Source organism: Oryza glaberrima, chromosome 3 (genome assembly GCF_000147395.1).
Source record: "Oryza glaberrima chromosome 3, OglaRS2, whole genome shotgun sequence".
In the NCBI taxonomy this organism is placed as follows: domain Eukaryota; kingdom Viridiplantae; phylum Streptophyta; class Magnoliopsida; order Poales; family Poaceae; genus Oryza; species Oryza glaberrima.
In genome coordinates this window covers 11,577,124-11,852,766 of record NC_068328.1, presented here as the reverse complement: position 1 = coordinate 11,852,766, position 275,643 = coordinate 11,577,124, and the positions used below count along the sequence as shown (strand labels likewise).

At 43.4% G+C, this 275,643-nt stretch overlaps 29 protein-coding genes, 2 long non-coding RNA genes, 5 other non-coding genes and 3 pseudogenes across 51 annotated transcripts in view; 18 read left to right on the top strand and 21 right to left on the bottom strand.

Annotated features, from left to right (window-relative positions):
• The window catches only part of LOC127767259 (pentatricopeptide repeat-containing protein At5g41170, mitochondrial-like), a 2,397-nt gene extending 887 nt beyond the window's left edge, over positions 1-1,510 (bottom strand). The window contains exon 1 of the mRNA XM_052292537.1: positions 1-1,510. This exon is cut by the window's left edge and continues 576 nt beyond it. Within this exon, the coding sequence (XP_052148497.1) occupies positions 1-1,375 (1,375 nt within the window). The 5' untranslated portion in view covers positions 1,376-1,510.
• Positions 1,511-13,680: 12,170 nt separating this feature from the next.
• Positions 13,681-25,000, top strand: LOC127766859 (valine--tRNA ligase, mitochondrial 1-like). 4 transcript variants are annotated; one of them, XM_052292021.1, is made up of 23 exons: positions 13,681-13,929; positions 14,716-14,886; positions 14,995-15,033; positions 15,577-15,624; positions 15,831-15,890; positions 16,009-16,178; positions 16,278-16,350; positions 16,501-16,566; positions 16,645-16,728; positions 17,272-17,349; positions 18,311-18,394; positions 18,502-18,581; positions 18,739-18,796; positions 18,893-19,195; positions 19,334-19,504; positions 19,911-20,104; positions 20,230-20,632; positions 21,729-21,974; positions 22,042-22,542; positions 22,798-22,895; positions 23,013-23,112; positions 23,378-23,523; positions 23,735-25,000. In XM_052292021.1, exons 2-23 carry the CDS (start codon positions 14,878-14,880, stop codon positions 23,748-23,750), a joined length of 3,027 nt encoding a protein of 1,008 aa, XP_052147981.1. In that variant the 5' UTR covers positions 13,681-13,929; positions 14,716-14,877; the 3' UTR covers positions 23,751-25,000. The 4 variants fall into 4 exon arrangements, with proteins under 4 accessions (XP_052147981.1, XP_052147979.1, XP_052147978.1 ...); XM_052292019.1 differs by having other exon boundaries at positions 14,998-15,033; positions 23,629-24,995; XM_052292018.1 differs by having other exon boundaries at positions 23,629-24,995.
• A 9,465-nt stretch (positions 25,001-34,465) lies between these two features.
• LOC127768178 (probable LRR receptor-like serine/threonine-protein kinase IRK) lies at positions 34,466-38,366 on the bottom strand. The gene is made up of 3 exons (XM_052293717.1): positions 38,217-38,366; positions 36,392-38,057; positions 34,466-36,261 (listed from the first exon to the last, which is right to left on the bottom strand). The coding sequence occupies exons 2-3, from the start codon at positions 37,846-37,848 to the stop codon at positions 34,803-34,805; spliced, it is 2,916 nt and encodes a 971-aa protein (XP_052149677.1). The 5' UTR covers positions 37,849-38,057; positions 38,217-38,366; the 3' UTR covers positions 34,466-34,802.
• Positions 38,367-41,021: 2,655 nt separating this feature from the next.
• On the bottom strand, positions 41,022-47,518 carry LOC127768179 (vacuolar-sorting receptor 1-like). The gene is made up of 12 exons (XM_052293718.1): positions 46,943-47,518; positions 44,969-45,655; positions 44,743-44,831; positions 44,572-44,641; positions 44,408-44,491; positions 44,229-44,305; positions 44,050-44,131; positions 43,781-43,863; positions 43,633-43,699; positions 43,082-43,213; positions 41,616-41,722; positions 41,022-41,491 (listed from the first exon to the last, which is right to left on the bottom strand). Exons 1-12 carry the CDS (start codon positions 47,241-47,243, stop codon positions 41,384-41,386), a joined length of 1,887 nt encoding a protein of 628 aa, XP_052149678.1. The 5' UTR covers positions 47,244-47,518; the 3' UTR covers positions 41,022-41,383.
• Positions 47,519-53,487: 5,969 nt separating this feature from the next.
• LOC127768350 (uncharacterized) lies at positions 53,488-54,599 on the bottom strand. The gene has a single exon (XM_052293905.1). The coding sequence runs from the start codon at positions 54,516-54,518 to the stop codon at positions 54,168-54,170; it is 351 nt and encodes a 116-aa protein (XP_052149865.1). The 5' UTR covers positions 54,519-54,599; the 3' UTR covers positions 53,488-54,167.
• A 4,336-nt stretch (positions 54,600-58,935) lies between these two features.
• On the bottom strand, positions 58,936-60,206 carry LOC127765398 (E3 ubiquitin ligase PQT3-like; annotated as a pseudogene).
• Positions 60,207-62,925: 2,719 nt separating this feature from the next.
• Positions 62,926-67,880, top strand: LOC127767838 (uncharacterized). The gene is made up of 6 exons (XM_052293294.1): positions 62,926-63,323; positions 64,350-65,283; positions 65,686-65,781; positions 66,237-66,373; positions 66,665-66,837; positions 67,555-67,880. Exons 1-5 carry the CDS (start codon positions 63,109-63,111, stop codon positions 66,789-66,791), a joined length of 1,509 nt encoding a protein of 502 aa, XP_052149254.1. The 5' UTR covers positions 62,926-63,108; the 3' UTR covers positions 66,792-66,837; positions 67,555-67,880.
• Positions 67,881-68,208: 328 nt separating this feature from the next.
• LOC127767837 (phospholipid-transporting ATPase 1-like) lies at positions 68,209-75,238 on the bottom strand. The gene is made up of 9 exons (XM_052293293.1): positions 74,673-75,238; positions 72,445-74,350; positions 71,843-72,173; positions 70,849-71,704; positions 70,533-70,656; positions 69,700-69,919; positions 69,159-69,617; positions 68,782-69,071; positions 68,209-68,605 (listed from the first exon to the last, which is right to left on the bottom strand). The coding sequence occupies exons 2-8, from the start codon at positions 74,195-74,197 to the stop codon at positions 68,870-68,872; spliced, it is 3,945 nt and encodes a 1,314-aa protein (XP_052149253.1). The 5' UTR covers positions 74,198-74,350; positions 74,673-75,238; the 3' UTR covers positions 68,209-68,605; positions 68,782-68,869.
• Positions 75,239-78,681: 3,443 nt separating this feature from the next.
• On the top strand, positions 78,682-80,054 carry LOC127768359 (uncharacterized). 2 transcript variants are annotated; one of them, XR_008016576.1, is made up of 2 exons: positions 78,682-78,941; positions 79,562-80,054. It is a non-coding gene; the product is annotated as an uncharacterized LOC127768359 (long non-coding RNA). The 2 variants fall into 2 exon arrangements; XR_008016577.1 differs by having other exon boundaries at positions 79,538-80,054.
• A 1,194-nt stretch (positions 80,055-81,248) lies between these two features.
• Positions 81,249-84,430, bottom strand: LOC127768375 (protein FAR1-RELATED SEQUENCE 5-like). The gene is made up of 3 exons (XM_052293935.1): positions 83,285-84,430; positions 83,011-83,133; positions 81,249-82,929 (listed from the first exon to the last, which is right to left on the bottom strand). The coding sequence occupies exons 1-3, from the start codon at positions 83,456-83,458 to the stop codon at positions 82,567-82,569; spliced, it is 660 nt and encodes a 219-aa protein (XP_052149895.1). The 5' UTR covers positions 83,459-84,430; the 3' UTR covers positions 81,249-82,566.
• A 1,997-nt stretch (positions 84,431-86,427) lies between these two features.
• Positions 86,428-87,124, top strand: LOC127768955 (uncharacterized). Its single transcript, XM_052294624.1, has one exon. The coding sequence runs from the start codon at positions 86,428-86,430 to the stop codon at positions 86,890-86,892; it is 465 nt and encodes a 154-aa protein (XP_052150584.1). The 3' UTR covers positions 86,893-87,124.
• A 532-nt stretch (positions 87,125-87,656) lies between these two features.
• LOC127768508 (protein ENHANCED DISEASE RESISTANCE 4-like) lies at positions 87,657-91,351 on the bottom strand. 2 transcript variants are annotated; one of them, XM_052294102.1, is made up of 3 exons: positions 91,064-91,351; positions 89,970-90,208; positions 87,657-89,866 (listed from the first exon to the last, which is right to left on the bottom strand). In XM_052294102.1, exons 2-3 carry the CDS (start codon positions 90,088-90,090, stop codon positions 88,050-88,052), a joined length of 1,938 nt encoding a protein of 645 aa, XP_052150062.1. In that variant the 5' UTR covers positions 90,091-90,208; positions 91,064-91,351; the 3' UTR covers positions 87,657-88,049. The 2 variants fall into 2 exon arrangements, with proteins under 2 accessions (XP_052150062.1, XP_052150063.1); XM_052294103.1 differs by lacking the exon at positions 91,064-91,351 and adding an exon at positions 90,824-90,937.
• A 2,371-nt stretch (positions 91,352-93,722) lies between these two features.
• Positions 93,723-99,203, bottom strand: LOC127765247 (uncharacterized). The gene is made up of 7 exons (XM_052290111.1): positions 98,665-99,203; positions 95,327-95,407; positions 95,081-95,155; positions 94,765-94,809; positions 94,563-94,652; positions 94,373-94,474; positions 93,723-94,250 (listed from the first exon to the last, which is right to left on the bottom strand). The coding sequence occupies exons 1-7, from the start codon at positions 99,136-99,138 to the stop codon at positions 94,068-94,070; spliced, it is 1,050 nt and encodes a 349-aa protein (XP_052146071.1). The 5' UTR covers positions 99,139-99,203; the 3' UTR covers positions 93,723-94,067.
• Positions 99,204-102,396: 3,193 nt separating this feature from the next.
• Positions 102,397-106,398, top strand: LOC127768065 (serine/threonine-protein kinase AtPK2/AtPK19-like). Of its 2 annotated transcripts, XM_052293581.1 has the most exons (8): positions 102,476-102,546; positions 103,302-103,352; positions 103,884-104,868; positions 104,973-105,055; positions 105,134-105,254; positions 105,352-105,525; positions 105,635-105,742; positions 105,865-106,398. In XM_052293581.1, the coding sequence occupies exons 3-8, from the start codon at positions 104,212-104,214 to the stop codon at positions 106,162-106,164; spliced, it is 1,443 nt and encodes a 480-aa protein (XP_052149541.1). In that variant the 5' UTR covers positions 102,476-102,546; positions 103,302-103,352; positions 103,884-104,211; the 3' UTR covers positions 106,165-106,398. The 2 variants fall into 2 exon arrangements, with proteins under 2 accessions (XP_052149540.1, XP_052149541.1); XM_052293580.1 differs by lacking the exon at positions 103,302-103,352 and having other exon boundaries at positions 102,397-102,546.
• Positions 106,399-109,588: 3,190 nt separating this feature from the next.
• On the top strand, positions 109,589-112,316 carry LOC127765031 (uncharacterized; annotated as a pseudogene).
• Positions 112,317-120,812: 8,496 nt separating this feature from the next.
• Positions 120,813-122,705, top strand: LOC127765193 (uncharacterized). Its single transcript, XR_008016093.1, has 4 exons — positions 120,813-120,968; positions 121,043-121,114; positions 121,192-121,314; positions 121,813-122,705. It is a non-coding gene; the product is annotated as an uncharacterized LOC127765193 (long non-coding RNA).
• Positions 122,706-123,008: 303 nt separating this feature from the next.
• Positions 123,009-128,061, top strand: LOC127765392 (E3 ubiquitin ligase PQT3-like; annotated as a pseudogene).
• Positions 128,062-128,752: 691 nt separating this feature from the next.
• On the bottom strand, positions 128,753-129,637 carry LOC127766782 (photosystem II repair protein PSB27-H1, chloroplastic). The gene has a single exon (XM_052291929.1). It carries the CDS (start codon positions 129,513-129,515, stop codon positions 129,003-129,005), a length of 513 nt encoding a protein of 170 aa, XP_052147889.1. The 5' UTR covers positions 129,516-129,637; the 3' UTR covers positions 128,753-129,002.
• Positions 129,638-129,834: 197 nt separating this feature from the next.
• LOC127766780 (eukaryotic translation initiation factor 2 subunit beta) lies at positions 129,835-134,815 on the bottom strand. Of its 2 annotated transcripts, none has more exons than XM_052291926.1 (10): positions 134,663-134,815; positions 134,481-134,587; positions 133,579-133,684; positions 133,436-133,491; positions 133,284-133,335; positions 133,115-133,215; positions 132,360-132,505; positions 132,109-132,251; positions 131,459-131,544; positions 129,835-130,114 (listed from the first exon to the last, which is right to left on the bottom strand). In XM_052291926.1, the coding sequence occupies exons 2-10, from the start codon at positions 134,523-134,525 to the stop codon at positions 130,037-130,039; spliced, it is 813 nt and encodes a 270-aa protein (XP_052147886.1). In that variant the 5' UTR covers positions 134,526-134,587; positions 134,663-134,815; the 3' UTR covers positions 129,835-130,036. The 2 variants fall into 2 exon arrangements, with proteins under 2 accessions (XP_052147886.1, XP_052147887.1); XM_052291927.1 differs by having other exon boundaries at positions 134,481-134,582.
• LOC127769163 (small nucleolar RNA SNORD34) lies at positions 130,313-130,395 on the bottom strand. The gene has a single exon (XR_008016729.1). It is a non-coding gene; the product is annotated as a small nucleolar RNA SNORD34 (small nucleolar RNA).
• LOC127769164 (small nucleolar RNA SNORD34) lies at positions 130,479-130,559 on the bottom strand. The gene has a single exon (XR_008016730.1). It is a non-coding gene; the product is annotated as a small nucleolar RNA SNORD34 (small nucleolar RNA).
• On the bottom strand, positions 130,646-130,726 carry LOC127769162 (small nucleolar RNA SNORD34). Its single transcript, XR_008016728.1, has one exon. It is a non-coding gene; the product is annotated as a small nucleolar RNA SNORD34 (small nucleolar RNA).
• LOC127769167 (small nucleolar RNA SNORD34) lies at positions 130,789-130,874 on the bottom strand. Its single transcript, XR_008016733.1, has one exon. It is a non-coding gene; the product is annotated as a small nucleolar RNA SNORD34 (small nucleolar RNA).
• Positions 130,985-131,070, bottom strand: LOC127769166 (small nucleolar RNA SNORD34). The gene has a single exon (XR_008016732.1). It is a non-coding gene; the product is annotated as a small nucleolar RNA SNORD34 (small nucleolar RNA).
• A 3,525-nt stretch (positions 134,816-138,340) lies between the features above and the next one.
• On the bottom strand, positions 138,341-141,695 carry LOC127766772 (receptor-like protein kinase FERONIA). The gene has a single exon (XM_052291913.1). The coding sequence runs from the start codon at positions 141,360-141,362 to the stop codon at positions 138,681-138,683; it is 2,682 nt and encodes an 893-aa protein (XP_052147873.1). The 5' UTR covers positions 141,363-141,695; the 3' UTR covers positions 138,341-138,680.
• Positions 141,696-142,613: 918 nt separating this feature from the next.
• Positions 142,614-153,184, bottom strand: LOC127766771 (ribosome biogenesis protein bms1). Its single transcript, XM_052291912.1, has 18 exons — positions 152,947-153,184; positions 152,034-152,180; positions 151,876-151,966; positions 151,644-151,762; positions 151,160-151,350; positions 150,479-150,689; positions 149,821-150,058; positions 148,801-149,186; positions 148,054-148,147; positions 147,606-147,790; positions 146,756-147,108; positions 146,403-146,496; positions 146,099-146,317; positions 145,130-145,369; positions 144,680-144,889; positions 143,593-143,859; positions 143,313-143,516; positions 142,614-143,232 (listed from the first exon to the last, which is right to left on the bottom strand). The coding sequence occupies exons 1-18, from the start codon at positions 153,085-153,087 to the stop codon at positions 143,080-143,082; spliced, it is 3,543 nt and encodes a 1,180-aa protein (XP_052147872.1). The 5' UTR covers positions 153,088-153,184; the 3' UTR covers positions 142,614-143,079.
• Positions 153,185-153,407: 223 nt separating this feature from the next.
• On the top strand, positions 153,408-158,437 carry LOC127766776 (uncharacterized). 3 transcript variants are annotated; one of them, XM_052291919.1, is made up of 9 exons: positions 153,408-153,593; positions 154,017-154,464; positions 154,999-155,061; positions 155,655-155,717; positions 155,894-155,956; positions 156,518-156,580; positions 156,691-156,750; positions 157,076-157,213; positions 157,572-158,437. In XM_052291919.1, exons 2-9 carry the CDS (start codon positions 154,057-154,059, stop codon positions 157,986-157,988), a joined length of 1,275 nt encoding a protein of 424 aa, XP_052147879.1. In that variant the 5' UTR covers positions 153,408-153,593; positions 154,017-154,056; the 3' UTR covers positions 157,989-158,437. The 3 variants fall into 3 exon arrangements, with proteins under 3 accessions (XP_052147879.1, XP_052147878.1, XP_052147877.1); XM_052291918.1 differs by having other exon boundaries at positions 153,408-153,622; XM_052291917.1 differs by having other exon boundaries at positions 153,408-153,622; positions 154,014-154,464.
• A 114-nt stretch (positions 158,438-158,551) lies between these two features.
• LOC127766773 (probable inactive receptor kinase At5g58300) lies at positions 158,552-163,531 on the bottom strand. 2 transcript variants are annotated; one of them, XM_052291914.1, is made up of 3 exons: positions 163,384-163,531; positions 159,724-161,070; positions 158,552-159,544 (listed from the first exon to the last, which is right to left on the bottom strand). In XM_052291914.1, the coding sequence occupies exons 2-3, from the start codon at positions 160,994-160,996 to the stop codon at positions 158,913-158,915; spliced, it is 1,905 nt and encodes a 634-aa protein (XP_052147874.1). In that variant the 5' UTR covers positions 160,997-161,070; positions 163,384-163,531; the 3' UTR covers positions 158,552-158,912. The 2 variants fall into 2 exon arrangements, with proteins under 2 accessions (XP_052147874.1, XP_052147875.1); XM_052291915.1 differs by having other exon boundaries at positions 159,724-161,067; positions 163,384-163,521.
• Positions 163,532-170,020: 6,489 nt separating this feature from the next.
• Positions 170,021-174,071, top strand: LOC127766778 (ABC transporter I family member 6, chloroplastic). The gene is made up of 7 exons (XM_052291923.1): positions 170,021-170,370; positions 170,476-170,526; positions 171,422-171,643; positions 172,012-172,134; positions 172,589-172,765; positions 173,357-173,462; positions 173,679-174,071. The coding sequence occupies exons 1-6, from the start codon at positions 170,101-170,103 to the stop codon at positions 173,441-173,443; spliced, it is 930 nt and encodes a 309-aa protein (XP_052147883.1). The 5' UTR covers positions 170,021-170,100; the 3' UTR covers positions 173,444-173,462; positions 173,679-174,071.
• Positions 174,072-176,503: 2,432 nt separating this feature from the next.
• LOC127766779 (acid phosphatase 1) lies at positions 176,504-178,961 on the top strand. 2 transcript variants are annotated; one of them, XM_052291925.1, is made up of 4 exons: positions 176,504-176,650; positions 176,849-177,275; positions 177,757-177,963; positions 178,575-178,961. In XM_052291925.1, exons 2-4 carry the CDS (start codon positions 176,878-176,880, stop codon positions 178,753-178,755), a joined length of 786 nt encoding a protein of 261 aa, XP_052147885.1. In that variant the 5' UTR covers positions 176,504-176,650; positions 176,849-176,877; the 3' UTR covers positions 178,756-178,961. The 2 variants fall into 2 exon arrangements, with proteins under 2 accessions (XP_052147885.1, XP_052147884.1); XM_052291924.1 differs by having other exon boundaries at positions 176,517-176,650; positions 176,836-177,275.
• A 306-nt stretch (positions 178,962-179,267) lies between these two features.
• On the top strand, positions 179,268-181,123 carry LOC127766781 (60S ribosomal protein L10-like). The gene is made up of 4 exons (XM_052291928.1): positions 179,268-179,352; positions 179,504-180,005; positions 180,102-180,183; positions 180,774-181,123. The coding sequence occupies exons 1-4, from the start codon at positions 179,343-179,345 to the stop codon at positions 180,855-180,857; spliced, it is 678 nt and encodes a 225-aa protein (XP_052147888.1). The 5' UTR covers positions 179,268-179,342; the 3' UTR covers positions 180,858-181,123.
• A 2,712-nt stretch (positions 181,124-183,835) lies between these two features.
• On the top strand, positions 183,836-187,395 carry LOC127766777 (hydroxyacylglutathione hydrolase cytoplasmic). Of its 2 annotated transcripts, none has more exons than XM_052291920.1 (8): positions 183,836-184,081; positions 184,174-184,296; positions 184,712-184,873; positions 185,239-185,317; positions 185,391-185,504; positions 186,063-186,239; positions 186,464-186,533; positions 186,983-187,395. In XM_052291920.1, exons 1-8 carry the CDS (start codon positions 184,035-184,037, stop codon positions 187,210-187,212), a joined length of 1,002 nt encoding a protein of 333 aa, XP_052147880.1. In that variant the 5' UTR covers positions 183,836-184,034; the 3' UTR covers positions 187,213-187,395. The 2 variants fall into 2 exon arrangements, with proteins under 2 accessions (XP_052147880.1, XP_052147882.1); XM_052291922.1 differs by lacking the exon at positions 186,983-187,395 and adding an exon at positions 186,615-186,871 and having other exon boundaries at positions 183,841-184,081.
• A 12,798-nt stretch (positions 187,396-200,193) lies between these two features.
• On the top strand, positions 200,194-208,641 carry LOC127766774 (cytochrome P450 714B2). Its single transcript, XM_052291916.1, has 5 exons — positions 200,194-200,736; positions 206,205-206,431; positions 207,106-207,353; positions 207,480-207,825; positions 208,000-208,641. Exons 1-5 carry the CDS (start codon positions 200,388-200,390, stop codon positions 208,429-208,431), a joined length of 1,602 nt encoding a protein of 533 aa, XP_052147876.1. The 5' UTR covers positions 200,194-200,387; the 3' UTR covers positions 208,432-208,641.
• A 9,433-nt stretch (positions 208,642-218,074) lies between these two features.
• Positions 218,075-220,296, top strand: LOC127766877 (probable calcium-binding protein CML27). Its single transcript, XM_052292041.1, has 2 exons — positions 218,075-218,793; positions 219,927-220,296. Exon 1 carries the CDS (start codon positions 218,174-218,176, stop codon positions 218,744-218,746), a length of 573 nt encoding a protein of 190 aa, XP_052148001.1. The 5' UTR covers positions 218,075-218,173; the 3' UTR covers positions 218,747-218,793; positions 219,927-220,296.
• A 670-nt stretch (positions 220,297-220,966) lies between these two features.
• On the bottom strand, positions 220,967-225,634 carry LOC127766875 (uncharacterized). Of its 2 annotated transcripts, none has more exons than XM_052292039.1 (3): positions 224,040-224,420; positions 223,710-223,945; positions 220,967-221,443 (listed from the first exon to the last, which is right to left on the bottom strand). In XM_052292039.1, exons 1-3 carry the CDS (start codon positions 224,229-224,231, stop codon positions 221,251-221,253), a joined length of 621 nt encoding a protein of 206 aa, XP_052147999.1. In that variant the 5' UTR covers positions 224,232-224,420; the 3' UTR covers positions 220,967-221,250. The 2 variants fall into 2 exon arrangements, with proteins under 2 accessions (XP_052147999.1, XP_052148000.1); XM_052292040.1 differs by lacking the exon at positions 220,967-221,443 and adding an exon at positions 225,057-225,634 and having other exon boundaries at positions 223,706-223,945; positions 224,040-224,977.
• Positions 225,635-230,909: 5,275 nt separating this feature from the next.
• LOC127766044 (uncharacterized) lies at positions 230,910-238,490 on the top strand. 2 transcript variants are annotated; one of them, XR_008016198.1, is made up of 4 exons: positions 230,910-231,219; positions 232,334-232,822; positions 237,324-237,543; positions 237,747-238,490. XR_008016198.1 is itself a non-coding variant. In XM_052291052.1 (3 exons), the coding sequence occupies exon 1, from the start codon at positions 234,068-234,070 to the stop codon at positions 235,508-235,510; it is 1,443 nt and encodes a 480-aa protein (XP_052147012.1). In that variant the 5' UTR covers positions 233,894-234,067; the 3' UTR covers positions 235,511-236,133; positions 237,324-237,543; positions 237,747-238,490. The 2 variants fall into 2 exon arrangements, 1 of the variants encoding a protein (XP_052147012.1); XM_052291052.1 differs by lacking the exons at positions 230,910-231,219; positions 232,334-232,822 and adding an exon at positions 233,894-236,133.
• A 2,341-nt stretch (positions 238,491-240,831) lies between these two features.
• LOC127768434 (uncharacterized) lies at positions 240,832-243,037 on the top strand. The gene is made up of 2 exons (XM_052294014.1): positions 240,832-241,570; positions 242,326-243,037. Exons 1-2 carry the CDS (start codon positions 241,551-241,553, stop codon positions 242,879-242,881), a joined length of 576 nt encoding a protein of 191 aa, XP_052149974.1. The 5' UTR covers positions 240,832-241,550; the 3' UTR covers positions 242,882-243,037.
• A 14,881-nt stretch (positions 243,038-257,918) lies between these two features.
• LOC127766616 (uncharacterized) lies at positions 257,919-264,254 on the top strand. 2 transcript variants are annotated; one of them, XM_052291711.1, is made up of 11 exons: positions 257,919-258,075; positions 258,710-258,888; positions 259,155-259,340; positions 259,418-259,529; positions 259,629-259,662; positions 260,259-260,293; positions 260,386-260,420; positions 260,500-260,652; positions 260,943-263,389; positions 263,752-263,832; positions 263,929-264,254. In XM_052291711.1, the coding sequence occupies exons 2-11, from the start codon at positions 258,818-258,820 to the stop codon at positions 263,994-263,996; spliced, it is 3,222 nt and encodes a 1,073-aa protein (XP_052147671.1). In that variant the 5' UTR covers positions 257,919-258,075; positions 258,710-258,817; the 3' UTR covers positions 263,997-264,254. The 2 variants fall into 2 exon arrangements, with proteins under 2 accessions (XP_052147671.1, XP_052147672.1); XM_052291712.1 differs by lacking the exons at positions 263,752-263,832; positions 263,929-264,254 and having other exon boundaries at positions 260,943-262,782; positions 262,874-263,028.
• A 739-nt stretch (positions 264,255-264,993) lies between these two features.
• LOC127768180 (2,3-bisphosphoglycerate-independent phosphoglycerate mutase-like) lies at positions 264,994-269,815 on the bottom strand. The gene is made up of 9 exons (XM_052293719.1): positions 269,465-269,815; positions 269,245-269,372; positions 267,618-267,768; positions 267,307-267,510; positions 266,392-266,816; positions 266,107-266,299; positions 265,865-265,960; positions 265,574-265,729; positions 264,994-265,472 (listed from the first exon to the last, which is right to left on the bottom strand). The coding sequence occupies exons 1-9, from the start codon at positions 269,621-269,623 to the stop codon at positions 265,308-265,310; spliced, it is 1,677 nt and encodes a 558-aa protein (XP_052149679.1). The 5' UTR covers positions 269,624-269,815; the 3' UTR covers positions 264,994-265,307.
• Positions 269,816-275,643: the final 5,828 nt, after the last annotated feature.

Genomic DNA, 275,643 nt, shown 5'->3' with positions numbered 1-275,643 from the left:
CGCGGACGACGTCGGTGTACGCGCGCTTCCGCAGCGCGTAACCCCTGCGCGCCATCTCACCCAGGAGCGACACGGCCGCGTCCACCTCGCCGCCGCGCGCCAGCGCCTGCGCCATCAGGCAGTAGGTGTACGACACCGGCTCGTGCCCGGACGCCACCAGCTTGCCGAACACCTCCCTCGCGTCGGCGAGCGCCGCGACGTTCGCCGCGCACTGACGGCACAGGCCCCGCGCGAGCGTGTCCAGGGCGCGGCCGTCGGCCTCGAACCCGGCGCGCTCCATCCGCTTGTACGCCTGCCACGCCGCGGAGGTCTCGCCGGCGCGCAGCAGCGCCTGCAGCACGATGCTGAAGCTGATCCTGTCCGGCGGGCAGGCGGCGTTGCCGCACATCTCCATGAGCAGGCTGTACGCCTTGAGCGGATTCCCTTCCTTGCAGTGGCCGTTGAGCAGGGCGTTGTAGGTGAATATCGTCGGCGAGAGGCCATTCCTGACGGCGTCGTGGAAGATGGGCGTGGCCTCGTCCGTCCGCCCGACCTTGCAGAACCCGTCGAGGACAATGGTGAACGTGTAGATGTCCGGCGTCTGCTTCGGCGACTCCTTGAGCTTGTTGAGCAGGTCCAGCGCCTCCTCGAGCCGCCCGACGTAGCAGAGCCCGCCGATGAGGCTGTTGTAGGTGCGGATGGTGGGCTCGCAGCCGACGGCGCGCATGGTGTCGAACACCTCCATGGCCCTGGTGACGCGTCCGCGCTTGCAGAGGCAGCCGACGACGGCGGAGAAGGTGGCGACGGTGGGGCGGAAGCCGCGCGCCACCATCTCGTCGAGCGCCTCCTTGGCCTCGTCGGGGGCGCCCTTCCGGCAGAGGCACTGCACGGCGGTGGCGTAGGACTGCGCGTCGGGCGTGACGCCGTTGGGCCGGAGCGCCCGGAAGAGCGCGACCGCGGAGTCGTGGTCGCCGGCCATGGCGAGCGCGGAGAGGATGTCGTTGTAGTCGGACACGGTGAGCGCCCCGTCGTCGCGCTGCAGGAGGTCGAGCACCTTGACCCGCTCCTCGACGGGGAGTCCCATGATCCGCTTCGCGCAGTCCCTCGCCCGGATCCGCGTGCCCCGCCTCCCGCCGCCGCCGCCGTCACCCGCCTCCTCCTCCTCCTCGACACCAGGATCAAGAACGCCATGGACGCTCCCGTTGCCGTTGAACGCGAGCGCCTGCAGTATCCCCGCGTCGTGGTCGTGGTCGTCGCCGCCGTCGCGTGCCGCCGGCGCTCTGCAGTAGGACGCGAAAGGACTAGTCGCGGCTCGAGTGGCAAACTGGAGGACGCCTCCTCCATGGCAGGAGGATGGCGGGGAGAGCGGGAAGGAGGAGTGGAAGGGAGGCGCCATAGGCGCACCGACGAGAGCGCTGAGCTGGGGAGGAAGAGACGACGCGATGGATGGGGTTCGGTGGCGAGAGGATGAGAGGCTCTCGTCGTGCGGTCGAGCGATTCGACGCAGGTGCTAGTGCGCCAAGCACACGAAGCGTAGCACCCCTAATGTTCCCCACTCGGTGAGGGCCCAACGGGACAAGTGGCCAAGTCATATATGGGCTGCCACCACTCGAGCAGCTAGGGAAGATAGGCCGAGGCAGCAGGAGGTGACCTAGGCCTCTCGTGGGTTAGTGTACACGTGAGGAGAGATGGGCCGAGTGACCTAGGCCGTAGGAGATGGGTTGAGTCAATCTGAGTTGGGAATAAGTCTTTTTTCCCCCTCATCTCTTGCTGCTAGTTGAATCGCCTCCCTCAACCGTAAATCCGGTTATAATGTCCGGAAAAGCTAGTTAGTACTAGTATAAGCCGGCAGGTATGTCGCGTCCCATCGTGATGATAAGGGACCTCGAGCCACTCACCGCTCACTGGACACACCCAAGATTGTGTCTCTGGCACGGTGGTTACGCCCCCAAGTCCTTGTTCATTAAATGATGAGTGACGAGGGGCGTCCCCGTGTCAGCCGGCATGATTTGACGGGCCCCGCACAGCAGCCGATGCAGGGATGACTTCTGAGCTAAGGCACGGAACGTGTATTTAATATAGAGAATGTTTTCCCTCCTCTAGTGATAGCTCTTGCGGCACATGTGGTAACCCTTTGAGATATAAAAGGAGGTCCAGGCCTACGGAGGAGGGGATTGGATCCCACAACTCCTGAGAGACCGTGCGTTAGCTTCCTCACCAGAGATTCAAAGACTTTGTAAGTTCAGAAAAATCATCATACACATGAGTAGGGTGTCACGCACTTACGCTCCACAACGGCCCGAACCTGTCTAAATCTCTTGTGTCTCCTCCACCTCGAGGATCTGACCCCCTCGAGGGTTTCCTCCGTTTACTTTTCTCCATTCCCTCTGCGCTCACTCGCTGCCTCCGGCCGAACTCACAAAGGGGGACCGCGTTGTCCCTCGCTAGCGGAGTTAACCCTCTGACAACACTATTCATCAACCAAAGAAACACACAACGGAAAAGTAGTGAATGCCCGATTACCTTGGGACTGTTTTATAAAATGATTTACTAAGTACATCAACTCTCATGTTGTCTGGATGGAAGAAGCTCAAAACATGTTTTTTAGATCCCAACCCTAAATATATTCCCCACAGACAATGTGCTTCTCAGAATAGTATAACGTATTTTCTGCAAAGAAACGAATCAGTGAACCCTGTACTAATCCCATTAACTAAAAGAGACCAAAAAACCCATGATGAGGGATGAAGTCCTTCCATTATGGGGATTAAGAATATAAGGGATGAACGTAGGCAAAATCCCTTCCATTACGGGATAGAGGTGGCACTAATTACTTCTAGGGATGAGGTGGTGGTGGATCTAACCCATTCCATTACACAAACCAAACAAAAAGGTGAGTGTGAAGATAATGGACCACCCTATTCCTCCAACCAAACACTGATTTATCCATTAAAAAAAAAATCCTCTGATACCATTCTGTGCAGTGTTCCAGTATATCTCATGATCTCATCATATGTACCAAACATACCGCTATATATCTCAATGTTTCTGTAGATCTATTCTATCTATACATCTCGTTGCCAATCTTCTGTACGTGCTGAAATATCTACAGAAAGTTTATGGAAAGCTAAGACAGTATATTTACAGCCTTAGAGCCGTCAAACAAGATAACCTCTATGCACATCTCGTTGCTAATCTTCAGTTACTTGTCCACATGAGGATTGTGGCAAAACAAGCAGACACATTGCTAATCTTCAGTTATTTACATGGGAATCCATATCGGTAAATTCGTTTTTTCCTGCATAAAGATAAAGGAAGTTGTAAGCACAAATAACAATTAGATGAATGAAATTCATGCTTTATGAATGATACTGAGCCTTAGTAAGCTAAACTAACCAAGAAAGTGAGTGCGAGCAACAAATGCTGCAAAGTGCAAACTAAGCACTACTAGGACATATCTGACATGACAAACATGGAACCATGTAAACAAGCCTAAAACGATAAACCAGACACTTAGGAGGATTATCTAACATGGGAAAGCATGCAAATCACAATTTTCACTACAAAGAGCACACCTCGTGATTAGACTTCCCATTGGTACTTCCAAGTTCCAACAGCTTACCCCCTAAATCAACTATTGATGAATTCTAACTCAAACGAATTGATTAAATAAACACAATAGTTCCTGGGAAATCATAGAGGGGAGAGATGGACCTCTTGAGTAGACTGTTCATTCAAGTGCTTCCCTATCTTCTGAATCAGCGACTTGTGGCTTCTCCTGTAAAAGAAATGTTTTTTCTTGTAAATTATAGTGGCACAAACTTTTGTTTTTTTTATCAATCCTTTTTTTCTAAGAAAATGGAGATCCCTGCTTTTATAGATAGTGTATTCTATTAAGGCCATTACCAATAAGATTGAAGAGGCAGTACGCTTCACGATCAAGTCTTTCATAATCTTCAGATCTCCTCCCCAGTTACTCCACAAGGAACTAGTCCAAATATTCCAATTACCTCTTTTACTGTATGAGTATTTGTCGCAGAACTTTCTTACATAAGCTCTTCTTTTTGTGATCCCTAACAGATGCATCTCAAAGTAAATTATACCACAGCTGTAAAAGTCCACCTATGTAAGACAAACAACGTTAATAAATCAATGATATTACTGTTTCTAGTACCAACAACACTATTTTTTTAGATAAAGGTACCAACAACAATATAGGCTAACCTTCTCATCATGTTGCAGATGGGTGGAATTTAAGATAGGGTCGCAATAAAATTGGGTTCCATACTAAGGGCCACCTGGATACCTCACATTTGCACTTGGATATGGCTTTATCTTTGCTGAAAACTGAAATGTTAGCTATACTGAATTTACAATATCATAGTTTACATGCTACAAACAGAAACTTACAGATGCCAAAGTCAGTGATATAAATGTGATCATCACTGTCTATGAGAATATTGAGAGGCTTCAAGTCCCTATGTATGATTCCTGCTTCGTGTATTTCCTTCACTCCAGCCATTATTTCAGCAAATATAGTTGTGCTCTTTTGTAGATTTACTCCTTTTCTTGCATCAAGGTATTCATCCAAATTGCTGACCAACAAAAGGAAATTGCATATTCCATCAATAAAAAGGAAACAAAACTCATTGCTCAACAGCAACTAACATTTTTTTCGGACTTATTCCAACAGTGAGTTGTTTTGAGTTTCAGTAAGTACCTTTCAAAAACTTCCATTCCAATGTACACATAACCAAGACCTGACACCGCATTCTCTGACCAAGCCCAATACATCTGTACCACATGGTTTGCTCCACTCAATTTAGCCATCGCTTCAACCTCTGAGCATGGATTTCCTTTGCGTTCTTTACTAACCTTCTTAACTGCCAATGGCATTATTCCCCTTGAACACCTATACACAGACCCATGAGCACCTTTGCCTACAATGTTTGTCAAAAAAAATACACACATCAGGACTTCCCTAAAATATATAATGGTCAAGTCGATTACGATGATGTCTAAAAGTTTACCTAAAATTCCAGTAGGGACAAAATCTCTCTTGAAATCAATGGCCAAGGGGTAAAAGCTATCTTTGGAGATATGGCCTCTAAACCGGATCACAGTGGCACCGAATATCTATTGGTTAGGAAAATTATTTGTTGGTCTGCATGATATTTAAAATGAAAAAAAAGGGGAAATCATAAACAAGGAATGGTAGATGCTAAGGCATACCATCTTAAGAGCATCGCTGTTGGACAGTACCACAGATTTAACCTTAGGATCCAGCATTGAAACCACTGAGTATATGGTTGTTGATCTCCATAGTACTGACATTCCTAAATTATAAATGAGAAGAATGAAGGAATTTGGTTTGTTAAAAAAATGAAAATACAATGGAAAAGGATTATTACAGTTTATCAGTAAAGCAATAGTACCTTGTGCTGTGTCATAAGAGGTCAGAACAGCTGTTGCCTTAAGAGGTTCAATTATCAATTCCAAATTGGATGTTCTTTCATGTTCACCATTTGTCAATTCCAGTTCGACACACTCAACAAGATCATTAGCTCTTTGGAACTTTAGCTGTATGCTGTCTGGTTTCGTAGACACCTGAATCGGTACCTGATCTTGTGAAAACAAGCACGGCAGATGCTAGAATCTTGACATGGACGCTTCTCCAGGGGATTAGAAAGGCGAAATACAGAAGTGGGGTGTTCCCCCTCAACCTCAAGTACAAGAAGGTAAATCTGCACTTCATCATTCTTATCATCTTCTGCCATCATGTGCTATTTTCTAGAACTTCTGAACAGGTTTGTGAAACAACTTAGGATGTCAGAATCACGGAGCATCAGGAAAAATATACACGAGCATTGTGAATGATAATGAACCTCGCTTGCTACTAATGTCGCGATAACACACACTATATTTCCAAAAACCAACGCATACAGAGATCACTCTAAACAGAAAACTACAGAATAAATGCTGAATATGATGTAGCATTCTAGAAGAACATGCCCTTTTTTCCTCTGTTAGACACAACAGAGTCATTGTAAATTTGAAACTACTGCATAGAAAAGTGAACATGTGATCTAAATAAGCATATCTGTTTTTTTTGGACTGAACTGAAGTTAAGATCTGAAGCCTTTTGAGGTTCACAATTCACATACTGAATATGACAAGAATTAAAGAATCATGAACAACAGAAACTAGCATGATTCAAACGAGTGTGTTCGGTATACAGAATTCACATAAACAGCAACAACTAGCGGTTCACAATTTGAATACTAAATATGACAGGGACGAAAGAATCATGAAAAATAGCAACTAGCAATTAGCAGGATTCAGGTGGTGTTTGGTTGGAGGGACTAAAGTGGGGCTAAACTTAGTCCCTAGTTCCCAAACACCCCCTCAACAATATGAATATCGTGCCAAAGTGGAGGCACACGAAGAGCACGAGTGAGCAACTCGTGTGCTAGTTGGCAGCACGGCGTGCGTGGTATATGTGCACGTAGCAATCCCTAAAAAAATGAATATCATTTGCAATCCAATATCAGTTCGAGACCACTCCGGATTATTAGACAACTTTGAATGCAACTTTAAATTTTACGTTTCCTGCAGCTGCGCTCGCAACCGGAACCACCTAGCGTTTCCGCAGCACCCCTCCCTACCCCTGCGTGTGGCACTACCACCTCTCAGCAATTACAGCGAGATCGATTCCTGAACCCTCAATGCGCACTTCTAACCCAAATTCCTAAATCCTGATCAACACCCCCGATTTTCTCCCAATTCAATGGTCTAATCGAATGCAAAGTAGATCCAGGAACAGCTAAAGCGATCCAAAAAAAAATCGAGAGTAACACGAGAAAATCCGCGAACCGCGCCTCTCCCGTAATCACTCCTCCTGATCCTGCAGGGGCACGGCCCTGCTACCTAGTACCTACTACCCTCTCAGCCACAACAGCGAGATCGATTTATGGAGGCTCACTTCTCGTCTCAAATCTCCCCGGCAAAACCCTGATTTCATCCTAGTTTCCAGGTGAACTCATGTGCGAAACAGCGAGCTCGAAGAATATGATCGAAAAATCGACTAGAAAGCGAGAAGATCAACTATCATCACACCATAGGCGAGAGGGAAATCCTCACCTTCCAGGTGCGAGCTTTCCTAGGGCACTGCGAGCCCGCGCGCAGATGGGGGAAATGGCGGCCGCACTGGGCGGAGAAGATGCTGTTGGGTTTGCCCCCGATTGCCACGAGATTTGAATAGCCGTTGCTCCCAGGATCTTTTCGATTGGTGGCCTAAACCGCCATTTTCCACGGACTCGGGGACCTTTTCGATGGAAGCGGACTTGTGGGCTTCTCCAACTATTGGCCCAAACCGTTCACGTGTTCCTTTGTGGAAAGTGTCCAATTTAAGTCCTCCGATCTAATTCATAAGGAATAAGTTCATTTTGACTCCCTTAGGCCTTGTTTGGTTTAGAGGGGTTTTGAATGATTGGAGGGGATTGAGGGGGAATAATTTCACACCACAATATGTGTGGAAAAAATCCCCTCAAATCCATCCCTCACAGGGATTAACTGAAGAAGCCCTTAAAACTGACATGAATCTAATCCGTGACCCGAAACCACAAAACCAGATATCTTGACCTCCTAAACTGTTAAAACCGATGCAATTTGACTCCCTCGGTGGTTTTGGAGGACGGTTTCACTCACGTGGCATATATGTGGCGGTATTGACCTGGTCTTCTTTCCACGTGGCGCTTATGTGGCATCAGAATTTAAAAAACTAGGTGATTCCCCGCGCTTTGCTGTGGAAATTCCTAAGTTACTTTTAATATTTTTTAATAATCGAGCTAAAAGTAAAAAAATTACATTAGTTATTAACAACAAATAAAACTAGTTTGTCAAACTATGTTAAGAGAGAAATACATTTAGTAGACTCTGTATATGCTTGTAGATAAAATATGATATATCGCACTTTGATTATATGGATGAATATATGTTAAGGATTATAAAAATGATGGATATATACATGTTAAAAATATTGCAAAAAATAATGTGAAGGAAGATTATTGGATGTTGATTTATAGAATTCAATAAATTATAGATGATGTTGATTTGTATAAGTTTTGATGTAATTATTGCTAGTGGATGATAAAGTGGCATGTTTGCATATTGAGCTTTAGAATTAGTGGATTATAACCTTATAGTAAGATAGGATATGTGTGGGAACCATTTGTCATTCACACAAAAAAGATTGTGGGCCCCATTAACATGTCATCGTCTCTCCTTCCCTCCTTTCTCCTCCCTCTCTCCCTTCTCTCTCTTTCTCTACCCACACCGGCGTCATGGATCCCCGACTCCTTGTTGTCAGCGCCTCCACCTCGCCACCGTCAGCACCCTCCCGGAGTCGTCCTCCCCGAACAACCGTGCGCGCGTCTCATGACCGGTGTCAAGGGGAGTGGCTAGGCATGGAGCTGGCCGTGCGCGTGGTACGAACGAATGTGGTGGTGGAGGCCGATCGCCGCCACCGCTGCCGCGTTGGACGAGGGGTTTGGCGACCCCACGGTGGAGAATTTGGCCGCTGAGATGCTCTCGTTCGGGCAGAAGATGGCCGAGCGCGCCGTGTCTCATTGCCGAGCCGACACTCCAGGTCAGTGGCATATCGCTCCATGGTGCTCCTCCCGTCGCTCCACATGGCGGCGGTGCAATCCCTGACCGTGCTCCGACGGACGAGGGTCAAACTACGTGGTGCCAGTGGAGATGACGACAGTGGAGAGGCTGACGGCGTCGTGGGTCTCAGATCCGCTCGTGTGTGCTGGAGACCCACATGAAGCCGAGGGGACCGGGGAGGGTGCCAGCGGTGGCGAGGTGGATGTGCCGGCGACGGGGAGGCGGGGATCCATGACGCCGACATGGGGAGAGAAAGAGATAGAAGGGAGAGAGGGATGAGTAAGGGGAGTTGAGGCTCCATGACGCCGGAGTCGGGAGAAAAAGAGAGAGAAGGGAGGATAACATGTGGGCTCCACATGCCAATGGGTCCCACAACTTTATTTTTGTGAATGACAAATGGGTCCCACACATATTTTTTAAATTGTAATGCCACGTAAGCACCACGTGGAAGGAAGACCAGGTCAATACCGTCACGTATGCGCCACGTCAGTGAAAGTGCCAACCAAAACCGCAGAGGGAATCAAATTGCACCGGTTTTAATAGTTCGGGGAGTCGTCTTATCCGGTTCTATGGTTGAGGGTCACAGATTAGATTCTGGTAACTTTTAAGGGAGTCAAAGTGAACTTATTCCAATCCATAAACCCTCAACCATAAGACCGGATATAACGACTCCCTCCAACTACTAAAACCGTTAAAAACAACTCCTTGGTAGTACCGAAGGTGGTTTTGCTGACGTAGCGTCTGTGTGACAACCTAGTCATTAAGAAATTAAAAGTATAACCCACGTGTAAGTGACAAGGGGAAAAAATCACCTCTTCATCCTGCAGGGTATGCACGTGCACCTCTGCTTAGGAACCGCGAAGGCATGCTCGGAGCCGTGCATTGGCAAGGTCGTCTCCCGCAATGGTTCCCTATTCATCTCGCTCTTCTCCTTCCCAGCTCTTTGTCGGGGAGACCACTTGTTCCATGGGGAGGTTACGCTCGATTTGCCATCCTCATTGCTAGCCCCAACCCGCGGCCAGAGCTACCTTGATTTTGCACCAGCCAATGCCACCTCGGCCTACGCCGCTAGGGAGCACGGCGACGGTCGGAAAGGAGGACAAGAGGTGGGTGGGGGGTTGGGGGGGTTCGAATTAATGAGCACCACCTCTACTCGACCTGTCTACGGCCTCCTCGACCGCCAATGCGGTCTCATTGATATGAAGAACTACCGACAACGGTGGCGAGCTCCTTTGAGTGGAGCTCAAGGGAGAGAGGGAGGAGAGTGGGGAGCTTGCCGTTGCGGCCTCCTCGACCAGTCACCACTACTCGACCTGTCTACGGCCTCCTCGACCGCCGATGCGGTCTCATTGATCTGAAGAACTGCCGACAACGGTGGTGAGCTCCTTTGAGTGGAGCTCAAGGGAGAGAGGGAGGAGAGTGGGGAGCTTGCCGTTGCGGCCTCCTCGACCAGTCCAAGGCAGAACGTGGCATGGGGAGAGACGGCGGCAGGAGAATGAAGCAACAACAATGGCTTGAAGGCAGGAAGCTTTGCCATCGCCGTTGAGTTGTTGTTGTCGGCTCGCGAAGTGGGGATCGGTGAGGGAGAGAACCATTAGGAAACATACTATGGGCCTGTTTGGTACCGCTCTAACTCCTAAATTTAGCTCCAGGAATTGGGTCTGGAGTAGAGTTGTGGAGCTGCTTAAACCCAGCTCCACAACTCTAGTTCATTTTGTGAGAGAGCTCCACCCAGCTTCACTCCCAGTTTTGGTGGAGCTGAAACTGTTTAGCTGAGCTCCAGCTCCAGGAGGGGTGGAGCTAGAGTTGGAGCTGTGTCAATCAGGTTATAATGATCTTCAAAATAATTTTCCTTCTGATATAATTATCCAATCTGTGATATGATCACACCATTATATTTGTTATAATTAAATTTTTATAACAAGATATCACATCATTACATTCCGATGAAAGAAAAACGTATGTTTCAATCCATTAAGTTTAATGTTTTAGACGCGGTAGCAATATGTTTCATTGTGAGTTTTCATTATGTTTTATAGAAAAGTTAAATGTTTCAGTAACTGATTTTTTTTGTTTCACCACGTATAACTAAATGCTTCACGCTGAAAAAGTATGAGACGCATATGCCTCACTCTCTTTCTCTCTCATACATTTTATTGACTTTCTCCCCATACCATGCATGCATACAACTATTTAGTGATGTTAAAAATCTTTTTTTCTTCTAAACTACTTATCCGATGAGCGATTCGATCACACCGTTGAATTCGTTATAATTAAATCTTTACAACAAGATATCACATCATTATATTCTAATAAAAAACAAACATATGTTTCAAACCATAAAAACTTAATGTTTCATACGTGATAGAAATATATTTCACCATGTGTTTTTATTGTGTTTCACAAAATTTTTATATGTTTCAGAGGCTGATTGTTAAACCATGTATAACTTAATGTTGCACCAATGGTCAACTGAAACATTTGACTATCCGATTTTTTTACAACATCGGACATCTGATTTGTAGCTCTCTCCAATTAATTAGGTTCACCTTAAAACTAGCAAATGAGGAAAGTTTCACATAAATAGACAGAGGTGTAAAAAAAGAGTAAATTACATGGATGGACCTTAAATTGTTTCGTCCATGTCATTTAGGGTTTTGTTTTGGAAGCTTAAAATTCTAAGAAGCAGTAAGTTGGTAGCTAGCTTCTAAGAATAGATCCAAACAGGCTCTACGTTTGCCTGTCCGATTTTTGTTTGTTGCGTCAGACGTATGATAGGAAGTATTTCCGTAATTAATTTGATGGTAATTTTCTGAAACGGTGATCTTTTCATTACACATATCTTTCCGAATAAGAAGTTGATAAGCAGTTGAACATGTAAAGTTCTAGAGTGAAAGCTTTTGAAATTAACACAGTTCAACATAAACTAAACTTTTGTAAGGCTCAATTCAACATGTAAGCGCTAGATCCGAACCAAACCAACGCCTCACATAATCCCATGTTTCCCCTCTCCCGTCCGCACGAACAAATGATAGAAATATATATATTTTTTTTGCTAACATAAAATGTTAAAAGTCATTAACAACTAATAGTATTGTACCATAGCGTTTAGCACGAGCATATTTATTAGACTCATGTAGTGTAAAAAGTGATGTATTAACTTTGCATGTTATCCCCTAAACATTTTTTTTTGTTTTAGTCCTCATTTTTTTTTCAATTTAGAGGTTACATTTGAAATAGAAGTAAAAATAAGCAAAAAAAAAAAGAGTAAGAATACGAAGAAAAATTAAAAAAAGGAAATCGAAAAGGAAAAGGAGGAAAAAAAATCAGTATATATCTTCCTAAGCGCCAAACATGGTAAAATCATAAAAGTAACGTGTTCATGGTTACTCCTACAGTACCTTACAAGGAATAGGAAAAAGAAGGAAAAAGTACACCCAAGGTCCCTCAACTTGTCATCGAGATATAAAATCGTCCTCCAATCACAAAACTAGATATTGGGCGTCCCTCAACTAACAAAACCGTTCGCTTTAGGTCCCTCAGCGGTTTTGACCCCGGTTTTATCCGACGTGGCGGCTGAGTCAGCGTTGAACCCACATGGGCCCCACATGTCAGACAATCCACGTCAGCCTCCTCTCTCTCCCCCCTCCTCTCCCTTCCTCTTCTCTTCCTCTCTCCTACACACACCCAAGCGGTATCACGTCGGCGCGTCGGCAGCAGCGGCAGCCGGTAGTGCGTCTGATCTCCGTCAACGGCGACGACTGTAGCGCGTCCACGCGTCGGCGGCGGTAGCGCGTCTTCCCAGGAGTGTCTCCGTCGTCGCCGTCGCCGTCGCCGTCGCCGCCGCCATCGGCGACAACCTCCTGGAACCAGCACCGTCGTCGCGGGGCACCATCGAAGGAGCGGCGGGAGCAGATGAGGACGGCGGCGGCGACGCGGGAGAAGGCGTCCCGCTGAAAAATCCTGCCACGAAGCTCGCCGGCCTCCCTCGGTGGCGGCGTCGAGCTCCACTCTGCGTCCATAACAAGTCCGGTTCAAGTACTGTCCTCACCAAGTGCACACAAGAACCCCCCAAACGTAGTGGTTCACGCTCTTGCATCTCTCGCCACCGCCCATGTAGATGAGATACTTTCCGCGGCTGAATTCAGACTCAGATTCAACCACCGGTAAATTGTCATTGACAGCTTCACCGACAACTAGCTCCGGGCTCGGAGGCGGCCGTGGTGTCTGCATTGGCAGCGTTCTCATCGAGCCTCATCTGCGTCTTGGCCGGCACAAAGTCAGTGACCGGCGCCTCGCGCTTGCCCTTCTTCCCCTTCTTGCCCTTGCGGCGGCCGCTGCACTTGGCGCCGGTGCTGGAGTGGTACTCGCCCACATTGCCGACGACGAGGTTGCAAGTGTTGACGTCGCAGGTGAGCGTGAAGCGGCGGTTGTCCTTGTAGTAGGTGGTACGGCCATTGGTGTCCTCGGCGGGGCGGAAGCGCCATGCGAGGTCACACTCCATGGGGCTCCTCGGACGACGACGGGGCGGTCGAAGTGGTCCAGGTCCCAGCGCCGCCGACAGCGCCCCCGCCCGGCCCAGCATTTCGCCGCCGAGAGCGAGGTGGGGATCTGGGAGTGGGAGTCGCCGACAAGGCGAGGAGGAGACAGACGTGTGGGAAAAGAGAGTGTGCACGCGGACGTGGCATCTGGCATGTGGGGCCACGTCGAATAAAACCGGGGACAAAACCACCGAGGGACCTAAAGTGAACGGTTTTGTTAGTTGAGGGTCGCACGGTATCTGATTTTGCGGTTGGGGGACGATTTTGTATCTCGATGACAAGTTGAGGGACCTTGGGTGTACTTTTTCCGAAAAAGAAAAGGAAAAGAGGGAGAGAACGAAACCTGCTCCATGGGCCGAACCGGCCCAGATGCTGCAGCGGCTAGCTGGGCCAGCAAATTTTCGTGGACTCGTGGCCAACTCCAATACGTTTCCAACCATCGAATAAAGGAAGGAACACCTCGTCCACCGACCGGCCCAATCCCTTTCGTGAGAGAAAAAAAACAAAAGAACCCTAACTCGCGGCCCTTTGTCTGGCCGCTCTCGCCGTCGTCTCTAGTCGACGGCCGCGGTGGCCGTTGGCGGAGCGAACAGCCAACTCGCCGAGTCTCTCTCCGCGGCAGGCGACCCCGGAGCTCCTCTCCCCAGGCGGACGAATCCGAGGCCCCCCTCCGGCTCCGAGCACACAGCCAGAGTACCGCGACATACATTGGGTGTCCCTGTACCAGATCCACTTATCGAATGTGAGTACATGAACAGATGAACTGGATGGCCTTGTTTTTTTGATATGCAAGTCTCCAATTTGATATGACCATATGAACAATTACTGGGTACCCAAAATAAGAGAAGCACGCTGGAGTTTATGTGAATATTTTCCTCATGCATGCTTGTTCCTCGTATCTCCAATTTGATCTGCAAGTACCTCATGCCTGTCTGAGACAATTCGTGTGCTTTCACGAACTGATTCTCCACATTTTACTGATTGTGATGGCCAGATGAAGCTATGCCTACTATGCTTGTTAGTAATACCGCGTGCTGTATAGGTAAATTACCTTTTTTGATACTTGTAGTAGCAGTAGTGACATACTCTCCAATGCTGATATTTATGACCATGACAGTAGTCTTGATGTACTTTTTGCAATCAAGGGAGTGATCACACCACATTCACATTTTTTTTTTTGAAAAAAATGTAATCTATGGATGATCAACTACAAGTTCCAACAATGCTAGTTAAATTTTTAGATGTTGGTGTCAAGAGAGGCTTTTTACTGAGAGGTTTGAGCAGTTTAGGTTTCTTGGCCCTGGCTGTAATTGAGCCCTATGCGCTCTGTTGCAATCAAGGTTAAATGCTGTAGGTTGTTAAACTCGTCGAGAATGCTGTTGTGCGACAAACATTGCAATATCATTGCTTTCCTGGTAATGAAATTTGGGTGTGCTCGTTGTGGGAAAAAACAATGTTAGTTAAATGTGCATGCACCTTATATGTCAATTCCCCTCCAGGTATTAAAAACTATTAAAACATTTTACAGAAACAAATAGGTTCACTCCAAGCCAGGGGCATTACAGACATTGCACACATCAATTGGCGCAAAGCAGGGCTGCGAAACAGACACAACTTTTACAGACTTACATACCAAAAGCAAGAAGCGGCTTTTGGAGAAGCTTTAGCCCAAACAAACAGGCCCTTAAGCATGGAAAAGGTAGGTTAACATGGATCAGGCAGTCTGATCCTATGCTTCTGTTTGTGGGGATTTCTTCTCTATCTCTCTCTGCTTTAGTGATACTAATTTGGATGTGTTCTTCTGCAGCAGCCCGAGGTGCATGGTCCGGAGAAGGCTCCGGAGAAGGTTTGTATAGTCCCTAACCTAACCTTACCTTACCTCATGTTCGCTTTGATGATAAGCTTATGCATAGTCATTTATAATCGAATTGCACTTGTGCTACAACCTCTAGTCCATGATTACTATGTCTCGTTCGTGTTTCATGAATCCATGAATTCATGGAACTGAATCAGCCGTTTATTTAGAGCATTGGCGATGCATATCAAGCATCATATATTTTAGTAGCACCAGTGAAATGCACTGGCCATAGACATAGGAACATTTATACATTTGGTAGTGTGAGGCTTCCCCCACCCCAGCACACAGATACACTCTTACACACACCAAGAGAGAGAGAGAGAGAGAGAGCATAGACATAGGAAATACATTTGGTAGCCTGAGGCTTCCCCCACCCCAGCACACAGATACACACACCAAAAAAAAAGAGAGCGAGAGAGAGAAAATTTCAAGGAGGTACTTGATGCATCGTACAAACTAACTGTGTTTTGTTTTAGAGTTTTAACTCCACAGCCCATTCTATTCACTTCTCTTCTTTGTGGATGCATGCAGCAACTTGATGAGAAAACGTTAGAACGGAAACTGAGGAAAAATCAGAAGGTATCAATTAAATTTCCATCTAGGGTTTGCTCTCAAAACTTTGTTTTTTTTTTTTGTTTTGGCCTGAGTGGCTAATCTGTAACCTAATGCCTTAATGGGTAATTGAAATCTTACTGAACAGTTGTTTTAAATTTGTTGAATTATTAATTTGTTTGTTAATACTGTGTGCATGAATAGCCATATGGGGTTAAGTGTTATGCTTGCAGGCTAAAGAGAAAGAAGAGAAAAGACTTAAAGCAAAACAAAAGGAGGCAGCTATGCTTCAGGTTCAAATATAATTCTTTAATTTGTATGCGAATGTACAGTTGATCCAGATTTGTATGAAACGAAATGGTTGCTGGAGATGACTTTACTTATTTCGTCACACTGCTTTGGTTTCTGTAGGCACAGCCAGCTTTAGATGTACTCAAGAAGGTTGAGAAGAAACATAGGGGAAAAGCTGTGGAGGATGAAAATCCTGAAGATTTTATTGATCAAGACACTCCTAATGGGCAGAAGAAACTGCTTGCACCTCAAATGGCCAATCAGTATTGCCCAAGCACGGTTGAGAAATCGTATGATGCCAAATTGGTAGTTTAAATTTATTGGTTTTATGGCATTGGAAATTTGTGCTGAACTGCATGTCTTCCTTTGTTTGTATTTTCATGATGCAGATGGTATGCCTGGTGGGAATCATCAGGATATTTTAGGGCAGATTCTGCAAGCACAAAGCCACCATTTGTTATAGTAAGTGTTTCATGCTCATGAAGATTGTGCAAGATATGCTACAAGCTTATTTAGCAAACTGCATAATATGAAATCACCGTTTTATATTGTCAAATTGTTCACACAAATGCTGATTAGCTTCCAGCAAAGAGTTAAGTTATTTCTTTTCAGGTTATGCCACCTCCAAATGTGACTGGAGCTCTTCACATAGGCCATGCTCTTACAGTGGCTATAGAGGTAGTATTTTTTAATGCTTGTAGAAATGTCTATGACATTTTAACTGTATTTACTAGATAATGATTTTGAGCAATGCAGGATGCGATGATACGATGGCGGAGGATGTCAGGTTATAATGCTCTATGGGTCCCTGGAGTGGACCATGCTGGCATTGCTACACAGGTCTGCATTTAGCAATCGGTTTGCGATCTGCTGGAGTTCATCTTATGAAACATAAAACTATAGATGGTAGAGTTTATTAGCTGATGTATCTTGGTAGCACATTCTGCCATTCAACTTATGGGATGGACATGTAGAAATCAGTAATTGCAGTGTAGTTGTCATGTGCAGCCATTGAAAGATAGCTTTCAACAAGGGTATTTATGCAATGTTAATAAAAGCACTTCTGTAATTTTAGCAGAACTTTCATAATTATGTTTGGAATCACTCTATTAATTTCTTTACCTTTAGAATTAGCAATTGCTCATTCGCCGAATACACGGTCAACTTTTTTTTACTTTACAAATTGCACCTTCTTTTGTTGCCTCTGTACCCTTTATAATTCTTTTTTTATTTAACTCATATTTTTTATAAATTTAATTTGGCATCTGTAGTTCAAAGTTTTGTTTTCTTTGAACTTTGCACTGGTGGACAATTGACTACTTCAATTTTATGTACTTCCTTAATAGTGGGCTTTGTTTTGACTTATTTTCTGTTGCACATCAGGTTGTAGTAGAAAAAAAGCTTATGCGTGAAAGGAATCTGACAAGGCATGACATAGGGCCTGACAATTTTGTTTGTGAAGTAAGCACTTTTTTCTGTAAGACATGATTATGTTTGTCACCCAATGGTTTATTCTTGCCCATGGCAGTGTTGTCTGCTTTGTCTGATTAATTCCATGCCGCCAATCTTCTCTCTGTGCACTGGTTAGAGCGTTGAACTCTGGGAGTCGTTCGAACTCCCACCTGACCGAGGTTTGAAGTGTGGCACCTTCTTAGAACAAAGCCCTGATGGTCTCCCCCCAGGGTTGAGTTTTCTTTTACCTGATGTGATGCAGCATACTATATTGGAGCAACCACTCTGATGTGCTGATAGGTAGATGTAACACAATGTGTTCAAGGAACAGATTCAATGTGCTAGTCGATAATGCCGTAAGGGCAATCTGAATCCCACAGATAATAGAGCTTAAGTTAAAACTCAAGAAAGAGATCTAATCCAAGATCTGAAATAGGAACATCGAGTTCTGTTGATAGGGTTGTGAATACATGTGAACTACAAAACTAGAGGGCAATGCCTCTATTTATAGGCTCCAAGGTCTTACACAATACACATACAACTAAGATGACAGCCAAAATGACAACTAAGATATTACTCATAAGAACTCTTCTATTACTCAATGACACTTAAGAGTAAACTTGTAGGCAATGCTTTTAATAGCAACCTTATCAATAGAACTTCTTGTACCTAGGCCTTCATAGGTGATTGTACTTATTTCAACAGGTTAGAGTAATGCAATGTTAAATAGAGAAATTTGGCACATTAATGCAATGAACAGGTTAGGAGCTTGACCGCGTAGGTACAATCACCTATGAGTAATGCAAATCACCTATGATGCAGCTCAAATTGACTTCTTGTTCTTAATAGCAAAAATCCAGATTCACCTGTAGTTCTTTTTAGTTTATGAATAATCATTTGATGTCCCTCACCAGTACCATTTCCTTTTTGACATTTTCTTATTCCGTTTTCTCTTCAATCTGTTGGAAAGGTTCTCAAATGGAAAGAGCGGTATGGTGGTACTATATTGAATCAATTGCACCGCCTTGGGGCCTCACTTGATTGGTCTCGTGAGGTAGTATTTCCATTTCTTTCAGTTACGGAAAAACATTACTTGCTATTGAACCATGCATAGTTTTGCAATTCGAACTCTCTAGTAACCTAATCTCAACCTGGCATCAGGCTTTTACAATGGATGAGCAAAGGTCAAATGCTGTAACTGAAGCTTTTGTAAGGTTACACAAGGAAGGCCTGATATATAGGTAAGTTACCTCACCCTTTGTGTTTTGACTTTTGAGTGTTAACATGGAAAATTTTCACCTATTGATGTTGCTATGATAAACCTTTTTATTTGTACATTCTTGTTTTTCAGTTGCCAGCTAATTTTTCACATGTTGCGGATGATTTGTTCCTTTTCAGAGATAACCGCCTTGTGAATTGGGACTGCACACTTCTGACTTCAATTTCTGAGATAGAGGTCTGTGGAACATTTTTTTTGTTTATTATAAACGAATTAAATCTACGCATACATGACTAAGATGTCTTTCTTCATTGGAAAATGCTGTTTTTTCAGGTTGATCATATTGATCTTAAAGAAGAAACAATGTTAAAGATCCCTGGTTATGCTACTCCTGTACAATTTGGTGTGTTGATATCTTTTGCCTATCCTCTTGAAGAAGGGCTAGGTGAGATTGTTGTTGCAACAACTCGAATTGAAACAATGCTTGGTGATACAGCAATAGCTGTTCATCCTGAGGATAAAAGGTATATGCATCTGCATGGACGGTATGCAGTCCACCCCTTCAATGGCCGAAAACTCAAAATAATCTGTGATGCTGAGATAGTTGATCCCAGTTTCGGTACTGGGGCTGTCAAGGTAGGAGCTAGTGCCTTGTTTTACTTGTTTATTTCTGCCTAGTGCTATTTGTTTCTATCTCTTGTTTCACATAGTTGGATCTTGCTCACTCGCTATCTCCACTTGACTTATTTTGTTGTCTGCTGGTCTTTTATGCAGATTGCACCTGCACATGACCCAAATGACTTTGAGGTTGGAAGACGGAATAACCTTCAGTTCATTAATATCTTGACAGATGATGGGAAAATAAACAGCAATGGGGGTGCACAATTTGAAGGAATGCCAAGATTCACTGCTCGAATTTGCATTATTGAAGCACTGAAGGCAAAGGTATTAATGGATTTGTTTAATCATACTTTCAGAAAATTTTTTTTGAGGGAAAATACTTTCAGAAAATTTCTATGGCATCAGAATCTCTAAAAGATAGGCAAAGATATGCATTATAATGTACAACATGGCATGCAAAACTTTAACAGAGCTCTATTAAAACTATAACTTGCATCATGTCATTCCTTTGGGATTGTGTAATGGGCATTCATAATTAGGGTATTAAGAGAATCTCATGTTTTAGTGGCATCCTGCATATCTGTGGAAGCTAGTGATAAAACTTTACCCTTAAAATGTTTTGTTTTTCCTGTGTGCTTGGTGGGTAGGGAGTCTTTGCCTTCTTTTTGTTTCATAAAGTTCGTTCTAAATAGTTCTGTACTTCTGACGATGTTTGATTATGCTAATTAAGGGCTTGTACAAGGGTGCAAAGAATACCGAAACGAGTTTGGGCATTTGTTCAAGAACTAACGACATAGTGGAGCCTATGATAAAATCCCCGCAGTGGTTTGTTAATTGTAACACCATGGCCAAGGTAGCCCTTGATGCTGTAAGGTCTAAGAGGATTGAGATCATTCCCCCGCAGTACGAACAAGACTGGTATAGGTACATTTATCCACTTTTACATACTTGTTATATATTTGTCACATCTTTTAAAAAATCATGTCATTTGTCAAATCAATGAAATAAACAGAAAACAAATGATAGAATAATTGCTTGTGTCATTGCAGATGGCTTGAAAATATACGTGATTGGTGTGTTTCAAGGCAACATTGGTGGGGACACCGTGTACCTGCATGGTATGTGACACTAGAAGATGACCAGGAGAAAACTCTAGGTTCTGACAATGACCGCTGGATAGTCGCCAAAAGTGAAAGTGCTGCAAGCGTTGAGGCACAGAAAAGTTATCCAGGAAAGAAATTCATCCTAAATCAGGATCCTGATGTGCTAGACACATGGTTTTCATCTGCTCTCTTCCCCTTAGCAGTACTTGGTTGGCCAGATGATACTGCTGACCTCCGTTCTTTCTACCCTACTTCAGTTCTAGAAACTGGACTTGATATTCTCTTCTGTTGGGTAGCACGGATGGTGATGATGGGAACACAACTTGGTGGTGATGTGCCGTTTCAGAAGGTATAGCACAAATCCCCCATTCAATGCCAATTTAGAATTATATCTTACGATTGTAGTGGTCTTTAATATGCATTTCATTCATGTTGGTTGTTCTTGTTTGGAGCCTATCATTGCCTTCTATATCCCCTTAAGATGGTTAAATTTTGCTTTACTTTGCTGAACAATAAAATCTATAAGAATAGATTAATTGAACCATCCTTGAATCACCATCAAAGGCGCGTGTGTTCTGGTGTTTCCAAATACACCTTGCGTCCAGGATGATCGAGTCCTTTCGTGTGACTGTTGAACGCTGCTTGCATGCTGCCACCATTCCATGAAGGACCCACTGGTTCGAGTTGGTGGGAGATGAATAGATGATGCACCCTGGCAGGGGTAGCACCTCAAGCTATACCCATACCTGACGAGCAAATACGCAAGAGACCCTCCTGATCACACAAGTGACCAAGGCATCGTGCAAGTCTATCTACCATCCAATGACCCACCGCTTCCGATGACAACACCAATGCTGAAAACTGATGCTACCAACAGAAGCAAGCTGTAGGCCAGTTTAGCATAGTATGACTAGATGTCGAGTGGATCAAAACGTGTTCATCCTGTGTCTCCAGTTGCAGGATTTCCCAAAGCTGTTATTGAACCAGCGTAAGGATGCATAGAGAGATCCCTTGATGTCCTGAACCCCGCAATGTTCATGAAGAGGTTGCTGAACCATACTTTGTTTCCGTTAGCATTTGGTGACTAAGGCCCGCAAATTACAGACAAGGTCAGCTACTGACGTCCCATGTAGCCATTTATTGATCCAGAATATATAGTACTGTGGCCATCACCCACTATAGATCAGCTACCAACGTTTCATTAGTTGTGTTCACACTAGAGAGCTAGTAAAAAGAGTTTGTGCGTGTGTATTAAACACCCAAGAGATCAGTGAGAGATCAGGGGCTGCACGGTGAAATCAGATAAATACTGGTTTCCTTCTGAATGAACTCTGTATCTTGGTAATATCGTAACCATATCGTAAGGGACTGATAGATATTAACTGACACCAGGTAAGGCAGTTAATTATCTGCTGCGCTGTAACTAATGACTGCTTTTTTCTTAGGTTTATTTGCATCCTATTGTATGCGACACACATGGCCGAAAAATGTGCAAGTCACTTGGTAATGTCATTGATCCTCTTGAGGTGATAAATGGCATGACACTCGAGGGTCTTGTAAAACGTCTGGAAGAAGGTAATCTGGATCCAGATGAATTAAACCTTGAACGGAAGCTGACAGATTATCCTGATGGAATTGCTGAATGTGGTACTGATGCCCTCCGCTTTGCACTGATTTCTTACACTTCTCAGGTTTGTAATCACATTTTCATTTGAGTTTTGCTTCACTAGCAGTTCAGGTTTTATCTCCTTTTTTCAGTCTGACAGGATAAATCTTGATATCAAGAGAGTGGTTGGATACCGACAATGGTGCAATAAATTGTGGAATGCCATCCGTTTTGCCATGGGCAAGCTTGGTGTTCACTACAGTCCACCTGCAACTGTCGACGTGTCTATCATGCCACCAATCTGCAAGTGGATACTCTCAGCACTAAACAAGGCTACCGGCAAAACTGTTACCTCTTTAGAAGCATACAAATTCTCTGATGCAACATCTGCTATATACTCTTGGTGGCAATACCAGCTATGTGATGTATTTATAGAAGCTATAAAACCTTACTTCTTCAACGAACCTCAAGAGTTTGAATCTGCAAGAGTCGCCTCCAGAGATACTCTATGGGTTTGCCTGGAGACTGGTTTGCGCTTGCTCCACCCATTCATGCCTTACATAACAGAAGAGCTATGGCAGCATCTTCCACAACCCAAATATTCTTGTAGGCAAGATTCAATTATGATTTCGGAATATCCATCTCTCGTTGAGGTAATACCTGTTTCCTAAATAGGAGTGTTATTTAGAGAAATTAGGCTCTGTTTAGGGAGCTAGAGATTCTAAGATGAAGCTGGTGAGTAGCCAGCAAGTGAGAATCTAGAAAAGCTGGGTTACCTAGCCTCTGGATTTTGAACTATTTGGGGGAGCTAGAGATTCTTGGACTGCAGCTGCCAGAAGCTCCCCCAAATAGGTGCTTAGTCTTTGAGAACTTCTTAACTCATGGAAAAATGTTGTTCTTTATGACAGGAATGGACTAATGACAATCTTGAAAATGAAATGGACATTGTCTTAGACACCGTGAACAAAATAAGGTCTTTGAAGACACGAACAGAAAGAAAAGAAAGGTGTGTGTATGGTTATCTGGTTTCTTTGTTTGGTATTTGCCTGCATTATTGGCCTTGTTAACAAAGCTGTCTTTGCGAAATGCAATATCTTATTGTTTATCCTTTTGCTCTGAACAGACGTCCTGCTTTTGCACTCTGCCGAAGCCAAGATGTCACTGCCACTATTCAATGCCATCAATCTCTAATTGTGTGTCTTTCTTCCGTATCATTTCTTAAGGTTCTGTCTACATTTCTGTATGCCTGTTTACATTTTTTTTACATTCTTAATGGTTTTTTCTTGCACGGTCTGCATTTAGTTTCTCCGTTGTGGATGGACATTTATGTCCAAACTTAATGGAGCTTGATTGCCTCAAAAAACACTTTATAACGATTGACTCCTGCCAAACAATATTTCCTCTTTGTTTCCTTAAGATTTTCACATTTATATGTTTATTAGTTACAATGTTCTTGAAAATCAAGCTAAGGTGAAGGGAATTATTCAGATCCTGACAGAGAATGACGAAACTCCAGCTGATTGTGCAATCGCTATTGTTAACAAAGATTTGTCGGTGTACCTTAAGCTTCAAGGAGCCATAAATGCAGAGGCTGAGCGTGAAAAGCTAAGGAAGAAAAGAGATGGAATCCAAAAGTAAGTGTGCTTATCTTTTCTCGTCCTTAAATTTTGTGGTAATCTGGACATATTTCTCTGTTATTCCCAAGCATCGGTAGCATGGTCTCTCATCATACAATGCAGGCTACACCATGCTGTGACACACATGATGGATGCTTCTGGTTATCGCGAGAAGGCACCTCAAAGTGTCCAGGAAGGGGATATGAGAAAGCACATTGCTTTGTTGCAGGAACTGGAGGTCGTAAGTGAAGCTGAGAAGAAACTAGATGCCAAAACCGATAATATTTGACTCTCTGATGATCATGGTAGTAAATAGCGGTGTTAATGATAATTTTGGAGTAAATTAAGCACTACTCTATAATTTATAATTTCAAAAGGTAAATTTATCACATAAATTGTTGATATATACACTGTTTACTTAGAGCAAGTTTAATAGTAGAGCTCAATACTAGCTCTAATTCATTTATAGTCAATCTAATAGCTAATTCATACAATAGTTGCTTACTATACTATTAATATATGGTCCCACCTGTCATACACACACCGCGTCTTGGAATCCGTGCTGCAGCTGGCTGCAGATTTATAGCCTGATATTCTTCTCTCTCATCTTTTATCTCATTAAAATATGTTTGTAGTTGGCTAATGGTCTGCTATCGTACATGCTCTTATATTTTGAGTGTTTCTTTTATTATTATTTTGCTATTGGAATCTATTGACCACTAGCCATAATGTTGATGGCGATCTGCTACCACACCGCTATTTGCTACTCCCTTTGTTTCATCATATTATAAGTTATTTTGTGTTTATCCTAAGTTAAAACTCATCAAGTTTAACTACGTTTATAAAAAGAATATGATAATATTATTAATACAAAACAAATATATTATGAAAATATATTGAACGATGGAATTAATAAAAGAGTGAATCTATTTTATACCACCAAATTTGTTTGAGTTCAACGATTAGCCATCGACATTGTTGCTTTCTATAATATTAGTTAGTGTGCACGTGCAAAGCACGTTAAACATTCATGGTTTTACACTAAGAATTGAGTACACACTATTTCAGCTAATATAAAGAAAAAATAAAGACGGATAATATCATTTAAACCGTGTTTGGAAGGTGCTATACTATTATATCTCTCGTTTTCTGGAAGGAATGGATAAAAAAATATCTGTGAATGTATTAATACCAAACAATAGAGAAAATTACAAAGAAAATCTGAACAGCGTATATCCAGATAAGACGACGAATAACAAAAGTAACTTATTTATATTTCATAGCATAGCTACAGTACCAAGACATGCTTTCATAGTTCCGGACAACTAAGGCACTCATTTTATTCAGTTTGACCTGTTGCAGTAGTTAGACCTAATATTAAATCGAAACAAACCCTCAAATCTCTATGAAACTTCAGTAGCCACAGTTTGACATGAATAGAAAAAGGTTTACTGCTAGTCCGTGACAAATTGCATGATTTTAGCACCATTAGCATGGTCAATATCATCATGTCTGATCTTAACCCTTAAGAGCACTTATATTCCACCGTATCATACTACTTGTGAAGAATCTTTATGCGTGCACATGGAATTCACATTAGTGAAAACAAATGGTCCTTGCAAAATCCTGCATGCTACAGCACAATATTATTGTGCTCTCCTATGCATAATGCACATAAACTGAGTAAATCATAAGATCATAAAAAAAAACAAGTTGCGGGAGCATGTGTCAACAAACGAATAGAGAGAAAATACGTACATTTATAATGTGTTGAATGAGAATATGGTATCAAATTCAAAATTGTTTTTTTTAGTAAAGTGTACGGGTGGTCCTTAAACTTGTAGGAATATGTCATCTAAATCCCTAAACTCTCAAAATGCATATCCAAATCTCAGAACTTGTCACAGTGTGTCATCTAGATCCAAAATCGTCACAACCCCTTCAAGATTCTACGTGACGTTGATGTAGTATGCCACACATACATGACATGGCATTATTTTGACTGGCAAATGGGACCCATTTAAAATTTTCCTTTTTCTTTTTTTCTTCTCTTTTTCCCCCTTTCTTCTCCTTTCTGTATGACCCATGCAGAAAAAAAGGAAAAATAGAAGAATGAGAAGAAAATGGAAAAGAAGAAAAAAAAAAGAAAAGGACACGTCACATCTATGTGGCATTGCCACATCAACGTCACGTAGGATCTTGAAGGGGTTGTGGCGATTTGGATATGCATTTTGAGAGTTTACGAACCTATATGACATAATCCTACAAGTTTAAGGACCGCCAATGCACTTTCCTCTTGTTTTTTAATGGAATATAACATCTCGGCATTTGCTCAAGAGAGCTAAAACCCATTATTACAATCTAGCACTCTAAGACGAGTGTAGTCCAAATAAGACAGCAAACAGCGCAAAAATATTTAAAAATAACCAATAAAAGAGAAGGGGAACACATTATTGAAGCATATTTATGAATCTCTGTCTGTTTATTTGAGTTCTCCACGATTATTCATTCGGAATCAACCTCTGAACAGTCATCCACCAGCAAAACTGGGAGTAAAAGCATATACAACAATTGTTGGGCTAAAACATATCTATGCACAATAATATGACTGGAAATTGCGACAAACCTGGATAAAAAGTAAATCAAAGATTTTTGAGAAGCTAGAAACCTAGCAGCAGCAAGGCTGTACGTAGCATTGACATCTTGAACAGCAACGGGATCCCAGGCATGGCTGATTGGCAGAGATGCGCGTGGAGACGGCGGCGGCCGACGGCGACCCCGGCTCCCTGTCCTCTCGCACGGCCGTCGAGATGCGCGTGGAGACGGCAACCACGGCGCCTACGAGCGGTGGCGGCTACGGCGTTGGGGCAGAGCGGCGGCGACCCCGACGCGAGCGGTGGCAGGGTAGGGGCGGTGGAGACGGATCGCTATTTCGCTTTTTCTTTCTTTATTAACCGATCGCTAAATCCTCTTTTTAACCGCTTGTTACGCGAGGAGGATTAGGAGATCGCTAATTGCAGGGGTGATCCGATTTTTGATATAAGCCATTGGATGAATAGATATAAGGGTTAGGAAAGATAGGTGTTTAATGAACTTGTACTTTTTATAGTAGTCTAGATACCGGTGACTTTATCAATTAGTCTACAATACATCATTGAGCATATAAGGTTAACAATTGATTTATCTTATTAGAAAATTCAAAAAAATATGAAAACTATTATAGGCCTACTTACACAACATGGAAATTTGTAAAAAATATAACATATATGTTATGTGCTATATAAAAATATTTTTTATTGTTGTTTTTAATATAAATCATCTTTCATACACTATATAAGATATTTTTTACTATTATCTCTTACAAAAGCAAATTCTCTCTCATATACCACATTTAAATATGTTTTTTTTCTAAAAAATTGAAACTTGTATACAAACTTCCATGGTTGTGTTTGTTTCTTTGGGTTCCCAACTCCACTCCCTATTTTTTTCGCATGCACGCTTTTCAAACTGCTGAACGGTGTGTGTTTTGCAAAAGAAAATTTATAGGAAAGTTGCTTTAAAGAATCATATTAATATATTTTTCAAGTTTATTTTAGCTAATACTTTAATCACGTGCTAATGAACTGCTCCGTTTTTCATGCAGGAGGGAAACGCTCCCAACACACACAAACGAACACAGCCAAGCCACATAAAAATTTCTATTTTTTTGAAACTTCTGATGACAATCAATTGTTAATCTTGTATGTCTCTAATGATATTTTGGGTATTGTTGAAAAGAAGACCCAACCCAATGACATATTGTAGAACAATTAATAAAACCGTTGATATATTACATAAAAAATATGAATGGTAAATCGTTGAACTCGAAATAACTGGTATAGAATAGATTCTCTCTTAATAAGACTACTGATGAATGCAAGTCACTTGGGGAACCAATAAACCACTGTTCCCCAAGAAACTAACTTTGTTGATAAAGATTGACATTGCTAGGGGCTTTCGACACGGTATCTTTGGCCAAAACTGGGAAGTGTTGTAGCATATTGGGTTTGGTCACATCCTAATTCCTGACCTAGTGACAAAGAACAAGGTCTGGTCCTTCATGTTTTGTTCCACATAGTCAAATATTAGCGACTCCGAACGTCCCTCTGACGTAGCGCTTGCTACGTGAGACGATCTAGTTCCTTTCAGGTTGTGGCTAGGGCAGGCTGTGGCTTATAAACTGCAGTTACTATAACATTAGGGCAAGTTTTATAGTAGGAGTGGTTGCCACATCTAATTTTATCCATATAAGATAAGAGGTGATATATACAATATATCACATCTACACCACCTCTAATACTAACTCAAATAATTTTATTTTATTTGTTTGTCCAATCCTCTCTTAATTTCATCTTCTTTTTATTAGGGTTTGTGTGGAGGTTGCCCCTTGCATGAGGGGTGGCTCATCTTCTCTTTCCTCACTTATTACTTCCATCTCATCATCCAATCCTACATAGTATTTTTAGAGGCAACTCATGAAGCATCATAGTACTTGCCCTTATGCCATTTAGCCTTATCAACTGAAAGCTACACATGGGTTCAAGGGTGAGGGGCAGGCTCAGCTGCCAATATCTTAGAAATCTAGACAAGCCCCTGACCTTAAACGGGACACGCATCTTGAGCCTCTTAGCAAGCAAGCCTCTTAGCAAGCAAGGTAATGGTACTGCATCTCAAAGTTATTGTTAAGTGGTCTCATTATACACTAGCTCGGGGATAAGCCAATTTTCAAGGGAAGGGATATCATGAAGCACGAGGAGAACCAGAGGTTGTTGGGGGCACGGATGAAGCTGGAGAAGAACTCACTGTTGACAACGAGGAGCGTGGGATGAAGGACTTGGCCCGAAGGAAAAGGCAGAAGAAAGCTAATATGATCATGGGGCATGAGTGGGCCGCGTGATGTAAACTGTCGTGTGGTCTTTGAGAGAGGGAGAGTAGGGAGACATTAAAAGGGAGGTGTATTGTAATGGAATGCTTAAGCCGATGAATGAACAAAAGGTGGTAGCGGCTTGATCCAAGTTAGATATCGCAAACTACATCCTCTGTTTCTTAATTCCTTATTCGATATGTAGTACTTCCTCCGTCCCAGAATATAAGAAATTTTAGAGTTAGATACGGTTATTAAAAAAAGAGTAAAATGCATCAGCGGTCCTTAAACTTGTCAGAAGGTTTTACTTAGGTCCACGAACTTGCAAAGCGCACATCGAGATCTCTAAACTTGGTTTATTGTATCATCCAGGTCCAAAGCCACTTTTGACCGTGGTACGTCTTGCCTACGTGGACGATGACATGTATTTTTTTTTATTTTTTTCTCCCTTCTTCCTTATTTTTTCTTTTTTATAAAAAGACGATGACATGGACGATGATGTATACGAGGCATTTTCGTCTTTTCGACAAGGAAGAAAGAGAAAAAAGAAGGGAGAAGGGAGAAAAAATAAAAAAAAATCCCATGTCATCGTCCACGTGGCGTGCCACGTAGGCAAGACCACGGTCAAACGCGACTTTGGACCAGGATGATACAATAAACCAAGTTTAGGGACCTCGATGTGCGCTTTGCAAGTTCATGGACCTAAGTGAAACCTCCTGACAAGTTTAAGGACCGCTGGTACATTTTACTCTTAAAAAAAATAGGTATAAATGAATGGTGAAGGGTTGTGATTGGATGAGTAGTGGAGGTAGATAGAAAAAGTGAATGGTGGAGTGTTGTGATTGGTTGGGAAGAGAATGTGGTGGATAAGTTGTTATATTTTAAGACAAATCCTAAGGGTTAAAAGTTGTTATAAAACCGGCCCGATATATACCTCGGAAACCGAACGCGAAAAAAACGCCATAGAAGATCCAAACATTAAGACGACACCAATGCACGGTATTTGGTAACGGAGTTAAGCCGAGGCCACATCTCCGGGGCACTGATTACGCGTGCTCCTCCCCGATCCAGCATATTACAACGTATCAGAGTTACAACGACTCACAGCCGGTCGCCGCCAGCAGCCGCTCCCTCTCGCTATGCTAAGTCGCCATGCGGTTACAACAGGCGCGCCCCTCTATTTATGAGAGATCCTAGGACAGAGTCCGACTCTTACTCTAGTCCTACACCTAATACAACTCCAAGTCCTAAACTGTAACCGACTTTGTACATATATTCGACACAAAACTCTAACAAACTCCACCTTATATATATCGGGCTGGTTTTATAACAAGTGGTATCAGAGCCCAGGTTTGAAACCCGAACAATTTCCATGGGTTACATGGTGCGGAGGCTAGGTAACAAGTCTTGGGGTCACATGGGTTGATGTGACGGGGAGATTGTTAGGCCCAATGTGTGACGGGGGAGATTGTTTGGTTTAGTCCCACATAGGTAATTGATGATGGGGGAGCAAAACTTAAAAGGTGGGGCAGTTCTCACCCATTAGACTAGTTTTTTGTGTTGTGTAGGCCCAGGACCTAAAGTTGTGGCTCTGGTTGGGCCTGTGGTGGAGCAGGACCAATGTGACCTGGGTGGCCCACGGTTGGTGGGCCGGCTACGCACTGTAACAAGTGGTATCAGAACCCAAGGTTTTGAACCCGGAACAATTTCCATGGGTCACGTGGTGGGAAGTCAAGGTAACAAGTTGGGGGAGATTGTGTAGGCCCAGGACCTAAAGTTATAGCTTCGGTTGGACCTGTGGTGGAGCAGGCCCAATGTAACCTGGGTGGCCTATAGTTGGTGGGCCAAGCTGCGCACTCTAACAAAAGTTGTTATATTTTTGGGACGGCCCATAAAAAACGAATCTAGGACCGGATGTGACGTATTCTAGTATGATGAATCTGGACAGATGTATGTCCAGATTCGTAGTACTAAGATGTGTCACATCCGGTACTAGGTTCGTTTTTATGGGACGGAGGGAGTATGTCTCAAGATAAGTCTAATTTTCATCCATTCCACACATCTCTACTATTATAAAAATTGAAGATGTTTTTGTCGGTATTTTGGTACGTCATCCGTATTTGAGTTGGTTTTTTTAGCTCGTTCGCTTTTGGAAATACAAATCCGTGTTTGAGTCGGATTTTAAATTCGTTTGCTTTTGAAAATATCTTTAAAAAAACTGCTAACTTGAAATGAAAGTTAGACTCCTAATTGCAGTTCCTGATTTTCTAAAAGAAAAAATCCAAGCGAATTTCCAAAGTGAATTTCATCCTAGTTAAACCGTATAACAATAATAAGATTAAAATAGCATTCATATGTTGCAACGCATGGGTTTTTTTTCTAGTAACAATTAAAAAGAAAAAAAAAAGCTAAAATCCCACTACAATTTGCCACCTACTTTATCTATTTTCAATGTGTTAGTCTCCTAGTTCTACAAACTCCAATGCAGTGAGCCAATGATTACTCGAAGATGATCCTAGCTTAGGATATAAGAGAGCAACATGATGTTATTTTAGAGCGAAGGGAAGTAGTAGCTAACATATACTCCCTCCATCCCATTTTAAGTGGAACCATGGTTTTTCGCGACCAACTTTGATCATCTGTCTTATTTTCAAAAAAATTAAATTTTTTTGAAAATATAAGTTACGAGTAAAGTCCTATTAATGTTTTATCATCTCATAACAATAAAAATACTAATTATAAATAATTTCAAATAAGACGAACGATCAAAATTGAGCGCGAAAACTCATGGTTGCACTTAAATTAAGAGACGGAGGGAGTAGTAGCTTTTAACTGTATACTCTAGGCTGTGTTTAATTCCTTCCAAAGTTAAAAGTTTGGGTTGAAATTGGTATGATGTGACTGAAAAGTTATGTGTGTATGACAGCTTGATGTGATGGAAAAAGTTGAAAATTTGGATCCAAAGTTTGGATCTAAACACAGCCCTAGCATATGGTATACAAACCATTGACATGAGTGCAGATCATGAGGAGCACTTTGCTCAAACATGCTCCAAACAACAACCCCGAGTAGTATACGGCACAGTGTACTACCGCCCTTTGGCAGTGGCACCGCAATAGTGCAACTGCAAAGCACAAACCCCTTCCTCTCCTCCACCTCGTTACAAAGCGGCGCACCAGCCGAGCGGTGTCTCCTACCCTCCTCCTTTCGCCTACTTTGCAATCATGAAGCACACGTCCTTCTGGTCCACCACCACGCCCTGCACCTTCCGAAACCGCAAACCCCAACCTTCTCCTGTAATTTTCCCACCCTTGGTTGTGTTTGCTCGAGTGGTAAAACGAGAACGGCCAAAGAAGGACAATGCGTTTGCTTGGAATTCTGGGGCTGGACCTGGACGATACTCCATGACAATTGGACCAGCCGAGCTTCGCGTTCACGCAAGAAAGTTCCAACTTCCAAGAGATCCAGCGGCCAGCGCACGGCGCTTTGTTTTGTTGGTCAGCACACCAAGTTCAGCTAAACCATTGGTTAATTAATTTGACCGGGGAGACACAGCTCCAGGGATTCGGGGAAATGGCAATAGAGCTGGAGATCTTCACAAACTGGTTTTGGCACAACCACCTTGTTAATTTCTGACAATCATGGCAAGCGCCGGTGCCTGAACCCTGAAGCCCTGGACTATTATCACTTTATACTCTCTTTAAAAAAAAAAAGGAACTGTCACCACTTTGGATTCGCACTTTCTCTTAATCAGGGGAGGCAATTGTGTGCAGAGACTGCAGATCCAGCAGCAGTAATCTGTAATCCAAGCCCCATGCAAATATGCAATGCATTGCAAGAAAAGATTCTCCCTTGACGAGTCTTGTGCACTTTGCTGGTCCTACCTGCACTGCAACTGCAAACGCGAGCGGTCAAAAAGAACGCTCCAAGAGGGTGTTGGGGCTGTGTTTGCAATTGCAAATGGCAATGCCCTCTTGCCTTTTGGTTGTTGCCTGTTGGCTTGGCTCTCTCTTCTCTGCTGCTGCTGCTGCTGCTTCTTCCCGCCATGTGGTTTTCGACTGATGAAAAGCTCCTCGGTGACTCTCGGTGTGGTGGCGCCATGCCAGAGCTGCACTTTTGAATGGCTGTCCGCCACTGGCCGTCGGCGTGAGAAGACACCACTAGGGTGAAGACACATGCTCTACTCTTGCTGTCTCACGAGCATCTTGGGTTTCAGAGTTCAGAATCCTTCAGCTCATCAAGATCCAAATTGCCACAAAAAAAAAAGAGGCTCTCCTACTACTATTTTCGTCACAAAATATAACAATCCAGAATCATGTTAGACACATTTTAATATTATAAATCTAGCTCAAAATATAGCAAACTATGACCGAATTAGATATTTTTTTGATCCTTGTCCAGATTCTAGAATATGTATAATTCGGTTTTAGGTTGATATATTTTGAAGTAGAGGTAGAAGTTTAATGTGTTCTTCACCGGCTCCCGGTTACACAAAGCAGCGACTAAAACAGATAGCTGGGGGTGCCAATGTGACTAAATGTATGAGACAGAAAATGTATGTACTTCCAAGCAGTAACAGGCATACGAGTCGTAGACAACTTGCACGACAATAAGCAGACAGTTAGTATACTGGAACTACACAGATTGCAGATGCTGTGGGAGTTAGTAATAGTATTAGTATTATTATTATAGACTGTTGTTGATTTGACAGTCAAAAAAGCACACAGTCCACAAACAAGTGCCCGGTTAAAAACTCCATGATCGGTGATGGAACACACACATACAGTAGGGGTTGTAGTTTTATGGGGGACCCTGCAAATAAGAAGGTTGCGCACGCTGCAAGAAGACGGCTCCAGATGTGTAGTGCCAACAAAATCATCATCATATTGTATGGTTTGTTCCTGCATTTTCAGGTACTCCGTTGTTTGTTTATGCACATGGATGGCGGTGATATGCCAGCTCTAGGCGATGTTAACCCATGTCGTTAGTGATTAGACCCCACGGCAAATCGGTAATAACGCTATGCTCACAAAAGGTATAGCATTATACTTTCCCGTCTGTATAAGCATTTCAAGAATTTAAAATTTATTCACAAATATAAGAATTGTTAAGAGTCCCAACAATCAACTTTCGTTCAAATTTATTTCCCACTTAACATCTAGTTCTAACCACTACCACCATCCTTTATTTAATAAGGGTCACCCAAAATTTTCTCCTACTTATAATCTCCTAAATGGAAGTCTTAGAAATGTTTATATTTATATTTGTGGACCGATTGAGTACATCATAACATATCCACATCGCTCTGGAATCTCTAAATCACAAGAGAATGATTGTGCGTAACAATGGCAACCCATACTGCAGCATCAGTAAATCAGTACTATGGTAAGTGTAGCATTGCACTTACCATAGTTTAATGTCGTTGGCTTCCAAGATTTCATTCAACTGAACTAACAAACTTTGACTACCAGCTAACCTCTTGATTAGTTCAGCGCAAGGTGCTGCACCATGATTTTAGAGTACAAGGGTGTCTCCTCCCTCCTCGGGAAAGAGATTAAAAAACAAAGATACTCATGCAGCAACATCAGCAAGGAAGAAGTACATTAGAAAGGGGACAAAATGGACAATGTAAACAAGTCCATTTTCCATTATAGTTTATACACACGCATAGTAAGTCATTAGGGTGGGGTCAATCCGTATCAACCCGTTCTGATTTTTCTGTATGATTCCAAGCAATGTCAGGTAGATGAACACACAAACACCAAACTCAGTAATCAGTACTACTTTATTTCTGTGGAGACACTACTTGTGAATTGATGCAAATGCAATAATATAGGTTCAGAAATGAACCGCAACAAAATGGAAAAAACTCTACTATCAAACCAGCAGGCAAATCTATACCAGAAGACAAATTACACAAATAATGTGCAGGAATGGAAGCATTTTTTTTCCTTTCAGTGTGCACTTGTCAGACAAGAGAAAGGCTCAAGTGATTAACTGAGATGTTCTATGTTTCATCCAGGTAAAAAACACTACAAAAAGGAACAAGGAACTGAGTGAGAGCTCAACTGCATATCAATTTTTACATACAAATAGACCAAACAAGAATTGGAAACAGCATATATAATTGATGTGAGAGGATCCACAACAGTTAACATCCTGATGAGGATCAGAGTCAAACACATCAACAGCCACAGGCCATGAAACTATTTCATGCATTACATAATAACTCAGCTACCAAAATACTACCCAGAAACTTCACACTTGCTCCTAGTACTAAGCATAACAGATAGAATCCCCTTCATGTCTCATCATTTTATCAGTTGCCAAGCAAAGAAGGATCTTAAAATGGAATAAGAGAACTAACAAAAAAGGGAACCACATCAGATAGAGCTTAACCTAATTCAGTTTCAGGGCTATCCTGGGGGCATCTGATCAACTCCAGTATGTTCACCACCTCACTCATGTCTGGCCTATTGGAAGGAACCTGAGAAGTGCACACTAGACCAAGTTTCATGATTGGAACAGCCTCCTCTAGCGGAAATTTTCCGCAGAGCCTCTCATCAACACACTCTTCCACCTTCCCTTCATCCAAAGCAGCCCTTACCACATCGCAAAGCACAATAACATCATCTTCCATGTACTGCACCGGCGTCCTCCCTGTCAATATCTCAAGGACAAGAACTCCAAATCCATACACGTCACACTTTTCAGTGATCTTCACAGTCCTGCACGCAAACTCTGGTGCCATGTAACCAAGTGCACTCTGGACCTTACTGCTTAGAACATACCGATCCAACATCGGCAGAAGCTTTGCCAATCCGTAGTCCCCCACCTTGGCATCGCCTGATCCATCAAGCAGAATGTTGCTTGACTTCAGATTGTAGTGGATAATGTCATGGCGGTGGAGATGGGCCAGGCTTCTTGCAATGCCAAGAACTATATCAAACCTCTCTTTCCATGAAAGACAATTTGCAGTGGATGATTCATGCAGTTGTTTATGTAAGTTACCCCCAGAAACAAACTCATATATAAGAAGCTGAAGTGATGGTGTCCAATAATATCCCTTGAGCGCAACAAGGTTGCGGTGGCGTAGCTTGCCTAGCATCTTCACTTCTCTCTCAAACTCATCTTGAGATTTAACCAAGCTAGACACAGTCAGTTTCTTGATGGCGACAGGTTGGCCATCTCGCAGAGTAGTCTTATAGACAGTGCCAAACCCACCACGACCAAGCTCACAGTCCTTGTTCAGGAGAGCGTGGGTACTAGCACTGAATTCTGGATTACCGCCTCCAAACATGACAAGCTTGCCTGAATTCACATCAGTTGTGGGGGACTGGCTGAGATATCCATCAGAGAGTTCTAGCTCAGCAGCAGAATGAGAGCCTGGAGTGCGCACTCGAAGGTTGAGAACTGTAATGGTTATGACACCAACAGTAATGAGAACAGCAGCACCAATTGCGACAAGGGCTGAGATGCTTAGTATAGTTTTCTTGTGACGTAGGCCATTTGGTGTAGGCTCGGGTTGTGATAGTGGATCCGAAGAAGAGTCTGGGTTCAGCACAATTGGCTTTGGTAACACACCAGGACAAGAAGAATTTAGCTTTGCACCACAAAGGCCAGGGTTGTCAGACACTGATGAGAGGGGGATAGTGTCAAAAAAGCTCCCAGGAGGGAGATCCCCAGAGAGCTGATTATGTGAAATATTGAAGCGTATAAGGTGAGGCAGGTCAGAGAGCTGCTTTGGTAGACCACCAGTGAGCTTGTTCCGAGAAAGATCAACAGTCTGCAGGTTGGTGATGTTGGCTATTGTTGCCGGAATTGCGCCTGTCAGGTTGTTGTGTGAGAGATCCCTGCAAACAGTAAATACACCAAAAACAGGATAGTGTGGTGTTAGACGATATATAAAGTAGAAATGGTTTGAGCAATATACAATGCTCGCCGAACTATTGAATCGAATCAGTGAGAGGTTCTTAAACTTACAGTGATGCAAGGGCAGAGAGATTGCCAATCTGTGCTGGGATTTCTCCAGTAAGGGAGTTCTTCGCCAGCCTCAACTCTCTCAATGACTCTCCTCCAACAGTAGCTGGAATGCTTCCATTGAGCCTGTTCGCAGTCAAATCAAGCACCTCAAGTGACTTCATCTGCACAATGCTCGGCGGAATACTCCCAGACAGCGAGTTCCAGGACATGTTCAGTGACTGCAAGGTGATCACCTGGGAGATTTCAGATGGGATCCTTCCTGAAAACGCATTGCTCGACAAATCCACACCTCGAACCATCGAAGATGCATTCACAGGTACAAACACCTCTCCACTCAAGGTGTTGTCCGACACCGATACCCACTGCACGCCGGAAGCAAAGACCCAGGAAGGCAGGGTGCCGGTCAGGGAATTCCAGCTCACATCAACATGCACTAGGCTCTTGCATCCACCAATTGACTCCGGCAAGCCACCGGTGAACCCATTCCCCGACAGCCTCAGCTCCTTCAATGACATCAACCCGCCAATCGACCCCGGAATCTCCCCGGAAAACTTGTTCCCGGACAAATCAAGCGTCTCCAAGCTTGCCATTTCTCCAACCCAAGTTGGAACATTGCCGGTGAGCGCGTTTGAGCTCAGGTCAAGGTATGTGCAAGTGGAGAGCCTCCGCAGCGACTCCGGCAGGTTGCCGGAGATGTTGTTGGAGCCGAGGTCCACTGACCTCAGCAGCGGGCAATCCCCAATGTCATCGGGGAGGCTGCCTGCGAGGCGGTTGCTCCGCAGGTTCAGAGACCGCAGGTTGAACATCCTGCTGACGCCGACCGGCAAGTCGCCGGTGATGGCGTTGCCGGAGAGGTCCAGCGTGCGCAGGGCGTTCAGTGACCAGATGTCGCTCGGCAGCGCGCCGGCGAGGCGGTTGGAGGACAGGTTCAGCGACGCGAGCGTGGCGCACGCGCCGACGTCGCGCGGGACGTCGCCGGAGAAGGCGTTGTTGGCCAGGGAGACGTCGCGGAGGTTGCGGCAGTGGCCGAAGAAGCCGTCCGGGATGGCGCCCGAGAAGGCGTTGGCGCTGAGGTCCAGCGACTGGAGGTCCGGGAGGCGGGCGAGGTCGGCGGGGAGGTCGCCGGAGAAGTTGTTGCCGGAGAGCGAGAGGGACTGGAGCGACTCGAGGCGGAGGAGGCCGCGGCCGAGCTTGCCGGAGAGGCCGTAGCCGGCGAGGGAGAGCCCAGCGACGCGGCCGGTGAGCGGGTCGCAGGTGACACCGGCCCACGCGCACGGCCGCTCGTCGTCCTCGCTCCACGTCGCGAGCCGCCCCTCCGGGTCCACCACGTCGGCCTTGAACACGATCAGCCCCAGCACGTCGTCGTCCAGCGCCGCCGCCGAGGCCGCGCCGCCGCCCTTGGCCTCCGCCACGAAGGCGAGGCAGGCCAAGCCAACCAGCACCACCAGAGCCCGCATTGCCGCGACTCCGGAGAGCCGAAACGCGCACGAGCAGCAAGAAAAAAAAAGGATGGCCTTCTTGCCTCGGAAGCCGGAACGCGCAAGGCCGCCGGCGGCGAGCCAAAATGCTCCAAGAAACGCCGCAAGAACGCGCCCAGGAGACGACGAGCTTCGCCTGAATCTTCAGAAGATTGGCCTCCAAGATTCAAACGGCACCTTCTTCCCCGCTGCACAAATCGAAGAGAAGAAACCAAAAATGCGAGTGAGATTAAGAGCCCCCAGCTAGAATTCAGTTACTACTAGAAACGGAGCATTCCAAGAATGAGCAGTGAGCCAGTGACTTTCACTGGGTGGCAGTAGCAGGCACTCGCCGAAACAGGGCTTACCGTGCACGCCGCCGGCCGTCTACGTCGCCGCCGGCTTACCGGAGAACGCCATTGCAGTGGGAGAGGGGAGGGGAGACGGGGGGAGTGGGCGGAGTGGGAGTGGGAAGTGGAAGGTTGTAACGGCGAGCGAGGAAGAAAAAGGAAAGCGCAAGGGGACAAAGTAAAAGAGCAAAAAAAGAAAAAAAAAAGATGATGATGCAACGCAGGACGGACGGACGGACAGATCGATCGGACGGCTATGTTCGGGCGTATCACGCGAACGAACGGCCTGGATGGATGGGCGGAGTGCACGGCGGCGTACAGACAGAGGAGGGGGGGAGGACGGGTTCGATCGGTGGTGAACCGGTTGCATGGACCGGGCGTGGGTGCGTTGCCAGCGTTGGGTTCCTCCTCGGAGTCCGCGGCGTTGAGCCGCTCGGCGTTCGAGGCGTGGTGGTGGACCGGTCGGTCGAACCAACCCGACCGCGGACTCGGTGCTTTTGAGGTGTGGACCCCCCCGGGCCGGCCGCGACTCCGCTGCTCCGCCTGCGGCGCGTCGCGTACAGCGTACTACTCGGCGTAGCATTGAAGTTGAACTCGTTCACGTTTACAACACACTTCGCTGCCTGCGCCTACTGCCAGCGAGCGAGCGCGCGCCCGTCCATTCCATTCCGCACGCGTCACGCGTGGTCGCGGCTGGCCTCCCGCAACGTACAGTAGAGCGGAGACGAGACGGGAGCGGGAAAAAGGGCCATTTTGATTTCATGCAAAAATGTGCCTTACATAATTGACACATAAGTTGTCAAAAAATTTCGTGCTACCAATAATTTACGGGCCTATTTGGATTGCTACCAAAAACATGCCCTACCAGTATTTTGATAATTTGAATAGTACTTGTGTTTGATTTGGATTGAAGCCCATTCATTGGTAATACCTAATCTAGATTTGGCATCATCTGGAACATTATTCACTACAATTTTATATTTTGGCTCTATTTTGGTAGCAAACCAAATATGATCCAATGTAATTTTACCTTACCAAAGATTTAGTAGTGCCAAAACTTACCTATATTTTGGCACTACCAAAAAAAATTGGTAGGGTAACGATCCAAATAGGCCCTACATATGTTTTGGTATGGTAGCAAACTAAATAAAGCCCAAAATCCACCGAACGCCCAACCTGCCAGCGAGCAAAAGCACGCTCCGGTCCAAATCCCCGTTCTCGCGGCGCCTCCGCCTCGTACGACCGCCACCACGGCGCACACGCACGACGCAACGATCCGTGCTCCGCGGCCAGCCCGCGGACCACCACCACGCCGCCGCTGCCATCCGACCCGCAGTTAAGACGGCTAAGGTGTCCGCAGGACAAAAAAAAAAAAAGGGCAGCGGCGAGTGCCGAATGGCGATTGCCGCAATCAATACCGCATTCATTCCCCCCCGCTGCAGCCGCGACTGTCGATAGCGGCCAGTCGAAACAGTAGTAGAGGAGTAACGCCTCGCCTGCGACGATGGCGACCGAGCTGCAGCTGCTGCACGACGGGGGCCATGGCCGCATTCACGCATTCACCCCCACACGCTGCTGCCCTACCCGGTTCATTATTACTACTGCGACGTAGTACTCCTACTGTACTGCCATTGCCATGGCTGCAGGGCTCCGTCCGAATTACGGGAGGTGTGTCATCGAATGGTCTGGGCACATTCCGAGACGCGAGAATTCCTCCTCACCAGCATCACGAGCGTTCGGCCTACGCGCCGTGACAAAGCAGTGCAACTGTGTAAATGCCAATTCGGAATTTGGCGTGTATGTGTACTGGAGGAGGAGGAGGAGTAGTACAGTACATAAGCTACACGAGCCGAGTAGTCGTGCTCGTGCATGCATAGCTGCGTCCTGAACAATCCTCGTCAGTCTACTGTCCGTATCTGTAGCCTGTAATGGCGCGACTGTGGCTGTGATTAGCTCCTGAAATTTAAGAGAAGTTTAGGGAAAGTTAGTAGTTAGAAAAAATTAGGAGTTTATGTAAGTAGGAAAGCTTTGGAAGTGATGTGATGGAAAGTCAGGAGTTTGGGAAAAGTTTGGTGTGAACTAAACAGGTGTATCCTTCGACATATTGCTAAAAGCCTAGTAAGGCTGTGTTAAGATCCAAACTTCAGTCATTTTCTATCACATCAACTTGTCACACACACACAACTTTTCAGTCACATCATCTCCAATTTCAATCAAAATATCAACTTTGCGCTAAACTAAACACAACCTAAACCAATACTGTAGCTACTATGGCCAAGATTGACCAAAGCCAGAGCTAGACAATGGCAGCCCATGCCCGTGTGCGAATCTCAAAGCGAGGTGTATCGAAAGCAGCAGCGGCAGGAGGAATCGATCGAGCGGTTCCCCCTTCCCTCAAAAGAACGAAAGGAATATCACGCAGTTGAGGAGACGATATCATGCCTCGCTACGCTACCCCCAAGTGCCCATGCTTTTCTTTTTCCTCTCTGTGTCGAAAGGCTGCACGCGCGCCCTTCTTTTGTTGTTGTGGGAGAGCATCTCTCTCTCTCTCACTCCACTCTCCCTCTCCCCTTTTGGAGCACCTGCTTCTGCTTGCTGCAACACAGGACTGCAATGCGATGTTTCACCATGCTCCTTTTCACGTCTTTACCCTGTTGGTCTTGGGAAGACAAGGAGATTCTTTTCTCGCTGTTGCCTAGTGGTAATGCAGATACTGAGATACAGAATGGGAGTTATTCTGATTAACCACTTCGAAGAAAAAAAAAACAGCTGAGTAACCAGTCACACATGCATACAGATAATTCAGTCTTCAAGCATGTCATAGACCCCTTCAAGACTCGAGCTTTTATTAAGTTGAGGCGAGGAGGAATTCTCTAGTCTGAAGAACAGACAGGTATTTACACGACATTTGAATGTATCATGTATTCAGTACTCATGTATGCAGCAGGAGCAGTTGAGTCTGAGGAAGGGCTAAAACTGTCACAATATTTGCCTATGCTGTTCTTTGGGTTTTACAGAAAGATGATCTCAAACGATGTCTCTCTTACAATCATACATGTATACGGCTAATCTTTCTCGCGCACACACACTATCTTTTGCGCCCAGTTGACCCCTGTAAAGTCGATGGCCACCGGTGCATCAGTACACATATGAAATGTTCGCGCACCCGGGAAAGGAGTGCCGTTTCAAATATCATCACCAGCATGCGCGACATGATGTTGGTTAGCTGCTTCTTGGTTATCCAAAGGCATGTACTGGGCCATGATAGCGCGAATCTCCGAATCCATGTAGCTCTGATGAGGCATCATGACACAGATTGAATCCAGTTAGCAACTCAATTATGTATCAGGTGCAAGTCCCACATGTGGACATATGATAACTAAAAAGTGAGGAAATAAAGGGTGGTAGATGTTTTACCCGTAGCCTGTATTTATACACCGCATATGCTCCGACCCCAGCAAGAACAAGTCCAAAGAAAATAACCCACAGAAAACTCCAGCCAACAGCTGACGTAGCCTCCTTGCCTGCATATCGTTTAGAAACAGCATTAGGATAGGTGGAATATACAGAAGGTGTAAAAAAAATTTGCCACGCTTTTACTTGTTCAAGCCATTAGTTCAGTACAATATCCGCACATAACACTTGAATCTGAGATCAGGTGACAGAGGAAGTGGAGTGCAAAGATTAAGGTGGTGTCGGAGGAAAAGGGTCCACAGATCTTCAATAAAGGGTTCATGACTGATTCTACCCCTACTTCTGACCCCATCACTCTAAGGGCCCCTTTGAATCGCAGGGTAGAAAAAACGGAGGAATAGGAAAAACATAGGATTCTGACAGGAATTGAAGTGTAAAACAGAGGATTGCAAAACACAGGAAAAACACAGGAATGATCGTTTGATTGGAGCGCAGGAAAAACGCAGGAATCGGATGAGAGAGGTAGACTCAAAGGAAATTTTCCAAGAGGTTGGAGCTCTTGCTAAATTTCCTCCAAAATCTACATGCAATGTGTCATTCCATAGGAATTTCATAGGATTTGGAAAGCTTCAATCATTTGAATCAAAGGGCCAAATAGGAAAATTTCCTATAGGATTTGAATCCTATGAAATTCCTACATAAATCCTTTGATTCAAAGGGGCCCTAATCATCTGTCCTAGCCCTCGGTCGATTTCCCTATCCTTATGCCCTCTATCCTATCCCTACATCCAAATACCTTCCACATAAGGTGGAGGTGGAGCATACCCACCTCAAACATAGACAGAAAAGGATAGCAAAAGGAAGTATTGCAGGTTTGTTTGATTAACATTTGAAATTAAGCATGATGAAATCTCTTCAAAAGGCCACTATTGGATTTCCCAGAACTATATGGCCTCGGTCATCTGGCTACAATAGCTTTGGTTGGCTGCATAACACCAATAGGACTGTAATATAAGATTATAAGAAAATTAAGTAATTGTACAGCAGGTTGCTTGGGAGTGTGGTGCTGAGGGAAACTGATGCAGTTTCTCTCTTGGATGCTAGTAACTGGTAATGTTTAGGCCAGTAATTTGTTTATCTTTTCATTTTCTGCACCAAGACAGCTATGAGTTGTATTAAGACTCTGCTCCTCCTCCTTCCGAATGATATGAGTATGATAAGATACGTGGCTCTTGGGAAAGTAACATAAGGAAACTTCATTAAAATCACTGCCTATATAATTGCTTAAATTACCGGATAACTGAGCAATAGATAATCCTTGTTTCAAGATGATCTATAAGATTGACCATCTCAAACCAAAAAAAAAAAAAAAAAACAAAAAGAAGTATTTTGCTCAACATAAATCTCAAGATATAGATTATAAATAATAGAAGTAAATAACCGCTGAAAGTTCAGGTTGGGTTACTCACTGAGACAAGTGTCATGCTCTCTCATGTATAACATGTTGTTACCGCCACAACTGCACTCATAGCTACCCCATGTATTCTCACAGCTGCAGCCCTTGCACTGACAGTAAAGTTTTTCCTTGCATTCATCGATATCTGCAAGCAGGTAGAATATTTTTATTTACAAATGAAAATCTGCATTGGTCACAGAGTTCTCAAATTTTGGAATCATTATACTGTGGTTAGCAGGTGAAATTTGTTAAAGAACTCAGATGAAATACTCCCTCCGTCTCAAAATATGACAACTTCTAGCCTATAAAATTTGTCATAAAATATAACAACTTCACCTACCTCCACTTCTCAACCAATCACAATCTTCCACCATTTAATTTTACCTACTTTCTTAATAATCATGTCCAACTCTAAATCTCCTTATATTATGGGACGGAGGTAGTATTATCTTTCTCGAGCACAAATTTAAGCGTTATCTAAATTACAAAGAGTGCTAACCCTTGTTTAGAAAAGTGTTCCACAAATGGATAAAATACATAAGCTTCACAACAATTATAAAATACCTTCACAACTTTTTATTCCATCACCCTTGAAACCTGGTGGACATTTGCAGCCTTCAGATACTTCATTCTGCAGAATTTCACATTAGCTTTTCACACTTTAAAGAATTGTGAGGCACAGATTGACAACTCGAGGTAAAGGTCTACTTACTGAGCAGGCAGATATTGTCTTGCCATTTCTAGTTTCTTTCCAGCATCCTCCATTTTTAATTTCGCACCTACCAATGCCAGAAGCTGACGATGGCAAAATGTCAACCAAGGTGTAACTAACAGCTAATGTAAATATGATAATAAGATGGCGCTGCACAAAAGGTATAGGACTACATACTAAGGCTGAAGTAGCAGCAAAAATATAACTAATAAGAAAGCCTATCACATAATTGTAGGTAAATCAATTCTATAAGTAAATTCAAAGAGCACCTTCACAATTGGTGTACCCATCACCAACAAACTTTACACCTTTCACAACGGGACATTCACAAACACGCCCACGGAAGGTGTCCTACATTTTTCATATTTCATTAAATTAGAATTATCCAACAAGAGTAATCAAGAAATGAGCTGAAACACTAGCAGTATCTGAGGGATTAACACCATACCTTGCATGCAGTAACATTATTATCCCTATCTTGCCAGCAACCTCCGTTATTTTCCAAACACTCATTTGTTTGAACATCTGATGAAACAAATAGAAGGAAAAAGATGAGCAAATGAGTGATCATATAAGATATAAGAAGACATCTTGCAAAAAAAAGAAAAAAGAAGGAAGTTTACAGACCTTCGCTCAAACAAATAGCAGGCTCAGTTGTCTCCTCAAATCCTGCGCAGACTGCTTTGAGCACGGCAGATTTGTCCAACTTACCTGAAGAGAAAGTTTAATTGTAAGACAAAAAACATAGCACCCAAAAATAATTGCTTCAAAATGATATACATTATACAGACCTCGATATTGCCTGTTGTTGATGACAAGGGTTGGCAGTATTGTCACATCTCCTCGTTTATCATGACCAATCTATAATAGAACAGTAGAATTGAGTACAGTATCTAGCATAAGGACATAACTTGAAGAAAATACTCAAGCACAATACACTAGTTAAGATAATCTTTACATACTTGGGCATCTTGTTCTGCCTTCAGAACAGGGTTTTCCTCATCAGCTTCAGGATCTCCAACACACTTCTTTATCTTCTCAACATCCAACCCTGTAATAAAACAGAAGACGAGAAAGTGTCATAATAAGTTCACTAGGCAGGTTCTTAGCTAATTACTTTACACATCAGTTAAAAACAAAACAAAGAAATATTGGGATGAATTAAATTCAGGGTGCCAAAAGACATACCGAGTGACTTAATAACATGAACAGCACATTCAGGTGTGTATTTCTTCTCCTTCATAGGGCACCTAATTGAGAAGTCATGCACATAGTCCCACCACAACCATGGCTTCCCACTCTCATTAGCAGCCTTGAATACACAAATTTGATGTAGATTTTGAACCACAACATCTTTTCCATCATATCCCTGGCTGAAATCCTGCTCTGGGTCTGGTGCACAATACCTCCCATGATTGATACACTGTGATTTGCACTGCTTGCTCACAACAAAAGCTTCAGGGCAATACCATGTAATATAATGAGGAGTGAACTGGGTGTATCCCTTCTTCTCAAGAATTTGTGCAGTTCCTCTAAAGCTCTTAACAAAGTCCATTTGCATATCACATTTCGGACCACATTCATCGTTACTGTTTGTCCAGAATTCATACTCTACACGCTCATCAGGATGTGGAAGAGATTCTCTCCAGTCCAGAAGGACGCTAACCATATCACCATTTTCAGCAGATTTTTTTAGGTCATCGCCCAATTTCTTCGTTATAAGCACAGAGGGAATAGTGATGTTTTCAAGGTGCTCTGTTCCAGCATCATCTGGGTTATCCATTGTGATTAAAGGCTCCGACTTGTCATCCACAACAAGAACTGCTGCAGCCCCAGCATTTTGTGCATTCCATGCCTTCGTTGTGAAATAGCACTCTGTACCAGAAAGTGGAATTAACTATAAAAATAGAAGATGGTTTTCCAATCATGATTGAGATGCCTTATGATTAGATAATAATCCAAACAGGGAAATAAAATACCAATGGCAGTCAAGCAGACATATGTTTAATTTTTCTACTTTATGTAGTTGTATGCGCCAGATGGAGTTCTTCCAAAAGGACAAATAAATTGTGAGACATCAGGAATCAAAGTCTATTGCATCATGCACGTGACTTCCTATCCCAATACTAACAAGGATATTTCAATGAAATTGAAATCAGACGACTGATCTGAAACTTCTTCTGCTATATAAGTTCATCATACTACCAATGCTATGGAGGGATAATAGGTATTCCCCCAGAACCCCACCATACACTAACACACGATATTAAGGTAGAATCGAGACTTCATCTTGGGTGGACAGGTTAGCAACCTTGTGTGCGCACCACAAGAGAGTGTTTGTTGTGAGTTAGTATATTAGAGTACTCCTTGTAGACATTTTAAATGCCAGACATAGGTTCGTCTACCATGGGGATGCTTTATCTAAGTCAAGATTAAAAGCGTATCAGTATCATGTTAAGAGGTCTTACAAGATGAAGTGCTACGTAAGGGTTTCTGACGTTCTGTACCTTCACTACTTTGACTTATAACTGAGGGTAGCCACATATGATGTTTCCCTTCTTGGAACATAGAACTTGGGTATTTACTATTTACTCTATTGATCAGGATTCAAATTTCTCGTAAACAAACTATGGTATAAGAAACGTCAAAACAACTTAAGCAGTCAAGCACCCTGTCATACTATGAACTACAGAGCATTCATAACCCCTTAAAAAAGAATCAAACCGATGGCGTCCTAACTTCAAATTCAACAATTATCCAAAGTGGACTTGTCACCCCCAAATACAAACCAAAATAATCCGCAACCACGTATTTACCAATCAATCAATAGGCAATAGCTCACTTACCTAACAAGTAGAGCATCAAACTTGTCATAAAAACTTAGGCTACGTCCAACGAAACACAAAAGGCTAAAATTAGAGCAGACTCACGAAAATTTCGTCAAGAAAAGAGTTGGAAGCTAGTAGCTGACTAATAATTAATGCTAAGAGGTAAGAGCTACCTTAAGAACAAAATAAAAGAATTGCATGCATTAATTTCCCATTTTCCCTCAGTAACTGACCAACAATAAATCAGTTCGATAGATAGCAAATTCCCGAGCTATATAAGAAGCAGAATAAACCATAGCAAAGATCTGAAAAAAAAACAGGGGTCAGTCCTCACGTCCACGGTCGATGAGCACGAACTTCGGGCGTCCTCCGGACCGGGTTGACTTGAATGAGATGTCGAAGTCCTCGAAGCTCTTGCAAGCCTTCTGGTTGGATTTGGGGTACTCGACCCATCCGTGCAAGGTCCCCCCGTACTGCGGCACCCCGAAGTTCCCGATGGCGCACTCGTACTTCCCCTTGATCCCCTCCGGCGACGTCACCCGCAGGCTGTTCTTCTCCACCACGAACCTCCCCGCCGCCGCCTCCACCATCGCCATCACCACCACCACCACCGCCCACCGCACCGGCCCCCTCATCCTGCCGCACCGGTTAGTCAAACCACTCCACCAAAGCGAGCTTCTCCGCCGCCGCCTCCCGATTGGATTCCTGGAGAGGAGACGGAGATTCCCAGGAGGAGGAGGAGGAGGAGGCAGCGAGATCTACCGACCTACGGAAGCCGGCGAGATCTAGCGGGTGGGGGTGGGGAGGGAGGAGGCGAGCCGGCGCGATTTCCACGGCCGCGTGCGCGCGAGGAGTCGGAGTCGCCGCAGTCGCCGGCTGGTTGTTCCGTCCAAGCAAAGGCGAGCCAAACACCGACCTATAGACAGACAACCGCTTCATTTCAGTTAATATCGGCCCCTATCGAAACGGACGGTCGGGATCGCGATGGGGAGTCATCACGCGTGGTCCACGTGTGCGGGCAGGTAAGGGGTGGGCCCCACCCATCCTCTCGGGTTGGGCTTATCGGGTTTTTTTTTGTGTGTACGGGTATGGACTATGGAGTACTACTAGCTTTGAGATTCACGCTCCAGGTCAACGTCCGGTGGTGTTGCTGCTACAGTCGAGGTCCATCCATCCAACTCGACGTGTCGAAGGAAACGGGAAGAGCACGGAAAACACGAGCGCTTTGTTTGCGATTTTTCTTTTGGCTGTACTGGTATGGAGGAGTGCTAAACTGTCAGGTCCTTGTGAAAAAAAAAATCAGAAATCAGCGGCAGCTGACGCTTCGAATCAAATAGTACTCCTGCTCGTTTTATAGTATAGCCAATTACTAGCTACAAATTATCTATAGTCAATGTAATAGTTAATTCATACTCCCTTTGTTTTACAATGTAAGACATTTTAACATTTCCCACATTCATATTGGTGCTAATGAATCTAAATATATATATCTATCTAGATTCATTAGCACAATATGAATATGGGAAATGCTAGAATGACTTATATTAATAGTTGCTTACTATACACATCCATGCTGTAGCTGGCTACGAATCTGTAATCCGTTGCTCTTTTCTCTCTTCCTTTATCTTTTTAAAATATGTTTATAGCTGGTTTATAGTCTGCTACTGTACTCTATAAGTATTGTACTCCACTGGTACTACAAGTATCAAGACATGCAGTTCTGCATAAATTGGAGTATTAATATAATTGGCTTGCCTCGAATAAATTAGAGCAGCTTCGCGGTGAAGGAATGGAGCCTGATTTTTTGCCCATCCGGTTGCTCAGATTTTTATTTATTTATTTATTTATTTATTTATTTATTTATTTATTTATTGCCCTGGATATATCCCCAGCAAGAAGAGGTTGATAGGAAAAGCCAACGGCACGAGTTTCCTCTGACGAATGTGTCAAATTGTGTCTCACCGAGCTCGTCCGATAGTGAAGACGGGGACCAGCGCGGCAGCGCCAAAGTCATGAACCACATGAAATGAAACCCCACTAAAAATCTACAGTACATTGCCATTCTTTCTTGTCGCGCCAGAGATCGAAGAGAGCCAAAATAAGCTGTGTTCGCTGGAAGCGGTTCCCAGTGATCCCGGAAAACGGAGTGGTTCATTAGCACATGATTAATTAAGTATTTACTGATTTTTTTTAAAAAAATGGATTAATTTGATTTTTTAAAGCAACTTTCGTATAGAAACTTTTTAAAAAAAAGCACTGTTTAGCAGTTTGAAAAGCATGCGCGCGGAAAACGAGAGAGAGGGGTTGGGAACATGGGATTGCAAACACACCCATCTGGTTTTTACGCAAAAATCAATCTTTTCAGATTTTAATACTACTCAAATTACAAGAATATTTTAACATTCAAGATGGCCTAGTTTGTGGTTTATGTGTATTTTTGGGAGAAAACTACCCATCGGACGGTCAAATGTTACAGTTTGAACGATTCGCATGAGACGGTGCGAAGTTCTATTGATAAAGCAGGAAAAAAATTACAAGATTACAACCCTGGAGGGTTGTAACCAGGAAAAAGAAAAAAATATATCACCACTCACACACGACATCGCCAACACACAAGCCTAGGAGAAGGCTAGCACCGGACCGGCCGCCGCTAAGCGTGACCAACCGCCACTAGACTAACAAAGGGACATAGACGAGATCGCTCCCTAGGGGATGCCAAAACGACGTCTTCAAGAAGAGAAGCGACGGGAAAACCGCCGCCGCCGTCCGTCGAAACTCAAAGGAGCCAAGACTGGGCTTTTGCCCGGCAATCACCCTTGAGGGGTGAGACAGCACGACAACGCCCTCAGGAGGGGGAATGAACCATCATTGTCGGTCCGGCCAAGGCCAGACTGGGTTTTCAACCGCCGCTCACCACCTGCGAATCCACGGCTGATACACCGATGCTCCACCACCACACAAGCTCTGCCGACATGTGGGACCCCTGCACCGGCGTCCCCCGTCGGCCAGCCTTCGTGCGTCGAAGACCGCGCCACACCCACCGGCAACTCCTCCACACACACCTAGGTCGCCTCGTCCACTGCCGACCGCGCCTCCCGCACCAAGCCGGCCTACTCCATGTGACACGCCTCTAGCGTCGAACCGGCTTCCGCTGCCATCGGCTGCGTCTCTCTGCGCCAAGCTGGTCTCCGACCCCTCCACCAAACGATGCCTCATCGGCCAGATGCAGCCGTCTCCCACGTCCTCGGCTAGCCGTTCGAGGCCGTCATGCCTCCGGTGACAGCAGTCGCGGTCACCACCGCCGCAGCCGCTGCTACCGAACACCCAGCCACCTCACCGTCGCCATCCTCACCTCGCACCCGAATCCTTCCCCGCCACCGACGTCGCCACCGCCTCCATAGTTACGGCCGCCGTCGCCGCTGCCACCGATGCCAGCCACCGCCTCCGCAGACCGCCGCTGCGCCGTCGCCCTCCGCCACCAAGCAGCCAGCCACCGCCCCGACGACGCTGCCGCCGGCCTCCACGTCGTCGCACCATCGCCGCCAGCCGCTGCCTCCATCGCCCGCTCGGTCTGTCGTCGTCTACCCGGATCCGGCCGTCACGGAGTCGGACCTCGCCCACCTCCGCTCCACCGGGCGCCACCGTCGCCGTCGCCACCAGCAGACCCTGTCGCCGGTCGCCTCCCCGCCAGATCCAGGAGTGGATCTGGCGGCACTTCCACCGCCACCATCTCCTCCAACCAACGTCGTTCCCACTCCCGTGCGCCACTCCCTTTGCCCCGCCGGCGACGCCTCCTCCGCCCAACGACGCGAGCTGCCGCCATGGCCTCCGCCCGCTGCTGAAAACGGCGCCGCCGACCTCCACCTGGGGTCCGCCCGTGTCGGAACCGGAGGAGTGGGAGCTGCGAGCCCCGCCGCCGCCGTCCTGGCAAGATGCTGGCTTTGCCGGCACCTCGCTCGAGCGGCGGCGAGGCAAGAGGCGAGGGTGATGGGTTGCGGCGGCGGCTTGGGCTGTCGTCGCCCGTGCCGCCCTCGCGGGGAGGCGACGCGGGGAAAAAAGTAGCATGGTTTTTAATTCAAATATTACAGTTGACAAAGAAGTGAAACATTAACTTATAGATGGTGAAAAAAATCAGCAATTGATACATTACAATATTTTATGAAACACGGTGAAGATACACGTTGAAACATGTCACTACTACGTATGAATCAACGAGAGTAAACGGATTGAAACATATGTTTTTATTTCATCAAAAAATAATCATGTGGTATATCTTATTGTAAAGATTTAATTACAACGAATACAACAGTGTGATCAGATCACAGATTGAATAAGTAGTTTAGAAGAAAAATTATTTTGAAGATCGCTAAAATGCATGCATGCAAGCATTGATGAAGTGGAGAGAGATGGGAGAGTAGTGGCAAGTATTTCTGTGAATTTTGTGAAACACAAAAAAAAATAAACACTAAGACATGTCGCTAGAACGTACCACTCCGGACACATACGTGTCCAGATTCGTAGCTAGAGTTTGCCTTTTTTTTTTACAGAGCAGTATGAAACATGAAGTATTAATGGTTTGAAACATATGATTTTCTTTAATCGCAATATAATCATGTGATATCTTGTTATAAATATTTAATTCCAACGAATACAACAGTGTATTCGGATTTTAGATCGGATAAATACTTTAGGAGAAAAAAATGTTTTGAAGATTGACACATGCATATGCATGATTTTGGAACTAAGACAACTGAGTTAGCACTTAGTTGATTGCAGGTAGAAGTCCCCTGTAAACTTGTCATATCGGTCGACCGATTCGAAGTTTTCTAACTTCTTGGTATTTTTGGGTTTATTACCGTATCGGTAATTAATGATGGAAAATACATTAGGAGAGCTCGCCCTAGGTCTACAACGATCTTTGAGGTTCCATTTCAGGATCTATTTGCAATCTCATACGTTGTTTTCGCTGAAATCTATTAATCAAAAAGAGGCACCACGCTTATTCTGGACTCTAAAAACTCATCATACTAAGCCGAGGGAAAAAGAAAGTTCTACATCATTAGATCATGCTGGGTCTAAAATACAACACTGTGGATTTGTATTTTGTAGTTCCGTGAAGAATTGTGTGGGATAATCCTCTAATTAAATGGATAAAACAATGTCTCACACGGTCATATTTTGATTAAAAAAAGAGTAAATTTCACAAAACTACAGATACTATGATCAAATTATCACAAAATTACAGATTTAACTAAGTGTATCACAAAACTACATATTTAACACCAAATCCATCATAAAACTACACGTTTAAGATGAAGTGTCACAAAACTACATGTTTAGTAACTAAATTATCACAAAACTACAGTTTTAGAACCAATTTAATCACAATGTAATACTAATGTTTATAGCTCCACCATAACAATGGTGCTAAGGATTTAAACTCCAAAAATTGTAGTTTTGTGATAAGTTCAATATTAAATATATATTTTTATGATATTTAATCTAAAATCTGTAGTTTTGTGATACAACTCCTTAAATATGTAGTTTTGTGATAATTTGGTCAAAATACATGTAGTTTTGTGAAATTTACTATATGACAAGTGTTCTCACTAAATTGTGGCTTATCTCATCCAAGTTATATCCCTAAACAATAATAAATTGGATCACCAAATCCATGCGAACCTAATAGTGAATATACCATTGGATTATCTCATCCAACAAAATATAGGTGACCATCTATCATCCGACCTTTCCCTTAATCAGATGATCTAAATGCATAGACGTACATCTGATGTGCGATTGGGGAGAGAATCAGTTCGTAACAAATAATATCATAGCCAAGATCATTGATATATGAAGAGTAACAAGTGGTATCAGAGTGAAAGTCATTGACCCATAAGGCCACGAAGAATCTTCGGTGATCCTCACAAGTAGGGGTGAAAACGGTACGGAAACTTTTCGGATTCCGGACCTATTTTCGAAAACGGAATCTGTCGGTCGGAATTTTTTTCGGAAACGGAAACGAATTCGGAAATATTTTCTCGGAAACGGAATCGGAAATGATAAGGGCAGTTTCCATCGAAACTCGGAATCGGTCGGAAACTTTCCAGAAATTTTCTCGGAATTTCCGGAAATTTTCTCGGAATTACCAGAAATTTTGTGACTGAAATACCCTGAATTCTTTTTTTAAGCACTAAATAGTTAATACCATGGTGTTTGGCTGTTATTTTTTTAAAAAATATTTGTTATGCAAATCTAAAATTACATAATAATATTTTTTGTCCTACATTGGGATTTATCAACAACATTACTCTTTTAAACATAGATAATTTATTCAATTGGATTTATCAGTTTGAGGGGTTTTTTATTCCGATAAATTTTCGTTACCGTATTCGCGCCGGTTCGTTTTCGCTCCGTTTTCGGTTTCGATAATATTCGATTCCGTTTTCGTATCCGGGGTTTCCGATTCCGATTCCGATTCCAAAAAGAAATATGAAAACGAAAACGATAAATATGGTTTCCGTCCGTTTCCGTACCGTTTTCACCCCTACTCACGAGAAATGAGCAGAGTCGATCGTTCAAGTGTTGGACACATGTAGACTAACAAATGATGGAAATAGGTAGGAAAGGCCGTTGACCCATGGAATGGTAAGCATATCTGCGTGAGGGCGCTAATTCAATGTACGAATTGGGAGAAAATTCTTTGTCCGTAATAAAACTGTAACAGTTTTTCACATGGTGTACCAGTACTTAGCTAGTCTACTTATCATGATAACGACTTATATTATATACATTTCTATTTAATGATTTCTAAGTGTAACTCTTCGCTTAATTTTGTGTGCCCATCTCGATCATATGTTTTTATAAGAGGCCATCTCACTCAATTTGTTTTCCCTTGTTTTGTTTCTTTGGTAAAATACAGTTCACATGGTTTAGTCATCCAACCTGGAAAGCAGAAGCCAGTTTGAGCCCAGCATGTTACATGGGTTTTTCTTTGTCGGTATAGTGGGCTAGGCTTGGAAACTGAGAAGGAAAGAGTGGTCGTGTACCATTGGGCCGCCAACAAGCAATCCAAACAAAAAAAACAAAAACTTAAGCCACATTTTAGTGAGCCCAATTCCGGCTCATCAACATGCGTGGCTTGGATTTCAATCTAAAACATCACCTTAACCAACTTGCACAGCTAGAAGCTGTGCGAGTCACTGTAGTCTGTAGATGAGCAGTCTAATTAATGTACTAGGTGGTTCTATATTTGCTTATTTGATTTCCACAGGATGCCATTATGCAACTTAATACTAAAGCTTTGATGCGTTTGCTACTACGTACTGGTACTATACTACGAGTTTTGTGTAAATCCGTCCGCTGCAAACTGCTGGTTCAATCGACGGCGCCGATCTCATCTCACGGATCGAACGGGAAGAATTCATCGACGTCCTCGATGCTCCCGAGCGGGCCGACCACAAAACCGAGGCTGCCGGCGCTCGGAGACGACGGGAAGCTGCCCGCGCCGCCGCCGCTGTCTCCTCCTCCTCCTCCTCTCTTCCATCTCTCTGCCGCTGTCACAGGGGTCGGTCGGGAGCCGGGACCCACCTCCCGGCCGAGCTCTCGCCCTCCCGCCTGACCACCATCGGATCGGCCGACTCGGCCACCGAGGTCCACCTCCCCGCCGCGTCCACCTCCCCGGCGATGTCGCCGCTGCCTCCCAACGTGGCCATCGCGCTCATCAGCTTGCTCATCGTCGCGTCCATCAGCTCCGCCGCGCACGGCGGCCGCGACGACGACTGCTCGGCCTGCGGCGGCGGCGGCAAGAAGCCCCTCAGCCTCACCAATCCGTCGCGCACCTCCACCAGGTCGTTCACCGCCGCCGCCACCCTCTCTGCCGGCACGCCGCCCTCCGACGAGAACGCCATGCTATAGCTAGCTAAGCAAATAACCAACCAAATCAACCATACACTCCACAGACCACACACACTCACACACAGACCGGGATATATACCGTGCAAATGAAGCAAAATTCGCCGTGCCAATCCGCGTCTTATATATCGCCGGGGAAAAAGCCGAAAAGCAGTCGGAACTCGGAAAAAGGCAAAAATGAGGAAGCTGCATGGAAGACCGGAGGTGGGTCCCGGCTCCCGACCGACCCCTGTGGCCCTAGATGTACATATCCAGATCAATTGATCAAAGCAAGGCAAAGAAAACCGGACATGGATTACATTACACATATATACATTTATGATACTAATACTATACTAAATTAAGTCGTCGTCGTCATCGCCATGACACAGGCGATGTGATGTCACGAACAAATTCACGGCCTTTGACCGGACGGTCACTGGGAATGCCTAGGCAGCTTCCTGCACCACACAGATCTAGCGATCCGGATGAAAACGACCGAGTAGTACTCGCTTACTTGGCACACACACAGACCGTTAGATTATGTGCTCTGAGACCCTGCAGTTTTCAATCAGGTTGTCCGCATCTACTTTGGATAGAAATTCCGTCTCTTCTAGTGTACACATGTTGCTTTCGTTGCATCTAACATTGGATCACTGATGACATCGAGCTCGAGCCCTGTCGCTAGCCGATAGCAGCTAGCGATCGATCGAGCTGCATATATGGTAGCTTCTTCTTCTCTTTATACGTACGTAAGGCATGTACAACGGTCTTTATTAGTGGTCTCTCTCTATTGCCATGCAAGTAAATTTGATGACATGGAAGAAAGAGAAAGGAGTATGGTTGTTATGCATGACAACGGCTCAGAGTCGACTCTTAACATTTATTAGAGCAGATTTTGTTGCATGGTGATGAAATGGAGTAAAGAAGAGTAAGAAAAAGTATTTTGATACATTAATGATTAGAGACTATATTGTCTCTAACTGTTGTAGGATGCTAGTCTCTAGATAATGTAGAGCTCATGTCTGACTCTACCTTTGAACATGCTCTAATGGATCGGTCTCCTCCTGTACTACACACGCATGAATGCATGATGCAGACACAAAATAAATACTCCCTTCATCTCAAAATGTTTGACGCCGTTGACTTTTTTAAAAATGTTTGACCGTTCGTCTCATTCAAAAAATTTAAGTAATTATTAATTATTTTTCTACCATTTAATTTATTGTTAAATATATTTTTATGTATACATATAGGTTTATATATTTCATAAAAGTTTTTATATAAGACAAACGGTCATGTTTAAAAAAATCAACGGCGTCAAACATTCAAAGAACGAGCGAGTATTCATTAGTATACATTGGCGCGTTGAATGACACGCTTACGGTTGATGGAAACTGGAAACACCGAGACCGAGCGGCCAGTGGTTTTGGCTACACGGGACGACGTGTCACACAGGTGTCTCTTTCCTCCACGTAGGACAGAAATATTAGAATCGATATAAGAACAAGGATATCAACGAGGGTGATTAATAAAGTACCAGACAGAGAGAGTACAATTAAAAAAAATTGTTGATCAGCTGGGAAGCTCACTTGCAGTTAACTGAAAGGTTGCTAATCTCAGTAAGAAGAGACTGCGCTACCTAGCACCTGCAGTCTGCTACTACAGTTATGTTATTATAGATGGAAATATATATACTTCCACCGTTTCAAAATGTTTGACACCGTTGACTTTTTCGTACGTGTTTGGTCATTCGTCTTATTCAAAAAATTTAAGTAATTATTTATTCTTTTCATATCATTTGATTCATTGTTAAATATATTTTCATATACACATATAGTTTTACATATTTCACAAATTTTTTAAATAAGACGAACGGCTAAACATGTGCTAAAAAGTTAATTGTGTCAAACATTTTAAAATAGAGGGAGTACTATATATGAGGTGATATCAAAAGGGAGAAGATTATGGGTGTGCGAGGGAATTCGCTAGTCATGGAAGACTTGTGCGCGTGGTTTATATAGTAGGACTCTGGACTTTGACCATCTCACGTATTGACGTATAGCTCAGCAGTCACCAACATGTACTCTGCAGTTTTATTCTTCTGAATGTCATTTATACGGTTTTGCTACTACTACTCTAATTACTAGTGTAATGTTTTTTGGGTTATTTGCTGCGAATTCTTTGTACGTGTGAATTCAGCCCATCTCCATGGTTTCTCCGTGATCGGGCCTTCTCATTGAATTGGGGACGGAAGCAGAAGACCAGAGGGCCACGATCTCGTTCTGTCTGTTAGTAATCGGGGCCGGAACCAGTGAGTGCAGCACTGGAACACACGTTAGTAGTACTGCTAGTAGCTTGGATTCATCATTGCTCACTACAACATCCAACACAAGGGGTGGTGGCGCATACCAAATTTTTGGCAATGCTAAAAATTTGACATAGTTGTCAAAAATTTAGCAGGATTTTTTATATAGTTACTAAAATTTGGTAGCAAACTAAATATAGCCACTTTTTTTACAACCTTACCAAAATTTAATAAGGTTGAAAATGACATCAAAGTGAACATTTGTTGAAAATAACATCAAATTGAACATTTTCAACCTTACCAAATTTTGGCAATACCAAAATTTTGACATAGTTGTCAAAAATTTGGCAGGATTTCTTATATAGTTACTAAAATTTGGCAGGAAACTAAATATAGCTACTTTTTTAAGAACCTTATCAAAATTTAATAAGATTGAAAATAGCATCAAAGTGAACAAGCCCATATATTTGGTTTGAGTTATCCTGAGGTCGAGAGTTCGAGCCTCTCTCACCCCAAAATCTCTCGTGACTACTCTGGGTCGTCACACATCTGCCCATACAGATTATAGAGCAAAACAGAGTTTGCTTCTTTTTTTCTTTTTCTTTTTTTTGCAATGCCATGTGTATCTGATTTCCCTTTTCCTTTCAACAAGCAATACCATGTGTATGATGAAATGCAGTAGTAGTGTTTTGCAATGCCATGTGAATATTTGATTTCCCTTTTCCTTTCAACAAGCAATACCATGGGTATGTTTTGCAATGCCATGTATCTGATTTCCCTCTTCCTTTCAAAAAAGAAAAAGGAAAAGGCAACTAGCACAGGCTATTACTATCTCCCATGGCGTGGAGGGGTTTGAGGCTCTTTTGCCCCAGTAACATCTATCCCATTTTTAGAGTTTTGTGTCGAATATGTATACGTAGTCGGTTACAGTTTATAACTTAGAGGTGTACTAGGTGTTAGAACTGGATTAAGAGTCGGACTCTATCATATGATCTCTCTTAAATAGAGAGGCTGATCTATTGTAACCGCGTGACGACTTAGCATAGTAAGACGGAGCGGTTATCGGCGGCGTCCGGCCGTGAGTCGCTGTATGTTACGTTCCCACTCCATTTCTACCGATCAACTCAGATGCAACAGAGAATCACTTCCAATCCCAACACCAAACACTATCAGTTCAGGACACAATGAGAGATAGAATCAGGGATTGGGATAAGCAATCTAGATTGGGAAGAGAAACAAGTATTGGAAATAAGAGAACTAGATTTGGAGAGAAGAAGTAGCAGTTTGGGAGAAGAGAGAAGAGGCATAGAAGCCTTCTGTCTCGGTGTCGTTGTTGTGTTTGGATCTCCTATGACGTTTCTTTCATGTTTGGTTTTCAATGGTGATTTTGGGCCGGTTTTGTAACACTTGCCGCCAAGCGTTTACCGTGCCACTATACGTAATCGGTTCGTTTAATCACTTTATTTTCGGTTTTTTGAAATTGATGGACGAATCACTTCCAAAAAAATAAAAACCGACCAGTCCAAACAAACAAAAAAACGCACCGAACAGAAAGACAAAGGAATCGGTTCGTTTTCAGTTTTCTCTACGCTCCACGCGACTAACCACCAGTTTTAGTGCTTCTAGCCCATTTCAAATTATATGGGCCTGTCGTGTTCTTAGCGTTCGAACATGATAGTTACTGGCGGATGTCTTTGTTCCGCCGTAATTAAGCCGCATCGCGCGCACGGCGACTTGGCGAAATCAATCGAGACTTCGAGAGGCACGACCGCACAACATGCTCAGGGTCAGGGTCTCAGGAACACGTACACTAACGCTATCAAACGCCTTGTTCGTTCGGTGCTTCTGGCCTTCTGCCTACTTTTTTGCCGACACGTGCAGCGGTGCAGGGGACGCGTCGTCTTTGCGCGGTAGGGTTATTTTTCTAAACAAGAATCATCCAAATCAAGGCAAAAGAATCACACAAGTTCATAGCATTTACACATACAACTATACAAGAATCATACATGTTTTGACTCGCTACTTGTCTTCCGAATCATCGGAGAACACAAAAAGGAGAGAAGAAAATATCTCCAAGCTAGCGTTGAGCAGCAGCCAGCAGGCAACAATTGGCCGGTGACGTGCGATCATCGCAGGCGCGTCCTCTTCGTGTCACGGCGATCCTCGCCGCCGTAGTAGCCGTAAGCAGCGCCGCCACAGCCGTAAGGCGCGCCGCTGTAGTACATGTAAGGATCGGCTCCGAATGGCACGCCGACGGCGAAGAAGGGGTCGACGTAGCCTGGCGCCGGGCCGAACGGGAAGCCGTAGCTGCCGTGGCGATCGCTGTCGACGGCGAGGGCACCGGATTCTGCGGAGCGGTCGCCCGCCACCACCATCTCCCGCGCCTTTCTTGGTCCGAGGACACCCGATGAGATCGTGGCGCTCTTCTTGGAAGACACGTTGCTGCGGCTCGCCTGCGAAGCGGCCGGGCTCTGCGGCGCCGCCGGCTGTGGCGCGTTGCTGCCGGCGGAGCTCCTCGTCTTGTCGGTTCCACTTGAGGCGCTTGCTGCGGCGCCGGTGGTGGTGGCGAGCAGGTTGGCGATGGTGGTGCGGAGCGTCGTGTTGGGGATCAGGTCGCCGGCGCGCGCCTGCGCCCCGCACGCGCACTTGGACTTGGCGGCGATGTGGTCCCGCATGCACCTGTCGCAGAAGCTGTCGAAGCACACTTGCTCGCCAGCACCGCGTCGGCCATCACGTTCCGGCAGATCTTGCAGTAGAGCTCCGACGGGATGACGCCGCCAGATTCCCCGGACTCGGCCGGCGGCGGTGAGGACGCTGGAGTAGGGGCCACCCTCCGGATGTCGAATCTTGGATCGCCGTTGGTGGGGCAGTGCTGGATGAAGTGTCCCGCGACGCGGCACCGGTGGCACACGTACCCGGCCGGCGGCGCCCTGCCCGCGTGCGCGCCGCGGTGACCGTAACAATGGCCTCCTTGTGACGTCGGGGCGTCCCACTTGAGCTGTGCGGCGTCGATCACGGCGCTGATAGCTTTCTCCTCGTCGTCGACTTCAGCTCCCGTCGACGTCGCGCCAGAGTCCGACGAAGAACCACCGCCCTGCGACATTGGCTTCTTTGTTGTCAACTCGACGATCGTCTCTGCAGGTGGGCCCGCGACTCGGCGCCGCACGACGACCGTGCAGCCGCTCGGGATCAGCTCGGCCTCGTCCGCGTACTCCTCGCCGGTCTTGTCGCTGTACAGCGCGACGCTCTCCCTGGGGCCGCGGCCGCGCGAACGTCCATGGCCGTGGCGCGCGGTGGCCATGATGAGGCGCTTGAGCTCCGCGACGGAGACGGAGGGCTCTGGCACGGGCACGGAGAAGGTGTCCACCCCGCTCCTGTACCTGTAGAACACCGCCATGGATCGTTCCTCGAGCTGGATCGTCGGAGAACGGAGGAGGAAAGGAATGGACGAATGGTGCAGCAGCGACTGTGAGATCGAACGAGGCGGGGACGGATGGCGCGCCTTATATCGGCCGTCGAGGGTTCGGAACGAAACCGAGTCGGATCGGGAGTCGACTCCGAGTCGGAATAGGGGCCGCGTTTATTTACGTGCTCCTTCAGTTCCGATGCCTAAAACGCTTTTCAGTTCGATGCTTCGCTGAGCTGCATTTGGGCTGGTTCTTAACAGGCCATGGCCTATCCTGATGCTTTGCCCTGGCTAACGGCCCAAGTGGCCAGCACTGCGGATTCGGTAACTGGATGTGGGCTTATCGGACATCCGTTAATTACACGCGATAGATTATCAGATTGGCGATTTCTCCTTTATTTGAGTTTGGATTTATAAATAATAAAAAATGCATTTATTTTTTAATAGTGAAGTTCGTTCATGTCTTTACTTAAGATACAATCAATTATTACAGAGTTTGCTTATAACAAACACCTGTGAATCACAAAATTATAGCTTAACTAAAAATACATGAAAGACCTAAATGAATAATAAGATTTAAAAAGTATAATTAGATTAGTTTGTTGCATCTATTTCAATAATGTACCACTAAAATAATAATCAATCGTAAATACTAGTACCTATAAATTGATTTTCGCAAACGGATCCACTGAAGTACCACCTAAGAAAAGGATTTTTTTTTCAGAAAAAGAAAAAATATCCAATTTTTCACGTTTTGAAGACCGAGATTCGAATCCGCATCCGGAGCAAACACATGCAAATCCACATCATTTTTTCATTATACTTTAGCATCCAACATCAACACATGCAAATGAAACAATGGTAGATAGACGCATGTTGGTCGTCGTCGTCGCAACGTTGTTGCTAGATCTAGAGCCGTAGCGAACAAACTAATGCTGTTGCACCAGGAGAGAGGAGTGGTCATGCTATCACCCTTTTCTGCTGCCGTGCGCCTCGCCGCTGCCGGACTTCCACCCCGCCCCTCCTCTTCGTCGTCCTTGCTGCCCTTATCATTGAACCACCCTATCCCTTGCGTAGCCACAGCCTTTTGAGGCCCACCACTGGTCCCCTTTGCCACTATCATCATCGAGACCCGCGGCTGTCGTTGTTCGCTCAGGGACTTGAGAGATGAGAGGTGATGAAAAAGCTAGGAGAGATGAGAGATGAGAGATGAAGGAGAGGTGACGGAGGAGATGAGGAATAAAGAAATATCGAGAATTTGAGAAATTTAAGGCGTTTCTTTAGTTTCTTCTCGGCTGGCATGATCCACACGTCCTATTTAAGGCCCCCATGGTGATTTCAAATCATCTAGTCAGAACTAGTCATAAGGCCACCGGCTAATCGACTAATCACCATAGGTTAGAGGTATTGAGAATAATGTACATATGTTTAATGTTTACAAGTAACAACTTTCACAATTGATAATTCACACTAGACTTAAGCTCTTAAAGTTAAATCATTTATTTGTCTTAATTGCAGTAAGTCCTTCATCCCCCTCCTCCTCTTTCTCTCTTGATTGGATGTCCGGTTATGGTTAGATGAGGGCTGCATGCCTTCATGGACTGAGCGGGGCTAAAGGCTTGCCACTGAAGTGTAAAGCCCAACACATATTTTTAGCCCTAACAAACTAGTCGCCCACAACTAATTTGGTTGACTAATCATGACTAGTTACGATTAGTCGGATGATAAGTTTTCTGATCGAAATAAGTGCTTTGAAATTCCTGATTGAGGTTAGGGTAATGATAAAGACGACTAATCGGACAACTTGAAAACACCGCCCCCACAATTAACGCAATCGATGTTATTAACGCTCCGTCTAGATCTTTATACTCAGAGTCTAAAGAGACCCACGTAATATTTTTATAGACAGACCTCTCAAAATCCCGTCTATAAAAATCGATTTTGTTAAGTAAGGCTAAATCTATAAAAGCATCCTGCTATTTTTACTAGCGGATTTTTTTTTGCATCCGTCTTGTTAGAGTTTGCGTCGAATATGTGTACGTAGTCGGTTACAGTTTAGGATTTGGAGTTGTAATAGATTTTAGGACTAGAGTATGAGTCGGACTCTATCATATGATCTCTCATAAATAGAGGGGCATGCCTGTTGTAATCGCATGGCGACTTAGCATAGCAAGAGGGAGCGGCTGCCGTGAGTCGTTGTAACTCTAATACGCTATAATATGTTGGATCGGGGAGGAGCGCCCGTAATCAGTGTCCCGGAGATGTAGGCCCCGGCTAAACTCCGTTATCAAATATCGTGCATCGGTGTCGTCATCGTGTTTAGATCTCCTATGGTGTTTCTTCCGCGTTTGGTTTCCGATGTGATTTCAGAGCCGGTTCTATAACACGTTATGAAAATTTGTTCTTTTATTGGTTGTCAAAGAAAAAAAATAGGGGTAGGGTGTGCATGTGTGCGTTCATAGGGGTGAGTGTGCACACGTTGTGAGCGCCTACGTTTGTACTGTGTTTCTCAAAAAAAAAAAAAGAAAAAAATATTTTTGTTGACCCCTTGTCCAATCTACCGTTCATCACAGAACTCCTCACCAGTCACCGCTCTCACGAGTCACGGCCTCACCGTTTGACGGATCAGTAAGCCCACCGCTAACCACTCTCGCCTCCTCCCCCGTCTGTACTGACTACTGAGATGGACGAAGCGAGCAAGTGAAAGAGAGAGATTCCTGGCTTCCTGCCTCACGCGCACGCACACCAACCTCAAACCATCGGCTCTCTCCACCCCCCGCACTTCTCCCACCGCCACCGAGGCACGGCTCTCGAACCTTCTCTCCCTCCCTCCCCTCCCCTCCCCGCGACGAGACGAGACCGGCGGCTGCGGCCGGAGTCACGAGCCTTCCCTATGCAGCGGCGGGGGGGCCTCGCCGCGCCTGCGCCAGCGCCAGCGCTCGCGCTCGCGGTCCTCATCGCCCTCACGGCGCGCGGCGCGGACGCGTCCGTCCACGAGTACTCGGGCGGGGGGTTCGCGCCGCGGGCCAACTCCTTCTTCTTCCACGGCGGCAGCGAGGGGCTGTACGCCTCCGACCCCACCTCCAACTCCTCCGCCTCCTTCATCAGGTGCGCGTTCGGCGCTGAATTTTCCCCGTCTCTCCTCGCGCGCTAGGGTTTTTGCCGGGGGGGATCAGATGGTCCTGATCCTGATCGGGCGCGTTTCACTTGGGGTTTCGGCTTCCCGGGGGGTTTGGATCAGATGCGCTGGTCAAATGTCGCACCTGTAAATCTCGATCGGAGATTTTTTAGAAATTTATGCGTACATGGATTGATCCATTGAGATGATCTGAAGTAGCTAGTACTAAAAATTGATTCTTTTCTTCGTTCAGTTCATGTGATCCGATATCTATTACTGTATTCGACCAGCTAACTTAATTTTGTTTTATTATTCGTACTGCCATGTGATTAGGTTGCTATTCAGGGATTTTTTTTTTATTATTCGGTTTTACTGCCATTTGATTACGCTGCTATTCAGGGAGTGCTAGCACCTTTTTGTTTCTATAATAAGCATTTTTGTTGGGTATGAAATGTGTTCGTTATTTACCACCACGACAAGGTGATCTGCAAACCCACCATGTCAAATATTGGAGCAGTAGCATGTAATTAACACACATGGCACAAACGACATGGCAGTAGCATTACTACACGATTACTTCTAAAATAACTACATATTAGAACCGGCCAATTTTGGAGTATCCATTTGATCAAGCATTTTTTCCATGATCATTTGTATTAAATGCATGGGTAAGCACAGACATACTCCCTCCATCCCAAATTGATCATCTTATAAGGTTTGTGCACCAAGACCAATGATAATTTAAACCGCATCGATCAAGATGTCATGCACAATATGCACACATTCTCCCACAATGCATGCATCGATTAAAACACAATGCACAATTAAACCCTTTTAGCATGCACACATTATCCCGTGTTGTATTAATTATATTCCGATGAAATCCGTGTCCATACGGTTACATGATGATCAATTTGAGAAATTTTAGCTTTCATTATATGATGATCAATTTGGGAAGGAGGGAGTACTATGGAAAGAAGAATGCCATGGTCTTATTTCGCTGGTATCTTTTTCAGGTTTGACTCTGTCACATTTCGACGGACCCAGGAGTCAGCAGGTAGGCATGAGGCTATGCAGCAAAAGACAGGGTTAGTTGAGGCTATTATTGTTGAGATCCAGGACAGAAGCAAGATTGGTGGTTCTTACTTGCATTCTGATGCAATATGCTGCACTCCTGAGCTCGATAAAGAGAAGTCCTGCAAAGTTGGTGAAGTAATTATACAGCCAAATCCTGATAATCCTGACTGGCCAAAAAGGGTTCAGACATTTTTTAGTGGTAGAGATGAAGAAGCTAGCATGGTCACACAAGTTGTATCTATAAACAAAACAGGGATGTACTACCTCTATTTTATGTTCTGTGATCCACAGCTCAAGGGATTGAAGATTACAGGCAGGACTGTTTGGCGAAACCCACAAGGTTATCTCCCTGGTAAAATGGCTCCAATGATGACATTTTATGGTTTCATGTCGCTTGCATATCTTGTACTTGGACTTCTGTGGTTTCTTCAGTTTGTGCGATGCTGGAAGGATATTTTGCAGCTGCACTACCATATAACAGCTGTTATTGCTCTTGGCATGTGCGAGATGGCTTTCTGGTACTTTGAGTATGCTAACTTCAATTCGACTGGAAACAGACCTATGGCTATAACCTTGTGGGCAGTTACATTTACTGCTGTGAAGAAGACCATATCTCGCCTTCTTTTATTAGTGGTTTCTATGGGATATGGTGTTGTTAGACCCACATTGGGTGGGGTTACATCTAAAGTAGGTGCTCTTGGTGTCGTCTATTTTATTGCTTCGGAAGGTCTTGAACTTGTTGAAAATCTTGGAAACATCAATGACTTCTCTGGGAAAACAAGGTTATTTCTGGTGCTACCTGTTGCCATACTTGATGCTACCTTCATTATCTGGATATTTTCATCACTCTCTCGAACTTTGGAGAAGCTCCAGGTAGCAACTTCACGGCCTTGCTAATTCAAGTAAACAATTTAATTCTGTTTTATGTGTGCTTGGATATATCCTCCTTGCTGTTATTATAATTATTGTTTGCCCACACCACATTGCTTTTAATATCACAAAGAAAACCCCAATCTTTCTGAAAGGAATTACAAAGCCTTTCTCCAGTAAATCTGTACCTTGTTGTTCTTTGTTCAATTTCCCATTCAATACTTCATCATAGCCTTGCCTTTCTTGTTTCAGCAATTAATATTTATGATTACATGTCCAATGAATTTGATTATTTTGTTTTGTAATATATGTGCTATAAAAATGACTTCCAGTTGATTTATGTTTATTTTGTCGACATCTTTCTGTAATATCCCCTGTACTGATTCGGCTCTAATTACATTCCAGCTGCGGAGAAGTATGGCAAAACTTGAATTGTATCGGAAGTTTACAAATTCTCTAGCTTTGTCAGTTCTTATCTCTATTGCTTGGATTGGCTATGAGGTATGAACTTGTCAATTCTATAGTCCTATTTGAGATGGTAGCAAATGTTGAATTAATCAACACTCAGGGATCCTTTTCTTGCTGTTATATATGATGCACATATTTAGATTATGATGTGACCATTTAATAACAACTTCCTCATTGCTTCTGATAATGGTTGATGAATATAAAGAGTCAACGCTCAGATCCTTCTCCCATCTTCCTATTTGACGAACATTAATATTGAGATTAGAATGTGACTGTACTACCTCGCACATTTTATTCCCATATGTGGACTTGTGGAGGTGGATTTTATTACAAAAAATGATAGGATACATCAATATGTGATATATCACTCCACAAACGTAGAAGTTCAAATTTTACTGATACAAGTACTTTTTTTCTAGAGTTGCTTGATGAATCATCTCGAGCCATGCTTTAACAGCATGACCTGACTTCTTTTTGTCTTGAATCAGCTATACTTCAATGCAACTGATCCATTGAGTGAGCTATGGCGAAGGGCTTGGATCATCCCTGCGTTTTGGAATGTTCTCTCCTATGTCCTCCTTGCCATCATATGCATCCTTTGGTCTCCGTCTCGCAATCCAACAGGGTACTGAACCTGCAATGAAGTTTACTTTCTCAGTTGACAAGTAGAATTATTTGTTTGAGTTATCTTTTTGTATAAGTAGTAGATAGGTTATTTCACTTTGAACACACTAGACCCCTAGGAAGTCATAAGGGTTATACATCTTGAGTTTGCTATAGACTATAGACAAATGCCTTGTTTTTTCTTTAAAGCATTGGACTTGGGTGTTGGACCCTGTGTTTTAAGAAATACAGGACATTTTCTGTCACTATGTACAAAATTTTATGTCATTTATGCTGTCTGTGCTGTGTACAGGTTTGCGTATTCGGAGGATACAGCTGACGAGGCTGATGAGGAAGGTCTCTCTCTTGTAGGCAGTGCTGTGAAAGGAACTGGAGACATAGTGAACATGCATGTGTTTCCAGAGGATAAACGTGCATGACAAGTTGTTATCTTTAGTGCAGCTGTACTCCTGGCTGAGTGCTATGGTAAGTTCAAGTTGCCCTTTTGTCCTCCAATAACACACATTTGAAATGCGTGTATGGGAGGCAAACCATCTCGTGTATGGGAGGCAAACCATCTTTCCAATACCGTCTAGATAATTTTTTTGTACATAGAATATTTAGGATTAGTGGACTCTAGTGGGGATTCGTGCAATGGATATGTATGTGCCTATTCTATGTTTTAATGCCGTTTCTATTATCACTATGTTCCTTGCTGAGTGAGATCAATGCTCCAGGTCAATTCTGGCCTTGCAATCTCCTGTTTATATATTATATTTGTTTACAATGCTTAGCACTACTCTGCATGTATGTGCGGCTGTGTTTTTATGCCATATGATAACATCTTTAGTGATCAACCTTGTTAAGCGATCCTATAGCAGCTACGTAACATCTTTATTTTTATTCATTAAGTGAATGCAACCCTGTCTGGCTCACAGCTTTAATGTTGCAAATATTTTTCTGTCCATGGAAGTCGTTGAGACAAAACTGGAACACAATTCAATTATTATGATCTGTTAACCATAACTAGAACAGTAAACTGAATTGCCTTCAGCTTTGTTCTTCTTTTTCCTTGGTAGTTTAAACTTTTTGCGAGATTTTCACATGATATGATATCTGTTATTGCCCTCCTAGTTTGTCTAAATCAATTTGACAATATTGCAAGTATTATCATGCTAACTTTTGTCTTGTTCTTGATTGCAGTGAAGTACCGTTTCCCTCTGCATTCATGGCAAGCTTACGACTTCTGAAGCTTGCGTGCAGTCCCAGTGTACAGGTCGTGACTTTGTATGGAAGGATTTGACTTCTATAGAATTTTACTCAATCCGTTGATGACTATCCAATACAAAAATGTGCGGGAAATAAACAATCACTTGGAGAGCGTGCTGGGGTTACTTGCTGTAATTCCTGCGCATGGTGTGGCGTGTGTAGTAGACTCGTAGGTCTTGTTTGGTAGAAGCGCACATTGTTAAACACATTGACTGCATCCCCACGTAACGTTGGTATGATGACCTCGTGCCAGTTGCTTATGCATTGCTCGCACGTATGAGATATGGAATGATTTAATTCTGGGTGTTTTATTCAAGGTTCACCAAACCGTTTTGAGTGAGAGTTTGCCATCACCCCATGGTTTGGCGGTAACTGAATGTTTATCACAAGGTATACCGTGATTTTAATAACTGAAGGTTAATGCATCACTGAGAAGATCACAGTATGCGTTAACCATGATAATGCTTATACATATATTTTCATCATTTTCTACGTTGGTTTGGTATTATGTTTTGCAAGTGTTAAAACTCTTACACATTGCGTCTAAAAAAGTAAAGAAGAAATTTACAATTAAACAGCTCGCCGGTCAAAGTTCAAATGGCTCACTGGTGTCAAATTTAGCAAGAGTATGAGTATAGGTCACGAAAGGAGATCAATCTTGTGACCGTGTAAAGCGTAAAATTCCATTTGGGCACACCACTAAGTCTCCATCTAAAACCTTGACGAGGAGGGAAGAAAAGGAAAAATGGTTAACATATAATCAAGTAATACAAAAGATTGGCAAAAAGAATTTTGTATCTATGTACCTATTTATTTCCTAACCACAAAATCTACCTTAAAATACAGAGTGTATGTATCCCTTTCCCATATCTGTACATTTGTCATTTCTTGATTACTTGGCCCCCGAAGGACGACGCTGTCTGGTGCCTACCCGTACAGTCAGTACCTTTTTCCACAGCCGCCTCATCTCATCTTTCAGCCTCTTCTGCAACCAGAATTCGTATATCTTACTTCTGTGCTCATTGGACCATAGATAAAGGAGAAACAGGCACAACTGACAGGTCAGCACTACTGCACTTCTCGAGACTAAATAATACATGACTAGGTGACACTTGCCCTAAATCTAATGATGCACCGTGTAAATTGATGAACAGAACTTACCAAAAAAATGGGCAAAAATCAGCTCAACAATTGAATTAACATAACCCGCAAACTGGGATCACAGAGCAACTGCGCCGAACCATTGTTGTCAGCTGATATCACTTGCAGGCCTTGAACCCAACTGCCGGGGTAGCTTTTTTAATAACTCAGCTTCTCTTGCTATTTGAATATCAGATGGCCAAAAGGTCTGATAGATTACTTTGCAAAGAAACCGAGGAAGCAAGCCTAGGACTATTATAAGGCACACACTGAGCCAATAAGTTCTTGAAGCAGCCATATTGTATATTGTCCTGCCAGTAATAAGATGATAGACTTCAAATGTTGTCATTTAAAAAATATATATACGATGGTTTGAGGGAGGCACTGGGAAAACTTACCCATAGTTAGGGAATATTGGAATAGAATCTATTAACACCATGCACAAAAATGTTGCAGCTATAGAGCCCCATACAGCAAGATGGGTTATAAGCACCCAACGTTGGATGTCCATGGCCAGATGAATATTGACAAGTATAACCACAGCAATCGTCCACAAGCTTCCCATACTCCATATGTCCATTGTACTGATATTGTATGTGAAGAAGGGAACATAGAAAAGGACAAGGCTTTGCCACAAGGTATCTAGCATTGTGATCCAGAAGAGCGTCAAGTTGTAGCCCTCATTCTGAAGCCCTGTTTCATATAGTCTCGGATAATGAAGTAGAGTATTATGACTCAAGTCCTTGTCCAGAATGCCAACTACCACTGTGGGAATTGACGTATAGATAAGGGAATAGAAAACACTACTCCAATCTGTTAATGCAAGAGTTGCAGAATATGCTGTATGCAAGATATACCTGCAAAAATCACATAGTAATATTTTTGTTAGCTTCAATTGAAATTACAAATACAATAATGAGCAGGGGGTAGAATGTGTACCAGAACAACATTAGCACAAAAACAGCATTTCGGTAAAAATTGTAGAGGATCATGTATGCAATACGCTGATAATTCCAGTGTCCATGTACAAGAAGTAATCTCTTCAGAAAGCGGAACTGTCCCATGGCAAAATCTGATGCCATCACTGCTTGACGACCTTCTTGACCACATATTCCAACACCAACATCTGCCATCTGTATCATTGAAACATCATTTGCCCCTGCAAAAGTGAAACATGTTCACAAAACAGAAGGGTGTCAATTCTTTGTTGAACATGGTGAGTAATCAATTAAGGTCAAATAGTAGGGAAAAAATGCTGGCCACAAAAAGGCGACGAAAGATAAGATGGAAACATTGATTTACAGGGAAACTGAAATTGGTTTCATTCTAGAGAAAGATATAATTTGATCCCCTGTGCCACTGAAAGCATTTACCCTTGCTGATCATCAGGTTCAATAGATAAGACTATTGTTTTTGCTGAATTGGACTCCTATGAAAATGCAACACATCAACAGATGGCCAGGATATAATACCACAAAGCATCCAATACATAAAAAAGTTTAGGCACAAAAGGTAGGTCCAATCATATATCAATGATAATTCAAGTGTCAGGCATCTGATGATGCAATTTAAAATGTTTTAACATTAATTGGTAATGCGGTTCAACTTAGCTAGAAACTGAAAAGGAACCTATCACCTGCAAAGTTCCACATCTAGTTCAAAGTAACATGCAATTACAAACAGGACAACAATGACAAATGAGTATGTCAACAAAAATATGAGATGTCAAATACCAGCATCACAAAACTAAAATCAGACGAAAATAATCTCACCATCACCAATTGCCAGGGTCATGTCACTTGTTCTGCTTTTAATCAAATCAACAATTCCAGCCTTTTGTAGTGGAGCAACACGGCAGCAGATAACAACTTTACAGGAAGTCGCCAGATCAAACAACTGCCATAAAAAGTCATGAAATAAATGATTAATTGAAGTAGGAGGGTATGCACGTAGTTACATATGATTGTGTGTACCCAATGTATGTGCAGTAAAGAACTGGCTATTAGGTTCACCAAATTGTGGCATTTGATCAACCAATGCAACAAAAAAAACTTTCACAGATTACTGCAAAGAAGATGGAACTCCAACCTCTGATTCAAGATCCTTCTCTAAAATATACACCAGGGAGCTCCCATCAATTACCAATGCTAGATCAGTGTCAGCAAAATTTGCCACTTTCTCAGAGTATTCTGACTTGTCACTTGCAATAACTCCAGTCAGCTCGAAGTTATGTACGCCACTTTCAGACATGTGACCATTAGAGGTCCTCAACTTAGAAACGTCACCATTGTGCGTATGTTCGATATCTTGACAATCCCTCCCAGAATCAGATGACTTTATTCCAAATTTGGCTTTAGCATCAGCTAGAAGGCGCCTGCACTCAAACTCCGAGGATCCATTTATAACAATCAAATGCATATTTTGAGTCAATAGTCTACATGACAGACCGATCGATATAGCAGTTTCTTGCTTATCTCCGGTGAGAACCCAAACCTTGATTCCAGCCTGCCGGAGAGACTCAATGGCCTCAGGAACACCATCCTGCAACTTATCTTCAATTCCAGTTGCACCAAGAAGAGTCAGATTGCACTCAACAAGAGCTGCCGCCTGTCGGAGCTTTGCTGATCTCTCTGTCATGGAGGTGCTGGCTTCTTCATACCTTTCTTGCCACTCACCAAATTCTGAATCAGTCAGGTTCTTTGAACCAATTACTAAGGTTCGTAAACCCTCTGATGAGTAACCTGACAAGTGGTTTTCTGTAGTTTCTCTAATTTTAGCATGCAAAGAATTGTGAAGTTCATCATCATCTTCTCTCCTCAAAATGCTAAGCATTGAAATATCAGCACCCTTAACAAGAACCTTCACAATGTTGTCTGGAAATCGTACAACGACAGACATCCTTTTTCTCACGCTGTCAAATTCATGGAGACCAAGAACATCCAGCCTGTTATGACAGTAAAATTAAATATTAAATAACAGACAGAAATTTCTCAACAGTAAAAAATGCATTTAATAGTAAACTGAAGATGAAATGAATGGTACAGGAAATGTTATCATCGAGAAAAAATTATGCAGTATATACCTTATCCTCTCCCCCTGAACATCAACAACAATGTGGCCAGTTGTCCTTTCCACAAGCGTATATCCATAAGCAGAAGCTGCAGTTACTAAGGCCTGCTCATCAGGTGATTCACCCTGGTAATCAATTCTGCCTATCTCATTTATTTCATTAACCAAATCGAGAGAATTTTCTGTGCTGACTGGAATGACTGTATTGCATGCAGCTAAAGTAAGAAAAAAATCATGGGCAGAAAGTCTTTCCTCTCCAACCAATGGTTGACTCAGAAGTGCTAAGAGTTCTGCATCAACATTGACTCCTGACTTGGACTTACTGCCTTGCTGTCTCGATGACTCTGCAAAGAGACAGAGACTTAAGCATCGATAGGTAAATGATTAAAATCCTATCTGAGGTAAGAGCATAAGTGAGAATAAATAAATGGAAAGAGCTGCATATAAATGTCTACTATTTTCACAGTTTGAAGCGTTCAATTATATGGTATATAGGAACAATGTTTTTTTGTACACACGAATTAAGCATCCATTAATATTCAACCTGAGGAACAATTTGTCCAATATTCATAAACCAAATACACGCTGATATTTGTCCAAAGACAGTGATCTTACCTGTTGTGCTTATTTCATAAGATGAGTCACCAGTGACCTGCAAGGGGCTCCCATAGTTCTTCCCGTAGATGCTGGCTTGATGAAACTCCATCTTGTTTTGTGTCAAGGTACCCGTTTTATCAGAAAATATGTAACGTATTTGACCGAGATCTTCATTGATATTCAAGGACCGGCATTGAAATCTTGAACCTGAACTACTGTCATACATCCGTGTATCTCCAATCATAAAGTATGACTGCCCCACTCTGACTAACTCCATGGTGATGTATAGTGATATCGGTATCATTATCTGAAAGATTATCACAGAACTTAGGAAGGAGAAAAATATCTCCAAAGCAATGCCATAGAACTTGAAATCTTTTCTGTTTTCCCGACCAAAGGTGAAGTACTTCCTCCTGTAGTATGGTAGCGCATCGAGGTTTTTAGAATTTCTGAATAGCCATACCCCCATCCCTGTAGCCACAACTGAACAAGTGATCAAGAGGAATGCTGACAACCAAAGGGTTTCCCTGTTCATGTAACTCTCCAGATTGCTGCTCTTTGAAGGAGATATTGTACTGTTCAACATAGCTTTGGTCTCCTGACCAGCATAGACAACTACCCCGACAATCCATTCTGTGTTTTTGAGCTGGCATCCACGAAGTACAATGTTCGATTGTCCAAGCGGAATCCTATGACTGTTCAACTCCATGGTAGCTGTAAACTCATAGATGTTCCTGTTAGGCTGCTCACATTTGATTAGCCCTGAATACGAGCCATCACTTATCATGGACATAGTTTCCTGGCGAGCATACCTTGTTTTCAGGTTTGACTCGCCATCTAAGTTCATTGTTTGGATATATGCTATACCATTTGGATCACTTGTACCAAGCAGGACCATATCACATGGCATTGTTTCGTTGGAATGAATTTTGACAACCTCCCCTGCGCAAATGTTTTTCCATGTCTTCAACCGAAAATCACCAGATTGGAGAACAAGAGCTTCTCTGTTGTTTTCATTCCTGTCAGATCTGTGACGCCGCCAGTCTTCATAGCCATCTTTAATAGCAGTCACAAACAGCACAAAAAGTAGTGGGAACAGTGAAGCAGTCCTTCCAAACACAGCTAAAGGAGGGAGCTGGTTAAGAGCAGCAATAACTAGGAAATATACATAAGCCAGCCGGTGGAACTGGATGAAGAGGTTCTTAGGAAGGAAAGTGATAAGGGTATACTTGCTTGTCCGAATCTCATTACCCGTAAATTCATACCGATCGTTTGTCCTGTTGGGGTCATTAATGTAAATTAACCTTGGGTCATGCTCAGATGAAAATGGGTCTTCGAACTGCGAGCTCTTGTTCCTAACCCTCTGGGGGCGATTTGGCTTCTCCTGAGGCTGAGAGGAAGACACCACTCCGATCTCTAGGGATGATGGAGAATGCTGCATCTCCATTGCACCACCCCAAGAAACCTTCCGCTGCCTCTCCTTCTGAGAGCATTCCACCGAGAGACGATGGAAAAAGTTCGAATCGGCAGACTGAAATCGTTCAGCCCCCCTGTTCACATCAGACTCTGAACAAACCCTTGACACAGCCTCCTCTTCATCCACATGGTTCACAGAAGCCGTGTCGCAATCCTCGTACAGTGACGAAGAGAAGGAATCAGTCTGGCAGAGGCATCCTAATGAACCCACCGATAATCGAGCAGGAGCCTGGCGCTTGGAAGGTGAATCGGAAGTTCCAGATGATGACAGGAGCAAGGGTTCACCGGTACTCATATATAATTGCCGTGACCCAACCCATTCACCATCTCAAGAAGCAGAGAGGAAGTTCAGCAGCGAGATATACGATGCCACCAGAACGGCCGTACCCATCTCATTCTTGCACGATTCAGCGCCATGCCCACCTCCACAACTGCAGATTTCTTCAAGCTATTGAAAGAAAACAGATAGTCCAGCTTTAATTTCCACAGCTCATGTGGCATATGTTACTGTAAAAGATCAAAAAGCTGAAAATCTCCGGGGGTCACGACTGAACAAACAATTGCTAAAACAACGAACAAAAACAAATAGCTAGTTTGTCTTTAATGCAGTTCAGCTAACTTAAAGTAAAGTGCCCCGATTAGCATCAACTAGTAAGCTTCATGAATACTCCCCAAAAGACATCACCACTTCCACCCTCCAGAACACGTTTATATTCAACTAATCCATCACAAGCGAACAAACTTAAAAATTTCTCAGATAATTTGCTTACCTCTACTATCCCCCACGCAAAATTCAATCCGTAACTCCCAGAGCAGTATCCCAGAAACAATCAGCGCTACGCCAAAAAATACACCCAGAAAAAGAGAAGACACCAGAGCAGAATTTCTCAGATCGCGCCAAACGGAGACACGACCCCCGGGGGACCAGACACAGGAACAGACAGGACACACGCACCACGAGGAGGAAGAAGAAGAAGCCCCTCCGGATCGGGCCAAGGCCAATGCCGAGCTGAGCCAAGCACTCGCCCCCCTCGCGGGCGGCGGCAGAGGATCCGCGCGCGAGTCGCGGATCTGAGATTTACGCCGCGGGCGGGGTCGAGGGAGGCGTCGGATCGGGGCGCGGGGGGGGGGGGGGGGGGGGATCCCTGCGGAGGCGGCGCCCCGCGGCTTTTAGGGTTTCGGGAGGGCGGCGCCGACGAGGGAGGCGGCGGCGGTGGAGGGAGGCGGTGGTGGTGGTGGTCGAGCTGTGTGTGGTGTGGGAAACTCTCTCCTGTTTTTTCGCTTCTGTTTTTTTCTCCGCGTTGGGGTGTGAGATCGGGGGAGGGGTAGAGGAGGAGGTGGTGATGGTGGTACGGTGCGGGGGGGTAGTAGTGGTGGACGGGTGGAGGAGCGCAAATTATTCGCCCATTTTTTTACGTGCTTGGTGTGATTTCTACGTTGTGCAGCTGTTGCAGCTGCAGCTGCCAAAGCCCCGCAACAGCAGCGCACCTTGTATTTTTTGGGTTCCCCGTTTTGCCCCTCGTGCGGTTAGACTCTGTTAAAAACCTTGGCTGCTGCTGGTTTCGGCGGTTAAAAACCTACTTTTGCTAAATACGGACTAACTTTCTGTTAAGCTTGAGAGCTCTTGGTTCTGGCAGTTAAAAATCTGCTACAGTTAAATAACCTTACGTTGCGCATGACGAAAAGTTCCGACGGTTAAAAGCCTCCTACAACTAAATAACCTTATGTTACGCATGACAGTTTCTGATTCTCCTAAACAAAATAACCTTATGTTACGCATGACAATTTCTGGTTCTAGCGGTTAAAAACACCTTGCTGCTAAATAATTTTCGATCCCTACATAGCTACATAGATGTGTTCCTCTATACTGGGTGCAGTTTTTGCAACATATGCACAGCTACAGCCATCATATTTTTATATATGCTGAAATAATGTGTATCAAGTAGGACTAGCATTATTAATGGTTAACATATGGAACTAGAGAAAAAGTTAGGCATGTATATATGAGTGGCTTCAATCTATCACTTGTAGTATGTAGCTAGTGGTTTTCTCTAAAATCAACCTAGTTTAAAAAATTAGTGGCACCAGTCAATTCAAAGTCGGTTACTAGTATCGAGACAAATCGACTAAAAGTAAATTTTAGAAATTTAAAAATCATTTTTTGTTGTTTTCTTACTAGTGCATCTTTCTATGGTAATTGGCTACCAATTAATTTTGGTAACCAATTGGTATTTGACCCCAATAACGAAAACTATGTGAATTTTGTTTGGGATTAGCATAATATACTTACTTAATTTCTCTATGTAGGTATGGTACTATGTGGTATTTCTTACACCTAATAAAATAATTATGTGAGGATTTCTCATACCCATAAGAATGATATAGGAATTTAGTTTTAACTCGTAAAGATTATGACGATATAGTGTATGCCCTTATATAGTTTTTTCTAAATGTTGTAATCTCAACTCATTTGTCTTGTTCTCTTTTTTATAATAAAGTTTAGGACCATGATATACGTGATTATAATTTTACCGAGTACCTCATCCGTCTCAAAAAAAGACCAATCCTACTTACGAACCTAGACACATGTGTGTCTAGTTTCGTACATATATATGTCTAGGTTCGTAGCTAGAAATTTATTTTTTGAACGGAGTAGTATGATGCTGAAGAAGAGATTCAAAAAAAATAGTATTGCAAACAAATTTAACAGGAAATAAAATTCTAAAATGACGAGAAAAGCCGACTTGGCGTACTGCCAGCCGTATGAAATACAGTAACCAGAAAACAAGCCGCTCCTTTTTCTTTCTGGCTAACCTAGTGGCAGGATGGTAAATACACCCGTCGTCTCAGGGCGTGTATCGCACTGACCCTGATTAATGAAAGCCAAGTTGAATCTGTGGGGGCCACCGCCGTCTTCATCCACGACCAAACTCACCTTGAACTAAAAAATGCGGTGCAGGTAAAAGCGACTGGTACCGTACAATACAACAGCCCATATCCATACTCCATACATACAGCCAGCTTGGATCCCAATTCCCAAGTGGACGCATGGCTCGTATGTGGATCTGAAATTCCGAATATACGTACACCTGGAGTAACTATATGTATGTACATGGAGTATCCCTCTGCCAAAGGATCGAATTGCTAACGTGCACAAATATACAGTGACGCATAAGTATTTACTAGTACTAGTACTTGGCATCCAATTAATTCTGTTTGAGAGAGACAGAGGACAATTTGTTGTTCAGAGATCTGCTTAATCATGCCATTAGGTCAAACTTGCACGGACCAAGCCGCAATTACTGTACCTAGTACTGTACTGGCTACTCCTAGCAATACGATTTCACTTTTCACCGCATTGTGTTGGTGAAGAGATGGAAAATTCATATATGTGCCGGGAGACATACAGCGTGTGAGATAATTAAACAAGTCGCAAGCGGCCGTGCCGTGCGCGCACATCGGCCGACGTGGATCCATCAAACTTTCCCGTGTACTCGTCGCTTTTTTTTTTTTGGGGCTTTGTTAGCGTGATCAGTATGTTCCAGAACGTGGATTCTGCTATGATCCGCGTGTAATGATAGTACAGGGGCAAATACGCCTTTTCTGTGGCCTCTTTGGGGTCACCTCCTCTCCCGTTTCTTCCTTCCCTTGGAGACGAAGCATATAATTGGGTTGCCGTGCAATCTTTAAACATGGCATGCTTGCCATACATGCTGCATCCTGAGCTTCAATATACATTTTCTTTTTCATTTTTTTTCCCCTAAAGTGCTTTCTTGATGTGGAGAGAGTGACGTGTATGTTCGCCGCACTATTGGTGACTTTTGAAAAGGGCTTTCCGTGTGTGCACTGTGCAATAGTATGTCGTAGCTAGATGCATGATAGACTGTGTTTTGTGGCTTTTGTGATTTATGAAAAAGGAAAAAAAAAAAAGAAAGGTTCTCGTACGCAGTTAAACGAAGACCCAATCTAACAATTTCACTCGTTCGACATCGGTTTGTCAAATCTATATCTCTTCCAACTACTATTGTATTGTTGTAATCTTACCTCCCTAGGCAAACTGGTGCTCCTTTTTCTTAGGATTATGATAGGATTTTTGGAGGATTTAATTTTCTCAAGAACTTTTCTTATCGACTCCTTTGATTTGTATGACAAATAAGATAGCGATTATTTTTATAGGATTGCATTTCTACTGAAGAAGATTCTCTAACTTACTTCCCAACTAGCATGGTGGCCCGCGCAGATTACGCGTCTAGTATCATTATATTCTCTCGTATAATAGCATATATATTTTCTCAATATATTATTCAAATATATTAAAATGACAATATAATTTTAAATTTTATACTAACTTTACAAAACTACTAATGTGTAATATTCATATTGTATTTTATATACTCCCTCCGTCCCAAAAAAAAGTCGAATTCTAGAGGAGGGAGTTTGTCCCACAAAAAACTGAGTCCTGCGCACAAAACGAGAAACGTGTAGTCTTAGTGTATACATCGATGGGCCCACGACCTCTCTCTCCTCGCGTTCACACCGCCATCCTTATCCTCTCTCTCGCAAGCGCCATCCCCGGAAAAAAATCTGGTGCAGACCGGATGCAAACAGCAGTCCGTGCAGCCCCGACGCGGATGCATGACGCGTGGATGGGGCGCTCATCCGACGGCCGGCCCACACAAGCGAGTCCGCATCGCACCTCAATCTCAGCTCGGCTCAAGAGCGATCTCAACACACCACAACTCGGCTCGCGCTCGCTCCGATCGGCTCGATCTAGTCCGAGATGCAGTCATCGTTCCCCTCTGCTTGTTTCTTATCCCGTCGCCCCTTTCTCATCCGCTATTGGGCACGTGGAGACGGAATGCGGCGGCGGCTCCCTCGAATAGCTAGGGCAGTGGCGGCGCCCTCCCGTGCCTGGAGCAGGGCAGTGGCGGCGCCCTCCCATGCCTAGAGCAGGGCAGCGACGGTGGAAGGGCCAGGCGGCACCCTCCCGTGCATTGAGAGTTTCATAGTTTGATTGCTCGGTTTTGGTTTTCATTGCGGTAATTAATCATGGTCACTAGATTCTGGTTTGATTGCTCAGTTTTGGTTTTCATGTGATTAGGTAGTAAGCCTAGCATATATCATTGCAGCTTGATAGTGTTAATTAGTACTAGTTTGAGACAATCGGTTTTTGTTTTGCATAAACAAAACAGACATTCTGTATTGGCAACTCGCTCGGTGCCTGGCCGACCAATCATCATATCAGTAAAATTGTTGGACATTTTGCAAAGTGGGGTAGTAGGCTCACATCAAAATTGACTAGGAATAGGTCACCAGAAAACTGGCAAAAATCTGAAACTTGAGTATCACACTGAATAATTTGCATAGTGGAGGAGTAAGATATGTTGCATGTTGTATATTCAGCTGTGATACTTCCACTGAAAATAGTTGAAACAACTAGAGAAACATAAGGCTTTGGCTTCCCCCTGACAAATCTGAACTGAACCACCTGGTGGCTTCTCTTTTTCTGTCACTACAAGACAGCCAAATCTGAACTGAACCACATTTGGTTTCTCTCTTTTTTTCTTTTATATGCACTACATGACAACACAATCAGTTGCAAAAATCAGATATTTGTTCTTGGCACACTTGGCAGCTGGCAACTTCCGCTTTTGTGCAGGAGGCCAATGCAGAATTGCAGGTGAGATATATGGGGTGTGGCATGAATAGCAATTGAAGATTGGAAGAGCATGAACGAGAGGATGCTGAAGAAGTGGCATAGAACAATTAATGACAAGATAATGAATGTAGCCTTTCTTTGTAATTCCTACTATGTAGTATATACACTATTAGGAGTTTGTAAAGATTCAGAACACCTTGTATCCTGAGAACTAGTTTTGCCAGATGTCAAGTTATCCTGAGAACTATTGTAACCTTGTGCAAAATACAAAAGAGGAAAATTGATTGCCTAAAAGGATGGTAAATGCAGCAGGCAGAAGTGGATGGTGCTAAAAGGATTGTAGTTTGATGAATGTAGCCTTCGCTGTTAATCCATACAATGTAGTCTGTACACTCTTAGGAGTATGCAAGGATTGTAGTCCAGATGCTGTAAGTTTGGACCGCATTTTTGGTCAAATTGCAAGGAAACTCAGATCGCTATGTAATCTGTACAATCTATTTCTTTTATTTGAAATACATATGGCATGTTGGATATTCTGAAATCTGCAATGTGATTGATGCCTTGAAAATTTTGATTATTCATCTGATTCCTTTCAAAAATAAAATATGAAATATTGTGTGATCTGAAATCCTGAAGTTCAAATCTAGAATGTGATGTCTAGAAGCTGGTTTTTCAGAAACAATGTAGATAATTCTTATCTCATACATAGCTACCAAATTTATGGATAGAACTGATAACGTCAATGATAGTTTAGTGTAACACAATGCAAAATGAAAATAAAATATAGTGCAACACGGTAAAAGAGTACAGGTTCATGGATACACCAAAATCTATTCAAAAAAAGCCTACTCATTGTAGGTTGAGCCAAATGCTATTAATTGAAATGTAACTTTCTAGCAGCCATGACTGAATCTTGCTGAACTCCAAATAAAAGACTTGTAAATCCGCCTTGGATTAAAGGAGCATCCATGGTCGAGGATTGCCCAAACCCATCATATGCAGCCATTGTCGAGGATTGCCCATACACATCATATGCAGCCATGGTCGAGGATTGCCCACACACATCATTTGCAGCCATGGTCGAAGATTGCCCACACACATCACCAACATCTTCATCTTCATCTTCTGATGCATTATTTAGATCTTCTCCTATATAGTTCAAACATACAAAATATCAGAGTATAAAAAAAATTAATTATACAAGCATACAATGGGAATAAACATGCCGGAATGGGTAGGATCAGCACCTTTATTCTTAGCAGTTTTTGTTTTCTTCCGTTTCTTCTTTTCAACTGCATCTTTTGATCGTCTACTCTTTGGGCCTTTGACCACTCGAGGAACTCTAATTGATATTGCACCATTTAATGTGTCCATAACACAGTCATTTGAATTTAGAGGAACCTCACATGTTTTTTCTTGCATCTTGCTTAGAGAACTATCTGCCTCCAAGTCCAAATTATTTATGGCTTTCTCCAAATCATCAAGAAGTTCTTTCGAAACTGAACATTTCAAAGCGATGGATGTTGCCTTTCGAGAGATACGTGCAGCATGTGTTTTCAAAGTTTCCTTCTCACTTCCTTGTTTATCAATATTAAATCCTTTTTTCGCATATTTTGTTCACCTGTTGAGTATATATTGAGATGGCATAGTGAAAACTTCATTCATATTGAAGACTTTGAGGGCATGCTTGCACAATATACCTATAAGATGTGGATGCCATTTTTCAGATGTTTGTATAAACAAAATTATAATGCGATTTAAAGTGTGCATACATACCAATGGACTCGTACGTTCTGCAAGAACATGTAATGGTCATATCCGCAGTGTTATACACAATTGTTGCTTCCTGATCTGATTCCATGGGCATAACCATGAATGTCAATATTGACCCCTCAGTTTGCAACAACTTACATGACAATGAAAATTGTTTTGTAAACTCCTCTTCAAACTCTGAATACATCTTCCTTGTATATGAGTCAGCTGCGGTCTTCAACATAGGTAAATTTGGGATGCAAGTAACGGGGCTCGAGTTTCTTGACTTAAAATCTGCATCCAACTCATTTTCACGAAGACTGGCAGCAACCTTATCACATTCTACAAGGAGCTCAGAAAGACCAAGTTTCCTACGAAATCTTTTCTTGAAGACATTATTCATACCTTCGCTCCTTTGAGTCGAGGTCATATCAGCTGTAAAAGAGTCACGAAAGACAATAGCCCACTTTCCTTCAACCTATATAGATTTGACATCCATACGTTATCCTCAAGCTTGTATTCACTCAACAATTCATGCCACATCTTGTTGAAATGATACTCCGCTTTCTCCTCATAGACACATTTCTTAAAATCAGTTAGAAACTTGTTAGGATGCTTATGAATGACATGACCAAGATTTTTACCACCATTTAGATAAATGTGCCACAAACAAAGACGGTGTCTTGTGTTTGGGAATACTAAAGCAATTGCTGCTGCCATGGCCGCGTCTTGATCAGTGAAAATTGTGCTTGGATGCTTTCCTGACATTGCTGTTAGAAAAGTTTCAAAGAGCTAAACAAATGATTCAATAGTTTGATTAAATAACAACGTAGCACCAAAAATTACAGTCTGCTTGTGATGGTTGGTTCCAAGGAGTGGAGCAAAAGGCATTTCAAACTTATTAGTATCAAATGTGGTGTCGAATGACACAGCATCACCAAAACAGGAGTAATCCATGATAGATTGACCATCTGCCCAAAAGAAATTAGCTATCCGACCATCTTCCTTGTCTATTTGGATGGCGTAAAAAAATGCAGGATCCTCTAATTGCTTATTCTTCAACTATTCCAACAGTGTTTGTGTGTCATTGGATTCTAAGTACTTCTTGCGTTCGCGACCGATCTCATTATTGCAATCCATCTTTGAGAATGGTACTTTGTCAGCTCCTCCATACCACTCCTTCATGAACTCATACACTTGCGCTGGTTTCATCCCGGCTTCCCTTATTTGGCCAATTAGCTGCCTATCTGCTTCTATAACACGCCTTGGGACCTCAGCTTGTGCGACTTATTTGGACTAACAAGACAATGGTTGTGTTCAAGTACAACTTTTTGCACTGTCCAAATTCCCTTTCGACAAATACTAAACTGAACACAAGCATCACAACTCGTCCTAGTAGTGTCTAGTGATGACTTAGTCTGTCGTTGTCCTTGGTTACTACAAACTATATATTTCTGGTATATAGTTCCATCAACTCGGTGCTTTGCTTGGCTCTTTCTAATACTGAACCCAATCTTCCCGGCATAGGTGTTATACATATCATACGCTTTCTGCTCTAAATCAAAAGCCATTCCAACTTGAGGCAAGATCAAAGTTTGTGCAACTTTATCATTGGCCTGTTGTACGATAAATGAGTTATATTACCACAGTATGAAATATTCTGTTTTCCATCGAATTTGCTATTAAATTATCGTTACCTGATTTGGTGCTTTATCTGCCATCTCTTCAGGTACTATGCGACAGAGTGTGTTGTCATCACCATTAGCGTTGGCATCGATAGCGCCGGCAACATCTTCTTCCATGGTCATAAACTCGGAGATCTGTGCAAGATGATCATGCACGATATGATCACACATCAGTACGTATTAGCCACACATCAGTATTTGCGATGAGGGCATGTAAGACGATCACTCACGATCATGCATGCATGTACTGATGAAAAAGCATGAGTCAATTAGCTAGGCAATGTACCTGCGTTCTCTGCTTGCCATCGGCTCCATGATCCCCAACGATTACATCGTGTTCATGTGAAGATTGTCCTGCCATGTCGTGCGCTACGGCAGGCAAAGGCTGCACTAGATGAGACGACGGCACCAGAAGCCCGGCGGCGCCTGTGCTCTTCTGCTGGACTCCTCGTCCTGCCATGTAGCGAATCTGTTTTGCTCTAATCGTCCGCCTCTAATCACGCCCTACCCAATCTAATCCTGAGCCGTGCAAGCCGAGCTGAGGGAGAACGACCTGAGTCGAGCCGTGCAGGATGCGGACCCGCTTGTGTGGGCCGGCCGTCGGATGAGCGCCTCATCCACGCGTCATGCATCCGCGTCGGGGCTGCACGGACTGCTGTTTTGCATCCGGTCTGCACCAGATTTTTTTCCGCCATCCCCTCCCAGATGGTTCTCCCCCATCTCTCTCCTGTACCCCTCGGCCTTCTCCCGCACCTCCCTCCCGCTCCACCACCACGCAGCGGCGCGGCGACGACGAGCGAACGCAGCGGTGGCGGTGGCAGCTGGGGAGGTGACGACCGGACGCGGCATCGGCGGCGGCAGAGGCGATGAGCGAACGCGGCATCGGCGGCGGGCGAGGCGATGAGCGGACGCCGGGGTTCTTGTCGGCGATGAGCGGCCGGATGCTGCCTCGTCGGCGGCGACGAGCGGACGCGGCATCGGCGGCGACAAGCGGACACGGCATCGTCGGCGGCAGCGGTGGCGACGGGCGGATGCAGCCTCGTTGGCAGCGGCGACGAGCGGACACGGCATCGGCGGCGGCGGTGGTGACGAGCGGACGCGGCATCGGTGGCGGCGACAAGCGGACGCGGCCTCGGCGGCGGCGGCGACCGGCGGACGCGGCTTCGGCGGAGGCGGCGGCTACGAGCGGACGCGGCCTCGTCGGGGTTCTTGCTAGTTCATGCGTCGGGGACCCGGGGTTCTTGCTAGTTCTTGTAGTATCTCTTTTTCTCTCTTCTTGGTTCTTGGTTATTCTATGATCTTGGTGCTTGCTAGTTCATTGAGGTGTAATTTTTCTTCTCTTTTCTACCGCAAATTGTCTTATTATCTCCCCGTCTCTGTGAATGTACTACTGATGATGAATGGCTGTGAATGGTACAAAGAATGGCTGTGATTAATAAGGGCAGTTTGGTATTTTCACTTTAACCTTAAACTTGCATCGGGAATTTAGGGTTCGATATTTTCCGAGACGGAGGGAGTACGTGTTAGTTATTAATTATTTTTAATATTAAATTTTAGTTGTTTGTAAATTATATTCCTATATGGAATCTAGACTCGTCTTTCAATATTTCTTTTTTTAAATTCAATTTTTATTATCTATAATTGTATTTCTATATAGACTCTAAGCTCTTCTTCCAATTTTATTTATTTTAAATTCTAAATTTTTATTATTTCTAATTATATTTCTATGTAGACTCTAAATTAATCTTTCAATATTCTTTAATTTTAATTTTGAATTTCAGTTACTTCTAAATTGTATTCCTATATTGACTTTAGACTCTTCTTCCCATGTTTTTTTTTATTAATTTTGAATTTTAGTTATTTGTAAACTGTATTTTTATACGGACTCTAAACTCTGTTTTAAATTTTATTATGTTTATTCCGAATTTTAATTAGTTTTAAATTCCTATATGGACTCTATACTCTACTTTTAAAAAAAAATTACGAATTTTTATTATTTCTTAATTATATTTCTATATGGACTCTATACTATACTTCTAATATTTCTTATTTTTAATTCCGAAGTTTTATTATTTCCTAATTGTATTTCTATATGGACTCCATACTCTTCTTCTAATATTCTTTATTTTTAATTCCGAATTTCAATTATTTATAAATTGTATTTCTATATATGGACTCTAGTCTCCTCTTCCAATATTTCTTATTTTTTAATTCCGAATTTCAACTATTTCTAAATTGCATTTCTATATGAACTCTATTTTTTTTCTTCGAATAATATAAGAATTTCTAGGCCGTGAGAGCGAACGTGGTTGCACCTTTTTCTATTCCTTTAATAAGTTAATAGATAACGACATGTCCACACGCTAGCGGGAAGTAAGTTAGAGGATCTCAATTCCACATCTATGATCAATTTCATATAAAAATAAGTTAAATGCTAGATCTTTTGGAAACTTTCTTTCAATTCAATTTTTCATGTGGTGTAATCATTTTTTTCTATGTTTTCAATTCATGTAGGATTTGTTGGGGGAGGGGGGGGGGGGGATGCTACTTTGATTTCTGTTTTTTTGCCGTGCTTTACACATGTATTGACATGGAAAAAACTCTCATCCTCTTCGTGCGTGTCACGTTAGTGTTGTGACAAAGGGGAGAGGTTGCGGTAGGTCAGATCATGTATGGTGCACAACACCACCGGTGGAGTTAACACCCTGAGAGGCACTCATATCACTTTCACAGGACCCCCCGAAGCTAGTCGGCGTGCAAGACCCCCTAGCTTACAAGCACGTGCTGTATAAAATGCGCAGGAGATGCAGCCGGAGGCCCAGCTACCAGCCCATCGCGCAACCAGAAAAGCCCCAAACCGTCTTATTTCTCATCAGGTTTACCATATAGTTTTAGGTGTGATTATCGCCACGCATGATTTGATGATTATCGCGATAACCATGTAATTTCTGTGAAAACTATATGATTATATAATGGTTTTAAAAATTAAGAAGATCGTGACAGATGATAACGCGGGATAACAACAAGGTTTCGTAAACCCTGCTCTGATCTCTGCACTGCACACAAGGGAAGCAACCGACACCCACGCGTGGCATACTACGCAGCAGCTCGAGGGTCGAGCGCCTCGTGCCGACAAGTGATATGACGCTGGCACTAGCAGCAGCAGCCAGGCTCATCAAACCAGGCCATCCTCCACGCGTCCCCCCTCCGGCCACGCCCACGCCTGCGCCGCATCCGGAATCTTCGGGCCCACGGATAAAACGAGACAGCGTCCCCGGAATCGAATCTCCCGTGTGCATCCATCGATCCACCACCTCTCCCGACGCTGCTCACTCGCGTACTACAGTACTCCTATACTACTACACCGCGGCGCGTGCGGTGAAACGTGTCCCGTCTCCCCGAGCTACGTGTACGTGTTACCCACGCGCCATGCGGTCCCTCGTCTCCCGCACCGCGCCCCCCGCGCGCCCGACGTCGCTGCGGGGCCGTGGCGCCGGTGCCGTCGCGGCTGGCCATGGACAGGCCACATTTGGCCGTCGCGCCGTTCACGGCGGCTGGCTCGTCGCGATCCGTCTCCGCGCACGGTGCCGGTGCGGCGGCGGGACGGAGCCGGTGGAGGCGCGGAAGGAGAGGGAAGGAGGACCGGGGAAGGGGGAGGAGGAGGAGGAGGAGGCCGCGGCGGCGGAGGAGCTAGAGGTGCTGGAGGAGGAGGCCATGGGCGGTGGCGACGAGGGGCGCCGCCCCACGGACTACGACCGCCGCGCGCACATCTTCGAGGAGAGCTCCCGGGTGTTCAGCGCACTGAAGCACCGGCACGACGACGGCCACGGCGTGGACGGCGACCACGGCGCCGCGGCGGCTGAGGTGGCGCGTCACGGGGACACCGGCCGCTAGCCTGCTAAAGCGCATCGTATTGTACGTATTATTATACAGTAGTATGTGATACAATGTAAACGTAGTGTACAAAAGTTTTAGAAAAAAACGTTCTGTACTAATATACTGTATGTACTCCGTATATAGTAGTATCATATCACACCGCGAAACAGTTGCACCAGTTTTGTTTTTTCGAGCAAAAAACATCTCCACTGTGCTTCTCCTCATTTTATCACCTTACACCAAAAAACCTCTTGTTCATTGTCATGCGGATTGTTGCACCAACACAGCAAGACGACGAACCTACGGTGGATGTAATAGAAAGAGTAGAAGAATGGTTGTGCTTAGTTCTATGGGTCTAAGTTTTTTTTTAAAAAAGTATATGAACACATTAAATGAAGACTAATAATACGCATATAAAATTTGAGACGAATTTATTAAGTCTAATTAATTTGTTATTAGCAAATATTTATCGTAGCATCATATTGTCAAATCATGGTGTAATTAGGTTCAAATAATTTGTCTCGCAATTTACATGTAAACTGTGCCTGTGTAATTGATTTTTTTCAACATTTAATGCTTTATGTGCCTGTGTAATTGATTTTTTTTCACATTTAATGCTTTATGTATGTGTCTCGATGTGATACATTTGATTAGATGTGATATTTTTGATCAAAATTTTTTTAGAATCTAAACCAGGCCTATACCGCATTTCAGCCTCAGAAGAATTTCAGTGAGCAAGAAAACGCAGTGCAACTGTGCAAACTGCGAAGGGCACATGGTCATGATACGTACAGCAGCTTCAAACATTCATAATCAAAAGTGGCAATCCTTTTCCATTTCAGAAGGAAGAAAAACTCCTCTATCAAGATTAAAAAAAAACTCAAAATAGTTACAACAGCTAATTTGCACACAGGTCGTAGCCTTTTTAGCCTATACAATCAACAATACTGCAAATCACACACCACCACCAAAAAGCACACAAAATTGCCACAGAAAACCAACCTTTACACAAACTAATGATCAAATACAATGAACTATCACACCTATCAGCATCTTACCCACTATCCCAGCACCCTAATAACCAAGCCCGTTTCTGAATTCCCTAAACTGGCCATAATCAGTTAATCCTCAAAAAATAGAGTAGTGTACATCATCCGCTATGACCTGACGAGTGACTACCTGAGCTTCAGGGATTCCAGTCCATGGATCCCCTTCTTCAGGATCCCTGGGAGCGGCAAGCCACGGCCTCTTCTCACCTTCGCGCTGGGATGCTCCTCTTCGTCAGCTACGCAGATGGCCTTGCCCTTCGTGTCACTCGTTCTTGCAGCGGGCGTCCGCTCTCCGAAGCTCTCGTACAGGTCGGGGGAGCGCCGCAGCCGCAGCAGCTCGCTCGCCGACGAGTACCCCATCAGCCGGTGCAGCTTGGCGCTCCGCTCGTCGTCGACGGTGTCGAACGACGAGTTCCTCGACACGTGCAGCGGCTGCTGCTCCTCCTCGGTGGAGTAGCTGATCACGCCGTACTCCTCCGAGTACGAGAACGGGTCGGCGTCGCCGGCCGCCTGATGGATCTCGTAGTCGTCGGTGCTGTACTGGCACTCCTCGCCGTCGCCGGACGGAGACTGGAGCTTCTTCTTGGCCGGGTCCCTGTACGAGTAGGAGAGGATCTCCGAGCAGGAGCCGCACTGCAGCCGGCGCGTGCCTTTGCTCGGGACGGCGAAGTCGGTGGGCAGCTGGACCAGCCGGTTGCAGCCGGAGCAGACGACGAACGGCGCGCCGCGCAGCACCGGCCGGCAGTGGTGCCTGGGCGGAGCCCGGCGCCTCGTCGTCTCCTGCACCGGCGGCCTTTGCATCGCGCCTTCTTGGCTCTTCCATGGCCGGTCATGGTGGTGACATGGTGGTGGCCGGCAGCTATGGTAATGGCAGCAATCGTGGGAGCACGGTCGCCTCATCGTCTCCATCTGGTCGCTGTGGCAGCACGAGTAGGCCCTGCGCCGCCGGCGATATCGCAGCGAGGAAAGCTCACGATGATGATGAGGAGGAGGAGGGACTTGGCCTGACCTGCTCAGGCGAGATACATGGCCGGAATGCTTAGCTGCAGGGTGGTAAGCCGTGAGTGGCACACTGGAAGTGAACGGCGCACGAGGCTTGCTGTAGCCGTCTTGCTTTGAAGGACGAGGAGGGTAAGCTGCTGTTTTTGGCTTGCGATCGTCGTCGTCTTCTCCTTCTTCTTCAGGTTTGCTGAAAAATTCAGAGAGGTCACCTCTCAGCTCGTCCACTGTCTTCATGATCTTCGATTGGAGCGGCTCGCTCGCCCTGAAGCTCTTGGACTGGAGGGAAGTCCTGGCAGAGTGGAAATCCATTGAGCTACCGGCCGACGCGCGATGCGACTCTCGAAGATCGCAAGAACGGGATTGCACCCTCACAAGATGGCCTTTCTTGGTTGCCTCGTCTTCGGTTTTGGTTGCTTCCTTCAGCTCGGAGTCTGACTTGCTCTCCTGATGTAAGGGCAATTCGTGCTCAGGTAAACTCAGGTTGCATTCTGTATCAATATCTCCACCTCCTCTTACCCTGCAATCCTCTGAATTCTCAGCAATTCCTTCCACATTGTAGGTTTCCTCTTTGTCGGAATCGATATCCATGCCATTTGCATTGGGTGGTATTTCTTCAGAAGGGCCTTCGATCCTTCCACTAGTGTTCTGGCCATCCAAATTGCAATCTTCCTTGTTGTCAGTATCTGCAACTTCAGAAGCATTATTCTCAACTGACATAGCATGGCCATTATCGTTGCTGCTCGTGCCATTACTGGCATGCTCTGTGTCAGTGCTCGGAGCATCAGGGGTACGGGATCTGTCCATGGTAGCACCACTGAAAGCAATATCCTTCTTTTGAGGATGCACTCCATTGCTCGCGGTGGTAGCAACCGAAAAATCATCGGAGTCTTGCCGGACTTGTTTCGTCGCTACATTTTGTCCATTGCTGGGACGGATTTTAACTGCATAAGAAGGAAATCATCAGGAACAAGTCAGCCAACAGATGAACAAATGATCAAATTTACTGCTACCCAGTACCCAGCTAAGCGAATCACACAAGTTTACCTCGAAGTATGGTGTCACAACCACCACACTTGTAGACCTCAACATTGGGAGGTTCTGGTAGAATGTTATAACACTTTGGGCATCTCACCAGGCGTAAACCTCCAGTGTTTACGCTTGCCATGAAGCAAGAAACGCCCAGAACATCACACGATGCACAATTTATCAGGTTGATGTAGAACCTAATTCCTCTGCTTGTCAATGGTGTCCTCTGAGCTCTAATATTACAACGCCCGCTGAGCCTGAAAATGTGCAAGAAAAAGATGTTCAGAATCTATCTAGCAGTCTCGGCTGGACTTGCATCCATAGAAGAGCAATGAGGACACAGACTAAGGACAAAGTCATGAACTAACTTCAGCAGCATCAAAATCAGAAGAGATGCCGAACGAGATTAAGAAATAGAAATACACGATCAACGCATCTTGAGGCACTGAAATTAGTGTGCGATCAGTCATATATTAGCAACACAGAGCAAGGGGAACTTACTCGGACTTTATTGACCAGGGAAACAACCACCTAAAAAGCTATTTACATGAATAGGTAACAGCTAAAAAAGGACACACATGTCTGTCCCCTGCTCATCCAGGTCATCAGAGAACTGAGAACATCAGCAATTGTCTCAATACTACCAGTCCTCGACCGATTAACCTTGTCGGATAAATTCAAAGAACTACTGTACTACAGTATGTAGAAAGCTAAGATCAGAGAACAAATGCTGCCATGATCGCGGTTAGTATTACTATCAGTAGCACAAACTAGCAACACAAACTGAATTACTGAAACCTGTACAACTCCAGTGGAAGCATATCGCAGAAAAAAAAAACGAAAAACAGAGAGGCATCAAGAACAGAACTCACCGAGCATCGTCAAGAACACCTAAAGACTCCTGCTTCTACTTCTACAGTTCTACCCAAGAAGAACGTGAAGACGCCGAGAGAGGGAGACGAACAGGGGAGATATGAGGGTATGAGCACGAACTCCCTCCCAAACTCCCAAGACAAAAACTGAAGTATACTAAATCCGGAGACAGGAAAGAGGGAGAAATGAGGGCGAAAAGGAGGAGGAGGAGGAGGAGGAGGAAGAAGCCAAGAACTCACCTTTTCTCCAGACCTCCTCGGCCGCTTCTCCCCGTCGTTTCTCCTCAACTGCTGCTCCGCTTCTCGGAAAGTTTGGCAGGCGAAACGAAGAAGCAAACGAACAGTGAGAGCCCAGGATTATAAAAGAGATCAATTCTTTCCTCGCAGAGGAGCTGGGGTTGACTAGGAGGAAAGCTTTAATTGCTCCAACCCAATCACCGGTGTGAACGGGCCTCCCCGGCGGGGAGACTTCTCCGCACCGCGCTTTTGCTTCGCTTGTGTGTACTGCTGCGAGAGAGAGAGAGAGGGAGGAGGAGAAGTGGAGAACAACCCGTGGTCAAACTGTGAGCGGGTTGGTAGTAAAATAAAATAAAACGGAGAGGAGCGGGAGGATTTGAAGGTTGACCGTGGATGGGCGTGTTGACTTCACGCCACGTCATCGCGGTGGTCTGGATGGCCAGATGGGTGGTGGTCGTGGCGCCCGCGTGTGGGGCCCGCCTGCCCTATCCACGCGTGCTTCTTCGCTCGGGGCAGATGGGGCCCAGCTGACAGGGACAGTAAGGTGAGTGAGATGAGATGAGAACGTGTCTCGCGGTAAAACGTTTACCCTTCTAGAAAACGAGCCCCCGAGAGTCTCAACTCTCATCAAAGTCTGAAGTCTGAAATTCTGAATGTCCAATATTCTATAATCACTTGTCCTGTTCCTTTGGTCTTGAGAAAGTCAGAACGTATGCGATGCGATGCGAGCCACAGCAAGTGGCCCCGTGTATGTAGTTCTGTACTTGACAGCTCATTCAATATTTCAACGGTGACGGGCTGATGGCTGAAGTCTGAAGCAATGGAGTACTAGTTCTGTAGACGGTTTCTGTTGCAGGTTTCATTATTTCGAAAACTACTCTCTCCTAATAAGTTGCGAGTATATTTTACGATGGAGAGAGCACATATCTCATCGACTCGTCGACTGATGGTTTTTCTCCACAGTCCACACCACAGCAAGATTACTCGGCTTCTTCCCTGGTAAATTCGTGTATCCATTCATCCATTGCCTGCAGAGTGCAGACCGACCATCTTCAGGCTTGCTCAGCTCAGTCTCGCATTGACACTCTTGAGGACTCGTTGAAACGAGAAGGAAAAGAGATAATAATACTCCTTAGCCATGGCGGCTAGGAGGTAGGAATAGGTAGCATCAACGACGACAAGTAGTATTCCATAAGGAATTAGGGACCCTTTAAATCGCAGGATTGAGAAAACAGAGGAATAGAAAAAACGTAGGAATTGAATGCCACACTTATTGGATTTCTATGGGATTTTGAAACACAGGAAAGTCTCCAAACTGTCGTTTGATTAGCACACAGGAAAAACGCAGGAATCTTAGACACATGAAGAGGAAAACATGAGGTGAGACCTCATGCTTATTTTCCTCCAAAGTTACTCTAGTAAGATTCATTCCATAGGAATTTCAAAGGAATTGATAGGAAATAATCCTTTGTTTCAAAGGACTATATAGGATTATTTTCCATAGGATAAAATCCTCTAAAATTCTTATGGTTTTTCCTTTCATTCAAATTCAAAGGGGCCTTAATCCAGGATCTACGGCAGCTTGTCCCGATCCACGAACAGTGTGTCTTTGCTGGAAAAGTTAGGGTTCATAAATCTGGGCAGCAGCGGAGGTATGGTGCCAATAAATGAGCCGACGCTGTCATCCATTCCATCGGCTCACCGACTCGAACAACGATCCGCTATTTACTGTTTCACATCAACCACTCAAACTTCATCGCTACTCCAGCAGTCCAGCTTGAAGTTGTTCGTAAGAAGTCGTTGATACGACGACGTCCGTAAGCTTATGTGCTGCTGGGTTGGTCGCTGAACTAAAAACGCACTACTAGTACTGTAGTAGGGTCCGGTTCAGGTCGTCGGTTACACGCGCGTACAAGCAGCATGTGGCCGTGTTGAGTCAAGTCGCCGACAGGTAGGAGGATCTCGCACTAGCTGAAGGCACAGGACACAGGAAAAAAGACTATATATATATATATATATATATATATATATATATATATATATATATATATATATATATATATATATATATATATATATTAAATTTGTTTGGTGCTCCATGGTGCCCGGGCACCATTGTTGAAATTTACTATATACCTAATTCAAATGAGTATGAAACTTTTTTAATTACTTAGGTATTAACATTAACTACTTTACTAACTAGTTCAAAGCAAGTTTGAACTGAATTTGAACTTGTTTTTGTTAGATTTTGATTCTAGGTATATAGCATCCATACATATAATTAGTTAGATATGTAATCATGGATTTCGAAATAAAGTTAAATTTGAGTTGTTTTGTTGATAGATATAGGTATGAATCAAATTATTATAACTAGGTATATACTCACAATTTGAAAATTTTGAAAAATTTGAGTGATTTTGTGCATTTGATATCATGGTGCCCAGGCACCATGGTGCCCCATATGAGTGTCATATATATATATATATATATATATATATATATATATATATATATATATATATATATATATATATATTGCTTCTAATAGAGTGAGTTGTCCTATAGTTGTTGAGATTTGTTGTAGTGGCCAATTCTTCGCTTTTGGATAAAACCAAGCCCCTTTCTTGAAAACCAGTAAAAACCGAACATTCTGACTAGTGACTAGAGCAATGCTAGCAGAGCACTTCATGATTACTTGTAGTCAGTACAGTCAAAAGGGCATTCTATTCCATCAATGTCTTACAAATGAATTCGCTTTTCAACAACCCACCAAAGCCACAGAAACCCGTGCGTGATCCTCCAATATCTACAACTAACTAAAGGCATAAACTAGCCATATACTCCAGTGGCGCCTGACAATCATTCACTGAAACAGGAGAAAAAAGTTTCTCCCTGATGCTCCCGCGAGCATCATGTGTCCGTTGTCCATTGGTAGTTCCCAGCCATCATCCCGGTCCCTCATTTTCCTATGGAGTTTTCGAACACTGGAATTTCGAAGACTATTTGGTCAATAGTCCATTGGTAGTTCCCAGTCACCATCTCGGTCCCTCATCTTCCTATGGAGTTTTCGGCCACTGGAATTTCGTAGACCGTTTTGTCTCTGAACACGCCGAGCTTTTCTCCTCCGATATCTACCGTTATCATCCATCTGACCACCAGGTCCTTGGATATTTTGTGTGCCCCAAATGCCCTGATATTCAATTGATGAATATTTCACTCAACAAGGTTTTTGATTGAATTATGGTCTCATTTCCATCCTAATCAGCAATTTTTAAGTTGAATAGTTCTATCAGAAACAATCATAAAACAAACCTGTGTTAACCGTTGAACCCGAGAGATTGCATCTTCATGCACCACTATTGTATCAGAAACTATATCAAGCACATCTTCAACAAACAAGCAATATGTGCTTACCTGGAAAGAAAGAAGCAGTCTGAGAAGGCAGCATAAGATTTGACATGCTTATATATGTAAGATGACAAGAAGGTTTCCAGAAAATTACCAGACTAGAAGGGACAATGGAAATCCCAAACGAGTCAAACTCAAGAGACTCCATAGCACCAGTGTTGATGTCAAAGGTGAAGCCACGCACCTAAAGAATGAAAAGGGCACCTTGAAAACATCAATGTTAAGTGGTCTCCTCAGATGCAAATCCGAAATCCAAATTACAAAGATTACCTCTCTCAAAGACCACACAGACTCACCTTACCAACATTACGCCTCCTAGATGTAACAACACTGTAGCCCACCTAAAAAAAATAGGCAGAATAGTAAATAAGCAATGAAACTACAGTATTTCTCGGTTCATATATTTGCCCATGCAACTGAGAGAAAGGAACAGTTCTTTTCAGAGAGGGCTACACTGATAACCCTACCAATGAGAATTTTATATAAAAGATGGCATTGAATAGTGTTTCCCCTGCAGTTTATATATTTCACCTTTTGCTTTCCTAGATTAAAACAAAAAATTTCATGATATAGAAATGCAACCTCTGTTTGAATCCAGAAAAAAAAGCATACCAAGCTGTGCAGTCCAACTAGCTTAAACTCATTCTCGACCACGGTTTCATCCTCAACAAGCACAACATCTCCAACCTATAAAAGGAATTAGTACATTGAACATTATTGAAAATGATTTTCCTAAAAAAACATCATTGAAAACGAAGTATCTGCTGCAGTATCGATAGTAATATGCTCTTATGTTTATGTGGATAGCAATAATAAAGGCAAAATGAAAAATAAATCGAGTATTCATGCACATCCCACCTGATATATGTCCTCAAAAAGGAATTTCTCAGCTTCTCCCGAAAGCAAACTTGGCCTCACTTCAACCAATGCAACAATCCACTGAAGAAAAATGGAAGATAAACAAATTTATCAAGGTGCTGGTCATATACAATAACATCGACTAACAGTAGCTACATACAAAAAGGGTATATTGCCTATGAACAGGTGAACAGGTCTCTTCAGACAAGCTAATCCTAAGAACCAGCTCATAGAAGGGGGGAAAAAGAGGAGGGGGTAGATGAAGTGTTGTCTGAAACAATAAACCAGATTTGATGAAATTCGGATGAGACCCACAAGGTTTGTAACGTTGCAGAGTTGCTGTGCTATTTTTTTGGCCTTGGAGAAATCATTCATAGACACCAGACTATTCTTTGGCAAGTTACTCAACTACTTATGGGATACTTTCTCTAATATACAGGTGCAATTGATAAGCTGCAGGCTACTAGCAAGCCAGAAAATTCACGAGTTGATGATTGATGCTGAATTACTGATGAATATGCTGCTGGGCGAAGCTTCACTGGCTGTCTATGTGTTTAACTGAAGAGTAAGTACTATGCAGTGTTAGTGTGACTTGTTTTATTTTTATTTTTTTTTTAAAAAGGCAAGATAACCATCTTTATGCTGCCACATTTCATTTTTCTAGCATGTGTCCTTCTCTCTACTTCTGTGAGAGCCTGCATTACACTCTGCAGAAAAAAAAGGCAGTGCAACTTTCATGGGAATCTAGTTTTGTGGACAGTCCGTGCTGATGTGGTGGCACACTCAGGAAAAATGTTCATCAACATGCGATGGCATCCCAAGTCCAAAACCCTTCCATGTCAGAATCTGATCCACCCATTTCAAAAGAAGTTGGCCTAAGCCACTGTTTCATCTTCCTCTTTTCCTATCATTCTCTCCAAAATTATGCAATGCTGTCGCCATTCCTCTACCTCCAATCAGAAGCCCATCTTCCTCCAGCATCCCGGCGTTGCATAATGCACCCCTCTTCTTTGATGTGCAGAGTTGGAATCAATACTGGCTTTTTTGTCTATTTGTGAGCTGGGAAATAATGGAAAAAATAGTCTAGTTGTGATTTAGACTAACCTGTCTAAGCCAGGGATGCTCAATAACTATTTTTGTCAGTTGTGCCTTAGGAATTTGGAGACGGTAAATAACTTCTTTTTTGAATGCCTATCCTCCGCACAAATTCAGAGTGTAGCACTGGGCAGGCTGTGCCAAACGAGCATCATCTCCAGGTAGGCAAGGTGCACGTCTCATATGGACTGGTGAATACAAGGAATGAGGAGCACTGATCGAGCCACAAGCAAAGGACTACAATCGATTTTCATACTCGTTGTTTGGGAGATATGGAAGGAGCGAAATAGGAGAGTGTTCCAGCAGGAGGGAGTCATCAGTGCAGCAAGTAATCACCCTAATATATGACGAGCTAAAACTTTGAAGCATGGGAGGAGCAAAAAAAAAAACGAAATTATTGCCTAGCTGATGAACTGTGGGTGAGGGTGTGCATGTTGTCTGCCGCCCATATGTAAAATTTTGATCATACCCAGCCACTTGGCTGTTTTGCTCCATCCATGAATACAACGCCAACCACTGGGTTGGTCTTTCGGAAAAAAATATAGGTTGAGAATTACTAGAAACTGATGAATGATTGTCTGGTACAGTAAATCAAAACATGGACTACCCTTCCTCCTGTGGCAGCAGGTTAGGGCAATTTTAGATGAGCTTGATCTAACTGATTCTCCTGACACTCAGAAATGGGGTCTGACAGCTAATAATAAGTACACTACCAATTCTCTATACAGAGCTCTGTCTTTTAGAGGTGTTAAAGATGAGATGCTACAAATAATCTGAAAATCTCCTTGCCCCGTGAAAGTTAAGCATTTCCTTTGGTTGGCTATAAGGGACAGAATTCAATCTTGTGAGCAATTAAAAAGCAAGGGCTGGGATGGGTCAGAGAACTATCTTTTATGCAGTAACATTGAATCTACTAATCATATCCTCTTTGACTGTCCTATGGCAACTTTTGCTTGGTGCATGTGTAGGGATGTCTTGAGTTGGAACACTGTTCCCAGTAATTTTGAGGAGTTTTTCTTGTTAATCAATCACAATTCTAACAAAAATATGAGAGCTTTAACTGCTTTGCTTGCTGCTATTTGTTGGGTACTCTGGACTACCAGAAACAATATGATCTTCAGATCCCAGTTGGTTTATTCTCCCCTAATGCTTCCTTTTCGAATTACTTCTTATTTGCTGCAGTGGAAGGTTTTAGGGCGTGCTGAAGAAGCTAACAGGATGATGGATTTGGCAGAGAAGATGAAGATTGCTGCTGCTAATACTGGAAGCAATAGGTTGGGGATATGTTGATTCCTGGGTTTAGAGGTGCCTCGGATGTTGCAGTTCTGCCTGTCTTCTGGATGTGTGTTTTGTATCTGATGACTGCTATCTGTATAGCAGCAGCCCCTATCTGTCTCTCTGGTCTTAGAGTTGTCTTAGAGGTGGTAGTTTACTGTTGAGCCTCTCTTTGCACTCTTTTGGAGGCCTCGCCCTCCCTATGCTGTAATCTGGTGTCTGGGTTTCCCAGCACAACCTTCGGGCTTTCAAAAGAAGCCGGGTCTTCTGACCTTTTTCTAAAAAAAAAAACTACCCTTCCTCCAGTCCTACCCCTATCTCCCTAGCTGGCGCTCCATTTGTAAAATCGTCCCAACCTTACGAACAAGGCCAGAAACAAACTACAATGCCGATCTACAATGGAAGTATGGAAATACCCCTGTCAAAGAGCCCATCAGAACTTCTGCATTGACATATGTATTGCGTGCAACATTTCATTGATCTTATATTCATGCCTATGTGCTAGTCAATTCCATTAGCATGCAATTGTTTAGGGTTCTCTAGACTTGGTGTGCAGGTGTGGTAAGATTGAACTCCATAGCTTCCCCAAGCATAGTCACAACTGCCTATATACATACCACGGCCTACAATACATCGACAGCTAGTAAACCCTATCCATGAAAGAAATAAAAATGCTGCACAGAAAAAGAATCCACTAAGCAACTAACAAATGCACACTCATCTAGAACAATTTTACATAACGTTGTCAGATTAGATCATTTACACGTTACACTAAAAAAAATGGAGTTAAAACTACATAGTAGTGCCAATTCAAACAGCATAAATTCTGTTTCAGCTAGGCACAATATACCATAGGGAATTAGGTATTCTACAATGTATGGAAACTAATCGTCATTCGTTAGTCACGAACTGCAAAGGTAAACAGCCGAAACTGAAAGAAAAATGCAGCAGGCAGCAGCAGACCGTACCGACGCGGCGTCGACCCAGAGCTGCGACACGAACCCGAGGCTCCGCGCCGAGCTGACGCTGATCACCTGCTTGGCGAGCAGCCCCGACCGCCTCGCCATCTGCCGCCTCTTCCTCCCGCCGCTGCTCTCGCCGCCGCCGCCGCTCCGCTTCGCCTCCCCGTCGCCATCGTCCTCACTGGCAAGCCCATCTCCGCCCCCTCCATCCCGCGGCTCAACAGCCACCACCTCCTCCTCCTCCTCCTCCTCGAGCTCCCGCTTCAGCGCGAGGAAGTCGAAGGTGGACGGCGGCGGCGGCGGCGGCGGCGGCGCCGTCGAGTCGTCCCGCCGAGGGGCCGCGCGCGCGACGAGGGTGCGGGGGGATGGGCATGGGCCGCGCGTGGTGGGGGCGGGCTTGGGCTTGAGGTTTGGAGGCGGCGGCGCGGGCGCGGGCGCGGGTTGCAAGGCCGGGTGCGGGAGTCGCGCGCAGGAGCACATCCTTGATGATCCTTGAGCTGTTGAACGGTGAGGACCGAGGAGAGAGAGGGTTGGAGAGGAGGAGGGATGTGGTGGTCTAGTGGAGTGGAGTGGTAGGGACTAGGGAGGGAGGGATTACGATGAAGGCGCTTCTATTCGCAGGAAACGGATTTGAGGAACACGTTTTCTCGCTGCTAAGGAAGAACGCCTATGAGCTCCATTGTTTCCTTTATATGCTTATGCATACGTATAACTTTTTTATATACGTATTGTTAGCAGCAAATAAAATATTATAAATAAACTACGATGAAAAAAATCAACTTCAAAGTAAAATTTAAAGTTAAAATTTTAGTTTATATGCGTAAAAACAATCGAAATGATAGGGCTATATGTGAGGGGGAAGAAAACTATGGTTATATTCTAGCAGCATGTATAAGCTCTTTTTTAAATACTAAATTACGCTCATGGAGTCACGGTACATAATTTTGTGTGGTGGGTATAACGGTACAACAATATGTAAGTTGCTCGTTTTGGTATAATAACTTGGCTAGTCCGTGTGAGCTCATGCCAAAACAATACACGTAAGTAAAATTGATCTAACGTGGTGCACCCTGATAACACATTTGCACTCTCGCAATTGTTTTGTTAATACGAAGATATGTCAACTCAGTGGTCGGTGGTGCTTATAGTTGTAAGGTGTACACCTGTATCTGTACCATTCGAAGAAGAAAAATAAGTTTTGGTGCTTCCACTCAAAGCTAGACCGTGTCCCGTTCATTTCTCCAACAAGAGTTAGATGAAATTTTGGATTTTTGTGGCACGCTTTTCAAACTGCTAAACGGCGCGATTCGTGCGATAACTTTCTATATTATATGAAAGTTGCTCTAAAATATCATATTAATCTATTTTTCAAGTTTGTAATAATTAAAACTCAATCAAGCATATGTTAACACCACCCCGTTTTATGTAAAAAAACTTAATCTTCATGTTCATGAGAAAAGAACACCACCTTCAGCTTAGGCTCTGTTTGGTTGGAGGGACTAAAACTTTAGTCCCTTCACTTTAGTGCCTCTTAGTCTCTAAAGTTCCAAATAGGAGGGACTAAAAAGACTTAAAGTGCATTGGTCCATTAGTCCCTATGGGAGGAGCTTATTGGGACTAAAGTAGCTCCTTTCCACCTGCTACCCCCACGCATGGGCATGGTGCATCTCTCTTTACATGTTTTTAGGGGTAACATGGTCATTGTACCGTGCAATTAATGACCTTTAGTCTCTTTTATTCCCTAGATACAAACAGCCATGGACTAAAATGTTTAGTCCTAGGACTAAAGGATCCAAACACCACTTATATTTTGGTGAGAGGGACTAAAGTTTACTTTCTCCCACCCAAACACCACCTTATGTTCTCAAAGTCTTTAGCCGGATCCGTCAACAGTCTATAGGTTTGTTGGTGGTTGAGACCTGCCTACATCAATAAAGGGTAACTAGAGACCAAAGTAGGGTACTCCCTCCGTCCAAAAATAAGTGTAGTTTTGCACTATTCACGTTTATCGTTTGACCGTTCGTCTTATTTGAAAATTTTTTATGATTAGTATTTTTATTACTATTATATGATAAAACATGAATAGTACTTTATGTGTGACTAAATATTTTTAAATTTTTTACAAATTTTTCAAATAAGACGGACGGTCAAACGTTGGACATGGATATCCACGACTGCACTTATTTTGGGACGGATGTAGTATTAAGGCATTGAGGTATAATCTTATTGGTAAATGAACTAAGAAAAATTAACAACACTTAGTTATGTTGTAAACGGAATTGCAAGAAAAACCATACTATTGTGGAACAATAATACCGAAAGTTGGAACTTTACCAGAACTAATGTGGCATTATTTTTGGCCATGCCATATACCATATACCATGATAATTAATTAATGTGGGGAAGGACCTCCATTGTCAATAATTGAAATGGATTGTTCATGAAGTTCGGTTCCTGATTGAATTTTTTTTCTCTTTGTTACACAGGATTTTGCATGCAGAAATTAATCCTTATACCGAAAAGCAAATCTACACCAGGATACCCGGCTTTATCCTTTACAAAGTGGAAAAGAAAAGCATACAGCAAAAGATTTAGCTCCACTCCTACGGATAAGCATAATAACTCAACAAGGGGAAAAGACATAATTTAAAAAGACGAAATGAAAAAAAAAATGGAATACGTCAAAGTATTAGTGTGAGTAATACCAACTTCTATGTTGTGTGGTGGACATAAGTTGGCATGAGCTCGGAGTCATACAAACCGAATCAAAAAGGGATGCTGAGATAAGATAAGAACATGATCGTTCAAAGTGTGCAAACCAGCAAGAAGCACCGTCCACGTCCAGGTCCATCCATTCAATAAAAAGGGCATTTTGCCTGCAAAGTAACGTGGACGAGAACTAAGCAAAGCTCACACGTTTCATTGACGTTTCCTAGCATCCGACCTCTCTATGCTTCCTTTGCCTCCACAATTCCATACTACTAGCTGCCATAGTAGTAGACGTACAGAGAAGAGCATCCGGGCATCTATAGAACGAATCGATGCTACTATCCTTCAAGGTTGCAATGCGTACTTCCGTTGTTGAAGTTCTTTGTCATGTTCTCCCTTTTTCTGAAGAAAAGTTTCCCTTTTTCCTTTTTATCCTTGTCAACTAATTATTGCTTATCCTTTTCATAAAAAGAGAGAACATTTTGCTCGTTAGCTTGTACATACGCAACTTAATTATCTACTCCTTCTGGGCATAATTAGATGACGTTTCAGACGACCAATTTACAAAAGAAAATAAGCCAAACTTTTTGTCTAAAACAACAAATAGAAATGATCAGATATAGTAATTGGTACGCTTGAAATTCTGGACGCTATCTTTTTATAGCCGCCCAAGTTATATACAAATGCATGCATGTCATGTGCTACATGTGCACCCTAAATCTAAATGAGTTTTCCCACTCAAAGAGAAATCTAAATGAGTTCAAATCTGTTGGTACGCATAATTCAAGCTTCTTTTTCAAGAACAGAACAAATGGGGGAAAAAAAAGAGAATTTCTGCGCGGGAAAAACGGAACAACCACCCACACCCACCTCCGTCCATGACAGTGGGCCCCACCTCGATCCAACTGGGCGTCGGCATATTCGCAGAGCATTTTCCATCCACGTTGGTGCGCCAACTCCGCAACGCCCCCGAGACCCCACCCCCACCTCCGTTACGGAGCCCGCCAATGCGGTCCCGACACGTGTCCCCTCCCCGCTCCCGGAGCCCCGCATCCCACGCGCCGCTGCTATAAGAGGGCCCCTCGCCGCGCGGCCGCACGAGTTCGCCGAGCCGAGCCCGAGCACTCGCCGCCGCTTCAACCGCCGCTCCCCGCAACGACGCCCCCCCCACCAGCGAAGGTTCGTCGCCGCGAGGCCCTCCCCACCCGCCCCCAACCCTAGCTTCCTCCTCTCCTCCCCGTGGATTTGCGTTTGCGTTTCCCGAGACGTGACGCCTCTTTCTTTCCCCCCTGTTTTCTACTCTCTTTTTTTTTGTTTTCAGTTCAATTACGCTGTCTCCGATCTGAAATTGGCCTCCGGAGTACGGAGCATTCTGCGTTTTCGGGGTTGTGATTTCGTGTATGTTCGCGCGCGCTGCTCATCTAAATGATTAGATCTGTGGGGACTTATGTTCTTTGGATCTGTGATGCCCTGGGAGTCGATTTGGGGATTTTTCCAGTGGTGGAATTTCAATTTCAGTGTCCGATGGATGATTTTGGTTCGGGTAGAGAAATTTTGGGTTCGTAGGTCTGATGAATATGTGCTGCGTGACATGCATATGCGGTCAATTCTCGAGTTCTTACTCGCAAAAAAAAAAAAAAATCGTTAGTTCGCAAACCATATAGGAACTAAATTTACCCAAAACTCCCAATTAAGTGATGCTTGTGACATTGGTCTAGGTGGATAAGCGGGCGTCTTTTTTGATTCGGCAAGAGAGGTGGGGTGGTCGCTTTCCAGATCTGACTTAAGATGGTTCCTATATGTTAATTTTCTTTGTGTCGTTGTAAATAGTTGGGAGTTTTGGGTAAATTTGGAATACCGTCATTCCCTAAATTTGACAGTCAACTGACTACAGTTACAGAATCACTTACAATTTTCTCCTTTGATCAATGTAGCACCCTGATGTGTCAGCAGCAGATAGGGAAATAGCATCTTATGTTTCACCGGTACCACAGTTTTTGGCATAGTTATCGTATTGTGCAAACTGTATACTGTTAAGAAGAAACTGCTTTTGCAATTTATTTTTCCCTGTATAGAACTTGATTCTATTGTTAGCTTTATGCTCTGAAATTCATATTAGATGTTGTGTTGTTGGTGTTTATTTTGGTGTACTTTTTGTGGAAATTAGTGATTTTGGTGCAAATTTGCTGGCTTGATGATCACCTTCTCTTTAACAAATCATGTTGTTTCTACTTGTGATTACTTGCTTATCATCATGATTCATGACATTGCAGCAAATAATACCTAGAAATGAGAACCATTTTGCTTCCAATAAAACATTATAGCTTGGAACTTTCTTCCACTTACAATTATGATTGATGGCAATTTGTGCTGAAAACAATAATCATAACACACATAGCCATAAGGCAATATACATACGTAGCCTGATGTTATTCTTTATTAATTTTCCCTTTTAACATTCTTCTGCACAAAGCTGCATTTTGTGAAACTAACTATATTTTTTGTTCTACCTGCAGCCATAGACAAGTTGATCTCATGAATTCAGGAAGCACATTGGCATCCAGAGTTTCCTGTTCATCGGGAAACAACGGCATCTTCCCACCCTGCCTTCTCCCAGGATTCCTGGGATTCCCAGTTGTGTTTGTAAACTTCCACTTGTTCAAGGCCATTGTTCGCAGCCCTGCATCTTCTGTTGTGTTGGGAATCTGTGGAGGGCGCCTTCCATAGAGAGGTGCCCCATAAGTCTTTTGTTTAGTTAGTCTGGGAACTGGCATAGCTGGAATTTGTGGTGCAAAACATCCTTGGCATCAGTAGTCTACACTGCTGAATCTCAGGTTCCTGAAGATGGTTTCCTCTGAAATAAGCTCTGTTACAACAACCCATGCACAAGGTCCCAAGCTCTTTAGAGGGAAGATACTTCTGCCAATGGGCCCTCCAGATGTCGTGCCTTCTGAGAACGTTGAGTTCGATTTTTCTGATGTATTTGGTCCTACGGCAGTCCAGACTCCCACAGATCTGAGCATCCTCACTCCAGACAGTCCTGCACCTTTGACTGAGTCCAGTGAGGGGATTTACAATGACCCTTTGGTTATTGTCAAGAGATCTCATTCTCTTGTTGGTCCAAGTTCACTTGTTAGCCAATCTTTGCCACTTAGTAAGCTTACACTGCATGAATCTGATAGCGCATTGGACCTTCTGGAGTGTACTAAAGAAAAGAAAAGCAACCAAGAAGCTCTGAGTGATGAAGAGCTTGATGATACAAAAAATGAGAATGGTGTTGTTGGACTTGACGACTTTGAAGTCTTGAAGCTTGTTGGCCAAGGGGCATTTGGCAAGGTCTTTCAAGTGAGAAAGAAAGGTACTTCAGAAATATACGCAATGAAAGTTATGAGGAAGGACAAGATTTTGGAGAAGAACCATGCTGAGTACATGAAAGCAGAGAGAGATATACTGACTAAAGTTGATCATCCTTTTGTTGTACAGCTGAGGTACTCCTTTCAGGTATGCATTTATCATCTCTGTGTGTTCTTTGTTGTCAAGCTCTATCATGCATGTTATATTTTTCAGTCTTGTCCCAAATTTTAAACCCAGTATTTACTTGGCAGACAAAATACCGACTTTACCTTGTCTTGGACTTCATAAATGGGGGCCATCTTTTCTTCCAGCTCTACCAACAGGGTTTGTTTAGGTAATTTCATTACATTATTTTATGTTTATTCCTATCGCTTTGCATGAACATTTAATTAAGCAACCTTTTGTCTGTCAGGGAGGAGCTTGCACGCATCTACACTGCTGAAATCGTGTCTGCTGTAGCCCATCTCCATGCCAATGGAATTATGCACAGAGATCTGAAGCCTGAGAACATCTTGTTGGATGCTGATGGACATGTAAGGATCCTTTAATACATATTTTTCTTCACCTTCTCTGACTTTATCTACTGATTGGTATTTGGGAATTTATGGAATTTTTCATTGTCTTATTTAGGCCATGCTGACTGATTTTGGCCTGGCAAAGGAATTTGATGAAAACACTAGATCAAACTCAATGTGTGGTACTGTTGAGTACATGGCTCCAGAAATTGTTCAGGGCCGTGGTCATGATAAGGCTGCTGACTGGTGGAGTGTGGGAATCCTTCTGTTTGAAATGCTTACAGGAAAGGTTAGTTATTTAAGCACGATGTTTCTGCATAGAAGATGTGTTTGCATTACAGATGGTTTGCTTCTATATATCCTTTTGTTCCCATGCTCACTCTTATTATATTCTGCAGCCTCCGTTTGTTGGCGGAAACAGGGACAAAGTTCAGCAGAAGATTGTTAAGGATAAAATTAAGCTTCCGGCATATTTATCTAGCGAAGTTCATTCTCTGCTAAAAGGCGTAAGTTGTTTGCCAAGTTGCTATGATTCACCGCACCCATATTTTTTTGCAGCCTTGTGCTAGTTTCTAGAGTCAACCTGTTTGATCTTGGGATTGAATTTTTAGCCCATCTTATGTTTCAGTTACTGCACAAAGAAGCTGGCAGGAGGCTGGGCTGTGGACCAGGCGGGAGCAATGAAATAAAGAATCACAAGTGGTTCAAGTCAGTAAACTGGAAGAAGCTAGACTCCCGACAGATTCAGCCAAGCTTCCGCCCAAATGTTGCTGGCAAAACCTGCATCGCCAACTTTGACGAGTGCTGGACCAGCATGCCCGTGCTCGACTCTCCAGTGGCCAGCCCTGTCGCTGCAGATAGCAACTTCGTGGGATTCAGCTATGTGAGGCCAGCGCCCTTCCTTCAGAGGCCGAGTCCTCTAGGCTGAAGACCTCCAGTTGAGACCGAAATACATCTTGCCACTGGGTATGAAGCTGACAAAATTTACTGTTTCGATGATTATTATGTAAAACTACCTATTTATGTTGTTCGGTTTGTCTGGGAAAACCCCAGTATCTTTTCTTCGTTGAAGATACTAGTAAAAGATGAACGTGGTACTTGTTGAAACCAGACAAATTTGTCTATTGCCAGATGGAACAGTTGCCCTGGCTTCTATGATCAACCCTTGCCCCCTGGGCCCTGGCCCTGGCCCCTGGCACATTTAGGTTTTCTCGGCCGTTCACGTACATGTTTCCAAATCCAAATCCTGCTGTATGTTGCAACACAAATCCTGTTGAGATTTACCGTTTATGCATGTTGAAATGTAAATTCGAACAGAGAGTTGCTAAATTTCCACATCTAAAAAGTATAGTAGCACTAGTAATAAGAAATGGACCGCCCCAAGTAATAAGCTCACATGGACAGCAGCATATGGCCCTTGGCGGCATAGGCCGAGTCGGAGTTTGAGCGTTTCATGTCAGTATGTCACGCCAACTCCGACTCCGATTCATCCTTGCCTCCACGGGCCCAGTCTCCATCATGCTCAGCAACGGCCACGCAATCCGCCTCTACCCTCCATCACCCTCTTCGTTCCTTCTTACAACCTCCGGCGATCTCCATCACGCTCAGCAACGGCCATGCAATCCGCCTCTACCCTCCATCACCCTCTTCGTTCCTTCTTACAACCTCCGGCGATCGCAGCAGCAGCAACACCCCTCCTCCGTTCAACTTGAGGGAGAGGCTATGGCGGTGTTCTACAGGTACAGGAGCGAGGTGGACACCTTCTCCATGCCCGTGCCGGAGCCTTTCGTCTCCGTCGCGGAGCTCAAGCGCCTCATCACGGCCACCGCGCACCACGGCCATGGACGTTCGCACGGCCGGGGCCCCAGGGAGAGCGTCGCGTTGTACAGCGACAACACCGGCGAGGAGTACGCGGACGAGGCCGAGCTGATCCGGGTCCAGATCAACTAGAGTTGACTACAACTCTACCAGGTGGACAATGTCGAATCTAGAACAAAAATAGAGGGGTGCTATGTATAAAACTTACATAAAATTAAGACAACCAAATATACATCCATGACGTATTTTGCTAATCAAATCGTAAAATTAACAAATAAATAGAAAGAGGGTATCATATAAAATAAAATAACTCTAGCTCATCGTTTATTATTTGGAAAAGTACTTGTTAACCTTGCTTCTCCGCTTTAATGTGCAGTTATATCCACTAAAATCAGGCAAACAAATTGAATTTTATATGAATGATGTGCCAATACACTCAAAAGGTTTCCAAACCTAATTTACCAATAAAGAGGCTCACATTTACATACTACAACAGATGGATTAATGTCCAGTCCAGCTGGAATACGTCGTAGAGGCCTTGACAACAAAGATGTAATGAGGCACTAAACAGCAACGTTTTTATTTCTGAACCTGACCGCGAAATGCACAACCGTGGAGCTGGGGCTCAAGCCCCAAGAAGCCTTTGTTAACCTTGCTTCTCCGCTTTAATGTGCAGTTATATCCACTAAAATCAGGCAAACAAATTGAATTTTATATGAATGATGTGCCAATACACTCAAAAGGTTTCCAAACCTAATTTACCAATAAAGAGGCTCACATTTACATACTACAACAGATGGATTAATGTCCAGTCCAGCTGGAATACGTCGTAGAGGCCTTGACAACAAAGATGTAATGAGGCACTAAACAGCAACGTTTTTATTTCTGAACCTGACCGCGAAATGCACAACCGTGGAGCTGGGGCTCAAGCCCCAAGAAGCCTTTGTTAACCTTGCTTCTCCGCTTTAATGTGCAGTTATATCCACTAAAATCTGGCAAACAAATTGAATTTGATAGGAATGATGTGCCAATACACTGAAAGGTTTCCAAATCTAATTTACCAATAAAGAGGCTTTTACATACTACAACAGATGGATTAATGTCCAGTCCAGCTGAAATACGTCGTAGAGGCCCTGACAACAAAGATGTAATGAGGCAGTAGACAACAACGCTTTTATTCCTGAACCTGACCGCGAAATGCACAACCGTGGAGCTGGGGCTCGAGCCCCAAGAAGCCCCAACGGTGGATACGCCAATGCAAGTGGAGTTGTGATGATCCATTCCATTCTGTATACTTCATTGGGATTAAGCCAAGTTAATTTGTACTACTTAAAAACCAGTAACTAACCATGCAATAAATAAACTTGCATCAACAATGTCACAAGATAACCCGCTACTTGTTGCTCCAAAACATTGACATTGTTGGTCTAGTAATTTAAATTATCTATCTATGATTTGTATTCATAGGTCCATACAAAGAGGCGCAACAAGCTACTTTATGATAGGATGAGAGATATTGTCTTTGTCAAATTGAACTCCAAATTAATAAACAAGAGAGACAACAAAGATAGGGATCCTTTAGAGAAGGAAGTCAATGATGCTGTGTCTAATGATGAGAATGAGTTCATTACTGGTATTGTACCTTTTTCTAATGAGCTTGCTGAAGATGATCCACAAGATGGAGCATCACAGGGAGAATCATCATAAGGTCAAGGAAAAAGGAAGAGGCTTGTGCGCCTTAGAAAGAAGATAATCAAGAGCGTGCACTCTTTGATGAATGATGTTACAATGCAGCCTGGACCTTCATCATCTGACTCAGAAGATGGTGATGGCAATGGTGCTGGAGACGTTTCAGTGGGATCCTTCGATTCTGATAAGTCTCATGGTGTCTCTGAATCTGATTAGTGGAATGCAATATTCTAATCTACAAACTTGTTGTTCTTATTTTGTTAATTAATGGTCATGTTCCTGACTTCTTATGATGAACTATTTATTATTTATGTCAAGAACTCAAGTGGCATGTTTACTATGAACTATGAACCGTTAAATTTATAAGTATGAACTCAAGTGCCATGTATCTGTATGATTTAATATGAACTATGAAAGTATGAGTTAGGAACTATGAACTCCATGTATGAAGTATGAATTGGTGATGAACTTAACGTGCAATGAAATAAGTGATATGTCAATTTTTAGCTCAAATTCTATTAAATTTTTATTGTTTTCTCATATTTTAGAAAAAAGCTAAATGTTTTAGCTGTAGCTATAGCCGGTTATAGCTGCTCTTAGCTATTGGAGAGCACAACCGCTAAGAACCTTAGCCAGAGATTTAGAATATTGCTAGCGACTAGTGCGGTGGCAGGGAGGAAAAAGGAAAACTGATTAGGGTTTTGTGGATTTTGCACAAATCTCAAATTAATCAATGGTCTGAAATTTATAAGATACTAGGAGGGGTTTTCTGTTAACTGAGGAGTAGACAGTAAAAAAAAAAAAAAAAAAAAAAAAAAAACATATAGCATTGCCACCGGCCACCCATTGCCTTTCGTTCCCCTTTCGTGATTGCCCGGTCGCGGCCTCGCCGCTAACCCTAACCGATCGAATTCCTCCGAAAAAATCCAGCCATGGCGCCGGCGGCGCAGGAGCCTTGGGCCATCCTGGCCGCAATCCCTAACGTGGTGGGGTACAAGGAGGCGAAGCGCATCTTCCCGCCGGGCACCGACATCTCCGTCGCCCGCAAGGAGGTCCCGCGAGCCTCCGTCCTGACCGTGCCGCGCCACATCTCCCTCCCGGCCTGCCTCGGACTCTACCCCTATGTCGTCGCCGCCGACCGCTCTGGCCTTCTCCTCCTCCTCGGCACGCATCCTGTCACCTCCGCCTCCGCCATGGTCTCCGACCACATCTGTGATGCGCACACCGGTGAGGTAGTCTCCCTCCGCGACTGCAAACCAATGCGCCCCATGACCTTCTACGGCGCCGCCAACGTCGGTCTCATCATCAAGGACGACGGCTGTATGGTCGCTGAGCTCCAGCCGGGATGCAAGGGCACAAGCACCGGTGGTGCCACTCTGCTCAGCTACAAGGTGGGGGAGTGCTGCAAGTGGCGCGAGAGGGAGCTTACCTGCTCGCCCCCACTCCCGCTGGACTGGTACCCGGAGGGCGTCGTCTCCCACGGCGGGATGCTCTGGTGGGTGGACCTCTCCTACGGCCTCCTCTCGTGCGATCCCTTCGCCGAGGAGCCGAACCTGATCCACGTCCCGCTCCCACAAGTTCCCGACGAGCTTCCTGTTGATGACCAGGTTAACCGCGGTGCCCACCGCTGCGTGAAGGTGAGCGGAGGAAGGCTGATGTACGTGCAGATACACGGCAATCCTGTTGTGCCGGTGGTCAGCACATGGTTGCTCGACGAATCGACCTGCTCGCCCGGGGAGTGGGAGTGGAACCCCCAGGCTCAGCGCGCCCTTGGCCGAGCTCTGGATTGACCAGAGCTATGTGGACACCATGCTGCCGTTGACCATTCCTGCCCTTGCGCTCCCCCACCCCACAGATCCTAACAGGGTATATTTCTTCCTCAAATCTTGCATCTTCGCAGCCGACCTACGGTTGAGGAAGCTGGTGTCATTCAATAGTTTTGAGATGCTCGACCCACCGTGTGAACTTTGGATGAAGCGCTCCTCCCACTTGGTCCACGCATGGCAGTATGATCCTTCAAGCAGTCGTATGTATCTTTTGTCTCTGCCCTTCTCTTTATCTTGATGTGTTCAGATGATAGCTCATATTTCGATGTTCCTGCCAATTGTCATTAGCATGGATAAATCAATCTGATCCACCGCTTATATCAAAACTCTACTCAGACCACTCAGACCCTGTATAAAATATCCAGTACCCTTGAACTAAAACAAGACCATAAATCCTATCCTGGTTTCTTTATAATTTTAGCTTGAAGATCCACAACTTCCGGAACACCGATATGAGCTAGATAGTGTGATAATTGTGTGTTTATACTTGTTTAATTCTGAACCAATGCTCGCTGCTATATACCTTATTCCTGTACATATTCCTGTATGGTTTGTACTGCTCCATTTGATGGAATACTGCTAGTATAACTTTAGTGATTGCAAGAGTGACGTAGGTCCGGAATAGTTCTTCCATATTCTCTAGAAATGTTCCGTTGTCTCTTACAAATTAAATGATACAGGGAACTGCCAAACCGAGTGATGGGATGTTTTGCCCTTGAATGGAATGGGTGTAACCACCTTGTGACACTGGGAATGTATAGATGTTACATCTTTTACAGTTGTGCTTATGAGGCACACGGACCACTTGGTTTTCATGGGGAATTATTGATATTTTTAGGTGTATTGTTTCTCTGCAGAATATTTAGCCAGTTTATAGTGCTTATAAATCTTAGTTGAAGTGTCATTCTGTTGCTCTCCTCAGCTTACATATAACCACTGTAATTTCTTTTTTTAGGTTCTGACTTTGTATTGGCATGCTTGAGGCAAGACAAGGCAATTGCTTCTAAGAGCAGGTGACCCTATACTTCACTTTAACTTCCAATTAGATTTTCTTGCATATCCTTAACTTTAACTTCCAAGAAGTAGATTTTCTTTCAATGGCCTAATACAATCTTTCTTTTGATTCAGCTTCTCTGGTATAATTCCTGTCACTCGTAGAACTGGTATGTACTATATAATCTATGCAATTCTTCAATCGCAATTATTGGATGGGGTGTTTCTTTTGTCCAGGCTGTAGAAAAGTGAGCAAATTTCAAATAACGCCAGACATAGTGTTTTGTCAAACGTACTCTGTAAAATTTGATTGAATACGTCCTTATGGTGTGAGTATGTTAACTGTGGTGCCATGTTTTTTTCCCTTCGGTCCAGAGTTTTTGTACTGAAGAGCTGATATTATCTGTTGTATTTTCAGCTAAAAGTTTGAAGAGAGTTTGGGATTCTGTAACCAGGCAGCAGCAAAAGCAGGAGCAGCAGCTGCAGAAGCAAGCTATGTAAGGTGCAGAATCTCTGAAGAAAGCAGAATCAGCCAGCCTCATTAAGTATGAAGGGTAGAGTATATTATTTTGTGCATGATTTGCCAGCCTCATTAACCAGGATTTATGAAAACGATCTGATACAGCATGAGCTTACTTGTGAGTTCTTGTTCTGTGCCTTTTCTTAGGCCTATTTATAAGGGAGACGCTTCATGTACAGCTTGAGTACAAACGTGAATCTTGACTGTTGGATGCATTTATGAGGATTTTAACCATTCCGATCTTGAGTTGTCCCAAATAAGACTTTCAATAGACAGTCTTCAATGTTAAATAGAGACATGTTAATTAGTTCTACAACCATACCATGCATGCATGTGTACGTGACAGTCTTCAATGCTTGGACAGTACTATGGCTGAATATTTGTAACTGATATAACGGTTAGGATGTATCAAAATAAGATAGCTTGAAAAAAGTCCATACTTTTGTTCTAGAGGCCAAAGAATTACCATGTTAATTGAAAAACTAATTTCAAGTCCATACTTTTGTTCTAGAGGCCAAAGAATTACCATGTTAATTGAAAAAATATATTATGAAGATGGCTAAAAAAGTGCTATCTTTTATTTCGGAGGCCTAAAATTACCGTGTTAATGAAAAGAAAATAAAAAACTACACCATTAGATAAACATATATTTTAACTGTTAAAATTAATTTATAAGTATAACAAACAGCAAATTAAATAGACAAATACTACTCAAAGTTTGGAAATTACTGTATAACTAAACAATAATCATGTTCAGACTCTCAGGTCCCAACCGGACTTGGGCTAAACACATTCTTTCTAGAGGCACCACGTTCACTGTGGGGACTAGAAATATCCACATTAATCAAAAAAAAGAAAAGGAGAGTCCAACTTGAAATACAATTTAATAATAACTGAAATTAAGAATTAAAAATAATCACTATTTAAAGAAGAGTCCATCTAAGAACCCAATACGAGGTTAATTAATATTCGGATTAAAAAATAAAATAAAATCCGAAATTAGCAAAAGAAGAAGAGAAGAGCTCGAGTAGAAATACAATTTAAAAATAACTAAAATTCCAAATTAAAATTAAGTAATATTGAAAGAAGAGTCCATATAAAAACCCAATACGAGATTAATTAAAATGCGGAATAAAAAATTGAAATAAAAAAAAGAAGAGTTCAAGTAGGAATATTGTGGACCCCCGTTTTTATAACAGGAATCATTCGTGTAAACAGTACCATTTCCCTGGATCAAGTAGTCTGGTACACACGAGTTCATAGCTGAAATACCCAAAAGCACATACACGAGAGTCCAGTGCTAATTATTACATCATAAGCCCGCAGGCATTCTCTTAAATCATCGAACCGAGCGGTCCGGAATACATCCAAAAGCAGAAATAGATGAGGTAGCGGAATTCAGGCAGCGGCATGCCATTGCCACAGGCAACGACCGTAACTAAGACCTACTGAGCGCCATCGTCTTCTTCTCCCTCCTGGTAGTAGGCATAGGGATCCTCCGAAGCTTCATCTCCCGCTTCTGATTAATTTTATATTTGCAAGGGTGAGTACCAACCGTACTCAGCAAGCCACCATAGCAAGAAATGCACATGATAGGGGTATTCAAAGGATAGCTATGGTTCCTTTGCGCAAAGCCAGTTTTGTAATTCTTTTCGCAAGCCTAAGACCTAGCACAGACTAATCAAATTTTAGTACCAGTGTTCATATTAAACAATGACGGTTCTGTCCACCATCCATTGTGATCCCAAGGATAGCTTCCCGCCATCGAGTCGTTATGGTTTTCTGAGGACGTCCACCTTCCCACCTCTCAGGAAGTGGCTCCATCAGCATAAAAAAAATCATCATGCAATATCCCATCCCACACAAGTTAAGAATTTAGAGTCTAACCAAGTGTAATACATGTCTCGGTGCTCAATAACCGCGAGCACGGCTATTCGAATAGATTTGGTTTACTCACACTGCAGTGGATGTACACTTTACCCGCACTCCGCAACTGCCCAACACATGAGCCTCGTCCCAACACATGAGATGCGTCACGGCAAAGCTTTTCGATAACCTCGCATTGGCAGTACCCGCTCCATGAACTTAAATCCTCATGCACTCTAGGTGTCCATGTTTCTAGCAGTGAGAGGAGTTCTGGCGCTCCCGGGAAAGAGAAGTCTCACACACATATTAAATTATAGTTCAAGTTAAGTTCTCTCTCACACACACTCATGGCAGTCCTACCAATGGCGACACCGATGTAGGGCACGCCTCTCGGCCCTACCTCAACGGCTGTCCCATCGTAGCGCACCTGCCTCACTCAGGGGTGAACCATCTATGCAGGGATACTGCCTCCGCTCGGCTATCTAATCCGCTAGGTCTATACCCATTCGAGAAGTACGGTTGTACGGGGGTCGTTTCATGCTTAACTTCATGGCTCGGTCCTTAATTGACCGGGGACGGTACTAGCCTTTTCCAGATACCACCCAAATCCTCCGTCCGCCCCAGTCGAAAATAGTTGTTTAGTTTTATTTTTTTTTCCTTTCACAAATCATGTCATCAATATCATGGCAATGTGGCGCTCATGTCTCCACATGCCGCATCTCAATTACCTTCCCAAAGGTAATTGCCCAAGCATATAGCATTTGATAAATATGAGTATGCATAATTCTAGAATAGCATTTCTAAGCAATTGTCATAATTGACTAGGGACTCATACGTAAACATGGTTACGAAGGAATAAGGGCAAACAATAATCAAGGCATGGCATAATCACAAGTAGGATGTTCATCATTGCATGCAATTTTATTTGTAAACAAAATAATTTCGCAATTGGGATCAACATGTTCAAGGAATAGTGATGACTTGCCTTGCTCAAGGTCTTGCGGGTCTTGGTCCTCGCTTGGATCCGCAACTCCCTCGGGCTCTACAAGTACGTGCGAAGAATCGATTTTGAATTCGGTTAGAATTCAAGTAAAATCCAAATAAATCCAAATGGAAGTCGAACGCGTAAGTCAATTCTTTTATATTAACTTTCTTATTCGCGAACTAAGGCAAACCCAATTTCGATCCAAACTATTTTGCGGGTATAAATATTTTGTTGTCATAAGTTTTTAATTTAATCTAACCGAGCATTATATCCATATAATAGGTTAGAAATTTCTATCGCGAGCTAAATATCGGACGGAATCCTAGAAATATTATACGATTTAATTTAGCCTATGACTAAATGATTAAATATAATACACGGGTAACACCCTAGTAATTAAATCCGAATCGCTACCGTTAATCGATTACTTATAGAGATTACCCAGAAATAATCCATAATAATTTACGAGAATTCATACATTTGTTTAATTATTAATTACATCTAAATTAATACCGCGAATTGATTTCTTATGGAGAGTACTAAAAATAATTTATAATCTATAGGAATTCATCCAATTATATTTTCATTAATCCTATATTTAAATGCTAGTATTTTAGGTATTTAATTAGTAAGATTTCATCTAACTATATTTTCATTAATCCTATAATTAAATTCTAATATTTGTAAATATTTTTAAATTTCCCCCTAAATTTTTCCCTTTTCTTTTCCCTCTCTCTCTCTTTTCTTTTCTTCTTTTCTTTTCTTTTCTTTCTTTTCTCTCCCTCTCTCTCTTTTCTTTTCTTCTTCCTTTTCTTTTCTTTCTTTTCTCTCCCTCTCTCTCTTTTCTTTTCTTCTTCCTCCTCCCGGCTCCTTCTTTCTTTTCCTTCTCTTCCTCTCTTCTCTTTCGGCTTCGTCTCCCTCTCTCTCTCGTCCTGCCTACCGAGACCGGCTGAGGAAAAAGGAAAGAGGCGGCGGCGGCACGGCTTACCGGCGGCAACGGCAACGGCGGCGGCGCACGGCGGCTGCGACGGCGGCGGCGCACGGCGGCTGCGACGGCGGCGGGGAACGCGGCACGGCCAAGGCGCGGCGCGGCGCGGCGGCTTCGTGGCGGCGGTGTGGCGGCTCTATGCGACGGCGTGGCGGCGTGGAGGCGACGGCGTGGTGGAGTGGGTAGAGGAGAGGAGGTGAGGATGGAGGGAAAGAGGGGGAATAGTGGGGTTTATATAGGAGAGGGGAAGAGATAAGGGGGGGAGAGGGGAGACGCGACGGCGGCGCGGGGCGCGAGGTGGGGGCGCGCGGCGCGAGGTGACGCGACGGCTGCGGCGACTCGTGATGTGACAGCGGTGGCGGCGGCGCGCGGCGCGGCGCGGGGCGCGGAGCAGCGACGGCGACGGCTCGGCAGCGACGACGTGACGGCGGGCGGCAGCAGCGGCGATGGGACGGCGCGACGGGATGGCGGCGAGCGACGCGTGACGGCACGGGCGCGGGGCACGAGGCGGCGGCACGGTTGTCGGGATGACACGACGGGCGGCAGCGGCGACGCGACGGCGGCGGCACGAGGCGCGGGACGATGGCGACCCGCGGCGATGGCGACGGCGCGCGGCGCCACAGCGGCGACGCGATGGACGGGCGGCGATGGCGACGGCGCGGCGACGTTGGCGCGGCGCGGCAGGGGCGGCACGGCGCTCGGGGCGGCGTTGGCGCGGCAGCGGGGGAGGGTTAGGGCTAGGGGACCTCGTCGAACACTTTAGGTGCAATGAACAGTGCCGTTTTCTAATTAACCCGATTTTGGCCCATTTATTATTTAAATTTGATTCTTTAATTCCCAAATTTTGCATAAATGAAGTATACTCAATATTTGTGCTATTCCAATCCATGGATTCATTCTAGATTAATTTATTCCATGTTTTATATATCATTATTACAATTTACTTGAATTTAATTAGAGTTAATTCTCATTCCATTGCTCTTTAAATTTGATGGATATAAATATGGTCGTAATAATATTTTACTCATTTCTATCCATACCTAATCTTTATTTTAATTTATATTTATTTTACCAATTTATTTTTAAGGTTTATTCCTAATTAACTATTCTTTACTCACGATTAATAAACTTCGAGATCAAATCCAAAAATAGGCGAATAAGATCGGCATGATGCAATTGATTAAAAAAAAGTTTTTTGAAAATCCGTATTTTTAGAGTTTAGATTTTTTTTTTGTCGGTCGAATTTTCAGGGTGTTACAAATATAATGTAAAATTAACTGAAATTCGAATTAAATATAAGCAATACTAAAATAAGAGTACATATAATAACCCAAAACAAGATTAATTAAAATTCAGAATGAAAAATAAAATAAAATATGAAATTGGATAAATTGAAAAGAGAGTTCAAGTAGGAATATAATTTTTAAACAACTGAAATTGAAAATAAAAATAAAAACATTAAAAGAACACATTATGATATTAGTTAAAATTCGAAATAGAAAATAAAAAAAATCTTAAATTAGAACAAGAGAAATAAGATTTCAACTAGGGATACAACTTATAAATAACTAAAATTGGTGATAAAAAAATAAAGACTATTGAACGAATAGACCATAAACACATGATGAGATTAATTAATTAATAGTCCTATAAAGGTGTAAAGTGGTGGCGGTTGACGAGGCATCTAAAACCATTAATAAAACACCAAATAGAATTCTAATAACAATTAAAGGGAAGGAGAACGAACATGTCATGAAATAACCGGTCAAGGAGGTTGGCAAGACTTCTAGAAAGTAAAAAAAAAATAAACCCAATTGATAATCATATTTGATTTTTAAAATCTCAATGATAGTAAAAAGGAGAGGTAGCGGGCGGGTCGTACAGGAGTAAAATAGCAGAGCCGCTAATGGTTGGTGGTACTTTTAGAAAGTATAAAATGAATTCCAACGATAGTTATGTTCGACTTTTAGAATCCAAATGACAATAAAGATTAGGCGGCGGACAGGTCGTAGAGGAGTATAGTGGCAGCGTTTGACATGATTTCTAAAAATTATAAAAAATGAAATCCAATGAGACAATAAATTCTAAAAACTATAAGGTTCAGGCTTCTAAAAGTAAAAAAAAAACTCCAATGATAATTATATTTGATTTTTAAAATCTCAATGACAATAAAGAAGGGAGACAACGGATGAGCCGTAAAGGAGTACAGTGACAAAGCCGCTGACGTTTTGCGGAACTTCTAGAAAGTAAAAAATGAACCCAAATGATTATTATGTTCGATTTTGAAAATACCAATGAAATAAACAGAATAGGTAGTGACGGGCAGCATTTGACGGGATTTCTAGAAATTATAAAAACGAACCCCAACGGGACATTGAACTCTAAAAACTATGGATCCAATTTTTAAAGGTTCGAAGGAAATAAAGAAAGATACAAGAGAAGTAAGGGGTATCAATTGATGTGACTTTTAAAAACTATAAAATTAGAAACACGAGGATGATAAGGTTTGGTCTTTCAAAGTCTTAAGACAACGAGGTAACTATTTAATAAATTTTAAGTAAAATATTATATTTAAAAAATATAATTTTGTATTGATGCTAGCCGCGCAATTACGTGGGCCACCCAGCTAGTTATATTATTAAAATAGCTTTGAAAGGAGATACCACGTTCGCTGTGGAGGCTAACAATTCAAAAATAGCTGAAATTCGGAATTAAAAATAAGCAATATTGAAAGAAGAGTCCATATAAGAACCCAATACGAGATTAATCAAAATTTGGAATAAAAATAAAATAAAATTCGAAATTAGAAAATAAAAGGAGAGTCCAAGTAGGAATATAATTTAAAAATAACTGAAATTCGGAATTAAAAATAAGGAATATTGAGAGAAGAGTCCATATAAGAATCTAATACGAGATTAGTTAATATTCAGAATAAAAAAATAAAAATAAAATCTGAAATTAGCAAAAAGAAAAAGAAGAGTTCAAGTAGGAATACAATTTAAAATTAACTAAAATTCAGAATTAAAAATAAGCAATATTTAAAGAAGAATCATATAAGAGCCCGATACGAGATTAGATAAATTTCAGAATAAAAAAAATAAAATAATATCCAAAATTAGAAAAAAAATAAAAGAGAGTTAAGTAGGAATACAATTTTGAAACAACTGAAATTGAAAAATAAAAATATTAAAAGAACACTATACGGTATTAATTAAAATTTGAAAAAAAAATAAATTATGAAACTAGAAAAAGAAAAAAAAAGATTCAATTAGGAATACAATTTATAAATAACTAAAATTGATGATAGAAAATAAAGACTATTGAAATAAAAGACCATCTAAAACACATGACGAGATAAATTAAGTAACATGCCTGTAAAAGAGTAGAGTGGTGGCGGTTGATACTACATATAAAAACTATTTATAAAACACAAAATACAATCCTAATGATGATTAAAAGGAGTGACGACAGGCAGACCGTGAAGCAAACAGGTAAGGCGGTTGTCGGGACTCCTAGAAAGTAAAAATATAAACCCCATTGATAATCATATTCGATTTTTAAAATCTCAATGACAATAAAAGGGAGAAGCAGCGGGTGGGGTGTATATGAGTATAGTTGTAGAGCCGCCAACGGTTGGCAGGACTTCTAGAAAATAAAAAATAAATTCCAAAAGATAGTTATGTTTGATTTTTAGAATCCCAATGACAATAAAGAGTAGGCGGCGGATGGGCCGTAGAGGAGTATAGTGGCCTCGTTTGACGGGACTTCTAAAAATTATAAAGAATGAAACCCAACAAAACAATAAACTCCAAAAACTGCATGGTCCAATTTTTAAAGGTTCGGAAATTCTAAAATGTTAAAAAAACCCAATAATAATCATGTTCGATTTTAAAATCTCATGACAATAAAGAAGAGAGGCAGCGGGCGAGTCAAAGAGGAGTACAATGGCAAAGCCGCTGACGGTTTGGCAGGACTTATGGAAAGTAAAAAATGAACCCGAATGATAATTATGTTCGATTTTTAAAATCCCAATGACAATAAAAAGAAAAGACAATGGATGGGCCGTATAGGAGTATAATGGCAGCGTTTGACGGGACTTCTAGAAATTATAAAAAGAAACCCAGCAAAACAATAAACTCTAAAAACTATAAGATCTAATTTTTAAAGGTTCCAAGGTGAATGAATAGAAATAGTAGTAGATCGGGCAAGCAAATAAAGAAGGAGATGACAGAAGTAAGAGGTATCAACTGGTGTAACTCTTAAAAACTATATAATTAGAAACACGGGAATGATAAGATTTGGTCTTTCAAAGTCGTAAGACAACGAGAAAGTTATTTAATAAATTTTAAGTAAATCATTTAGAAAAATATATGATTTTGTTTGGGTGCTAGCCGCGCAATTTGGCGGGCCACCCAGCTAGTTTTTATTTTAATAATAAGATCTTGGAGTATAATGTTTATACTCCACTAACTCAACTGGTAATAAAGACCACGTCGCATAGAAATTAGAATATACTACCTCTATTTTTTATATATGACGTTTTCAACTTTTTCACGTAACGTTTAATCATTTTTATTACGTAAATGTATCAGTTTTTTCTAGGCATGCAACCTAATAAAAGTCTTTACTCATAGGTGCTTATGATTTTTTTGTGAATTTGTGTTGAAAAATTCTATTATTTCTTTGTATATATAAAAATATTTTGAATTTTAGTCAGGACCGAGACCGAATTTGTCATTCCTGATATTTTTCGTTGAAATTCGGTCTCGAGACCTTCATGTCCTTCCTCATTCGCTGATATGTGGGACCCATGGGGACTACTGTCACCGCCACAGCTTCTGCTTTTTCGCGCGCACCGCGATAGCGACAGCCACTTTGGCTTGGCTTTGCGCGAGGAAGTAGCGCAGCGATCCCGTGACCGTGACCTCATCCTCCCCCGATCACAACACAAACCCAACTACCCAAGAGCTTGGGGATTGGGGGAGTCAGGGGGAAAACCCTACTCCGTCTCGCCGCCACCCCACACCCAAGGCCGGCGACTCCTTCGGTATGCCAAACTCCACCGGTAGTTTCTCCTTTCTTTCTCTGTGCACCTATGATGTCGTCGTCTTGTCCGTGCAGGCTCCATAGCGGGTAAGAAAGGGTGCACCAAGATCGCCGGCGGAGATCGTCGCCTTGGTCTTGACGAGGCCAGTGAGCCCTTTCTCCCTTCCTGTTCTTGAGTTGGCGCAGATCCGATCCATGCCCTGACTCTCTCTCCTCTTTCGAAGGCTGCCGTGACCCCAGGCGACCGGAACGTGAGGAGCCGGACCAGGGACACCGAGAGAGAAGCCCGCCGTGGAGACGACTGCCAAGTTCTTCGCCCGCTCCGTATGTCGACATCCCCTCCCTCGGTGAGTATCCAGCCAACCTGCCCAACGTAGGGTATTAGTGTCCGGCTTCGTGCGTTGCTCCAAGGGGCTTTGTGTGCGCACGCGTTCACGGCGTGGTGATCTGTTCACGCCGCCGTCGCGGTCGATAACTCGATATCTCCTTCGTTCGCCGTAGAGCCCTCGTGCCTGTCTCCCCACCGCCGCTTGTTGTCGCCGTGACTTCTGCTGCTGTGCCGCGTCGTAATCGCTTGGTTAGCACTTAGCAGAGCATCAGGTTCTGGTGCCACTCCACCGCGAGTTTGGGGACCGGTTTCCCTTTTCTGATGACTTCGCCGGGCGAGATTACGACGTTTGGGTAGCGTACGTACGTGGCGCTGCCGGGCGAGATTACAGGCGAGTCGCCGCCATCCTGCGGAGGGGGATTGGCTGCTCAACGTACTACACGATTGATTGATCCATCCCCATTTCGCTCAACCTACTACCGATTGATTGATCCACCCCCATTTCACTTCATTGCAGGACATGTCGGAGATGGTCACTGTGCAATTTCTGGATCTGAGAATTCATCGCATGCCCGCCAACGACGTCCTACAACTTCGTCGCCGTCTTCCTCCTCTGGAGTTGAACTGCGTCCAATCCGTGGACCAATTCAAAAGATTCCAGGCGTTTGTAAGAAAAAATGAGGAGAAGGAGAAAAGGGATGAAGAAGAGGCCGAGCTCAACACTTCCCTACCGATCTTTCTTCTACCGTTGATTCTTGCTAACTGATTAACTTTGCTATGTGCGTGTGTTTACAATGTGACGAATTGACACTGTTCTTGTATCCAGTTGGCAATTGTCACGAGTCAAACAGATCTAGCGCGCATATGCGCTACAAGAGGTGAAGAACTGGATGAGCTTGGTATAGTGGAGGAGTACGACGACGACGACGACGACGACGGCGACGAGCACTATGTGTATGGAGGCTTGGATATGTTCGAGCCAGCCACCACCGATGAAGAGGACGCCAACGCGCAGGTGGATGCTGACGATCTTTACTACCTGGGGGTCAGTGACGACGAGAATGAGGAAGTGGGAAGCGACGGCGGGACTGATGACGACGGCGGTGATGATGCTGGAGGCGACGGCGGACGGGCTGGACCCCTCAGGTGGGACAACCTATGGGACGACGACCCACCACAGTGAGTCAGTGACGGCGTGCCCTGATACACCGATCGAAATCCTATCTTATTTATTGCGGAGTAGCAGAATTGACGAACAAACCTAGAGCTTATTTATTTCCTTACGACTGACTTGTGCAAACATTCAGCATGTGTCTTGTGCAAACATTCAGCATGTCTTGTGCAAGTCATGTTTTAAATTGCATCTGGATGACAATGAGCTATGGTTAATGCAGCTATAATTTCCTCCAACTGTCACTGCTCTTTGCCTGATGATTTTCTAGAGACAAGAGGCAGAAGATCTCGCAAATTCTGATAGTGCATAATTAATTGTTTCTAGATATGATCTGTATATATAAGTGCACTTACAGTATGTGAGACTGATTGGGTGCTCTAGACCATTTTTACTGGAATCACAAGCTCATGCATGCATTCAGCGCATCGAAGCCCATAGCATTCTACATCTACAGCAGTAAAAGGGACTTTATTTTTGTCCCTGACTACTGATGAACAGATGGTTCTACACTTCTACTAAGTTTCATACTCTCCGAAACAATGGTATTATACATGTATTGCAAGAATGGCTCTGAGCTTTCACTGCAGCGGAAGACTGTCTACTTTACTGAACTGTCAGCTCTTGGCTTCCTTCTCCAGCCCATGCTTAAGAGCAGGTATAATATACATTTCGAGAAAATAAAATAGGAGAGAGGAGTTAGTACGGAATAGTTGGCTATACTATTAAACTTGCACTAAATACATTGAGCATCTAGCACATCCTCTTCCTTGGGAACATCAGCAAGCAAATTCAAATTGTTGGCCTTCTTGGTGTTCGAGGAAACCGTCGGTCCTCTCGCGAAGATCGTCGAGTTGACCCGAAAGAAGCCGTGTCACAGGGTGGTGGGTCTTCGTCGGACTCCGGTGCGACTGCGACGTCGAGCTATCGTCACGGACTCTCACGGTGGTCAACAGTTCAACACCGCACAGCTCAAGTGGGACGCCCCTCTTACGGTCACCGCGGCGTGCACGCGGGGAGGGAGCCGCCCGGAGCCAGAAATTAACCGTGTAGATTCAATTACTAGTTTACTACTACTCCATCCGTCTCCTAATATAAGAAATTTTGATATTTTATTTGTACTGTTTAACCATTCGTCTTATTAAAAGAAATTTAGAATTATCATTTTTTTCCTACTTTATTATCCAAAGTGCATTAAGCCACAACTTTTTATTTTTTATATTTGTATAAATTTTTGACCATTCGTCTTATTCCAACTTTTTATTCGTCTTATTTTTTAAAAAATTTATATATAAAAATCAAGATTATTGGGTCAGTCGACTCCACAGTTTGTACATACATCCGACACTGGAGCCGTCGGCCGGGTACGTATGCCACACAGGTGCCGCGTCCCAGGGCACTTCATCGAGCACTGCCCTACCAACGGGCAACAGCGACCCAAGATTTGACATCTGGAGGGTGGCTCCAGCTCCAGCGTCCTCATCGGCGCCGCTGCGTGGGGGGAACCTGACGGCGTCATCCCGGCGGAGCTCTACTGCAAGATTTGCCGGAACGTGATGACCGACGCGATGGTGACGAGCAAGTGCTGCTTCAGAAATTGCCGATTAAGAGCTACTTGGAGATTTTCTTTTCCTCTCATTTGCGTGTTGTCATGTAGTGTGTGTATAAGATCAAGTAGCGTGCTATGTTGTAATGTAGAAGATGAACTACTTCAGATCTCTTTTCATCATGTATATACTGTACCTATGTAATACAGTACGTATTATTAATTGGAATGATTTTGTCATCCTGTATACACTGTATACACTCTCTTGTCATCTTGTGATTCTCTCTGTCTCTCTCTACGGAGTAATATGTTAATTGGAATGATTTTTTTCCACCAAAAATCTGAAATCTTTTGTTCCTGTAAGCGTGACTCTTCCCCGTACATTTTGACGTACGATCTCGGAACAATTGCCGTGGCGCGGGCGCGCGCCAACGACGATGGCGAATTGGCGATCCAACGGCGTCCCGTTCGGCCTGACACATCATGCTAACCATTCTACGACGGCGCAATGCATGACGGCTCTGCCCACCCGATGCCTTCCCCGGCGTGCAACATGCCAGCCAGCGCCACCGGCCGGAGCGCACTGGGCGATTCCGCTCCGGCGGGACAGACAGACCAGACCATGGTCGAGCCTCCACGACGACGAGGAGCTGATCCGGTTCACAACGTATAAACAAGACACAAGAATGGCACCTTACGTGTTCCGTGTAACCCTCACCATTGTCAGCTGATCCAAAAATCATACAGGAAATACACATTAAAACTCGTAATAGTTTTCAAAGCCTCCACCGATTCGCGACTCGACAAGTAAACGCCGACGCTCCCATCGCGATGCGACGGTGGTAGTAGTTACAAAAGAGGCGAATGCGCCGCGTACGCGCGCGCGTCTCACGATCGAGAAGGAAGAGGCGGGGGCCGGTTGCCGGAGCAGGTCCAGCTCGGCTCATCACTCACCTCACCTGCCGCGGAGCAGGGCCTTCTCGGCGGTGTCCATCTCCTCAAGGATGCGCGCGCGGCGGTAGGGGTGGAGCTATATCGAAACAAAGGGTGGTGCCACTTGCTTAATTTACTCTACTTTAGATTGAGTATAAGCTAATACGGGTGTCTAAATTTGTATCGAGGGGGTGCATACATGGTGAAAATAGATAAGGTATAGCTAAAAAATTTTCTTCACTGGTTCCTAGGCACCTCCCTAATATATACTAGCTCCACCCTTGGGCGGCACTTGTTAGGGATGGGAGTTGTGGGGCCGAAGCTGATGTAGTGTCCCGACACACGACACGGCGTTGAGCGCGGAGTACATCTCCCTGAAGGACGGCCGACCCAGTAAACTGAAAGAAGCTAGACTCCCGATAGATTCGGTGCCTGTTTGGGGGAGCTTCTTCTAGAATCTCCAGTTGCTAGAAAGCTCTCCCAAACAGTCCAGCTTTTTACCCATATTCTGAAAATCTGTAGTTATATAATCTTAAAAATGAATTAGAAGCCAAAAGCTGGGTTTCTCAGCTTCTCCAGATTCTCAGCAGCTGCTTCTCAGAATTTTAAGCTCCCCAAACATGTCCTCAGCCAAGTTTCCGCCAAATGTTGCTGGCAAAACCTGCATCGCCAATTTTGACGAGTGCTGGACTACATGCCCGTGCTTGACACTCCAGTGGCCAGCCCTGTCGCTGCAGGTAGCAAGTTCGTGGGATTCAGCTATGTGAGGCCAGCGCCCTTCCTTCAGAGGCCGAGTCCTCTAGGCTGAAGACCTCCAACGAGACCGAAATACATATTGCCACTGAGTATGAAGCTGATAAAATTTACTGTTCGATGATTATGTAAAACTAACTACTTGTGTTGTTCGGTTTGTCTTGGAAAACCCTAGCATCTTCTTGGGCCCGTTCACTTTGATGCTATTTTCAACATATCATTTTTATTAAAGTTGTCAAAAAAAATGTCTATGTTTAGTTTGTTGCCAAATTTAGTCAATACATCAGAAATCCTGCCAAAATTTTGGCAATATTGCCATCTTGCTAAAATTTTGGCATTGCGAAAACTTGGTAAGATTTATTTTAGCTACAATCTGAACAAGCCCTTCTTCGTTGAATATAGTAAGATGAACATGGTACTTGTTGAGACCAGACAAATTTGTCTATTGCCAGATGGAATAGTTGCCCTGGCTTCTATGATCAACCCCTGCCCCCTGGCACATTTAGGTTTTCGGGCCGTTCACGTACATGTTTCCAAATCTAAGGGCTTGTTTGGATTGTAGCTTAAAAATGGTATGGTTAAAAATGGCATCAAAGTGAACATGTCCAAATTCTTCTGCACGTTGTAACACAAATCCTGTTGAGATGCAAATTTAAAGCATACCGTTTATGCATGTTGAAATGTAAATTCGAACAGAGAGTTGCTAAATTTCCACGTCGTCTAAAAAGTATAGTAGCAGTAGTAATAAGAAATGGACCGTCCTAAGTAATAAGCTCACATGGACAGCAGCTTATAGGCCGAGTCGGAGTCTGAGCGTTACATGTCACGCGCCAACTCCGACTCCGACTCCGATTCATCCTTGCCTCCGCGGGCGATATAAGCGACGCCACGCCACGCCATCCTCCCAGTCTCCATCACGCTCAGCAACGGCCACGCAATCCGCCTCTACCCTCCATCACCCTCTTCATTCCTTCTTACAACCTCCGGCGATCGCAGCAGCAGCAGCAACAGCACCCCTCCTCCGTTCAACTTGAGGGAGAGGCTATAGCGGTGTTCTACAGGTACAGAAGCGGGGTGGACACCTTCTCCGTGCCCGTGCCGGAGCCTTTCGTCTCCGTCGGGGAGCTCAAGCGCCTCATCACGGCCACCGCGCGCCACGGCCATGGACGTTCGCGCGGCCGGGGCACAGGGAGAGCGTCGCGCTGTACAGCGACAAGACCGGCGAGGAGTACGCGGACGAGGCCGAGCTGATCCCTAGCGGCTGCACGGTCGTCGTGCGGCGCCGAGTCGCCGGGCCTCCTGCAGAGACGATCGTCGAGTTGACAGTAAAGAAGCCAATGTCGGAGGGCGGTGGTTCTTCGTCGGACTCTGGCGCGCCGTCGACGGGAGCTGAAGTGGACGACGAGGAGAAAGCTATCAGCTCCGTGATCGACGCCGCACAGCTCAAGTGGGAGGCCCCGACGTCACAAGGAGGCCACTGTTACGGTCACCGCGGCGCGCACGCCGGGAGGGCGCCGCCGGCCGGGTACGTGTGCCACCGGTGCCACGTCCCGGGACACTTCATCCAGCACTGTCCCACCAACGGCGACCCAAGGTTCGACATCCGGAAGGTGGCCCCAGCTCCAGCGTCCTCATCGGCGCCGCCTGCATCGGGGGAGTCTGACGGCGTCATCCCGGCGGAGCTCTACTGCAAGATTTGCCGGAACGTGATGGCCGACGCGGTGGTGACGAGCAAGTGCTGCTTCGACAGCTTCTGCGACGGGTGCATCAGGGACCACATCGCCTACAAGTCCAAGTGCGCGTGCGGGGCGCAGGAGCGCGCCGACGACCTGATCCCCAACACGACGCTCCGCACCACCATCGCCAACCTGCTCGCCACCACCACCGGCGCGGCAGCAAGCGCCTCAAGTGGAACCGACAAGACGAGGAGCTCCGCCGGCAGCAACGCGGCACATCCGGCGGCGCCGCAGAGCCCCGCAGCTTCGCAGGCGAGCCGCAGCAGCAACGTGAGCTCAGAGAAGGCCGAGCACAGCGACGGCGGCGCGTCCACGTCGAAGAAGATCGCCACGATCTCAGGTGCCCTCGGCCCAAGAAAGGCGCAGGAGACGGTGGCTGGCGACCACTCTGCAGAATCCGGAGCTCGCGCCGTCCATGGCGGCGATCACTACGGCGTCCCGTTCTGCCCGGCGACCGGCTACGTCGACCCCTTCTTCTTCGGCGGCATGCCATTCGGAGCCGATCCTTACATGTACTACGGCGGCGTGCCTTACGGCTGCGGTGGTGCACCCAACGGCTACTACGGCGGCGAGGAGCTCCGTGACAGGAAGAGGGCGCGCGTCTCTCCCGGAACCGGATGTTGGTGATCGGCTTCGGAGAGGATCAGAAGTTGCCGATTAAAAGCCATTTGGAGATTTTCCTTTTCGTCTCATTTTTGTGTTGACATATAGTGTGCATAAGATCAAAGTGAAATGCTAGAGATGAACAAATTCAGCTCTCTTGTCTCTCTGTATTGTACGGCTGTACCCATGTATAATAATGTTATTAATTGGAATGGTTTTCCAAAAAAAAAAATCTGAAATCTTTTGTCTTGTGATCCTCTACTAATATGTTAATTGGTATTATATATTTTTTCACTCAAAACTTGAAATCTTTTGTCCCTGCGTGAGCGTGACTTTCTCGCTCAAACACAAGACATGCGCGCAAGGTGTTTGATTCTGCTAACGACGGGCATTTTGACGTACGATCTCGGAACAATTGCCGGGGCGCGCGCCGACGAAGATAGCGAATTGGCGATCCAGCGGCGTCCCATCTCGTTCGGCCTGACACACCATTGCTTAACCAGTCTACGACGGCGCAATGCATGACGGCTCGCCCCACCGGATGCCTCCCCCGGCGTGGCGCGTGCAACATGCCAGCCAGCGCCACCGGCCGGAGCGCATCGGGCGATTCCACGCCGGCGGAGCTCCGGTTCACGACGTATAAACGAGACACAAGAATTAATGGAAACTCTAGGGAGTTGCATGTCCCCAAGCCAACCGTGTAATCCTCACCATGTCAGCTGAACCAAAAATCATACAGAAAAAAAAAATACACATACAACTCAGTAGTAATAATTTCAAAGCCTCTACCGATTCGATTCCACTCGACAAGAGCAAAGCCGACGCCCGGCCCCATCGCGACGCGACGGTAGTATAGTAGTTACAAAAAGTGAATGTGCCGCGTACGCACGCGCGTGCGTGCGTCTCACACGAGAAAGGGAGAATCGGTGGCCGTAAGCACTCGGCTCAATCAATCATCACTCACCTCACCGGCCGCGGAGCAGGGCCTTCTCGGCGGTGTCCATCTCCTCGAGGATGCGGGCGCGGCGCTTGTTGGGGATGGGGGCCGTGGGGCCGAAGCTGATGTAGTGGCCCGACACGGCGTTGAGCGCGGAGTACATCTCCCTGAAGGACGGGCGGCCCAGCAGCGACTTCTCCCTGCGGTACTTGGCCACCCACGAGTTGGACAGCTCGCGGAGCTCCGCCACCGCGTCCGCCACCCCGGGGTCCGCCCTGTCCATGTTGATCGTCGACCGCACCTTCCCGATCACGTCCTTCGTCTCGCTCACGTACTCGTCGTCCGACGCCGCCCGCGCCGCTCCCCCGCACGGCCACAGCGCCACCGCCGCCGCCGCCACCCCTCCCGCCGCCACCACCAACTCGCGCCTGCTGGCTTGAAGCGCGCGTTGAGGCGGCGTTGGCTTTACGGCGATGGCGGCAGTGGCAGCGGTAGCCGGGGCCGTGAGGACGGCCGGCACGGGGGACGACGCTGGCCTCATCTCGTTCGTGTCCTACGCGAGCTCGCGGTGTGAGAGGGGAAGGGGGGAGAGGGATGGCGCGCGGGTTTGTGAGATAGGCTTGGGTTGGGTTGGGGAGGGAGGCCGGAGGGCGGGAAGAGGTGACACGTCGGCTTATCCCCTTATCCCGACTGGTCACCATGCACGACTATGTATGGGCTCGCGGGATTTCCGATGATAGGGCGGCCATGGTGTTCGGCAACTACACGTTGATGGTTACCGGAACTCGCAAATGAACATCAGCCCTAGATCCTAATGATCTAGCAAAGTGACAGGGTGAATAAGCGAAAAGGAGACGGGATTGGCCGCAAACATTGATCCTCATGGTCTCGGATAAAACTGAAATTCACAGCAGAGTTGGAAGCAGAGTTACGGTCACAAATACACAAAACGGTGTAGACACAGTGAAAACTGGACAATAATTGTTGTAAATCGGCAAATTAGGTTTTTGTAGCGATGATTGGGGAGTGTATCCGAGGCTCTGAGCAGGGTGGACGTTTAACTTAGGTTCCAGCCTTCCGACGACCAACTTGGGCAACGAATCCAGCCTTGATAGGAGCAACTGATCTTGAAGAACCACACTGCGGAGGGTAAACAAAACCAGCAGTCAATATTTGGCTTGACGAAGCAATAACGAGAAATGGCATGATTTGGATGACAATAATACATCAATCCACTGGCACCTAAACAAGGGTCACAACTTGTACTAACGGGCGCCAACAAAATAACTCTCGATATATTAAGAAAAATCCACCAGAAAGCCAAGTGAACGACATCTTTTTATCCTCAGATGTTGCAATTGTTTCTCACAGGTTAGTCAAACAATGTAGGCAATAAATTTTGCAACTCATCATAGGTTAAAAAAAAGGCAATGAATTGCCCTATTCTTTTCTTAAGTAATAAAAGAAAAACCAACCAGCAGAAAATCAAGTAAAGGGGTAACTTTTTATCCTCAGATGTTGCAAATTTTCTCACAGGTTAGTCAAACAATGTAGGCAATAAATTTCACAACTCATCATAGGTAAAGAAAAACAATGAATTGCACTCATATTTTCTAGAAGAAAAAAAAAAGAAAAAACAACCAGCAGAAAATCAAGTAAAAGGAGTAACTTTTTATCCTCAGATGTTGCAAATTTTCTCACAGGTTAATCAAACAATGTAGGCAATAAATTTCGCAACTCATCATAGGTAAAGAAAGACAATGAATTACATTCTTTATTCTAGAAGAACAAAAAGAAAAACCAATGACAGTGCTTTATGCCTCAGAGGTTGCAAATATTATCATGACAACATTTGTCAGACAATGTAGGCAAAAGATATTGCAACTCATCATAAGCAGAGAGTCAGGATTTACAAAAACAAATAAAATGACTAGTTGGCAACAATACAAGTTAGTTAATTAGGACATATGAGTGATGATGCAATGCAGCAAGAAAAATTGTGATAGCATCTCAAGCCTCAGCTACTTGCAATTAATATCACAAAGATACTTGTCAAACAATGTAGGCAATAATCTTGCAAGTCATCATAGGCATCATTGGTATCAAATACATATGATATGCAAAAATAGATTATTATTATTACAGCAATGCAAGACAAGAAGCTGAATTGACTCAGCTCTCGCAACTTTAGTTACTTGCAAACAATGTAGGCAATTTCATAGGAAATGTTTGATGATAGGGACCTTGCAAAAAAAAAGAGACCAAGGTAATGCTCTCAAGAGCAAATCCAGGTATGGTTTGCAGTAGACCACAAATGCACAAACAAACTCTTCGGACTAATATAACTAGAGAACCATGTAAAGCTGTACAAAGCAGGGGGGCATGTTTGTTGCAGTATTAAAGATGCCTTTAGATAAGCTCTCTGTATGGAAATTAACTACATTTGACACGACTGGACATGCAAATATATATTGAACAGCTTACCTGTTCGCAACGAAGGAAGAACAACCTATTCTCCTTAGAAAGGATGGTATCAGGACTCTTGCACCCATTGCATATGACATACTCATCTGAAAGGAGTGAAATTAAAAAAGGATGTAAGTTTAGCACAACAAGACTTTAATGACAATCCCACACATAGGACCTCATAAAAGGAACAAGAGAATAAACGATCCAGCCATATATATAGTACCCCTCCAAATCTTCCTAACTCTAGACCTTACTGCATTAAAAAAATAATATACATGGGAGGTGGAAAAATAAATAGGGCCCAAGGCATTAAAGAATGTATAGTAAAGTGGTTAACAGCCCAATAACTCCTCCTAGATAACTGTATGGATACTTCAATTTCAACTGGTAAGGCTTCTCTGACATCTTTGTTTTTTTTAAAAAAACCAACATTTATCTATTTCTCTTAACAGATTAGTAAACCCTCTTTTGAAGACATATAAGGAAAGCTTCACCATAATTGGTAAGATTCCTTTAATTTCCCAGTACAAAACAATGAATTGGCCCTATAAGTCTATTTAACAGAAGCTAATGAATTCTGGATATCACAGCTGCAGGTTTGTTTATAGTTCAGCAGTAACTTTAAAGAGTACGAGCAAGATTCATGTGACATTAAGGAAACTTACTGATATATCTCCTAAGTATGGCTTCAAAGTTTTTAGGAGCAAATCTTCCTTTTATAACCAATCTTTGTTGCCCATCAAGGGATCCACTTGTTCCCATCTCAGCAAGTAAAAACATCATCACATGTTCAGGTTGCCTATGCATTCTGGAAGTGTAAACGATGATTTCAGTTAGCTCATGGTAATTTATCTTCTCTGAAATAAAAGCAGGCCTAGAGCATATGGTATGGAGTGGTAAAAAAGTGAGATCATACGTTTTGCACAAATCCATGAAGTTCACAAAAACTGTCTTCTTTGTGCCTTCCCTAAGAACTTGAGGAGGCCTCATAACAGTTCTTCGTCTATCACCAGCAAGATCAGGATTATTCTCACGCAGGATATTGAATACTCTGCCAAGCAGCTGTCACCAAATAGATTGAAAGGGTTCATTAACAGAAACACAATTGAATACTAGTTGAAGCTGAGCTGAGCACTACATGAGATACTAATACCATATCAATAGCAACAAAAACATAAGAAGATCAAAATTAAAAAAAAATACTTAAAAGGGAGCAATGCTTCTCCTCAATAGACAATGAACCTTCCACCATTACTACTCCCTCCGATTCCATAATTTTTGACATTTTGGACAATGACACGGTCTCCAAAATACATCTTTGACTATATTTTTCTATTATAACATATACAATAAAAAGATACACTTTTACTTTTATTATAGTATTTTGTAAGACAAATCTATATGCTGTTCTAGTACCTTTAAACTAAATATTTCAAAGTTATTGATAGTTAAAGTTATAAAAGTTTGACCTCAACCTTGTCGAAAACGTCAAGAATTATGGAACCGGAGGGAGTTTAACTTAAAAATATAATTGCAGGTGACATAATATGAAAACTCCACAGCTTTCTATTTTGATATGTATATCTTATATGGAATTTACAAGTCATGATCTGTCAAGAACATGACAAGGATATAGAATCACAAAAATTTGAACAGGCAAGGAGTATTAACCTCTTCATATTTATAATCTCTGTCAGTTCCTTCCCAAGGGTATCGAGTTGCACCTCCAAGCACAATCCCTTCTCCTTCTTCATCCTCTCCGATTTGATCATCTGAACAATATATGATCAGACAAAGCAAAACAACTCAACCAGGGCAAATATGAGCAAGCCACAATTACCTATAGCATCTTCACCATCTCCAGCTTCAGTAAGAGATGTATCATGCTCCACCTGAAATTTGCAAAATTAGTAAATAGAATAGTACAGAAGGAAATATTAATCCAACAAACATTGCAACAGGCATTTGTAATTTGTAACCAACTAAACTCACATGCTTCTTCTTCTTCTTTTTCATGCCTGTAAAACTTGGCTCACCAGTCTCAGCGACTGAAAAAAAAAGCAAGTTAAGCATATATTAGTAAAAATGCATACTTGGCAATTCCTTTTTTTTTTTTTGCAGCATTAAAAGTATACCTGTCAAGCTCTCAGTTTTCTCTGCCAACTTATCCACCTCATCAGATGGATCTTGGATCACAACCTTCTTCTTCTTCTTTTTCTTGGTAGGGTCAAAAGGAGTAAGCTACAAAACATCAGAAACATTGTCAACAAGCCGCTGGTACATGGAAAAATGATATAGAAGGCTGACAAGAAATAATTGTGAAAGGCTGATTACAAACAAATAAAATGCTGAAATCCACCACGGAGTAACATTTCACTTGCTTTTTATCAAATTGGGATGTTAACCCTTTGTTGCACATGATAATCCTTAGGCATAACATGTGACCGCCATGCTCAAAACACAAATGATGAATCTAATTTGTTGATCTCCTTACAGGCTACAGCTCTACATCCGTTCAATCAACAGAAAAATCCCACATTGTGGTGCATATATCCTGACAGGGCCATTATAACACTGATAATGACCAGGCTAGCACTGACAGTATATTCAGACACAAGTCCAAACACCATCAAATATCACCATAGGTGTTCACTGCTAACTGGTTCAGTCCTCACAAGCTACTACAAAAAGATGAACAAAACAAATCATTGCTTAATCTGGCCTATCACTCATCTCAGATGTTTTTTTTATTATTTTTGAAGCCCACTCATCTCAGAAGCTTAATCCGCTCTTACAGATTTCACTGATTCAATCCAAGCACACAGATCAAACATCCTGAAGAGGCCCATGGTCGCGGATTCACGCCCAAAACACCCTACCAGACCACGCATACACCAAACACAGACAGCACAGCACGGCACCGCACCCAGCCCATCGCTACGCCGTTTCTTCCCTTCCCCGCCGAAAAACCGAACTGAATCCGATGTGCAGGGCAAATGAAAAAAAGAAAAAAAAACGAGAAGGGCAGGCTTTTCACCTCGGAGACCTCCTCCTTCCTCTCCACCTGCTCCTCGTCCGCCATGGTGACGCTGGCCTTCTTCACACGGCGACTCGATCCGCGGCGCGGCGGGCTGGGGACCTGAACTGCAAGGGACACGAGCAGCGATCAGATCGGGTCGGAGGAATCGACCGGAGGAGGAGGAGGCGACAAACCCTTACAGGGCGAGAGGGAGGATGACGACGGCGGGCGGCGGCGGCGGCGGCGGCGGCGGCGCTCCTGCTAGGGTTTCTGATGGGCGCTTTGCTAGGCTTTACTGAAGCTATCCTTTTTCTTCGACTCCTCTGTTTTTCTTTTTCTTGGGTGGTTGCCAGGCTTTCGTTTCGTGGCTGGGCCGGTATTTGTAGCTCGAGTCACTTGGTCGCAACATTGTCCTAGCCTAGCCGGCCCACATGAGAGACTGTAGAAGCGACAATGGTGGGCTCTGTTAACTTTGTTACCACTTTTAACCCTACTACTAAACCTTAATATTATTAAATTTTGTTAGAGCAATCAACTAGAACATATTCTTATCCATATTATCATACCAAATTTTAGTAATCATAGAAATTTCTACTCTTGGAAAATTTATCAAAATTAGATAAAGTTCTAAAACAACCATGTTCAACGTTACCAAAATTCGATAACACCAAAATGTGCTACTTCCTCTATCTCATAATATAGTAACCTAAAACTGGATATTTCATATTACAATAAATTTATATAGACCAAATAAAATATTTCATAGCACAATAAAATCTAGATAACCTATTAGTTGTGTAAGTGGTGCTCTTGTCTCACAAGAAGAACACGAAGTTAGGGCATGTAAAACAAAAAAAGTCACTAATGCATGATTAATTTAGTTTTAATTGTTATAAATTTAAAATTTTGATTTAATTAGTATTTTAAATCAACCTTTGTATAGAAAAATTTTCGTATGAAATGCATAGTTAACGGTTTGGTAAAGCATACTAAAAATGAGGTAAAATATGTAGGCATTGTTGACGCTTTTTCGTGGCCAACACAAATTCTAGGGTTAAGCAAATTCTAGGGTTAAGCAAAATAGAAAATAACGGAAAAGTAAAGAACTAGTAGATTGATTATTTGTTCGGGGTTCCACAAATTGACGCAATGCCCTAATATATATAGGAGCAACTAAACGCTAGGTGCGATAAGCACGGCAACTCCACCTACAGTATAGCTTAACCGAATATGATTCCATCTAAACAAATCTAACTATTAAAAGGAAATATATCGCTACCTTTCCTCTGATACGCATATAACCAGCGGCTTGGCTCCATCTCCTCTCTGAAGACGTAAATCGCGCCGGACGTATACGTACGCAACACATGCGTAGCCCCTGTAGTTTCCCGGCCATGGAACCTTCTTCGAGCCGTACTCCTGACTTGATGAAGTAATAGGAAAAACAGCCCAGCGCCATGCATCAATCAAGCAGATAACAGACCAGCAACCCAAAGCAAAGCACTTAATCTCCATCACACCAAATCCCCGTGGTGCATTTCATCTACTCCCTCTGCATATGATTAATATATATGTTTAACTAGCCCTCAAGCCAACCAATTAAACATATATAACAGCTGCTCCAATGAATTTGGCCTGCTCAAATGAAACTGACTATTATTAGCCAAATTATGGTATAAAGAGGCATATGTATCCTCCAGTCCCCCGTCAGCGAGCAACGGATGAAACAAAAACGACATATGCTGATGCTCCATCAGTCGTGCAACGGAAGTGGTTGGTCGACCCATTGGCTGCCATTGGTTATGGCCTATGTCCCTATTTTTACTCTTGCGCCTTGATTGTCTTCCTGCGAGTAATGCAATATGACTAGCTGTTCTTTTCTGATTAAGATTCAGATTTTATCTCGATTTTCATTCACACGTATTTCAAAGTATGGTACTTTCCGTACGAAAACTTTTATATAAAAGTTGTTTAAAATATCAAACATATCTATTTGTCAACTTTGTAATAATTACAACTTAATTAATCATGTGCTTATAATTTTCAAGTTTTATGTGTGTCAGCTTAATATTTATCTTAATAAGTTTCAAACACCACTGTAGGACTTGACTCGGTTTAGACCCTGTTTCTTTCAGCTTAAGATTATTATAATCTAGATTATTGAGTCAGATTACTATAAACTAGATTGTTATAATCTGTAATAGAATAAGCGGTTAGTTGTTTCTTTCCTAGATTATTAGAGCCTAGATTATTGGGTTTGCAAGTCTAAAGAGAGAGTGGAGTGGTATGGTGGGTAATTTTTCACCCAATAATCTAGAAAAAGCTCACCTAAATGAGCTTATCAGATTATAATAAGCTGGGCTTTAGATTATAATAAGCTACTTCAATAAGTTGTCTGTTTCTTTCAGCTTACTCCCAATAATCTACATTATAATAATCCCAAGATGAAAAAATAAGGCGACTAATCGACTCGGTGTGCAATTGACATGGCAAGATTTAGCACGTTGTTTTGTGACCCGCATGCTACTTGTTATGTATCTAAACATTTGTCACTTTCGATTAGATACTGCGTGCGATTCTTGTGCAACATGGTACTAAAAATTAATTAAAGAGGTATAACTCAGATAAAACACGCATTTTATATAAGTATGAATTGTTGGACTGACTGGGTATTCAGTAGCCTCGCCATTTGGTGGTGATGGTGTGTAGGCTGGGACATGACTTTTTAGCTCGCGATAAGAACATTTCCCTCCTCTTGGTTGTTGGGGCACGCCGCTGCAACCAACCTGAAAAAGGCATTCCAATTCCTCTTTTTGCAATATCAGGTTGGAAAATTAAGCATCTAGGAATCATCCTTTCTCCACGTGAATTCCCATCCATTTCCTCTCTTGACCACAGTCTGTATCTTGCAAGAAACATTGAGATTTAGCTGGGCAGCAGGCGACGACGACATGCAGATGTTAAATGAGAAAATGATCAACAGAGACACGGTAGTCCCCTGGTTCTGCACAAATCTAGCTGGAGACGACTGTCACAGCACCCTTACATCAGTTAAACGAGTATAAAAACACATCAGGGTTACGTAACACAACGAAAATGAAAAAGAAAATGGCATAAAAAGTTGTTGGTAAGAAAAATTACTAGCCTAAAGAAAGGCCACTGAAAGGAACACCAAGAAGAAGAAAACAAGGTTCGGTGTTGACGGTGTCATCGACCCATTCATCTCAGAAAGTCAGAATGTGCACTTGAGAAAAATAACACCCCGGAATATCATAGTCCACGGTTCATCAAGATGATACAAATTCACGCAATGGTGCGACTCTTTCATCCAAATATCTTCAATTGTATCATTAGACTGTACCTGCATACCGTTACTCTTTATCTTGCACACAGATATAAGCAAGATAATCACCAACCATCACGGGGAAAAACCAAGCAATTAGTAGGTTAGGCGAGCTACTAAAAAAAATCCAATACATTATTGCTCGGAAAAAAAAAAGCTGATAAGATGGGATGACACCGAATACAAAGCAATCTGGATCCAGACACTTCAATTATCTACGCAGCTGTTAGTACACCATCAATGAATATCCAGATAACGGCACTAGTACAGTACAACAGTTCAACACCTATATTATAGATACACAATTGTAAGACAACAAGACAAGGAAAACAAGGTTCGTTGGTGTATGTGCATGAGCACGACAGATGCAACAATCGGCATCTAGCATGGTCAAAATATAGCAGCATAAAAGCTTTCTAGAATCATCGACCCAACACCTCTAATTCAATGCCACATGCTAACATCTTTGCACACAGCGATTTTGCCAAAATGGACTCAACCTAGCTCTGCCAACAATCGAGTATGATGATCAATATTATACAAGACAATAAGTGCAGCTCAGCAGCTGTTGTGTTGGGGCTCCGACCGAACACATGATTAAGATAACAAAAAAGGGAGTGTGGATCATGCGTATCACTCTCTCATACAGTATCATTCGTTGGGTCAATAGCAGTGGTATGGTATATTACAATACATGCCGATAAGCTTATAGGCACTACATCAGGGAGAAAACACAGGGAAAGACAGAACCATCTAATATAAAACAATTATCTGACTTCCGATCCATAATTCAAGAGAACATAAGGGCAAACTCATGAACATATGCTGAATGAATAGATTATGCCTGCAGGGTAACAAACCGAGACATTGCTACCTCACCGTCCCTTGGGGTTCATGATCTGCGAGAAGACAGCACTAGGCGTCAGCCCGTCCGAGTCAATACTTGCAACACTCTGCTCACCCATGCTTATCGAGGTAGTTGTCGTTGTCGTGGTGCTTGACTCGATAGATGGATCATTGGGATCCTTCTTTCCAACTATCACAAGGGGAGTGCTGTCGTCTGACATCCCACATCCAAGGCTTCCGCTCTCCTCTGCACTTTCCTGCATTTGAAGGGCAAATTCCAAGTTCCACAGCACATCTCCCATCGAAGGACGGTCAATGCCCTGATCAGAAACACACTTCTCAGCTGTTTCTGCAAACTTCTTGAAACATTGTGGAGCAATCTTTCCCTTCAGGTGGGGATCAACAATCTGATCAAGAATACCCTTCTTCTGGCAGTGTAATGCCCACTCAGCCAAGCTAACTTCTTCCTTTGCAAGAGTGGGATTCAAGGCAGGCCGAGCACATAGGACCTCAAACAGTACAACACCAAAAGAATAGACATCAGATTTGTCAGTAAGCTGCTGCCTGCGGAAGTACTCAGGATCAAGATAACCAAAACTGCCCTTGACAACTGTGCTCACATGTGTATGATCCATTGTTGGACCAGTCTTGGACAAACCAAAATCTGAAACCTTGGCTACCCACTTCTCATCGAGGAGGATGTTTGTCGTCTTCACATCACGGTGGATGATGGTGTGCTTTGCACCAGTGTGTAGGTAGTGAAGCCCACGAGCTGCACCAATGCAGATATCCAAGCGCTGCCTCCAAGAAAGTGGTGCATTTTGGGTCTTGTACAGGTGCTCACGAAGAGTTCCGTGAGCCATATAGTCATAGACCAGGATCATCTCATTCTTCTCCTCGCAGTAACCAATAAGCGACACAAGATGTCGGTGGCGGAGCTTCGACAACATCTCGATCTCTGTTTGGAACTCATGCACACCCTGCTCAGACAATGGGTTTCCACGCTTGATAGCCACCTTGGTTGCTCCTCCGTCAATCTCTCCACGGTAAACTTTACCAAAACCACCCACGCCAAGGAGGAGGGACTCATCAAAGTTGTTTGTCGCAGCCTTGATCTCCACAAATGAGAAATGGCGGCACAGGTTGGATGGCAAAGACGAAGCATGGCTCCCAGTAGTGTGTGACTTGGCTGAGCTGGAAGTGTGTGAGTTGCCATAAAGTGAGAGCGGCAACCAACCAGAATGCCCATCACTCATTCCTGAATCCTTACCTGCTCTCCGCCGACGCTTGCAGATCACAAAGAAGCAGCAACATCCAAGTGCAAGAACTACCAGACCTCCAATCACTCCTCCAACAATTGGACCAACACTTGACTTCTTCCCAGAATTTCCACCAGACGCTGTTGGTACAATACTAGGGACAGGGTTGAGCCCAGCAAGGCTCCCATTATTAAGCTGCAACTTAAAAACCTCCATCCCATTGAGGATAGCATTATAGTACTGTGGCTTGTTTTTGACATTTGGATGTAGATCCACCCACAAATCCATAGGCCCTGAACCCATGGTGAACACCACAAAATCCTTGTACACTGGAATGCCAAGCCCAGTAGACCACGCAATCACATCAGCGCCACTAAAAGCAGTCTGGTTGTTGATGTAGATGTCAAATGTCCGTTGATTGATCTTACTGATCCCAGACTGTATTTCACAGAAATGGAGCCTCACGAGGTACTGATAACCAGCATCCACCTGCATTGCCCAGGTGAGATTGTATTGCAAATTCACATTGTTGTCAGGCCCCATCGACCGCGCCGTAGAGTAGACATCTGCCGGCGCCACATACTGTGGAATACTGTCAGGGTAATTTATGGGGACATTGGTGTCATTCGCGTAGCTCACCCCGAATGACGCAAAGGGTATGTATGGCGTGTCATCTTCCCATGACCGATACCCGCCCGTGTCCTTGGAGGGGGAGATCGCGTTGCCGCCGACGTTGAGCCGGTACATGGTCTGCATAGCAGTACCGGCGTCGATCGGGAAAGGCGTGCCGCTGCCGTCGCCGGTGGCCTCCATCGGGTTGGAGCTGCCAAAGAGGTCGGGGGAGGAGACGACCTCGATGCCGTTGACGAAGGCGAAGGCGTTTGGGTGGCCCTTCTCCGGTGTGAAAGTGAGGTCGAGGGTTGAGGCAGTGACATTGACGGAGAATTCGCGGACGAGGTAGTCGAAGTTGAGGGCGAGGGCGGTCTGGTAGGCGCTGAAGTTGGAGAGAAGCGTGATGTTGGGGTCGGGGATGGAGACGGAGAAGAGCGCGTCGGCGGCGTTGCGGTTGGAGTAATTCGCCGGGTAGAAGTGGAGCCTGAGGAACTTGCGCCCGGCGCCGACCGGGAACGAGTAGGTGAAGGGCGCCGCGGAGAAGCGCGCGGTGAGGTACGGCACCTGCGGCACAGAAGGGTCCTGCGCGGTGGCGGCCGCGGCAGCGAGGTTCGCCGGCAGGTACTTGGAGCCCGTGTCCCCGGTCCAGAGCCGCCCGTCCGTGTCGTTGGCCTGCCCCGTCGCGCCGCAGTCCAGCAGGATGTTGTCCCGCGGCACGAACGGCCCCGGCGGCGACGCCGCCGGGGCGCTCGAGTTGCCCCCTCCTCCTCCCTGCCCCCGCGCCGCCGGCGCCAGCGCCACCAGAAGAAACACGGCCACAAACCTAGAACTCACCATCATGGCTTCAGCTTCCTCTCTCTCTCTCTCTCTCTCCCCCTGCCGCGGCTCACAGATCGCCCATCCACCGATCTGGGGCGATTTTCGCGGCGTCTCTGACGGAAACCCCCGGCTCGATCGCTCTTAGCGGCGCGGCGTGAAGAGGAGTGGGAGGCTAAGATTCGTGGGGGGTGGAGCTCGGTGGGGAGGAAGAGGAACCGAGAGTGGCAGCCGCGGCGGCGGCGGCGGTGGTGGAGGGGGAGCTCGCGTGAGGAAGGGGGGGGGGGGGGTGATGTGAGGCTTCGGGATTACGGCCGCGGCATTAAGTGGGAGAGGCCACCAGCAACGGCAACGGCGACCTACTCCGCCCTACTGCTCGTGCTCGCTCGCTTACCGCGTCGTGCTGGAGCCGTCTGGCTACCGCGTGCCCACTGGCCGGTGGGTCCGGGGACGCCACGGGCCCACGTGAGCAGTGGCTCGGGGGGTTTGCTACCGCGGTGACGGTGGTGGGTGTGGACTGTGGACGACAGCTCGCACCGCGCGGTGTGTGCAACTAGCAGTGGTGTGCGCTCGGCTGCGGGTTTTCCTCCTGCTTGGAATTTTTGTAAAGCTTTTCCTCGGCGACGCGGTCGCGTACATGTGCGAGGGCTATTGAGGGCTATTGGGGGTTGGGGCCGCGTGTCAGTGAGTGTTGCCCAGCCGCGCACGGCGTGCCTAGGACAAAGCGTTATTCAATGCGGGCTGGTAACGTGGACAGTTCCGTTTATTATTGCGTGGACAGTGGTGTCAAGCGCGATAGTCTGTGACAGGTGGGGCCAATGTCCCGGGCCCACGAGTCAGTGGGCGTGGCGTTAGCTGCCGAGTGCAAAGCTGTGAGCCAGCCGAATCTAGCCAACCAACGAGGAGATGGGCTCCACCAGCTCCGCTAAAATGTTCCGGGATGGGCGTAATCAGGGCCGTCCAAAGCGGCCGATCGACGCGGAGGGGAAGGTAGTGGCTGCCGCGTGGGTCCGACTAACATGCATTGGGAACGTTAGGAAGCGTGACACGCACCGTCACTACCTTCCCGTCTCTCGTATCCGAGTTGGGTCGCTTTTGACATCCGTGGAACTCCTAGCCCAAAGGGACGAAAATGACAGATGAGCGATAGGATTAGGAGCACAACTACACATGATCTCTACCAGTACCCTCCGATCCATTACTGTTAGCTACACAGAAGAAATTCTTCTCTGCTTTTGTAGTGTTGCCAAACTGTACAGGATGTAGTTGCGAGCAGAACGGGAACCAAATTTATCAAAATCACGTCCTTGTCATACAGTAGTACCAATAAATCCAATGCTGACAACTCAGTGTCCCCTAGCTCCAGAATTTTAATAGGCCTGAAAATGGGCAACTGTTATGTCCTAAGATTGATAATTTAACATATTCACTCCCACTTCACCTGGGAGCTACAAATCATCAGTTACATGGATGACAAAATTTTCGTAGCAGCATGGTGGAGCAAAACTGGTTAGCTGCATAAAAAAGACGCTACTAGTTGAATCCGGCCCAGATTATACCAAGTTGTTCTGCATCTCCAGCTTGATATGCCGAGGCATCAGACCTCGTCTGCTGTCAATCCGAGCCTCTTTTTTCTGGAGGCGGCAACTTGAGCTAGTTTGAAGCAACCATATGCTCTGGATGATGTGCCTCAGGAGATTTCTGGGACTCATTATGCCTGCAGGTCTCTTACTATTTTCAGTTATCTGCGGGCTCGCTTCTTTTGCTTATCTTCCTCTCGGTACCTCACACGCCTCTCCTCTCTCTGCCGCTTCTTGGTTAGAAGTTCAGACTTTGCTTTCTCCGCCTCATATGCTTTCTTCTTCTTCTCATCCTGCAATTTCTTCTTCCTTGCCTGGAAAAATCGGGCAAATAATGAGCACACATTATATCAGCGATTGACATCAGAACAAGCTGCTGTAGCATGAACAATACCTTCTCATGTTTTAGCAGCCTTAACTGTTGAATGGCTGCATGTGTCTTCTTCTCACTGGGCTGCATAAGGACAGGGACCCTGTTCTCCACTGGTGTTTTTCTATGCTTGGGCGTATCCTTCGGTTTAGATTTAAAAGGAAGTAGATGCTGCAGTTTTGCAGGGATCTCTATAGGATTAAACTTCCGCACTTTCCGCTCAATGGGCTGCCATTTGGAGATAACATGATATGAGCATGATATTAAGAAAAATAAACACAAAAGATTTCGACGCTCAGAGAACCTTATAAACTGAATCTTTGTTGTGCGGTATAGGAATATTATGTGCCCTCCGCAGCTCAGCAGTAGTTCTCATGCCTTGCCAAGTCTCATCTCGGGGTTGAAGAGCAGTTGTCACAAGGTTACAGTAGGTGGGAACTTCAACATTGACCCATGCACGCATGAAGACAATGTCACTCATAAGAATTCTGTCTTCAAATGTGCACCTTGCAATCCCGTCTATACTTTCCCCTTTTCTCCTTGGCATATCTCCTGGTTCAATCTTTGCTGCCTGTAATAAAAGGAAGATTTGTTTTAATGCGCACACTTGAATTACCCAAAATTTATCGATACATACGCTTCAGAGTTTATGATCCATATCGAGCTTTCGTTTTCCTTGACCTAACACCCAAAATAATTACTTGAGCACACATTGACTAAATAAAATCCATTCTGCTAACATGCATATACTGCAAAGAGGGGGGGGGGGGGTGCTTTCATGGCAAAATGGCAACTGTATATTTTATTATTATCAATAATCTGTTTACAGATTCAAATCAATTATCAACTCATAGCTCTCATGGAGTCCTTTTGTTACTTATTTTCAGAATTATACCGTACATATTGTACTCAAGGTGTGTTTAGTTCGTGAAAAGAAAATTTTTGGGTATCACATCGGACGTTTGACCGGATGTCGAAAGGGGCTTTCGGACACGAATGAAAAAACTAATTTCATAATTCGCCTAGAAACTGCGAGACGAATTTATTAAGCCTAATTAATCCGTCATTAGCACATATGGATTACTGTAGCACTTATGGCTAATCATGGACTAATTAGGCTCAAAAGATTTGTCTCGCGATTTCCATGCAAACTGTGCAATTAGTTTTTTTATCTATATTTAATGCTCCATGTATGTGTCCAAAGATTCGATGTGATGTTTTTGGGCAAAATTTTTTGGGAACTAAACAAGGCCTCAATAGAAGGCCAAAGAAGTGAACCTGAGAAATAATACTTAATTTCATATGGTTGGGACTTATTGTTGATGTACAAGCATTGATTCATTGTTGGCATGCATTGTTAAAGAAAAAGAGCATAGGATCTCATGTATTACCTTTTTAACTTGCCCTCGGATTCCACTTACTGTCCGAATAGCTGCACCCTCAAACCTAGCAACCTCTAAGTCAGATGTGAACATGCCTTTGACTAGGGCAGTTTTCTTAAATATCTTGCACGGTACACCTGTGAGCTTGATTTTCTTCATGATTCGGGCAGTATTGTTGAATTCTTGAACAAAGCCTGTTGCAGTAATTCTAAATGGTACCTGATGTGCAAGGATTGGGAAAGAGAATGTCAGCGCAAACACTTTAATAGAGTAAATGTGAATGCTACAAGGTAAATGGAAGAATAAGGTTAATATCCATTCTAGGGAGGTTCTGCATCTAGATGAATCTAAGCAAGTCCTAAAAGATGCTAGTCTGACAGCGCCATCAATTATGATGTTTGCTCAGAAGCAGCAGCACTGAAAATATATGGACAAATGAATATAAATTATTGAACCCACCTGACTGTTGGAGAGATGCTGGACTGCCAGTACACCACTTTTTGGTGGAGCAAGCGGTCCCCAAAACATAGCAAAGCAATGCATATGCTCAGGTGTATATTTGAGCATGCGGTGCCGACCATTTCGATCCTCTATTGCATATACAGGAGTTGTTTGGAAACGCCTCCAACCAATAGAGACAATAATTGGGTCTTTTGTCTTCAGTACTTTCCTGTGCCACCTGTGTCGTTTCAGGCTAGCCTGTATGAAGTGTGAAAAAAGGTAAATGCGATCCACTGGCAACATAATATCCACTTGAATTATCATAACGTTCAAAGAAACACTGTTATACTTGGTATATTTTATCAATATGTTACACATAAACTGTTTTATTCTGGGTCCACCAAATAAGTGGTCTAGAGATTGTTTTTTAAATTTTCCTTCCAATTCACATGGGAATATCTAGCTTAGAAGCAACAAGGTACTCCCTCCGGTTTCATTTTAATTGATGTTTCGGACAATGACACGGTCTACAAGATATATCTTTGACCTTATTTTTCTACTATAATATATATAATAAATAAATGCATGTTTATTTTTATTATAGTGCTTTAAAAGAAAAATCTATATATGTCATTCTAGTTCTTTTAAACTAAATATTTTTAAAGTTTGATGGTCAAAGTTAAAAAAGTTTGACCTTAACCTTGTCCAAAATGTCAATTAATATGGAACCGGAGGGAGTACCCAAGAACATTATTTCATAGTTAAATTACATATTGACAGCTAGAAGTAAGGATGTACTCCTATATGATGCATCATTTTAAAATCCCAGAATGTCATAACCACTTAAACTATCAAGCAAAAATTGTTTGATCTAACACTGAATGGCGATGCATGTATGTTGCACTGCTGCATCCATTATTTCCTACAATTACTGAACACTGAACTTTTTCATACAGCAAATAGGAGAGGAAAATTAAAATAGCTGACCTGCATATATCCAGTATTCTCCTCACCAAGGCCAATGCCTCCAACGAGAATGGGATGGCAAGGATCAAAATATTCAACTAGCTCAAACGGCACACCATGTACCTCTAATCTGATGTAAGAACCAGTCCTAAACCCTTCAATTTCTACCCTGGTATCTTCATCTAAATCATTGAGTTCGGAAATATTCATTTGCTTGCGAATTTCAATTTCCTCCTTTAACTGAAAAGGTACAAAATGTGATGGTTCAATAACCAGGTAATACAAGAGTTCCAACAAAACAAAAGCAAAAGATTCTATGACATACCTTATCGAAATAGCCCCCTCCATTAGTTTCTTCTCGTTTCGATTTCTTTGTGTCATTATCAACTTCCTCACCGGAGAGATCAGATCCATCATATGTAGGTTTAAGTTAAGGAATCAGAAAGTAAGTGCATGCAGTGAAGTACGCTCAAAAAAGCAAATGAGAACTTAGACTAGATAACCTGGAAAAGAAAACAGGCCACGGAGACAAAAAAAACCAAGTCTAAGGGGCAGCAAAAGAAGAATTAAACATGCAGTGCAGAGTGGACCATAAAAGCAATTCCCCTTTTAAATGATAGCAAATTATTTGACAACAAACAAAAGAAAAAAAACATTGAAAAATGTAAGAAAGGATATTCTGCATCAAATTTTGCCTTAAGTGCGAGCTTCTTGAGTCTTCTTTCTTCCATAGCAAGGTCATCTTGCTTGTGAGTACCTCCATTTCCTGAAGTATTTTCATATGCCTTGCTTGTATGCACCTCACCAGTCTCCAGATCTTCAAAATCTCCATCGACTTCTTCGTCATCCACATCGTTTTCATTTATTTCCTGTCCTCTTAGAGCTGCTTTTGACCAATTTCCAGTCACGAAACGGTCACGAATGCTCTTGATGAGATCTTCGTCAGACCAATCTCTTAGCTCAGTTTTAAAAAACTTGGAGTAATCCTCAGCATCCATATCATCAAAGCTTGTTGATTCATTCTTTGCTTGCTGTAAGGATAGAAAGCAGTCCTTTATTATTTCAGATAAAAAAAACTAGGAGGGCTCTGTGGTCTTATTAACTACCAAGCAGTCTACCCACCTTTGTAAAAAAAAGTTAAAAGGCAGATTATTACTTCCTTCGTTTCATATTATAAGACTTTCTAGCATTGCCCACATTCACATAGATGTTAATGAATCTAGGCACTTATGTGCCTAGATTCATTAACATCTATGTGAATGTGGGCAACGCTAGAAAGTCTTATAACCTGAAATGGAGGTAGTACAAGAAAGAACAAAGATGATCTGAAACCTAACAATGCACCTAGCTAATTTCAGTTCCTTTGACCATAGATAAGGGAATATACAATGTTAGCCTATACAGCAAAGGAAGGGTAAAATCATATCCTTTCCTGTATGTATCTTAACTATAAATGCCATGAGTAGTGTGTATTGCAGTCAAAGTGCAGGATAACTTCTCCTTCAATTCTGTATTAGCACATCATTACCTTCTTTTGTCCTTTTGGTACAAAAAATTCTTCATCTGAACTCTCTTCTGCACTACTGTCATTTCCTTCATCCAGCTTCTTTGAAGCTTGGCCATATACAAGTTGCATTAGATTGGCACTCCGTCTGGACAGTGTTCTAGCAAGCAAGGACTCTTTCCACTTTGAATTGTTCTCAGTTTCATCATCTAGAATACCAAAAGAAAAGAGTTTTAGATTTGAAAAACACAAATGCTCTTCAGTTGCAGAGCTAACTACTTCAGCAAATAAAATAGCAACATGATTTTATGTGCAGGTCGAGTGGATCACAGGTGATGGGTACAGATATAGGTGGTGCCTATGGGATCCCATGTATATGCTAAATTAACAGTAGCAAGACTCTATTTGCTCCCCATCAACGAAAAGATGTTACACCAAGTGAGTAAGTGCGTGCGTGTGTGCAAAGTAGTACCTGAATCAAGTGATTCTTCACTGTCATCTGCGGAACCTTCAGATAACTGGTCATCACCAGAATTTTCACTGTCAACGTCATCTTCTTCAGCACCCTACAAGGTAGACCAAGGTTGAAATACCTTTAAAAGCTTGAAATTGAAAATCTGTAGACATGTAAAAGAATTAAAAGCAAAGTACCACATCATGGTTCATGGTTCATCGCAATGAGGTAATTTGGAAGTATACCAGGCGAATAGAAGCTGTGCTAGAAGTCAAGGGTTACAATAAAACGTGTTCTTCTAACTATTCCAAATATGTATCTGTAAGTAATATTAGTGAGTTGTACTAGAAATCAAAGTACACATTGCAAATATTTATGTTAATACGGTGCTAAAACAAACTAGATATTGTAAGTAAATATTTAGTGTTAAATATTAACGTAAATATTTAACATTAATATTTATGTATGATAAGTATTCAAAAAATATCATTGTTCTACACTTCAAATGATGTTGAGACATGAACTACAACTGGTGACTTAGGAATGGCCAATAGCTGTGCTAACATAATGTTATTCAACTGCATAGTGTTTTATGTCAAATTTCTTGGTCTGGAGTAGTGATGCAAAGCCATGTGTTTCCTGGATGGATTACATCGGGCAAAACAAAACTAAACAGGGAACTTAAGAGTAAGAGAGCAAGAAAAAAAAAGAATGTGAGAGCAAGAGAACTATTAATTAATAAGAACAAAGGAAAATGGTAAAAACCTCATCATCGTCATCATCTTTAAAATTAGCTGATACAGCTTTTCTCCTCATCCTTCCATTGCAAAATTCCACCTCTTCTCTCAAGCCAACTTCATGGTCATTTTGCTGAGTTGCTTCATCATTATCATGTTCACTATCGCTGGAGCACTCAGAGTAAGAATGATCATTGCTCTCCAATGTGTTTGCGTTGCATATGTTATTACCATCTGCTTCTTCCAAAATATTAGCATCTCCCTGATCATTCTGGTTGCCAGAGATGTCTTCGGACTGAGCAGCAGGCTTTCTACCAAATAAATTTATAAAACTCTGATCCAACTTTTCATTAAGGGAATATCTGGGGTTCTGAAGTGTTTTTACTAGGGTTACACCAACATCCTGTCCTTTCCCTGTACGATGATAAGTCAGTAATCTAGCAAACAACAAAGGATGGCCATACATAAAGAAGACAAAAGAAAAGCTAGAGCAGGATTCTAGCCAACAAAACTAAAATTACTTCCATTCAAGCACAAGCGTGCATCTATTGTAGGAAGTTCTTCTATGATAGATCTGATACATATTCCTACTTGTGTTTTGATGGCAAGCTAAAATTGCATGATAAATGTGAATATATGAAACCGGACAGATACTATAAGGGTAAATAGACAAATAATCTGTTAAAGATCTAACTCTTAGATTTTCTTTTATTTGCTAAAATCTCTTCCAGGCACAAGGAACAGGTGTAACAGTAACAGTGTGTGCCTTGCTTTGCAATCCAAGTTCAGAAAACACTGAAAAACTTTCAAAGCCAAAACATTCTTTCAGGTTGCACACCACTCTACCAAAGAAATAAATAGACAAGAAAACATAAGTAAAGTGAGTTTTCAACTTGATGGGTCTTGTCTATTAAAGTATGTTTGTGCATTGCACAGTCCTCAGGACCTTATCGTCCTAAACAACATACTTCAAGAAACTTCAAATGCAAAGAGGATGAAGGAATGAGGTGCCTAGTATCATTATGAATGGTTTATACTTTAAACATACCTTGCTTTTTAGATGCATCATTCTCATCAGTCTTTGAGAACTGAACAAGATGAGGATTGATGTTTATATAAACTGCATCTGTGTCATACAGTAGATCACCAAGGCCAGACATTGGCGCGTAGAACAGCTTTTCCTTGTCACGTAGTCCTCTCTTCTTTGCAGCTGATGGCAATGGGCAAGGATCTGCCAAACTTGTTACCCCAGACAAGCTAAAATCACCTGCCCCTGTGATATGTACCTGCACAGATAATTGTGTTTTACTATCCAAAAGTTTAGGGCACTATAGTCAGACATGAAAGAACTTAGAATTTCTCCTCACAGAAAGGAAAAGTAATTAGCTTCAGTTTTGCCAACCAGACTGAAGCATAATTAATGTAGATAGTGCCACACATTCTGTTAGCTAATTTTTCAAAATTAAAAAATTTTTGAAGATTCATCAGGTTCATTGGCAGTAAATTCATGCTTCCTGTAAAATAAGATGTCATTATCTTCACCCTCAATTTTGTCATATTTACTAAGGCTGTTCAAATAAGATCAACTAGGGACCCAAAATCATGTACTAACATTAAGTAAAGTAACAAGTTAAATAACATCTATCTGCTACAAAGTAGAATCGTGGGTTAGTTTAACATTAAGTTCCAGAGATGATGAAGAACACCTTTGTCCCTCTTTTCATGTTACAGCCACGAAGGTAGCCATACAATGTTATTTTCCTGTCACACTTTCTGTTCAAGCGCACACTTTCTGGAGGAGTTACATCTTCAAATCTATCGACTAGCAGATAAGGATGTGCCATCCTCCAACTCAGTGGGATAGGCTTGATAACAGAGATGAACCTTGCAAGATTATGGACTTCTCTTTTCGTGTACCTGCATGAGACAAAAAATGAAACTTCTACACTAAATGACCAAATAGTAGAAATGAAAAGAACATAAAAACAAGCATTCTCACTTATAACTGCAGCATGAAGAAAGATAATGTATAGTAACTCCCTGCTAATATGGTGAGCTTAAATCAGCATAGATTTGTTTACTGATAAGTATCGATTGATAGTTCAGCTATAACCACTCCTCCGTCCATGATATAAGGGATTCTAGGTTATTTTGGAGAGATTTTAAGGATGAAGGGAAAAGACTGTGATGCTCTTTATTAAATGAGAGGTGGTTGGAAGTAAGATCGGGTGAAAATTACATGAGGGATGGTTGAATGGGCAAGTAGTACTCTACAATCCATTATATTTGTGTACAAAACTTGAACCTCAAAATCCCTTATATTTGTGGACAGAGGGAGAACAAACAAAGAGTCTGAAGGAAGAAATACCAGCTTTATGCCAACTTACTTTCCATGAATGAGACCAGACAAGTAGAAAAGTTTTGCTCCCTCCTTTATCTCAGCCCAAAATCGATGCTTCAGGCGCTGCTTGGTTTTCCTAAGCTTTTTTACATCTTTAAATTTATCAAGATGTGTAAGGACTCCCATCACCTTGGGGAATCCGTGCACTTGCATTATATTTAGGAACTCAAATGTATCCTGAAAACAAGCAGTTATTTAGGTGCCAGTAGTACAATAAAGCATAAATGGAATTAATCACGCGGATAGAAAGCAGTGAATAGATCAGCATAATAAATAGAGTATGTCAGCTCCATCACTAGTAGGAGTGGTAGGCAGTAATGGACAGCACTTTAATTGCTAGTAATGGAACTTTAGTTAAATGTATAAGATGAAACTTTTATCGGGGATGTGCTCCTAAGGGCGAAAAAACATATTTCAGACTACATCCTAAGCTAGAAATATTTGTGAAAATATAGGCTTCAACAGCACACCATTTCAAATCCATAGCTTCCATCAATAAGCAGCAGAGCAAGATCAGCTATTTTAGCAGCATCAATCATTCCGTTGATATCATTTGGACACTCCAAGAACTGTACGCGCCTGCTTTTACCTGCACATGATGAAAAAATTGCATACATTAGTTTCATATCTTCACAATAATTCAATTGTTCAGAAGAACAATATAGATTGTCCTCAAGTACAAGGTTCAGAGGGTTCATTAACCTGACACAACAGTGATTGGACCACGGACTTCAGACAAATTTTGTTTCGTGTAGTGCTTTACTAGACATTTTATCAGCAGCGACTTCCCAACCTGATAAATAATGTAATGATCAGAAAACAATCCACATACATCATCTTCTCCAGGTGGCAGAGCATACCTGAGGAGGCCCTTGAACTACAACAACAAAAGGTGGTGGTTCACCAATTGAGCGATCCATAATTGGCACATGAAGACGACGTTGTTCAATCTCAGCCGATCGTGCTTGTAGACGCTTGGCCTTTGCAGCTGACTGAAAGGCAAAAGCCTGGGACAAGGAATGGTAACCTATTAAAATAAATACTCCAAAACTAGAGAAGGAAAAGGTTAAACAGATAGACAAACCATTCTTGAGTTGTTGAGTTCGTTTGCACAGTGTAAAGAACCATTTAGTTACAGAGATCTAACCGTGTCCTTTTTAAGGAGGATATTTACCATTTTTCTTTAAAAAGCATGGATCATAGCCAGTGACCACATGACCTCCAACCAAACTCATAAAATTCCACATATAGACGGCAGAAAATATCACCAAAGCATAAATAAATAAATGCATCTATTGCAATAGCTTGCTAATAATACGAGCACGGGCACTCAATGCTATCTAAATTCTACATTTTAAGCTAATTGCACTGGACTATAACACTGTATTAATACAGAGCAACGCTGTTAGCACAGATTTAAACACAGTTTACAATATCCAATCTGTATGGCTTGCATCAGATGCTCAAATTAATATTGTTCCAATTTCTCCAATAGAAAACCGAGAAAATGAGACTTCATCGTGATAAGCAAGATGTATATCTTCTGGAACAAGTTGGAACCGCGCAGTATATCCGCATGAACGAAAAACAGGATCGCCACGAGCTACATTTAATCGCCACCTAAACGAACCAACTCCTACAGCTACCACCCGGATAGCACACTCGCCAGAGCGTCAAAATCCTAATCCATGGAAGCTCACAGCCTCACGCCCCCCACCAGACAGAACCCAACATGAAGCCCGTTCACTTGTCCGTGCGCCCGTGCGTGCGTACCTTCGGGTTCTTCCTCTCGCCACCGTCATCGTCGCCGCCGCCGCCCTTGCCCTTCCCCTTCTTCTTCCTCGCCTTCGCGCCGGACTTGTGCTGCCGGTGCGCCTTGTGCGACTGCTCTCCCCCGCCGTCCGCGGGGGCCATGGAGAGCTAGGGTTAGCGGCGGAGGGCGTTTGCGCGCGGCGCCGCTGCGGCGAAGAGAGCGGCGGTGGAGAAAGCTAGTGGGAGGAGGAAGCCTGGAGGGGGAAGAGGCCGAGGGTTTTGGGGAGAGGGAGAGAGAGGCGCCGCGTGTGATGGGCCGAGCGGGGTAAGCGCTACTATGGGCTGGGCCAAGAAGGCCCAGGCCCATTTTCACGTCACGAGATTCGGACATGCCACGTGTAGCGCGCAGGGGTCGCACCGACCACCGCGCCGGGAAGGGGAAGGCGTGCCGCGTGCCCGGCGCGTGGCCGCCTGCGACAAAGCCACCGGCAGTTACGCCTCCGCGCTCCTCCTTCCCAAGAGACGCAGATCTCCACCCCGCGCTCGCCTCGCTTCCCCCAAAAAGTCTTCTCGTGAGAGCTTTCCCACCCCCCCCCCCCCTCCTCCACCCAACAAATCCCCAGCCTCCCAGATTCGTGGCGGAGGCTGCGGCCTGCGGCTGTTCTAGGGTTAGCTCTCGCTCCGCCGGCATTTCTCGGTATTTTTTCTAACTAGTCTTGTTTAGGGCAGCGCCCCTCCGTAAATTTTTATAGCGGTTGAGTTTTCTGGGTAGATGCTTTGTTGATATAGAATGGACATGGTTCCGGTTGTCTGTAGCGCGTGGATTCCCAGCTAGAATTTCTGGCCTTATGTTGGCGTCAGTTCAATAAAATGGAATGTTTACTTTAATGTGCTTATCGTAGAGATATCAGATACGTTTTAGTTGCAAATGATTTTTTTTATTTATGATTTTGGGAGCTAAAACTGGTGCACAAACTTTTTTTTTGTCAGTAATAGATTGGCTATCCGTCTCTAGAACATGACATTTACCTGATGAAACAGCTAATCTGTTAAATGTGGTTGTAAGTTGATATCTTTTGTTGTATTAGTAGGTAGATAAAGTATTGTAAGGGCTTGGGTTTGCAACCGGAGATGGATGCTAAAAAGAAGAGGAACAAGAAGAAGAAGGGGAACCAAGGGAAGAACACTGGTGATGTAACGTCCAGCACTGCAGAGGCTGCCATTCAGTCCCACAATCATGAGACAGCCCCTAATGACCATCATAATGGCACTGATGCTGATGATGCAATGTCCACTGTTGGAGAGGAAGCTCCTCAGTACCAGAATCATGAGCCAGATCGACAGGCAAATCATGATAGCACAAACACTGATGATGTCATGTCCTCTGTTGGAGAGGGGATTCCATTTCAGAACCTTGACCCTGCCATGACACATGAAAATCACAAAGTCAGTAGTACAGCCCATGCTGATCAGAGGAGTGTTGAGATGTCAGATTCCACCGTGGAGCTTGACATGCACAGACTATATGAAGCAAAGCTTGTAAGTATCTGTAAATTATTAGATTATAAATTTACCGTATTCTTATGCAAAGTTCGTAGCTTACAAAGCTTAGTGGAAGCAGCTTTTCCTACCACTTGAATTGACAGTGTATTTTTTGCATTAGATTCTTTACCGTGCAACAATACATTAGTAGGTTTGACATTAATGCTAAAAGTTGGCAATGTGAATTTTCTTTTGGGAATGCAAAAAAAAGGGTGCTCTGATATCACTTGGGCATGCTTCCATGTTGTTGGATTAGTTTCACGTGCAGCCATAATCACCCATACAGTGAGCAAAGACCATATAGGTGTCATTTTTTCTCCCCCTTGCCCATATTTTTCTCATCATTCCCACCTCTTGTATTCTTAGTCTCCTCCCTGCATTTGTCCGGTTGCATTGCAACCACTTCACTGTTCTTCCTATCACCCATTCTTAGCCACCTACCATGCGCCAATAGTTGAGCTCGTCACTGCCTTACCTGCTGTCATGTTTCTCGATCATGTCATCTTTTAACCTCAGATATTGCCAATGCAGGATAAATTACATGATACGATAAAGAAGTTGGAAGATGAGAAGAGTTTGTGGCATCAAAAAATGGTTTGTATCTGGCTATCGGCACTTGTGGTTGACATACATAGCACTCATTTGTATTTATAGTATATACCATTGCTGTTGGCCAATTGGTCTGAAACATATTTTTGGTACCTTAGTACGATAAAATAACATGTATAGAATTTAAATATCTCCATACCAACCTACTTTCACTTTTTTTCCTAACTACGAGGCATGTCTCGACACCACAAATTTTTATTTGATAATAATTCATGGTCCAACACTCAGTCTTCATGTGCTGATAAACAGAAACGAGAAGATATGTGTGAAACAATGTTAGATTAACTTCTCCGAGTTCTAACAGTTTTATCCTGTGATTTGTGCTTTGCCGAATGAAGCATTTTTGTTTCATCTATTCATTTCCTCAATCAGGCATCTCCATTTGTTGATAATGACATTTGCTGTTTTGCATGTTAAAGACTTAAGTTACAAATTATAATACATGTTTGGTACATTATTTTGTGTCCATATGTTTATATCTTTGGATCAAATGGTTTGTTGCAAAATGTGAACAAATGCTATTTTGGCCATCATAGAAATGTCATGTAAGAAATATTTTCTCATTCTTTTTCCTGCAGAGCTCCATGGAGATTGAGGTTGAAAAGTTGCATAACAAAGTGGATTATCATGCACAGAATGAGGTATGTTTATGCCCTGGAATCCTGGATGCAACCACATGCAATTCATTCAACCAATATAGCTAGAAAAACTACCTTACTCTTCATACCCAAGATTTTCTGCCATGTCACAAAGTGAATGGACAGGTGATATGAATTAAAAATCTAGCTAAAATGTTGTCTTGTGATCCAATCTCTAGGTCCGTTTGGAGGAAAAGCTCAATAATTTACAGTATGGGTATGATGTGCTGATTAAGAAGGAGGTATATATTTATTTATTCTAATGATTTCTTTGCTCGTGTGGGTAGACATACCAGTCCTGCCTATATGCAGGAGTTCTGAATTTTGCAGATTAATTTTAGTTCCAATTTGTGTTTTTATGCCTCTATGAACAACAAATTATGTCGTCTTCACTATGATACTTCACAGCTAAGTCTCACCAAGTATGTCTGGCATTTCATTCATGGCCACAGTTGTGTCCTGTCACACTTCCAAACTTGCCACAAGGGTGGGTAACTAATAATTGTGAAAAAAAGATGTGGCTTCCACACTTCTTTTGCCAAAGTGTGGTCAGAAACAAACATTTCTGATAGTAAGCACCTCTTTCATTTCACTTGATACTATAGAACCCAAAGTGTCTGTATTTTTCTTTTTGTTGTTACATTAACTTCCCCCTGATATTTGAAGTGTCTTAGCCCCTCATGTGGGAACTGGAAGTACGTCAGGCTTAAATCTTGTTATAACTGTTAAACACCGCTGTGCTCCTTTTGTTGTTATCTATTCGTGGCTTCGTCCTGTAAATTTTGTTCTCTGACTTCATTCAGGTAGCTTTGGATAACAAAGTCAGGTCCATAGAGGTCATCAATGATGCCTTAACTCATCAGGAGGTAATGCATGAATCACTTGTTCTCTTACAATTTTTATTTAGTATTTGCAGCAAATGCATCCAAAGCCCTTCCTATCTGTTTTTGGCTGACATGTTGCTCCTTTTCTTCAGACGTCTCTTAAAGAGAGATTAAGTGGACTGGAGGAGACAAATAAAGTACTGCTTGTACAGGTATGAACTACAAATCCAACTATTTGTGTTTTTTTTTCTTTGTAGTTAATGTTTGATATCCCGTTAAGATTCAAGCAAGCAAATGATTAGTTAAATACTAAGATTGATAGGTTGTTGTGTATTATGTAATCTGCAACATGTGGCCAAATATTTGTCCTCTCCAGAAAGGTGTTCAATCATATGTAAAGTTAAAAGTCATGATTTATTCGTGACGATTTTGAATATGTCGGATTTAAAGCTTTGGTGCTTTGGTTTTCATTTGCAGCATTAGACATAGTTCTGCTTATATCATCTGATATTACTATTTAATAACAAAGTCTGGCAGGTGAAGGTGCTGGAGGAAGCTTCAAACAATACTGTTGAGGAAAGCCAGAGGTTGGTAAAAGGTTTTGATGAACTGGCATCAAGATTAGGAGTCTTTGAAGCAAAGTCTGCTCTTACTGAAGCCTCCGTGACTAAAAAGGTAAATGTTATGCAGAACATTCCTTTTTGTCACCTGTGTCCAATTTGGTAGACGCTATACACTCCAGTGGATCTGCCTGGGGAGAAATACCACTTGATATCAGTAGTCTCTTCTCTCTTGTGCATAAAACACTTGTCCTTCCAGATTCTAGTGCATAAGATAGAGACATGATAATTGAGGTCTTTGAAAATAATGTGATGGATTAAACGGATTTGACCAGCACAGTTCTCAATGAGCAGACTGTTGGTTTTGGTAAGAAGTACGAGTCTCCGCATGCAGTGTGACAGAATATCAAATGTCTGGAAACCGCCAGAATTCATATATACTTGTATACAGCGTAATTGTTTTCTGCTTGCAGGGTAATGAACTGATTGTTGATAGAAGTGTAAACAGTTCTGCAGCAATTACTTCTGTGGATAACTATAGTCCAATCAACAGCAGTCCTAGCAACGCCTATGTTAGTAATCATCTAGAAGAAGCTCCAATGCAACTTCCAGAAACAACAATCAATGATGTTTCTTCCGAGGGCCTCATTGACATGAATGCACATCAAAGGTCAAAGCAAGATTTTGATGAACCAAGAACAAGCGAAGAAATTCTGCCAGTTGCATTAGATGATATACAGATTCATGAGGAAGACCCACAACCACCGGTAGCCGATGATGAGGCAGAGGAGGTTCCATTTTCTGATGCTCCAATCGTCGGTGCTCCATTCCGGTTGATTTCATTCGTTGCTAGGTATGTCAGTGGTGCTGATTTGGTGAACCAGAAGTAATTCTCCATTAATGCCATCAAGCAGCTTGAGATCTGTATTTCTTGGAAAGAGGAGTCTTCCTGTTTTGATTCTGCTCACACAGTTATCTCGCTAAGATTGTGAGGATGTATACGATGGATGCACTGAATTCAACAGAGATATGGAACCTCTGTTCAGTTCTTGGTAGTGTGCTCGTGTCACTACCAGTTTTTCTTCCTCCCCTGTCAATTTTTCAGGGGCAGCAGAAGCTCTTGTTCCCCAGTTATAGTGTTATACACACAAGAGGCCTTCCTGACCATGTGGGGTGTACTGACCATATTTATTCTACAGAAACTGAAAATTTTTGGTATTCCAACAGATGTTTAATGCACTGAACAATGACCATGCATCTTGAAGAAAGTTGACCATTTGGATTTGATGTATTGCATTGATTGGATGGTTGCTATACAATGTTGTTTTGTCAAATTGGAACCTTTTGGTGTCCCCGATTTAATGTTTGCCCCTGGTATTGCTGATCTCTGCGGTGCCGCATTGTTGCTCCATTTGTTTGTCCTAGTGTTGGACCTATGGATGTCAACTGTTACTTGGCTTTCTCGTTTGCAATTTTTCATAGCGAAGACAGACAACCGCAAAAACATGAACAGAAAGGAACTAAACTGCCAATCACGTTGTCTCCTCTACCTTGATTTTTCTTTCCCCATAGAAAAAGACTCCCTAGTGACAATTTCTAATGAACGCAAGTTACCAACACCGGAGCACAGCATGTAAATACAGGTCAAGAAGCCAGCAAATCAACTTGCACATCATGCAATGCTTCTACATAGTGCCAGTGCTGAAAGCTTCTGGCTACATTGAAGAGGCCATCACGACCAGCCTTAATTCTAAATGAATTGCTGCAACCTGCAAACATACAAACCAGTAAACCACACAGCAGCTCGTCAGGCATTACGCCGAAGGAGGATTGGATTCCCTGGCATTTTCGTTGGAGGAATCGCGGCTCTCTGAAGCAGACTGCCGGAGCTCCTCGATCATCCTGATCACCTCCGCCATCGTCGGGCGCCGTTCAGGGGACCGCGACGTGCACGCCATTGCGAGCTGGAGCATCTGCACCAGCTCGTCTTCTATGTTCAGGTACTTCATCAGCTCAACGTCGAACACCTCAGCGGTCCACTCCTCCCGGACCACGGAATGCACCCACCTTGGTAGATCCACGACATCGTCCTGTCCTTGCGACTGAAGGGGTGCTTTTCCAGTCAGCATCTCCATGAGGAGAACACCGAAGCTGTAAACATCGGACTTGTGAGTGAATTTCCTGGATTCGAAGGTCTCTGGAGCACGGTAACCGACAACAACCCGGGATGTGCTGATGGGGAAGCTCATCAAGGCACTCAGCCCGTAGTCTGAGACGTAGGGGTTGTGGTCTTGGTCGAGGAGTACATTGGTTGCCTTGATATTGCCATGGGCGAGCTTGGAGCCGCCTTCTGCATGAATGTGTGCTATACCACGCGCTGTTCCAAGTATAATCTTCATCCTGGTATTCCAGTCTAACGGGGTCTTCTCGGCAATACCCTTAATACCTGTTAATCAGAAGTTTGTGAGAAAAATGAGAAATAACTTTTGGTTGCGTGCTTGCATTGCATTTTGTGCTTGTAAATTAGCTTTGATACATCATGGATTGTTAGATTTCTACCTGGAAAAATTGATCAATATCAGAAATCAAATGTAAAGCATTTAGTAGTGAAAGACATAAGCATACCGTGCAACATGGCTGAAAAGCTGCCGGTGGCAACATACTCATAGACGACAAGTTTCTCATCCTTTGAGTAGTAGTAAGCGCGAAGAGGCACAAGGTTTGCATGTTTGCCTACCCTCCCAATTTGCTCCATTTGCTGCTCAAATTCTTTCTTCCCTGCCACGACGTCCTTTAGCCTCTTAACGACCACTATGGTGCCATCCTCAAGTATAGCTTTGTAGGCAGTCCCATAGCTCCCCTTACCAAGGACTTCGGCAGAAGCTCTCAGTAAATCCTCCAAGTCAAAGTTATAACTACATCCATCCAAGAAAACCAATTTGTTCTTCTCGGCCATTTGGACACCGCTACTGACTTGCTCTTTGCGCTTCTCAATCCTTGCATTATCAGTGCCTTTACCATTGTTATCCAATCCATCATCTTTCTTCTCCTTCCTCTTAGAAAAGCACACGACAAATATCGCAGCAGCTAGCAGAAATACAGCAAAGCCCCCAACTGCAGCTGCAATTATAGAGCCAGTACCTACTTTCTTCCCACGATGTGGCAATGCTGATGGTGGTGGTAATGAAGATTCTGGTGAGGATGTTGGTGAAGGAAGAGAACATTCAGCTAGAGGTGGCCCGCACAATCCAGGGTTCCCCAAGAATGAACTGTTTGAGAATATTTGAAGGAAGGGAGGAATTGAGCCATTCAACTCATTGTTGCTCAGATTTAACTGTCTTAAGCTCGGAAGTTTGAGATCAGGGATAGGTCCAGAGAGAGAATTTTTTGACAAGTTCAGGGTAGATAATTGAGTAAGATTTTGCAAACTTGCAGGGATTTGTCCTGCAAAGGAATTGTAGGATAGGTCAATGGTATTAAGGGTTGGAGAGAAAAAAGAAGGCAAATCTCCTGACAGTTCATTATCCTGAAGAAATATGGACTGCAAAGAAGGAAGTGAGGTGATATCAGATGGGATACTTCCAATCAAACGATTAGATCTCAGGCTTAACACTTGGAGGGAGACAAGCCTGCCAAGGGTATTTGGAGGAATTGCACCAATCAGGCCAGCAGCTGGTACCCTAAGGGCAGATATGCGTGATTGGTCCGGCGAGCAAGTTACACCATGCCATGAGCACAAAGAAATGTTTACATCCCAATTGAGTTTGTTCCCACGGTAGACTGCAGAGGCAAAAGCAAGGAGCGCTTGCTTCTCAGAGGCGATGTCTGCCACGGCCAATGAGGTGAAAAGAAGTAACGACAGTAGAACCAAAGAACCTTCAAAAATTTTATAGCCCATAAGAGGTGTCTCTGAATCAACTGGACTAAATGAACAATATCAGCATCTGTTTATATCAGTAACTACCAGTCCTGCTGCAATGAAAATGGAAAACGTCAGTGCTAAAATCATGAAAAGTAACAGTAGAACTGTAAACATAACTCTAATTGTGTCTTTTAACTCATAAACCCTCAAGAGAATATAGCATACGAGCAATCACGACAGATGTGTGTGTGCTGAGTCCAGAAGGAAGCACATTCCATGATCTTCAAATGCAGCTATGCACTTATGCAGACAAGCATGCCTGTGTAGTGGAAGCATAAAGCTGGCAGTTTGCCCCACTAGAGGCTCATGCCAAGAAAAAGACCAAAGCACTTTCAAAAGAAAAAATGACCCATCAAAGCCTAATGATTTAAGAAAACTCTTGTCCAAATTAGTGCAGTCTGCTTTCTTTCATAAAAGAAGCTAAAGAATGCTAGTAAAGGTGTTATCCTGCCAAATAGGTCAGTGCGAATCATTACAAAACATGTAGGGAACCCTGCATGTTTTTCCTCTAGGAGGGCCTAGCAGCCAATCTCTTTACTGAGCCTTGTAACTCACCAAAGAGGTGATTCTGAGATTCTCTATCAGCACAAAGCAGTGTGTAAATCATGGGAATAAAACTACCAATATCTAATCACCACAAGGGACAAGAATTCTACTTCCAAAGAACGGCGCTAGTTTAATTTCAACTAAAATATGCGATTAAAAGTCACCGAAACAAAGCAACTAAAGGAGGGTTAATCTGAAATGATAGGGTCGACGTGTAAAAGACAAAAGGCATCAATAAAGCAGAGAAAGATGAGGCAAGAAGGAAAAATAGAAAAAAAAAACATAAATATTTCAATACTAGCCACATAGATGAGCATATCACATCGTGCACGCTGCACTACTTTCTTGAATGGAACACTAAAGTATGGCAGTATGCTTACCGAGAACTAAATTCAGTCTAGCACATCAACACTAGTTGCTAAGGGGTGTTCAGTTTGGTGCCCACGATTACCACACACAACTTTAGCACTGCTATGGTTTCTTAAGTAGTGTCAGACACTGCACGTTTAGGTCAGCCGTCAGCGTAAGTTTCTTCATAGGACAGCATGCTTAAGCTCGAAATTCAAGCAGTCAGAGACTAACTGCGGCCTTACACTTTTCCATTCTCTAAAAAATGATAATTGCAGCCTTACACAGCTACACACAGTTTTGAGCTAATCATTGATTGAAATCAATCCCATTCTCATTAGGGATAAAAATGTAGCAGCCTTACCACTGCACAAGGCTCTCAGGACCTCCATAGTGCAACAAGTAAGGCAATGGCCACTATAAAGAAAGGCTGCCTGATCAGAGAATACCACTAGACAAAGGTGAAAGGAAAAGCGAAGCAAAGAAAAGGCAAACCTGAACCACTCTAAACAAACTGAAATGTGAACTAGGGGAAGCTAGGGCGCACTGGCAAGGACGGAGATGCTTGCGGGGAGATGAGCCGGAGTGATTGCACATGCCGGTCTTTGCAGCATTGTTTACTGACTACAAGATCTTGGTTGGTGCCCAATTGTTTAATTCCCACTTAAAGCGACCACATTATTTAATTCCGGCGAACAATCGATTACTGGCAAGCCCTTCCAAAACCAATGTTAGGTCATGATTTTGCAAGAGCTCGCGGTTCACATCTTTCTATCCACCTAAAAGCTCATCAAAACCAGTGTCACCGTGCGTATGGCGCTATTCTACCCAAATGGAGTATAAAACCATGGCACTGGCAGTAGACTGGTGGTACCAATCTACCAATACTAGATCCACTATTTTCAGCAGAAACGAGAAATGTAGAAGCTAACAAAAATATCAAACCTAACATATATAAGCCTAATGCTCTTCCTGTCCTTAGGGTTTAAGCAAAAAAGAAAAGTTTTTTTTCCCCTGAGGGATTCTACTCTCTTCCGGTCTTCACTGCTTCCAAACAGTAGCGCGCTGGGAGTTCAGTTAGAAATAGAACCTACTAGACTGAAAGATCAACACAAGGCATTACAGCGGCAATCTAAGAGCATCACACGAAGTTGTGCAGAAAGATTTGTGAGCTGTTACCATAATCGAGTTCAGTAACTGAAGCCTGAAGGTCTAAAATGCGCGAGGCAACGCCAAGAATGCCAAAATTTTCAGGATCTTCAAGTAACCGGGCGGAAACGAACTACACGCAGATATAATCAGGGCGCGGCTACTAACTAATCCGAACAAAGCGGAACGCAAGAACCTCGCGGAGAGAAAACAAACACAAACAGAGCAAAAAAAAAAACAAACAAACACATTTTTGACAGGCGAAAAGCCTCAAAACTCAAAAACACAAAGTGGCGCGAGGGTGGGCGCTGTACCCGTACCTGATCCGGTGGTCGGCGCTGCGACGAACTGATGATTGATTCAGACGGTAGCAATGCTGCGGCGGAGGAGTGGAGGCGGAGTGGAGTGGAGGATGGGCAGCAGGGAGAGGGGAAGCGTTTAAAACGAGGAAACGGAGGGGGGGGGGGGGGGGGGGGGGGGGGAGAAAGAGAGAGCCCGCAGTAAAGCCGTTTTGTTGCGTTCGCGTGGCGTGGGTTCGGGTGCAGGGTGCAGGGCGCTAGAGAGGAGGAGAGAGAAGCGGCACGCTCTTCTCGCTGCCGCCGCGGCGCCCACTTTTATTGCCTGCGGCCACTGATACGTGGGTCCCACCCTACTGCGGGGCCCGCTCGCCTGGTCAAAAGCCCGGAGTAAAAGCGCAACAAACAAACAGCTGTGCTGTACCAGTATTCCACGGTTTCCACCAGTAAAGCATGGTGTTCGATCGGTGTGGTAGATATTTTGGCTTGACACGGTTTAATTTGTTATTGGTTCCCTGTTACGTTATACTCTCTCCGTCCCATAACATAAGGGATTTTGAGTTTTTACTTGTACTGTTTGATCACTCGTCTTATTAAAAAAAATTTAAAATTATTATTTATTTTTTTTACTTACTTTATTATCCAAAGTACTTTAAGCGCAACTTTTCGTTTTTTATATTTGTACAAATTTTTTGAATAAGACGAGTGGTCAAACAATATATGTAAAAACTCAAAATCCCTTATATTATAGGACGGAGGGAGTACTAGCTTAGCTTAGTGTAGTATATCCCCACGTCACAGATTTATTTTTTTTATCAATTTTGTCATACTTTATGACTTACAATTTGTCCACCATACATTTAGGGTTATAGTTGTGTTAAAGTGTAGTTGACAATCAAACACATACATAATCTTTAGAGGAGGTTAATCGCTAGGAAAAAATGATTGAAAAATACGTAAAATGAGATGAGTCATTGTTGTATGATTAATTAAGTAGTAACTATTTTAGACTTGAAAAATAAATTAATGTAATGATTTAAAACAACATTACTATAGATTTTTTTTAAAGTAGTTACTAATTTTTTTTTAAAATAGTTACAAGACAAATATTTTTTTTCCTTTCTGTAACTAACGCTCCCTTAGTATTTACTTATGATTTGTTATAAAACTTTTACCAAGATTAGTTACTATTACTGTATATCTTTGTTCGTAGTATGAATGTTTGATTCGTCGGCAAAGAAATGACGGCAACAGGTATTCATTCATATGTCGCTGTGGCCTGTGGCGAGCACTTTCTTTTCGCTGGGCCTGAATAATGAGTACACTCTCAAGAGATGTTAATGCTCTATTTCTTACTCGCTAAGATTACCAATCATCTGAAAGCTTCAGTGAACAGGGCAAAGAAAGGGGAGTGTGAATCAGTTCACAATTTTGGAGGCGGCAGGAAGGGATCAAAATCAGATAGTGCCACCATGGTCCATCGAACTTTATATGCTGGGGAGGAGCTGTTTGGTTGAATCCGCAGCTCACATCACATCACAAAAAATTTTCCATGCTTTTTTTCTCCTCTCCTTTGCTTCCCTGGTGGCAGATGCCACTGTTCTTTTGTCCTCAGTGGCATCTCAAGCTGGAGACCACACCAGCTGTCAAGAACTGGGGGATTACTGTAGTTTCTGCATCTTGGAATCGCAGTTATATAATGCTGTTAATCCTGCTATGTTCAAGCGTGTACTATGTCCTACCTTGATTCTGTGATTTTGGTTCTTCTTGGAGATTGGAAGTTGGATCTGTCCAAAAACTTGCAGGGAGGACTGTCCATAGGCAGCGAGACGAAACGCTGCCCAAGAACAAGAACTTAGCCTAAAAATAAAATGAAAGAAAGAGAGAGGAGGAGGAGGAGCAAGAACAGTATTCTATCGATTATGCAGAAAACGAAGCACCGGTGAAGCAGCAGATACTGATTCAGACAACAGTATTCATGCAGTTTGGTGCTTCTGAATCATGCCAAGTTGCCAACTGCCAATATATGTACAGTCTTTCCAGAGGGCTAGCTAGACACTGCTATTTTCGAGTTTCTTCTTGCATTTGTCTCATGTGGGGACAGCAAGACCACATCGTCATATATAATCACTTCTATATTAACTGAATTCATGAATGAGGGAAGAAGAATAAGCGGAAACATGAATTAGCATGTGACATTTCTAGTTGAGCCCAGGGTTTATGATTCCAACGAAATTCAATCGGATTTCGCGACCATCTGAGATGAATGGTTGAACTGGGATGAATGAAAGCTTCATATATTCCCTAATCAGCGTGTATGCATATTGATGTATAAAAGTTAATTTATTTGGGACAGAGTGAGTAAAATATTTCGAGGAGGGGGCTTGGGAAATAATTTTCTTTCTCAGTGTCCAAATCGAGTTTTCATTGAGCTTTTCTTAATAGTTTAATTTATTATATTATTATTCTCTATCATCTGTATTTGTTAACAAGCCAAAATGAAAATAACTGTCATGGGCCTAACACCCTCTTGCACTAGTTTGCACCACAAAAGAATAAAAAAACACTTGTTTTTCACGTGCACACTTTTCAAACTATTAAACGGTATATTCTCTTTTGAAAACTTTTTACAGGAAAATTGTTTTCGAAAAATCGTATTAATCTATTTTTCAAGTTTAAAATAATTAATACTTAACTAATTAATAATATCTTAATAGCTCATCTTATTTTACGTATATTCTCAATCATTTTCTTTCTCCTCCCTCCGAACACTCCCCAAGTACGCAATTTAGATGGATAGAGTCTTTTATGATAGAATTAGATTAGGTTAGGGAATTCTTCATCTATACAGTGAGCGACTCTATATAGTTCAGGGTAAGCATTAGACTAAGAGTATCGATGTATCCGTAGCATGCATGTCTCTCCAAACCGGCACACCCTTGAGGTACATGGCTATTCCATTTTGTTCCAAAATATTCTTGCTTGCGACAATAACTTGCAAAATTAGAAAATTGTAAAGAGAGAATAGACCAACATGAGCAATTTAGGACTGAGCCACCGTGCCAACTATACGAGCTTCTATTCACCCTTGCGCACGCACACCACATTCACGCATTTACGAGTATGATCTCTCTAACACACGGTTCGTATATATAAATACCATTAACATATTCTTGATCTCACTAATTATATATGAAAATGCATCTACATGCACATAATATTTGTGGAAATTTAGATTTGAAGTGAAGTTATGGACTCACGACTCCACCTGATACCCATGATAATTTCCCCCTGCAATTATTTTTTTTCTTGGTTAGCGATGATGATTCTACCAGGGGTATCATTTTCTTTAGGCGGTGTTTGAATTGTGGTTGTGGAATGAGAAGGCACTGATTTGGACGGACCTATTCTTATCGAACGACTAGTAATATTCTCGTGCATTGCAATGGGTCCATTCCACCGGGCCATACCAGTGGGAATAAGCTGGGTGTGGATGTAATACACATGATTTTTTTTAGCAACCACCTTTTTTTTCTTCTGTTTTTCTGTTTTTTTCCGGCATGAGTACTACGTGTGTGTAGTCAGATTGGTAGTTAGGATTGGTTTTGTCATGCGCTTGATGAGGTATACACTAAATACGGGGGAGGGAGGACGAACGACTCCACTTTTAAGTAGTATAAATAAATATAGTAGGATGTCTCATCAACTGTCTATCTGGAGCCGGCTAATGGGCGATTGATCGCTCGATCCCCATCCACCCTGTACACTCCTCTCTCCCTCCTTCCTCCTTCCATTCCTCTCTTCCTACTACACTATAAATTTTAAAAAAAATAAAAAAACAAAGTTTGAAAAAATATATAATTTAAATTTAAATTTAAATTTGAAACGGGTATGTAAACTTTTGACTTATAAACTTTGGGTCTATACACTTTAGGTGTATAAACTTTAGATGTGTAGAAATATTATATATATAAAAAATATTTGAATTCAAATTCAAATTTGAATCGGGTATGTAAACTTTTGACTTATAAACTTTGGGTCTATAAACTTTAGGTGTATAAACTTTATATGTATAGAAATACTATATATAAAAAATATTTGAATTCAAATTCAAATTTGAATCGGGTATATAAACTTTTGACTTATAAACTTTGGGTCTATAAATTTTAGGTGTATAAATTTTAGATGTATAGAAATACATATATATATAAAAAATTTAAATCGGATATATAAACTTTTGATTTATAAACTTTGGGTCTCTAAACTTTAGATGTGTAAAGTTGAGGTGTATAAACTTTAGGTGCATAAATTTACTAAAATAAAAAAGTAATGCGGTGTCAAAAAGGAAACCAGATGGAGGGAGGGGGAATCCGAATCTGATCGCTAGGGGCGATCGATCGCCCCTTAGCAATCTCGCTGTCTATCTAGAGTTTGGTTGACAGAGCGGCTCCATTCATGCGAAAATTCTCAAACTTTTGAAAGCCCACCTAGCACTTATTTTTCTGAAATGCCAAAACTACGAAATGTCATATTGACGAATAAATTTAGGTAGTTTATTTAGTCTTCTTAATAATCATGAAAACACAAGGTTGGCCAATAAAAGTGCCAAAGAGAAACTCCCTAACCCAAAAGGTAATTTATAATCAAATTCTATAATTCAAGCGGGATTTTCATTATTGGGCCTGTAAGGTCCAAGACCTACAAAGCCGCAAAAAAGAGCCCAGAAAGGAAAAAAATATACTTTGACTCCCTTAACTATCGCCCGAGTTTGATTCCTGTCCTCCAACTATAAAACTGGGTATATCGACTTCTTCAAGTATCAAAACCGGTGCAAACAATGTCCCGGTGGTTTTAGAGGTGGTTTTGGCTGACGCGGCGGGCTTGACCGAGTCTTTGTCCTATGTGGCGCTTACGTGGCACTAGAATAAAAACAAAAATAAAAAAAATATGTGAGACCCATATGTTATTCACACAAAAAGTGTGCCCACTGACATGTGGGATCCACATGTCATCCTCCCTCTCCTTCCCTTCTTCCTACCCCCTCTCTCTCCCTTATCTCTCTCAGAACTCAGGAGCGGTGGCAGTGGCAGATGGGGATGAGGTGGGGGGGGGGGGAAGCGGTGGCGGTGGGGACAAGGCGGTGGGGAGCGGCGATGGTGGCGGTGGGGAACGCGCGGTGGAGAACGCGGCTATGGCCTGCGGCCGCCGGTAGGGAGGGAGGGGTACGAGAGGGGAGCCGCCCCCGTGGGGGGTCGAAGTTGGCGTCGCTTCCACCACCGTCGCTGCTCCCCACCGCCACCGCCGCTGCTCCCGACCGCCGCCGCCGCCATCGTCATCTTGGCTTCTTCATCGTCCTTGTCGATCGACATTTTCATGGCGTGCTTCGTGTTCATACCCTTCCCATGGATTATTTCGTCGAGGGACACATTGATTGGCTCCCCCCATCTTCTCGCCGTCCTTTGACAGCCCCAAATGGTGATTTGGCTCACAAACTCCTAGATTGTCTGGAGGAAGAAAATGAACAGTGCACTCACAAGGTGTTCGACAGAGGGAGTTTTGGTGATGTGTGTCACTGGCTCACTGCAGCTTTTCGTTTTCTCATCCTTTTATTTGCAGAATACAAAGACTCACCATGCATCGTGGCCTCGCTGTCATTGCCGCGAATGTGTTCCATCCCACACGAGCGAAGCGGAGCGCACGACGCGGATACGCCGCGACATGAACTAAGCACGTCCGAAGGAATACGATGCCAACAGAAATTGAAACCTGATGCAATCTACTCTAGGATGCTGCTAAAAACAAGGACACACACATGACCACCGTCGGCTACGGCGACTTCGTCCCGCCAACGACGCTGCCAAGCTGCTCGCCTGCACCTTCGTCTTCCTAGGCGTCTCCATCCTAGCTTCCTCAGCAAGGCCGCCGACTAGCTACCTCGTCGAGAAGCAGACCAGAGCGCTCCACTTCCGCGCACTGCACGCCCGCGGACAGAGCTTAATTCTCGTCGGCCGACGCTAGGCTATGGCTCGAGCGACGGCTCCGGTGGCTGGTGCTTCCCTTTGGCGTGAGCTCCCAGCTACGATTCTGCGCATGTGCACCGTACGGAAAGGCTATACATCAGGCACGCGCGGACCGGAGCCGTTGGATGCGCAAGCGACGGATATCGGGAGTCGAACGTCCCTCTGACGTAGAGGAGCCGATTCCCGGCCACTGCCACCGCCGCCGCTCCTGAGAGAGATAAGGGAGAGAGGGAGGGAGAATGACATGTGGGTCCCACATGTCAGAGGTCCTTTTATGTGAATGATATAGGTTCCACATTTTTTTTTAATTTTGTTTTTATTCTAATGCCACGTAAGCGCCACGTATGACAAAGACTCGATCAAGCCCACCACGTAGGCGTCACGTCAACCAAAACCACCTCCAAAACCACCAAGGGATATTGTTTGCACCGGTTTTGATATTTGGAGGAGTCGATATACCCGTTTTTGTGGTTGGAGGACATGAATCATGCTCGGGCCATAGTTGAGGGAGTCAAAGTATACTTTTTCCGCCCAAAAACGCACTAACTTTCTAAGCCCATTAGGCCCATAAGTTCGGCCTGGTATATGCGAGCGCGAGATCTCCAGAGTAAACGGCCCATAAAAAGTAGCATTCGACGCCGCCGCTCGTCATCCGAAGCCGAGCCGCGACGAGGGAGGAAGAAGCATCTGGAGGCGCACGCACCTCACCCTCCCTCCTCCCATGGCACCGCCCTTGGCCGCCGCCGCCGCCGTGGCCGTATCCTCCTCCTCCCCTCTCTTTTCCTCCTCTTCGTCCCGCCCCCTCCCCCGCCGCCATCTGCCCCCGAGCTCCGTCTCCCTCCGGCCGCGGCGCCGCTCGATCGCCGCGGCCTCCGCTGCTGTCGAGTCCGCCGGGAGGCCGCTTCTCGAGGCGCGCGATCTCGTCGCCTGCGTGAAGGAGAACGGGCAGGAGATCCTCAGCGGCGTCAACCTCACCATTCGGGAGGGCGAGGTTCGTTCTGGTCTAGTTGTGTGGTTATCTTAAAATTCTTAATAATTGGGGTCTGCGAGGTTGCAGGGTACTTAGATTGGGTGTTCGTCTGCTTGTTTTGTATAGATTCATGCGCTCATGGGTCAAAATGGCTCCGGAAAGAGCACTCTCATGAAGGTAAGGCGCTTCTGATCGATGCTTTCATTTCTTATTCTGCCAAAAAACTAAATATTAGGACAAGAACTTTGCTAGGATCGACACTGTGCGGAAATATTGCCTGTTACCTATGTAACACTTCTATTCCTGTATATTTTTGTTTTTATTAGCATAGCATAGCAGATTGTCTCGCACAATTTTGCGAGGAGCTAAACTTTGGAAGTTGAATTGGATTTAGTATACACCTCTCAACTTTGTTTTCACCTGTAACAGTTGTATTTTGTATACAATAGATTATTAAGGTGAAATTGAATTTGATAAACAATTCTTTAGCTTCTGATGGAATTGTACTTTGTATCACGCTACATCGTTAATTTGGACCAACCATGATCTAACGGTGTAGATCTTTCTTTTTCCTCCAATTAATGTGGTAATTTATAGCCACCAAAGCGAACATGGTGACTCATTTTCAAGCTATCTTAATAATAGATAATACATCAAGTGTTTTCTGATTGCGATAGAATTGTTTATATGTATTGTTGCCTCCTGGCTTCTCTAGTATTTGCTTCTGTGAGAAATTGTGCCATCCATGAAAGAGGTTTCTGGTTGCCTCGTGTGTATTCTTAGTCCAGATTAAGAAAGTGCAACTAGAATAATCCAGTTTGTGATCTTGAAGTTCAAGTGCTTTTGGAGATCAACCCCTAAGTGTTCAATGTGTCTTCCCACCATCCTGATTAAACCGAGAAACTAACCATGTTTGTTACTGTGATATCTAAAACTTCAGTTAACTGTTGCATCGATCAACCCCTAAGTGTTCAATGTGCCTTCCCACCATCCTGATTAAACCGAGAAACTAACCATGTTTGTTACTGTGATATCTAAAACTTCAGTTAACTGTTGCATCCTTTCGTCTCAGGTTCTGGCTGGGCATCCAGAGTATGAGGTAACTGGTGGTACCGTGCTCTTTAAGGGTGAGAATTTGATTGATATGGAGCCAGAGGAAAGATCTCTTGCGGGCCTTTTTATGAGTTTCCAAGCACCTGTTGAGATTCCTGGAGTGAACAATTACGATTTTCTTCTCATGGCATTAAATGCTCGCAGAGAGAAGAAGGGTTTACCAGCATTAGAGCCTCTCCAGGTTTGCAATTTATACTTATGGTGTAAGGCATTTTTAAAACTGCACTCTTAATTTACAAAGGGAATTATAAGGCATCATGTGTTTCTCACTATTTCGATGTATGACCTATCCTATTAATATTTCTCACTATTTCGATGTATGACCTATCCTATTAATATCTTATAGGAATGACTGGGGTTAAGTTAACATGTCCCAGACTCCATTGTCTACGTTGTTTGTTTTTCTATAAATGCAGAACTTTCTATTTTAATAACACAAGTGAGCTTGGTGGTGTTTTCTAACCTAATCGTTTCTTGTTTTGCTGTTTCTTACTGTTGGGTTATTTCCAGTTGCTAGGAACTCTGACATAACTTCTCTTTATCATACAGGTTTATCCAATTATAGAGGAAAAGGTTAATGCCTTGAATATGAATGCAGAGATCCTTAACCGTGCTGTCAATGAAGGGTTTAGTGGTGGTGAAAGGAAGCGCAATGAGATTCTGCAACTCTCTGTAAGATTACTATGAAACTATGTGGCGTCTTAGTTTAGTTGTCAAATGAACATTACACACTTTTCGTTTGAACATAAATCTGGAGAAATATTCTTATATTTATTACTCAGCAATAAAATAGAAACTAGTGTTTTATGCCACGAAGATTCACTGAACTTCTCTTCCAGATGCCATGTTCTGTTAAATGTGATTTTTTTTTAATGCAACGCTCTTGTTTCGTTAGGTCTTACCGTGGGCGGCGGCGTGAAACTGTGGTCCAAAATGCAATTCACTGATATATTTATGACCAATAAATATAGGCAAAAGTTTCCTGAAAAAAGTGCTAGAAGATAATATTATTATGAGACAGTGCTTCCTTGAACATTTTTACCTGTCAGAAGAATTTGTTTGACTATCTAGTTATGTACTTCGATAAATTTGTGCCTCTTATTTGTTTTCTCATTATCAATTATAGGTCCTTGGGGCTGATTTAGCTCTTCTTGACGAGATTGATTCGGGATTAGATGTTGATGCACTCGAATATGTAGCTAAAGCAGTGAATGGGATCTTGACACCAAACAGCTCTCTAATGATGATTACACACTACCAACGTCTCTTGGATCTTATTAAGCCCAGCTATGTTCACATCATGGTAAGCGTATAGACAAATTCCTTTTTGAGCAATTGCACTTGAATTGATAGTAATTTATTTGTTCAAATGAATTTAATACTTCAATTTACATAATCCTGTATTATTTTCAAGTAGAGTCTCTTTTGGACTCATCACTGGCTAATCATTACATTGGTACACAGAATATATTGTGATTTTAGTTGGCCATTAGGTGGTAAAGAGCTATGTGAGTTATATACAATTGTTCCACTCAAGATGTATAAATACTAAGATAGCAAACGTGTATGATATTGCTCATTATCCATGCTATCCCTCCTGTTGTTTTCTTATGAAAATTTTGCCTTTTGATGGTATCTTGGATTTGACCAATGACCACTGCTTTTTAAATGTTCCATCACTATAATTTATATAAAAAATAATATTGTAAAAAGCTTTTTAAAACCTAGTGATGTAGGTTTCATATATCCAAATTTTGACACTTCTAAACAATGATGTCGCAATTTGGATGTCTGACCGAGTGGATCAGCAAGCATCAATTAAATAGGTACACATGGAGTACTACATGAAGGGCATGAATTGGTATTGATAATACTTCTGATATGCTACTTCCAGGAAAAGGGCAAGATAGTGAAGACGGGTGACAGAGCTTTAGCCAACTACATTGATGAGTCTGGCTACAAAGCGATTGCTACTGCGTAGCATGGAGCCATGGAGAAAGGTCGTGTTTTGTTTCCTCTTCTTTTTTTGTTCTTATTTTTGAGCAATTTTGTTTCCTCCTATACCTGAATAGTTTTCTCATGTACTTACATTGTGAACAGTATCAGTAATACCGCCTGATTAAAGAGAATAATAATGAAAATATGTTTTAGATTGGTATCTGAATAAGTGAATCAGGTTCATATGGATTTGACTGATTTCTGATGCTTTATTGCAGATCAAATACTTGAATGACTTGTTGGGTTAGTTCCCATCCTCTAGCCTACTTATCATGACAGATTTCAGATTTGTCACTCGGTTCCATACATTTTTAGTATGCATGCTGAGAGCAGTGCATACTAAATTCAGTAGATGTTGAGTTAGTGGCTTAGTGCCCCATTTAGCTAAACGTGTTAACTCTGAAAGTGGAGCATTGAGTTCTCCATTGAGTATAGGTCACTTTCCCTACTTTTTGAAATTTTGGATTACAGTATTAAGACATGAAGAAAAGTATCTTGTGTATACACGATTGACAAAATTTTCATGGTTTTATCTACAATTTAGCCAGTTTTGAATATTGGCTGTTCCTTCAATTGTTCATACAGCTATAAAGAATTCAAAGTTTGTGGTCTGTTTCCATGGCGTGCTCTTTAAAGGCCTCCCCTTATATGTTTCACCCAAGAAATTTGACGAACCAAAATCTGCTGGTTATGAATTATGTATGATTCAGTGCGCCTTAATTAATTAATCTGATATGGAGCGTACATGCACAGCTCAGGCATGATCTTTTCTTAGGTGCATCACCGAGAAAATGTGGTTAATGGGTTTTTGCTATTCCCATTATATATGTGCTACATGCCTAGGAAATACAATAATTTAGCTGTACAAAGGTTGATACTGGTGGGCTATACTATGCTAAAGTTTCTTAGGTGCGTTCCAGACATGTTATATAGATATATTTTGAACGGGCGATTCCAGATATATGTTGCAGGCTATTGTCCATCTGCCACTAATGGTGAGTGGCTACTACACAGCCATTTCTATTACAAATGCATACTTTCGATTGTTCGGTGCTAGTTAAAGCAAAGGCAAACAAATCTTTCTGAGTTTGTGGCTGCTCCCTTACTCGCAATGCAAGTTGGTTGACTTCCCAATAAATGGATCTCCAACGCTTGTTTGGTTTAAAGCCAATTTTTACTCTTAATATTTTGGTAGTGCCAAAATGGTAGTAAGTTTTACCATACTAATTGTTTTTGTAACACTAATATAAGCAAAAATTGGTAGTAATCCAAACATCTATATGATACTATTAAAGTTGTCAAAATTTTGATAAGGGGCTAGCTGGCTTCAAAACAAACAAAGCCCTTCGTATCGACTTGGCCATAGATAAACAACAGTGAAAGATGACAACAATTTAGAATTACGGTTTTGCTATCTCATTTGCGATAAATATTTAGCTCCTATCTTTTGATTTTTTTTCCATAAATCTTGTATCAAGATTCGTGTTTCTTTAGACCTAAGTTGCAGTTAAATTTAGTTACATGGCACTTATACTTGGTTATAGAACACTTACATTCATTTACAACGCACTAACATTAAATTTTACAAAAGTTCTTCTCTAGATTTACGATTTTTTGACATGTTCATCTTTTTTTATTTATTTCAAAACGAGTTGTATTCATCTGTCGAAAATTCTGCAAGATTTAAAGCTCTAAATCTGTCTAAAAATAAATAGGTAGCTGATAGTTCTAATTTTGAATTGTACAAAATAATGACCATAACTAGAAGTTTTGAGCGGTAACCGGACATCGATGATACAGTGTAGAAAGTATAGAGAAGCAAAGGAGGGGAAGTCCAAGTAAAATTAAAATGAAGCTCTTGATAGAGTTTTGAAAGACATGTAGGGAGTGTCGAGTGGTGAATGCATATTCTTTTTATTCCCCTGTCGATGACAACCTAAAAGAAAACGAAAAGAAGAAGATGCACCAATGCGCGTGCTCGGTGGGAGATCTTGTCGTGAGTTGACCTACTCATTGGATGGGGAATAACGAGGATACTCCGTTTCATTCTTCAACAGACTTGATTCAGGCCCTCTTGGCTGTTTGGTTCATAGAACTAATCCATTAGTCTCTCCATTCTAGTCCCTTTTAATCCTTAAAAATCCAAACAGAGACGACTAAAAGGGTCTTAAAAAGTGCATATAGGACTAAAATCCATTAGTCTCTCTTGGAGGTATTTATAGGACTAAAGTGACAGCTTCACTCCTCTCACCCTCGGTCCACGTGACTTTACTCCCCGTTTAGTCCCTTGATCTAAACAGTAAGGACTAAAGTTTTTAGGCCATGAACTAATTTTAGTCCAGAAATTAAATGATCCAAACAGGTCTCTCGTTCCCAAGTATTCTACTCCCCTCATTGGTTAATGAGGGTTTTTAAGCATAGCTGCTGGCAGCTCTAGCTCCGCCTCTAATGCACGCTCCATTTCTGCACCCAAGTGATCCACCATGCCCATTACATCGCCGGAAAGTAAAGCTACCGGCGAAAAGCCTACATTGTTTGTGCGTTCCGTTACTAGAGGCTTCCCTCTCGGTGGTCAATATTCTCGAGAATCTATCTCTCTCTCAGCCGCGGATTACATCGGAGCAGCCTGCATATGTTTAAGCTTAATTCGTCAGCGCTCGTCGATTGGCGGCAGCTACAAAGTGGAAGAAAGGAGAAGCGATAGAACGGCCAGAGCCGGCCCCAACGTAACTCACCATCACGTATTCACGTACACGGCCGAGACGTCGCCGTCGGGCAATGTCACGGAGGAGGTAGCCGGCGGCGGAGTTGGGTCCACGTGGCGCGCACCTGGAGCGCTGGCGGTGCAACTTGCACACGCACCGGAGGAGGGGTAAGGTAGTACCTAATCCTAAAGCTATAATAAGCAGGTCGCGTCGCGTGCATATATCCGGGCCGTCCTCCTCGCTCCTTGCCAAATTCCATGGCGTAATCATGCCCTTTTTTCTCTTGCGTTTGTGGAGGTGACTCTGCACGTACGCCATGGGGGGGGGGGGGGGGGGGGGGGGCCTGCAGGACTTCCCTATAAAATGCACACACACGCAAGTTGTTGCTCGGGGTATCATCGATCGTACAATCTCCTGTCCCGGTCCGGCCGGCTTAGCTGCTGCAAATTCAGCAATTGCTTGGCACATCGAGTTGATTGATCGAGGTATAGTAGTAGTAGCATGAAGTAGTGCTCTGCTCTCTCTGTCTCGGTCGATCGGATCATGATCCTTTTTTTCCTTTCTGTCCGTGTCCCTTTCTTTTTCTTTCTTTCGGTCTCGAAATGGGGTGCGATCGATGATGAGCTAGGTGAATATCTTTGTGTACGTATATAATTCAATGTCATGCTAGTTGATGCCTACAGGTCGATCGAGGCTAGCTAAGCTGCGTCCAATGGCGTTCTCACGGGCTACGGCGGCGGCCGTCGTCGCTCTCGTCGTCCTGCTGCCGCATTTGGTCGTCGCCGTCGTCCTCGACGTCGGCGGCGGCGTCGCGGCGAGGCCGTGCCACTCGGCGTCCGTGGACGGCGACGCCGGGTGCCTGAGCTGGCGGGTCATGGTGGAGGCGAACAACGCCAGGGGGTGGCGCACGGTGCCCGCGGCGTGCGTCGCCTACGTCAGGGGCTACATGACGCGGGGGCAGTACGGCAGGGACCTGAGCAGCGTCATGGACCAGGTCGCCGCCTACGTCGACACCGTCGAGGCCGACGGCGACGGCCTCGACGCATGGATCCTCGACATCGACGACACATGCCTCTCCAACCTGCTCTACTACGAGGCCAAGCAGTTCGGGTATGGGGAAGAGTTCGAACTCATCCATTTTTTAGTTCTCTGTACTTCAACTTCTCGCTAAATTAGTCCGTACATAACTCAACATAGGATCAGGCTATCAGCCTAGATGATACTAAGCATAATATGTTTCATTCAGAAAAAAAAACTAAGCATAATATGTTCACGTTGTCTTCCTTTCTTTTCTTTGTTTCTTTTCTTTTCTATAGGTTGTGTCATTGTGTGCGTCCCTAATAGATACAGGCGCCAAATGCAATTCCATTATCCAATAAAATATCCACTATTTTTTTAAAATGATACTTTATGGCCAGTAGCTAAATCAATAGGATAATCTTTTCTTTAATCAGCTTGGATGAGCTTATCAAAACAGAAAACTTAGTACTTTCAAGTAAAAATATTAATGCTGGAAATGTGGCAATTAGTACTTTCAAGTACAGATTAATATATCCAGCGATGTCGTGACTTGTTGGTATTTTTATTCCAGGGCCTATGATCCCTCGGCCTTCAAGACGTGGGCTAGCAAAGGGGCTTGCCCGGGGATACCTGCGGTTCTTGAGTTGTTCGTCACATTGCAAGCCAAGGGGTTCAAGGTTTTCCTCCTCTCCGGGAGGGATGAAGAGACACTGGCCACTTGCACGTCAGAGAATCTCGAGTCAGAGGGGTTCTTGGGGTATGAGAGGCTCATCATGAGGTGCGATCACATTTCTGTTCTTGTTCCATGTTGTGAAAATTTTACACTGGTTAAAAATGTTTTATGGCATGTTTAGTTTGTTGTCACTTTAAACCTTTCAAATTTTGGTAGGGCAATAAAGTAAACACACTTTAACCATTACTACCTTACCAAATTTTAACAGTTCTAGAAGCTTACTCTCTTGAAATTCTACCAAAATTTAATAAAATCATCAAACCAAGCAAAGCCAATATTATCAAAAAAAAAACATTTGGTACTACCAAAATACGACAAAATTTAGCATTACCAAAATTTGGTATGATTGATTTAGACAACAAAGTGAACAAAGCCCTTAATTTCCTCCTGCATTAGGGCCGGAGATCATATCCTGCATTCTGCTAATTCCGCGAATCTTTATGCTTCAATGGCCCCAGCATTCGTGTCAAGTGCTGGCTTGTGACTGCCAAGTTAATGGATCAATGATACTGGCAGCTGAGCTGAACATTCAGATGACGAACTGCACAAGATATCGCAATCCCATGGCAGAATACTACTTTGTTAGTAGCATAGGTTGCATGGTTAAAATTCAGAAAGTAAGATATCTGATCGTGCAATATCATGGTACAATGCAGGAGCCCGGAGTACCGGGGGCAGAGCTCGTCGGTGTTCAAGTCGGCGATGAGGAAGCGGCTGGTGGAGGAGGAGGGCTACAGGATCCGCGGCAACGTCGGCGACCAGTGGAGCGACCTGCAGGGCGACTACGTCGGCGACCGCGTCTTCAAGATCCCCAACCCCATGTACTACGTCCCCTGAAAACTGAACTGGACCACATGGCCGGACCGATCGATTGATCGGTTCGCGTGGGCGCATCCGGGAGCCGTGTAAACGAACGGCAAATGCAAGAATCTTCTTAATGCAAAAGAAGAGAAACTGCCAACTATCTCTACATTTCTTCAAGCTTTATGCAACAGAGATGGTGCCATTACAAGCCTTTGGGGTCTATCCGTCTATGTCATAGATGAGTACTCTCGTTCCGTCCTGAGAATGCTGCGGCCGTTTCTCGCTTGCCCACGAAGAGTACGACTCGGTGAAAGCCCAACTCACGCCCTCTCAGCCCAACTCACAGGTCGGCCCACCCACCTGCTGCCGAGGCGTCCGCGTACGTCGAGTCCAAACGCAAGCTGCGTCTATTGGCCTCTCGCCGCCACGCCTTCCCGTCTTCCCGACCGGCAAAACCAGAACATTCGCGCACTCACCTGCCCTCCTCTTTGTCTATCTATATATATACGCACATCAACCACCTGGCCTCCGCATGATCTCTTCAAAATCACACACGCACCTGGACCCTTCCTGATCACCAGCACCCGCGACTCCACACCTTTCGCCGCCGATCGATCGCCATGGGGAGGAGTAAGCAACAACCGAACCAACCAACTTACCACGGCACAGACATCATATCGTTGCTGTTGCCGGCCGTTGCCGTGCATGGCGTTGTTACCTGGTTTTCTTGAATGACAACGCGATCGAGGACGTGATCGATCGATCGATATCGTGCGTGCAGGGCCAGCGCGGTGCTACCGTCAGATCAAGAACAAGCCGTACCCGAAGTCGCGCTACTGCCGCGGCGTGCCCGACCCGAAGATCCGCATCTTCGACGTCGGGCAGAAGAAGCGGAGCGCGGACGACTTCCCGCTGTGCGTGCACCTGGTGAGCTGGGAGAAGGAGAACGTGTCGAGTGAGGCCCTGGAGGCGGCCCGGATCGCGTGCAACAAGTACATGGCCAAGCACGCGGGCAAGGACGCGTTCCACCTCCGGGTGCGCGCCCACCCGTACCACGTCCTCCGCATCAACAAGATGCTGTCCTGCGCGGGCGCCGACCGGCTGCAGACCGGGATGCGCGGCGCGTTCGGGAAGCCCACGGGGACGTGCGCCCGCGTCCGCATCGGGCAGGTGCTCCTCTCCGTGCGATGCCGCGACGCGCACGCCGCGCACGCGCAGGAGGCCCTGCGCCGCGCCAAGTTCAAGTTCCCCGGCCGCCAGAGGGTCATCTTCAGCGCCAAGTCGTACGTTCGTCAGGATGGACGGCCAGGATGATATAAATTCTTTCGTGTCATCAGATGATGATGTGTCTCGGTTTTTAACTTTTTATTGGTTTTCAGGGGATTCACCAGGTTCAAGCGCGACGAGTACCTCAAGCTTAAGAGCGAGGGACGCATCGTGCCCGATGGCGTCAACGCCAAGGTACGTACGAAACCGCGGTGTATCGCTCGGAACGACATAATTATAACCAAGTTGATTAATGCATGTATGGTGAACAGCGGCTAATTATTCTATATATATATATATATATATATATATAATATTTTTTAGAAATAATACTATATTAATGGGAAATTGCAAAAGTAGAGACTATTTTGCTAAAATTGTAAGTTTAGCACCATATTGAATAAGCAAAGTTTGATAGGGTGTATATCGATCAAAATTTGATAGAGTGCATATGAATTTTCATGGTGCCACATAAGAGCATCGAAGAGCTAGTGTTCGACGAAGTTATTTGCCTGGTAAAAAGGGAGTGCATGGCCTATCAAACTTTCATTGTTCGATAGGTCCTACCCACTGGCCACCTATAGTACAGTTGCTTGCTTTCCTTTTAGTCATAGCTCATGGATCATGTGATTTCACTTTTTTTTACTGCACAACAACCCTACCACACACCAGGTGTCATGTGTTCGACATGGTGCTAAATTTGTGGTTTTACAAGTTTTTATTAAAATAATACTTTTTCTAAAAAAAATGCTAATATAATGGATGTGATGTTTCGCTGCATGTAGTTGCTAACTCGGCACGGATCGCTTGCTGATCGCCAGCCCGGGAGAGGGGTCTTCCCGCCCTCTGTTGTAGGCTCAGCCGCATGAGGAGTGCTTTCACTGTCCATCTCTTTGGAGGTGGTTGCAGGCTGCAGTGTCCGATCGAGCTCTGTTAAAAGAGTGACATGTCATGTGTATATACTATGGTAGTGGAATAAATGACGGCGACTGTGTGCAGTCAGCCTTGTTGGTCTTTGGTAGCACGGTTCGTGCTGTAAATTAACTCTGCATGCGAATAAATAAAGATTGGTGAATTATTCTTCGTGTGAAAAAAAAGGGCTAGTTCATTATTGGTACTTCTTGCACCATTGCCACCACGGGTATGCGCTGCAGCTAGCATATCATCAACATTTCAAGTTATGCTTGTTGTAATCCATAGATTCGACAGACTGAACCAAGCCTTTCTTTTGGGAGTCTCCGCTTAGCGACGATCGGTCACGTATAGTGGTTATTGTTTTGGTGCTAGGCTTCACTATCTTGCCTGTGTTTGTATGGTTCATGCATGGTATCTAGACGTGCACTTCGGTACATAACCAACATCATCGATAGTATTTTATCCTTTTTTTTATTTTTTTTTCTCAATCTTAATAATATTTATATGACCCTCTTTATGTGATTATCTCGAAAAAAAAAAGAATAGCAGTGTGTGTCATCGTTATTGTAAATATGAATAACTTCTCTATATTTTTCGCGATTTTCGTTTGGAATATGCTTCACATAACAAAAATAGCTCGAAAAGAAGATCATCCGCTAGCTAGCCAACCAGCCACACGTACTATGCTATCAATTATATATAAGTTTAATATAAATTACATCCCAATTATAGTGTAATTACTTTTAAAAAAGGAAATGTTATGTAGCGATATCCTCGCACAATGAGACATATGAGCGCACGCATGGACGAGGCACCTGGAGCACACGTCGCGCGGAGTTGTCAGAGTCGATGTGGGCGGTGGCAACGGTGATTTGGGCAAAGAGATAGCTTCCCGACTGATCCTCAAATACCTCCTGGCTAGCTCCATTGAATTGGATTTCTTTATTTTTCATGGCTTAGCTTGCCTTTTTCTTCTTCTCTTCCATTCACTCGATAGACAACTTGCCTTCCTCCTGATTCCTCCAATATGCTAAGCTTATTGATTAATTAGCCTTCTTCCACTAGCTAACGAGACGAGCTTGGTACGTAGTTTGGGATTTGGATTGAGGATTGAGAGATTTTGGATTTTGGGTATGCAAGAGTAGGTAGTTGATTGTAGAGGACTGGAAGGGGAATATAGTAGCAAATTATCTTATGTGCTACTAGTAAGTTTTGTTCTTAGTGGTGGTGATGGATGAGAAGCTCCTGGATGAGATCCAGAGCATGGAGGATGAGGTCGAAAGCATGGACGTGGGCAGCTATGACGGCCTCGTCAGAGTAGCCTTGTCTTGTGTTAGATCTCTCTGCTCACGGTCTCCATGGCCACACTTGAGGTAGCGATGATTGTATGTCCTTGCGTGCTAGCGACCATGGTGATGCTCAGTAGCAGAGCTCACGGAGGTTGGGGAAGCAGGTGTCGCACATGAGATTTCATGGTGTTGGACAAGGTTGTTGACTTGGCAGCAGAGGTCAGGCCCAATCAAGCGAATTTGTAAGATGAATCACCTTCTTTTTCTATTTATTTGACGGTTTTTTAGGAAAAATCTTTTTCATTCTCCCAGTGTCCTTAGAATTACCTTTCTCAAAGGGACTCAACGATGGCGGTGACGACAAGCTACACGAAGGGGTTTGGCAAAAGCAGCTTTGAGAACAGAGGATCCAACGATACATGTGCGGTACCAGATTTGATATCTGTGCAATACCAAACCTAATATCTGTTGGTCTCAGATAATACCTGATAGATGTCAGATCTGGTACCTGTTAGTGTTTAGGCATCCTCAGTGTATCCAACCCAACTTGGTATTAGTATGAGCACAAGCAACAGGAGGTAGTGCATTAAAGAGGGCACAATGTTTCTTGCCTGCCATGGAGAATAAGATGAGGTCCATCAAGAAAAAAAATATTTCCTATCTAGTAGAATCGCTATCTTCCTCTTCTGCAGTGTAAAGCTATTGTTTTTTATTTGCTTGCTATGATTGCTACTCGAGGTAGTAGCACTACAACCAGTAGTTGTTGTTACCTCCTTCCACAATGCTTATATCTTGTTAATAAGAGTGCATTCATTACTTACTACCTGCTTTTGAACCATATTGTGGTCAGTGGCGTAGCTAGCTAGGTGGCACTGTAATTCATGGACTAAAAATTTAAAACTATAGTATGGCCTTGTTTAGCTCCAAACTTTTTTTTTCAAACTTCCAACTTTTCCATCACATCAAAACTTTCCTACACACATAAACTTTCAACTTTTCCATCACATCGTTCCAATTTTAACCAAACTTCCAATTTTAGCGTGAACTAAACACAACCTATATGTACTAGTTAATATAATAAAAATTGTATAGTGAACCACCATTTTAATTGACACAATACATATAGATGGACCACCTTTACTTTACATCCTAGCTACGCTACTGATTGTGGTTGCCTTTAGATATTATGTACTCTCTCTGTACTATAAAAAAACCAACCTATACTGGATGTGACACACCCTAATACTATGAATCTGAAAATATATCTATCCAGATTCGTTGTAATAAAATATGTCATATCTAGACAGCTAGTTATAGATTTGTTTTTGGGATATGAGGAGTAGATATCAAATTTATATATGTAGGTGTCAAGTAATATAAGTAGATACCAATAATTAAGAATCCAGTGATATAGGAGCTGCCTGGTGCCGGCTTACATTTTTTTTATCGAGGGAGTAGATATCAAATTTATATTTGTAGGTATCAAGTAATATAAAGTAATATAAGATAATACCAATATTTAAGAATCTAGTGATATACTCTCTCCGTCCTAAAATATAATAACTTTTAGCTATAAATCTAGATAAATGCATATATAAATTCGTAGAGTTGGAGCTGCCGGGTGCCGGCTAAGCAATCTTTTTCCCTTGTCAGCCTATCCTAAGCGGCTGGCCGTTTTCTACGTTAAGCGGCTGCGTTTTCCAGTTTTTCCCTTTCTTAAACCTTCCACACACACAATCCTCCCGTTTCCACCTGCTCATCTTCGTCGCGACTCGGTGTTGGCTCCAGAAATCTCGCCAAGAGACCATAAGCCCAATCCAAATCTCTCCGCGTAGGAAGCAGATGAAGATCATCCCGGTCGCTTGCCTGGAGGACAACTATGCCTACCTGTACCCCCCTGAATCCATCCTTGGCAGTTGTCTGTATGTTCGGTTCTTGTTTCTTGGCTCTTTCTTGATTATCCTTCGTTTTGTTCTTGAAGAATCGTGGACGAGAGCACCAAGTCGGCGGCGGCCGTCGACCCCGTGGAGCCGGAGAAGGTGCTTGCGGCGGCCGCGGAGGTCGGCGTCCGCATCGACTGCGTACTCACCACCCACCATCACTGGTGAGCGTCCTAGTCCTCCTAGTTATGGAAAAATTCCGCCCAAATGTTGGCCTTCCAGAGTTTCCTATGGGATGCAATCAGTGCTGTGCCAAAATTTTCCCCAATCCCACCCTCAGGGACCAATCACCTACCACCAGAAAGTGAGTGATTTTAGTTAGTTGCAGATTGGGATTTATTGCATTAGGATTTTATAATAAATTGAGAAATACGGTGTCTGAGCATGAGGCTGAGGAAGTGCTTTGCACCATATGATAAAATAAACACAAATACATTAAAAGGATTGATTTTTTTTAGGATTACTCTCAGGTGCATACTATGCATAGAATATTATTTGCCAGATTTTGCTGAATTCATTAGCAACGATGTAGAGAAGTGGTAATTGAAAAGCCCAACTAATCCGTGGTTGTGGTTGTAGGGATCATGCTGGTGGCAATGAAAAGATGGCGCAGTCAGTGCCAGGGATTAAGGTCTATGGAGGATCCCTGGACAATGTGAAAGGATGCACTGATCAGGTGGAGAATGGAACTGAATTGTCCCTTGGGAAGGACATTGAGATACTATGCCTGCACACACCGTGGTATGCTGTTTTCTTTATAAGTCACATTTCATTTATGGTATCATCAGTGTGATTACTTCGATGGAATCATAGAAGCACTGAAGATCAGGATTTAAACCTCTACAATAACAGATAGGCAAATCCAACATGTTTCCACTTGTACTCACTATAATAACCCATCCTGCAGATTTGCCAATTGAGAAGTTTATGAAACATTTATGTTCAAGGACTTCGCATGCAACTAAGCGATAGTTGATAGCACAAAGACTTAAACAATATTGCTGTAGTGCATTGGTTGTACAGTCTAGTCAACCTTTTATATGTTTCTGTAACAGCTTGTTGATTACTTAAATCTCATGGTCCTTTCATTTCCCTTCTTCTAACAGCCACACAAAAGGACATATCAGCTATTACGTCACTAGTAAAGAGGAGGAAGATCCAGCAGTGTTTACTGGAGACACCTTGGTTAGTATATGCATCTGACTTACAGTGATGGCTCCTTTTCTTTTTAACATATCGACCTTCCTTTTTGGTATAGTTCATTGCTGGTTGTGGGAGATTTTTTGAGGGCACTGCAGAGCAAATGTACCAATCCCTTTGTGTAACACTGGGCTCGCTGCCTAAGCCAACTCAAGTTTACTGCGGGCATGAGGTACATTTTCTATTTCCCCCATTTGCTTCTTTGCTCTTCCTCCATTTTTGAGGGATGTGAATCTGTAGTGAAATATGTAGGATATGTATGCTGTGTGCCTTGCCTTATTTTTTTCCTTCTTCCTCGTGATCTGTGTTGACAACTGATGTTTTATCCCTTTGGCTTCTACTTCATGTTCCATGCTATTTTCTTACTTTAATTTGGACCTGTCCATAAACCTCCATTATTAAAGATGCTGGAAGCTTTGAATCTAGATTACAAACTAGATGAGGCTAGTATGTGCAGCCTTAACTGAAGGATAATAACTAACGTGTTCTTTTCTGGCAAAAAAAAGAATGTGGTCTGGCCTTCTGCATTAAGGAAAAATAAGTTCATGCTGTCAGTTCTTCATAAATGGAGGATAACGTGATTGCCATTAGTTTATGTGTGCAACCAAGGAAATTTTTGGTTGCCCTTTGTTATGTACTTCTACTTATCATGGTATGGTTCTTGTCATTCAAAAGAAAAAAAAAGGTAACAGCCATACTTTATTCTTACTAGTCTTATTATGACTTACAGTACACTGTGAAGAACCTGAAATTCATACTGACGGTCGAGCCAGATAACGAAAAAGTGAAGCAGAAACTAGAATGGGCTCAAAAGCAGCGTGAAGCAAACCAACCAACTATTCCATCAACTATAGGAGAAGAATTTGAGACAAACACCTTCATGCGTGTTGATCTGCCAGAAATACAGGTTCTAATCCACTTATTAGTTACATCTGTTCAACATGATGCTATGTTTCTTTGTGGCTGTGTTGGAAAAATCTTTGCGTCCATGGAGGTTGACAGCAAGATAAAGCTAATATTGTTTAGAAACTTGCGGTCTTACTGACAAGAATCAACAACTATCAATTCTTAATTTCGAAGATAGTTCCTTTGCCGGTGATGCTTATGCAGATAATGCCATCGATCTTGCAGGCAAAGTTTGGTGCCAAGTCGCCAGTTGAGGCCCTGCGAGAAGTTAGGAAGACCAAGGATAACTGGAAAGGTTAATACCGATGCAACTGTTACTCTTCGTCTGATGGTCCGGTCTCTCGAGGTTAGCTAATGCAGAAAGCTTACCCTGTAGGTGGGGCTTACTGCCGTGCAACGCTTTAAGAGCGATGGTGTTAGGAAGAGTTTTAAGCTATAAATAAGCTCCATGTTAATGTTCAAGGAGACATCATCAGATGTGCTTGTTAATGCTGGTCTTGTCTATCACTGTACTACATGAGCTACGTATGAATTTCGGAGTTGGTCTTGTTTAACTTTGAAAAGTCGAAAACGAGAGGTAGTAGTCATCCTCCAGTTTACATATAAACGCATAATAAAGGTGAAGTGAATCAAGATTATTGTGCCATTCTTCCCAACAGGACTAAAGAATTGGTAATAAGCTGATGTGGTTGGAGCAGCGAGCTGCAGCTTGTTTGGTTCAACCTCGTTTCTTCTTCTTGTCAGGAACATTTGGAGTGGTAGGCGTCACTTTGAACGGCTGGGAGGACGAGCCGGCGAACTGGCTGAAGCCCAGCTGCCGGCCGGGGATGACCAGCTTGGGCGGCGCGAATGGCCCGAACTCGACGGCGGCTGGCTTGCTGGCACTGCCCTTCTTCTTCCCTGGCTTGGCCTCCGTTACGCCGGCCTTCGCGCCGCCGTCGTCGTCACCGGCTCTGGTCACAGCTGGTTTCTGATCGTGTCCCTGCTTTGAGCTGCTCTCCTGGCGCTCATGGCCGAGCACTCTCCTGGCTCTCTCCATGAACGCCGGCCTGCCGATCAGCACGAGGAGCTTGAGCACCTCGTCCGTCTCCAGCCTGCACCGCGGTGGCGCCTTGTTGCCGGCAGCGTCGGCAGATGATGCAGCGGCAGCGCCGCCGCCTCCGAACGCCGCGCTCGGAGGAGACGGCGGCGGGCAGCGGCCGTGCGGGAGGAACGACCTGCTGGCCGTGCCGGCGCCGGAGCTGGAAGCGAAACCACCGTTCGGCCAGTAGCCCGGCGCCGGGGCGGCCTGCCTGGCCCGTACGTCGCACTCGAGGCTCCTGAACTCGGCGGCGACGCGCGCCTTCAGCCCGGCGTGCCGGACGAATCGCCGGAGGCTATCCTGGTACGTGTGCGCCGCCGTCTGCGGCCGCTGAAAAAAAAAGAAAAACGGCGGCAAGCCAGCTTCACTTCAGTTCAGTTCAAAGAATGGAACATTGCTAGGCTGCTGGAGATGGATTCTAATCTCTCGATACAGTAGGCCGGGCTTACGTAAACGAGAGTGGCGTGCTGGCCTGTGGAGACGACGGGCACTGGCCGCCAGCCGCCGTGATCAGCCTCGTCGGCGTAGGCTAACCGTCTCTGCTCCACGGTGGCGCTGGCGCCGGCGCCACCGTGCTCCGCCGTCCCCGGCGTCACCGATGCAGCTGCAGCTCCAAATGTAAGGCGTCTCGATCACATCACGGCGGATGAAACACTCAATGAACAGCTCGCTTACCTTTTCTTGCTCTTCTTCCCGGCGCGCCGTTGCTCTCCCTCGCTGCCCGCTGCCTCGTTGTGCTCTTAACCGAGGTGGCGGCGGCGACAGCGCCGGTTTTGGCGGCGATCTTCTTCCTCGCCGGCGCGCTCGGCCGCTGTGGTGTGGTCGGAGCGGCGCCGCCGGCGCCGGAGCCGGAGCCTACTTTGCTGCCATCGAATTTCCCGTTTAGCTTGGCCGGCGACTGGCTCACCAGATTTTTCTGGCGCCACGCTGCGAGCTCTGACTCCGAGTACATCTGGTTGCTCTTCAGGGACAGGAATACCTGCTTGGCTTGATGTAGCAGTGACATTGCCTGCAAAAGAGAGGAAACAAAGAAAACGTCCATGCGAATTAGTGAGCTTATTATCATCAAAGCAGGACTCATACATGATACATCTATGATGTGATTGTGATCTACTCCGTACTATCTAAGTTTTGATACAACCGACCTCTCTGTAAGGTATAGTGTCCTCGCTGTTTATGGACATTGCTTTCTGGAACACCATGTAAACATCATTCTGCAGTTGCATATGAATTTCAGGAAGCCGATAAAACTGATAATATTCAGCTTTATATGTTCAGAAGAGAGGATGATTTGGGAAATGAGCAACGAGGTGGACCTCGAATTGCTCCAGTGTGTTGTACATGCCATCCTTGTTCTTCTGCCTTAATGTTGCAAAGTCACCGGGCCTGTTCACCCGTTCTGCATAATCAGTTACCTGCGGTAACATGTCAAATTATCTTTCTATAAGATAATAACACATAGTAAATCAGCACATGAAACCAAGAAATAAGTGATTTGTTAATGTTTTTTTTCATGAGAGAACAAACAGCGTATTATCATTCTTTAACATGAACTTAAATATTTTTTGATATATTCCTCCATGGCTTACTTGGATGTCATCAGGCATTGCAAATAACTCATGAGTGTCTCTCCTGCAACAGAGGAAAAGATAAGATAATATAAGCATATATATATCCTTAACATCAGTCATCATACAAAATCTGTGCTCCGATTGATGTGGAAGCCAAAAGAACACGATAGTTCAAACTTACATCTCTAGTGTATCAAGAATGTACTCAATGATTTGTACTGCTGAACTTTTGCTTGACAAATTATCTGAAAGACGAAGCGGCAGAATTCAGATATGCTGCTTTCTCTCTCTCTCTCTTACAGAAATTCAGATTTGCACAAGCAACACCACATCGAGACAACAAAAAGAAACAAATATTCTTACTGATATCGGTTGTTGCACACAGTGCTTGGCTAGACGAAGCTTCTCCCTGCAAATGCTGAAGAACATACAGATCAAGATGAGATGAGAACGGCAAGGTTGATGAGAGTTCATCAGGGTACCTAATGACTGCCTAGACAGACAATTACCTGGTTTTCTTCATTCCTTTTTCTCTTCCCTCGAACACCAGCAATGCTGTTTCGGATTATCTGCCAAGGATCTAGGAGACAACCAGTGGCAGTAGTGTCATCGTTCTTCTGCTCTTCAAGCTTCAGTAATCTAGCACTTCGCCTCTTCCCTTTTCCAGACATCTCTTCACCTCTTCTTCTAAGGGCCACAATGGCAATAGTACCACACAACAGTAGAGTTTATGTTCCATGATATACAATATAAAGGAAAAGATGTAACTACTCCAGCTGGTAGCCCATCTATGCCTATTATTTTAATGCATTCTTGCCATGGAATTGTTGATTGGACAATAGAGGCAATGCAACGCCATTATCTTGTAGGACATTAAAGCTTGCTATTCTGGTATAGCAGATTATGGATAATAAGCAATGCGAGAGTGATAACTTAGGAGTTAAGATGACAAATTCACAGAGAGTACAAAGGAAAGGAAGGAAGTTCACAGTCCATCTTGGAAATGCGACAAGGGTCCTAAAATACTTTATCTTCTATGTGTCACAAAATATGAGTTCCGTTTTTTTTTGTGAAAAAAATACTCCTCTATAAGCTATTTTAAGCATGCTTATAAGAGCTTTGGTTGTGTATTACTAATTTACTATTACTAACATACCGGTTTCACCTGATTTTTCCATATGTGAGCTCTTCCCATAAATTGGCTAAATGCTGGTATACTCTGGCATATGAGGATTTGTCAAATGGCCATGACCCAAAAAAACAGTTGGGTGCAGCAAATGTGCAGTGATGTATTAGAGAAGTTATGGCCTCGTTTTTACTGACATTAGTTCGAAGGTCATAAATAGGACAGCCTATATTCTCTTGTATCACCATGACAAGCAATGGTATACAACATCACCATATCACTATTGGCCTCTTTCAATGCCAACAAGTCATCTTGTAGAATTTTCAAACGCTGCATTTCATAGACGTCCAAAACAAAGCACAAATGGATAGGTGTAAAAATGTCAACAGTCAAAATCAATGTCACGGTTCTGGGCCATATAAATTAGGCCGCGATGCTGGGTGACAAATGGGCTGGCTTGAGGCCCAACCAGTGGTAGAGCTAGGATTTATAGGATATTCGGGTTTTCTTCTTTAAGAAATTAAGGGTTTCCCCACCTGAATTTTGGTTGAAAGATAATCAAGTACAGAATTCTTTACATGAACAAATCATATGGATAGAAGGGAGGAAGAGAGGATTTCTTTGCAAGAAGAAACTACAATCCTATCCTCGATGTGTAGAAGCTTTTATGTCAATAAAATGTGTAGAGGCTGGGCCCATAGTGTTGCTCGATGCATTCGGATTCTTGTGTAGATTCATCTTTGGGGATTCTACACAAGAATCGCCGAAAACAGGTTTGCACAATCTCTTTCTTGTGTAGATTCATCTTCTTAGGGAGGCATTCGGATTTGTAAACTACTATAGTAGCTTGCTTAGATATAGTGATATCTATACAATATGTCGATGGTATTGATACACACCATTTTCTTAATTATACCACTCATATCGCAACATGTGTGTATATATATATATTAAAAGAAGGAATTTGATGACTTGTTATAATTGGCATCAAACCATTTTTTAAAAAAGAAAATTTGGTAGGAGCTCTGCATGTTAATTTAAGGTGTCAAGAGTACCAAACAATCAGACTTTTGGGAGATTATATTGCACTGGTTGACAACTTTATGTAGCAAGGATATTTTAACTTCTTGTGTTGACGAAGAAAAAAACTTACAACCACAAAGAAACTACTGGCAATTGAATGGATCTTCTTCTTTAAGATAATTGGCATCAATTACATAACAAAATGGAGAGAAAAACAACTAGGTGGGTGAAGCTAGCTACAACCAAGCTCTATTGCTATATGCACAGAGGAAATAGAAGAATATACAACATTCAGAGATATATACTAGTCTTAACTAATTGCTCATCAATTGCTGAAGCCAATAAGCGAGTGAGCTAACCAAATTAGCATGAATGGTGCCAAACTGGGAGGGACTAGGGAGAGCCCGTTGCTCGATCTTTTGGACAGAGAATAGCTAGAAGGGGATAAAGTTGGGTTGTTAGAGGTATAGATATTAAATCTAGCTAGGATATGGAGGTATGTATTACTAGTATACCCTATGTATGCTAGGTTTATGTCTAAAGTTTATGGGTATTCGGAATACCCATAAGTTACATTGGATCTGTAGGTTGCTTCTAGTGACAACAGATTAACTCCGTGCAAAATTGCACTGGACAATCTGGAGTACTTTATCTTTTCTTTTAAGGAAAAAAAAAAGGGTCCAGGTGACACCACGTAAGAAGAAAGGATGGCAATCAGCTAGTTTATCTTTGAAAAAAGAAGACAACAGAACAATTCGGCCCACGTAACGCCAAACAAGGATACAAGATGAATCTTCCTGTTGGGGCACACATTCCGCATGCATTGAGAGTGAAACCAACTAATTAATTTTTTACCACTAGTGTCATCATCGTTAAGATACACATTAGAACATGTGGCTTCAGGACGTGCGTGCAAACCAAGCAGCTATAAAAACTCGAACATAATAAGTGAAGGACAAAATATATAAACAGATCATATGTATTCGATACAAACTCTAGCAAATCAATATAAAGTAATATATGCAAGCCTAACTAACCAAGAACGGGAGGATGAAGTGTAGTCTGCACTTCAATTATTATGGAGAAATGAGCGAATGAATCACAAATACTAACAGGATAAGGATCGAACAAGCTGACTTATTAGGTGCGCTTAAGTGGTCACTGTACTGGCGACCAATTTTAGGCTGCAAACGTTAGTAGCTAGGCAGGCAACTTGTTTTGAAGAGACACATACTGAGGGCCTATTCGGTTCAAGGAATAGGAAAAACGTAGAAATAATATAGAAATACACATGCAAAATAAAGGATTAGAACATAGGAATTTTTTCTACAATGAGCTAAACAAAAGAGAATGAAGTGGATGTTTTCATTCTTATGGAATTAGTACATTTTAGAGGTTTTTTTGGAGGATTGGCATAATGTTCCTATGGAAAATTTTTCTTTGAATCCTACAAACCGAATGCATGAATAGTGCTTATTCCAAAGGGATTGAGATTTCCTTTAAGAATCCTTCAAAACGAATAAGGCCTGACATTATTTAGAGCAGGGTACATAGCTGAAGGAAGTTAGCCCTATATGTTTTATTTACATTGCCTCAAGTCAAGATGATATTAAGAGGCATCGACTACTTAAAAAATGACCTTTTGCTAGCGGTGACCTCATCGACGGCGGATCCAACGATAGGGACCACGAGCAGGTGGCAGCAACGGCCTCAACGACGCGGATCCGATGACTGTGACCTCAACGATGGTGGATCCGGCGCAGGGGAGCTCGAAGACGGCATGGGCGCCTACACCACCGTGCGGCAATGGATTTTTGGTGGCGGCGGTGGGGGTGGCTAGGGTTTTCTGGGTTGGGGGCTAGGGTTTGGTTTTTGGAATTTTTTTCGCCGAAATTCTTTTTCATATGGGCAGCATAACACGTTCTCCTGCAAAAAGATCTTTTTGCTCGTGGTTGTGTTATCCGATTGAAGAATTCCTATTTTCGCAAACACTTGGACACAGGCAGGTTTACCTACTCGAGAAAATGGGTTCTGGATCGACATTGATCGACAACTAAAAAACAAGAGTATGTACTGTAAGAAGTAAGAATAAATCCATAACTACCAATAGGTAAACTCACCGGGGTCTACAATTCATATTGCTGATCACTCAGATCCTTGAATTACATCGAGCTTATCCAGCTGTATCATGAACGCTCGCTGATCAATTTAGAGCAAGTACTCTAAAAATACCATATAAGATTAGATGATGAGGTGAAAGGGAGAAGTGAGAAGAGAGAGGATGAGCCACCACTACACAAATTCCAAGAGCAAAGTGAGATGGTATGAGAGTGAACCAACAAAAAATTATTGGGATTTGTGTGTTGAAGGTAAATTGATGTACATGTTATATCTTAATCAATGATTATTCCTAGTAAATGATATGACTAAAATTAAAGGTAATTGTCACCTTCACTATAAAACTTGCTCTTGGTGCTTTCACAATGCGCTGAGATGTCGTTCAGCCTCAGCACGATAGGTCAGAGATTCCATGCCACGTCTGCCATTCTCGTTGCCCTATGAAGATTGCGGAGACAAGATGAGCCATAGGTTCTTGCTCAAAATTTGCAGGTCTGGCCTACACTCATGTCCCTTGCCGCTAGAGAAGGGAGGATAGGGACCTCATCGCCAACTTGCGCTCCACGCCGCCAACCTCATTGGCTAGGGGAGGAGGGTGACCGGGCGTCATCCTCATGGTCGTGGAGCACTTGGGCCGCGTCGGCAACATCACGGCCGTGGACGATGAGTATGAGCTCGAGGAGGTGGTGGTGGCCTTGACTCGTCCGCCACAGTAGCCCAATGGTGGCCTTCTCAAACCCTCAGCCCATCCACAGCTCGTGGTCACCGTCTTGTGGATCTCGCTGTCGCCATCGAGTGGTGAAGGGAGATGGGTGCCAGCAGGGGAGTGGAGGTGGTGAATGCAGATTTTCTCGGTGAGGGATGGAGGTTGGGGATGGGTGAAGGGAGCTTGTTGGGCTGTCGATGGTGCCCTAACCGCCCACCTTGATCTACGTTGGAGAAGCCCGCACGGCTCGATGGGGAAGGCGGTGGGGCTGGAGAAGCTTGTCGGCTCATCCTACTGCCCTCGACAAATGCTACTGAGCTCATCGTTGTTCCCCCGCGCCGCACCGTTGAACTCATCAGCGCGTCGACTAGGTGGGGTGGAGAGGAGAGGATAGGAGAGGCGTCGGTTGGGGGAGGAGGAGAGGGCCCTGGCCGTGAGGAAGACATGAGGGGGAGAGGGAGAGGAGCTCGAGCTAGCTCGTCCCAAATCTGCACCGCCAAGTCTTGCCATCCCCCACTCCCGAGCCGTCGATCTCGCCTTCAACATGCTCCATGCGCGTGCCAGCCAGGGGAGGAGGGCCGGTCGGGGGAGGAGATGAGGAGCATTGGTCAGAAGGAGATGGGAGCCGGGAGTCACCGCCGGTAGCGATTAGCGAGATTGAGGGAGATGCTGAGAGGATAAGGGAGAGAGGGGGATGGAGATTTTTGTATTTTTTTCTGGATTCTAGGGTGTTCGGTGTAAATTTTGAATCTCCACACAAATTGAGAAAATATGATAACTAAAACAAAAGGTATTAAGGACTAGAATATAAAATCAAAACCATCCTTAAAGCAACTTGTCTTGCTGAAAACTCAAATTTTAAACCCATAAACCTAGTCTACATGGTACTATAATGCTTCTCATATTAGTGTGTTTGAGAGAGAGGAATAAAGAATATTGAGAAGATACTTAAAATAAGATAAGATATTAGTGCGTAATTATTTAAGTATTAAATATTTTAAACTTCAAAAATAGATAGTATAATTTTTAAAGCAACTTTTATATAAAAAGGTTTTTTTAAATACACTGCTTAGTAGTTTAAAATATATACGTGCGAAAAAATATCTGTTCAACTCTGGAAACGCAGCCGGTTGGCCTTATCGTCTCAACCGGTTGGCCTCATACTGTACGGGGCAGCTATTAGCTCTCCACTCACGGTGACACTCGAGCCTAGTGCCTACCGCCCGGGGCCTGCAGATCAACCACTCAACCACCACTTGGCCACAAACATCATATCAGCTCAGCTGATCGAAACGATTCCCGGCGAATATATCCAACAAATTCAGTACGGAGATCCTCCTATGAATAGTACTAACTCCATCCCAAAATAAGTGCAGTCATGGTTTTCAGCATCCAACTTTAATTGTTCGTCTTATTTGAAAATTTTTTGAAAGAAATTAAAAACATAAGTCACGAGTAAAGTATTATTCATATTTTATCATCTTATAACAATAAAACTGCTAATTATAAAAAAATTTCAAATAAAACGGACGATCAAAGTTGGGCGCAGAAACTCATGGTTGCACTTATTTTGGGACGGAGGTAGTATACAGTAGTCCGTCCTAAAATAATGGAATATACTCCCTCCGTCCTTAAAAAAAATTAATCTAGAACTGAATATGACACATTATAGTACGACGAATCTGGACATATATTTGTCCAGATTCGTAGTACTAGGATGAGTTATATTTAATACTGGTTGGGTTTTTATGGGACGGAGGGAGTAACATCATATGGAATATTTTCTCGTACTACGAATCTAGACAGGTTGTCTGTTCAAATTCGTAGTATTAGAAAATATCATATCCGATTGTAGATTCTTATATTTTAAGATATAAGGAGTAACATATTCTGGGGTTTAAAAATTATTCACAAATTTAAGGGGTTTTGGAGCACTATCTTCTCAATTCTGTCAGACAACAGTACATTGCTAGGAGCACTATCTTCTCAATACCTTCTATTGTGCTTGGAAATAAGGAGATCTAAGAAAAAAGACATCAATATTACGAAAGGACCTAATATCAAATAACTACAAGGGGTGAAGCTTCAAACCCAGGTCGTCTAGCCCACCATCTTATTAATCTAGCCGAAAGATCCGTGTTTCTCAAAATAACGAGATCCGTTGATTCTGTTCAATCTAACGATTTGAAACACAAAGGTACCTATTAGAAGGTATTTGATATGTGGGCTAGGTAATTTAGTGGAAGGTTAAGTAGATAATTTGTATCATTACCACGTCAAAGTGTGAAAGGCAAAACGGTAAAAATATATTAACAGGAATTTAAAGATGACACTCAGGAGCTAGCAACGCTGATTACAGGGTGTCAATATCGATCACGAATTGCTGCAGATCATGTACCAAAACTAAGTAATTGATCAGGAATTACGAAATTAATAGTAAAAATAAGTAATTTATTGGCATGATAGGTCATGTAACTACTTATAAAACTATATAATTAATCATATGTAACTAAATATTAATTAACTGATATAATAGTTCAAGATGCAATAAATTTATAAATCTATGGTGATTAGGAAGATGAAAATCAGGGATAAGGGGTTCATCGCCGTGGGAGAAGAAATGAACAAATGCAAGGGAATTAGAGAAAATCACGTCTAAGGACAAAAAAATCACGTCTAAGGACAAATCACAATGCAAACCATGTTTGCGTAATTTTTTTTCCTTAATTACCCTCCCAAAATCAACGGTGGATTTTTAGGAGTTTGGGAGGTATGTGAGATACCTTACAATTAATCACTGTAAAAGGATATTGTTTTTTCTAATCAAGTAATAAACTCTTCAATACATCAAAGCAATTTTATGTTTAACTTTACTAAACAATCTAAAATCCTTTATATTTATGGATATAAAGCGAGCAGTGAAACTAATCCAGAGGGCGGCAGGCAGGTGTAAAGCCTGCACGCTGTTGTACGAGGCGAGGAGAGGAATTGATGAATGGCACATGGGCTGGCTGCGGCTGGTGGCCGGCCGGGCTTTGCTCAGCTTGGTCAGGCCAGGCATGCAGGGCAAAGGCAATGCAATGCAAAGGCCCCCAGATGATCTAATGTTTCGTACTGCCTCACAGTTGTGGGCGCAACTCCAGCCGGACAGCCCAGAACCAACCTGTAATCCATCAGCGCTCTATCTCTCTCACTGCAACTGTACTGTCATCGGGTATCTTGTTTTACAGCTATTGGGCATGTAAATCTACCTGCCACCATCCACATTTCCCTTATCGTTTCCTGTAATAAAAAATTAAGGCTTCACCTTGGTTGCATTTTCTAAAGTACCAGATAATTGCCTATACGTTTGCAACAGAAATCTAAATTTGTCATGCAACTCATGCAAGGTAAAAGAAATATTCCAGGTTGACATTTGGTGTATAAGTATGGTTGTTTTTCTCCTCTTTCCGCCCTATTTGGTTAACGCAGAATGCAAAGGGTTGGTTTTCATTTGGTTGCAGGTGTGGGTCTCTTAGCACCAATTAATTCCTCCTTTTTCCTATATGCAGTTTTTATATTAGTCCTGGGACTCTTTTTATATAGAGGGTGGGTTGTTTTTTTTTTTTAATGGGCTAGCTAGGTTTTTACGCGGAGCAAATTTTTAATTTGCTGCGTGAGCAACGGGAGAGGGATGACAGACGAACGGACGAAACTCCACTTCGATAGTACCATAAGAAATTAAATTTTTAAATGTGTTATTTTAAATAGTTTTGGGTTAAAAAATTAGTCATCTTCTTAACAATCGTGAAATAAAGGCTTGAGCAATAAAAGAGGCCAAGAAAACTCTTAAAATTAACTTTAAAAACCAAATTCTAAAATTTAAAATAAATGTAGCCTTTTAGAAAGAAATGTGCCAAGAAGGCTATAAATCATCTCCCACGATAGCTACAAGGATGATAGCAACACACATGTAAGGACTAAGGATCCGCCAATTCAGCAACACATAAAACTCTTGCAGTCTCATTGTTTGTCCTATATGAAATTAAGCGCTGCGAAAATTTAATTTAAAATTTAATTTTGGAGATGATTTTAGGATATTTTTGATGTATTTACTTTTTCAGCATCCGACTTTTAAGTCTTCAAGGATATATATATACTAATCTTGGGTCGCTAATAAATCATTTGGCATTATAATGATCAGCTCGTCGCCAATCGATGGAGCTCTTGATATTTTTGGATTGTCCGATTTAGACAAACGATGTAATATATATATTCCTATATATCCGTTGTATGCATGCACGGCCGCACAAGCATGATACTTAGCTAGCTAGAGACATCCAACATCAACACTTACTTTTAAATAATAGTACAACGTATGTGGAGAAATATATGTATGGCAGATCGATTGAAAGACTACTCCAAAAGCACTGATATATTGTGTGATTATACTTTGTGCTCATGTCCAATTTTCGCCTTTTCTTCTTTCGTGAGATCGATCGCAGAGAGGATCGAATCTATCTGCCATTGATATGTGGGGAGCGCTCTCTTTAAGTAATGTCCATAGAATTCAGATACGTGCTCAAAACATGCCTCTTCGGCCTTCCTTTTTGTCCATATAACTAATATGTTAATAATATATATAGGCTTTATTTTTTTCCTTTTGCACTCCCACGTGTGGAATCACATTTTTTTTTGTCCTGTTTGTTAGTCGATATCAAAAATATGTCCAAGCAAAAACAAAAGATATCATTAATGTATGGACTTCGTTTCTCCTTTCGGAATCAAAGCAATGCGCATAATACTGATTTTCCTCTTTTTTTAAAAAAATATGGATTTTCTTCTCCTTCAACTTGTTCTTAGTTGATATACGGCTGAGTTCTTTTTTCACTTTCCCAACTCATCTCTCTCATTTTTCGCACGCGTGTTTTTTAAACTGCTAAACGGTGTGTATTTTGCAAGAATTTTCTATATGAAAGTTTCTTTAAAAATTATGTTAATATATTTTTTAAAAAAATAGCTAAATTTAATTAATCATGCATTAGTGCATACATCGTTTTGTGTACCGGAGATGGACTTCATTTCTCCCTTTTTCACTCGGTTTCTTTTACGAAACATTTTGTACTTACAATTGCAGATCCAAGGCCTCTGCTCGTACATTGAATCAAGGTGCACACATATTCACACTCTAAATAAATATCAATTTTACAATTCTTGAGGAGGCAACATGAGATACTAAAAATTTATTATAAAATTTGATACCTAACAGTAACTACCCATCCATCCCAAAAAAAAGTCCAATCCTAACCACGAACCTGGACACATGCATATGTCCATGTTAGTAGCTACGAACCTGGACTCGTAGCTAGAGTTTATCTTTTTCTGGGACAAGGTAGTAGGTACCCAGAAATACCAAATTTACAATAAAAAACATGGTACCTCATGTACATCCTTAAAGACCGTAAAATTGCTCCTAAATAAATGGCACACTGTCAGGGTTTTGGTTTTTTGTTACCGTCGGTTAGCGGTATAACCAAACCACTTACCAAGCAAAACCAATAAAAACTAGACAAATTTTACACAAAAAATATTATCTTAAAAATAAAAATTAAACTTGGTGAATATACATTGTGATTTCCGTTACCACACACTAATAGCAAATCCCTGTTGCCGAACGTAAACCGACGATAATGCAAACCCTGGACACACTATGCCAATTATTGATCCGATCGAATGGGTGAAAGCAAACACCCCATGCATCTTTACCCCTTTTGCACCCATGCATTGCTTGTGAAAAACTAGTGACTACAGGCGACCAAAGCCCCATCCTGCCATCCGTATCCAATGATCGATGTGACTAATTTTTACACCCGAAAAGGCGAAAATATAATGAGCAGCTAGGTTGTCGCACGTCTTTGCCGGGATAAGATCGGTTAGTTGAGAGCTGCACTTCAGCTAGCTCTCCCCTGATCTGTTCATTCATCACAGAGACGAGATGGATATTCACCAACAAAGCTAAAACATAAGGGATCCGATCAACATAATGGATAGACATTGCACTTTGGAGGCATTGTATTATTACACCCCCTAGCTAACATAACATACTACCTCTTTTTCAGATTATAAGACTTTCTAGCATTGTCCGTATTCATATAGATATTAATGAATCTATGTACACATATATGTCTAGATTCATTAACATATATATGAATTTGAGCAATACTAGACAGTCTTATATTATGAAACAGACGAAGTAGCATACATACATGTACAACATGTGTGAGTGCCACTTCCCTTCTTTTTTTTCAGTATCCCTTTATTTTTGCGCCAAAGTCACCATTTGGACTCTAGCTCTCGCAACCCCCTCTCCCCCCCGGCTGGAGTACACCGTCTATACATACACGCACAACACTGACGACCAGCTGAAACACACACACACACACACACTCACATTCTCTCTGCACACACACACACACACACAAACACTAGGAGGAGAAGCTTAGTTAGTTAACGTCGTAGAGAGAGTCGTAGTGAGAGAGAGAGAGATGGAGGTGGGCATGGTGGTGGTGGTGGCGGCGAAGGTGTTGGTGAGCCTGTGGTGCGTGGGGGCGTGCTGCCTCGCGGCGTACCTGTACCGCGTCGTGTGGGTGGCGCCGCGGCGGGTGCTCGCCGAGTTCAGGAGGCAGGGCATCGGCGGGCCGCGCCCTTCCTTCCCCTACGGCAACCTCGCCGACATGCGGGAGGCCATCGCCGCCGCCAGGCAGCAGCTGGCGGAGGCGCGACGCCGACGACGAGCACGCGACGGCGGCGGCGGCGGCGGCGACGGCGGCGGCATCGTGCACGACTACCGCCCCGCCGTGCTGCCCTTCTACGAGAAGTGGAGGAAAGACTACGGTACGTGCTCTCTCTCGATCGCCTCACCAGCTGCTCGATCGAACGATCGTTTAATTAATTTTGGTGGTGCATGTGTGTGATCTATCTATCATTCTATCATTGCTCTGCTTACGTTGGCGTTAGCGTTTTAATTTATTTTGTTGCCTAGTTAGTTAATATAAAAAAAATATTCAATGTTTTCTTCAATTAATTAATCTTCCAAAGAGGCTGGGCAGTGGGCACGTACTGCATACAAAGGCCAATTATTAGAAGAAACCAAAACTAACACTAATCGCATCTAAGGTAAATATGGCTATTATCAGTACTGGTGTTTTCACTCAAGTTTGTTTGACCATGATGTACTATTGGACTGTTGGTCTATATATCTCCGCAACCGTTGGCGATATCAATTATATTTGACAGTAAATGTAAAAGTGAGTATAAGAGTAACCATAAGTATATTATATTATATTTAAAATGTGGGTTCAGGGAACCATGGGTCCCACAAATTTAGGTACTAGTAGCTAGAGACCTATGGAATCTGGGCTTCTCTAGGATTGGTTAAAAATAACATCACTGAGTTAACAGATTATGGCAGCAGCCGTGCAACTCAGTGAGTGCAATATACTACAGTAACAGAACACAGAGTCGCTCAATAATTGATTCATTACTGAGCTAGCCAAGCCACTGAGACAGAATTTCGAGTAGCCAAAACGGAAAAGGTTTAATTTCTTCTTTCAATGAAAAAAAAAAGGTATTACGACGTTATATATCTACTGTGTCACCAAGTGACATCCTTTTCAGGCCCCGGAAATGATTACTTCTAAAATTAATTAATCAATCCACCATTTGCATCTTGATGTTGATCTTACTTTAATTGTAGCCATCCCAACGTTAACAGCTTGGCTAAACTACTGTTCACGTCCAACTCGTTGCTGCTAATTAAGCAACCCTCCCCGTCGCTGTTACTGTTGGATAGCAAGATTACATTAGGTGAGCTGGCCATCACCTTCTTCTACAACTTCTTTGGACCCTAGCTATTTGATAGAAAGGTGAAGATCATGACAAGTAATGTAAAGATTTGAAAGGGGTTAAAATCATAAAGAAATTAAGCTGGAATGAGTGTCGAGGTGACCAATTAATAATCTATATATAAGCTAGTACTCCTTCTGTCCCATAATATAATATAAGGGATTTTAACATTTTGCTTGCACTGTTTGACCATTCGTTTTATTAAAAAAAAGTGTGCAAATATAAAAAACAAAAATTGTGCTTAAAATACTTTGGATAATAAAGTAAGTCAAAAAAATAATAATTTTAAAAAATTAAATAAGATGAATGGTCAAACAATACAAATAAAATATCAAAATTCCTTATATTATGTAACGGGGGTGAATAATGGTCATATAGTTTTGGCCCGAAACGATGCAAAAGGACAAGTACTGCTGGGATCAAGCTGAGTATACATGCTGCACCATGTGCAACTCTGCTCCCATAAAAGTAACCTAGCCTTTTTCCCTATTTGAAAGATCGCAGTCGAGCATGCATTTAATTAAATCTGTTGTTCAGATGATATGATTTCACTAGAATGCAATCATATTAATTTGGTACCCGGCGATTAGTCAAATAGTTTTAGTTACCGCAGGAAATTGAAATTTTTGCCAGCCTGTTCAGATGCACTAGACTTCCACTTAAAACCAAGGAGAAACTTCTTCGTTAGCTTTCCAGATGCCCTTCGGAATTGATTGATTCCCTTATTTGCTCTCGTGAAATTTGCTCCTCATTCTCATTCTTTTCATATTTTATTTGTCCTTTCCGTTAGCTTTCCATCAACCTACCGTCGTTACTAGGCGGGTGAAAACACAACTTTTTCCCCTTAACTTGTTTCATGCATGGTCAGCAATTTCTATACTAGCTTGTTATGCACAAAAGGTTGAATTTCTCTCCTGAACCTAAATGGTATTTTCGTAATCAGGAGTTATGCGAAATTCTTTAAATTTAGTATATTGTGTGAAATTAATTGTCATTGACTGCTCGTCATCTTATCAGTCAGTCAAATTTAAATTTTAAAACTTAATTTTATAGCTATTTTTGTTTTTATTTTGCAGTCTAGGACTTTCAACAACTAAGCTAAGAAGCAGTATAAAAGTCTTCCCTAAAACTATTGTTGTTGCTTCATTTATTTTTGGATACATCTTAACCGTGAAAACCTAATCTATAATTTATTTATAATTAATAAACAAGCTTTGTTGATACACAGAAAATGATGCACAATGGCAAAATCATGTTTTCACACATGCACTAATTAATGCTATGTTGACAGAGAACTCACGGAAAGTACAAATAAAAAACAAAATTTGAGAATGAAGAGCATAAAAGGAAAAAAAATCCAATTTTAACATGATAAAATGAGAGAATCGATCAACTTTAGAAACAAATAAAGAATTTTTTTTCCCAAGGATCAGTCATGTAGCTATGTGAGACAGGACATGTCAATTTTCATTAACACGTTTCTCAAACTGTTAAACGATATATTTTGCGCAAAAACTTGCTTTAAAAATATATAATGAATCTATTTTTTAAGTTTATATTAATCAAAATTCAATTAATTATACAACATATCATATTTAGTAAAGCCTAAACCAATTAATTATGCACCACATCAATTCCACATCATATATACATATGATATCCCGTGGACATAAACTTTCCGTGTACACACTATGCATACCAACTAACGCATTTCACTAAAAAAATTAGAAAAAATGTACATGTACTTTTAATAGCATTATACTTATGTATAAAGTTTTAACCTTGAATTCATTATATTTTAGCCTAAGATAAAAGTTCTGATGATTTTAAGGGTATAAATAGTCCAAAATTTTGTCTTTTTTGTTGCTCCATATATAGAATGATTTTGAAGACGAGACTTTAGACATAATTATGATACAAATAAAAGTATATGTATATATTTTTCTAGAATTTTTTTGTGAAGGTTGTTAGTTGGTGTGTATAGTGTATACACGAGAAGATGTGTGTGCATAGGATACGTTCCCCTCAACTTAAAAAGTATTCATTTTATTTTATTTCTTCCTAAATATCCACTCTATCCACAAATATAGGATATATATAAGAGACTTTATGTTCAAAAATTCATATTATGTCCACGAATTTAAGAGATTTTGAAGTATACTTTACCTATATCATCTAACCACTATATTTATTGCTCACTAGTCATAGTCTTTCTTAATCAAGTAAACTTTCAAGATATGAAAGCAATTTCACCCGAGCCTTAAACTCTATAAAACCTAGAATTCACTATATATGTGGACCGAGGGAATATACAACACACCAACTGCAATCAATCGATGGTGCGACGAGTCAACAACGCTATAAAACCAATTCGCAAAAGGCCATCAAATTCAACAATCAAAGTCCCATCGGGGGCACAATCAAGTCACATCTCAATAATATGAGTATGAATCACAAAAAGATAAGAGGCATCAAGATCAATTTATTTATCGCATATAGCCGGCGCGTCTCGCAGCCTTGCATGGCGCTGACGGCTAGCTCCTGAATCCTGATGCAGAGCTATTAGCTACTACTCCTACTAGCTAGTGCACGATCGAAGATCGGTTACCCGATTGGTGGTTGGGCATGGCTTGCATAGTTAGCAATGCATGTAGCACCAAAACCCCGACATATCACGTCGTTTAGACGGGTGAGCGCCTGTTCCCGGATAGAAGCGCGCGGCCACCTACGACAACCGCATGCAACGCCGGCCGCACGTACGTGTCGATGGATGAGGCGTGAGGAAATCAAGTCCAGGCCCACAACAGCCATGGAATACCTGAAAAGAGCAATTTTTCAACGAGTACGTGAAAAGTCTTGAGAATTTTTCAACGAGAACATGAAAAGAATAAGAAAGTTGTTTTTAACATTTTTTAAAAAGATTACTCCATTTATTATTAATTAGGACCTTTATATCAGCCACTCAGCCTCGAACAACCACTTGTAATCTAGCCAACGGCATAGCATCCAGCCTTGATGGTGAGCGATGTGCCTAATTATCCCATTTCCGAACCGTTGCCGGCGTTTGCGATGTGATCGTGTGAGATCAACAGGGTGGGACGGGGACGGGGGCGGGGGGGCGCGCGGCGGCGTCCCCTGGTTGGGTGAGGTGGCGGCCGCCAGGGAGGCGTGAGACCGGCAGCGCCTGACGTACGTATTAAGTTGCATGCACCAGCCAGTTGCACCTAAAAGCCTAAAATGATAGGGAAAGGCGGGCAATTCACTTTATACACTCCAACACTCCCCCTCACGCGAGACCCCCTCAAGTCTCAAGCGTGGAATATTGGAGCGGACTACAATTATTTTTATTCAATTGCGCGCCAGCCAAGATTCGAACTCGAGACCTCTGGCTCTGATACCATATTAAGTTGTATGCACCAGCCAGTTACACCTAAAAGTCTAAGCTGATAGGGAAAGACGGTCAATTCACTTTATACACTCCAGCAGTACATGTTGTATTACTGTTGTTCCGTAGATGGTCGCCGCCGCGGGTTATTTTTGTCTATCCTGCCGGGTTTTGGCCTCTGCACGGCGCGCCTTGGTTTTCGATCGGGCGGCACGGGGCCGAATCGTACGCGGTGCCACAGTGTCAGTTCCCGGCAGGGCATCCAGCTGATGCTTTCCGATAGGGGCAGCGCTCTCGAGCCAGGCATGATACTACCAAATTGATGGTCCCAAATGTTCCTCCGTTTCCATGTTGGATTGATTTGGACAAGCGGATGCGTGTGTGGCATTTCTGGACTGGATTCTTTGTGATCAACATAGCTCCGACATGTTACACTATCATTGGTCAGTTAGCTAGCACTGGAGAGTGTATGCCGAAACCGGTACTTTAGAATATGAATAGAAATTTTGCATGATTGCAATCCTACAGAATTTTTCATAAATGCTCCTTTGAAACAAATGATTTTACCCTATTTAATTCTATGAAATTTCAATCCATGCAAGTTTTGGAAAAAATTCAACATGAGTTTTAGACCTCATGAAAAATTTCCTTTCAAGTCTTTTATTATCTCTCTAATTCCTATGGTTTCCATAGCCTAACCAAACGGTTATTTTTTTATCATGTTTATTGCAGTCTTTTATTTTATATGTGCAACCCTGCTAACCATGTATTTTTCTCCTACTCCTCTATTTTCTCAATCGTGTGTTTCAATAGCTCTGTTATCAGATCGATTGACGAATGATAAAATGATCCCTTGTCGTACTTTCAGAGGAAAACCAACATGAATACATAGGGTAGTACAGTATAACTAAAGGGAATAAGAGTGGGTTTCTGCCCTTAAAGGGCAGAAAAGGCATACGTTTCCTTTAACCAAACAGCTTCAATATATGTTCTTACGATTGAATCTAATTTTTTATCTTACAATTTTTATTCATATATGATCTTAACCGTTTAACTTTATGATCAATTGTAGGTCCAATATTCACTTACTCCATGGGGAACGTCGTGTTCCTTCACGTGAGCCGGCCTGACGTGGTTCGGGACATCAACCTCTGTGTGTCGTTGGACCTGGGCAAGAGCTCCTACCTCAAGGCGACGCACGAGCCCCTGTTCGGTGGGGGCATCCTCAAATCCAACGGAGAGGCGTGGGCACACCAGAGAAAGATCATTGCCCGTGAGTTCTTCCTGGACAAGGTCAAGGTATGTGCAACATATCGCACTGTTCCAATATCCAGATAGTATCCAACTATGATACATGCAAATAAAAATTATTATGGCAAACTGAAACTCTTGAGGTTGAGGCCCAGAATGACTCTGAAATGTCACTCTCACTATAGCCACCAAAAAAGAACTGACAGTGAGATATATGTTCAAATAGACTTGGGTTGCTAACAAAGATTTGAAGGCATCGGAGGAAAACCTTAGGCCCCAGCAAGTAGGCATTCAAAGCTATCCTCATAGTTTCAGGGAGAAATAAATATGCGGATCTACATGTTCCCGCTTAGCAAACGCAATTTAGAATTACAGTTCAACGTAAGAGAGCCTGGAGCAGAGTGACTACTACAGTCTGATCCAGCTAGATAATGTGTTACGAGCATTAAAATTTCTGATTAGGACCACTCACAACAGCAAAACTACAATATTCTGATTCACCAAGATAACGTGCGATACCCCACTCTAGTTAGGACCACTTTCAGTAACATTGGATCATTCTGATGAGCTATTTATCACACTTACATAAGGGTTTTTTATTCTTCTCCTATTGTCATCAGTAAATTAGAATTCAAAGATTTAAGAACAAGCATACAGCTAGACAGAAGACAACAATGAGTGTTACTTGCCTGCCTGATTCTTTGTTTTTTTCACATACTTAGGGCATGGTGGATCTGATGGTAGATTCTGCGCAAACACTGCTTAAGTCATGGGAAGAAGGAATAGACAAAAATGGCGGGACCATAGACATAAAGATTGATGATGACATAAGGGCTTACTCTGCAGACGTTATCTCTAGAACATGCTTTGGAAGCAGCTACATCAAAGGAAAGAATATATTTTTAAAGATCAGAGAACTACAAAAGGCTGTGTCCAAGCCAAATGTACTAGCTGAAATGACTGGCCTAAGGTTAGTAACCAAGTATGTCATTTCTTTAGTGCAAGAGTATAAATTAAAACTTTTGTCAGTTCCAGACAACATGTTGAAACTCCCATTTCAATTCAGTTGCAAGAGATAAAATTTTGAATGTTGTAGGTTTTTTCCCATAAAGAGGAACAAGCAAGCGTGGGAGCTTCACAAACAAGTGCACAAACTAATACTAGAAATTGTGAAGGAAAGCGGAGAAGAAAGGAACTTACTACGTGCAATTCTTCTTAGTGCAAGCAGCAGTAAGGTGGAGCTCGCTGAGGCAGAGAACTTTATAGTGGATAACTGCAAGAGTATATATTTTGCAGGATATGAGAGCACAGCTGTCACAGCTGCCTGGTGTCTAATGCTCCTTGGACTACATCCAGAGTGGCAGGATAGGGTACGGGAAGAAGTGCAGGAGGTCTGTGCAGGCCAGCCAGTAGACTCTCAGTCCCTTCAGAAAATGAAGAATGTATATGCTCCTTTCCTTTTCTGCATCTTCCATTCAGTCAATTAAAGAAATGCATCTTTTTAATCTTGCAAAACAAAACAAGACTTGACTATGAGCAGTCCATTAGTGCACTTTGCAATAAATTGTACATTTGTTACAATAGCTCACTAACTTCCAGGTCCTCTCTGCTTGTAGTTGACAATGGTGATCCAGGAGACTTTGCGTTTGTACCCAGCTGGTGCCTTTGTATCAAGGCAGGCCCTTCAGGAACTGAAGTTTGGGGGTGTACATATACCAAAAGGTGTCAACATCTACATCCCTGTTTCCACAATGCACCTTGATCCTAACCTGTGGGGTCCAGATGTGAAAGAATTCAACCCAGAGCGCTTCTCCAATGCACAACCCCAGCTACATTCCTACTTGCCATTTGGCGCTGGTGCTCGAACTTGCCTTGGTCAGGGCTTTGCTATGGCTGAACTCAAAACCCTAATTTCCCTCATCATCTCCAAGTTTGTATTGAAGCTCTCACCAAACTATGAGCATTCTCCAACACTGAAACTCATTGTGGAACCAGAATTTGGTGTGGACCTCAGTTTAACGAGAGTGCAAGGTGCATATAGACACTAATAGGGCATGGTGATTTGGACATAATAATGACAGTGTCTATCTAGGTCGATGGAGAGAAAATTGTAATATGATGAATGCATCTTGAAAAAAAAATGTACATATACAGCTCCATACTATTTAGGCTTGATCGTACTCATGGCATGTTTCAGAACTTAGCTTAAATGTGTTTAACTATAGGGAAGATGTCAATGGACAAATGGTTTATGTCAACATCATATGGTTATGTTGTGAGTACCAAAAGGCAACATATACTGGAAACATTAAGGTAAATGCATGTCAAATAAGTGAAGAACCCGAAATTGTTTGTCAAGAACGAGGCTCGCAGCATACCTGCATGATGAACATGCTCTGAGTACTCGTCAGTTTGCAACAGAAAATTCCATTTTCCTCCAGTGGATATTATCTAAAAGTTAACAAGTCCATGATGGGTTAATAACAAAAAGTCAGTGATAGCATTGCACAATGTTAAAGCTAACTAAGAATGACCATATACTACATAGCATAATAGGTTGGGATAAAAATAGTTCTCCAGGAAACATGTATACAATTGATAAAAGATGGATAAAAATAGTTCTCCAGCAAGCTGATTGGTTCGTTTACCCCCATTCAGTTTTACGCCACGTGTCCATGAAGCATTCGGCAAACGATCGAGTGTCTCGCGCATGTATTGCTGTCTTCGTGCGGCAGAAAACAAAAATAACAGCAGCTTCTGGATGTCGTCTCACCTCACGTCCCTGCTATCTAGGCTAAACACTCTCATTAATCTCTCATCCCCGTTCTATAAAAAAAAAATCAATCATCCCAGCTGGCCTAGCTACATTGGCCCGTGCTGTGCACCTATGCTGGCCGAGTTAGCTATCACTAACCTGTTAGCTGAACCCATACATGTGAGTATTGTAGCATATATGACAGGCTTGGAAAAAAATAAATCAAACCATATTGGTCTCATATACAATTATTTGTGGCATTAAATTAGTATTAGTTTTATAGTCAATAATAATATAATGAGAATGAATATTGATGATCAAATTTTGGTGTCAATGCCATTTTAAAAGCTAACACATCATATATTTCTCAAAAAGAGAAAGTATGGTATAGTCTGCAACAGAATAAAGAAAAAAATGCACACACTTTGACTGGGTTATAATATTCATATATTACTTAAAAATAAGACAAAAAATAATAAAATTTGTGTATAAAAAAGATAAGTATAAACAAATATAAAAACTGACAAATATAGTACTCCATCTGTTTCACAATGTAAGTCATTCTAGCATTTTCTACATTCATATTGATGTTAATGAATCTAGATAAATATCAACATCAATATGAATGTGTGAAATGCTAAAATGACTTACATTGTGAAACGGAGGAAGTAGTTCTACAAATATCAATATTTACATACTATTATAGGAATGTTGGTGTGAAATGTTCCAAAAAGAACATGAAAATTAGTTCAGAGAGTGGTTGCCCTATAATAGTCACACATCATATTTACACGATATATAAAAGAATTCATATAGCATATTACCTACATTATATAATTACTAATTTGGTTCTATATTTTGTATATGGAGTGCATATATACTGTTAAGCTATCTATGTAAAATACTGTGTCTAGCATATATGTCTACCAATTAATAGACGTATGTATCCTCTCTCCTCTCACTCACCTCCACATCAAAAAAATATACTGTGTGGCATTCTCTCCTACGGTGATCGTACCATTATTCATGCCCTTAGTGCTAAGTGTGATTGGTTAAAGCTGAAAACATGTAACTTAACCATGTTAATATCCTACTCCTCCGTTTCACAATGTAAGTCATTTTAGCATTTTTCATATTCATATTAATGTTAATGAATCTAGACATATATATATCTATCTAGATCATGGACATAAATATGAATGTGGGTAATGCTAAAATGACTTATATTGTGAACGGAGAAAGTATATTATAGAAAAGGTTAAACAATTTTTTAAGATAGCAAGAAATAAAAAATATTTTATTTTAATTTTACTAATTCTAACAGCTTATATACAAAATTTTAAAATTACAAACGTGAGACTAAATACACCGTTTGTTTGCGGATACTGTCATGCTATAATTCTTCGTAGGTATTATACAAACATAAAACTAAGTACACATTCATATTCATGGACATCAATATGAATGTGGGTAATGCTAAAATGACTTATATTGTGAAACGGAGGAAGTATATTATAGAAAAGGTTAAACAATTTTTTAAGATAGCAAGAAATAAAAAATATTTTATTTTAATTTTACTAATTCTAACAGCTTATATACAAAATTTTAAAATTACAAACGTGAGACTAAATTCACCGTTTGTTTGCGTATACTGTCATGCTATAATTCTTCGTAGGTATTATACAAACATAAAACTAAGTACACATTGAATGATATTTTTGAATATATGATATTTACATAGATTTTATCAGTATTAAAGTAATTACTCTAGAAACTATGCATGTGCCCTAGGGGAAAAACGAAAAAACTCACAGGATAAATTATCCAGCGCGCCGATTTTCTAGTACTCAGCTAAGGCTGGACCAGACGAAGGGCCAGTTTATCACCAGCTGACATGAGGTAAGACCATAGGAGCCTAGGAGGACCTTCCGTTTAAGCAGTATCTGAATGTCAAACAACACCGAGCACAACACACACCAATAAGAAAATAAATGTGTGGTTGATTCAGAACAGAAATAAGGAAAAGGGAACCCTCGCAGCAGAATGGCAGGAAACATATTCTGATGGTATACGTGCCAAAGAAACAATTTGCTGCTTAGAATTAATTTACTAGAACAATAACAAGGCACATATATAGACAAATTAATATAGCTGCAGAAATATTTAGTGTGAATACTTCTACATCACATTGAAATTGAAATCAATCAAGCCCAACAACTGAAACCTTCATAGTATCAGCCTGACACCAACTTCACAACAATGATAAGAACATTAAGTGCTATCAACGGCATCCTAAAGAACTGTGTGGCATAGAAGAGTCCTACAATCTGACCCTTCAATGACTTTGATTGTCCATTTCCTGAGACTTCAGACATGCTCCATCCTCTGGGTGCAAGAAAGCGGTCTTCATTTAGTATCGCCAATGCATTTGCAAGAATCAAAAGACCCTCTAGGAACGGCCAGAAGAACATTCCTGCAGGTAGTAGGTATTTTAGTTTGAAATAATTTCTCCATATGCAATATCGCAAAGACGTCATCGTCCTGGAATGTGAACATTACTGGAAAATAATAAAGACCAAAAAAAAACATAAAGAACTGTTTTCACTAGCACAATTCATGCAATTGAAACTTACATGTAAAATTTCCAAGAAAACCACAAGGTTTGCACTGAGAAAGAAAACAATATTGGTACTACGATAAATGATTTGACAGGAATAATGATCAGTTGATCAGATGCTGGCATAGTGACCACTACCGAGAATTCACATGTCATACACACAATATATCACATCAGCAGTATACGAAGTGGCGAAACTTGAATCACGACCACCCACCCCCAACCTACCCAGCCCAATCAGTGCTTCAGCCAGCCCATTAGTAAGAGAGAACAATGAGAGATTGAGATAGGCAGCTAGGGGGCCACAACACCACGGTTTCTTCATGACACCTCTGCCCAATGCCGATTAGTGATCATGTCTTGTCGTTGACCATCGTGGCGTTGTCGAGTCTGACCAAGCTGCCGCCCACAGGAGCCAGGGAGTAAATTCTGTCCATTCTAATACCCTAAATCCTTAAACAACACTTTTACTAGTTCCTAATCTGGAGACTATAGTCAAATACTCAATTTTGCGTATAAAGGGATTTGGCAGCAAGGATTAGTTCCAATGAAATTATTAAGGCCTTTGATCAACCTGGTATCCGTAGAGCTAAATTTAAGTTAATTGAGATATAATTTTATTTCATATGGCAAAACATGTGCTGTCTTGTTTGCTATTTATATGATGTTGGAACTAGCTGCTAGCTACCTATATTGAACCTTCTCTTGTATCTCAATATATATACGTGTTTCTTATCTAGATACAATGGAGCATATACATACATATAAACAATAGCCATGTGGTCTGTCACCCCCATTCCCAAATCCTGGCTTCGCCCTTGAGCATACGTGCTAGGAATTAGCTAGGATCCCCTACCCGTTCAACCAGATAGATCAATCCATACACCCAGCGCTCGCATATGCCCCAGATGAAACCACCAGGAAAGCGGCATCAGGCATCTAGATCGACTTGTGCGAGGAAAGCCTAGTAGTGGCCGAGAGCGAACCTAGCGAGTAGGGGAGAAGAACGGGGCGAGAGGCAAGGGGGAAGATGTACCTCGTGGTGGCGGGGGTGGCACTGGATCTAGCCGGGCGTGGGACGAGGTCCACTCGTCGCCGGCGGGGAAGCTCACCGGCAGCCGTGGCGCGTATGCGTCCAGTCGGCGGCGGGGAGGGGACGATCTCCGCTTCTTTTCCCTTCGCCACTTGCTCGACCTGTTGTTCTTTGCTTCGTCTCGAGGCACACTGGTCCGATGTATGGCCGGGACGTGTTGCACTGTTGCCTCTCGTTTGGACTGGGCTGGTAGATTAATGAGTTTGTGGGCTCTATATCTATGTATGAGTCGGCCTGCTCGTTCAGTTAGCGAGTCTGCTGCTGCCTTCTCTCAGTTGGTCCTGATTTCTGGTAGTTGGTTTGGCAAGCCCAAATCATCCAGGCGGCGGCGGAGGCGATATCTTTCAATTTCGATGTACTTTGGCTCGTTCGTAAGCGTGACGAATTTGATAAAAGAAAACGGATAATTACATCTGATATCAGTTTTGACCGACGTCTTAAAATTGTTTGCTACTTCCTCCGTCCCCTAATATAAGAGATTTTAACATTTTAATTACACCGTTTAACTATTCGTCTTATTAAAAAAATTGGAATTATTTTTTTATTTTTTTACTTACTTTAATACTTTATTATTCTAAGTACTTTAGGCATAATTTTTCGTTTTTTATATTTATATAATTTTTTTAATAAGACGAGTAGTCAAAATCCCTTATATTATAAGACGGCATGAGTAGTATAGAATTATATTATCGTAGACACGTAAAAGTCAAATGGTTCAGGTGATCAAATTCTACAACTGCGTACGATGAGATGAGGCACGTAGTACTACTAGCACGTATTACTGTGACTCTGTTAGATGGGACTAGAACTTAAAACTTTAAGTCCCTATTGCATCGAATGTTTGGACACTAATAATAAATATTAAACGTAGACTATTAATAAAACATATCCATAATCTTTAATTAATTTACGAGATGAACCTATTGAGCCTAATTAATCCATAATTAGCCTATGTGATGCTACATTAAACATTCTCTAATTATAGATTAATTAGACTTAAAAAATTATCTCACGAATTAGCTTTCATTTATATAATTAGTTTTATAAGTAGTCTATATTTAATAGACTAAATTAGTGTCTAAATACAGAGACTAAAGTTAAGTCTCTGTATCTAAATACCACCTGTATTAGTCCAGTACGGCAAGGAGACCGGAAAAGAAGGGCGGTTATACCTACACTACACACGTGCGAACCAAACTGAACACGCAACGTGGGGGAGAGGGCTCACCGCGTACAAACCGCGTTCGTATGGCGGTGGTTTGCCGTTAACCAACCAGACACCGCATCTGCGCGTATGCATCACCACCGAGAGCGTTATGTGTATCTTTGGTCTACCGAAGAGCCTATTGTACTTGACCAACTTGTGTTAGTTGACGCGGGCACACGCCGCACGCGACGCGGCGCAACGCGGCGTTATTCAGTTAGCGGTGAGCGGTGCGGGCATCATGTACACTCCCGTCTCCCGGTGTGGACCTCGCTTGGGGGCTCTGGCAGGCATGTGAAAACACAGCGTGACATAAAAATCTGAAAGTTGGTGGTGACCATGAAATACGAGTCGCTTTCCTCTCTCAGATCGGTCGGGAAAATTGTTGGGTTGCGGATTATTCAGTGATGTGTGTGCCCCCACTTCGCATGGATCATTGTACACCACAGGGAGCTCATCATTGAATGCCTTGGGTGACTGACATTGTTTTCGAGAAAACAGCGTGTAGGAAAACAAGGAAATGATATTGGAATTTGAAGAAATTCGAGAAATTACTTTTCTCAGTGTTCTCACAGTAACGGGGGAGAGTCAGGCAGAGAACTCTCACCGTTTCTTCCAGCGTTCGAGAAATTATTGCTAGTGTGCGACGTAAAGAAAATGATGTTGGACATTTTATACAAGTGCTAGTGCATTTCTTTGGGTAGCATTTCATTTAGATTTTGTGGATTAATTTGGTAACTTTCTCTGGTTTATGTGTGTTACGTATTAAACGGGAGAGCGCAGCGTGTGATTACCTAGGGTATTGCTGTCTTTTATGTCACGGAAAAAAAAACTCAACTATCATCCATGTGGTCACTTTATGATTAGGCTGAATGGCTGATTATCTTACTACTGTCAGCCAGTCAGCGTTGTTGGAATTAGGAAGAACTCGCGCACATGCATGGTACGACTCGGACCACCAGGCACCAGCCCCCTCCCAAGAGAACGGAAGACGCAGCCAACCACGCGCGCGCCTTCACCGCGGCCGCATGCGCCAACCCGCGGCCTCGGCCGGGGAATGCGCCGCTGCGAAGTCGTACACAATCCCTCCCAGTCTCTGCAGGCATATGTGGCCGCACGCCTCACGTTGACACACCGCGCGTCCTCCGCGCTCCAGTGTTCCACCACCTCTCCTGGTTTTGGGCCTTTTCATCACGTGATCTGTGCATTTTCCACGGGTCTTATACTACGACTTGCCCCGACCCCGTTGCGTCGGCTGTTGCACACCGGCACCGCTGATTCATCATCGGTAGCCCGGTCCAGTTCGCGGGCGCCTTTGCTTTGTTTCTAGGCGATCTAGATCGAGGACGAACGCTTTATTCCCTTGCGTACAGTTCAAACCCCTGCCGCCCGGCGTCTATCCAGATTCCAGACTAGTCGCCGTTCCTCTCCGTTGCCCATCTAGATGAGTAGATGACGACCCAAGAAACAGGGCGAGGCTGCTAATGGCCTAATCCTGACTTTTTACGGTAAAGTAATGTCGCCAACCGTTGACAGGAAGCTGGACAAGGAAAAGGAACTTCAACGCTTCGTTTTTTTTCTCTTTCTTTCTTTCCTTCACAAACAATACGTATAGCTGTGCAAGGCTGCAAATATCTGGATAATCGGGGAGGTGCGGATCGTGTTGGGCACTAATGAATCTTGGGTGCACGTTTTCCTGGAGATAGCACATGATTTGCAAAGGGAACCACGTCGTCGGTGGCTAGTAGTTATTTCAGTCATAATAAAATCTGATCGTGTCCGGAACAACAGCCAAGGAGCGGGGGCTTTTCAAATAGGGACAGGATCAAAGGACAATCATATTGGGTAGAAAATGCCATGAGTTGGTAACACTAACACATGGGGAGGTGGTCAAGTCAACAAACCTACCATCACAACAGGATGCTGAATTGTAGTAGATTGGAGAATCTTACGAATTGAATCGATATAAACTGTCGAATTGGCGTTAGTTTTGTTCAAAAATTGTTGTTCTTTCTCCTAGTATTAGCTTTAGGCCTCATAAATTATTCAGCACGAACGTGTTTCATGTTGAATTGCAGGAAGTTCAGGGAATCTGGTTCAACCTAATATATCTACTGCTATTATCAAGGGAAGCTTGTTTAGCGAGTAAATATACTACTAGTACAATTTGCATCCATGTTCCTTCAAAGAGAAAAAGGACAATATGCCACTCTATTCATTGGGCTTAGATGAAATGCCACCCACTAGAATGCAAAGGTTAAAATGCCACTCAATAGATGAGACCTTCAGAATATTTTGCCACTTTGAGGGATTTTAAGACCAAAATACCTTTGACTGTGGAGAGAAAGGAAGAAAGAGGGGAGAGGGAAGCACCGGAGAAGGTCAAGTTGGGCGGCGTCCGTGCTCGCCGCCGGCGGGTGGTGAGTGCACAAGGGCGGAAAACGACGGGGGAGGAGGACAGCGGTGTCGCGAGCCCACGTGTGGGCAGCGTCGGAGGCGGCAAGCTGCGAGCGCGCGAAGCCATCTTGTCAGCGCCACCGTCCTGTCCCTCCCATCAGCAACGCCGTCCTCCTCCATCACTAGCGAACAGAACGGTTCCCTTTCTTTTTCTCTCTCCACAGTCAAGGGTATTTTGGTCTTAAAATTTTTCAAAGTGGCAAAATATCCTAAGGTAACATGTGGTATTTTATCCTTTGCATTTTAGTGGGTGCATTTTGTCTAAACCCAACGAATGGGTGGCATATTGTCCTTTTTCTCCTCCTTCCAAATCCCCTATGCACTAATGTAAAAGATGTTCCTTTCGGCAGCTCACTACAATAGAGGGGATCCATGAATTGATTTCTTTAGGCGCCCTCATTCAGAACGTGCATCTCCATCCAAGTTTGCCAGATGATATCCTTTGTAAATTCTCGCCTAACGGAAATTACATCTCAAAAAGTGCATACATGTTGCAATTTCAAGGCATCTTCACCACCATCGATTTTACGAGGATCTAGTCAGCTCCTACTGAACTGAAACATCGTTTTATTGGCTGGCTCATCTTGCACAAAAAACTCTAACCGCACAAAATCTCCTTCAACGCCACTGGCCTTGTGATTGGTTTTGCCCTCTTTGTAGGGAGGCTTTCGAAAACATTGCTCATCTTTTCAAAGAATGCCTTTTCACCATCAACGTGGGGAACAAAATTTGCGCTTGAAAGGGTTTAGGTCAAAACACTTTGCCTAACACCTTAGATTTAGAAAAGTTGGTGGAGTTTGCTCTCAACCTTTCGACCAAAAACCCAGCGAAAAAGAACTCCGGGGTGCCTGATCACCTCCTGGTGGAACATTTGGTTGGAGCGTAATCAGCGTATTTTTAAAAATTTATGCAAGGCAGCCAAACATGGTGGCTTCTCTAATTTTGCAAGACCTCGACCTGTGTCACGCTGCTTTCCAACCACCTTGATGTTTTTCTTGTTGTTCATTTTTTTTTCTGTTTTTCCCCCTTTTGTTTGTCTGTACATACTTTTGTTTCTCTAATATATTCTGGTAGTTCTTCTTCCGCTGTTTCCTTAAAAAAAAATAAATCTATAAAACGTAAGCACTTGGGTAGGAGTATGTGTTTGCCCACTCAACGTAAGCTCTTGGGTGGGCAAGATGCTCCTACGGCGGCTTCTTCTTTTGGCCAACTAATCTAGCAAGAATCAGTGAAAGTGTAAAACAGTAGCGCTTAACCAAATTGCTAGGTGGCATTTTTGGGACAATCCTGCCAAACCTCTCTCGACTGCCAAAAAAATAAAAAAGTGGGCTGCATGTTGGAAGAGTTTGTTGACGTGGATATATATCTGATTGATCGTACAGCCAACTTGTGTTAGATAAGTGTGTCCGAACATAATTAATTTCTTTCAATTTGGTCTAGCAGAATTCCAGTCCATTGAACTTTGCTTAATACTAATATACAGTAATAACGTGATAACGACGACATGTTCTCTTTTTTTTTTGGGTCACTTTCGTCGTCTATAAGAACCCGGGCAACTCTCTACGCCATCATATATGTTTTACGCGCCTCGATCAGAAATAAGTTCACACAGCCTAATAAACCCCTCGAGAAGACAAGTGTAATCGCCAGGGGAAGCGCGCGAGATGGACGCAGCTGGCGTCGCCGCAAAGCCGTCGCTGTCGAGGAAGCCCTCGCCGTCGTTCCGCCTCCGGAACGGCAGCCTGAACGCGCTGCGGCTGCGCAGGGTGTTCGACCTGTTCGACCGCAACGGCGACGGCGAGATCACGCTCGACGAGATGGCGTCCGCGCTCGACGCGCTCGGCCTCGGCGCCGACCGCGCGGGGCTGGAGGCCACGGTCGGGGGCTACATCCCCGCGGGCGCCGCGGGGCTCCGCTTCGGCGACTTCGAGGCACTCCACCGCGCGCTCGGCGACGCGCTCTTCGGCCCCGTCGAGGAGGAGGAGCCCGGGAAGCAAGGGGAGGACGACGACGAGGGCGACATGAAGGAGGCGTTCCGGGTGTTCGACGAGGACGGCGACGGCTTCATCTCCGCCGCCGAGCTGCAGGCCGTGCTCAAGAAGCTCGGCCTCCCCGAGGCCCGGAACCTCGCCACGGTGCAGGAGATGATCTGCAACGTCGACCGCGACTGCGACGGCCGCGTCGACTTCGGCGAGTTCAAGTGCATGATGCAGGGGATCACCGTGTGGGGCGCTTGACGGCGGCGAGCTAGGCCGGCGTCCTTCGTCCTCTCCCCGTGTGTCATGTATGTATCCACGCATTGCAACGTGTCTCTGCTCGGCAAATTTTTCTTGATCGTCCTGTGGAATCCTCCTGTTCTTGACTTGATCTGCTTAATTGTAGCATTGAGAATTTTCTGTGACAACCATGAAATGCGACATTATAGAAAAAAAATGGCATGCGAAGATTTCATTGGTATTTACTCCGTTACTTAAACATTGTTTTTGTTAATTATTCCTATCCACATATATCTAAGAGGAAAGTTGACCATCTTCACCACAAGTTTTTCTTTCTTCAATTTCGTGGTGCTTTCGTGCACATGCCTAGGCCTATCATTTCCCTTTGTGCGTTGACGTATTCAGCCGTCATTTGAATAAGCGTTTGCTTGAAGAAATGGCAGAGAAAGAAGAAATGGGCTTGACATGATTTTCTATTGAAAATATTGTGGACAGGTTTAAAACATAGAAATTTCGTAGAAAACCGTTCCATATTCTAACCAAGGGGAAAATCATTAGCACTAAACAGGGTTATAGAGAACATGGGAAGTTTGTTCTATGATCCTACTACAGGAATATAATATCTATGGAGGCCTTTGGAACAAAGGATTAGACATTACAGATTACTTTAAAGTTATTATCTAACAGACTAATCCATAGTAATTTTGGAAAAAAAAATCCATGAGGTCAACTTCATGTTTTCATCCCCTTTCTTGAAAATCAACATCCCCCCCCTCCCCCCCCCTCCCCCTATTACATCCAAACCTCTCTTTTAAAGTACTCGTGTTTTTCCATCAGAATTTGAGAAGGCATTTCTCCTTGTTTTCCTCCTTTCTATTTTGAGTTCCCTTCATTCCAAAAGCTTAATTGTTTGAAATCTAATAGATAACTCTTTTAAATCCAAGGAGGCATAGAGTTCTCACATGGACCATTATCTTCTTGTTCTTTCATTAGTACAGTAGTGTACGTTTAAGCACATGAAGATTGCTAGGCCAACCTAACGTCTGCTTATGAATACCTACCACATGTTAATAGGAACTTGCATCAGCATGTTTGCATGCTCTACACTTTATATGATTACGCATTGCTTTCTTATTATACATGTTTGGCTTTAAACCAAGTTTTTATATGCCTTCAAGTAATGTACTCCATTGATTTGCAGATTCTGAAGCATCTGAAGATTGATCTAGGAGCTATAACATTACCCTTGGATTGTTTCAGTCAATACTGATTCAGTGTTTGTTATATGTTGGTCATAATGCAGGTAATGATGACTGTAATTTCAGTACTGTTTGTTTAACTCTTGGTTTTACCCTTCACTAATCTAGGCATGTAGCCAGATAGGTCTTGTGCGCATCTGTGTCATTGTGTTCCTCCTAATCCAATAAGCTTTCTGTATGTAAGAAGAACAATGTGACCTATATCAGAACAATGGTCTTTTTGTTAATTAAAATTGTAATAAGCGTGTGCTTGGTTACTGGTGGAATGTTTTTTTTCCCTTTGTATCTATAACATGTTTTGAACAGGTATCATTGGTTTTTTTTGTGTGTGTTTGGGGGGTGGGGGGGGGGGGGGGCTATGGAGTACGGTCATGAGTTATGGACAAAGTGTGAGATAACAGCATCCTATTACTGCTTCTAAATGAACACATGTCAATATGGCCTTGTTTAGATAAAAAAAAATTGGCAAAAAACATCACATCAAACGTTTGGACACATACATGGGACATTAAATGTGGAAAAAAATTAATTGTACAGTTTGCATGTAAATTGCGAGACGTTGTCACGATATGATTTGACAATATGATGCTATAATAAACATTAGCTAATAACGGATTAATTAGGCTTAATAAATTTGTCTTGCAGTTTACATGCGGAATCTGTAATTTGTTTTGTTATTAGTCTACGTTTAATACCTCGAATATGCGTCGGTATACTTCAAAAACTTTACACCCAAAGAATCAAACACACCCTAAGCTTTAATAGTATATAGTTAGTGGTACTGATGTCTTGGGATAATGAAAATTATGATTATGTTGGATTACGAAATGTTATGATTATATATGACTAATAGAGAGAGACCTTCAAGGCCCTCGAGTCTTTTCTGTAATCATTGACAACACCAAGTTGTTTGCTTGGTGGCTGTTTCTGCAGAATGGAAATCATGTGCACACTATTGATGCACATGGTGGTGGTTCAGAAATTATATAGGACCTGGAAGACTGCATTTTTCCCGTGATAAAATTTACAACATAGACAGCAATGTGCATCATGAAGAAAATTATACCCCAACCACAGCCGTCCACAATCTTCCAAAACAAAACCACTGCTTATCTGGTATTACCAGAACAGCAACTCTGCAACTATTGTAGCTAACTGTACTCACAGAACCCCAAGTATTACATAGGCATTGTTAAAAATTTAGATTACATTTGGGCACTTGCATGGAAGAAATCTTACATTGCTCATATGGATTGCCGATCATCTCTATGCTGTTCCATTGCTAGACTTTGGAGGTAGAAAGGGCTCCCACCATCCATACTCATACTTGGGGTATGGAGCTGTCCATTTCTCAGGCTTGTCAAATTTCAAGTCGACCGGGTTAGAAGCCAATGCCTCCTCAAGCGTTTCTGCTTCAAATTGTTCTGCTAAGACCCTGTCTAGCCTCAACTTCATAAAACTGATAACAAAAGAATAAAATGAGTAACCTTGAGGATTGCCATGCTACTTAAATTGAAAGTAGTTAATCATGGTATCGGCAATTACAAGATCATTAAAAGTGTAGATGCTGGCTATTTCAGTGATTGTTTGGTCCTCTTCCTATCTGGAATTTTGGATGGTTAGAAGCACAACTGGTCTGGTCATGGCGATTCACACCATGTCGTACATCATGACATCCAGAAAATAATGTGATGCATAGTCACAGAGTCACATGCTCAGAGCCAAAATTCTGTGTATTATCATGTTGTCCAGTTTCGTAGTCCAATAAGATTGTCCCTTTCCCTCTATTACTTTTTCACTAGCTTTCTCATCAAATCAGTGTGTTCAGGATGCGAACGACTCATTACCAATGTCCACAACTCGAAATCCTACCCAGTTAGTATGGTGCGTGGAAAAAAATCAGAGAAAATTCCTCTGTGCCCTGACTAGTTTTCGCTCAATCATTTCTGTGCCTCTGAATTTTTCCTATTTTCCTACATGCTCCCGAGTTTCATTTTAATCCCATATATACCTATTCCATTAGTTGACCGCTAGATTTCTTTTTCCAAAACGACAATATTACCCCTCGTACTTGTGTGCTAGCTTATTGAGAAAAAAATACAATTCTCAATGGGAAAAAGGTTCATTATTTTTTTTAAAAAAAAAACAAATGGGGTATAATTCTTTGACCACAAATTTTAAAACTGAAATTTATCATTTTCAAATCATTTTCAATTCAAATGTAAGCCAAACAAAAATAGTTTTGGTTTCAAGTTCTTGATGAAATTTTGTATGAATTTATCAGTATTTTGAAGTTTGCTAAAAATTTGAATCTTTCATATTTAGGGTCAAATAATTCCATCACTTTTGATTTTATCATATATAAGAATTTTCCACATCGAGAATTGTGTTTTTTCTCAATAAGCTAGCACATAATTATGAGAGAAGGGCAGTATAGTCATTTCAGGGAAAAAAATATAACGGTCAGTTCATGGCCAAATAACGGAATGGGTATGTAGGGTATCAAAATGAAAACTCAAGACCATGTAAGGGATGTGGCAAAATTTATAGAAGGGATTGAGCGAAAAAACAGAGGCACGTAAGGAATTTTCTCAAAAAATTAAGATGACACTTGTAGATCATTATCATGAGCCATGACAAAGAAAGACAGATCCAAGCATCATAGCAAATAAGATGGAGGATCACGTAAAATTCCAAAGGACTGTTGACTTGAGCAAAACTCAAAAGGTACACTCAGTGTCTTCGTTTACATAAGGTGTATTCATCCATTCTGAAATGTTTGACATTAATAAACTAACCAGCATCATACACAAATAAACAGAGGGAGTAGTTCTGAGTTTTTCCAGTCATATCAACACTACAATATACCTACGCCTCACAATACTTCACAAGGACTATAAAAAACTTTTGTACTTTTGCATTTGAAACAGGATCTTGACCAAATGTTAGAAATGTGCCCGGTGAAACACATCAAACTTGGAAAATGGACGTTACAATTGTACAGAACATTACGGGCTCAAATCTGACTAGTTGCTCTTATAAGAAAAATATTCTACTATATGTCTATATCCCTCCGCTTGCATTTGCAAGAGACACAATTTACTGTTTTGTGGGATATATTTATAGCTGCAGAATGTGTTTACAGTCGCAGGATGCATATTTCGTGGGAAGCATTTTACAATCGCGAGTGCAAGTCCGATGGACAAGGCACTACTAGCATCTTTGGCTGTAATTAGTGCTATATAAGAAAACTACTGCTTATTTGCAATAGTTTGGCATTTCTTATCCCTGAATTTGAAGTTTTTTCAACAAAAAAAAAAGAAGAATGCTTGCATATTAACCAAACTAGGCATTTTGGCATCGTCCTTATTTTGTCACCAGCTCAGAACATGTACTGAAGCAAATGTATGTCGGCGTAGGATCAGCAATACCGTAAAGCTCTATTTAAATCCACATTTGATGAGTGGTAAGAGAAATGAAAAACTGTTGATGTTGTCATCATGTTGGTTCGGTGCTTTTGCAGTTTGTACTTTGTTCTCTGCTGATCATAAGTCCATAACACACTACACACAGGTAATACCGTACTGACACTGCGACTCTTTATGATAGGCGTTTTAATTTCTGTACTAGACATGTTTTGTGTTGTACTAGTAATTAGCTTATTATTAGCATCGGTTGCGGCTGCAATTGAAATGATCGATGGAGGGAGGGGGCACTGCACTTACGTGATCCAGTTGCCGTCGGTGGAGACGAGCGCGACGGCGGGGCGCTTGAGGCGCTTGGTGATGTTGGGGAACCTGTCGAGGAACTTGGGCTCCACCACCAGCCAGAAGTCCTGCTCCTTCTCCCGCTCCCCGTAGAGCCGCAGCTTCTCCTTCAGCTGCTCCTGGAAGTGCTCCTCCTCGTCCAGCATGAACTTGGCGTTCGCCACCAGGAAGTGGTACTTCTTCGGCTTCGCCTCCTGCGCGCGCCCAATCCACCACAATTCTCCGTCTCAAACCGGGACGGGAAAATTATCAAAATTAGGGCGGGAGGCGAGGGGCGGTTTGGTTTACCTGGTCGGGAGGCTCGGGGGAGCCCTGCTGGTCGGAGTCGACGGCCACGGCGCGGAGCGACAGGCGCCGCCGCCTCGGCTGGCACGAGACGGCGGGCGGGAGCGCGAACCCGGCGCCGACGCGGGGCAGCGCGGCGCGGGACGGCGCGAGGGTCGCGAAGGGGCGGAGGGACAGCGTCGCGGGAGCCACCATTGCCCCACTCGCCTCGGCTGCCGAACTCGGGGACGGAGCCGAACTGAAGTGCTGAAGCTGGTCGTGTCAGCTCGGAGAGGGGGCTTGAGGTCGGAGGACGACGATGGACGGTGAGCTTTAGCCTTATCTCTGGACACGAGGGGTGGGCGCCTTTAATACTACTGTGCCGTGCCATTACTGGTTAAATGGCTCCATGACAGCACACGGGTTTTCGCACTGTGCCGTTTTGAGGCCCATAGATTTTTTTTTTTGGGCACACGTGGACCCTACTTTGGGTTTTATATAGGAATAAGTTCATCTGAGGTCCCTCAATCTCTATATACGATTTCAGGTCTAATCCCAGGCCTCTCACTGAGCCACGTGGCATCACGCTTGCGCTCCATCCAAATTCTCAGCAGGAGAACATGCCACGCATTCAAAATGTCCCATAGCCGTCCGATGACATACGAACGGTGAGAAAAAGGTCCAGCGGACCTAAATATAAAATGCAAGTTTTAAGAAGGGTTTTTAAACAAAATGCACAATGCCATCTAGAAGAGCCTGGAGTAGAGGAAAAAAATCCCAGAACCAAAAAAAAAAATCCTCCTAATCACCATGCCGTCGCGGAGATGACAATGACAGGGACGATGAGCTCGAGGTTGATTTACCACCGGGAGCTCCTTGGCCCCATCCTGCCTTGATCCGTGCCATCGGCACTTGCTTCCAGCGAAGACGAGGTGGTGGTGGTGGCTCCGCTGCTCATGTGCCTGTACAAGGCGAGACGAAGTTGTAGACGACACTGGAGGGGGCAAAGCTGGCAGAGATGGAGAGGGCCAGAGGGAATACCTCCGCGACGGTCCTGGAGCTCGACAGCCCGCGCGGGTCCTCGATACGCGCCTGCTCACCAGCCATCGCCACCTACCGGTGGTGGTCCACGCCGTCGCCAGATCCACGGGGAGCGGCTCGGCTCAACGCCACCCTACTTGTCATCGGCCTTCTTCACCACCTCTGCGCCAAATCAACCGCTCGGATCGTCTCCTCGATAGCCTCCTTGCCGCTTCCGCCACCACCGCCTCACCGCTTCCGCCGCTCGCACCGCCTCCTCGTCCACTTTCGCAACCACCGCTACCTCACCTTGGCTCACCTCATCGTCAGCCCGCTCGTCGCCGGAGATCAGAGGTGGAGACGATGACAGATGGTGGTGGCATGCCAAGCGACGGCGGGGACTCTGGCTCCTCCTTTTAACCAGCTGTCGTTCGATCCCCGCCACCTCCGCTGCCTCTATCGTGCATGCAGAGCTGGCCTCATCCATCGGTTCTTTCTCAGTGCAAATCAATGGTGGAAACTCGAAAGCACAAGCCACAACCATGGTGTATGAGAGAAGACGAGTGAACTTGGATTGAAAGCAGAGGTGGACGACGAGGCACTCACAGCTCACAGCTCCCGATTCCCAAAGGCTACCTGCTAACTTATGCGTGCCACTAACACCTAGCAAATATTCATTTTCACCCCTAATAGTATTTTTATCCTATACTTCACTACATACAAAATATTTTCAAAAATACCCTAGGTTAGTACTCACGTATTTATGTGCAGGACCTTCTAAGTTTTAACTTTTCAATACTGGTTTGGTCTGATGTACAAAGAGTAACCTTTTATATGACTCCATATTAAGGCCGTGTTTAGTTCATACCTTTGGTTGAAATTAGAACGATGTTACGGAAAAATTGGAAATTTATGTGTAGAAAAATTTGGATATAATGGAAAAGTTGGAAGTTTGAAGAAAAACTTTAGAACTAAACACGGCCTAAGTTGATGATAGGAGTCATTTACTTTAAAAATATGCATTCTATAAATTTCGTAATTTTCATGTAATTTGATAAATTTTGTAAATCCTACTAATCTAAAAGACATATCTTCCAAAGTATTTGTTAAACGCATACAGATACGCTTAAAGAAGTTATTTGTCTGTTAACAAATCTGTTTTTAAAGTTGAAAAATAATTTACACGGGACAAGTACAGCTATCTAAATACGGCACAGAAGAATTACCCATGCATAAACTGATCGTATTGCTCTCTTTTTTAATAATAGAATAAAATATCGTGGCCTTTGCTCAAACAAGCTATAACCAATTATTACGTAGCTCACACAATAGCAAACTCACACAGTGAGTCCGGAAATCACAGTATGAAATTTTTAAACAAGCATAAACTAATACACCACCAACACAAGATAAAGATCCCACAACTATTGAATCCTATTTGAGAACCTCCATCCGAAGTTGGCAAAGAGCTGCATAATCGTTGACTCAAGTTTACGACATGTATCATTAATTAGTTTGATATCTTCTTCACACCTCTATAATTGCCCAATACTGAAGCCAATACGTTGCCCTGAAAAGTACTTACAAATAAGATTTTTATGGTGATTTATCAAAGCCCATCTTATTCCTACTAAGTCAGAGAGCCCAACATAAAACGAATGCTCCAACAAAAATAAGATTCTTAATTTTTTTTATCAACACCAAAAAGGTTGTGTTCGGGAGTGAGCGTTGGAAACCTCACTCCCTAGCACACAAAACAAATCAGCGTTTATCTCATAATTAATCAAGTATTAGCTAAAATAAATTTGAAAAATGGATTAATATGATTTTTTAAAGTAACTTTCGTATATAATTTTTTTTTGCAAATAAAACACTGTTTAGCAGTTCGAAAAGCATGCACGCGGAAAACGGGAGAGGTGAGTTGGGAAGATGGAGATAAGAACTCAGCCCAAGCCAATTCCAGAACATATGAGACATACTTTGTGGAGGATATAAACCAAAGGAAATGTGTACAGATCTCCAAATAAATCTTAAAAAATGACAATCTTTTTTTATAAAAAACATCTTAAGCCATTTATATTTGTTTCTAATTCGGATTTTTAGGGCGTTCAGTGAAAAATGTTGGACTACTTATAATCGAAGCCATCCCTAGAGCCACTGTGCATTATGCAGATAAACAAATTTCAGACATGTTATCTTATCCTATGTGGCACTTTAAGGCCCCTCATATGAGGCTCTTATACTGTGAATGGTCTAAGAAAGATGATAGAACTACAGTTTTTTGGTTTATAAAAAAAGAGAAAGTGATTGAAACACTCAGGCTGATTTTTTTTAAAAAAAAAATAAATACAGGGAACGGGTAAGGAACAAAGTAATTTCATTTTTTTATGAAGTAACTAAAATACATGTTAATTGTTAGGGCTATTATATAAAACATATAATTTAAAGTCATAAAACGATGGAATAACAATAACCAAATCGATCATCATCAACCACATATATTTGACATTGTCCTCTGTTTTGTTTTATCTGATATGTAATTTAAATATATACAAACATAATGCAGACAAATAAACAATAAATAATACGTGCATTACTGTGTAATATGGTTTATACAGGTTACATGGATAGGGCGCCAACAGCGCACAGGCTTTCTAGTCTCTTAAGGCCTTTCACAGTGCTCCTAGGTGGAGTGTTTGCGTTATTGTGCCAGCTAGGAATTTCGCCGACATGTCGCGTAGCACCGCGTCCTTGTTGAGCCGCTCGCTCCCAAGCAAGGAAACGCGATTCCTCGCTCGTGCGAGGCAGAGGGAACGCCTGGAGCTCGCGCTGTGGAGGGCGTGCCTCCAACTCGCCGTCCCCTCGCGCCCTCTCCAGCGTCGACCTCGTTGCTGTCTCCCGCTCCGTGCCGCCGACCTCGATGTCGCCGGGGAGCTCGTCGCCGCACCGCCGACCTCGATGTCACCAGGGAGCTCGTCGCCGCGCCGCTTCGATCCGTGCCGCCGCCACCGTCCTCGTCGGAGAAGCTCGCCGGCTCGATGGGGAAAGCGCGGAGAAGGAGAGGAGCTCGAGGTCGATGCCGCGTCCAACCTCGCCGCCGTCGCCTTGATCCAGTGGGCCTAGGCCGGATCTGGCCGCTCAGCCCGGCGTCGTCGCCGTCGCCGCTCGGACCGCCGCTTCGCCCGGCTTTGAGAGGAAGATGAGGTCGCGTGGCTCCAGTCGACGACGACCTCCGCGAGGACGGCCGTGCCGCCGCTCGTCGTCCGTGAGGAAGACGAGGTCACGCGGCGACCTCCGCGAGGAAGACCCCACCGAGAGCCCGTCGTTGCGGAGCGGGGTAGGGGGAGGGAGGCGCCAGCGTCTGTGGCCTCTGGACCCGACGATGAGAGGCGCCGCCTCGCCGAAGTCCATGCCTTCTTGCCCGCCGTCCTCGCCCCGGGGCTTCCCGTCCGCCGCGTCCCTGGCATCGTTTGGCGCCACCGCCACCCTCGCCGGCTGTTGACGTAAAACACGAGGCCTGGGAGATCTGCTTAACTCCAGTGCAGGTCCAAAGCTCGTCTTCAGGTGTGTTAGCGTGCCAGTTGATTTGATCCTGCAATCAACAAGAAATAGAAACAGAGAGATCGCGGTTATATCTATAAATGATAGCCGATCGGCTAAGTGCCGATGACATATCATTTATCTTTGAGCCGATGTCATATGTGAATCGATCGGCGACTATAAATAGATAATAAAGAACTAAACCTACTCGATCGGTTGTAGATATTACCAATATATAGTTCTTATATCGATATATATTTAAATCAAGTGATTGGGATAGACCGGTCGCCATGCCGAGACAGTATAAATCACTTGGATCGAAATATATATTAATAACAGGACTATATATGTTTATAACATAGCCGATCATATAGATCTAGCATGTATCGGCTAATACTCCGATACTACTCTATATCAGGATATTAAAATAAGTATAATATATCAAACAAAAGCTTAATATACTTAAATGCAATAAGATCTTGACATAAAGGGCGGATTTAACATGTCACTGAAGCATATAGAGCAAATATGGTTAAATCAGATAATATCGGCTGAAACTCCGATACTACCCTAATCGGCAACCAGAAGGCATGCTAGAGATTGATATTCTAAGCACGACTTTATAGATCAAACTCAACTGATGCAGCATTAAGTATGAAAAGAAGAACAATATCTAGACAATCAAGCCGCTAGAAGTTTCATAGAGTGGTAGATATCTTATATAATCTAAATCAACATCAAAATCTAACCTAATCGGCTGTCCTCTACTAACAGATGTTAGCCGATTGTAGGTTAGGTAGCGATATTTGCAGAGATTATGTACGATATATGATAACTCAACGAATTACGTAAACAAGATTAGAGTATCATGAAGATGGAAGCACTAATCCCGAGAACACAAGTCGTCGTAATAAGTTTTACCTCTTGTTGAAGATCGAAACCGATGCAGCTCAACCCGAAAGCAAGAACTCGTCGAAATAAAATTAAAGCAAAAAGGTGGCGATGCGTCGAAATTGTATTGAACGTGTGTTCTCCTTTTTTTACATAGGGCTCGGGGTCTATTTTTACCCGAGAATTACAAGATATGTCCATACTGGACACGACTATTATCTCTAATAAACTCTAAGATACCATAAGTCTTTGCGGCAGACTTTTGCCCTAAGCATATCTCTAAGGAAATTATATAAAACATCCTAATTAATAGATACAATTGCCTTTTCAGGACTCTGTCCACGTGGGACAATCATCTTGAAGCATATCAACTCAAACCCAATGTTGGATACGAGTCATGTTGCCGGAATCGGCTGTATCACCTAACCCAATCTGATTCAGATTTAGCCGATTCTAGTCATAGCCGATCTGGACTCCAGCCGATTCTTACACTGTTCCCGCAACAATCCTTATCTCCGATTCCGCTTCGATCCCATCTTCACCTTCGATGCTAATATTACCAAATTTGGTCGTTAACACCGGCTTCTTCCGCGAGGGAGGAGGGGAGAGCCGGCACCGCTCGGCCCTGAGGACGCCGCCGCCGCAGGACCCGCTACCTCGCCATGCGCACAGCCATCCTGCCGTTGAGGTCGCCGCCGTCCGGCCCCGACAAGGAGAGGAGGGGGCGGGCGGTTCGCCGTCGTGTGCCGCCGTGGAGCTGAGTGAGGGAGAGCCTCGTCGTCGTCCACGCGCTCCGCTCCGCGTCACTGACCTCGGTGTCGCCGGGGAGCTCGTTGCCACGCCGCTTTGGTCCGCGCCGCCGCCACTATCCTTGTCGGAGAAGCTCACCGGCTCGATGGGAAAGCACGGAGAAGGAGAGGAGCTTGCATGAGGTTGAGGCCGCGTCCGAGCTCACCGGCGTCTGTGCCTTCTTGCCCGCCGTCCTCGCCCTTGCCACTTGCCGTCCTGGTCAGTGGCATGCGAGAAGAATGGATAGATATAGAGAGGGAGAGATGAATATGAAAAGAGAGATGGTGGGACCTACTAATATGGGTGGGACCCACAAACATGTATTGTTTAAGACACATGCACTGTGAAGTGTGGTTCTTTATCCGGTTCTTTGTCTAGCTGGAGGCTTTGAGCTCCTGATGTGTGTTACCCGCACTGCTACTGGCCTTATACCGAATTCAGGGCGTGTTCTCGAGCGTCAGCGACGCCACGTGGCTCAGCCCGATTGCAAGGTTCGCTCCCTCGCTCGCAGCCGTCGGATCGCGTATCCATGGTCAGAAATCGATGCGGTGGAGCTAATTGTAATATAGGAAGTTTAAGGGGGCTTTTTCCAAAACGGTGAATACCTCTTCACCTGTTCGGTCCTGCGCTTGTTTCCGTCTAAGGACAGAGGAACTCCCTCTTCCTTCTCCTCGGTCGCGTTGTCGCCACTTACCACCACCAATTCCGCCCTGATCCCCTCCGAACGTGCTCATCCGCGGGCTCTCGACGAACACCTCCGGCCGCGACCCAGTCGGACTCGGAGGAGGCCGCCAGATTTTTCTACTCCCTCCCCCTCCGTGCCGTCTCTCTACCCCTCTGCCTCCATTTGCCGCGGCCTTGGGACGGACCACCATCGCCGTGCGGACGGACGACCGGAGCACGGCGTATACGACATCGTGTGCGGCAGCGGGCCCCTCGACGAGCCTGCGCGCGTCGGATTAAAGTATGTCTTTTTGTTGTTCTGAAGAAATTGTGTGTATCATTTCTTCAGGTGCCCTGTTGCAATTGAAGTATGGAGGATAGTTTGCTACGCTTTCAACATTAGCTCGCTAAGTGTGCATAAACCTGTCAGTAATCTGGCTACATTATTTTCAAATAGCACTAATTGTTGTTGTCAGCGTATCGATTTGCTGCCTTGTGGTTTACACCTAAATTTGGCACCTATAGATGAAATAGGGAAAAATTGTCAAAGTTTGGAAAGTGCCGGGTTTCCTTCACAAGGGCCGGTCAGACCACAGGTATGTGGGCGGTCTGACCGGCTAGTAGGGTCAGTCTGACCGCAGGTATGTGGGTGGTCAGATCGTTAGGGTCCGAGTCCGAGTCTGTTTTCGTCAGGTCTCGGGTTTCCTTGCTCGGGAAGGCATGTTTCGTATTTCCTTTGGTTTCTATCCCGAGTTGGACGTGGAGAAGGGCCTGTAGAGGGCAAGACCAACCCCTATTTAAGGGACAAGGCCGGTTCATTGTAAAACCCCCTAATACAATCTACTTGAATCGTTCTTTTACTATGTTTTCTATTTTACCCTAGTTTAGTCCATCTTTGTCGGTTTGCGCCGTAAACCGTCCGCCGCCGCTGCGAGAGTGCGACACCTCTTTGTAGGTTTGTCCTGAAAACCTTCCGTTTTGCCCACGAGACGGGTAGTTATCTTCATATCGATCTAAATCGGCCTAGAGGCTGATTTTGATCTCTAAATCGGCTTCGTTAGCCGGTTTAGCTTTTTTTCTACAAAACCCATCTTGATTTGGCCGCTTGGCTAGATTAAGGTGGTTGGCGAGGCGTTTAGGTGTTGCGATCGTGCTTATCGACTTGTCATAAAAAGTTGCCAACATGATTTTTAGCGACTCCGCTGGCAAACGATCTAATCGGCCATATCATGGCCGAATTTTCGTTTAATCTAGTAATTACTGTTCATCAAATCAGGAGTTTCGGCTTAATAGCCGAAATCAATCTACACTGTACTGCTATCGCTACGCACTGGTTTCATCGCCGGATTAATCTATTCGGCGGCGAAGTTAATTATCTAGTCGTTACTAAATCCATCTGAATACTTGCTGTTCAGGCCGCGTATACCGAGGATCATCGTCAGGAGGCAGAGGCCGGCTCGACGGCCTCGTTTCTTTTTGTTTCACACGGCAACAGAAAGATTTGATTGATCAAAGCTAGTACTGTACACGAGTTAGAAAAGATCAGGCTATTCAATCCGATCTATTACTGTTCACATTAAAAAAAAGGAAGATAAAAACCGATTCAATTTGTATCGGTTACACTGTGAAGCTTTAGATTAGTTTCTAAATTTTGCTAAGTCTACTCGGTTGATTATCAAATAAATCAAATACTTTTGCCGAGTACAGTACATACGAGGAAGTCAAGACCGTATATTAATTTATTCGGTCAAAATATTTCGGCTATGAGCTATATGGCCGGAATTAATCAAGGAATTTCTTCATCAACTATGACGAGCGGGAACGGGTTCAACAATATTACTACACAATACATTCGGACTGATCAAGGCGTTATCCCGCTATCTCAGGTCGTAGTTTCACCAAAGGTAACTTCCGATTCGCCCAACCCATACTTTGCTATTCAAAAGGTTAATGATTATTGTGTAGATGCATATGCTACCTCTAGTTTTGCTCCTATACAATATGCTTATAATGCTATGGGGGTCAATGGGTGATTATACAGCCTATTACACAGGAATCGGCTATATGTAAAACCTAGCTAACGGTATGACTGGTCATGACACCGGTCTAACCGCATCCTATGCCGGTCAGACCGTGCCTACCATAGCCGGTCAGACCGTGCCCTATTTTGGCCAGATCGGACCTCCTGTGGCCGGTCTGACCGCACCACTAACCAGGGAGTTTCTCCAAGTTTTCATACCATAACTAGCAGTACTGATTTTAATTATTATTCATCACCTGTTAATACTGTTAGTCATGCTATTCCACATATCCCTAATGCCTACAATGATATTAATAGGGGATATCCTCCCAATACTAGGTATGGCCAATATAACAATATTGTGCCGCAACAACCACCTTTTAGGCCACCAAGTCCACCACCAGATCCACCAAAGCCTGAAACTGTGGAGGATTGGTTTAGAAATACTATCAGGGAGAATTTCACAAAACTAAGGAATCGTGCTAGGGAGTACCAAAAGCCGTATCCTGATTTTTATGACGCTGTCCCATATCCTCCTGATTATAAAATTCCTGAATTTACCAAGTTTAGTGGTGAGGATAGTAGGACTACATACGAGCATGTAGATCAATTCTTAGCGCAATGTGGTAGGGCTAGTAGTATGAATACATGTAAATTGCGCTTATTTTCTTTATCTTTATCCAGTACTGCTTTTGCATGGTCTACTTCTTTACCGGAAAATTCTATTTTTTCCTGGGCTCAATTAGAACAAAAATTTCATGATTATTTCCACACTAGTGAGACTGAGCTTAGGTTGTCTGATTTAACATCGGTTAGGCAAAAATACAATGAATCTGTCGTTGATTATATTGAAAGGTTTAGATATATTAAAAGCCGATGTTTTAGTTTGAAAATAACTTACAAAGATTTGGCCAACATTGCATATGATGGATTGCTTGATTCTATTAAAGAGAAATTGAATGGCCAGATATTTCTTGATATTGATCATGTGTTGCATGAAGCTCTGGCTCAGGAAAGCCGAGTGGATGACAATAGCTTACAAGCTAGTTTAGATGAAAATGCAATATCATGTATAGCCAAACCAAGCGATGGTTCGGATTGTGGTAATAATTTGTGCAATGATGCCGTAATGAGTATAGCCGAACCAAATGTTGATTCGGATTGTCTTATTAGTTTGGATGATAACGCAATAACCAATATAGCCGAACCAAGTGTTGGTTCGGATTGTGTTACTAGTTTAGACAATGATGGAATAGTCGAACCAAGTAATGGTTCGGATTGTGTTGCTAGCTTAGAGAATAGCATCATTGAAAATATAACCGAACTAAATGACGGTTCAGATTGTATCACAAACGAAAGTGAAATAGCATTGTCACCTAAGACCGAATCACAAATCGGTCATGTGGATGTTGGAAAAGATAATGAAAATGTCTTGCGGGATAGTAGTGAGATAGAATCTAAAATAGTTATGCATACATATCAAAGGCTGTATCCTGAACACGTAGATTCGGTCCCGTACCCGCAAGGATTTGAGGAGCCCAATTTCACGAAATTCACAGGTGAGGATGCTAGAACAACAATGGAGCATATCGGCCAATTTATTGATCAATGTGGTAAGGCCGGTAATGATGATTTGCTTAAGTTAAAATTGTTTCCTCTTTCTTTGTCAAACTTTGCATCTACATGGTATAGTTTACTTGCTCCTAATTCAATTTCTACATGGTCACAAATGGAGCATGAGTTTCATGGTTATTTCAAAGATGCAAACTTGATGGAGCAAAGACTGATTGATACTTCATCGGTCACTTGTGAAACTATTTCGGTTACCTCTATGCCTAAGACCGGAATTGTTAGTGATCCTCTCCCTATTAGTTCTATTGATGTTGGCAAAAAGAAAGGGAAAAGTGTTATTATTGGGGATCCTCGGCCCAAGAATAGGATCAAAAATGCGAAGGCCGAAGATCATAAAGTTACAAAAGATGAGTCATCTAGTTCCCAAAAGACTAAAAAGCCGAAGCTCACTTTTGAGATGCTTATGGCTAAGTACAAGAAAGGATTAGCTGGTCAACGATTTGATAACCAAACTAGTGATTCGAAAAGACCAAGATCATCTCGCAGGAAGAGATTTGGTCAAACATCAAAGCAATCGAAGCCATCAACTATACCAACTCCATATAAACCTCCGGTTGTGATGCCATGGTATCCACATCCAATGTCACTATTTGGTTATCCTTTTATGTATTACATGCCATGGATACCTCAACCACATATGCCGTATCATCGAGGATGGAAGCAATCACCTAGGACAATACCAAGTCAATCTAATTCAAGACAAGACCGTTTCCCAAAAAAGAATCGGTCCGGTAGATCAAAGGTGAAAAGTGTGAAGAAGGTGTGGGTGAGGAAAGAAGCCAAAGCTTCGGAGGTCGTTGCTATCAAGGAGAAATCTCAAGATGTTCAAGTACCTACTGAAGATGCAGCGAAAACTATACAAGCGGAGAAGACTGAAGCCGACGCCGTTGCTGTCGACATCGGCGGTCTGACCGAGCCAGCTGGCCAGTCTAACCGCTAGACTACGGCCGGTCTGACCAACCCTCCTAGCCGGTCTGACCGACGGCTTGTGGCCGGTCTGACCGGGCCTAAAGGCCGGTCTGACCAGGGGGCATTCGAGAAGAGTGGGAAAATTGAGAGCAACACAGGAGCTTCTATTTCGACCAAAAATATTAAGAATCATTATTTAGCTCCTAGAAAACAATCACAGTCGAAGTGGATACCTTCTGGCTTATCTCGCTCTCAAAAGAGGAGGGTACAACGTCTTCGGGCCATAGGTAAAAAAGAAAAAGAGGCCGAAGATGTGGAGAACAAAACATGTAATAATTCAGAGCCTCGAACAACACCTAAGCGAGTGTGGAGACCTAAAGAAGTAAAAGTTAAAAGATCGGTGCTTTCACGGAGTAGTGATGGATTCAATTTGGTGAGAGAAGAATCATCGGTCATTAAAGATAAGTCTCCTTCACATGATGCTATGGGTGTTAGTGCGGTATTCATCTTGCCTTCAAAATCGTGCAATCAAGAAAGCCGATTTTGCTTGGGGGACAAGACATTAATATGCTCATGAGGGAACCAAGAAAAGAAGAACGGCAATGGATACAACATCACATCTTCGAGCCGTCGTTCGTTGGATGCTAAGGCAAGGTATGGGTTTATGGTGTTCATCGTTATATTATATGCCTATGTCATGTTAGAACATTGCTTGCTATCTAGCACATGTGTGTTTTTGCTTATCAAATTGATATTATACATATATGCAAATGCCAGTTCTAAGTAGTAGAATTGGTAGGTTGGCATATAATTTGTTTCAAGTATGATTTGGCTCATGACTCTTTGATATTTATTTAAAGCCAAATCGTATGTGTTTTTATGGATCACCATATAAGATATAGATTTCATATTTATTGCACCATGAAAGTTTTGCTTATTAGTAATTCGGCTAATGTTAATGGTCAATGTGATGATTTATTCTAGAGTTGTTTTCTTTAGAAACATTGGCATTGTTAATATTTTGCATACATGCTCAAGTCGATTACTTACATTTGTAGTTTATTGGAATTCATGTGTGTGAGGCATATGACTTTGGTGATTCATTATTGATAATACTTCAATTGGCTAAGTGTTTTGATGCCATGATGGTTATTGTTTCAAAAGCCACTTGAATTAGTATTCATCTAGACATGTTAGTTGGGTATTATATTTTTTTCATATGTCTAGAGAGAAAGAGTTTTGGTTCAATAGTTTGATACACCAAGCATCTGGTTATAATATGAAGAAAGGAGTATTTTTGATATTAGCGAAGCCGGTGCTTGATTTTTAAGTCTTTGGATGAAATTGGCAAAATCACAGACCAGGGGTTGTCTGACCGGCATTGCATGGCCGGTCTGATCGGTGGTGACATGCGGTCTAACCGGTTCTGCATGGCCGGTTTGACCGGACAGACAGGGTGGTCTGACCGGCATTGCGTGGCCGGTCTGACCGATCCAAGACAGGAGGCTGGGAGGCACGTTACAATTGATTAAAAGGCTGAATTAATTGTGAATTCGGACATTTGTGCCCATGAGTTAGAAATAGCTTGGAGAATTCCTTTGATTAGATTTTTGAAAGATCCTACACTTAAGGTTGATCGGAAGATTCGGCGGTAAGCGCTCAAATATTATATCGCCAAAAAATAGATGGAGTATTACTTAGATAATGATCAACTAAAGTTGCTAGGAGAGTAGTACATGAAGGGATTTGTGAAATTCATTAATCGGTTCGTAAGATAAATTGGTTGCTAGGAGAGTAGGGTTTCATTGGCCGAAAATAATTGATGATTATTTCAAATGTTATAGAGGGAGTGAAGCTTGTCAACGGATCGGCAATGTTCAATTAGCGCCTACCGCTGTGTTGAATCCTATCATTAAACTATGGCCATTCCGAGGTTGGGCTTTGGATTTCATTGGTCAAATTTATTCTTCGTCATCAAAAGGGTATTGGTTCGTGCTAATTGCAATGGATTACTTCACTAAGTGGGCCGAAGCCGTGCCGCTCAAGAATATTACTTGTACGGAGGTAATTGACTTTATTTTGAAGCATATTGTTCATAGATTCGGTATTCCTCAAACGTTAAAGGAGTTTCTTTTATGTCCAAAGAAGTGAGAAGTTTTGCCAAATCTTATGATATTAAGTTGTTGAGTTCTTCTCTTTACTACGCTCAGGCTAATGGATAAGCCGAGTCGAGTAATAAAACATTGTTGAAATTGTCGTTTTGCCAGTTGAGGTAAATCTTGGCTCTCTTCGGTATTTCAAGCAAGACGACTTGTCGGTTGAAGATTACAAGACCTTGATGGGGAGCAATTTTGAAGACGTCATCGACAAGTGTTTGAAGACTTTGAAGGAGATGAAGACACTTCAAGACGGTGTTTCCAGAGAGCAACTAATGGGAGATAGCTTGAAGAAATACTTCTCGAGCATTTGGTAAAATGCTTAGGAAGTCCTATGGCCGGTAATTGGATTATCGCCCTAAAATAACATGTTCTATGCTTTTAGGTTCACGTATGTTCACCAAAAAGGCAGGGGGGCATGTGTTTACACCTAAATTTGGCACCTATGGACGAAATAGGGAAAAATTGCCAAAGTTTGAAAAGTGTCGGGTTTCCTTCACAAGGGCCGGTCAGACCACAGGTATGTGGGCGGTCTGACCGGCTAGTAGGGTCGGTCTGACCGCAGGTATGTGGGTGGTCAGACCGTCAGGGTCCGAGTCCGAGTCTGTTTTCGTCGGGTCTCGGGTTTCCTTGCTCGGGAAGGCATGTTTCGTGTTTCCTTTGGTTTCTATCCCGAGTTGGACGTGGAGAAGGGCCTGTAGAGGGCAAGACCAACCCCTATTTAAGGGACAAGGCCGGTTCATTGTAAAACCTCCGAATACAATCTACTTGAATCGTTCTTTTACTATGTTTTCTATTTTACCCTAGTTTAATCCATCTTTGTCGGTTTGCGCCGTAAACCGTCCGCTGCCGCTGCGAGAGTGCGACACCTCTTTATAGGTTTGTCCTGAAAACCTTCCGTTTTGCCCACGTAACGGGTAGTTATCCTCATATCGATCTAAATCGGCCTAGAGGCTGATTTTGATCTCTAAATCGGCTCCGTTAGCCGGTTTAGCTGGTTTTCTACAAAACCCATCTTGATTTGGCTGCTTGGCTAGATTGAGATGGTTGGCGACTCCATATCACCGCAAGGCATTTAGGTGTTGCGATCGTGCTTGTCGACTTATCACGAAAAGTTACCAACAACTTGTTGTTGCTGGATCAAACGAAAACTTCAACTGAGCCGGAGGCCGAGGCCCCAGCATTGTCTTTCACGCCTGCACTGACTTCAGCTGATGGAGCTCATCAGGAGCCGCTCGTCGTTGCTACGAAGAACTCAATTCCGCGGATTGCACATATGCCAATGGTGCCAACGAGGAGGCTGTCCTGTCCAGAGCATTTTGTCACCACTTCCGAAGGAGTTCATCAGCTCAGTCGCTATAGCTTGGCAGACTGGTTCAGAAATGAGCTTGGGAATGGGATTTGGGGGAGCTGGATATTTCTGGCCCTTAGTTTCGTCATTCTTGGGCTGAACCGCGAGATTTGGAGGCAGCCGCAGATACTCAATTGATCTGGAGGTTTATTTGAAGAGGATCGAGCTTGTGCGTGAGCAAGTCACCGCCACGCTAGAAGAGCTCAGGCTCTTCAGAATGTTGATTTGTTCTCTCGTTTCATAATCTAAGTACTAGACAGTCTATATGTATGTCTTCGATAATCTACAACAATATGTCTAAGTACGTACTACTAGACTTAAGTATTACAAAGTTACGGTTACCTATTGTCTATCTACATATATATTCCAATGATTTTGTGATAATACAGTTTGTTTCTGGATCTTGAATTTCTAACTCGATTGGGCACTATGTCATGCATTGCTAGGGCTGTCTTCTAAATAGTTTTCCCCATTCGCAAATTATTACTTCATTCTGTAATACCACTGAACTGACACTTCCATCCGATTAAAATGGCCATTAAACGTAAATGAATAATTTCTATAGATTAGCTCATCAGCATGATGGTAAAACATGCAATTGAGGGGTTTTGGACCTCTGCCTGCAGTATGAACAATTGCCTTCTCTGTACTCTGTTCCACTCCATTCCAATATCATGGTTTTTAGGAGAAAGGAGGAAGTCCTCCATGGCTTGCTGCTGCAGTTCCAGCGCATGTATGCGTGTCGGTGTTGTCATAACAAGTTATTTATTGATTACTGCCAAGGCAAGCCATCAGAATATCAGCAAGAAAATTGGTCCTTACCAGCCTGCAGCCCCATTCGCAGGTGTTCTTAAGTGTCATCATTTTTCCATTTCACCCCATCTAAAACGACCAAATCAAAGCAGTCACTGATCGATGACCCAAGTCCAGAATTTATTTTTCAAGTGTAACCCATCCAACGATCTTCCCTCCCTGCTTCAATTAAAAATTTGGCTGCTAGTTGCTATTTGTAAAATCCATAGCTGGCATATACTCCCTCTGTTTTTTAATAGATGACGCCGTTGACTTTTTCTCACATGTTTGACCATTCGTCTTATTCAAAAAATTTACGTAATTATAATTTATTTTATCATGAGTTGTTTTATCACTCATAGTATTTTAAGTGTGATTTATATCTTATACATTTGCATAATTATAATTTATTTTATCATAAGTTGTTTTATCACTCATAGTATTTTAAGTGTGATTTATATCTTATACATTTGCATAAAATTTTTGAATAAGACGAATAGTCAAACATGTGAGAAAAAGTCAACGGCGTCATCTATTAAAAAACGGAGGTAGTATTACCGAACTATTCGGTCCGTTCCTTAAAAAAAACCTCTTAAAATTCATAAACACAGACTGGCCATAAATTTTCATATAGTAGTATTATTTTCCAACATACGTATAACATATACACGTGTATAAATTCAACATGTCTATATCCTATGTGTACAGAAAATAAAACATTAAATAGCGAAATTAGAACACCAAAGAAGTAGTAGCAAGAATCTCATTATTAAAAATCTTCAAATAAATTCAACCAACTATAGGTTTAATTGAAAATTAAAAAAATAAGAGAAACTACAAGTACATAGCAAGTAACACCAAGAATTTCATATGATTTTGAAAAATATATAGACAAATATTAATATACATGGTAATACACACATGGCTATAAATTTACAGGCATGATAATCGGCACGCTAATTTTCTAGTTTTACACCGAATCCGATTTTCGTCCTTGAACACCAAAACCAGATACAACTGATCCCTGAACTGTCAAAACCGGTGTAAACAAGGTCCCTCGGTGGTTTTGAAGGCGGTTTTGGCTGACGTGGCGCCTACGTGGCTAGTTTGACTAGGTCTCTGTCCCACGTGGCATTGACGTGACGATGACGTGGCAATTATATATCGGAAAAATAATAAAAAACATGGGCCCACATGTCAGCCACACAAAAAAATAATCTAAAAAAGGTGTGGCCCACATGTCAGCTAAAAAAATAAATATGGTAGGCCCCACATGTCATCTCCCTCTCCCCACTCGGCTCTCCCTCTTCTTCCTCGTCACGCCGCAGCATGCCGCCGCCGTGCATGCCGGCGGAGCGGCAGCTGCGGCAGGCCGTGGGCGAAGGGGCCCACGAGGAGCGGAGGGGCGGATGGAGCGGCGGAGTGGCAAGGCGCGGCGCGGAGCGCCTCCTGCCTCCTCCCGTTCCTCTAGGGGCTCGCCAACCTCCCGCCGCTCCGCGTCTCCAGCAGCGCGCCCGTCATGCCGCCGCTCTCGTCGCCGACGGCATCGCAACCGCCCAAGTTTAGGAAGCCGGACTGAGACGTTGACCCCTTCCGGCACCCCTTCTTCCAAGGGCAAAGCTACACAAGCTGATAGGGGTGCACATGAACCCCCTGTATTTCTGTTTTTAGTGCTTGATGTCATATTTTTGCTACATGTGCACCCCCCCCCCCCCCCCCCCCCCTCATCTTAGTTACCGGCACCCCCCAACGACCGGCCAGAGCATGGCGGAATGAGCGCACGAGCCTACTGGTCTGTTATTTTGTTTTTTCGGTTTTACTGATCATGTCTATCGCCAATGCTACATGCTTATATTGATTGGATAGAGGCAAGGGCATGCATATAACTTGCTCATCTTATTTCTTCAATTTGTCTGATTTCTTCACATCAAACCTTAAAGTTTAAATATAGAATTCAATTTTAGCTATTATTTTAATGTTTCTAGATAGTAATTTAGGATTTAAATAATTATACTGTTTTACTAGGATTTAGGAAAATGGAGTAGTATTGCAGATCGATCCTAAGTACTAATATTTCAATTAGAAGAGTTATGGCACTAGCTTCTTGACTTTTAAATTTTACACACACCAATATATAGTACTCCCACTTAACTAGTGTATGTGTGTTAGTTTGAAGCATAAGAGAGACAGAAATCCTTTGTTTACGCATGCTCCCTAAACTGCTACCAATGTGTTTTTCTATTAAAAAAATCTATAAAATATTGCTTTAAAATTCATATTAATCAATTTTCATTTTGAAATAATTAATACTCAGTTAATTACTCACCTCGTTTTATGTATCTTCTCAATCTCTTTTTTCATATCCTCTCAAACACACCCTAATATTATTCAATGGTTCAATGTATCTTGCAATGTTGAGTATCATATTTATCGTTCCCCTTCACTTTACATCTTAATGTAAGAATTTCTAATCATATCTTCATCATACACTTAGCCATCATCTAGTATGATGTTTAACAATTGATAGTTTATCATTATCTTGTATAGCATGGCTTCAAAATTTAGTGTGCTACTACATATACGGTTGAGGTGGTGCACCCCTCCAATTTGTTCTAGCTTCGCCACTACCTTCTTCGCAGTCTCCGCGCCGGCAAGCCCGACCCGCGGCCGCCGCCTTGAGCACCCGGACACGATACCGGAGTGCGACAAGTCTGACGTCTCGACGGTGGACTCCGGCCGGTGGTTCAGCTTCCAGATGGCCACCATGGCGCTGACGTCCCGCACCTACAACCTCATCAACTCGGCCTGGTGGATTGGGAAATTTCAGGGTGAAGTCTTCGATGCGAGTCCTTCCCGTGCACGCAAGAAAGGGCGCTGTGCTGTGAGGAGATCCTCAGCTTTGAGCATCCATGGGGTTCCTCAACCTTGTGGGCAACTCCTTTGGGTGCTCGGCTTCCGGCGAGCGGCTCGTCTCGGCGGCCAGGGACGACGACCTGCAGGAGGCGCGCGCGCTGCTCGAGTACAACCCGCGGCTCGCCTGGTACTCCACTTTCGGCGGCCGCAACTCGCCGCTGCACTACGCCGCCGCGCAGGGTCACCATGAGGTGATGCCATTTGTCTGCCAAACTAGCTGAAGTATCAGTGTTTCTGTATAGATGGGTAAAAGAACTGCAATACTGCATTCACATTTTCTGTTGCTTGGATGTTCAGATTGTTTCTCTATTCCTCGAATCCGACGTCGAGATCAACCTTAGGAATTACAGGGCCCAGGTAAACCAAGATTTCTGGTACATTTAGTTGTTTAAGTTTCACTTGCGAAATTCGACGAGGGGAGGGTGACGCCATGGGAGGGCGAGAAGAGGCGGCGTGGACTGGGGCGAAGGACGGCGGCCGCACAGGAGGACATGTGGGGAGAGGGAGATGACTTGTGGGGCCGGATGTAGGTGGCGACGTCGGTGTCGGAGTGGCCGTCGAACACGGCTAAGAGGCTGAGCTCGTTGCCGTCCTCTAGGCGGTGAAACTCGGCGGCGACCTCTTCCTCTGGCCACCTCCGCCGCCCGCACCCTGCCACAGCCGCCGCCGCTCCGCCCGCCCCTCCGCTCCTCGTGGACCCCTTTGCCCGCGGCCTGCCGCAGCCGCCGGTATGCTTCGGCCGCCGTCGTCGTCGTCGGCATGCTGCGGCGTGATGATCAAGAAGAGGGAGAGCCGAGTGGGGAGAGGGAGATGACATGTGGGGCCCATGGGCCCCACCATATTTTTTAGCTAACATGTGGGCCCCATCATTTTTAGATTTTTTTTATGTGGCTGACATGTGGGCCCATGATTTTTATTATTTTTCCGAGATATAACTGGCACGTCATCGCCACGTCAATGCCACGTGGGACGGAGACCTAGTCAAACCATCCACGTAGGCGCCACGTTAGCTAAAACCGCCGAGGGACCTCATTTGCACCGGTTTTGACAGTTTGAGGACTGGTTGTATCTGGTTTTGGGGTTAAAGGATGAAAATCGGATTCGTTGTAAAATTAAGGGATCTCAGATGAACTTATTACTTTTATATATGGGCCTAATGGTTGTGTTTTGGGCTCTACTTGGGCCTTCAGATTGTAACAAAGCAAAGGAAGTTTAATTACTCCTTTTATTATATTATAGAGGCCGGATTTAGTTCGTAATTCTTAACCGTAAAATCGAGTATATATATCGACCTGTCTAACCATTAAAACCTGTTCAAATAGACTCCTTGACTGTTTTTAGGGTGCTTTTTTTAAAAAAAAAAAAAGAATTCCCTTGCCACTTTTATGTGGGCTCTATGTTTGTTTTTAATTCCTCATATAACTAGGCTGCTAAGTTAGACGCATGAGCGAAAACCGTCTTTAAAACAGCTAAGGTTTTTTTTTTTTTTCACGATTTTGATAGTTGAAGGTAACAGAGTTTTGAGGGATATGTGTTAATCCGGAAATATTTGAGGGAGTTAACGGAAAAGTAGCTTGGGCTTTCGTGTTGGACCTCTGCTTTGGCGCGGCTGCTTGCTATGCGTATGTGACTCCGAGGGTGACACGATGCTCTGTGCCAAACCTGAAACCCTGTGTGCGTGCCGCCGGTACCGGCGCTTACTGCACTTGATTGTGTTGCAACTTGCAATGATGGTTTTCAGATGCGACGACATGAAATCATATGGGTGCAGTAGGTCGTTGATAACCAGCAAAACCAGGTTTCTCTCTTGGCATAATCCGCAGGACAGACATGCATATGGAGGAGAGACCTCGATCGACATATGTGCGTGTAAAGTCATCCATATGCGAGTTAATTGCCCACCTGCACATGTGGATCGTTAGTTCGTTGGAAGAAAAACAAGGCCACATCACATGCAACAGAAAAAGAAACACGCACGCACGCTGGTTCTTGCTGCAATCGGCATGTGATTCTCTGTTTCCTCGGTCGAATCCGTACGCACAATTTGGGTGCGTTCTCGGTTGATCGATGGCCAGAGACATCATGCATGCATCGACGTATAGTGTCAATTACTCCATTGATTCACACGGAGTACGCAACAGCTAGAGGCACTAGCTAAGGCCAGGAAGATTACGCTGGCCCCACACGTGCAACCGGTGCAGGCCGTTTGCTTCCTTATCGCCTACGCGTTCCTACCGAGCGCGAGAAAATTGTGATTTTGCTATCGCAAAAGAATACTTTCGCTGGAATACTATCCCTTCAAAGTGATTCATTAAAATGCTATTCTAAATCAAGGGATGTTCACTGAAATGCTATTTTAGATCTTTTTGGTTGCTAGAAATGATTTTACTCTATTTTAAGTTTTGTTCTGACCAAAATACCCTTGTGTCCTTGTCTCTATTATGTTGTGAACAGTTGTGAACCATGGTGCATGTGAACCACTGTTATGTTGTGAACTATTGTTATGTGAGGTATTTTGTGAACCACATGCTATTCAATATTATGTCTACATGCTGTCCAAATTTGTTCTATTTTGTTTTTACAATTTTTTCATGCCCAAATTTTATGGGTTAAGCTAGCTTCACCATTATATCTTTATAACTTGGAGTGAGAAAAATCTTGATCTGTATGCGCGCTTGTGGCTAAACTGGACTACACACCATTTTTATTGTACAAATGTGAAAGCAAAATATATTGCTCTAGCAAAGCATGTGTCAAAATTAACCAGAGAGGTGCTGTTTGACTTTTAAACTAGTGCACTAGAGCTTTTGTATTAGTGTTAATGATCAATTAGTATATACATATCACGCAGCGGAGCGTGAGCCGTACATAGGTTTCACAAGTATATAGCAATATATTTTGCTCTAGCAAAACATGTGTCTACCTGCCATTATCCTGGGCGAAAGGAAGACATAGAGGCGAGGGCATTTTGGTCCGGAGAAAAACTAAAAGAGAGTAAAAACATTAATACTAACAAAAAGATCCAAAATAACATTTCAGTGAACACCTATTAGTTTAGGATAGCATTTTAATAAATCACTTTAAAGGGATAATATTCCAACGAAACCATTCTTTTGCGATAGCAAAATCACAATTTTCTCCCCGAGCGCAGCAAGTCGCAGCGGCAACCACTGGTGAGTGGAGTGGCGCTGTGGCTCAGTGGACAGTCGCTGATGATGATGCTGGTGCATGTACACTTTCTGCTTTCATTGTGGCAGCAACCAGCAGCCAACCACGCCGCCATAGACAGGGAATAGTGGAATGTACCTTTCCTGGAGTAAAATAGGCTGAAATTGGGAAGAAGTTTGGGGAAAATTGGTAGTTTGAAAAAATGGTTTGGAGTTTATGTGTGTAGGAAAGTTTTGGATGTGATGTGATGAAAAGTTGGTTATTGAGGGAACTTTGGTGTGAACTAAACATGCCTATAGTACAGTAATTCAGGAAATTGTACTCCCTTCGTCCCATAAAATAGTACAGCAATTCAGTAAATTATACTATCTTTGTCCCATACATATGTCCAGATTTATTATATTAGAATATATCATATCAGGTTCTATATTTGTGTTTTTTATGGAAGGAGGGAGTATGTACACTGCAATACATTTAAACCCTGTTTAAAGCAAGAAAACTAAAACACACAAGAATAAAAAGGTGCAAGAAAGCAAAATGCATATTAGCTACTCCTAGTAGATGGGAAGCATCAGTGCATCTATGTGTTGCCTGTCGGTGGAAGCAAAGCGCGCGAGCCAGCCGCCACGGATGCGAATGGGAGCGCGCCCCTTCTGGCTTTCGTGTGCGCGCGTAGCATTCACTCGCAGCGGCCAAAGCACCATCATCCTCGTCGCGTGCGTCATGGTACGTGCCGCGGTGCGCCGTTTGGTTGGCGAACGTACGCAAGCAGATTCAGCACGACGTAGTACGAGTAATGGAATGTCACGGTCCGTGACAACATATCGATCCTCTCGATCGATCTGAACGGCCGGCCGTCGCCATGATTATTGATCGTGTACTCCGCCCGCCGTGGTCACCACCGCTACCTCCTTCACCTAAATCCGATCGATCGATTGCCCCCCTCATCACCCTGGGCTTAGCTAGCTACCTAGCGTTATTATTGACATTATTGTGGGCAATAGAAGGGAATAAAAAGTCAGTAGCTGCTATTAGCACTATATCCTCCTGCCTATGACAGTATCTCGTTTTCAAAGGCACCCCAACCCCAAATCCTGCCCTCAAGTGATGAACGCTTTCTGAGTAAACAAGATCTGCGAAGTGTGGGCTTCATCCAATAAAGTACTACTAGTAGTATACTAGTATTACATCGAAGTGTGTTGACTGATACAGTAACATTAAGATAACACATATGCAGTACTGCTACTTTTCTCTTGCAAACTGTACTGGGTTTCACCTAATCCAGGATCACTCGGACTATAATACTTTGTCTGTTGAAAAGCGATCGCTAGTATCTAGGATTAGGAATTACGAGTAGGGCTGCACTTCAGTGTGCAGTTCCTCCAATCGCATGATGCATCCAGCATGTAACCTACGGCCATAGATGCTCCAGCCTCCAGCTGCAGTAGCACCATTGCTAGCATTATTTCGCTCCCGGCAACTAGCTGGAGTGCTTTTCTTCTCTTCACCACCTCTACACTACTCCCATCACATGGCATCACATGAGGTAGGCCAAATGCTTTCGGGACCTTTTTCACATCACGTAGACAGGAATAGCTAGCGATGTTGTGGGGGCATTTCTTTCTGGGGTTCAAGATGAAAAGCTGAACACCGTCACAGTTTCTTTTGCACATGCATATGCAAATCGCCAACGTACCCACCACCTTCTTGATGGAGCTAATTTGATTCGCGGTGTACGGTGTACGTCGCGCATACGTGCTCATTCGTGCGCAGCAAACACACGTTTGACTACCCATGGCACAAATAGGGGTGAAGTCCAATTTACCATCTCGAAACCACCGGAGTGTAGAAAATAACAATCCGGTTTTTAAGTGATGGTTTTACAAATTTGACATCCAAATCGTTCGTTCTTTTACTCATATGGTTTTTTCTTGAAATGTCTTATATATGTGGTAACTATTCTTTACATCTCTTGCTAGTTGCTAGTTGCTAGTTGCCTAGCTGGATGTGCCGCGGTGAAAAGTAAACATACAAAATTCTAGTATTGAATCGGGTTTTGGAATATCCCATCTCTGATCATCCAATTGTCTACATCAACCTCAAATGATATTGAGGGCATGTTTGGATCAAGGGATAAATTTTAGTCCCTATGGATGTTTAGACACTAATTAGAAGTATTAAACGTAGACAAATGACAAAACTTATTCTATAATCCTGGACTAATTCGCGAGACAAATTTATTGAGCCTAATTAATCTATGATTATCCTATGTGATGCTACAGTAAACATGTGCTAATTGTAGATTAATTAGGCTTAAAAAATTTGTCTCGCGAATTAGCTCTCATTTATGCAATTAGTTTTATTATTAGTCTACATTTAATACCTCTAATTAATGTCCAAACAACCGATATGACATGGACTAAAATTTAGTCCCTAAATTCAAACGCCACCTGAGTCCATTCCATCCTACGACCGCTCGAACTCCCACCACCGTTGCATCGTGCCTTCTATAGTTATATGGGGGTCTTAACGTCATTACCACCCCAATGTCCGTTGCTACCGTGGCCACGTCCCACCATTGCTCCCGCCGTTGGTTGGTTTACTTGGTTACCGCGAAGTTTATCGTGGTTTAAAAAACTGATCCACGCATAATAACCGCGTGATAATCGTACGGTTTTGCAAACCCTAGCTGTCACAAATAATTTTATTTTGAAACAACACGCACAAAATAGTACGGTGTTTCGTAATGATAGAGTAGAAAAAAATTATAAAACTATAGCCCTAGAAGGCTATAGTCAGGAAAAAAAAAAAAGACAACCACACCACACGTCTTCAACCAGAAAATCGCTAGTAAAGAGGCAGGAACATGACATCCTAAAGAAAAACGAACCTCTAAACGACGCCTTCAGGAAGGGTATGACACCAAGGATGCCACCGTCGCCCGTCCTAGGGTTTAGGATGTGGTTTTCACCTAGAGGAATCCATAGGGGGGCAAAGAGAGATCACTCAACAACGCCTCAAGGGGAAAACTATGCCCGCAAACATCGCCGTTGCTGGCCCGAAGAGGCTAGGCTTTCACTGTGATCTTCCTGCACCCCCGTGCCACCACCAATCGCACACCTTTGACGCGCAGCCACCGTGCCGGTGCCTCTTCGCCAGCTGCCCATGAAGTAGGAGCTTGGCATTCGGCACGCTCCAAATCCATCCACAGATATGATGGAAAGGGATATGGTGTGAGGGAAGAATGGATCCCCTCTCCCACACACTAGCTTGCCAACGTGGTCATCTTGTGGTGGCAAGGCGCTGCCACAAGAGGACTAGCGTCTGGACTAGGACCCGTTGTAGGCCTGCAATGCCTACCTCATGGTGCCACTGTCATTGCCGCCTCGGTCGGACTGCCCGTGTCACCGTAGGCTGCTCGTTCGCATCGCTACCGCCTTGTCCTATTACCTTGTGCCGCCGCCGAAACTCCGGCCAATGCGCCGTACACCGTGCCAGCTGAGTCTACCATTGGCCGCAGCCCCGCGCCTCGCTGCCCTCCACGTCGTCGCCGCATCGGCCTCCTACTGCCGCCGGGCACACCAAGCACCACGTCACATCAGCCTTGGTCGGCCACGGCTTCCTTCCATCGCCGACTGTGTCGAGTCAGCCTCCCGCAGGACGTCCCACATAATGGACACGCTGACTTTCTACTCCGCGTGCCGTCATCCACTACCGACCGTCCACTGCCGCAGCTGCCACCACCCCTCCCGTGTGTTGCCACTGCCCCGCTGTCGTAGTTGCCGACGTCAGCCTCCTGCTTCCGCCGATGTCATCGTCCTATAGCCGTCGGCCTTCTGCGTCGGCCCCTAGGCGTCATCCGTCGCGCGTAGCTGCTCCTGAGTCGCTTCTCATCACCAACCACACCGGGGACGCCTCCTCCCGTTGCCCGTCGTGCTGCGCTGGCTGCTCGACCCCGACAAGATCCAAGCGGGGACGCCAAATCTGGCCATGGGGGCACCGGATCAGGTCAGGGCAGTGCCGGATCCACCGCCACCATACTAGAGTTCGATGGCGGCTTCCCAAGCCCTCGCCGGAAATGAAGCATCGTCGGGTTTTGGCCGCACCGCCCTGTTTTCCAAGTGAACTCTAGCAGCAGCTAGAAGAAGAGGAGGGTGGGAATGGCGGCAGTGAGCGGCAAGGGTTTTGCCCCAAGCCGCCCGCGTGTGGGTGATGCGGAGCTCTATATTCTATTCCAAGTTAATAAGTTTTGTAGAATGATTAAGATAGAATGTAGAATATATGGACGAAATTTATAAAATAAGGTTGGAGGATGCCAGGGTGGAGACATATGGGGGATATTTTGTAACACAAGTATGCACAAACATTTATTAACGATAAATATAATTTGTAAGTAAAATTTTTATATATGTGTTTCTCGACTTAAAAGCTAATGCTAAAAATAAAGCACAATACAAAACATCAAAATAAACTTTAAAAACATGTTTTAACATTTTATTTAGCTGTAGCGGATAAGTTGAAGAGCAAAAATTGGGCTGTACAAGTGAGTGATAGGTTAGATATGCTTCAACAACCGTTGGATAGTTCGCTAGCTACGCGTGCTCACTGACAAAGAGCTACCCCAAGTTAGAGTGTAGTGGCAACCACTACTAGAAAAAGTATTTTCGCAGGCGGACAAAAGTAATTTTTGCAAGCGGAGGGTTGGACCGCTTGTAGCACAACGACGGTAAAAAATCAACGATTTTCACAGTCGGGGTAACAGCCCGCCTGCAAAAATCCATGAAATGCACAAAAAAAATCACGGCGGCGGCTCGCCGACGCCGCCACGCACCTCGCCGCCGCCGCCCTCCTTTGGCCGGATCTGGGAGGGGAGGGGAGGGGAGGGGAGCCGCACCCCACGCCGTCGTTGTCGCTGTCGCCGCCCCACGCCGTAGTCACCGCCGCCGGCCTCCCCCCTCACTCCTCCAGCCGGATCTGGGAGGGGGGAGGGGAGTCGCCGCCGCCCCGACCCGTCGTCGTCGCCGCCGGCAGCCTCCCCCATCCCTCCTCCGGCGGGATCTGGGAGGGGGGAGGGGAGCCGCCGCCGCCGGCCTCCCCCTCCCTCCTCCGGCCAGATCTGGAGGGAGAGGAAGGGGAGCCGCCGCCGCCGCCGCCCCGCGCCGTAGTCGCCGCCACTGCCAGACGCCGCGCCGCCCCGGACGCCGCGCCGCTGTCGGACGCCGCTGCCGCGCTGGCCGGCCTCCCCCTCCCTCCTCCGCCAGATCTGGGAGGGGAGCCGCGCCGCCAGCCGGACGCCGCGCCGCCCCGCCCAGTGAGGAGAGGTGAGGGGAGGGAAGGGAGGGAGGGGAGCCACGCCGCCAGCCGGACGCCGCGCCGTCGTGCCGCCTTCCAAGCCACCCCGCGCCGTAGCCGCCGTCGCTCCCCCTTCGGTGGCCGGGGAGAGGAGGAGAGGTGAGGGGAGGGGAGAGGAGGAGGCGTGAGGGGAGGGGAGGGGAGAGGCCGTGAGGTATGGGGAGGGGAGAGGCTGGCCATGGGTGAGGAGGGGAGGGTGAGGTGTGGAGACTTAGAAAAAATCAACCCCTACCCAAGTCTATTTATATTTAAGTCTATTTTCGCAGGTGCCGCTTAAGTGGTCCACCTGCGAAAATAGATTTTCGTAGGCGGACCGACCATTTCACCCCGATTTATATTTTTATAGGCGGTTATTTGGTTTTAAGAGTCATGTCCGCCTATGAAAATGAAACCCTTACGTCGGAAAAAATGCTTTTTCTAGTAGTGAACAACTCAGATATGGGCGAGGAATTTTGATTGAGTACCATCAAATTATCATTGAAAATCAGGGGGTGTGATAGCAATATCTTACTGATTACTGCTAGCTGGGGACCATGCTAGCACGGCATGAGACCATACGGACAAAATAATAGTCGAAATAAAAACGATGTTGGACAGTTGGAATCCATCTTCCAAACGTACGTCATTGCTAATTCTGACGGTGCATAATAAGGGTCGTCGTCGTTGCAACAGTGTCGTTTTCCCGGTAAAAACGACCCATATGGATGCGAGTAAACAAAAGGGCGAAACATTGCATGTGCGGCCGTGCACACCGCAGCTCACGACTTTCTTCCACTCTTTCCTGGTTCGTGTTTCACGCCCTCCCAAACTGGATTTGCTGTGGCAAAGAGACATACTAGTAGTGCCCCCCCCCCCCCCCCCCCCCCAACCCCAACGTTAACGTTTCTCCAACACTGGGGGATGACGTGGTCCCGACTTCCATTGCTTCTATTAGCAAGTCTATAATACTATAGTTAACCATTAGCTATTACCTCATACTAAAACTGACATATATATAATAGGTTAACCATGGCAGAATCCAAAAAACTTTTTTTTATCAAGAAGCTCCCGTGTCGTTCTCACGTGGGCGGCTCAGGGGCGAAACCCTAGCCGCCCCGGCGTCGCCACCTTCCTCACCCCCTCTGGCTGTCTAGTCACTGCCGAAAACCGTGCAGCCGACCAGGAAGGCGGCAGCAGGGAAAACGAGCCGGCGGTGGAGCTCCTCAGTGTGGGAGGCGGAGCGGCGCAAGTCGGGCGGGAGGCGGCGGCCGGAGTGGTCGGCAGGGCGGATTTGCCCCCCTCCACCCACGGCCAAATCGAGAGTGGGTGATTCCGACGGCGGCACAACCCGGTGAGGCTGAGGCACGGGGTGATGCAACGGTTGTGGCCAATGGAGGAGGAGGCCAAATGTCGGCAGGGAAGGGGCAACTGCGACAACGGTGGCGAACGCTGGCACGGCGCGTGCGAGGAGGTGCGGCCGGCGGTGGCGGAGTCCGGAGCGGCACGAGGAGACACGGCCGCTGGCCGGTGACAGTGAAGGCCAACGTGGTGCAAGGAGGCGTGATCGGCGGCGTCAGCGGCAGGCATGGCCAGATGCCAGCACAGTGCAACGAGGGTGATGTCATGCGGAGACTGGCCGGTGGTGCGCGCGGGTGCAACGGTGCCCACACGTCAACGGAGGTTAGATGGTGGTAGAGCAATGGTGTGTCAAATGTGGATAGGCAGGTGGCGGGCGGCCGGTGAAAACATAGCTCAGCTTTGGCCAGGCCGGCAATTAATGGTGGTGTTTCGAGTGTCACTCCCCGTCTTAAGGGCGTTGTCATGCCGTCTCATCCCCTCTAGTGCGGCTGCCGGGTGAAAACCCAGTCTGGGTTCTCTTTGAGAACTCAACGGACGGTGGCGGCGGTGCCCATCGCTTCTCTCCCTAGAGACGTCGTCTAGACAGCTCCCTTGCCAAAACCTCCCAAACAACTAGTGCAAGCTAGCTCTATATTCATGTCCTATTGTGTCGGTGTCCTAGCAAGAGCCTAGGGGGAGAGCGGCACCGCGGTGCAGCAGTGTCCTCTGCGTCGGAGTTGGCACGTTGAAGGGCCTAGGGGGAGAGCGGTTTTATTCTTCTCTCTCACCCTCTCTTCCTCAATTCCAAAGATGTAGATAGAGTGGTTTTTTTTTTTGTAAGGGTTGGGTTTTGGACGATCTTGGTTGTGGCTCCTTTGTTGGCCTTGCCACGGCCGGTCACGCTTAACAGCGGTCGATCTAGTGGTAGCATTCTCCCGGGTTTGTGCGTTGGTGCTGTTGGTGCGTGAGTGGTGGTATACTTTTTTTCGTTTTTCCTGGTAATTTCTTCATACTCTATCGATACGAACCTTGTATTATTTGGTGCGAGTCGTTAAAAAAGATTAATCATAAGGTTGCTCTATTTTTTCTCTCATTTCTCTTTATCTCATGTAAATTTAATGTAAGTATTTTGAAGTAATTGTATAACTAGCTCTCACATGAGAGCTAATACTCCTCTTTTTTTTAACTTTTTTTTCACTTAGCTTACAGAGTTATAGCCCACTATTATTCTAGATCCTGATGCTACTTTACAAGCAGTGTTTATAGTTGCTATTTATTTTTATAAATTGTACTGGGATATAGAATTGAACGAAACTACCATGTTTTCATAGTGTCGTTGGAATGATACGATAATACTACTAGCAGTTAAAAACCTTTTTTTAAAAAAATAATCATGTTTTATTGCGGGGAAAAACTAAATTACCTTAGCCCAAAACTATAATTGATATTCCTATCATTATCTTCAAAAAATCGATATTCCTATTTATTACTACTAAGGAACTAGTACTCTCTAAAGTAAAAGAGTGAGAGAATCGTAATATGGGTCATCTTCTGTTGTTAAAGGTTTACTTTGGATTTGCCCTAAATCAATTATTTTACTTTTAATCGAGTAATTCTTGCACTATTACAGTTTAGATTAGCCTAAACAACTTGCACGGTCCAAACTAAAATAGCAAAATCACCCGGTCTAAAAATAAAAAAGATCAGTTTAGGGTGGTCGTCCAAAGTAAAAATTTTGACAATAAAAATGGCTTAAAGTGCAATTCACTTAAAAAATATTTTAATGTTTGGAACAAGATTGGGTAAAGCTTTCAAAATTTTGATTTTATATTAAAATATCCATACATACGATTTTTGAAACTAAATGCTACTGATGGTTAAAGTATAAAGAGTTTATCGAATCTTATGCTAAGCATTCAAAATTTACGACCGAAGGAAGTACTCCCTCCATACTGGTAAAGGAAGTCGTTTAGAACAGCGACACGATCTTCAAAACATAACTTTATTCATGATTTATATTCCCAAGATTTAACTTAAATATTGTCCGAGTATTTTCCAGGATGGCAGGACCCGTCGAGAGAGATGCAACCGACCTTGCACAACTGCACGTATATGGCCGCATCGCATTACGGAGCGCAGACAGTAAAAAAAAGGTCAAATTAGTATGACCACTGCGCGTATACGGGTTACGAGAGTATGACCACTGTAGCTACAGGGACCCACCAGTCTATGCTACTATAGTACTACCTGGCGTTGCATGCGTCCTTTGCGGTGTTGACTTTACCGGTTGCATTGGTTTCCGTTTAGGCAAGCCGATTCGTCATCGACGGAGCCTCACATATGCGTCATCGATACTTGGAGCCCGCGCGGGCCGACGGGATTTACAATTTTTCGTTGAGGATTTCGTGAGCGACATGTCCGAGCCGCGGCATCTACAGAAGTCCACAGCCGTGTGCCTAATTGCCAATGGACTACGGAGTACTATATATTTACGCGACTAGTAGCTGGGGGTGGCGACAGAAGTAAGAGCATCTTCAGCAGTCTCTCCATCTCACTCTTCAAGCTAAATTTTAGCTATTTTAGTCTAAAAATATGCTCCAACAGTCTTTCCAATTGGATGGCTTGGCCAAAACCCCTCCTCCACTAGCTTAATTTGGCCAGCAGAAATCACTGGCCTCCCACCCCCCTCCTTTGGCCCGGATGGCGCAGGCGGCCAAGACCTCGACGCCGCCGCCGATGCAGCACCGTGCACCACCGCTAGCACCGACTTCCGTGCGCCGCCTGCATCTCCAGGATGGTGCGGCGGAGCTCCTCAACCACGAGCGCTGGGCCGCCGCCGCCGGCGAGGAGGGGGCCGTGGCGGGGTTGTTGGGGACCCGGCGGCGGAGAGCACGACGGCGAGCGTCTTGAACCCACGCCAGAGTGCCACCATCGTTGTCGAGGTCGCTAGCCGCTGTCGCCTTTGTCTGCACCATCGCCAGTTGTCCCCGTGGTTGCCGTTGCCGTCGTCTGGATCTGGCGGCGGCCGACCTCCGTTGCCTCCGTCCCCACCGGCGCGATGTGGATTCGGGCGGCGCGGCATAGATTCGGGAGGAGGATCCGCCGTCCCCACCGGATTCGGGCGGCGCGGCGCGACGTGGATTCGCGCGGCCTCCGCCGCCTTGCTATTCGCCGCCGCCACCATCCCCATCCACTACGGTAACCGTCGTCGTTTCCATTCGCCACCGTTGAGGAAGAGGAGGAGGGGGAGAAAATCTAGAGGAAGAGGGGAAGAAAGAGGAAGGAGGGATAATAGAGGCTGAGATATGGGTTTCAATGTCATAGGCTCGGAATAGGGAGTTTAGATGGTGAGGCTGTTGGAGTGAACAATGAGTTTGATTGACCAAATCAATTGGCTAGCTGGCTATATAGGTATTTGGAGAGTCTATTTTGGGTAGTCTATTGGAGATGCTCTAAGTGAGTAAAAAAAATATAAGCGAGTTATAAAAGTTGCCACATCATATGAAGGAGAGATGAGAAGAGAGAGAAAGAAACGAACTAAAAATTAGTAGTCAGTTGTAGCATGGACTCCAAGATATATATGAATTAGATATTAATTATGCAGTGCATATCTACAACTAACTATTGTATAAGTGTGCTATTAGGTTAGTTACAGATGATGTTTCAATTTTTAGAGCTAATGGTTGCCTATATTATTAAACTTGCTCTAAATGAGGCGAGAGACGACAGTGGGGAGAAAGGACCGAGGATATATGTGCAATCGTGCATGGCGTGCGGTCCTTGGGTTGAGATGACGAATTGGTTATTTCCGTTCCAGCGGCCATGGATCAGGAGATTCCGGAGACGAAATTAGTGACGTTATATCAAACGTTTCACACACCAAACTCTTCAAATAGAAATAATGGCATCTTAATACATTCTGTGGAGCGGATATTTCTCCTACGTGGTAATCCATACAACAAAAGGTATTTTTAAAATCTATGGCATCCACCTAGCAGTACATATCACCTCTTTCATGGGCTTGACCTCAGCGGACAACACCGGCAAGGCAGGGCTCAACCACCACCACTCTATCTTCGGTCGAGGTGATAATGAGAAGTAGGAGACACCAGCGGACGATAGGTTATGGCTTGGGATGTATATCTGGAGTGGACGAGCCAAAGAGAAGACAAACTCCTCAAGCTGTGCTACAGAGACAAAACCTGCGAAGGTACGACAGTTGAGACCATGGAGCTGAGCAGCAACTCATGGTGCTCACCATCCATGGTTGCCTCTACATCTTCTCGTGACGGAGCTTGGAGAACGGGAAAGCCTTGAGCTTAGCGTCTATTCGTCACCATCTCGAGGTCCACGTCAGTCCACCCCCACCTCGAGCTGCACGTCTATGAATCTCTTCCACCCTACCAAGCTCGAGAAAACGATGGCTGTCTGAGCTATGGTGTTCGCCACTGTGTTGATAGCTCTAGCAATGGCCGGCGTAGAGAGAAGAGATTAGGAGAGCAGAGTTTGAGCTTCGTCGCCGGCTATCGCCTCAAGTGCCCTCTGTGAGGGGGAGCATGAGCGTTAAGAAGGGAGGATAGGGGAGGGCATTGTTGAGAGATATGACATGTGGGCCTATGAGTTTTTATTTTATTCTTTTATCATTGGATTGACACATTTGATGCCACGCGTACTAGCTTAGGTGAATCTGGCCAAACAATATTTAGGCAATGTTCTTCTTACACCTTTCCCAATCTCTGCTCCCTCATTTTTTGCGCATACGCTTTCCGAATTGCTAAACGAGTACGTTTTCTGTAAAAAAAGTTATACAAAAAGTTATTTAAAAAACATATTAGTTTATTTTTTTTAAAAAAGCTAATACTTAATTAATCATGTACTTAAGTCATTTTGTTTTGTGTGCGCGAGGGATTAGTTCCAACTTCATGAGAAGAACACAACCTTAGGGATGCAGCGAGTGTCTATTTTTTTAAAAAAATTAGAGGATAATTCACTGTCGAAAACTTGAGATGGTAGCTCAGACTTTTTATTATGGCAATTAAAAAAGAAACAGTACCATATTGTAGTCGCCACGTAGATAAAGCGGTACCATCTGCACATGAAAGCCCTAGCAGGCTAGCACCTAACCAATTCCTCTCTGGAATTCTTCTGGTTGTGCCGATGGATCGGCCACCCCACCGACCGACGCCCGCACACGCACACACGCCTCGTCCGTCCGTCTCTCGTCTCACCTCGTCCTCCCCACCGCATTCAAAACTCGGCTCCACTTCACCACTTCACCAGTGGCAGGGCACGTAAATACCTCGGAACCACGGTGTCGTTATCCCCGCGTCGCGCTCCGCCATTTAAACCCCGCGTCCCCCACCTGACCCTTTTCCTCCGCGTCCATTTCCATCACGCTCCACTCGCCTCGCTGCAGCAACCTCCTTCGCGAGAGGGAGGGAGGGAGGGAGGGAGGGAGGCACAGATTTTTGGGTTCGTTTTTGAAGTCCTCGATCCAGCCGGCGGAGGGGCGCCGGCGGGGAGCGGAGGCCGCCGCCGCTCGATCCGGTGAGCCACATTCGGTTCCTGAGCTCTCTCTCTTTCTCAGTGTCGTGGTTTCCGCCCGGGGGGGGGGGGGTGCTTGCTTCGGCTCGAAGCGTGAGGGGTCGGGCGAGCGGGCGCTGTCGCCTCTGGATCTTGCCCCTGTCGCTTCGGTGCACGCGAATCGTGGGGGGCTGGGCCTGGACCTGAATCTCTTGGTGTGCTGTGGATTTTTTTTTTTTGATTTCGATTTTGATAGTTCGGATTTGGGGTTTGGATCCGGGAGTTGCCGTGGTTCTGATTTCTGAACTTCCGATCAGCTCGAAACGGGACGGTCCAGTCAATGAGGAGAGTGCTTGGGTTTTGACAAGCCGAGGTGAAAGATCTGAAGTGATTGGCACTAAAATTCTGTTTAGACTACCGTTTGGTTTTCTGTTTCTGTGATCTGTGCGCGGACCGCAAAAATTGGTGGATGCATAAGTTCCGAGTAGCTGCTGAGCATTGTGGATTTTGGTTATGCTCTGCCCATGATGTTTGATAATCGAATCTGAGTCAAGAATTTTGGGGGCATTATTATCTGTGTTTTTTGGCATTAGCCTTTTCTTCTTTGGGACTCCGTTTTGTTTTTGAGGGTGAGTGACGTTCGTACCGTTGTTTGCAGGGTTTTGAAGTGGACGAGGAACTGCTTTTATGGTGGGAAGTTGTAGTCTAGGAAGTGATTGATATTTGAGCAATTAGTCCGTTGTCAGGGTTGTAACTTGTAAGCAACATGGAGGGGGCGGTTGCTAGCAATGTGGAGCTTGATTCTGCAGTCTTCCAAGTATCCTCAGCCCAGAACAGGTGATTCTTGCTAAGATATTTTTTGGCTATAGCTGTTTAATGTTCCTATCTGTTTCTCCAAGAATTGGGCTCAACAAATTTACATACGATGCATTTTATTCCTCTCCTCTATAATGGACTTTCCGTTTTCCTTTCTGCGTTAGGTTTGAAATGGGAATTTTGTACATGATGTGCTGATGATTGCTCAAGTCTTTTGTGATTCACAATTTCCTTTAATGAAAATATGAACCTCACCCTGCAGCTCTCTCAAATATTTTTTTCTACAGATACGAGGCAATTGCTTGCAGTAAAGGGAATACAGAATTGATTGCATCTGGTCCTTTTGATCAATTAGTCCTGCACTTGGAAGATGCTAGGAAGTTCCAATCGTGTTCAACAGCTGGCACTTTTAAGCTGTCGTTGTCTGGGAATGCAAAAGGATCTTCCTGGTTCACAAAATCCACCATAGCACGGTATCTGCAATCAACATTTTTCTAGTTTTTATGTTTCTCCTTGCAGAGACCATGACATAATTGGATCCCCCTTACAGGTTCCTGAATACCATAAATTCACCAGATGCCTCAAAATCTGCAAATGGAATTTTACATGAAATCTCACAACTGGAGGAAACTAGAAAGTTTCATCAATCTCTCTATTCTAAGGTATCACAACTCTTCCTGTAAAATACCCATAGTTTTTAGTCACGACGACCTGAACATTTCAACGTAGATGCCATTATAATGAGCATTTATCTTTTGTAGGAACAACGAAATCCTACGGGTGGTGCTTTATCAGGTACATTGAAAGAAATATTTGGTCATCCATTGCTCTGCTCTGTCTTACTTGAATGTCCTTACAACCTTTAAATGCACATGTGCACCTAGACTCAACATACTACAATCTATGCTAGATTGCATTTACCATTTTAGTACCAGTTTGGCTTGATCGTTCAGACTTTTACTAGCAATGGTAGTATTCCTAGTTGAGATTATCTTTTGCTGACCCTTAGAGTAGATTAATTGTTCTCTAGTTGAGATTATCAATGATTATTTTGCTTGTAGTTAACAGCAATAGTTGTCAGCAAAAAAATCTGAGAATAATCCATCCTTCTATAAGATTCTGTTAATTTGTTGTCGGTACATTTGCAATCTAAAGTAACCATGTGTGCCTCAAGGTCCTCAACAAGTACTCAAAAGTGTTAATTTATTGTAGTATGTTGATAAAGCATACCTTCCTTTAGGAAGTCTCTTAACAAGGGCAGAGGATTTTCTGTTAGAAGCTATTTGTTTGAGTAGGGGAATTTTAGTTGAATTCTCTAATTATTGTATCAAGCTTCAATGGCCCTTAAAATTTTATGCTCACTTTATTGCAATATTTAATCATCTTTGCAGGAGGTGTCTTTGGTACCATTGGTGTAGAACAACAGGTGAACTGCTTTTCATTTCTGCAAGATCTGAACCAGCTTTATGGTTTTGTATTATTTTAAGTCTTACATTTCATTCTTAAAATACCTTTCAGGGAAATGTTGGCCCAAACTCATCTGAAGCAACAAAGTAAACCTTTTTCTTCTTTTTTTTTGCTACTTTATCTTGCCCTTCTTTTAGCTGACGATCTATATGATTACTATGCTAGGAATGAATTGCTTCGAGCTCTGGATTTGAGGTTGACTGTACTGAAAGAGGAGATCTTTGCGTTGTTGAATAGAGCAGTCGTTTCCAATATGTCAACTAGAGATGTATCTGATTTATCCTCATTTGTTCAGCACTTCGGTGCATCAGAGTTCAGGTATGGTCCATGAGCATTGTGCATGCAGGGTTCAAGGCCACTGTTTTTTCTACTAAAAAGAAGTGTAAATGCCAAAAAGTGTTACTTAGTAGGTCAAATAACTATCCTATATTCATCGATAAGTCCACTTATTTATAATTCTGTCATTATTTGGAAGAAAACTGACCTACCTGATCACTTGGAAATAACGTGCTTTTTTAAGACTATGTTACATCCTCATCACTGAAATTATGTATTGTTTCTTTTAATTCATGTATCAAGAATTAACTGCTGTTTTTCTTGTTTGTTAGCTGGTTGATGCGGTGCCTACTGTTGATCCCAGACTGCCAACCCTCTGAGGTCTCCCAACAGCAGTCTTTCCCTGCCGAGAAAGATGACAAGGGAGAAAATGCACTTCATACTCGTAATATCAGCTCTCATACCATTATCCAGAGGCCTATTACCAACAATGTTTCCCCAGCAAAGCTTGCTCAAATTGAGCGTGAAAGCTCAACTGAAAGTGATGATTCTTCTGAATCCAGTGCTGAAGATGAGGCTGTCGTTGAAAGAAGCCGGCCACTCATGAGGTCTGCTTCACCTAGGAGATCTGCTTCTCCAATGCGAAGGGTTCAAATTGGTAGATCAGGATCTCGTAGGTCAACAGCGATTGCCATCAAGAGTCTCAGCTATTTCCCCCCTAGTCAAAGAATTCCTTTGGATAAAGATGATGAAAGTGGCAGTTGCAATGGTGAAACTGACCAGCCTTCAAGGAAATCTGACAATAACGTAAGAAGGATGAGTGTGCAGGATGCAATAAATCTCTTCGAAAGCAAGCAGAAGGATCAGAATCCGGATTCGCAAAATAAGAAAGCTGGCTTGTTTGCTACAAAGTCAGTACTAAGAAGGTGGAGTGCAGGAATGGGTGATTCCTTGAACAATAATTCAGAAGAAAAAACCATAGATTCCACATCCCAAAGTAAATCCAACAATACAGGATCCGATTCAGAGAAGGATGGAGCTGAAACACAGGCTGAGCCAGGTTCAGCTTCAGCTTCTAGCACTGTTGTTACGCCTTCTGTTGAAGGTTTTCACACTAATATGCAAGGTGTTGCAATGCCAGAAACAGAGACAGCGGTTTCATCCCATACTGAAATTTCTGCTGAGCAGACAAAGTCAGGGCAAGAGGAAAACAGTGATCGGGCAATGGCCTCTGCTGAGTGGAACCGCCAGAAGGAAGCTGAGCTTAATCAGATGTTAATGAAAATGATGCAAGTCATGCCTGGAAAGTTTTCGAGTGCTAATGTCACCACTACTGGCATCACTTCCACAAATGAGAAGAAAGGTGGACTGCAAGGTCAGCATAAAGAGAAGCGAGACTCGAAAGTTCGAACCGAGAAAGGTGGAAGGCGGCCAGCAAAGGAGGCAAGCACTAGGCCCTTGAAGGAAACAGTTGGGCAGAAGAAGGCAGCAATTACCCCCAAAACTGGCACTGCAGCTGAGAAACGCAATTCTCCAGTTCCACAAAGGGCACGGAGAAATTCATCACCTCCGGTCCTACCAAAAGAATTGACCCCAAAAGCGCCTGCCAGAAAGAGCTCACCCAAACCATCACCTGCACCTGTGACCCGCAGTTCATGGTCAGGTGGATCTTTGACTAAAGCAACTACTGCACAGAAAACTAAAAGCTCTCCTGGGACAGTTTCAGCACCGACAGCAACTAGTCGGAGAAGGACTCCAGTAGCATCCTCACCTTCTCAACCAACTTCAAAGGTGGAAAGAAGTGCTCAACCGGTGAAGAACAAAAAGGAAACAGTTGCTGCTTCAAAGCCAGCAATTAAGGGAATTGAAGAAAAGAAGACTAAAACAGCAACAAAGACAAGCAGGCTAGCTAAAAGTACACCTATTTCAGATGAAAAATCAAGTGCAGCAACTAGGCCAAACTTGTATAACAAGGTTGCAAAGAAGAGCAGTGTTGTACCGCTAGAATCAAAACCATCAAAGAAAGCTACTGGGATTAGTCAAAGTGCTGGTACTGATGCTGTGAAGAGTAAGATGCCACAACTTGATGACTCTTCCAATGACATTGGAAATATTACCCAAGCTGAAGATAAGGAGCACTCTGCTGTGACAACCCAGCCAAAAACTACTAAGGTATTGGAGGCTGATCTTGCTCAACCAGCACATGATGTTGATGAAAATTTAGAAATTTCACTCGATAATGACTTAAATATTGAAAAAACAGAAAATTCGGCCCCAAGTTTAGCTACAACAGAAATGGACTCCAGTGAACAGGTTGAACCTCACACTGAGGTTCAACCACCTCCTGAAGAGGACATGGGCATCTCATCAGCTGCCTGGGTAGAGGTAGAGCATGAAGAAGTTACTGATGTGGGTGAAAATGTAGTGCCTGAGGATGTCACCTCACCATCAATTGAGCCCTTGCCATCTTCAAGCCCTAGAATCCGTCACTCATTGTCACAAATGCTGCAAGCAGATAGCAATGAGCCGGAAATTATTGAGTGGGGAAATGCTGAAAACCCACCTGCAATAGTTTTTCATAAAGATTCTCCAAAGGGATTAAAGAGGCTTCTAAAGTTTGCGCGTAAAAATAAAGGAGACAGCAACAGTAATGGTTGGGCGAGCCCATCTGTTGTTTCTGAAGGAGAAGATGAACTTGAAGAACCACGAGGTGGTAATGAAGGTGTAAATTCGAGCAGGAGAACATTTGATGGCCCCAAGACTAACAGCATCTTATCAGGTACATTTTCTACCATGAGAGGGCATTTTTTCTGCAGCCAGTATAGCTATAGGAGAAATCTGAATATAGGGTACAAGCTTTAGTTTTTGAGCTGCTCTGATTTCACCATTTAACAGCGCATGATGACAGTAGGTAGAAATGCATTTCCAATTCCCACATGTTTATACACACTTAGGTGAAGTAACTGAGGTCACAACATTATTGTTTCACAAGAGTACCAAGCACCTTTTTTAAAAGAACTTGTCTGCAGCGAAGATTTATGGGATGCTTCTGAAATGGAAGAGCAGATTATCTTTCATGCTTGCTCACATTGTGTTTATATTTATTTCCTTTCTATTTCAACTATGCTTATTCTTCCCCAGCTCAATCAACCACCGGCAGCTTCAACTCAACGAATTCAGACAGGTTACGGGATAGGCCTGGAGCTGCCCCATCAACTAAATGTTAGTTCTTTCAAACATAGTATCGTCATCACTTGCATTATGATTATAATAAACTGCAGCCATCTCTAATACATCTTTGCTACCTTGTACTTCCAGCGTCAAGGTCGTTCTTCTCCCTATCAAACTTCCGGAGCAGCAGATCAAACGAGTCGAAGCTCAGATAGCATGCCATGTTCTCCAGGAGATACATGGATAATTGGATAGTCGATCCCTTCCAGTTTGGAGGTCAACTGATGTAAAAAAAAAAAGAGATGGTTTGAGATTGATTGATTGTTCGGACGGAGCCAGCTTGTTGTGTTTGGTTCTGGGTTTTCTGCAATTTGATATAGTCTCTGCGTCTAATGTCATACTCAACCTCTCACCTTTCTTGTACATCTTTTCACTTTTTAACAGTTGCTGGAACTGCAAGCTGATTTGGATCCGGTCGATGTTAGGGAAACTGGTGCTAATGTAAAGTGCATAGCGTGAGCCTGAGGTGCTCACAGCCGATTGCGATGCCCGAACTTGATCTGACGTCGTGTAACTGTTCAATGAGCCTGTGTGCAAATGCAATGTTGCAACGACACCAGCTTTTAGGGGGAAAATATAGCGTGGAAATCTGAAAACCACTTTGGGATAACAAAAACTAGACGTATAAGATTTGTTCTTTGCATAAGATCACATGGATAGAATAGACGTTTACTAGCTATTTGTAGGACATCATCGCCTCACCAGCTGTTAAACATAAACATAGGGTGTGTTTAGATCCAGGATAAAAAGTTGTGGCTTGTCATATCAGATGTATGCATATTTAAAGTATTAAACATAGACTAATAACAAAACGCATTTAAAATATTAAACATAGACTAATAATAAAACACATTTAAAGTATTAAACATAAACTAATAACTAAACAAATTACCGATTTCAACTGTGAGATGAATTTATTAAGCTTAATTAATCTATTAATCTATCATTAGTAAATATTTTATTGTAGCACCACATTGTTAGATCATAGAGCAATTAGGCTTAAAAGAATCGTCTCGTAATTTACACGCAACCTGTGTAATTAGTTTTTTTTTCTATATTTAATACTCTATGCATGTATCCAAACATTCAATGTGACAAGTTGAAAAATTTTACCGGAGCCCATAGACCATCATCAAAGACTTTGCCCAGTACTAAAGTGCAAGTCCTGAGAGGAACAGATTGTCAAAAAATACAGCATAGTAGCAGCGTTTATTTACCACACGCATAGCATTTATTTGCTGCCAGGAATCATCCTGCTACGCAACGCAACCACCAGCAAAACTGGAAAGCGAATTCATTGGTTTGTCTGCAGCACTTCCAGAAACGGAGAAGCTGTGCATCTTTCTCCAAGTCTCAAAACACGTGGGAACTACAGAGAGAAACAATCTCGTCATGGCGAAGAGGAGCAGATATCAGTATATCACCAGTCACTACTATTCACTAGTACTCCGTAGTCAAATTAGTCATCATTTGTCGACAACTTCGATCAGCGTAGGCTCATAGTGATCTGGGGCCTCGAAGCCATGAAGATTCATGACTGTTGCCGCAACGTTGGCAAGGCCGGCACTGGGGAGATCTGACCGGAATCTTACCCCTGGTTGAAGCCCAGGGCCTCCAATGGCGATGGGAACCTGCAGATGGTTTCAGAAAGTGAGGTCCTAAACAGCAACTGCATCCTAATATTGTTAACACGGTGTATTGCAAAGCAAAGCAGATCTGGAAGTGAGCCTACTGGATTCAAAGTGTGTGAGGTGAGGGGCTGGACATTTCCATCTTTGTCGCGAAGCGGTTTGCCAGATTTATCTCTTTTCACCATGTCCTCCGCATTGCCATGGTCTGCGGTGACCACGAAAATGCCACCTACTTGTTCTATCGCATCGAGAACAATCTGAATAAGAGAATTCCGGTCCACCATGAGTATTTTCAAACAGTGAAAATCATGCATACAAGACTGAATGGTGAATTGGTGGCCTATCAATTGTTAAAAGACTGAAAAGAGAGAGAGCACTGCAGACATGATCACCTTAACAGCTTCATCAGCTGCCTTGCACCCAACGATAGTAGCTTCAATGTCGCCTGTGTGACCAACCATATCTCCATTTGCGATGTTTACCCTTACCTAACAAATGACCAAAATAACATTAGGCCTATTAAGTGGATTAGCTGCTAGTAACAATTATCACGCCCTATCTATCTGAAGTCTACCCGATGCATGGCCTATGAGCTCTTTGTTCGTTCTTCTGAAGGAATTTATTTGTTAAATACCTGATCAAATTTGCAACTCAGGATGGCATCCCTTGTCTTCTTCGCAATTTCCACGGCCTTCATTTTTGGCTGTTCATTGAAGGGGATACCAATGTCACTTGGAATTTCTTCGTATTTTTCCAGGTTTGGGTGGAAGTAGCCAGACCGGTTTCCATTCCAGAAAAAAGTGACGTGACCAAATTTGACTGTCTCACTGAAAATTAGAATGACAAGATATGAAGCTGCATGCTCAAGTACCAACACTGAGAGCAAACACTTTCGACAAGATAATGAACAGTATTGTACCTGCAAGCATATGTGCGTATGCCATTGCGCGCTAAGTATTCGCCAGACGTTCTCTCTATCTCTGGAGGAGCAACAAGAAAATGGCTCGGAAGTTTTAGCTCACCGTCGTACTGAAGCATACCGGCATAGCGAATCTTGGGGAACCTGACACGATCAAATTTGTCAAAACTCTCGTATTCTAGTGCCTTTGCAAGCATGACCATCCGGTCTGCTCTGAAATTAAATGTCACAACAGCATCCCCATCCATTATAGGGCCAATCGGTCTTCCTCTTTCGTCAACTATAACAAATGGCGGTAAATACTGGTCATTGGCCTTTGGATCCTCCCTGAGCTTCTTCACAGCTTCAAGGGCGTTTTGAAACTTATGTGGCGCTTCACCGAGAACCTGTGCATCCCAACCACGCTTCACAACTTGCCAGTCATTCTGCAGAACCAGTGAAAATTTCAATCATATTTTTGGCGCAGAGAAAATTGTGCCATGACATTACAAAAGGCAAGTATTGAGCAGCTAGCTTCGGACAACCTCTTATGTTAAGAAATGCAGCTAGCATATGCAACATAAGTGGTAAGATATAATGAGTTCCGGGAGTAGTAACTGAACTCTGAATTCAAATGCTTGACACACTCCCTCCGTTATCATATTATAAGTTGTTTTGACTTTTTTAAAGTCAAATCTCTTGAAATTTGACCAAGCTTATAGAAAAATATAGTAATATTTATAGCACTAAATTAGTTATTTTAGATCCAACATTTTTTTGTGTAAACTATTAGATCCAACATTGAATATATTTTGATAGTTTCTTTATTTTATGTTAAAAATATTGTTATATTTCTCTATAAATTTGGTTAAAGTTAAAGAAGTTTGATTTATAAAAAAAGTCAAAACGATTTATAATATGAAACGGAGATAATACCTCATAACGGTCCATTGTGACATACATCCTGCCACCACCAGATGCAATTCTTGCATCCACACCCTTATCCCGTAATTTAGCAAGGTCATTCTCAATCAATTCCACAAACTTGACACTGCTACCGTCCAACACATCACGGCCATCTGTAAGTATATGAACCCGTATCCTTTTCGCTCCATGCTCACTGGCTCCTTTTAGAAGCAGCTGCAAGAGCCCACCAAAAGAACATTAACAAGAGAAACTGAGATAGTTGTACTACTACTCAACTACAACTGATCGACGGATGAAGTTTGAAATTTAATTATATCAACCTGCAGCTGATCAATCCTTGAATGTACTCCTCCATCGCTGAGCAAGCCAATGAGGTGCAAAGTACCGTTCTCGAAGGACTGTTGGATGTACTTAAAACCTTCCCCCTCGTATATCTTTCCAGAGGCTAGCGCCATATCTACCAGTTTTGCACTGCGCATTGTCAGCAACTGATCAGTAACTTGGCATTTGAGATGTGCATGCAACACTCATCCATGCTACTATAGTTTTTGAAACAATCAAGTTAAGGTGATTAAAGCTGGTCATACTCACGCATGATAGTACTCCTCTGTTCTAAAATATAAGACTCCTTGTGATTCGGAAATTCAACATTGAAAATTTTGACATTAGATTCATATTTCAAATATTTCCATCTGATATTAATTTCATAGTTATTGATAACAAATTATGAAAGAAATCAATGGTCAAAATATACATATTTTTACATAAACGGTCAAAGTATAATATTGGAGACCCTGTAAAAGTCTAATACATCTTATATTTTAAAACAGAGAGACTTGTCCAGGAAGAATAGTGAGATAAAATTATTCATAATAAAAGAGTTAAGATTCAGCATTCAACAGCTAGGTCCCTGTGCAACTGGGCTGCATTACTACATACTGTCACTGGAGGGTGTGAATGTGGACCTAGAGAATTAGAGACATTAACCATCTTAAATGAACAAGCCTTACTTCAGAAGATATTTACAGCAGGTTGAAAAGTAAATTACGTTCTACTTCATCCGTCTTTCATTTTTCATCTATCGCACATATATCAATAAAAAAACAAAAATAAACTATAATACTCTTACTTTATCAAATCTCAATGCAATTATTTTCTACTTCATCTACTCCTAATATATTTATCCCCTAATTTTATAAACTCCGTGATCGCTAAATAATGAACTTATTATTTTAGTACAAACGGAAAGTACGAAAAATGAAATTATTATAGGATAGAGGGAGTATCTAGTTAGCCTGAACAACCCAACATGCATTTTTCTGGTGTATATACTACTCCCTCCATTCCAAATATAAGGTATTTTTTATGGATACATGGGACATATCCTAATACTATGAATCTGAACGGACTCTACTATCTAGATTCGTAATATTAGGATATGTTCTATTTATCTAAAATCGCTTATATTTTAGGATCGAGGGAGTAATATGCAGAGTAACAGAATTGCAGGTACATGCAGAAAACCAGAAATCAAGCAGAGATTGCTGCTATGCTACTATGCTAGTACAGTAAAGGGTCCCTTTAAATTGCAGGATTGAAAAAGGAATAGGAAAAACATAGGATTTTAATAGAAATGTAAGTGGAAAACAGAGGATTGCAAAACGCAGGAAAAACACAGGAATGACCGTTTGATTGAATCGCAGGAAAAACACAGGAATTGGATGAGAGAGATAGACTCAAAGGAAAGTTACCAAGAGGTTGAAGCTCTTGCTAAATTTCCTCCAAAATCTCTATAGGATTGTCCATTCCATAAGAATTTCAAAGGATTGGATAGGATTCAATCATTTGTTTCAAAGGGCTTTATAGGAAACTTTTCTATAGAATTGAAATCCTCTAAAATTCCTATGTTTTTCCTCCAATTCAAAGACGCCCTAAAACTAGTATTACCCCTGGGCATATATCTGGCCTGCTCCAAGCGCGTTGTGGCCAACCTCACTGTTGCCCATGTCGTCGTCCGTAGGCAGCCCCGCCGCCGTCCCGTGAGCCTTGATCACCCTCCACCTCTCCGGACCACCCTGCACGCGCCAGAAAACACACACACAAGTCTCGCTCTCAGCTGATCATCATGGGAAGCATCAAACAAACGTCTTGTTAGCGTTGTTACTACCTTCTTGAGGGCGTCGAGGGTTGGGGTGTCGGCGACGTGGATGCAGTTGAAGGGATCCGGCGCCGCCTCGCCCCAGCCGTCCAGCACCACCACGCCCACCACCTTCCCCTTCTCCAGCCTCCGGTGAGCCGCCAGCTCCCACCGCCTCGTCTCCGCCATCGAGAAGAGAAAAAAAAAAACGTTGTTCGTCTGCCTCGACGTTGTTCCTCTTCTCTGGTGGCGTCCCGCCGCGAGCCAAGTTGAAGTTAGGAAGAGGAGGATGTCTGGCTTCTTTTTTTGCTGCAACTGGAAGTGTCTGGGCGCGACGAGGCAGCTGGAGAGATGTCCAAGTGTTAAGAGGCACTTCTCGTTGTTTAGTTCTTTCTTGTGAGCTTACGTGACAGTGTGACGCGGACACATGTCGTGTGACCCCGATAATCATCCACGTATACGTTCGTGAACCTGCCTCTATAAATTTTCATCTTAAGAAAGAAAGAATCCCGCCGATTGGAGGCCTATAATCTGTCCTATCGGGCTGAGTTTTCACAACACGAGGCCGCGTCATGTGCGAGAGAGGCCCAAAGGGCAGAAAGAACCCGGGCCGACGAACCCGCTGATCTGCCGACACAAAGTGAAAGTCGTTCGCCGAGATGGCCCACCCGTTTCCATCAAGAGAGCCGGGCCGACGCACCGCGCCGGTCGTAGTCGTATAGGTTGTTTGGTTGGCATACTCACATTATCAAAACTTGTCATACTTCATTTAGCTAACATGTCCAATATGTGGCCATTAAAATTGAAGCTACATTTCAGCCATAGAAGAGTAAACTTGTCACACCACACTTTTATGTGCCAATGATATGTGGGGAGCGCCGCCACCGACCGCTCGGGTTGCCGGATTCCCAGCCGACACCGACACGGCTGATCTGATCAATCAATCTGTGGCTCGCGGATCTCTCATGAAACCGAGGGTGGCGTTCCAAAAACAGGTGGAATCACGACGGTGCCGTCTCTCCATTCTGTTTGCCAAGTTCCGTGCCAGCCATCTGCGTTTTCTGCCATACCACCCTGACGCCACACTGCAGAACTCCACATGCAAACTGTGTATTGGGGGGGGGGGGGGGGGGGGGGGGGTCTGGAGTGTAGTCCCGGTGTGTGCCGCTTTCCGTAGTTCCCACGGTATATCGAGTGTAGTCTGCAGGCGCACTTGCCACTATAGAATATCATCGGCATTTCGTTTTCTGCTCTTTGCACGTTCTTTACCCTTCCCTCGCTAACATCAAAAAGTTGGACGAGCCGCTTTGCGTGCTGGGCTTCCAAAAGCAACGCTCAAACTGAACGTGATATAAAAACCAACTCTTCCTCCTCTGACCAAGTTACGATCATACCGGTGGTCTTTAAACTACATGACGGGCTGAACTACCGTAGAACTGACAAAGGCCGTGTTTAGTTCCACAGCTAATTTTTTTTTAAAGTATATAAACACACATTTAAAATATTAAACGTAGACTAATAACAAAATAAATTACATATTCTTATAAATTGCGAAATGAATTTATTAAGCCTAATTAATCCTTCATTAGCAAATGGTTACTGTAGCACCACATTGTCAAATCATAATGTAATTAGGCTCAAAAGATACATCTCGTAATTTACATGTGAACTGTGTAATTATTTTTTTCATTCATATTTAATGCTCTATATATGTGTCTAAATATTTAATGTGACAGATTTTTTAAAAGTTTGAAGGAGACTAAACACAATCAAAAGTGACGAGAGCATGGGGGTGTTCCTTTTTTTTTATACCCTCCCTGTCTCGTCTCGTTGGATGTTGCTGGATAAGCCGGCCTGTAGTAACAGTCGTGTATCTAGGGAAGGATGGCTTTCTCTCGTCGTCTCTTTCCGTTCATTTTCCAGAGCCTGACACTGCCGATTCTCGCTTAGAATAAACGACCTGGCACCTGGCACAGTGCCATGAGTTATTTTCCTACAACCGGCCCAATCCAAGGAATCCATGGTATCGGTTTACTCAGGCCTCTAGTATGATATTAGTATCTGCCATCCCATTTACGTGTCAGCACCGGGCAAATTAGCCGATAGATTAACAAGACAACCAGTAGCATGTATCATGAGTAAGCACGCGCTGCGGAGTTGTTAATAGCAGCGCATCTCGGACTTAACAGCTTAATTACGGTGAGTTCACATGCGGAGCACACGTACACCAAGAATGGCCATCCCAGGCGGCCGTTTGCTGATGATAATGTCTCCCCGTCGTATGCTGCTAATAAAGTGATCAACTACCACCGTACACTTCCTGACACATGGGGGAGTTAGTTCGTCCTTTCTTTGAGAGGAGCGGATGAAGGAGTAGCTGTTTATTGGCATTGTTAGGGGGTGTTTGGGAGCCCCTCTCACAGAACAATAAGTCTTATTGTGAGAGCCCCTCTCTCCCAAACATCCCCTTATTTCCATAACTTTGATTTTCAAGTCTTATGTTAAATAATTATATTGTCTACTTTTGGTGATATCGTTGAGTAGATTGTGCACATGTTTGTCACTATTTTTTCAACAATATATTTTTAGGACTATAGAAACTATACAATGCTATGGATGCATGTTGCAAAACAAATCTAACGATATGAATTTTAACATTCAAACTTCAAAGAGAGTGATATCCCTATCAGAAAATAGAGTGATATCTCGCAAAAAAAGGAGAAAAACAGAGCAATATGGGCATGTTTACTTTGATGTTATTTTTAACCTTACCTTTTAGTAAAGTTACTAAATAAGTAGCTACATTTAGTTTGCTGCCAAATTATCGAAATTTAGTAAGTTTTTTTGGCATTAAAGTGAACAGGTTCTAAGTTTACAATTTAGGACTATTGGTTAATGTAGTGTTTTCGTCGAGCCGGAAATCCCGAAGCGGTTGTGGTTGCCGGCCTGCCGCTGCTGTCCGGGCCTTCGGCGTCGTCGAAACGGCGGGGCGCACGTCGGTTTTCGCCGTGGTGAACGGGGGAATGGGGTGGGGATACGCACGCGGGTTTGCTTGGTCCCGTTCACGCGGCGCGGTATGGGTGTAGCCGTGTAGGGGGTCAGCGGTTTCGCGTCTTTTGTATCGTCCCCTCCTCGTCGCGCAGCGGCGGAGGCACGCCGAGCCGAAATCATCAGAGACAACGGCTACTGTGGGATGCTGCCGCGGATCGGAGGAGAAAGGCAGAAAAGCTGTGGTACGAAGGGCGCAGGTTTCCGCAGACCGCAGGCGAAATGACCGGTAGCATTTGGAGTCCACTCCTACCGAGGCGACATGGCTGGCTCGTGACATGTTTGCTCCCTTGGCATGGTGTATAGTCCGGTTTTTCATTGCTTGGGATGTTTTTCTTTGGATGGGTGGCTTATGTTTATGGCAAGTACTGTACGCAGTACTATGAACAGTAAACTGTTTTAATTAAGGGCCAGCTTGGAGCTAATAAATCCATAAAATGATTAGGAAACACGGTGCCAAAATGGGGAAGAAAACAAATATGGTTTTCAACTATTAATACATGGTGCACAGCAATATAATCTTATACTCCCTCCGTTTCAAAATGTTTGACATCGTTGACTTTTTAGCACATGTTTAACCGTTCGTCTTATTAAAAAAATTTGTGAAATATGTAAAACTATATGTGTACATGAAAGTATATTTAACAATGAATCAAATGATATGAAAAGAATAATTAATTACTTAAATTTTTTGAATAAGACGAATGGTCAAACACGTACTAAAAAGTCAACGGTGTCAAACATTTTGAAACGGAGGGAGTATAACCTAATGATATAAGGAAAGAGATCGACTTTTTAAAGACATGTGACTTTGAGTCACTAACATATGGATTCAATTTGCTATAGATTTACAAAAATATTAATTACTCAAAATTACGTGATGAAATGGTGGAGGATCGGTCTTAATGCTGGAAACCATTCAAGTTCCATGGAATTCCTTAGAAATATAGGAATTCCTAACCCCGCATAAGTATTTCTATGCCGCATTTTTTTCCTTTGTTTAAATGATAAATTAAATAAAAAATTGTGGCCATGTGCAAGCACTAAATGGATACAAACAATCTGTTCAGGTTCTAAACCTTTCTTGCACAATCCGACTTCCGTCGGGACCGGCGGTAGCTAATGAAGAAAGCGACGCAAAACGAAACAGAAAGCCTACTCCAATCGTCGCTCCGTTTCTTGTCTTTCTTTGGATATAATCTCCGGTGTTAGGTCCACACACAACAAATAAAAAAGAGCAATGAAGCCTTCAATTTGAAGGATGTGTGCCCTATAAGGTTTGTCCTACTATATCAATATATATCATCCATGCACCATTCCTATTGATTCTTAACACGCGATTGGGTGCGAAAATGGGAGTGCCAATATTATTTAAAAGCACCGACAAACCTAAACTTGAAAAAGGCCTACGAAAAAAACAGAGATGGGGAAATAACGCAAGAGGGTTCTTTCCTTGACAAGTACGTGGGCTATATATTGTCAGTGTATATTTTAGAACCTTCTATTCACTTCGCATCGACGCATGTTTGCTTGGCGCTCGTTTAGTTCCCAATTTTTTCTTCAAACTTTTAACTTTTTCATCACATTAAAACTTTCCTACACACATAAACTTTTAACATTTTTTTTAAACTTCTAATTTTAGTCAAACTTTTAATTTTGGCATGAAACTAAACACACCCTTAGTAAGGGAAAGGCATGGAATTGTCTGCAGTAGTTAGATCTAGGGGAGAGGGGCTAAAGTTTAGGTAGAGAGGCCTCTCTCCCAAACACACCCCCCCCTAGCCGAAGCATTTAAAGGTATTGCTAAATCAGTACTCTTGCATGTTCTAGGGGATGTTTGGTTGGTGGCCTCAGTTTGCCACACCAAATCTTAGGCGTGCCACAATTTTTCAGTCTAGTGTTTGGTTGCGTGCCGCAGTTAAGTCAAGTCACACTTTACTAGCACATTGGCCCACGCGTCATACTCTTATTTGCTAGCCAAAGTTTACCATAGTTGTGGCCAACAAATTATTGGCCACTTTGTGTGGCTTACCACAGTTATGATAAATCGAGCTATGGTAAAGTTAGCCTCTATCCAAACAGCCCCCTAGACTTCTATTGAGTCTAGCCAGAATTTGTTTTCTCTCTTCAACAGAAAAGAGAGTAAAGTTAGAAAATGAACAGGAAAGCGGGAGATCCATCGTCATCATCATCATTCATCACCTTTCCATATTTTCCTGACCACTCTTTCAGTTTTCAGGCATTCGTGTAGCCAGGAAAAAGTAGCCATAAGGTCAAGATTAGTGTAATACGGAGTAGTAGTATTACTACTAGCAGGGAGTAAATATTATTTCGGTAGAAAAATGCACATGCGCGTCATTGTCATTAAATTTAAATGAGTTGGTGCTACTATCTACTGGTAGTAATCGGAAGCGGTTGATCTTTTGTGGATATGCCGTTGTGTGGTGTGTTTGTTGTCACTTTGCACGCCCTACATTTAGAATGGGACCAAACAAGGTTTTTATCGAGGGGATCAAATAAGTTAGACCAATTTAAAAACTACTCCGTAACATGCATCATCTGGTGATATATCACATTTAAAGTCAAATATCATCACATTTTTTTAAATATAATTTGTATTTTATATTTTTATTTGATCAATTCGTTTTGCTTTAGTTATTTTTTCTACGTAATGTTTTTTCTTAGAGATAATTCTGCTTGCTACTTTTTATAATTTTGCGAGTAAATATATAATTCTAAAATTATATCATTATGAAAGCATCCCAACAAAATCTAGACAGCTTAAGATATAGTGATCAAACTTTACAAAGGTTGACAAAAACATATTATAGAGAATCAAGTAAACAAAATGTGTTTATTAATAATAAGTGTTAATTGGATCCATGCCATGATAAATTTATCAATTTGGTAAAATACCATTACTATTCGTGAAACATACTAGGTGTCACTCAATTTTTCTAAAATTCAAATTGTGCCATCACCACCAAGTTTTATATCACTTTCTCCCCAACCACATTCCATCTGGATCTGAGACTAAGTAGGGATGAGCTTGGCAACTAAATGGGGTGCTGATTGAAGCTAACGATGACCTTCCCCAGCCAAGTAAAAGTTCAACAAATTTCTGTTGCTGAAAGAGAATCAAAGTTTCCCTACAAAGAGTT

What these genes read in the sequence shown, in the direction of transcription:
- LOC127768375 (XM_052293935.1), bottom strand. Translation starts at nt 83,458, where the DNA reads ATGGCAGGACGAGGAGTCCAGCAGAAGAGCACAGGCGCCGCCGGGCTT. An exon ending in ATGGCAAGCAGAGAACGCAG is followed by an intron (nt 83,134 to 83,284) that starts GTACATTGCCTA and finishes CATCTTGCACAG; the next exon opens with ATCTCCGAGTTTATGACCAT. An exon ending in CAGATAAAGCACCAAATCAG is followed by an intron (nt 82,930 to 83,010) that starts GTAACGATAATT and finishes ATCGTACAACAG; the next exon opens with GCCAATGATAAAGTTGCACA.
- LOC127766773 (XM_052291914.1), bottom strand. Translation starts at nt 160,996, where the DNA reads ATGGGCTATAAAATTTTTGAAGGTTCTTTGGTTCTACTGTCGTTACTT. An exon ending in CTTTTCAGCCATGTTGCACG is followed by an intron (nt 159,545 to 159,723) that starts GTATGCTTATGT and finishes TCTGATTAACAG; the next exon opens with GTATTAAGGGTATTGCCGAG.
- LOC127766777 (XM_052291920.1), top strand. Translation starts at nt 184,035, where the DNA reads ATGAAGATCATCCCGGTCGCTTGCCTGGAGGACAACTATGCCTACCT. An exon ending in GAGGACAACTATGCCTACCT is followed by an intron (nt 184,082 to 184,173) that starts GTACCCCCCTGA and finishes TTGTTCTTGAAG; the next exon opens with AATCGTGGACGAGAGCACCA. An exon ending in CTATGCCTGCACACACCGTG is followed by an intron (nt 184,874 to 185,238) that starts GTATGCTGTTTT and finishes TTCTTCTAACAG; the next exon opens with CCACACAAAAGGACATATCA.
- LOC127766044 (XM_052291052.1), top strand. Translation starts at nt 234,068, where the DNA reads ATGAGTATAGCCGAACCAAATGTTGATTCGGATTGTCTTATTAGTTTG.
- LOC127766774 (XM_052291916.1), top strand. Translation starts at nt 200,388, where the DNA reads ATGGAGGTGGGCATGGTGGTGGTGGTGGCGGCGAAGGTGTTGGTGAGC. An exon ending in GCTGAAATGACTGGCCTAAG is followed by an intron (nt 207,354 to 207,479) that starts GTTAGTAACCAA and finishes TGAATGTTGTAG; the next exon opens with GTTTTTTCCCATAAAGAGGA. An exon ending in CCCTTCAGAAAATGAAGAAT is followed by an intron (nt 207,826 to 207,999) that starts GTATATGCTCCT and finishes CTCTGCTTGTAG; the next exon opens with TTGACAATGGTGATCCAGGA.
- LOC127768179 (XM_052293718.1), bottom strand. Translation starts at nt 47,243, where the DNA reads ATGAGGGGGCCGGTGCGGTGGGCGGTGGTGGTGGTGGTGATGGCGATG. An exon ending in AGGCAGAACAAGATGCCCAA is followed by an intron (nt 44,642 to 44,742) that starts GTATGTAAAGAT and finishes GTTCTATTATAG; the next exon opens with ATTGGTCATGATAAACGAGG. An exon ending in ATAATGTTACTGCATGCAAG is followed by an intron (nt 44,132 to 44,228) that starts GTATGGTGTTAA and finishes TGAAAAATGTAG; the next exon opens with GACACCTTCCGTGGGCGTGT.
- LOC127768955 (XM_052294624.1), top strand. Translation starts at nt 86,428, where the DNA reads ATGCGGTCCCTCGTCTCCCGCACCGCGCCCCCCGCGCGCCCGACGTCG.
- LOC127766859 (XM_052292018.1), top strand. An exon ending in CAAAGCCACCATTTGTTATA is followed by an intron (nt 16,351 to 16,500) that starts GTAAGTGTTTCA and finishes ATTTCTTTTCAG; the next exon opens with GTTATGCCACCTCCAAATGT. An exon ending in CACTTGATTGGTCTCGTGAG is followed by an intron (nt 18,395 to 18,501) that starts GTAGTATTTCCA and finishes ACCTGGCATCAG; the next exon opens with GCTTTTACAATGGATGAGCA.
- LOC127768180 (XM_052293719.1), bottom strand. Translation starts at nt 269,623, where the DNA reads ATGGCGGAGACGAGGCGGTGGGAGCTGGCGGCTCACCGGAGGCTGGAG. An exon ending in GGCCAGATATATGCCCAGGG is followed by an intron (nt 267,769 to 269,244) that starts GTAATACTAGTT and finishes GACAATGCGCAG; the next exon opens with TGCAAAACTGGTAGATATGG. An exon ending in ATACGCACATATGCTTGCAG is followed by an intron (nt 266,300 to 266,391) that starts GTACAATACTGT and finishes TCTAATTTTCAG; the next exon opens with TGAGACAGTCAAATTTGGTC.
- LOC127766779 (XM_052291924.1), top strand. Translation starts at nt 176,839, where the DNA reads ATGCCTACAGGTCGATCGAGGCTAGCTAAGCTGCGTCCAATGGCGTTC. An exon ending in TACGAGGCCAAGCAGTTCGG is followed by an intron (nt 177,276 to 177,756) that starts GTATGGGGAAGA and finishes TTTTTATTCCAG; the next exon opens with GGCCTATGATCCCTCGGCCT. An exon ending in TATGAGAGGCTCATCATGAG is followed by an intron (nt 177,964 to 178,574) that starts GTGCGATCACAT and finishes GGTACAATGCAG; the next exon opens with GAGCCCGGAGTACCGGGGGC.
- LOC127768434 (XM_052294014.1), top strand. Translation starts at nt 241,551, where the DNA reads ATGAGCGCACGAGCCTACTG. An exon ending in ATGAGCGCACGAGCCTACTG is followed by an intron (nt 241,571 to 242,325) that starts GTCTGTTATTTT and finishes TATCTTGTATAG; the next exon opens with CATGGCTTCAAAATTTAGTG.
- LOC127766781 (XM_052291928.1), top strand. An exon ending in GTCATCTTCAGCGCCAAGTC is followed by an intron (nt 180,006 to 180,101) that starts GTACGTTCGTCA and finishes ATTGGTTTTCAG; the next exon opens with GGGATTCACCAGGTTCAAGC. An exon ending in CCGATGGCGTCAACGCCAAG is followed by an intron (nt 180,184 to 180,773) that starts GTACGTACGAAA and finishes CGCTGCATGTAG; the next exon opens with TTGCTAACTCGGCACGGATC.
- LOC127766771 (XM_052291912.1), bottom strand. Translation starts at nt 153,087, where the DNA reads ATGGCCCCCGCGGACGGCGGGGGAGAGCAGTCGCACAAGGCGCACCGG. An exon ending in ACATGAAAAGAGGGACAAAG is followed by an intron (nt 150,059 to 150,478) that starts GTGTTCTTCATC and finishes TTATCTGTGCAG; the next exon opens with GTACATATCACAGGGGCAGG. An exon ending in AAGGCAAAATTTGATGCAGA is followed by an intron (nt 146,497 to 146,755) that starts ATATCCTTTCTT and finishes ACTTAAACCTAC; the next exon opens with ATATGATGGATCTGATCTCT.
- LOC127767838 (XM_052293294.1), top strand. Translation starts at nt 63,109, where the DNA reads ATGCAGCGGCGGGGGGGCCTCGCCGCGCCTGCGCCAGCGCCAGCGCTC. An exon ending in GAACTTTGGAGAAGCTCCAG is followed by an intron (nt 65,284 to 65,685) that starts GTAGCAACTTCA and finishes ATTACATTCCAG; the next exon opens with CTGCGGAGAAGTATGGCAAA. An exon ending in TTGCTTGGATTGGCTATGAG is followed by an intron (nt 65,782 to 66,236) that starts GTATGAACTTGT and finishes GTCTTGAATCAG; the next exon opens with CTATACTTCAATGCAACTGA.
- LOC127767837 (XM_052293293.1), bottom strand. Translation starts at nt 74,197, where the DNA reads ATGAGTACCGGTGAACCCTTGCTCCTGTCATCATCTGGAACTTCCGAT. An exon ending in TTATGAAATAAGCACAACAG is followed by an intron (nt 72,174 to 72,444) that starts GTAAGATCACTG and finishes GTCTCTTTGCAG; the next exon opens with AGTCATCGAGACAGCAAGGC. An exon ending in AGAAGGATCTTGAATCAGAG is followed by an intron (nt 70,657 to 70,848) that starts GTTGGAGTTCCA and finishes TTTTTATGGCAG; the next exon opens with TTGTTTGATCTGGCGACTTC.
- LOC127768350 (XM_052293905.1), bottom strand. Translation starts at nt 54,518, where the DNA reads ATGGCGTTCTCGTCGGAGGGCGGCGTGCCGGCAGAGAGGGTGGCGGCG.
- LOC127766772 (XM_052291913.1), bottom strand. Translation starts at nt 141,362, where the DNA reads ATGATGGTGAGTTCTAGGTTTGTGGCCGTGTTTCTTCTGGTGGCGCTG.
- LOC127766780 (XM_052291926.1), bottom strand. Translation starts at nt 134,525, where the DNA reads ATGGCGGACGAGGAGCAGGTGGAGAGGAAGGAGGAGGTCTCCGAG. An exon ending in GAAAACTGAGAGCTTGACAG is followed by an intron (nt 133,492 to 133,578) that starts GTATACTTTTAA and finishes TTTTTTTTTCAG; the next exon opens with TCGCTGAGACTGGTGAGCCA. An exon ending in AGATGGTGAAGATGCTATAG is followed by an intron (nt 133,216 to 133,283) that starts GTAATTGTGGCT and finishes TATATTGTTCAG; the next exon opens with ATGATCAAATCGGAGAGGAT.
- LOC127765247 (XM_052290111.1), bottom strand. Translation starts at nt 99,138, where the DNA reads ATGTGCTCCTGCGCGCGACTCCCGCACCCGGCCTTGCAACCCGCGCCC. An exon ending in CCATTGTCCCTTCTAGTCTG is followed by an intron (nt 94,475 to 94,562) that starts GTAATTTTCTGG and finishes CTTTCTTTCCAG; the next exon opens with GTAAGCACATATTGCTTGTT. An exon ending in GGGTTCAACGGTTAACACAG is followed by an intron (nt 94,251 to 94,372) that starts GTTTGTTTTATG and finishes ATTGAATATCAG; the next exon opens with GGCATTTGGGGCACACAAAA.
- LOC127768508 (XM_052294102.1), bottom strand. Translation starts at nt 90,090, where the DNA reads ATGGCAAGCGTAAACACTGGAGGTTTACGCCTGGTGAGATGCCCAAAG. An exon ending in TTGTGACACCATACTTCGAG is followed by an intron (nt 89,867 to 89,969) that starts GTAAACTTGTGT and finishes CTTCTTATGCAG; the next exon opens with TTAAAATCCGTCCCAGCAAT.
- LOC127766875 (XM_052292039.1), bottom strand. Translation starts at nt 224,231, where the DNA reads ATGGTGGCTCCCGCGACGCTGTCCCTCCGCCCCTTCGCGACCCTCGCG. An exon ending in CCCCCGAGCCTCCCGACCAG is followed by an intron (nt 223,946 to 224,039) that starts GTAAACCAAACC and finishes GGGCGCGCGCAG; the next exon opens with GAGGCGAAGCCGAAGAAGTA. An exon ending in ACCGACGGCAACTGGATCAC is followed by an intron (nt 221,444 to 223,709) that starts GTAAGTGCAGTG and finishes TTTTGTTATCAG; the next exon opens with TTTTATGAAGTTGAGGCTAG.
- LOC127766782 (XM_052291929.1), bottom strand. Translation starts at nt 129,515, where the DNA reads ATGAGGCCAGCGTCGTCCCCCGTGCCGGCCGTCCTCACGGCCCCGGCT.
- LOC127768065 (XM_052293580.1), top strand. Translation starts at nt 104,212, where the DNA reads ATGGTTTCCTCTGAAATAAGCTCTGTTACAACAACCCATGCACAAGGT. An exon ending in TGTTGGATGCTGATGGACAT is followed by an intron (nt 105,255 to 105,351) that starts GTAAGGATCCTT and finishes TGTCTTATTTAG; the next exon opens with GCCATGCTGACTGATTTTGG. An exon ending in TTGAAATGCTTACAGGAAAG is followed by an intron (nt 105,526 to 105,634) that starts GTTAGTTATTTA and finishes TATATTCTGCAG; the next exon opens with CCTCCGTTTGTTGGCGGAAA.
- LOC127768178 (XM_052293717.1), bottom strand. Translation starts at nt 37,848, where the DNA reads ATGCGGGCTCTGGTGGTGCTGGTTGGCTTGGCCTGCCTCGCCTTCGTG. An exon ending in CTCTCTGCCCTTGCATCACT is followed by an intron (nt 36,262 to 36,391) that starts GTAAGTTTAAGA and finishes TACTGTTTGCAG; the next exon opens with GGATCTCTCACACAACAACC.
- LOC127766616 (XM_052291711.1), top strand. Translation starts at nt 258,818, where the DNA reads ATGGAGGGGGCGGTTGCTAGCAATGTGGAGCTTGATTCTGCAGTCTTC. An exon ending in ACAAAATCCACCATAGCACG is followed by an intron (nt 259,341 to 259,417) that starts GTATCTGCAATC and finishes TCCCCCTTACAG; the next exon opens with GTTCCTGAATACCATAAATT. An exon ending in GACTAACAGCATCTTATCAG is followed by an intron (nt 263,390 to 263,751) that starts GTACATTTTCTA and finishes ATTCTTCCCCAG; the next exon opens with CTCAATCAACCACCGGCAGC.
- LOC127766877 (XM_052292041.1), top strand. Translation starts at nt 218,174, where the DNA reads ATGGACGCAGCTGGCGTCGCCGCAAAGCCGTCGCTGTCGAGGAAGCCC.
- LOC127766778 (XM_052291923.1), top strand. Translation starts at nt 170,101, where the DNA reads ATGGCACCGCCCTTGGCCGCCGCCGCCGCCGTGGCCGTATCCTCCTCC. An exon ending in TCACCATTCGGGAGGGCGAG is followed by an intron (nt 170,371 to 170,475) that starts GTTCGTTCTGGT and finishes TGTTTTGTATAG; the next exon opens with ATTCATGCGCTCATGGGTCA. An exon ending in ATGAGATTCTGCAACTCTCT is followed by an intron (nt 172,135 to 172,588) that starts GTAAGATTACTA and finishes TATCAATTATAG; the next exon opens with GTCCTTGGGGCTGATTTAGC.
- LOC127766776 (XM_052291919.1), top strand. Translation starts at nt 154,057, where the DNA reads ATGGATGCTAAAAAGAAGAGGAACAAGAAGAAGAAGGGGAACCAAGGG. An exon ending in GACTATATGAAGCAAAGCTT is followed by an intron (nt 154,465 to 154,998) that starts GTAAGTATCTGT and finishes TTGCCAATGCAG; the next exon opens with GATAAATTACATGATACGAT. An exon ending in ATTATCATGCACAGAATGAG is followed by an intron (nt 155,718 to 155,893) that starts GTATGTTTATGC and finishes TCCAATCTCTAG; the next exon opens with GTCCGTTTGGAGGAAAAGCT.